This window comes from Channa argus, chromosome 7 (genome assembly GCF_033026475.1).
Source record: "Channa argus isolate prfri chromosome 7, Channa argus male v1.0, whole genome shotgun sequence".
NCBI classification, from domain to species: Eukaryota; Metazoa; Chordata; class Actinopteri; order Anabantiformes; family Channidae; genus Channa; species Channa argus.
Genome location: NC_090203.1, coordinates 23,432,072 through 23,720,429, shown reverse-complemented (window position 1 = coordinate 23,720,429; position 288,358 = coordinate 23,432,072). Strand labels below are relative to the sequence as shown.

The window sequence follows — 288,358 nt, the reverse complement described above, 5'->3', positions numbered from 1 at the left end:
TGTCCTTGGTATTCACTCCCATAGATGTTTAAATCTACCGAACAGCTGACAGTCCTCACCAGCTCAAACAGCTGTTGACTATAAGAGCTTAGCCACGGACCGGAACTAAATCCAGGCAATTCCAACCACAAAAGTATGAAAGAAAGACATAAATGCTACAAAAAGTTATAAAACAACCGCAAGAACTCAGGAAGTAACAAAAGCAAAATGCATGTAACGTGGCTTCAAAGAAACACAATGCCACTAACAGGAGACTCAGAAAAACCACGGAGATGCCAAAAAGTGACAAACAGAACAAAGCATCAACAAACATAAAACACAATATGATGCTGAATTACTACAAACATTTAAACAAACGGTATCATTTAATGAAGGTCTTTGTGTTATGTAGGATATTAGGGGGCCATCAACATGTCTGGCCCTGGGACATTCTTTGCACATTCTTCAGACAAAAAATATATATAAAAAAAATAGCATGCACATTTTGTATTTATGTCCAATATGTGAAAATATTTGATGCTGATTATGTACACTTCACAGTAGACCACTCAACACCTGCTTCTGTGATCCAGTGCTTTATGTGGTTTGTTTGCTATGAAAATCTCTGATGTCTTTGATGGGTTTAGATGAAAGAGATTCACCTATCATTTTGCTATTCGATGGACTTCTCTGCTTTATAGTGTGATTGTAATGATACAGTAAGTAGGGAGCCAAGCACATTTTCTTTTTGTATTGTGTGCATTCATCAAAGAAAAAAAAAAAAAGCTGTGTACTGTCATTAGCATTAATGACAACTGGACCAAAGTGAGATCTGAGACAGGTTTCGGCGTTTCAGTTCAGTTTCAGCCATAGCCTGCATGTGGGCTTGTAAATCCAGTTCTTCTGTCACCTCTCCAGCTGACTCACCGATGACTCCCTCATCAAATCCCATAAACAAGGGAAGCCGGGGATTAGTCCCAGCTAAATACACTAAGCTCATTTGATAATCACAGCTTCTCCCCAATCTCCACTAATTAACAATGGATGTGACAAAATTAATCTACATGAGCGTCGTGAGTATCCACTGTTATCAGTATCACATGAATGGGCTTTGGTCGTGCATTTCATGGCCGTTTTGGCACGAAACGCTGATTTGCAGGTTGCTGAATGTCACCACAGGATACGCTTCAGACCTTTCAACTATTTCCCATTAGATATTGAATCAAATGTACACTTTCCCTTTCCGAGGCCACACACCCAGTGGACCTTGTTTTGTCAGATGATTTAACAACGATTGTAATCTCGTTGATTGTTAATAATGTGGGTCAGTCGCTCACATTATAAGACATCACACAAAATGATCATTAACATGTCCAGAATACGGTGAAGCAGGTACTAATATTGCACCAACGTACTTAACCTTTTATAGGTTTCCTCAGCGTTACAGCACATTTTAACAGTCTGGACGGTCTTTGTCATCTTTGGGATAAATAAACCTCCATTTCTTTTCCCCTAAAAAAGCTGAAACGTGGACACGTATGATGACAGAACACATTTTCTCTGTCTTTTGTTTCCAGCCGCTCGGCCCCAGAGAACTCGACAGTGTTTCTGCTCAGAGTTGATTCATGGCTTCTCCTTCTCATGTAATTATTTCCAGTTTCATTTCTGAATGCACTAGTGGACTGTGTCAAGTCATCAAAGTTTTCCAAAGTAATCCTGAGCCATCTGGCTACATTCATCACATTCACCACATTTTTTCAGGCAAAGCCACCTGAGGCCTTGAATAAAATGCACATTGAACAGTGGTTTCAGCCCTTGGCCTTTACGCACTGAGATTTCTACGGCTCTCCTGAAGTCATTCTACAACATCTCTATTGGACTGAGGTCTGAGCTGGGCCAGGCCCACTCCAAGAGAGTGGACTTTGTCTCTGAATTAAACCTCGCACCGAATTGATTCAGTGTTGAGGGTCATTGTCCTGCTGCATCACACAGCTTCTTCAGAACTTGAACTTGCAGAGAACCACCCTCACATTAACCTCGAGAGGACCTTGATAAACATTCAAAATTAGTTTTCCCCTCCACATTAGCAAGTGGTCCCGCTTCAGAGACAGCAAAGGTAGCCGCCCACCAAGATGCTTCATATTCACTTTTGTGATGATGATATCTGGTTGTCATGCCGTTCTTTTTTTAAACCATACAAAGTACTTTGTGTCCCTCCCACATAATTCTACCTTCTTTTATTATCTGTTTACGAGACCTTTGTTTGTTTTATCAGCTTACGAATATTATGTTTGTTGATATTTGTAATTTTGGTGGCGATCAGATCACATTTCATGCCTAATTTATGCAGAAGACCAGAAAAATTACAAATAGCACCATTATGTATTATTGTTGCAGCATAAAACAGCAGCTCAGAACAAAAGTTAATAACAGTACTATATACAGCAAAAGTGACATGTAATGTAAACATAATCACTCTAGTCTTTCTTGTAATACACCAAACTTCACAAGACCATGATCATTTCTAAATGAGTCCTTGAGTAGTCAGTGAGTCATCTGTTGCAGAAATGCTGTCTACTAATGCATTTGTATGCGCATCTAATGGATCATCTAATGGAAGTGGCATTATTTAGGTCACTGAAGTAGTCACACCTGAAAAATGTTTGTATCCAGTATTGATATTGTTTTTGCTTTAATTTAGGAAAAACAACATTGAATGACCACAGCATTCATTCTTTTATTGTTCATGGATGTGTAGTTGTGGTAGAGGCAGGGAAAACACTTTTAATCATTAACTGAGTCTCAAATATGTAAAAATATGATATAATGTAAGCAGAGAGGCAGAGAAAAAGTATGATCCAGATATCTGCAGAAACCCTCAGTGCAACAGAATCCACTTCATTTCAATTGGAGCTGAGAGTGATAAACAATCAGAATAATGTTCCTGAAGTGGTCTAATCTCCTTAGGACAGAGAGAGCTGGAGGATGGAGGGCAAAGCGGGTGAAGAGGATTGTTAATTTCATCAAAATAGTGGCTCAAGGAGCGGAGGAGTCTGGAGATTCAGCCAAGGGGGAGATCAGGTCTCCCTCCTCCTTCATCCTGTTACATATTACATATTACTCCCACTTGCCAGCCTAATGCCTAAACTCAATTATTCCACTCACAGTTAGACAAACAGCCACATCGGCCAAGTAGGCTGTTCACATCGTCTCTGGGTACCAGCAATGCATCGCTACGTAGGGACAATATTAGCTTTTTATTAAATCACGTCCAGTCAGTGGCATCCGCCTTAGATATGATGGATATGAAGCAATTTTTTCATTAAATGCATGAATAGAAACAAACAACAACACAATAACTGTCAAGGAAGTTCATCTAAACTCATTGAGTATCGATTTATTTCAATACTGTGACTTAGTGAAATCTTATATAATGTTTACATGCATGACAGGGCAGCCTAATTAATAACAATATAAATCAATAATTAATAATTTTCCTATAGTAAAATGTAAAATGTAAACATATACAAAGAAACGCTTATTACGACAAAATGGGCCCTAAGCATCAACAAAGACAAAACTGACTGGCCAACCAAGTAAAAGACACAAAAACATATAACGTTAGCTAAACAGAGACATTGGACAACACCTCAACAAACAAACAAACAAACAAAAATGTAGAAAATGATTCCAGTAAATTTTACTAAAATTTTACTTTTGGAAATGTACTTTTACTTTTCATTTGGACATATGGCAGCATTAGGCAGCTATAAGCAGCATCCGTATGCATCGGTAGGTAAAAATCATTGAGTGCACCACACTCCTGACAACCACACGGCACCGTACTGGATTTATTAACCTAAATAAGGATGTGCAAATATGTAATCTGTGGTGAAATTATGCACAGGGTTAGTCCAGCACCATTAAAGCCGTGATGATATTTTTATTTCCTGCAAAGATTTCCAGTGTCGAATTAGACTATTTATTCCTGATGGTTTACTTTTTTTTTATAGCCTGTTGCCAATCTGGCAACTGCTTCAGAATCCTTGATTCAAGTCCAAACATTTCTGAATATAAGAAATAACCCATATTATAGATTTAAATAAGACTGAAAAATATGAAATGTAACAAGGGAAAACTGTATTCATTCCTGTCAAGTGGTTTTAACAGTAAACTGAACCACAATCTTCATAATGGCTTCATATGGCTTCATCATAATGGCTTTAATCCTGAAATGGTAAGTAAAGATTCCCATAATTAATTAAGCTCATTGCTAAGAATAACCCTTTACCGTTTCAGAGCAGTTTTTTACAAGGCATAAGTTTAATTTCAGGTATAAAAAAGAAAAAATAAAATCCAGATAATCCACAATACATTTGTTGATATCTAGAATTGTTTGTTTTCTAGTACTGATCCTAATTGTAGATATCTGAAATAGTTTTTTTGCTTTTTTAGTTTGGACAAAAGGCAAAGAACAACCTATTAGCAGGAGACGTATTGGTCTACAAAGAGGTCTGTAAAGCAGCAGAAACACAGTTTGTCCACACGTGAAACACAATTCCATTTACCCCAGAGATGTGGGACACGGAGGTTTTGTGCCCACAGAGGATGGAGTGACTGTATTTTAACCATCTATGCTCCAGTGTTTTATTGTGAAAGCCAATTACCCAATAGTCCTCTAACAGCAGGCCCACAGAGTAAATTATGGTAATTCTGACATTTTCATATTCCATTGTCACCCACCAGTAATCCACTTATCTTGCTCTCTTCTATGAGATTATATTTTTCAGGATGTTGCTGTTTTTTGTCATCTAACAGTGGTGTGAATAATTTAGCAGTCATGAAAGTTTTAACCTCCTTCTCTGTGGTAACAAGAAAAGCCACTCTGTGCACAGGATGCATAGTCACAATTTATTCATGAGACGACACCACATGGCTGAGGAACGCCATGATTTGGAGCCGGACACAAGAATCTGACATTACCCATTCATCAGTCCTGAGCTGTGTTTTCACTATGTCTTATTATTAGCAGTGTCAGAGCTGTGCAGCGTGCAAAGTCCCAGGAGCTAGTTGTTGTCGGGGGTAACGGAGGTTCCCCACAGGCTTACGAGCAACTGTCCAAGAGAAAGACGAAGCTGCAATCGGTTTTCTCTTTCTAACAATGCAATTTCCATCATGCTTGTTGTGAGGAACTGAGGTATTCACAGGAGTGACAGACAGACGGTGGCATAGCATGGCTCCTCCATTATGTGAGGCCTTGGCTAACAAAGCTGCCGCTCCAGAATCACCTCAGCTAGGATTATTCTTCTCTTCCCTGTCCCCAAAACTCAAAATGACCACATTACATCTCACAGGGTTGATGACAGGAGCATGATCAATAACCCACCAATTACTTGACCATCTGCTGAGATCTCCAGTTCCTCTAAACGCACTTAGCAGCCCCATAATCTGTCACCTGACACCCTTTGTAGAGTACATCCACAGTATCTCCACATCCATACACATGATTTAAAGTGCAGATTAGAAACATGGGATTCTCTTATCAAGCTAATATGTTACCTGAAATGTTAACATTTCTCAGTTCCAACATTTGATATTTTGTTTATGTTCTATTTTGAACAAAATTTGTGGTGGATGAGATTTGACAATCATTGCATTCTGCTTTTGTTTATGTTTTACACATCTTCCCGACTTTTTTGGAATTGGGGTTGTAAAATGACATCACATTTTGTAATATTTTCTGTGTGGTACAATATAAATATAAATATAAATATATAAATTATGATGACAGTCTGATTCAACAATATCTTTTTGGCCTACTATGCTTCTTCTGTTTGTAGACTCATGTGAGATGTCCACATTGTGATACAGATACAAATGTATGATCATGCAGCTACAGTCACCTCCAAAACTATTGGAACAGTAAAACCAATTCATCTTAAACCCAAAAGTTTTCGGTGTGTAGCAAAAACAAATTATATGGAAGGAAATTCAGAATCTCAGGTTTTATTTAATGGTATTTACACAACATTGGGATTTACATGGTATGTTCATGTTATTTACAATATGTTAAACAACATAGAGCATAGCACATTTTGTATCAGATCACACACATTTTTAGTGAGCAAAAGTATGAGAAGATGAAGGTGTTCTTGTTATCCAGGGGTGTCCGGTGAAATAGATGGTTCAAACAATAAACACCTTTAAATGACTACACCTGGATTTAGCCTCAAGTTTTACCTGTGAAATCATATATATCAATGATCTCATTCAGTGCCTTCAAGTGAAAATAAAATGCTGAGAATCAGATGGCAGTACTGCTAATTATGATTGTGGTTTAAATATATGGTGTAGACACAGACGTTTTCCTCATACACTCACGTATAAATGGTGGTGAAGCTGCCGAACAGGTCGCAGCCCCAGTCCACTGGGGTCTCACTACTGTATGTTGCCCTAGTTCACTTCAACATGTGCACCTCCAAATAGCAGGTGATCTGCTGGGCACCCTAAGTACCTTTTGAAGGTACTGTGGGTGGGAACAGCAGAATCAATGCATTGGTTATTCTTGTCAAACACTAATGTGATACAGTACATGTTGAGGACAAACACATTTTTTGACTAAGTATATTGTTTGGGGATATGTCTTTTCTGTAACATACAGTATATGATGCACGCTCTGACTGATTTTGATGTGTGAATTTTGATCTTTTTTCTATGATGTTGCAGTGTGAAAAAAAGAGGACTGGCGGAACTGTTCACATGCATCATTTATAAAGATAATTGATGGGAGTGTATCTTTACTCACTTGACCTTGTCTGGAAAATAACGTTAATAATAAATGCCTCTAAATGTTGTACACTCAAGGTTAATGAATCAAAGTGGTAAAAAAAAAAAGAAAAGATTCTATAACAAGTCAGCATGTGTCTGTCTTTCTGGAGTAGACGTGTCAGTCATATTTAATGTTGCTCTATAGCTGTCTGTGTTGTGTTAACTAATTTTGTCTAGATTATAACTGCACTGTAAACAGCTCTACAACGGCTTTATCGGTTTAAATTTAAATCCCATTTTGTTCCATTTTAGCTGATGTTGCTTATTTTCATTGTCTTTGAAATGATATTCTGCTGCACATATGCAGAGCACTTTGAATTGTTTTTGCTATACAAATAAAGTTGTGTGTTAATATTATTATATGTTCATTTTACATCAACTCTGCATTTCAGCTCCACAGAGTATTTTAACATATTTCACGATCAAAACGTGCTCGCAGCAGAGGATTGCCTACAAATGCCTCTGTAGATGTGTGCACCATCTCCAAAAATCCGTGTGTTCATACCCCCATGAGCCCACCCCTCACCCATGCTGTTGCTCTCTAACATTGTAACGTTCTCTGTGGAACAATCCACAGCAGATCACAGCAGGCTGCTGTAGAAGAAAAGAGAAGGCGCAGAGGAACGTGAAAGTTCTCCAATAAAATTGACTATGCTGGTAGCTCAGCCACAGCATATGTCATATCCACAACATCCTTTGTTTGAGGCCACCTGGGGACCTTAGTTGCATGTCATATCCTCTCTCTCTTCATATTTTCTGGTTGCCTTTTCACTGCTGGCTAGCAATTCAGCCTGCAAGGACAAACTTTACAGCATAGGCTTGTGCATGTTCTACAGCAACAGTGCTGAGTTCTACTTGCTTTAATGTTGGTTCTGGTCTTCATAAATACATCGATTATGGTATTAATACACATAATGCTAAATGTTATATAGAGGCACCTGCCCAGCCCTGGGTTAGTGCCACTTTGGGAAACAGTAGGAAATGACGGCTGATGTTGATGGATCTGCACAGTGTCTTAAAATGTTTCCTAATATCTCAGAAACATATTTTTCATCCTGTCCCCTACTTACAGTAAACCCTACAGTGTTTTTTTTATAGCGTAATGCTTTTTTTCAGTTATGTGCTTCCTCTCCTAAGAAAAATGTTTTTTTGATTATGTGCGTGCTGAATGTGTGGTTTTCCAGTCAGAGACACGTCAAGGAAGTCATTTTACAGAGATGTATCGGATGGAATAGCAGTGTAGGGTGTGTTGGACTGTGTTTATTTTCATACAATACTATCAGATGTACACTTGTTCATGTGTAGAAGATAATAGTGATAATATGAACGGTGTGGGCCATTCAATCTGTGCAAAGTTAAAAAGGTATGCAAGTCCCCAAAATGTGATTAAAAATCACACACGGTACAGTTCAGTAGAGTCTCAGCCTCCTGAACATGCTGCTGTGGGACTAAAAACTTCAACACTTGCCTTTTAGTGTGGGTTCCCCGCTTGTAAGTCACTTTGGATAAAAGCATCTGGTAAATGGCTGCATGAAAATTTGAACACAGTTAGGTTTAGTGGCAACAACATGAAATACCACACATATAAGATTAAGATGTGGTGAAGGGGCACTACAGCCTCACAATGGTCAGTGTTAAACCAGCAAAAGTTTACCTAGAATCTGTAACCTATAAATGGAGATGGGTCAGTCTAATGTTTTATGGAGATGGGACAGTCCCATCCCCATGAAACTGCATCTAGTGCCAAATTTAGCTCATCTGTCATTCATCAATCTTCTTTCCCTCTTGATAGAAGAAATGGCAGGGCTGCTGAAGACATTTAAGCTTCCCAGAGGAGGAACCTTTTTTGTTTTGTGTTTCATTCACCGCCCCCATTTTCAGCTTCATCAACTATTTCTGACAACTAGAATTTGGCTGAAGATCCCTGACTCAGTCTTTGCAGAACATCCTGAGATGTGTTCTCTGTCATATTAATCTTGTCTTTAATGTATTTCAGTGTGATAAGAGATGAAGTCCTCAGAGGCGCTCTGCACAACAGAAGATCCAAAGATAGAGATGAGCCCTATGGCCTGCCCTGATAAAGTTGCAGCAGATCAAGCCGACTTTCCTCCGACACCTGTTCTTTCTGCCAAACCCCCAGAAGACGACCACAGAGCATCATTAAGTGCTGTCCCATTCCGATCGCATTCTCAGAGCAGTTACAGTCTCCACATGTGTGGCATGTCAGACAGCTGTACAAAGTCTCAAAAAGGAAGAATTTTCTCATCACAGTGTATCCTGACTATACACTTGCCTCAATTCACACTCTAGAGTGTTGTAACTGATTAGCAGCACATGAGATTGCACAAGATTAACAAAGTATATGGTCGTTAAGACCTATCTGCTACCTACCTACTTAAACATGGTGGTCTCAGAGATATCACCGGGCTCATACAGAGGCAAACAACCATGCACGGTAACATTCATACCTGTCAACAGTTTAGAGTTGAGGTCTTTCAAAACCGATGTTCAAAGCCGTGTTCAAAACTGATTCCAACACGGCTCTTTAGGAGAGACCCATCTGAGGGGGACCTAAGTAAATGCTACAAGTCCTCCAACTTTAATGACAAAGATGTCGTTTGTACCTACCCTCTCTCACAGATCAGTGAACTGTTTGTTGAAACACCATCACCAAGTGTGTGTTGCATCCCTTTAGACAGAATGGTGTTTGCCCTTCCTTACAATGGAAGCAATTTCAAACTTGTTTTAAGCGCCAAACCACTAAAATGTCTCTAATCAAACACCGTGGTTTGGGTAGAAAAATGTGAGAGCTAGTTTAGCTTAGCTTTACAGTAAATTGAGGAGGTGCTGATTTCCTGTGACAAAGATGTGTCACACTAGTCTCCAGTTCCATGAACCTCTGAACTTCACACAGACAGGCCAGAGAATAAATACTCAATGCCACCGTGTCACTTGAAGAACAACCGAACACGTGAACCAATTTCACGCATCTAAATGTGTATACAGGTGTTGTGTTACAGCATATGTGCCATCACAGCCTTTTGGCTTCGATCCCTTTCAGGGGACTTGGCTATTTGTCAATGATGAGTCAGATATAATACTTTATTTTAATGAGGCAGTTTTAGTTTTGTTCATTTCTGCAAATAATTACTCAAGGAATCACTACAGGGGGGGACCAGACAACAGAATATCAGCATGATCATATTATAAAGTAACAGCAAGAATTTATGAATAATGGTTCTTTTAAGAACATACAGGAACAGAGACATTTATTTTTAGACCTGTAATGCATCTTTAAAAGCGATTCTGTTGTATTTTAATTTTTCTCCAGCTGCAAGTTTAGATGGAGTGTTGACTGTGTTAAATGTTGGAATTTTATTATGACATATGCTCCAATAGGCAATAGACAAATACAAATACATGACCACACATAATGTATCTATAGAATCCATACGATATATAAAAATACTGTTTATGATGGAGATGTTTATTGCATTGAGCAGAATATAGGTTAATGAGATTTCTTACTTAACCACAAAAACCTTTTTTTCAGAGAGCAGGGGCTGTTGCATAAGCACAGGATTTCTAACATATGACTCACACATGCAAAACTGCACATGTGAAAACACACACCGTTCACCGCACCGCTGGCAGGGTGGAAAAAGATCATTGGCACCCCCTGGTGGTTATGCAGATGAGCCAGAAGGCGGGAGGCATGTGTGGTGTTGTACAGAAGTCGTATTAAAGAGCAGAATATGTTCATGAGGTGGTGGGCTCAGACTGGAGTGGACCACATGGCTGAGTGGCACATTCTGAGATGTAAAAGTTAGAATGAAATATGCCTGTGTGTACAGAATATGCCACATCATCCTTTTCTTTCAGTCATGAAACACACACACACACACACAAGTTGAGCATTGAGAATGATTTTCCACTGTGTTTTTTTTTCACGTGTCAGGAAGGTAAAGAATATTTCTCCGGGTCATTTTGACACGATTCACCAATAAAGCCCAATAAGGTTTCCAAAGAAAATTTGTAGAATAGTGTCAAACACACATCTGAGGATGTTTGAGACGCAACTGCTCGACCGTATCACTACAAGAGGTAGCAATTTAAAAAGAAAAAGAATTGCTGAAGATTCTTGGGTAATTGATTAAACTATAAATCAGCTTAATTTAAACCTTTGTTTGGTGTTCAGTGTCTGTTTTAATCATGTTTTATTTTGCACTCCGCATTTTCAAAGCCCACTCTGTGGTGGCACACATGCTGTGTTGCGTAGAGGACACTGGCTTGGCACAGCCAAACGCTGTGCCAGTGGGCTGAGTATGTCCTGTCCTACACGACAACCTTTAAACACAATCCGTCAGCACCCTGGACAGTTTTCCAGTCTATCTCAGGGGCAACAAATAGAGACATACACAGACAGACAAACATTCAATCTCACATTCACACCTACAGGCAATTTAGTGTCACCAAGAAACATTCATCTTTGGAGCTCTCGAAACCAGAGTAACCAGAAGAAACCCTCAAGCATGGGGAGAACATGCAAACTCCACACAGAAAGGTCACAGCTGGTCAGATATTCAAGAGGGGGGCCTCTTAGCTGTGAGGCGGCCGCGCTATCCACTCCCCCGCTGTGCTCCTCCGTAACTAGATAACCTGATTAAAACCGGTATTGAACGCTAAATGGTAGGGATGAGCAGCCGAATCTTACCTGTTACAAGCAAGTTTTATACCTAAAGCCAAACAGGTCTGGTGAAATAAAACACAAAGAATTAAACACAAAATGGCAGGAAAAAGAATCAGGCAAAATATAATCTATTACTGAGACAATTTCACACACGAAGCTCATCTCGTAGCACTGTATGTCCTAATGCTGTCTAAGAATATGACATTTTCTCATTTCTGAAGGAATTAAAGAAAATAACCCTATTGATTTTTACCTGACTAATAATGGCTTTGGCTTGGAAACATATATTTAGTATCCATCATCCACACTGCTTTTGTTTTTGAGCCTTTTACAAAGCTTTTATATCTGCCTCCAATTCTGCCTTAATTTGACCTAAAACATGATCGGATTTTGAGGAAACCTTATGAGAAACACACGGCAGCTGCACTGCACAGCTGGGGATGGGAATAGGCTGTTAGGAGTTCAGTGTCTTGCCCAGAGACACTTGGACATAAAGCTGGGACCAGATATCGAACCACTGACCCTGTGGACGACTGCTTTACCAACTGAGCTACAGCCGACTCTACATATTGTATATGTATATTGAAGTGGTTTATCCTGCTCAGTCTTATTTGGCTTCCCATCCCCACGTCTATTCATATTGTTTATGTGGAACTAAAAACATATCATAACAACAAATGGTAAACATAAGCCTGTGTAATTATCTGGCAAATGACACATGAGAACGTTACTATTCCCAGTGTTACCCAATTCTAATTAAAGGGCAGTTACATTTACACTTGACTGCTTCTTAAAAAAATTCTAAATAGGCAAATATTGCTTCTAAACTGTTTCCATTGACTGAACTTCCTCGTACGACTCCCATTTCACCACTATTTGTATTATTCATTAGTTTGTTTACTTATAGACAGAAAGATAAAAGACGGGTCGAAAACATGAACATTTACATATGTACATATGCATATTGTACAATGGGCTACGTACCTGTCATGACATAAGTGCAGAAAACATACACATCAACATATTAAGTCCCTCATTCACTTGAAAACATTACATCCACAACAGCATTTACTCTGTGAAACAAAGGAGGACAGGGGGGAAAGGATGAAAGGGAGAAAGCATAAAGCAACAGCACATGAATCATCCGAAAGCCTATGATGTTCTGGTTTCCTGCAATATAAGTCGGTGGTGGAGCAGAGGGATGTGAGGGGAAGGTGGCTTAGTTTAAATCTCAGGACATACAGAGAAAGTAAACCAAAGACAAAGACACAGCAGCATCTTAACTGATAGTGTTGTAAAACCCTCCTCCATTTTCTATTAACATAAAAGGGACATGGTATTATGTATTTTATGGTTGTGTTGAGGCCGTTACAAAGCTTAACAGTACATTCTCAGGCCTGTCACCTCCACAGTGTTGTCATTAATATATGTAGCAATTCATTCCTAGGTTCCATTATTGAGGCAAAATAACGTGTTTTACAAAACATATTGGGGTTTAGTTGCATAGAAACATAAGTATTATGGAGGATGATGTCGTGCTTTTTTGTCTTTTCAAGCCTATAAACAAAACTACCACAAAGAAAAATCAACACCAACCAAAACAATTAGTGTTAAAAAACCCGCATTGCCTGTATTTCACCAGGCATTTGCACCTTTATGCACAAATTTATCCAAGCAACGGTTGTTGCAAAGTGAAATGCACAGCAATGGCAAAAAGCCATGAAATAATCAGACTTTCATCACAAAACAACAACGTAGGTGAAAAATTACCACAGAGAGATGCAAAACAAAAGCGAGCAAACAACGGGAAGCACGACATCACACATAAAATGTAAAAATGATCCAAACGACTACAAACACCTAACAATTACAGAGATGCAAAACCCTTTCAGAGTCGCACAAACAATTGCAAATAAAGACTTTAAAAGAAAATTCCAAACACATCAAAGAAGACCAGTGTAAAAAAAAAACTACAGATAGTTGCAAGACATCCACAGAGAGAAAAAAAAGGGAAAATAATGACAAATTAGTGCAAACAACTACAAAGAGACACAAAATTGTGAAAAATGAAGCAAAGCACAAACACTACAGACTCAAAAAGACAATACAACAGGCATCAAACATTTACCAGCGACTTGGATGTCAGTTCCATTGTGTCATAATTTGTCTATGCGGTCACCGCAAAGTAAAAACTCCCCGTGGGTGCTGGGGGGGAGCGTGGGCAATCTGTGCCGTGATGGTCAGGACTGTTGCCTTGTTTTAGACTTGCTCTAATGTGTCTAAAGATGAAAAGTATGGCAAATTAGACGATGCATCCGCCCAGTGTCTGACTAACAAATAACACCATTAGTGAGACAGGAGTTTTCTCTGCCAGGTCCTCGAAGATGAATGGCTGTGTCACGGCTTTGTATACACACACACGCGCGCACATGCACACGTACACACACACACACACACACACACACACACACACACACACACAAGCAAATGCATCTTCACTCTTAGTCATATGAAAGGGAGGCTCTGGTATACGGTGCTGTCATACGTGGGAATGATTAAGGTGAGGTGTCTATGATCTCCTCTTATGTGTCTTGTCTGTTTGTCTGTGTGTTTGTCAGTCGATCTTTTTTTTTATTTGGGACACATTTACGATTGTGTAGAGTGAGTAAAAGCACATTTGTATGCTCCAAAGTTGATTTTCCCGAGTTTTATTGTGTAACTCGAGTGAATGTGTGCGTGGGCTCCGAGCGCTTCCAAAACATGGCTGACCTACAACCGAATACCGCGCCTGAATGCACAGACACTGCTGTGGCTCTGCCAGTTTGCTGCTCGCACTGTGCCTCCTGTGTTGAAATGGTGTGTAATTGATGAAAAGGCTAGTCGTGTCAGCAGAAAAACAATTCTTCCTCTGCAGTTTTTCATCTCGTGCGTGAATTTTTGTGTCCATTTTCATCTTATATGTGTCTGTTCCCTTTGCTGTTTAATGAGTTTGAGCTCTGGCATAACAGAATGACATGTACATTATGTATATTATACAGAAATATAACATTTACCTAAAAAGAGACGTAGTATGTGGTATGTTAAATATGACAATGACTTTCTGAATAAAAGAGGAAAACTCAAGTCTTATGTGATGTTTGGGTCTGTTTTCAATATTGGGTGAAACAAAAAGTGGTCAACTAATTGTTTTTTTCAGTCTAAAACTGATGAGCTCGTTTGTGTGAAGACGGTAAAATGTATTTTGATTGAGCACACACTGCATTACGTCTCTATGCACACGGGATATTCTGTTAGTGGGGCTCGAGTTTTACCAGAAAATACCTAAGTGTCTCCCTCTCTGCCACATTTAAAGCACAAGAAACTCTTTAATCTTTATTTTCCCCAGAGCATTTAATCTTTCGACTCTCTGGAACCTGTACAATACTGTTTCTCACTGTAAATTAGATAAGGAAAACTAGGTGTGCTCCTGATCACTGTAGATCAGCAAGGCAAGAAGTAATGGAAAACTGATATTGGACGACAGTCAGACAGGCTAGTTTGGAAGGAGTTGGTCCACTTTGGAAGATGAGACGTATTCTCAAAATGAGGATCATGTCAGTGTTAATTTAGGAGGCTCACAGTGACTTTGACGGCGAGCGCTGAAAGAGACCCCGAGCCAGCCCATAATGCCGCCTGCTAAAGCCTCTATGTTGAAAAATGCAGACGTTTGAATTGAGCCATCCCACATGGTACCCAGCAAAATCCCAACCAGGGTCAACAGGCATGTGCAGGACATACAGCCATGTGTTGGACTTTACAGAGAGAGGTTCCAGCGATGGATTAAAATGATGCCAGGCCATAGTTTCATGGGATGTAGTCACAGGTTTAGAAACTAAGGTGCTACAGTATATGTTTTTATATGTATTATACAGTAAGTGTTTTCATTTTATATATATCAATATATAGAGTGATGATGAAAACCTATACAACCATTTTTTTAAAATTTGCATTACATTATGTCTTGATCAAATTTAATTGTTTTTTAAATAAAAAATATAATTTCTTGACAAAAAAAAAAAAGAAAAGAATCTTTTATGATAGACACATTGATATCATTCCATTGTGCTCTGCTCCACAAGTTTTGGATTTTCACTTTTTACATTCTTGTCTAATATTGGTTTAACACTAATGCTTTGAACCTGATCGCAAGCATGTGTATCTATGAAATGTCTGTTTTTACACACATTTCGCGAAGGCCTTCGTAATATTTCAATTCATTTTCTGAACATTAGCGCAGATAAATTGCACCTTGTTAAAAACTTACATTTTTGGAAAAAAACAGAATATTGTTGTTTTGCACCTTTTATGAAAAATATTTGTACTATTTTTAAAAAGTTTTACTAATAGAGCCAGCATAGATTGTTCAGTATACGAATGTTTAATTCTGCAGGGACACACGCAGAATGTTATGTACATTTGTGCCTTGACAACAATATGAACTGGCTCCAAAGCAGAGTGCAACTTCTTTGACTTATTAGACTTTTCTTTTTTTCGTTTTTTCACTACTTCACTACTTTGTGACTTACCACATTTGTAAATTATTGTTTTTTCCCCCTAAAGCAAGATCTTATAGGATGGAGGCAGCATGTTCTTTGGCTCGGTGAAACGTCTGGATTTCCATCTCATTTGAGATTACCGAGAAGAGCTGTTTTGGATTAGCTGAGCTCCTCTCTCTCCCTCTGACACTCTCCGATAAGAGAGTTCCCGGTCGCTGAAACACACTAGTTGAGAAAAATGCCCTTTTTCTACATGGTTAAGACTGCTCTGCTTCCCTCTTGTTGCCCAACGCTAACTCTTTGTGGGAAGGATTATTGTGACAGGCTGTAGAGAACTGTTATCATGCTGTCAAGTGAATGGTGATTTGGTTTTTTTGAGTATCACATAAGGGTTACATCAATGTGCAGGAGCAGTTATGATTATTAATGATCCACTTATAACTGTCCATTTCACTTATTACTGACGTTGTCATTACAGCTGATCAACGTGCTTTCATCAGTTGTCTTAATCAGAGAAGTCCTTACCGCTTGGTGTCAAAGGGAATATCCTCAGCAGTGTGTAAATCCTGCAGTGAAATTACATTTATTGTGTTCTCAATGGAGCAGTGCATCAGTTTGGGGAGTATTCTTGCTGCTTTTCCCTAAGTCGGAGTATAATTTAAAAGCAGATGCTGAGAGGATTTCAGGACGTATTTAGCCTAGTCTAGGCACAAATGAAGAATGTGCAAGCCCAGCTGTGTCAAAGCTTAACAACAGTGTCCGGCAACTGTTATCTAAAGTTACAGTACGGAACTTTTTGCTGTTTACTTTTTCAATGTTTCATAGTGTTTTTCTCTGAGTATGTCTCCAAATGCATCCTGTTGTGGAGAGGTGCTGAACTGTAGATGCCTTCTGTGAAGTCAGACTCAAAGATGAACATTCGTGCCTCTCATGTCTCCCTACTTTCTAGTCACAGTCATAACTGATGAGTTCTTCTAGCTCTCTGGGCACAAAAATAATCTTTCCAGAGAAAATATAACATTCTCCATTTCTCTGGTATTTCTTCTCCATTTTGCGGCTACTGGAGGCTAAACTCATGAAAACACTATTTACAGCCTTACAATGAGAATCACAATTGTTTGTCTGCTCAAACTAGGTTTATTGTCTGTTTTCTTTTGGTTTTTGCAAATTTGAATGAGCCTATTTAGCTTCCTACTCTACCCATCAGGAGCAACTGACTTGGGGTTCGGTGCCTTGCTCAAGGACACTTCTACATATGACAGTTATGCAAGGAATCAAACCACCAATGCTGCCAGCCGCACTCTTAGACAACTGCATTCTCATGCCATCATTACTACACTGAGTGAAATTGAACCCACCCTCCCACATGTGCTCTATTGTAGTAGGAACAAACGCACCCTCACGCTGAAGCATGGAGACAGACTGTACCTTAGCAGGAGCTGATTCCATGGGGCTGAGGAATGAGACGGCGCTCAGAGGATGAACATATTGCACCCAATAGATACAACATCCAATAATAATCGCTGAGCCATTAAGTGAATCTAAACTTCTTCTCATATTCATCAGGAGGTTTTTTTTAGCTTGATGCTACATCATCTAGATTAGATGCAACTCCACAGCACATAACCAGTATTCATGCTACATTAAGTTGTTGATTCCCACCACGTAGCCTAGAAATTATATTTATAAAAAAGTAATTTACAAAGGCAAATACATTTTGAAGGAAACATAATTGTAACCAGATTGCATTTTATATTATTACAATGAGGACGTGTTGATGCTGGTATGTATAGTTATGCCCAGGAACTCACAGCACTTTGTAAAGGTTGGGGAAATGCTGCGGTGAGATTTAATACAATAATAATCATTGTTTTACACACACAACATGTATTTTTTAGATTTAAAAACTGCATCCTCTCCCTAACCTTAACCAAAGTGCTTACTGTTCCCTAAACGTAATCACAAATGGTGACAGCTGTGTGCTCTGTATGCCACCTCCTGCCACTGCCATGAAAACTATCATAAAAGCACTTCATTTGAAAATATATGGCTTGCACGCTACAATTAGGTAAAATTTCATGTATTAATAACAATCTGCTGCTATTCTTGCTGGTTTACCAATATGCATTTGACTCATTTGCACAGCATCTTATGATTGCTCCTTTTTCCACCCTGATATTATGTGCTGGGTCAAATTTTTCCACGTCAAATCATAACTCAGTAATATGACTCTTACTTTGGATTCATACAATTTGATGCATTTATAGAAATGGCTGTATTTGTTGAAAACAGATCGAAACTAATATTGATATTAATCTAATAGCAGGAAGTGAATGTTGTATTCATTATTTTAATTGGTGTGTAATCACCTAAAAGTAAGATGTGGGCCTTGTATTTCTACACTGGGAGCTGGTCCTGTTTCCCCTAAGTTGCCATGGCAATATTGTATCCCAAAATGTCCAACTAAGTGCTGACTCTAGATAGGGAATTTAGCATTCTCATGCTGAAGCACACTATGTTGGCTCTACATACTGACATATACAGTACATAGCAGCAACCATCTGTTGTACAGGTAGAATTCATCCTGGCCAATTTAATAAAACCATTTTATAAACACAAACCTCTGTTATTACTTTCCGCCACCATCTTCCTCTGGGGTCTGGTGGCTCAGTGGTTGACCATTAGGTTGGGATGCAGAAGGCCACGCCCAGCCACCCAGTGCCACCTTGGTGCCAGTCCCGAGCCCAGATAAAATGGGAGGCTGCAGCAGGAAGGGCATCTGGTGTAAAAACTCAACGTCAAATCAACGTGCGAAACGTGTTCCCTTGAAGGGACAAGCTGGTGATTTGACCATTTTCCTCTTCCTGATGACTCTGTAAGGTTTTTATTAGTCTTTTTTCATTGACTCTATAAAACTCTAAAAACTGTGTATCTTGCTAATGTACAATCCTGAGCTCTAAACTTCTAGCAAAACCAGCATTTTCCATAATGTTGTCTTGTATTAGTATGTATAGTATAAAAACAACTACGTCAACTACTATTTTACTGTAGCAGTACTACCACTGTGTAGGTAAATAATATTTGCTATGGTACATGGAAGCTATAGTAGTTTATACTAAATATATCATTACCTAAAGTAACCTCATCACTTGACATACTTCTCGATGTGGTTGTGGACAGTGACATGGCACCTGACCAACACTCAGCACCTTTAAACTGCATTTTAACATCCAGCTGTGACCCTGCCATGTCCAGCACTCCCCTTGTCCCCTGGTCACCTGACCTCCTCACCTAGTACTACTGTAATTATCCCTATCAGCTGAGCACTGGATACATGTAGCTGCTTTTGCTGCTTTGGTTTTAACCCTATTTTTTATCCTTGCATATATATGAAGGCCCGATAACTTTGGAAATTTGACTGACCCGCAGAGCAGTTTGTCAGCCCTCACAAGGAAACATTTTTCAGCCTTAAAACTAATTCACCTTATTTTGAATGTCTTCTATGAACATCACATTACTTTCCACACTGATGGAAAACCTGCTTTTGGACATATGTAGAATAGCTCTCTATAAAAGTGATTTCTTTTATGGCTGTCATGAAAGGGTGCCTATCTTGCCAAATTTCTTTCTTAAATCAAACAGCAAGAGGATCAGTACTCTGTGACAGGGCATCTTACTCCACAGCTTGTAAATGTCAGGAGCAAAGAAGCTGTCAATCACCTCTTGTGACACTTTAACAGCAATCCACTTTTGCCCGAGGCAATTATTAATGCAAGAGGACAAAGCCACCTGAGAGGACTGCTAACAAGTAAGAAAACAGTTTGTGTGTGTGTGTGTGTGTGTGTGTGTGTGTGTGTGTGTTGGGGAGGGGGGTGGTTGTGACAATAAAGTCTTACAGGGAGTTTATGAGCAGCACAGAACGTGTTCTGACTACTGGTGCAGGTGTGAATGTGTCCAGTTATGTAGGCTAGACCTGTGAGAGGAGACGCCTAAAATGTAGCTCTAGTCTATAAAAGATTTTTTTAATGTCTAAATGAAAACAGCACAACAGAGTGAAAAAGTAAATTGTTTAAGAGAAAAAAAAAATGAATTTGCAATTGAAGCCATGATAAAAAATGATACTGGGTTTCTGAATAAAATTGTAGCTTTTAGAGAAATAATTCACTAGATCCTCCCCCCAAATATTACAGATATATCTTCATGTACAACAGTGCTAGAATCATCAATAAGACCCCAACCCCTCTTGGACTGCTTTTTACCCAGCTAACTTCAATTATTACATCATCTAACTAACAACCTGTCTGCTAGACCCTATTCCAACTAGACTGCTCAAGGAAGCTTTACCCTTAATAGATACGTTCATATTAGATATCATCAATCTATCTTTAGAAACAGACCATGTACCACAGGCCTATAAGGCAGCTGTAATTAAATCACTACTTAAAAAACCCTGTCTTGACCAGGTGTTTCAGCCAATTACAGACCAACATCTAATCTCCCCTTTATTTCTAAAATAATTGAAAAGGTAGCTGCAAAACAGTGATTTGACCACCTGTACAGGAATAATTTATATGGAGACTTTCAGTCAGGATTTAGAGTTCATCATAGTACAGAAACAGCACTGCTAAAAGTCACCAACGATCTTCTCATGGCCTCAGATAATGGACTCGTCTCTATACTTGTTCTGTTAGATCTTAGTGCTGCATTCGATACCATTGATCACATCATTTTATTACAGAGACTGGAACATGAAATTGGGATTAAAGGAACTGCACTAGGTTGGTTTAAATCTTATTTATCAGATAGATTCCATGATAGATGAATCCTCCATGTACACAGAGGTTAGCTTTGGAGTTCCTTAAGGCTCTGTGTTAGGACCAATACTTTTTACTTTATATACGTCTCCTTTAGGCAACATCATGAGAAAATAGTCCATAAATTTCCACTGCTATGCTGATGACACTCAGCTATATCTACATATGGAACCAGATGAAAAAATCAGTTAATAAAGCTTCAAGCCTACAAGACATATAGGCCTGGATCTCCCACATTTATTTACTTCTAAACTCAGACAAAACTGAAGTCATAGTATTTGGGCCCAAAAATCTCAGAAATATGATGTCCAACCAGATTGTTACTCTAGATGGCATAAGTCTGGCTTCCAGTACTACTGCAAGGTACCTTGGAGTTATGTTTGACCAGGATTTCTCCTTTACCTCACATATAAAACAAATCTCTAGAACAACCTTCTTCCACCTACAGAACATTGCCAAAATTAGGAGCATCCTGTCTCAAAGCTATGCTGAAAAACTGGTCCATGCATTTGTTACTTCCAGGTTGGACTACTGTAATTCTCTTCTTTCAGGATGCCCCAGTTACTCCCTAAAGAGCCTGCAATTAATCCAAAATGCTGCAGCCAGAGTGCTGACTGGAACTAGCAAGAGAGATCATATTTCAACTTCACTAGCTTCTCTCCATTGGCTTCCCATTAAATGTAGAATAGAATTTAAAACCCTGCTTCTTACATATAAAGCTCTGAATGGTCAGGGTCCATCATATATAGAAGATCTCATAGTTCCATATCATCCCAGTAGACCACTTCGGTCTTAGAATGCAGGCCTACTTGTGGTTCCCAGAATTTCCAAAGGTAGAATGGGAGGTAGAGGCTTTAGCTATCAAGCTCCTCTCCTGTGGAACCAGCTCCCAGTTCTGATTCAGGAAGCAGACACCCTCTCTACTTTTAAGTCTAGGCTTAAAACCTTCCTCTTTGATTAAGCTTATACTTAGTTACTGTATAGTTATGCTGCTATAGGCTTAGACTGCTGGGGGACCCACCCCCCAATGCACTGAGCTCCTTTCCTCCTCTTGTCCCTCTCTCCTCTCCTCTCACCACACACTTGTCACCACTGTATGTAATTAACTCTGTGTGTTTTCTCCCCTAGGTGTCTTTGTCCTTCTCTGTCCCCCTCTCTCTGTCCCTTTCTGCAGGTGTCCCCGGGCTTTGAAGCTTTGTGTTTTCCAGTGTGCAGCTACTGGTCCTACCAACCTGCCTGATGTTTTGTTGTTGCTTTCTGTTGCTCTTTTCTTTCCACTCACCTCAACGGTCGAGGCAGATGGCCGCCCACCCTGAGCCTGGTTCTGCTGGAGGTTTCTTCCATTAAAGGGAGTGTTTCCTCTCCACTGTTGCCTAGGGCTTGTTCAAGGGGGAATTGTTGGGTTCTCTTTATACATCTTTATAATCTTGACTTTATTCTGTAAAGTGCCTTGAGGTAACTTTGTTGTGAATTTATATAAATAAAGTTGAATTGAATTGAATTGAAATTACTGTCTAAAATACCACTCCAATAATGAAAACTCTCAGAGGTTACAATTACATAAACAAAAATGTATTCTAGTAAAACTAGATGTTCCACATTTACATTTCTACTTAAGTAAAAGTAAATGCATGAATATTATTTTTGTATTGAAGTATTAAGTATTAAAAGTAAACGACTATTTTTTTCTGTGTCCCTGTCCATCCATCTATTATATTTAACCGCTCATCCTGTTTAGGATAGGATTCACACAAAATTTGTAGATTTTACCTTCAAAAGGAAATACCCCAAATGAAATAGTGACTAAGACAAATTTGATATTTTTCATTAAAGTGTAAAAACAGAAGTTTTGTGTTCCTTTGGTCAGATTTAATTTGTTCCTGTGTCTTTTTGTTCTTTCATCTTGTGTTTTCATGTGTCTCTGCAGTTCCCCTCCCGGCCAGCTGAGGCTTCCCACCACTCTGTGCCACCTTAGTCCGTCTCCAGCCCCCCTTCACATCAATCATCCATTCTTGTTTATAAAGACTTTCATTTCTATTGTTTGTTGCTAGTGTGTCTTGTTTTTCCGTCTTCTCGTTCATTTCCTGACCATCAACTTCAGTGTTATCTCAGTGCTTTAGTTTAGTCGCAGAGTTTGTTAGTTATCGGAGTGTGTTAGTTCAGTCACTGAGTTTTGGTTAGCACATTTGTTTGGGGGGGGTGCTTGTTTAATGACCTAGCGAGCGTTTTTGGTTTCTCTAAAATATTTTATTACCTCCTAGGGAGCGTTTCCTATTTGTTTTCTTTCCTGTACCCGTGTGCTATAAGTTTTGAGTTTCTATTATTGTTAATAAATCTATCTTCTGCGACTTCCTGTCCCTTGTTGACTCTTGCTATTGAATCCCCTTGTGTGTGTTGGATTCTTACATCATGTACTCTAGATGGCAGAAAACAAAACATTCTGGCTGAAAAAAGGGGAACTTAACACCAACTTAGACCATTTTATTAGTACAGAGAGGGCGAATATCACTTCAGAAAATATAGTTTTGGATTTTATCATGCGGCCTCTCTGTGGTAACAACAAAGCATTTGTACTGACAGAAGGAGAGTTTCAGGAGTAACAATCAATGCACTTGGAGTTTTGCAGGGAGTTTGAGGAAGGGCCATTCCTACCACATACCTCAGCTCCAAGTCCATCTTCACCATGACTCTGTGCTTCAGATTGGTGTTGGCTAATCACCTCCTCCCACACCAGACACTATGGATGTGCATACTTTCGGCTTATCCCGTGAGTTCAGGGGCGCCACAGCGGATCATTGTCCACATGTGTCAGAATTTTTGGTTAAGGGAGGGACCAAGTAAAGAGACCGTGAAAGGGATTGCAGAATAAGGGGCTTTTATTGAAAGAGATGTAACTGATGAACAGGACCAGCACACGAAAGGAGTTAACTTGAAAACAAGAGGGGAACCGAATTACCAGAAATAAACACAGCTCGGGCTCAGGGGACAAGTTAGAGAAAGAACTAACAGAGGCTACTGATAAACTAAGGCACAGATAAACGTTAAACCACTAAAGCATATAAACGCAAGGACTATGGGGAGGCAGTCACAAACAAACTCAATATAAAGCACTGGCAAACTGAAGAGCACACAAGCAAACCTAAACATGAAAAAACCAGGATAAAACAAGCGGAGAAAACTAGGGACTAGACCAAAAATACTGAATTAACCAAAAGACAAAAACTCAGACCAAAACCACACAGGAAACACAGAGTCCAGGATACCAAAGTCCAAGAAGCAGGAGTCCAGATTTCCCAAGAGTTCGAGAAACGTAAGTTTCAGGCTTTACCAAAAGTCCAGAGTCTACTGCGGAGTTGGTGGGGGTAATAATGATGACAATGATGCCCACGATGAAGACAGTGACCACAATGGCAGAGACCACATGAACAATGACGAGGATCTGGCAGGGGGTGAAGGGAAGACTGAACTTAAATAGAGGGTGGAACAGGTGCAAACAATGAGGGACAACGAGGGTAAAGCTGGGTGAACAGAACCAGGGACAGGAAGTAAAGAGAAAGGGCCACAAAATAAAAGTCCAGGGACAGGAAGTGCAACAAGACCCTGACAACATGTTGATTTGGCACAGTTTTTACACCGGATGCCCTTCCTGATGCAACCCTCCCCAATTTCTACCGGGCTTGGACCAGCACTGCACAGCTGGGGATGGAATTGGGCTGGTGGGGGTTCCGTGCCCAGGGACACTTCGATATCTAGTCTGGACTGGGGATCGAACCACTGACCCTGTGGTCCGTGGACAACTGCCTTTAGTAACTGAGTTACAGCCCCCCTAACACTTCCCTAGGCACTATGGAAGTGCATACAAACACAAACACACACAGGTTTAGTGAAAAGCATTTTCCTTCACTTATTAGTTGCTTAGGTGCTGATCGTGGCCGGGGTCCAGTGCACCTAGGTAACACCAGCCACCCCTCCAGTCAGAATTGTTAACATCACCATGATCTGGGCTTCCTTTGGTCTGCAACACTGGCTGATTATTTCACAAGGCACCGTTGCCACAAAGAGCTCTTTGGAGGTGCTCCATCTCCATTTTCTGTTCACAAAATTCCAACTCCTGACTTATACAGTCTGCATCAATGGGGGACATTGATTTCAGTAGGGGGTGGAGAAGCAGATAAAAAGGTTTAGAGATGACGCACTAAAACATCACCTGCCACCAAATAAGCCCAATAACAACATTCAATGAAAATTCCTATGCATATTTATAACACGAAAAATGATGCAATTACCTGCACCCATATGCATTTGCTGTTTGCTGAAAAAGTGGTTTGGGGCTTTAGTCGCTCTTTAATGGCAAGTGTAGTTCAGGGCCAATGGTCATTTTGATAATAAAATGGTTATTGGATTTTATTTGATGTCTTGATATAAGAAATTGGGAACTAAGCTGTGTGTGCAAATACCACAAACACACAAAATATAGTAGACATATACTGTATCTTGCCTCTGCACAAGGGAAATGGGAAAATGCTTGTATTGATTTGTTTGAAACGGGCAACAAAGGGCACTAGAATAAGTGACCTTGAAAAAAAACAGAGGTCAAACAAAGACATTCAAAAGACATAAAAATTCAAAAAACAAAACCTACAAAACCTACTGTACAACAACCTACAACAGTGTCATTATTAAACAACATTAAAAGTAAGCAACAGCAACATCACATCAACAACCTGAGATCAGGATGACACTAGTTCTAATTTTAATTTAATTCAAAATGTTCACTTGAAATTGCTTGCAATGAGAACCATTGCTTGAACAATTTGAGGATCGTATTGTTGTGATGAGACCTTTTCCTGGGACAGTACTTGTTATTTGCTTCAACCATTTGAGTCTGCAGATTAGTTTGAGAGTTTAAAAGTTTGAGACTAAGTTCAGACTTTTGGTTAAGATTAAGAACTCACGTATTACTCCATGCCCAATTTACTTATGTAAAGTGAACATTGATGAAAACATTTAAAAAGAATTCATTTCAAAACTTGCAGTTTCCCCAATTATACATATAAATCTAAATCTACAGAATAGTGTGATGTGTAAAGTTATAAAATTTAAGTTTATCCTTCAACAATTCATGTTTCAAAAAGTCCCAGGCTTGAATTTAACAATACTAAATAATTATCATTATCATCATCATTTTGGTTTAATTGTTTTTTAAGAGAAGTGTTGTATCTGCTCATCATTTTTAGTTTTTTAGCTAGAAAGTGGTAAGATTCTGATAGGTCGACTATTCATGCCACCAAAACCCCACGCTACAGATTTTTAAAGAGGAATAGACTTTATTTCTATGCCAAAGGAAAAACAAATTGTTCTGCACAGATTTCAACATGTTGAGTGACGATTTAGCAGCATAGGAATCTGTTAACAGATTCATAACAGTGATGCAATTTGGCTTCTTCTCTGTGCAGATCAGCATTTCCCTGGAATAATGTTAGCAAAAAACATGCATCAGAAATATTCATTCATGCAACATCTGACTGGAGACGGAAACTGGTCAACGGTTTATGTCACCAATTCTGTCCCACAGCAACACTCCCTGAATATTAAAATGCTAATAGATCACGTATACTTTGTATGTGTGTGTCTGTGCTCTTCATCCATGCACTCTACACCAAGTCATAATGTTCTTTTTTTCTTTTTTGCATTTATCATTCTTGCCCTTGTCACGGTGCTAAATTGCAAACATCACCTTGCAATTGGTACATAATTGCATCCCTGCTCCACCACTTTTCACCCTCGCCTCCACTTGATCCTTTACCTGTGTCATTAGGTGTGGAGAGCTCTGGGCACAATGGCCTACCTTTGAAAAAGCACAGAGGAGTGTGTAATTACACTCGGCTTTGATTACCTCTCATTGGGAGCGGCCTGTTCAATAGCCATTACATGGAGACACTCCTTTTGCCACTGTTTAATGGCCCAGTTTTCATTTGCACCCCAACCTGCATCTACTGTTAAAGCAGTTAAGCTCACAAAAGACTGAGCCTCAACACACCACTGCCCAGGTCCTTTATCCGAACAGTGCTAATCGATCGACAGGATAGTACACACACCCACACACACACACACACACACACACACACAAAGTCAACCTACTTTTAAAATACATGTATTGTACAACAGCAAGAGAGCTTGTAACTATTCAAGCACTAAGAGGTAAACAAGGAGAGTAAAAGTACAGAGATGTTTGTGTCAGCATGTTTGGTCAAAATCACATGAAACCAGAATTCTGACAATTCCTTTTTTATACTTAAAGGTGCAGGATGTCAGTGTTATGTGTATACGGTAAAGCATAGATAGCAGCAAACTAACAGTACGGTAAGTATGAGGTCAGCTGTTTGATGGTCAGAGGAGAGAAACTGTTCAAGTGTCTGTTGGCTTTTGCAGACGGAGCTCTGAAGAGGTTAGAGGGAGGGTTGTGTTCAGGGTGAGCATTTTCTGGCTTTCCCGCCTTACTCACTGCTATAGTTTCGATAAAGACCTGTCACCACAGCAACACAGAGCTAATGCACATGAGGAGAAGTGATTTCCACAGTGTTTAAGTGTCTGTGTTTCTTTACTGGGAGGATGGGATGGGGGTGGGGGGTGGGGGGTGGGGGGGGGGGTGGGGGTTAATTAAAGAATGCCAATTATGTCGTCAGGACAGCCATTCAAAAAGTATCTCCTTCTACTTTCTTGCTTGCCTGTTCAGGCAGATTTAATATGCAACCCTCTCGAACACTCCTGCTGGAGACCCATCTGCATGAAATGCAAACTAATCTCCCAGCAAAGAGTCCCGCTGTTCAAGCCATCACAAAGTAATTGATGTTAAGTAGACTCATAGTCATAGATGAGAGATGGAGACATGGTTTCTCACGCAGGGTTGAAGAGCACACTGGCCCCTGTTTCTTTGGAGTGGCATCGTTCAAAGCACCAGTTTTCAGCGTAGTCATCGGATGTTAGACACTGTAAAAGATGATCAGCGTTACACTGATCATTTCAGAGGAAAACTGTGAGCCAGAAACAGCAAGAATTAGCTGTCAACATATAAAAACATTACATGTGTAGCTTACACTGCATTATATAAACATTGCTAGGTGCACAGTATACTCTGGGTTTAATGAATAAAAGAATCACAGTAGTGAAGTGGGATAAACTGACAACTGGCAACATTATTGTGAGATTTATCAGGTTTATCATTCAGGGTCGCCACAGCGGATCATTGCCTGCATGTTGATTTGGCAGTTTTTACGCTGGATCCCCTTCCTGACGCAACCCTCCCCAATTTCTACCGGGCTTGGACCGGCACCGCACAGCTGTGGAGGGGAATGGGCTGTTAGGGGTTCAGTGTCTTTCTTTTCTTTTCTTTCTGGGGATCGAGCTACTGACCCTGTACTTGTCAGCATGCACAGCCTGTCCAATACAAAAAAAAGTTGGAACGATGTGTAAAACATAAATAAAAACACAATGCAACCCACATTTTATTCACAATAGAACATAAACAGCATATCAGCTGTTGGAACAGAGACATTCTACCATTTCAGGTGTTCAAATATGAGCTCATTTTGAATTTACTTTACATAACTTTATATTTCTCCTGCCCCATCCCTTGCTCACTCGTCCTCCCTCCATTTCTTTCACTTCATAATATGATAACTTTGCATCAAATACATACAATTACAACAAGCAATAGAGATTTTTGTCCGGGCACCAAGTTCACCTTTGGTGTCTGAGCTGGTGGAGTGGGATTCAAACCTGCTGCCTTCTGGATCCCAACCCAATACCCTACCACTGAGCCACCAGGCCCCCTATGCATGTTAGGTTAATTTGTGTCTGTCTGTCTGTGTGTCTCTGAGTTGGCATTTTAGAAACATCTTCAAAAAGACAACATTAAACAAAACCTTCCACGAATGTTAAATTTAGTTTGGGGTTACGTCCCAGATTAACCACAATCTGAAATGCTTTTTCTCTTGTTGTTTTTTTGCGAAATATTGTTTTCTGTTTTTTGCTGTTTTCTTTTTATGGCATTAAATGTAAATGTGTTCTCCAAAGTGTTTTCTCTGAAATGTTGTTGTGTTTTGCACACAGGTGCCACTGTAAATTAGCTTCAAATATTAATAATCACTATGCTGGCTCGATCCAAAGGTGCTTTTGGATGTGTTTCTAGCTGTTTCCACTATTCACGCTAAGCTAAATGGCTGCTGCCTGCAGCTTGGCACTGATTGGTAATGATCCTCTGAACTGTCGTCAAAAAGGCAGGTGAGTGAAATTTCAAAACTGCCAAAGTTTTGCTTCAGCGCTCAATTGATAGTTGTTTTTTGTTTGTAACAGATGTACAAAAGCCGTTAAATGTAAATGATATTATTTTGCTTGAATTCCTTCATCACCCAGGATTGTGGGGAAAGTGGCAATGCGTTAATGTATGACATAAGGTAACTAAAACTGCAGTTACAAAAGGGCACTAACACGATGTTAGTTTTACACAATGAGTTGATGTCTGAAATAATTTTTCACATGAACTCAGCAAAAAATCTTTTGTTTTACTTGTAAATTTAGTCAGAAGTGGAATCAATGAAATGACACCAGCAAGGAGTCTGCAACACATTCATCTTGCAGTAGTGCTCCTGGCCCCTCAAGCTTCAGCGTGCATAAGCCCCACACCTCATTTCTTAAATTTCCGCAGAGCTCTGGAGAGTTTAGAACAAAACAGATAACGCTGTAAGAGCGGGGCTGCCGACTTCCAACAGCCACAATCAACCACCCTCCTTGCATGTTATCTTAATTGTACAAGACAGGGATCCCCAAACTACTAAAGAATCAAAAGAGATCAACACGTTCAATTTAGGCTTGAGACCATGCAGGCAAATAAGAATCTAATTACTTATGCTAAAACAGTGATGACAGAGAGGCAAGAAAGCAAAGGAGGACAGTGGGAAGGCTGCGTTTGGTCCATCACTCAGGGTGTGCTCTAATTAAAACTGAATTAATCTTTTGGACGTGCAGCCTTAAGAAGAAGCAGACCTCTCTCACACGGTGTGTCCCCAGTGAAGAGCAGAAGCCACTGAGAGCTAATTACTGTTATCTGCTGACTGTTTTATTAACACGTGTCCTCAAAGAATGGAGGAGTTTAACTCGGGCTCCGCTCTGACTGATGCCACACTCGATAGACCAGCACAGAAAATGATTACAAAACGAGGGGGGGTATTCATTCCTTTTCTCTTCATCCTGAAAAGAATATAGAGAACGTTTTTTTATTTTTTTTTGCACTATCCTCCTACTCTTTAAATTCCCTCTGGGAATGATATTTCCTCAGATACGTGAATAGAGAATGGAGCAATAAGAGAGAGTTGAAGACCAAGGAACAGGGAGGAGACATGAGGCAGAAGGTAGGAAAGAGAAACAGACAGGAGAAGAGAAGGAGGCACAGAGTGGCATAGAAGAGAGATCAACAAAAAGATTTTGCTCCCGTAGTGGTGAGCAGAATCAGAGGAGCAGCCCAGGAAAGCACACGTGCCAACAGCCGGTAATTACACGCCAATCATGCCCACAGGCCAGTGCAGGGATTAACTAAGCGAAGAAGTGGTGGGAGAAATTCAATTAAAAAACAAATTAATAAGCAGGCGGTTTTTCCTCCAGCAGAAGGGCGAGAGCAGGCCTGCATTCGCTGGTCAGTCACCGGGAGAGAGAAGGTAGCAAGGACATATTCAGTGGGCTTAAAAACTGAGGAATTCTGGGGGAATGCATATGCACATGCAAGCATACGTTTCTAATATATGCAGTTGAGCATAGGAAGGCATCTGATCATGGAGCAGAACATTATACCTTAAGAGTCATGAAGAGCTGTCTCCACTGCAACAACAGTCCTGCAAAGTCCTGCAACAGATGATATGATTCCCATCCAAACCAGATCTAGGGCTCGTTCTGGTCAGTCACTCATTTCAAACCAGTTCTCTGCATTTCAGCCAGCTTGAGAACTGGTTCTCAGCCATGAAAACTAGTTCCAGAGTCGCACCAACTCTGTGCTGTCTTACATCAGAGGCTGGGAGTTGGATTCACATGATGAACAGGACCATAGATTTAGATTTGGATTTCTGGATTTCCAATGGAACTGATGCCAGTTTACAGATGCACCTATTCTAGTCTGTAATGGTCTTGATTTTATCATGACGTCCGGGATTACATGATGAGACAGAAGACACTGAGACATACTAAATACACAGAAGAACTGGGCTTGGTTCTTTGAGATGCCTGAAACAACCTACATGCCAATTGTTTTTTAAAACAGCACCTTCATTTTAAAGCGTATATATAAAATACATACATGTCGTTCAACTTCATACATTAGGATACACGTGAAACAATAAATAGGTGCAAATATAAATCGAGACTAAAGAACCTGCAAATTAAAAATGAAGACATTTCAGCGAAAGAACTGGATTTATAGATGTAGTGTGGGTTAGATGGAGGCACATGATTCGCTGTGGCAACCCCTGAACGGGAAAAAGCCAAAAGGAAAAGAGGTATCTTCTTATACCAAAACTGATACGTATGCAGAATTTGGCAGATTTAGAAGCCATGTTCCTGTCAAGCCTTCTCCAGTACTTGGTAACTACAATACCTGCCGAATAATGTACAATTTTTTTTCCAAAAACTCTAAATTTATTATGTCAGATTCAGTCCCAAATTTGATTATTTATGAATGTTTCAACACTAAGCTTACTATCAAACTTTAGTGGAGATATTTCCATCTTTGTAAAGTATCATCTCAGCAGTTGCTTTAAGGTAAATTGCATCATGTAGAACGTGATGTGATCCATGGCGGTGTGTTTATTTCTAACAGACTAGCTGTATTCTTAAAATGGCATCAGTCTATTGATTTGAGCTGCCCTCCACCACAATACGCGCTGCCTGGTTTATACAAATCCATTATGGTGAGCATCATCTCAGCAACAGGTCAGCAGTGTGGCCCTGGAAAAGCATTATTAACCAGTGAATTGGCAGATAATTAGACTATTGTTTGTTGGCACTTCACCAGTGTGCATTATTGCCTGTCCACTAATATGATTTATGAGTCGATAATTCATATTCTACCACTGTAATTACATCCTTTCACCTCCCATTACTGGTGTTCTGTTAATGGTGATGCTCCAGTGAGGTCCATGGGGAAATTCTCATAAAGCCCATTTGTGAAAAACAAGGGCAGACTATGTAGAAGCATGACTGTGTTTTTATGTGGCTGCAATGAATAGAAGTTGTTACTGTCTCAACTCAGGTGATTGGACTGAAGCTAAACAAGACTCACACAAGATCACTACACACAGTTGTGCTAAGACATTTGTCTTTAGTCCTTCTTTTTTCTTGCAACACATAAAAATACATTGAGCCAAAGGTTAGCAGTTAAAGAGCTGTTATTAATATTGTTTGCAATTGCAAATATATGATCGAGCATGGAATTAGTTGAATCCCAATGTATATAATTTCTGGATGCAGCCCACAGCTTATGTTGAAGTGCATTGAAATGAGCACAGCCCTTCCATTTAAAAAGTGGAAAATTACAGGTTTTAAGCATTTACATCTGGAGTTTAGAGGCTCAGTTAGGGCTAGATTTGTGGTTTTCTTTTTTCCTTTTTTTGCCGTGCATTCAGCAGGCGGGCGCATTCTCATAGCTTTTCTTGTGGAAAATGCTAATTTAAGGTACAAATAAAACATTACGCTCATTACCTGTTAAGTGTTTTTGCGTAACTTAGTGTTAATAATTGTGTCAATGCTGTATGTGTGTTTTAAATTGAACGTGACATTCTTTCTCTTTTTTTGCACAAAATACATACCACTAGCATGAGTGCACACAATTTGATTCCTCTATTCCTGATCATTCATTTTATTTAACTGTTATACAGATACTGTATATATGCAGACAGTCTTTGAATTCATTGGTTTAAAAATACAGTCACCGCAGCAGTTATATTTTCATTTTGTGATGAAGTGAGTGCAGATGTTGGCAGGCATGCAGATCTGGGCATAACACCAGTCCTCACAGAGAATACATAGAGCTACTGTAAGATAAGCCTAGGAAGATGGGAAACCTTGGTTCAGACAGTCACCACTTGCACTGCTTAAAGCAAGTTTGCATCAGTGTATTTCTAACACTAAGGTACTTTCATTATTGTGACTGGCAATAATTTTCTAAGTGCACTGAGTTCGACTCCAGAGACCCTGTGTCTGGTTAAGTTTAGGCAAGAAAAGGTTTGATGAAGGTTAGGGAAAGATTGTGATTTTGTTAAAAAAAAATAAGAACACGCATGTGTGTAACAATTTCTTTCTTAATGAAAAATGAAAAATCTTCGTTTTTTTTTTAACCTGCCAGTTTGCTGGCTTGTCAATTAGCTAATTTTGCATGGAGCTAATAGAAAACTGTTCATGTATTTATCATTATTAGTTTTTCCCAATTACTGTTGCTATTGCAATTTAACTTCCTTAGGTCCAGTTCATTTTCCTCCATTGCTCTCGTTGATACAGTTTTGCTTCACACCTCAGACTCCAGCACACTATGCACAGCTTATCATAGTCAGCAAATTACAATAAAGAGGAAGCTACAAAACATACTAATCAGGCGGAAATTGCTGTTTTTCTCTAATTGGTCAGTGGGGTGAGCCTCAGTCAAATGCTTTACCTCTGCACAGCTACCAGCACTGTCAAGTAAATCTGTGTCACCAGAACCTTCTACCATACGTCTACATTAAGATAAGTTCTAGAGCATATTTCTATTTAAAAAATATCTATAAGAAAAAAATGTTGGGAACAATAACTTTAAATCAGACCACAAAAAAAAGTCTAAACATAACCATAACACAGTTAAATAATGTTACCAGTCAAACTTAATGCTTTGTAAGATCACAAACATGGAAAAGAACATTTACTATAAATTTCTGATTATTTCAGGGATATATTCTTCAATCTAACAAGCAAGAGGTCCAGTTGCCATGACTCCTTTCCACAAAACCTCATCAACAGTGGATGACTGACAACCTTAACAAGCATCCATTACTATAGCATGTCCCTGTGTGTTCTCTACACTATTATTAACTCCTACCTGGTGTTATATAGTGCTAAAGTCAAAGTTCTTTAGTAGCCACCCGAGAACTGATCATTAACTGATTCATTCATTTAGGATCTTCCAATCTGTTATCTATTCAATTCAATTCAACTTTATTTATATAGCGCCAATTCACAACAATGTTATCTCAAGGCACTTTACATAATAAAGTCTAGACTATGCAATAATGTAGAGGCAACCAAACAATTGCCCTTGAGCAAGCACTAGGCAACATTGGAGAGGAAAAACTCCCTTTAACGGAGAAGTCCACCAGTAGAGCCAAGTTCAGGGTGGGCGGCCATCTGCCTTGAACGGTTGGAGAGAGAAAAGAAATGAAAAGAGCAACAAAAAGCAACAACAAAACATTATACAAGTTGGTAGGACGAGTAGCCGCACACTGGAAACACACAGCTCCAAAGCCGGGGGACACCTGCAGGAAGGGACAGAGAGAGGGAGACAGAGCGGGAGAAGCACAACTATGGGAGAGAGAAGACACGAAATTAATAGCATGCAGTGGTGACAAATAAATGTATGGAGAGAAAGAGGAGAGGAGCTCATTGCACTTTCGCGAGACCCCCAACACTCTAAACCTATAGCATCAACCCAAAGAGAGACATTTGGGAAACACACTAGAAACCAAACAGCTACAGTATATAAAAGCATATATAAAATGAAATGTTATGATCTATTGATATCTAAGTGATATTAATAAACCAGAATTAATTTTTTTGCCACAAAACCTAACATGCAGCACACACAGAAATATTAATTTAGAATTGAGTACAGTAAAGTAGGTCCAACGTACAGTACTGTCAGTAAATAATGGAAATAAACATCAGTTCAGTTTAGCCAGACTCATTTGTCATTATGCTCTAAATTCTGCTGTTTTTGCCACCATGATAACTAACTGCTCCACACTGTAGCACTAACTTTACTGAGATTCATGTATCTTGAAGAACTCAAAAGTTCTTTAAGAGATTTTCACTCCAGACAATAAATGGATATTCTAAAAACTCTAAAATGAACAATAATGATCCCATAACATGTGAAGTATATAATAAAGCTTTAATTTATTTGTCTTTTATTTGGAATACCTTATGTAGGTGTCATAATTACCAGTCTGAGCATTAATATTAGATCTTCTCAAGAGAAAACGCAGCATAAAAAGCTGGCAAAGAGCTACTGAAAAGTACCATTTGACATCAACCACGCAGTTTTAATATAACTCACTATGGGTGTATGATTGCACTGATTACGCACTATATTTAAATTCCTCTTCCCAAGCTTAGAGGAGACAGGCCTCAGTGTGGCACTCCTGTAATAAGAACATCAGAGCTTCTTAATTTAACCTAATATCATGACAATAACCATGGAGTGAGCCCAGGTCAGTCTATTTGTAGCCTGAGGTAACTAGAACATTTATAGTTTGGATCATTCATTTTCTGGTAAATAAGTCAATAAGAAAAAGTATTTTGTCATTATTTCCCCCTTTTTCTTAATTAATACAGTCCATATTTAATATTGTAGTCATTCATACTCCAGAAATGTTTTATTACTTTTGTTGAAGGTGCCGGCTGTGAGATGACTAACTCGAGATGAAAGAAATAAAATCTGCTGCATAACATTTGCAGGTTTTTGCAGACTTCTCCCTATAGTCTTTGCTTATTTGATATTAAAAGTCTCAAATGAAGGAAAACCACTATTGGGTCCAACTGGTCACAACCAGTAGACATACAAGAGGTGACAAGAATCTTCGAGGACCTATCGCTTAATTTTAAAGGTCCAAAAGCCAAAGAAGTTAACTACAGATCTGCAGTGCAGATGGTAATGTACCGTGAGAGCCTTTCCATTTTGTAATTAAACAAATGATGAGAATCTACTTACTGCAGTGATTCTTGGAGCTTCACTGGCCCCTGAGAGTCTGGGGCAAACAATTCCATACCACCGTTGGTAACCCAGCCTTGAATGGATTTTTATTTCCTGCATTATGTTTCAGAATGTTCATGAATAGTTTTAGTGTTTAAAAATAAATGAAACTATCAATAGCTAGTGAGGAAGACATTTTCAAATCACCTCTGCCAGCTTTGACAGTAAGGGTAGACGTGGCCCAGTACAGGCGAGCCAAGAATGAGACAGCTAACTGTAGCACAGGCCAAGGAGACCACTCAAATCTGTCTGAGTGCTCCTCTGCCACGATGCCTCCTCTTTGCTCCCGAGGGACTCGACTGTCTGTGTAAATGAACAGTACTGTGAGCGCCTGTCTCCCCGCCAATCTACTCCCAGAGCAGCCCGAGTATCAGAGACTAAGGGGCTCCTCTGAGGACTGAGTAAAGTCTTCATTACCTTGTATTTGCATGGATAACTCTTTTTATGTTTCATCTTGCTTTGTCCTCTCACGGTCTCTGATAACTGTGAGATGAGTCATTTTTTTCACTACCATTCTTAATCACGCAGGATCTAGTAAAAAGTAAAATATATTGTAGATGCAATAAAAGAAAATGGTTTTTAAGAGCTTAGTGAAAACAAATTAAAGTACAGATTGTTATTTAATCTTTCAATTAATGGGGATTTGTTGACGTGCATTTTGCTTCCATAAGCTTTGGACCCATTGAAAAGAAGCTGTAACTTATCGACACAAAACTTCCATTTAGTTTTTGTGACTATAGGCATTTGCTTTAGAGATCGGCTTTCACTGCTTTAAACTGCATTTCCATCTACAAAAAGTTACATTTTGGATCAAGAAGTAACACTTTTGGCTAGCTAGTTAAAAATAGGCAATATTATATTACCATTATTATTATTATTGTTAAAAGCCGTCCTGTTAGTTCTTGGTAAAGAAAGTACCAAGTGCTCTCTGGTGGAAACGCACCTTTAAGTACATCATAGATACTTAGCTAAGCTGTACAGTGAGTTAACTGAAGTTTTATCAATCAAAATGGCAAGACTAACACGTTGACGTCAAGTAGATGTAAAATGGTGCTTAATGAAAACTCTAAGGAGCAAAACAGTAAAAACATTTTACACTGAGGTGGACATAAATATCTAAACCAAATTTACATAAAGTTGGCCAATGCATGGCAGATGTCATTGCATTCATCATATCATCTTAATGTGAAATCCATGGAGTGGCAGTCCGAGTTGGGGCCAGCAAGATGAGACAATAAAGCACTTTTACAGGAGTAGGAATTGAAAACTAATTCCAGTTGTAAATCGGTAAAAAAAAAAAGTTCAGTAAATAGGATTGGTTTGTCTCTGGTTACCAATAAGTTTTAGTGCTGACATGTTGTCTGAGAGCATTGCAAAATGTCAAACTCTGAATTTAAATACTTTCCTCTCATCTATGACTCCTTTTTGTTGCAAGCTTCTAGCAGTGTAGATGCAGAGGTCCTATAATACAGTAGCTGTGCTAAAATCCCATGTATGAATCAATAAAGAATTATACTTGTATGAGCCAACGGGAGTTTTTTCTGTGTTTGTTCTGCTTCCAATCCAGATTCGGGGGGCAGACAGCCTCTCTACTTTGAAGACTAGGCTGAAAACCTTCCTCTTTGATAAAGCTTATAGTTAAAACTGTCATCTGGCTCTCACCATGGAAGGTTGTGGGATCATTTAATTTGTTCGATTAGGAAAATACTCGGTGCTACACTGAAAGGTCAACGTTTGGATGAAGACGGTCTGCAGACTCTGTAAAGCGGAAGTCATCATACAACAGTCAGCTGATAACATACTTCCAATGGTCCAAATGACTTGGAGGCATTGACGGAAAATCCCCTTCTTCTCTTAAAAACCCAAGCATCTATGCTTCCAGGAATTTTCCAGAAAGAAGATTTCTATTCACGGTGTAGATGGAGACAAGTCCAGTATATGGCTGACCTCTTTTGGAAATATTGGACAAACGAATATCCGCCTGAGCTCCAAAGGCGATTGTTGATGAGTCAGCAACCCGAAACTCATGGATGATAGGCAAAATCATACACACAATAAAAGATGAACATGGTCTAGTCAGCAGCGTTCACAGTAATATCAACTTATCAAACCCCACATGCATGTGCTCTGGGCTGTGCTCTACAGAAGCAAATCTAGAAGCGAGAAAATGTTTGTCTCAATTTTCAAATGCAGTTTTCACAATCTTTGACTCTAGTTTCCAGTTTTCTTCATCACATCAATGATTTCCAGTCACAGTAAATTTTATTCTTCAGTGCTGTGCACTGTGAGTTATGGGACAGGCCCAACATTTGAGCTGCAAATCAGCACAAAAGAACAAAGCACCTTCTTATCTTACATTATCTCTGACCCTAATGTTGTTGTGAGCTAACCTAGTCTCTTCAACTGCTAATCTGCAAGGCAGTTATGAATTACAGAGGTGATTCCTATATTTTTTCCAAACATCAACTACTTTCTGTGAATTCCTTCATCGCTTCAAACATGTTGAGCCAAAGCAGCGATAATAAACCCAAAACCAAAACCTGAACACACACTTTCGAGCTGCTGGATTTGCCTCTTGTTTAGTGGAAGGGCAACTATCAAGTAAGGCTGATAAACGATACAATACATAAATCGTATTGTCGAATTGAAATTCCTGATTTGTCAGGTTCAATTCACATTGTCAGGTTGAATTGAGATTAGATTAGATCAAACAGGAAAACACGTGAAAAGTATGTTAACACATGTGAAATGATACATTGTAATGTTGCAGTAAAAAGATGCTTCAGGCGAAACATGAAAACAGAAGACTTGTGATTTGGAATGATAAACTTAGTGGAGTGAAAATGCAGCGTTTAACAGTGAAATCAATGTTACTTTCAGCCTCTGTCAGACAAAGCAACACCTCAAAAACCTGAAGTACAGAAGCAGCAAGTGGAGAAAACTTGGAGTCAGAGTCTGTACTAGCTCTCTTTCTCTAACCTTCAACACGTACATAAGCATGCAAACTCATACACACACCTACACATACATACAGACACAAACACAGGTATACACACACAGTAAAAAGACACACACACACAGACACACACTCTCAGCCTTTCCCAACTCCACTCTGCTCATGTGTGAAATGAGCAAGGGTCTTATCTCTTGGAAACACACCACTGAGCCAGAGGAGAAGGAGAGTGAGGGAGACACACAGCAGGAGAGGAGGGAGGAGAAAAAGGAGGAGAAGAAAGATTCAGAGAGAGAGAGAAATATATATATAGAGAGAGAGAGAGAGAGAGGAAAGTGTCACGTGTTGTGCATGCTGATGACTTTGGACTTGGGAATCTACTGCAGACTGGAGGTCTAAGGCTGAGCCATTATCAAGCCCCTGTCCCTCTATTACACATCCTTTTTTGACCTCAGCAAGCTGGGACTGCTCTCCTAACACACACACACACACACACACACACACATACCTGCTCTATCCACATGCTCTTATTTTAATGTGATTAACACTATGGTTTGATTACATTAGCAGTTACAGTTGCTGATAGCGAAATATAAACTATGACCAGGGGCTAAGAAAGTCATAAGTTTCAGGTGGTATATGGCAAAACTTTTTTGTTTTAGCACAGTTGCTGCATCCTTTGTCATTGCAGTGCATTTAGCAGCTAGAGAGCCAGACATTTCTCTCTGGATTAGAAGGCAAACACCGAGCTAAATAAGAGAAGAAAATTGGGCCTTACACTCATCAGTTGGACACAAATACCTCTCCAAATGAAAGAGCACTTGCCTAACTGAACTTCATTTCTGGGTAATGAAGTAGTAAAAAATGAGCTCGGCATCTCCGGGCCACATTATGCTTAAAACAAAGAGGTTGTTGAATTGTCTTAAGTCATTTGAAACACAACTTCCAATGCTGTCTGACAACAGCCTTTTTGTAACTTTTCAAAGAAAACCAACCAACAACTGTCCCAGTCTGTGTGTGTGTGTGTGTGTCACAAACTGTGTGTGTCATCCCAGTTTAAATGAGTTGTTGTGGCAAAGACGCTGTAGAGAGATCTAAGGCCGGAAATGTGACGCAGTAAGACACAGGCTTTTGACTTTGTCTGTTTAAAACTGGTCGCATGTCCATTGTCCATGTTCAAAATAACTTTATGACTACGGGTAGATAGATCATAGGTTATTGGCAAAGCTTAGTCCCTTTTTGAAGAATGCATTACTTTTAGGTTATCTGCTGTTTATCATGTTCACTTCTTGCCATATGTCTTGTTTTGTATTGTTGTTTGTACTCCATACAATGTAAGCTAAGTTTAAAAAATGAGAAGGAAGTAAAGCTTTTATATAGGTAACAGCAGACTTCTACTCATGTCTTCAAGATGTCCTCCTACTCTAGTGTGCTGCAAACTTGATACTATGGAAAAACACTTTAAAAAACTAAAATGGCATTTAGGACAAGATAGTTCTGTGGAGCAAGGAGCAGCAAGGAGGTAGATTTTAACATCAACATACAAAGCAGGTACATGGAAGATTTGAAAAGGAAGCTGAAGTAGGAACTAGTGGACTTTAACAATTTCATTAAACAGGTCATTAAATCTCAGCTGTATCCAAGTTCCGAGGCTGATACCAATGAAAGCCATGGGTCGCACAAAATGCAACGGTCTCCCTGGTTTCATCAAAACTACACAAGTGAAAGCTTTGCTAACGATACAGTTACACCCTCCAAAATCAGGGCAAACAGAGAAATGTGTTCCCAGAAAGAGTTAGGACCCAGAACCCCCAGATCAGATTGACAGCTTAATTTGGGTTTTAGTGTGGGATGGCTGATCATTTCTTGTCCTGGTACACAAGATACTGGAGAGTGTTGGATTGTGGGCTGGGATGTTAACTTGTGGCTGAGGAACCGCTTGCTGAAGGGATCACAGTTCACATGCTATTCATGTGTCTCTTCCTCTGTCCCTCATGATCCTTCCCCTGTAATTCCCGTTTTTCTTACGACCCCATTTCTTTCAGCTCACAAATGCAGAAAAGTTTATTTTGCACCTGAAAATGGTGTCTCTACGGATTTCCCCTGCTGCTCTGAGCAGCTGCTGTTCCTCACTTCTACTCGCTTTAAACACATTCTTTTAACATTCTGTTGACTTCAAACAGTCACAATTGAAATTGGTTAAACACTTTTGAAAGACGACGCCCTACTGAGGAAAGGAATTTATTAAGCCAAGACATGGGAATAAAAATGCAGCACTGAAGAACCCATAAGAGCACTGGGATGAAAGTCAGCACAGTGTGACCTCACATCTGAACAGGTGCAAAATACCAGCTTTATCACAAAATATTTCTGTATTGAGCTCCAGGCAGTGATAGTCGAGACACTACAAAGCAATTAGGGAAGAAGTGGTCCTACAAATTTGCCATTCAAGGATCATTTGCAGCTAAATACATCAATTCAGCATGATTAGAGGCATTATGATGGGTATCTTTTAAATCTGCAGAGTACGTAATGCTGGCTTTGTGCCATGCAGCATTCAACAGACGCAGCCACAGGTGGATTTATGGGACTTCTACAGCGAGAGAAGACATCATTTTGATCTTGAAATTGCTGCAATTATCATGAATATACTGCTGTAAGTCAGGAGCATGTTAGAGGTGAATGTGCTCATGTTTGCCAATAATAGATGCTTCAAGTAATCCACACACACCCTTTCTTCCCTGTGCATCATCGTCTCTCTATCGTTGTTGTCTCTCTATCATTATTGCTGGTGAGTGTATGTCTTCTACAGGGCTCTAGCTCCACCTTGTGTTCATTATGAGGTACTGCATTGAGTTTACCACCTGTGGGAGATTCGGGGGCATCATGTTCTCTCTACTTCCATAACAAAAACACCAGACGAGGGAATGTGAATGGGAAGAAAACTGTTCATCCCGCTGGTGGAGTTGTAAAGTATAAAAACAGGATTGGAGAATGCTGAAAATAACTCCTAAGGTTCCGCTCACTTTGTGAACTGAGCTGTAAATGTAGTTATTTGTTTCTCTAAAGATAATTGTTTTTGTTTAATATTTGTAATTCATAGACAACTAGGTAAAGCGTATCTGCTAGTGAAGTTCATGTGATAAGATCTGAAAAAAGGGCCTGGATTTTTCTCAAGAACTTTAAATCTTGCAAATAAAAATGTTGTAGTATTGGTTGTATTGTTGTATTTCTCTGTAATAATATCACAGTTTTTATACAATATTTTATACAAAAACAACACATTCACAGCTTCTTGTGTTCTAAGAAAACAAACAAAAGAACGTAGGATTTTTCGAGCTAACCAGGTGTGAAAAAACAGAAACAACACAGACACCAAATGTAATTCAGTACATTTTACTTTGCAAAAATTCTCATTCATGCTTATTCACAGCCTATTAGAAATCAATATGACGAACCTTTACCTACACTTGAGATCTGTCGATGGTGCTTCTTTGCACACCACCCCTTCTGGGTTGGGTTGAATAGCCCATCAGAATAACCACACTGACCTGCTAGCTGTCAAAGAATGATGACAGAATTTATAAAAACAACTTTCTTTAAAGGTTGCCAAATATTTGCTATACTGTGGCCTATTTGGTTATGATAATTTCACATATGCATTATTGTCACTAGCTAAATTAATGAGGGATGTTGTGATATCAGCCCTTTACATTTTTTTCCTTACACACAAATTGAATCAACTGTTGTTACCTGTGTTATATTTATGTTTTAGTAGAACTGTAGCCTGTATGTCAGGAGGTAACACTTTTCAGACTATAATAATATAGGATGCAAATCCTGGGCATTTGTACAAAATCTACTCTACTCAATGATGCATCCACCTCTGAAGTTTATCTCCTGAAACCTGTGAATCAGTGCAGTGAGCAGTAATCAGTACATATGTTTGTCCATTTGGATTTTAAAGAGGGATTTTCAAGCATCTAACACTCACCTCGGTCCAAGAAGAGAGGGGGTGCACATTTCAGCAGGTAAAGATAAACACCTGCTGAAAAATCCATCCACATTGCAGATCTATGAGTCAAATGCCTTTTGAAGTATTTTGCCACAACAGTCAGGATTCCTTAATAATGACTTCATTTTACCACAGCAGAGTGGGCTGCAGTTCGGAAAAGCTCTCCTTGAAACCACAGCGATAACAAGAAGAAAAGAGTTCACCAATTAGGAAGCACAGTTCGGGCACATTGTATGAAGTAAATTCTTGGCAACTGAGTTTGAGTTTTTAAACACTAAATGTTCACCAAGTAATATAAATGTAAAGTAAATTATCCAGACGAACCCAAACAAACTGATTTAAACAGCTCACAGCTTTACCTCAGAAAACACCGGGGTTTTCACTGTAGCTGTGTCTGCTCCCCCCAAGTGAGTGCATTCGTTTTTACATTTCTTATTTGTTGTTCTGTTTTTGTCAATTTGCTGTTATTGCCTTGTCATTTTTAGTAATTTATCTATTTATGGATGTTTTTTTGTCTGTTTCCAGTCATTTTGCATGCATTTATGTTTGCCTTTCATGGACCATTGTAGTTGGTTTTTCATACTAGAAACATGGCCGCAGACTTCAGAGTCTCTGAGCCTGTCCCTGGTAGGCCTGTTCAGTATTCTGCTCTGTATGGGTACTGTGTACAACCACAACCTTTGTCCTCCCTGCCTTTAAACCATATAAGAAATAAATCCCCCAAAAAGCCTTTAACAGGGAAATACACAAAGAGGACAGAGTCTTCTAGGACAGGCATAGAGAAATAAATGTAGAATGACTAGGTGGCACAGGTGGTGGAAACACCTGTGTGGGTGTGCAAGGCCAGTACAGTTAATCTATTTTAATTGGCAGTTCTTGCATGAGGGCATTGTGTGCTTTCCATAAATCTGGTCTTTATTCCAAAGAGAAGCTTAATTTTTTCTGTAAGCACTGAAAACTGTATATCAGCCCTATTTCCTTTAGTCTTTTCTTAACTGAAAAGGTGTCATCAAAAATTACAGTGGGTGTTCACTCACTCACTCACTCACTCACTCACTCACTCAGTCGCTAACCCTTATTATCTACGACTGATCAGCCTCTCAGAGAAGAAAAGGGCAGAGTAGATGACAGTAAAGGGCAGTTGGGACCATTAAAATATGACTCAGCTGGTGGTCAATCTCAAAGTGTCACATGAACTTTGCAAGAGCCGATCTTCTTGCAGGAGCGTTGACTGATACTGTCTTTGCTCACGTTTGAAGATGACATACAGTAGCAGCACATGGTGAAGTGAACAACATTTGCCAATGATCAAAACTGCAACATGAGGAAAAGGAGATGCAGTGCAAATTCACAGATATGACTTCTTTTTTTCTTTTCTTTTTTTTTAATCTTGGGCAGATGTAGATCAAGGTGTTTGCAAACGGAAGCTGCTGCTAATCTGAATTTTGTTCCTTCGTGACGAATCAATAAAGTATTCAGTAGGTGGATTTTGGTAAGTTTGGCACAAACTTAAAATGTATAAAAAATGTTGCTATAGGCCTCTAAGAGGAAAGATTTACAATACACAGGACTTTATAAAGGATCTGCCAAGATATGAGAAACTTCGTGCACTTCTTTTTATTTATTCATGCAGTATGGACCGAATCAGTCTGTTCAGTGTGTTAATTTAATATGTTACTCTTTATGAAAGTGGAGGTGGATGATTTACTGAGCATATTCACTCTAACCAGAGGCTGATTTTCTTCCATTTGGAGCTTGTGCTACCAAGACAAACAGAACTATAAAACTTGCCAGCCTTACTAGACATAATCTTACATTTTCAGGGGAAGCATTTTCAGTGTGTCCTTCATTCTAGCCACTGCAGCACTGCAACACTGCAGGCTCTAGAGGAAAACTCTGATAAAACCCACCAGCTTTAATTTCACAGATGTATGCCTGTCAGGGATTATCCCAGAGAATCATGCACGTTGTATGTGAACTACAATGCAACCAGTAAAGAAGTCTGTTTCAGTCAGGATAATACTGCACCACGGTAAGGATGAATAAAGGGAAGCTTTTCTGCTACTAATTCCACAGAACTGCTTGACAGATTATCGGAACAAAGACAAACCCTTTTGTGCAGCTCCTACCTAATTGGCAGGATGTTGTACAACAAAGATGAGAAATCAGATCAGACTGATGTTACACCAGAAGGATATTTGTGCCCAACTTTTTATACGTGGTCAACCTTTCCTGTGTTTAAACCAAGACTTTGACAATGAAGAGGATTTAGTCTCCTCTATTATGCCTGTGATTTAGGTCAGTGCAGCATTAGTGGGAGGATGGAGAACCTGCCAGATAGTCTACTTTCTTGGAAACCTTAAAAGAATGTTATATGTACTGTAAGTAGAGGTAAGAAGAACAGTTATGTGTCTAATTTGGGTCCAAATATAACAGATCACAGCTGTAAGCAAATATCACATGGGAGCCATGAATGTCCAGGTATAAAATGTTCATCCATCTATCAAACATATGTACAGTATATTTAATGGACAATGGAAAACTGTGACCTGCTTGTGGTACTATAATGTGATCAACAAGCACAACTACACTTGTTTTACCTAATTTTATGTCAGTTTGTTGGACAGTCATTGAGTTATTTTATTAAAATATTTATATATAGTGGCACTAAAGGATGTTTTATTGTATATAGTTTCAATTCCCAGCGAAAATAATCTCAAGGCACTTCACATAGTAAAGACCTTACAGAACTATTGAGAGAACCCAACAAATCCCCTTTCAGCAAATACTAGGTGACAGTGGACAGTTTTCCTCTCCACTGTCACCTTTAATGGAAGAAACAGGTGTTGAAATGAACCATTGGCAGCCAAGTGGACTTTAGCAGCGTTGGGGAACACAGTCATTTCCAATAGCCACTTTGGTGGCTTAAATTTAATATACTTTTTTTTTTTTAATTGTAGTCTCAAAAGCCACCTGAAATAATTGCAATGGGACACTATCACACTACAACTCCCATGAATTCTAGCTGCAGGTTTTTTTTTCTGCCAGTACTTTAGAGAAGACAATTCTTACCTTTACCAGTCACACGTGACAGGTCCACGAGCACTTATCCTCACCCTATCTGGAACATGATTTTACTTCCCTTGGTGGGACTGCAGCTTCCAGATGAAGAGTGTTTTGGGGAGTTTAATTGGAAATGAACTATTTACAAAGTCCAAGACAAGTAGCCTGGGGGCAACTTCACCCTCTCAGTACCAATAAAACCCAACATTAAAACAATCAGTGCAGGCCAATTACCCCTTTGTTAACTTTTTACATTACCATGCAGATTCCCACTTATATGCCGCTCTGCTCTTGTCCTCGCAGTGGATGCATCATAACACAAAGAGATGCAGCAGGTCAGGATGGACTAAATGTCAGAAATTTCAGCAATAATTACTGACTTTGGCAGGCTGGACTTCTACAGTTGCCTCAGAAACTACATCGTCTTCAGCACCTTCTCGGTTGGAAAGTTAATGTTGAGCTCCCATTTGAGGTCTTAGCTGGTTCCCAGTAGGACATTAAAATGTAAAAAAGATATTTTTAAAAATGATACATCCACACCGGGGCTGTTTGCCATTTGGGCACAACCCGCTGTCTCTCTGTGAAGGCAGGTTGCAGTTTGTCAGGTGAATATAAAGTGTATTTTACAGTGACGGACCAAAAAGATTTTATCAATGACACACTGATAATGTTTAAATGGAGAGTTTTGGGCTCGCTTAGGATTTTAGAGTGATGATACATAGAAGCTCATAGAAGACTGTGAATTCTGCAAGAACTGTCTCGGAAAACTAAGACGACCAACATGCATTCACATCGTGCTCATCATCATCTCAATTTGTGTGAAAAGAATATGGAAAACACTAATGCAACGGTGGTTTTACGCCCTCAGCCTACACTGGAAGATATTTGTAGGGCAAAGCTTGAACATTACAAATTGCATTGCTCCATCATTTCTAAAGACCATGCACCTAACAGCATAGTGGAAACTAAAGGTTTTGCTGCAAACACTGGAACCAAGGTATAAAATCCAGATTTGAAAATAATTCACCGAAACAGCTCTGGACACACAGACAAGGATGAAGGTAAAGGATGCACTCAAGGCTGCTGTGAAAGTTGCCCTCACCTGTGATATGTGGACGTCCAGGGCCATAGCGGGACAATGTGACAATTACGTGTTATTTTATTGATGACGAGTGGAAAGTGAATGCTTCTGAGTCACACCAGGCTGAAGTGTTGCAGATGGCTGCAGCAGAATGGAGGCTAAGGGAAAAAGGTCTAGTCGTTACTGCATTACTCTGCCTGTCGAACTGATAGGATTCCAGCACATATGATGTTTTGCAAACAAAATGAACCTCGTTTCACAGTTTTCTTGCAGTGGCTCTTAGGATTTCTATGGAAGCACTACAGCCACAGGAGCAGCGAGGAGGAACCTGACAATGTTGGGCTTTTTACAGCAGAAGCTGATAAGAAATATTACAGTACAGAACAACATATAAGAGATTGGTTCTCTTAAGCAGCAGCCTGCCACCAGTGCTGCCCTCTTATCTCCAGAGGTAACCTGGTTAATATAACGTAAATGACTGCTCCCACTAAAATGTCTATTTTAAAAAGAAGATTCTTTGTCTCACTTCATGTATTTTCTTAATCTCATTTATATGTGTTGCTAATATGTCCTGTTATTGGAGGTTTATGCAAAGTTGATCGTATTTTCAAGTTGATTATTGTAAACACCTGATATGTGATTCATTCATTCATTCACCATTTTATTCCAAGCTTTTTAAAAAATGTTTTAATGGTAAGATGGTTTCTCTGACATCTGCACCTTGACTAAACTAAACTAAACTAAATATTCAGCTTGTGCTTTATACTTTAAAACGAATAAATCTCTTTTAAAACCTGCAGTGTGTCTTAGCTAAGGAATATTACTAGTAAATATTTATAATCTGTTTAAGTGTAAAATTATGTGATTGTTTGACTGCTGAGCATTTTTACCACTCTTTTTTCTTCCAACAAGCTCCAGATTTATTGGATAACAAATCTTAGAGAACTCCTGGACTCCTGACCAGGACAGAGCGATCACATATGCTGCTGCTGCTGAGAGGACATTGGATGACAGGGAGCATGGAAAAGATCTTCGCTGTGCACACACACCAAATAGATGCAAATCTGCGTTTGCTGATCTCCTTGGTCATATGTTCAACAGAGGTAGCAGGACACCCATGGCTTCAACCGCCCCCAGAGCTGAACAAGACATGAAACAATACCAAAGCATCACCAGCTTTAGCATAGACTTAATACCTTGGATTGGTGGAAATCCTTTCCTGTCCAAAGGTACTTGTGTCTCCCAGGGACTTGTGCAGTGTTTCTCAACATATTTTTGGTGAATCCACCTTAAGTAAATCCATGGTCTTTCAGTAAAGTAGTGCAACTACAGCACCTGCCATCCATGAAGGTGTCCCTGACTGTTTTGCTCAAATTACTTGAGTTTTCCTGCAGATACACCTCTAGGGCACTGGAAATTGTCCGCACGTATGCATCAGTTGTGAGATACTTCCCAAACAAAAGCTCCTTAGGCACTTCACAGTAAGGCTACAAAGCAAAAATGTGCCATCAGAAATGGGTTATCATCCGCTGTGGTTGTCTCATCCAACTGAAAGCTGGAAAGATGGTCATAAAGTGTGGCACAAAGCTGCTCTTCAGAATCCAATGTCTTTTTAGTCTTCGTGCCACAGTGTCATTGCTGAGGGGAACTGCCTTCACTACCGCTGATGGGTCCTGTGCCATGATTGTAGAGATGGCCTCTATTATTGCTTGGAGCGCCAGAGTCTCACCCACTATAAACGGTAACCACTTAGCTATTAACAGGGACATTTTTTAGGAAGCCGGTTGGTGTGAACAAAGAGACGGCTGATGGTACTTCTCTTGAAGTGCTTCTCCTTTAGTGCATGAAAATACCTGAGCTTCATAAGTCAGGAGGGCTTCGGGGACTCATTTGGGAAAATGTGTTCACGAAGTAGAGACATTGGGAGCTGCATATTTGTGAGCGAGGTCACAAAGCCATAGCCAAGACAATTCACGTTGTTTTTGCAGAATCTTTTCTTAACTTCAACTCCATAACTTTCTTGAGCATGAGCCATGGGAATCCACACCCCTGTTTCATTAGCGAACATCATTTGCATCCAAGTGCCCCTTACTCCTACCAGGTCACCAGACGTTCCCTGAACTCCCCCTAGGGGGTGGTACCCCCCCCATTGGGAATCATTAGACAAGTGTATCAGCATAACAATTGTTTCCTGGCACATGATCACTGCTCAGAGGAGTCTGCTCAATACTAAGCATGTTGCTTTGCTTGAAGAGAAATATGCACAATGTGAATCTCACCTTAACCCACAGGGAATACATTTCTACATTAAATGTAAACCAGGTCCAACCACTGAAATTGTTTCCATAAAATAGCCAACTTGTAAGAATGAACCTTCCTTTTGCTTTTCATATTTTAGTCACAGAGGTCTCTTTGAAAAAAAGTATTTTTCAAGTGGCAGCTGATAGTGTACAGGAAGCAGAGCAGCCTCGTGGGGAGATAATGGTGATGGTTTAGGGGATCAGAGTCATGTCTGCCCAACGGTACATGCTGCATCCTGTCAGTGAGGAAGTCTCTGATCAACCTGCAGGGGGGTGTCAGGCCCACTCAGCTGGAGGAGCTTGTCCTGTAGTACAGCTGGGAGGACAGCACTGAATGAAGAGCTGAAATTCACAAAATGTGTACTAGTGTGGTTTCACCACAATGGTGGGCAATTTCACATTCATGCTCTAAACAGTCAAAAGTGTTAGTTTAAATGTGCAAACCCAGTTGTTTGTTTAGCAATAGGCACAAAAACATCAGAGGTAAATTAGGGTCAGAGACTAAATACATATCTTAATGTTAGTTAAACAGGTCATTGGCTCAACTGAAGACCATTTTTGGAGAAGGGAGCTTTCTGGTTTTTGTTTCAGGTTTAGCCTGAGGCCTGTCCAAACAGAGGCTGTGTCATTTAAGGAGAACTGTTGTTGGAACTTCTCAGAGTACAGAAAACACCAGTCCTTAATCCATTTTCATTAACCATCAAAACAAAAAAAGAAAAAGAAGAAAACAACAGATCAGGACCACCTGATCTGGAAGCCTTGGATGAGAAATTTGCTGCCGTTATTAAACAAACATCCACAAGTGGTTTGTTTAAAATTATTAAAATTAAACTTTTACCCAGATGTAATTTATTTCATAATAAAATGTTCTTTCATTAATGCTGCCATAACATGCTATGCATTCAGTTAAATGTTGTGTTCTTTTATTTTCTAAGCTGGGTTTGTGCACACTCGTGGTCAAAGGCACTTCTGGTTTTGTTTGAAGGATGTAAACAAATCCAGAAAAGACAATATTGATAAATCCTGGATTTGTGTGTAGATTGTCCATATGCATGGTTCAAGCACAGATTTGTGCACATGTACTGTTGGTGAATTAGGGCCAATGCCAGAAAGCTCTGTTTCAGTCACATTAGTCATTGGTCCTCCAACAGCATAATGACCTAAACCATGTTTCTGAAAGCACCAAGAATGGCTAAAAACTAATAGGGCAACTAACGCATTTGACTCTGTATAATAGGTTTGTGTTTTTGGACAGAACTAGATATTTCAGGCTTCTGGAAGAGTATTTAATTACAAAAACTCTAAAAAGGCACATTAGGAGAAATCTGCATCTGTGTGCAGAGTTTTTTTTTTTTTTTTTTTGTCCTTATCCCGTAAGTTCAGTGTCGCCACAGCGGATCATTGTCCGGATGTTGATATGGCACAGTTTTTATACTGGATGCCAATCCTGAAGCAGCCCTCCCCAATTACTACCGGGCTTGGACCGGCACTGCACAGCACAAAATGGCGGTTAAGATGGAAATAGTGTTGCAAGCATTCCATTTATCTTTGCTGTCACATATCATTATAATATGTGTAGAAATAAATTGCCACAAAACCCATGATCTGATAACATGCTAAAGGTAATAATTTCTTCATTTATTTCTGTAATAATTATGGTCAAACAGTTATTACATTATGCCCTCACCATATTTATTACATCAAGGGCGAGTTATTTCTACAGCCCTGTGTACAACCTGTCTGGTTACTTCGTTTAGCTGGATGTTGATCTATGAGGAGACCTGGTGGATACAAAGCTGTTCCATTTCACAGTTACTGAGCCCACTGTGCTAATGGGACCTTTTAGTGCTTTAGAAAATATTTTTCTAAAGCCTAGATTAGATTAGAACCCTTGTTCTAATCTATGACTCAATACAAAATGGGATGCAATGTGAATTGTGGGGCATCGTACTAACAGGTATGTGCCTTTCTATGGGTACACTATGTCTATATGTCCAACAATTTTATTTTGCCACGTGTGAACTACAATTAGATAAATTAGATTTAAAAAAATTGATAAATTAACAAAAAATTTTAGAAAAACACAACTGTCAAAAACCACAATAAATGGTGCTCACTTTTGTATTTGATATTCAGTCTTTATTTCTTAAAATACATTTTAACATTGTCAACATAGGTTTTTGTGCTTGGATTGATTTTCATTCAAATGCATTTTTTTTTTAGTTGAAAATTATTGTTTATTTTTGAGTAGAGTAGTGAAGAGAGAGAAGCAGAGCATGTTCTACGTTTGACATCATCTTCTGTCACCTAATGCAGTTCAAATGGAGCACTGTGAGAATCAGACTCAGCTTAACTAATATCATGCCCAAAGTGATTTTTAATCAGGCTCATATTTCATCACCACCCGTGTTGCTTAGACTCAGTAAATGTAAATCACAATCACTCATCATTTAGGCTACAAATAACATAGAATTGTAAATCTTGTCAAACACCAAATCAACAAAATGACAGATGCATTTGGAGCCTTGCTTCTTGCTAAAGGGAGATGCAAAGTTTGTATGGCATTACACTGACATCTTCTGGTCCCACAAGGTGTAGAGAGCTTTTGAGTTTATTGAAATTCTGTAAAGTGGTGCAGCATGTCACCAAAGCAGATAAAAAAGTGGTAAACAATGACAAAATCTTCTTGTTCTAGCCGCCTTGTGACAGGGATGAATAGCAAACTCAGGGCACAAAGACTGATTATACTTTGAATGGACCACATTTTTTTGCTCTAAAAGATTATGGTCATTACTTCTTTAATTATCAGCTTGGATCACTTTCAAAATCAAATCTGTCTCTACGTTTTGAGAAAGAAAAAACATTGGTGCACCATTTGGAAATCTATCAAATAAATAAAAGTACAACGATGGAAAAAAAGTAAGTTCAACACTAAACTATTACATTATTTATTTGTCTGACTAAATGCTGAGATTTATTTACCAGACAAACAGTAGATTTCTCGCTTATTTGTAAAATCATTTCTTTTGTGTCTTAAAATTTTGATAATTAATCTTAATCTTATTATCTTATCTAACCGATAATATGGAAGTAATGAGTTACAGGTTCTAAGATGTCCCATGCAGTCTTTGCATGGAGTCCTTCATTACTTCTGTCTTTAAATATATGGCAGCTGTAGGAATAATTGCAGTCTGAGGTCTAGGCCACTTACATTTTACTGAAATTCCAAAGATTTTCTAAAATCAATTTTGGTTTGTTTGTTTCTTTTGTTTTTTTTAAAGGGGAGAACAAAAATCTAAGATACAAAGTGTCCTGATAGGACAGCTAGGACAGCTTTATATGGACATGAATTCGGAGGGGGAAATTACTTTTTACCATGTGTCTCTGGTTAAGCTAAAGGGGCGGTCATTAGGATCTTTGGCTGGAAGAATAAACTCCGCCCTCACGGGTTGTCGAGATTTTGTAAAACGCGCAAACCCCAGAAACCCCGGAAGTGAGAGCGGTAGCTCAAGTCAAAACAGAAAAAAAAAACTGTTGTTGTTTGACGTCGTTAAGTGCGAGACACTTCAGCGTATGCTGTCGACGAGCAGATACTTTCTATTTAGACGCATTGACATTCAGCGGCTGTTGTTCTGTGATTTTAAGGATGTTCTCTCTTAGAACCAAGAGCCCGACACTGACCACTTCGGTGTGTTTCGCTGCCGTCGTGTTGTTGGTTAGCCTCGTTAGCCCGGGGAAATGTCAAACAACTCCGTCGCCACCTATTTGTAAGTGGACTTTTAGTTTGAAAAGCGGTGACTTCCAAACGTTTTTGGCAGTTGTTCAAATGTTCTTCTTTTTCTGTGCGTTTTTTTTTTTTTTTTTTTGGTAGTAAAATACGTCATTGCCAATGTAAAGGCAGTAACCTTGCATATGTGTAATAGGAACGTTGTGGTTTTCACAGTAAGTTACGGTTGAACGTGGTTACAGTCGTGGCGTTATAGCGATTTCCATCATAGTTAACATAAAGTTTCTGTTTCTCTCCCTTTTCAGCCTGCTCTGCCTACAAAAACTGTGACACCTGTGTTCCACATGCAAAGGTAAGATGGGCAGGTTTTGTTCTTAGGAAAACCCCGGACCTTTGCTCGAGCACCTGTCATAAATGGTGGTTTTATGGGCTCACGTTCAGGGTTCGAACCTCTTAATGACCAGGGATAATAAATACAAACGTCAAGGAATAATTCAAAACATTTTCTACAACTTGTTTGCCAGCTGCTACCAAATTCCCCATCAAATGCACACATTTTAACTTGCTCCCTGCGTTTTACGTTTTTGGAAGTAAATGTGATAGATGTGTAGGGAAGGTATTAATCTTCTGCCTTTATTTCTATATGTTAAAATATCTATCTGGTTCTGCTTGAAAAACTCCTCTCAATAACATCATCTAGAGGAGTTTTTGAGGTCAGAGTTTTCTTACAGAATTCCCCTAAATAACAGCTAAAAGGTCTATTAAGTGTGGAGTCTACACACGCTTGTGTAGGATTTCTCTGGTTACTGTGGTTCCTTCCCATAGTCTAAAGATATGCATGTTAGATTATTTGGTGATTGTAATTTGTTCATCTGTGTGAGTGTAAATGGATTTGATTAAGTAAATGGATGAATTAACTCTAATTACATAGTCAAATTAGAAAGGAATTTTATTATTTGCCCCCCCCAATAATATGATCGACTATCATATAAAAGTATAGTAAACAGCAGTTTGTCACATTTGACCTTCCTGAAAGCATATTAGTTTGACTTCACTTCAACTGATAAACTGGTGAAGTTTGAAAACTGTATAACTATTAGATAATTGTACATATACCCATGACATGCATTGAGTTGATTTTTATGTTTTTTCTGCACAGTGTCTGTGGTGCTTCACCAGCAACAACTGCACAGATTATCCAGTGTCTTGGTTGCTGCCTCCACCAGCAGTGTGCCAGCTGTCCCAGGCTCGATGGGGAGTGTGCTGGTGTGAGTTGATTAGCCTTAGCCTAATCAGATCTGCTTTTTTCCTTTGTCATTTTACAAAACATTGAGTCGTTCCACATTCATCAAAGAGAAAAGTACTACAGGACATCATTGGACAACATGGTTAACTGGTAACTTGTTTCAGTAGTCATGGTTTTGAGTTTCAAAGATATATACCGAGAGTGTTTTGGGAGGAAGCTGGTGTAATGGTTCAGTAGTCTTGAAGACTGTCGTCATTTCAACATGGAAAAGCAAAGATCACATACAAAAACAGTAACAAAAGTTTTAAAAAGGACATAGAGTCATAAGAGGAGGGCAGTAACAACTAAAATAAAAAACTATGCAAACACAAGATTGTGTGTGACACATGTCCCTGAACTTTACAGGTGGAAGTCATAAAAGTCTCCACCTTTATAAAATACTAGCAATTTTTAATTTACTTGTTGGAGGCAAATAGCTGTGGGATGTGTGCAATGCTGAGCTGCTCTTCTACATAAACGGTGTGAGTGTTTTAGCTGTTTGGAGCTATTTGAAAAGATGCCTTGTGTGTGTGAGAGGAGTCAGTCTGTGTGTCACTGACGCAATGTGAAGTGAGAGGAACAATTTTGGCTATGTGGTAAAGTAGCTGCGCATAAAGTTTTATATTGTAAAAGGGAACCATCTACTGTGGACCTCCAAAACATTTTCTGTGTAAGCACTGTAAGTAAGATCCTCAGTGCACGGGGAGTAATTCCTTAGCAGCCAGTCAGATTACAAGGTGGCCAGCTAAGGGGCTTTACAGTGCTAAATTCTTCAAGTGAGGTCATTTTGAAACCAAATCAAAAGCAGTACTGAAAATAATACAGACACATTGCGTCATAAGAATGAAAAAATATTTTAACAAAACCGTTTCGTTTATTGGATGCATGCCGAAAATAGTCTAGTGGAGTCAGCGCCTGTTTTCCCGTCCTGTAAGACAACCTTAGACCTGTCTAAGCGTTGATCGGTTGGAGTGATGTAACGACAATGTCACTAGAATTTCTAATATGGGCAGTACCTCCTGGAACTTTTTTAGAATGGAATTGTGTGCGTATGAGCAGCATGGTGGCAGAGGCGATAGTTCTGCTGCTTCACAGCTTCGTTTTAGCGGGGGCCTTTGTGTGAAATTTGTTTATTTGTTTTTATTTTTGCAGACATCCCACCTTTCATAAAGTGTCCGGGAGTCTCTTGCATACTAATGGCAGCTCCTTGATGTGTGTAAATTATATACAATGTTCCAGAAATTGGGTATTTCTTCTCTTGTTGTAGGTGGACCAATATTTTTATTTTATTTTACGTTTTGCGCCTTTTTATGCTTATGTTTTACATTAAGAATGTAACACCAGCAAGCGCTCCCCAACAGTTCATGTGGAGCATTCAGAGTCAGGTGAATTTAAAAAAAACAATCAAATTCCATTCCAAAGTCCATCAAAGAAATCTTGTCAAGTTGAGAAGCTTCAATTGACACTCAAATGTAAAGCTTTTACACAACAATTATTAATAATTTCACATAAGTTGAAGGTGAAATATCCCATCCCAGTGATTAAACACCGATCTTTCCAAAGATTCTGGTTTCATGCTAAACCCTTTACCAAAGTCATAAACCTAGAAGCCTGCAGTGAAGAGGTGTGGCCACGCCTGAAAGGGATCCAGAAAGAATTTTCTTTTTCCCCTTGAAAACAAATAAGTAACTGCTTAATAATCATTCCTTGCAGTAGTGGGTATAATTCCATATATCTTTAGGGATTTTGTGATAAAGAGTTAATAAATACCTCTCTTTGTTCTTATGTTGTTGGCTCAGTTTTGAGAGGTGTACTGCGAATATTAGCAGTTAGAGAATATGGGTCAAACAGATCACCATGAAGCAAGTAAGACAGAAATATTCACTTGATAGTTTTTATGGAATTCGATATTTCACCAACAGAAATGAGTACATTGTAAAGTAGTATGCGTTCTGAAAGGAAAAAATCCTTGTTAAAAACAAGCCACGTTACAGCGTTTTAAATAATGATGACAATGTTCAGCAGAAACCACATTCAAGTTGCTCACTACAAGAAACTGATCATAACCCTTGGTTATGTTGTCACATGTTTTACAAATCCAGGGAGCCAGTTTTCCTTTTTTATTTCACTCTTTAACTTGATCACTGCTTCAAGTTCAAGTGTTTTATTACTTGTTGGGCAATGTGATGATACTGTGACTCTAAGGTTTTGCCAACCAGAACTAATAAATGAGCAGTTTATGGCTTCACTATTAAACCTACATCAGATTATGATCTGTGTGATGTGTCAGTTCTTTTTTCACTGGAACAGAAACCTTACTGTACTTTGGTTTCATCCGAAATTACTATCTAAAGACATGCCGTGTTGCAGAGGGGTCAGCAGGTGGCACCATACCCAAACAAGTTCAATCTATGCTGTCGTTTTTTTTTTTTTTTTACAAAAGTTTGGATTTGACTTATAACCTTATGGAGTAGATCCAGACATTATACCCATTTTAAATGTTACTTGTCTTCTTCTTTGATTCAGTGAACTTTGAAGCCCTGATCATTGCCATGGCGGTGCTGGGTGGAGTCATCCTCACTAGCATTATTGTATGCTGCTGCTGCTGCTGCTGCAAGAGACGTCCTTCAGGGTAAGATTAGATAAACTGTGTTTCAGTGCAAAGGTTACATATATTTTTGAGTGAACAACATTTTTGAAACATACTGGAATTGGGACATCTGTAAGTCAAACATTTGATCTCAGATTCTATTAATGTAGCCTTCAAAGCTTTAAATTAAAGGCTGTGAGAGGTAATAAACAAACTTTGTAAATGTGATTAATTATTCAAGGTTGTTCAGGTATTTATACCTGTTTAATGGTTTAGTGGTTATATGCCTCCTCAGTATATGGTGTTGGGTACCTACTGTATGTGGCCAAAAACTAAATGTTAAAAAAATGTCTGTTGCATCCTAAACCAATAAAGCAACTCAAAGCTTGTAAAAAAACATAAAAATATGAAAATGATAATAACAGGCCTGAACTCATTGTGTGAGCCATTGTAGTGAATCTATGTTCTTGGATGTTCTCAGTCTGTAATTGAGGCCACATTTTGTCTTCAGTTTTTCTTGGAGCTACATCTTCGCGCATGTGTGTGTGGTAATGGTGGGAAAGTGTGTGTGTGTGTGTGTGTGTGTGTGGGGGGGGGGGTCTATTCACTGTGCTGGAGTGAATTGAGAATGTCATGTCAGTCAATCAACTACAGGCTAACCTGTCACACAATCACAATCTTGTGGGTGTACAAGTCTCCTTTATCTATGTCATCCAACGGAACAAAATATGCTGAAGAGCATGTCTGCAATGAAACACAAACACACACTATGTTTTTTATTGTTGAGTTGTCATTTGCCTATGCAAAATTTTAATATTTCACTTTCTGATATTTCAATAATTTACAGTACTTTTAAACATAATTTTTATTCCTCCCCTTTGCTGCAAGCTGCACAGATAATTCATGGCGTAAATGCAAATCATGCACAAAGTAGTTATAATCAAGGTCCCAGTTTTGTTTTGAAAAGTGTCATTCTCAAACACATGTTTTAACTTAAATATGCATGTAAATCGTTGCATCAAGATATGTATTATTGTTGTTCTCACATTCTATGAACAATAGTGAATTTGATACTTATCATGCCTTCATATGTCTTAAGGCCTGACAGAGATGAGGAGAGATTTGCCAGAAGGAGAGAAGAGATCAAACAACGTGCTGAAGAGCGGTAAGAACTCTACTTCAGGCTATAGAGAAAGCAGGTTGGAGCAAATGAAAAATCATTTATTTAACATCACATGACAGTATATTTTCTACATCCAGCCAAACAACACTCTGCACTTGTAAAACAACAAATTCAATGAGTAATTTAATGCCTAATTTGGAAAATTATATTTGTGGAGAAATAGTTTAGTATGATCACTACAGTATCACACATTGAAAGTTGATGTACAGCCCAGGCTTAAGAGAGAGCTGAATTTCTTTAGTGATTTTTTAATAAATTTTTCATACTGCTCTGGTTTAGATTAACAGCTCCTGTCTTACTATTAGTTCTTTTTAATAACTAGAAAAACAGGTATATTATAAAAAGTATTTAGTAATGTGAATGTAATGTGTAACGCTATTTTGATTAGAAATGTAGAGGAGTAAAAAGAAAGAAATTTGCTCTTCAAAGCACCATAATGAAATAAAAGCAGCAATGACTTAATCTACTTAATTAAAGTACACATACATGAACAATGTACATACATTCCACCACTGCAAGGCTGTATTTTCTGCTTATATTAATTTAAATGAAAACTCACTAGAGAGTGTTTCACAATGCACATGGTCAACAATCAGATATATAATGCAATAGTAACCCAAGTTTAATGCCCAAGTCAGTCACCTGACCTGAATCCAGTTCAGCTGCATTTCTCTGGCTTAAGATAAAATCTGAGGAACTGAGGAGTTGCAATAAAGTTGTGGCAGAGCATCATTGTTGCTTTGGTGATGTCTACTGCAAAGTCTTGCAACCTATGCAGTATTAAAGGTTGCAAGCCCTAAAGATTAAATAAATGACAATTTAATTTATTTTTACGTTAGTTTGTCCAATTGTTTTTGATCCCCTAAAATTTCACAACTTCACCAGATTTCAACTTGCTTTCTATGGCTTTAGTTTATGGTGTAAATGTGAATGGATCCTTTTCAACTTCCCTCTGACTTCCCTATATTAAAATATTTCTCTGCTTCTACATGAAAAACTCCTCCATATGAAATCACCTGAAGGAGTGTTTTCACCATTAGGAGTTCAGATGATATCATCTGTGGGAGCTCTGGAAAAGCAGGTTGACCGTGATTACAAACTCCATAGTATGAGCAACAAGATAACATGATCTGAACTAAAGGTTCCTGCAAGTGAGGCCATCTGGAGGTGTTTTTCAGCTAGAAGTAGAGATATTTTAATGTAGGCAAGTCAGAGGGAAGTTAAATGGCATTTATATACATGTACTACTCAAACTAGAACCAAAAAAGCAAGTTCTATATCAGTGAAGACGCGTCCTTTAGTAAAAATAACTGTAGTGGACACACGGTTAATTCGATGTCTTTTAATTAAATCAAACAGTCGATACTTTAAGCACGTCACGTTTCATTTTAAATCCACTGTGTTGGCAAACATACAAAACAAGTGTAATGAAAAAAATACAGGCAAACTAGTCCGATCATTTGATCAAGTCAAAAGGCACAAAGGGCCAAAAAGCTTGGATTTGCCTAATCTCAGCAGGACCTATATGGCGTTGGCCACAACAGAATACTTCAGAGTCCCCAATAAAAGAGTCATTGTATGTTTGGAATTCTAGCAACTGATTGGTGTGCTTGTGTTTGTGTTAGCCCCAACAAGTCCACCTCCCACAGGAAGAGCTCAGTGTTCCTTAACTCCATCCCAAACACCAGATGTATTGTGAAGGCCGTGCAGCTGCTCTTTAGTTATGGAGATGTAAACAGAGTGGCCTACAGTAGGTAGAGTAATGTCCACTGTCATCACTGAATCGTACAACTGTGTGTCGTAGCAGTCTGTACACCAGGAAATCTTTCTGTTCTTGCACTCTATAAATGTTTCTGCCTCATTTTTCTATTTAGTGGACGTGTTTCTGATACGTCCATCTAGAGGACGGACTGCGTGATGTGTTGCTAAGCGGGGCAGCCGAGCAGAAACCTAGTCAGTGGCTGGTATATCATCATTGCTTGCAGTGCAGGGAACATCAGAGCCCTGGTTCTCTCGGTGCGTGCGTGTGTTTGAGAGAGAGCCTGCGAGTTGAATTATCCAACCTCTATGTGCTTTTTCTCTCACATGCCACAAAATCTAGTCAGGGGCTCCTGTGGTGAGCATGATCAAATCTCAGAAGTCAGAGAGTGCAGTGACCTACATAGATGCACTTCATGTTGCGAACAGGACTTTCAGAATAGATTCGACCCATCACAGGAGAGACTAGTGCCTTTAGACACTGCAGCCTAGCGACCGCAGAGCCAGCTGACAGTAGTGTGTCTGAGCTGGATGAGATCTTGGAAGAATCAGCAACAGCTGAGCAACAGTCATTTTATATTTACAGACAAGATAAATGTAGCTGGTGAATTCAGAACCGCTGTCAGTTAATATATAATGCAAAACAGAACAATGTACAGAAGTAGGATCATATGTCAAGACATGGTCAGAAGGTCTGTGGTATAGGGGAGTATTGACAAAATTAATATTGATGAAATATCCAGAAGCATATAACTTTCTGCAGTTTACGCAACAGAATTTGCCAGCAGAAATCATAAAATTAACAGGTACAGCTACTTCTAGCAAGGGGGGCAGCACAGTGGTGGAGCGGTCAGCCCCGCTGCCTCACAGCTAACCCTGCCTGACGAGGTTGCGGGTACGCGCCCCGCTCTCCCCGTGCCTGCGTGTTCTCCTGCTTCCTCCCACAGACCAAAAACATGCATGTTAGGTCAAATGGTGAATCTAATGTGAGTGAATGGTTGTCTATTGTGTATGTCTCTCTGTGGCCCTGCAATAACCCCCCCCCCCCCCCCCCGGTCATGTCCTTTGCCATGTAAGTGGTCACTGCTTATAAATGGCCATCATGAAGCACTTTTGCATTGTGATTCTGCTTAAATTTGCGGAATGTGTTTTTGTGCTGATGGCTTGGCTTGTTTAGGCCTATTATAAAAAGCTTCAGAAGTTTATCATAGGAAGTTCCATATTTCCAATTATCCATGCAGTGGTTGAGAGAAGGTAAAACAAGCTAGCTGTCGAGCTGTCTTTAACACCACGTATTCCTGACATAGTGTGCTGATTGTCAGGTTTTCAAAGCCAAACCACTTTCGTGTTAATGAGAATGATCCACATGTAACAATTAAATCGAATGGTGTAGATTGTGAAGCTGTTTGTTCACGTTAGTTTTAATTTCAGTTATGCTTTATTAAAGCACATTGCATGCAATGGACTATCCTCCTGGGCTACTTAACAGTGAATTAAAGGCTCCCATAGTGTGTTTTCAATTGTTTTTTGCAAAGTGGAGGACATTCTCTAAAACGTCAGCTGGGAGACAATTAAAGACAACAATTTATTTACCTGAAAATAAAAACCACCCCCCCTGGAGGAGCTGATTGAAAACTTTCTCCTCCTAAACAGTTTCGAAAGGGTCTATTTGTGTTTCACTGCCAGCTAACATGTAACACACAATGAGTGAAAGTATGACTTATCACTCACAGCAAGCCATTATCCATAATTAATACATGGTTATCCATTCTTCAAAGCCAATATTTTCTTACTTTTTCCAATTTGATTTATTTTTGATTCTTCGTACGTCATATTAATGTTTTGTACAAATGACACTACAAATAATTGGATTTCATAGCTCTTAGTGATAATCCATCAATATGGTATTGATGTTGCATTATGAGACTGTATATCAAGTAGCTTAACAGTAGCTTAATCTTTTCCTGGTTAGTGTTGCAGTCAAAGTCTTGTTCTTTTGTAACTAAATTCAGCAGTGAATCATTGTTATTTGTCAGCATAACAAACAGCACCAAGAAGGGCAGGTTTTTGTGACTGTCGCTGCATAAGATGCAAATCAAAAAGCCGCTGGGCAGTTACTTGGGATGATGGCAGAGTTGATATAAAAAAACATGATGCCCCTCAAGATAGAAAACAAGCAGTATCGCTGAGTTGCAGGTTATAGTGAATAATGAGGAGCAAATTGCTGTAAAAAAATGCAATATCCTTTAGACAGTCATTTTCTCTATGATTAAAACCTAGAATTAAATACGTTCTTCGTGCGACTGTTGATTGCACAGCTCTGTGTTCTCTAGGTTTGAGCTTGTTGTATTTTAGTAAACCTTGTTTTCCTTCAATGACGAGCTTCCCTGCTGCAATAAAAGATGGCTCCTGTGTCATCATCTGTCTCTACTACTCTTTTGTTATTCTGTGTTCACAACCAAATGAACTGAACTGCAGGTGGAAAAACAAATGTTTTTACTAACTGGTCTTTTTTTTTTCTTTTTTTTTTTATACAGGAAGGTGGAGAGAAAGGCACGACACGATGAGATCCGCAGGAAGTATGGTATGTATGAACCACTGTCTACATTTAGCCTCTTTAATGAGTCTGACAGACTGAATTCCCTATCTCTCCCTGTTATGTATGAAGCACTTGTACTTCGGTTGATCAGGAGGTCTAACACACTGCTGGATGTTTGCATGCATGTTGAATTGGTTTCAGATTGTCCAGGACGCTGTCATTGACTTTCATTTCCATACACAGTGCCAGCAATGCATTATTCAACAGAATATGCCTGGTCCCCAAGCCGGGCAATTCAGATCACGTATAGGTTAGACTAACTCCTGTCTGTTTAAATCAAGTTAAGCATGATTTCTCATACGCTGGTGTTAAATGGAAGTCCTCTCTTGACTGTGAGCTGCACTTTATAGACCACGAAAACAACAAACAAAGGTTTGAATTTGAAATAAGAAGAATTATAACCTCTACCATACTCTGTAAAAGCCTGTACTGGGGGGGGCGGCACTGGCTCTAACGTTAGAGTGGCCACCTAAAGGTTCTCCCCCCGCTGCATGTGTCCCTGGGCCAGACACTGAACCCCCAACAGCCCATCCCTATCCCAGCCAAGCAGCGCCGCTACCAAGACCCGTTGTAATTGGGGAAGGTTCCGTCAAGAAGGGCATCCGGCATAAAACTGTGCCAAATCAACATGCGACCAGTTCTACGATCTGCTGTGGCGACACTGAACTCACAGGATAATCTAAAAGGAAAAAAAAAAACATATAGGCCTGTGATGTCCAACAGTGTCGAGCCTCAAACTGCTACAGTCAAAACAGGCGAAAGCTATAGGATGACTGACAGGAGTCAGTACTCAGCTGATGTAGTGGAATCCTTGTAAGATCATTCTCCATCTAAAATATTGTGGTCTCCATTTAAACAGTCTAAACTCTTATTTTAATCTATCATTCTAATTTAATGACCTGGCCATTCCAGTACGCCTCCCCCACCCACTATGACCTTAATAATAAACACAACTGAACTCAAAAACTCTGAAATTCTAACCCTTGTAAAAGTAGAATTCACGGCAGAGCTGCTGCATTGGTTTGCATTAGATTGTACAGGTGCATATAACGAAGTTGCCAGTTGCCAGTGTACCACTGGGGGGAAATAAATAAATATCCAGTATCATGCAGCAACGTGCCACTTTACATACATGTCAGTCCAGACTCATCTTAGATTATTCGTGAGCGTTGGGTTGTGAGGTTTGTGCGAGACATGATGAAATTTCCTCCAGATATTTTTGCCAAACAGCGTTGACGATTATGTAAAAGACCCGACATTACAGTGACTTTGACCTTTTGACTAACAATATCTCAGTTTGTTTGAGTTCAGTTGGACTTTCTACCAAATTTAAAGAAATCGTCCTATGGTGTTCCTGAGATACCACTTTCAACAGAATGTGATGGAGAGAAAACCAGAAAATGTACAGGGACATGTCACATGATTTAGAGCAGGGATCCCAACTCTGCTGCCCTGCTTTTTTATCATCTCTCAATCCCTGCACTACCCACTGCATACAGTCAATCAGAAGCTAGAAGATACCATCTTAGATGAGAGTGGAGGAAGACAAAGCAAACAAAACTTTAACTTCTGATTGACTGAAGTCACCTAATCCCAGTAATCCGCATTGAGTAGGTCACTAGTTGGGTAGTGATAGAAACTGAGCAGGGATCCACTGATTCAGAGGACATGTATTGTAGGGAGCGATGAATATGGATAAACAACACCATTGTTCAAAAATGTAAGGGTATGCTGTGAAAGATTTTTTTCAATAAATGTCATTAAAACATACTTTATATCCTTGGACTAGCATTTGAGAATTTGACATCCAATGATATAGGACATCTGAGCAGGAGAACAGAATGTTTCCTGACCCACCATTAGCTTCTGTGTTTTCACTTTCTCTTCTCTGTGTGCAGGTCTGATTGGTGACGCGGACCACCCATACAGCAAGTTTGAGAATGAGTAAAGCAGCTGTTCCTCGTGCAGCATGATGAGAGTGGTCTTCCAAATTTGTCAAAATGTTCTATTTCTCGTTCTTCAAACAAGAAACGGGGTTAAAGAAAATCTGGATTTTTTTTTTTGCCTTGTGATTCTCGTTGGATGCCCTGTTCAGTTTGAAACATGTTGAAGCTTTGTTTTAAACCTCCAGCTGTGTAAGTGTCTTTAGTGTTCGGAATTTTCATGACATAAATTTCTCTCTTTCGAAATTGTAGTTTCATAGCAGTCATTACACTTTGTACATATACTATTGAGTTATGAAATACATGGTAATGCTTGTAGCAGAGATGTGTGTGATAAATAAAAATCTGCTTTTAACAACAAGGTTTCATTCCTTCATAGATGAAAGTAGGTTTGCTGTCGGAACAGCTTTTCAGCACCGCACAGGTTCTGACATGTATGCAGACATGTACAAAGTTTTGATTGTAAATCGTACAATAACAATATACCACAATTTCAAACAGAAATGTGTTTTTGAAAGAACATTTGAGACAGGGGAGGCATGGGTTCATCACTGGGGGGCCTGGTGGCTCAGTGCATCGGGTCGGGATAAAATTGCAGGGTTGCACAATTACTATTATTAAAATTCCATTCAGAGAAATTCTTTAGAAAATCTTTAGTAGAAATTACAGCATGTGCTCAAGACCACCTCTGAAATCCTCGTGTTGCAGCTTCCACAAATGTAAGTTAAAACTCTACCATTCAAAGAAACCACCATCTGACACATTCACAGAGCCAGAGCTTTTTAAAAATGGACTGAGGTGAAGTGCAAAACACTGACGAGTCAAAACTTAAAATGATTAAAAACCATCATACCTGTGTCCTCAGTGCTAAAAAAGCAATTGACCATCAACAAATACATCAATGTTTTGTGTATTGTATTGCTTACAGTCAAATATATATATATATATATACTATAATTGTATGAGACAACTGGCTGCACCAGTGAAAATTTAGCTGAGTTACTTTAAGGGGGGAGGTTTATGCAGTCACTTATTTTTGAGTGATCTCTTTCCACTTTGACATTAAATCCACCGTGATTCAATGGAAAAAATATGAAAGGTGAAACATCTTCAAGGGGGACAGTTCTTCTCTACCCACTGTACATTTGACACAATGTCCCAGCATTGGAAATGGGGTTTTCACATGTTTGTATACATAGAAGACTGAATATGAATTTTGCCATTGGATACAGTTGGCACGACAATGGAATTTTACGAGGTTTAAAATGTTCACAAGCAGTTCTCATAACCTTTGAAGAAAGTCAGGACACATTAAGATGACAACAAAAAGACATTAAATGTACCTTAATGTCCAGGGCTCTGACCAGAACAGGAAAAACATGGCAGATTGGGTCCTTAAGAGCAGCATTATACTTATCTTGCAGATAATTGCTGAGGTAAACACATTGGAAACACATTTGTTAAACAATTCATGCGTGATGTATTCAGCTTTTTTTGTCTTCTCATTGATTCCTCTAACGCCTACAAACAGCCTCTAGGAGCCGGTTCCTGTGCCGCCGCAGCTTCCTCCGCTGGCTGACAGGATGCCTGTGTTGGGAAATCTTTCCAGCGCAGTTACCTCACTGCCATCTGGTGCCACCACTGTGTACAGATACTTTGATCTGCACAGCAATTCTAATGCTCACCTCCTCTGTGAAAAGCTCTCTTCAGCATTTCAACATAGGCAGCACAGTTGTAGCTCTTTAAGAACAAAACCAATTTTTCAGGAACGGAGGGTGTTCATACGAATATTCAAGCAGGTTTTACGTTACCTGTGATCAGTTCTTTGGCCAATGCAGCCCATTAAGAGGTCACTTCAGGAGATGCTTCCCTTGTAAGTGATGGGGGCCAAACCCACAGTCCTCGTGTGCACAAATGCACCAAGCTCTATTTCCAGAAAAGTTGATACTTTTGTATGAAATATAATTAAAGACAGAATGTTTTTGTTTCTTAAAAGTACAAGGAAACCATCAAGTGTTCCAACCAACAAATTTGATTGTGGCGCAGTGTTTCACAGATCTACTTGTTCCTGGACTGCAGAGGTTTGTTGCCCAGTTTGTGATCGTGCATGCATCATTAGCAAGCTTAGGATAATGAAGGACCAATTCAGAGTAATGAAGCTGTACATTTGTCTCAATTAGAGAGTGATTAGTGCAGCATTATGAAAGCATGTCAGCCCTCTGCATTCCAGAGGCGCCGCTCTCTAACAGTTTAACCAAGGATCCCATCCCAACACTGTGGGACCATATTTGCACTGATACACCATTGTTCTTTCTTGATGCCTTGGAATAATTATTCATGCGGCTGCTGTGGTGACTGCAGCATCAAACTGGAGATACCAGCCTGCACCATAAAGACACATGGCAGAAGCAGAACAGAGCTCACAAGCTCACTGCTGCAGGATTTAGATTATTAATGCAGAGTTTGGATAGCTCTGATGTCTTTAATCCCACCGCTCCTCTTTAATCCAGACTATACTGTAAATTACAGTATGTGTTATTGTGACAGAAATGGGCTGCTTGATATTTCCATGGAAAGCTGTCACTGGATTTTTGCAAAAATTGGCAAAGAAGATGACATTATTTAAGACTAAGGGATTATTTATTTGTATGGGTATCATACTTATAATATTACCAAAATGCACGAGGAATAGGGCTCAGCCTGTTCATTAAAATAAACCAAGGTCTGGCGAGAGTTTGGTGCATTTTGCTTAATAATCCATCTCATTGATAATAGCAGAAACTGGAAGATTAAACCAGGTTCGTTTGTCTTCCATTTGAGCCTGACACATTCTCACGTGCAATCAGACGCTGATGATTTGATCAAGACCTCGACCTGTACACAAATGTCCGGTTCTTGCCTTGCAGAGGGCACCAGCCTCACGAAGGCGCGCTGACAATAATCCGACTCCCCCGTGAAAATATTCCTTCTCCTGCAACACATTAGAGGGCGGCGCTGTCTCCGTGACCGTCAGCCTCCGCAACGAATGGAAACGCGGTGCTCCCCGGGAGTCATCCATTCCCCCTCCCATCCAGGGCGGGGTCTTGGGGTCGAAACCAGAGAGAGAATCCCAAAAATGACATCTAGATTGCGGTTGAGCAGGGTGGAAAGAAAGAAGGAAGTCAGAGCTGGACGTTTTTGTTTTTTTCCCCTCGGACCTTAACCACTAAAGAAGGCGCAGCAGATTACGCACGTTTTCCACTTTGGATGTTTCAGCTTCAGCGTGGACTTTTGTTGCCTCTTTAGAAATGTAGTTGCATTCTTGAGGAAAATCTCAAGAGGGCATTCGGTTTTACTAGTTGATGAGAGAAGTAAGAGCCGCTGAGGCTCCGTTTTCTGGGTTTGCCAGCGCGCTGCAGCTGGGCTGAAGAAGCCCCGCAGGGCTGACCTAACACCGCTCCTCGTCCCCCGCTTCAAACCACAAGCCAGTCCCCCCTGCTTAAGTCTGAAAATTAAAATAATAATAATAATAATAATAAACAGACATGTGCGACCTGATGCCAGCCTCCCAGCCCGCGGAGAAAATCGGCAAAATGAAAAAGTTGAGGAGAACTTTGTCCGAGAGTTTCAGGAGCATTGGTGAGTAAGCGAACGCACTTTCCATTTCTCTAAGCCATTTTCCAGCCCCCTTTGTGCACAATGTGAGTTGAGAAATGTCTGAAGCAGCAGCAGCAGCAGAAGCAGCGGCAGCAGCAGCAGCAGCAGCAGGAGGAGAACAGAGCAGACTCTGCTGCCGCTTCCTACCGAGGTGATGTCTGTCCTCAGCAACTTGCTCAGTCCGCAGTTATTATGAGCAATTGTTCCAGAATTGACCCTCAGTTTTCTAGAAATGTAGGTTTAGGCAGTAATCATTATTTAGCACAGTTGATCTTTCTGTTCAGATCCAATCTTCTTGGCCTTAGTATGAATTCAAAATCATACGTAGGGAAAGAAATGTCCTTTTCTGGCTACTATAAAAATCAGAGGTCAGATTTTGGTGGAAAAGATCCGATTTCAGCTTCTCTAGTGTGAAGCTTTTCTGCTTTTATGTGACATCAAACTGTTTAACTTGTTTGGTTTTGGACTGCTGGGTCAAACAAGGCATTTGGAGAAGTGACCTTGGACTCTGACAGGGAGACATTTTTTTTTCCACATTCAGATGAATGATCCGTGAAGCATGGAAAAAAAAAAAAGTCAGAACAAATGAAAGTTGAAGATTTGATTTACATGGGGTGGTGGTGTTGGATCAGTATTGGTGTTTTACAGGGATATTTGAGCCAAACTAAAAATCTAATGTCCATTATTTAGTCATTGTCGGTTGTCATCCTTTGGTTTCTAAAGTCTTATAAAAAGGTGAGAAATTTCTGAAAACATTTCAATATGTTCAAACTGGCTATTTCACAACTAAACAGCTGAAACTAGAAAAATGTCAAATCATGTTTGACATTTTATTACTATTTTGTCCCCCTCTAATTTAAAAATGTTCCCATATAGAATATACAAAGAGTTTTGAAACTGTGTTGATTATTGAATTTGGGCCCAAGATATGAACTTATGTCTGTAGAAATCCAGCAGTCAAAGCTGATTTGCTGGACAAACCGCAACTGTTTGTAAATGATTTCTTAAGATATACAGTAAAGTGATGTATGTCCATTGTCAGCCCATGTAGCAGCTCTAGTTATGGTAACATAACGCGCTTACACAGTCAGCATCACCCATCCTTGTCCTAACACTGTGTTCCAGTCTCTTGTTTAGATTATGCTCAAACTTGTAAATAAATACCAGCATCCATCACTTTGCACCATGTAAGCTCAACGGCTCCTCAGTAATTCTGGTGAAACCATGAATGAGTGATCATCTTCTGCAGGGCTATAAAATGAGGAGGCACTGTGACAGACAACGCTACAAAACATATTTGGGTTTGACTTATTAAAACATATTTAGTGCTTGTGAGGACGTCACGTAACCGATCATCTGTAATTTATGACTTTTTTTTAAACGAAGGCTGTGACCTGTGGTCGTTCTCATGGTTGAACACATTGTCGGAAAGTCTTAAGGTAGACACCACCACACTATCAGCGACAAGTCCGACTGTTGCGTTGCCGCCTCGTTGCCTTCATCTTGGCCAAAAAGGGGCAAGGAACACACACCACGCAGACTACAGCCAACAGCCAGTGTTCTGTGGCTGTGTGAGAGGACGAGTAAGTGCAGGACCAAAGCCTGCAGATACATAGAGACGGTCGGTGGTGAGCAGAGTGGTGTACAAATGTTGAGCCGACACTGCTTTGATCACAGTTTACTCTAACTCCGTCTAATCGATATCCGGGAACTCTTCTCGTCAGATTGGTCTCTCTCGGGTTGACGGGAACCGGATTAGTATGAATGGTGCGGGACACACGGCAACAACTAGGCTGAAAGACAGTCCAGTAGCTCTGTGTGTCACGACCCCGTACGTTTCTTATCAAATTCCAGAATTGTGTTAAAAATAACCATTTTAATTTTTCGAGGCCACTGGCAAAAGTCTCCGAGGAGCTCGTTTTGTCTGACCAGTGATACTGTATATGCAATGTAATCTCATTTTGTTTGTTGACTATATGAGAAATCCTCAAGATGCAGTAAACTTTGTACCTCCCCCCCCCCCCCCCCCCCCCCCCCAAAAAAAAAAAAAAAATAAATACATTGTCACTGCATTAAAATTAGACAAAGATGATCTATATGTCAGCCCTCTAATGAAAAATACACCAAAAATCCCTGAATCGTCTTTGTCATCATCGTCATTGTCACACTCACTTTTAAATAGTTATTTTTTGTATTGGATGCTGCTGTGTGACACACACACACACACACACTGGTTGTCAAGGTGCACTCATCATATCTCATTTAGTCGTTCACTAGTAGTTCCCTTTTTTTCCTCTTGCACGTCCTGCTGCAGACAAACACACACACACACACTCTCAAACAATCACACACGCTGCCATGGCAGAGATCTTCATAGGGTTCACTGGCCTTTGAAGCAGTGTGTGTTTAGTGAATGAATAGCTGGATGCAGCTCATAAGAAAAGATAAGAGATGGACCGAAGTGAGCTTGGGTCGATGTTGCAGGAGAAGAAAGAGTGGCATTGAGTTTTTTCTGTTGCGCTGATGCTCATCTCCTATTGGGGATCTTTCCTCCCGTATAGGTCGACAGATCTGAGCATCGATTGGGTCCCTACAGATGCTTTGACAAAGCACTTTTAAGAGCCAGCTTTATTGGTTGCGTCCTCCTAACGTTGTTGATCCAACTGGTCCCGGTGGGCACGGCTTGCTCATTGTCAAATCATGGCTCTGTGCAGCATCATGCTTCGTGGCTATTTTAATTTGCATAGCTTCAAACCTGTTTAATACACTGATGCAGCCTTTATATATGAATGAAATCTGTCTTTGACTGCACTTTGTATCTCGAGCTCATGTTTGGCCAGAACTTCTCTTTGTCAACAGTTTGATTTGGCATCGTGTCTTTGGCTAAGCAGAAATGTTCTCATCAGTTTGTTCCAGTTTACTTCTTTTATCATATGGAGTCACACTGGCAATCGTGCTGACAATACCCTTCTGAATTAAAGGAGTTCGCTTTGCGTTGCTGCTTGAACATCTGCCGTGGTCCATTTGTGCGACATATGGGTTTCTAGAACAACGTGCATATCACAGATGTTTGATCCACATCTGATTTGTTGCTGAACAATTTCCAAACCACAGAGGAAACTCTTTTTTTTTAATTGACTCTTCCTCAATCCTTTCCTGTGAACAAGCTCTGGCCCCCAACTATGTGTGTTCTGCTTATGTGAGATTATTCAAACCTTTCACCTGTTGGTACTGTGAGAATGATATTATGTGGCACATCCCTAATCTTATCCTACTGTGTTTTTCCCACTTCAAAGCCCTGTTTCTTGTTCTCTTGTGTTCGGACCAAACGGTTTTTGATGCCTGGACCTGGAGGATCATCACCACTGTTGAGGTGCCCCTGAGCAGGGCAGTTACAGTAACTCCCCATTGTTTCCCAGAAGCTGCAGGTTCAAAGCGTAAAGTGTGATAATGGTTCTAAATGAAACTTGTTTTCAACACTAAAACCAACTGTGAATGACCTCTGCTCCTGTTTACTGTGCATTAGTCTGTAACCTGGGTCAGCTTGATCTCTGTTTCATAGAACTCTGTTTTTCCAGACACGCTTCGTCGCGTGGGCACAGCAGTTGTAATTGTTTATCTGGTTAACTAGAAGACACCATGAAACACTATTTTGTCTAATAACAGAAACAGAATCTGTAAATGAGAAGCACTACAGAGGGAGTTCAGCAGTGCTGAACACACAGAGCCAGAGGGGTGGGATTTTCGGAAGGCTGTAGGACTTGCTTGACCCGTCGTGCAAGATTTTGATATTTGGTGACCCGAATGAAATGAGTTATATGTTTTTAGGAAATTGTTTAGAGAATTTATCCATTAACACGTCCCTGATATTAAAGCGGCAGTGAATGTCTGTCAAGCAGCTTTACAGACGTGTAAATACAGCTTTGCTTTCTCAGATGCCTTACAAGACTGATCAAAGAACGAATTCCATCCGATGACTTATTCAGCATGAAAAGCTGTAAAGTAGTGATGTTGGCGTGACCTGGGTTTTCTTGGCGCTTCCTGCTGTGAATTTGAACAAAACCTTTTACCCAACTTTTGTCTCTGTCTCTGTCTCTGTCTCTGTCTCTCTCTCATAGAATTGATCAAACCCTAATCAGCTGCATTTAGTCAATGCTGTTTTTTTTCATTAATAATATTTATTTATTTATTTATTTATTATGTTATTATTTTATTTGTTAAATATGCCCCAATTGGCCCCAGAGCCAATCCTCAGGAGCAGCTGGAGATACCTTAGTGCAGTTGATTGTTACAGGTTTTTTTATTGCAGATGCTGATGCTGATTTTTAGAGAGCAGTGATGCTGAAGGCCATTTCTTTTGTTTTTAATCGATTTACAGACATTTCTAATATTCTGTTTCACACTTTTGTCATCATGGGATATTTAGTGTAGATTAAAGAGAAAAACAAGTGGTCTGAAGACTTTCTGGATGCACTGTATGTCCCAAGACTTTTAATTAGCTGGCATGAGCACAGACATCGGCTTATGTTGATCTATAATAAAAAATGTCAAAGATCAGCCGAGCACTAGTCACAAAGATAAGTAGTGTGATTGGTAAACGTTAGCTATATTGTTACATATTGCAGATGAAACAATCTTAATTCACTTTTCTTGTTATGTTGCTTTATATGGGAAAAAAAAGTCCTCTATTCTAATAAAAAAAAAAAATGTATAGGTTTACAAATTGTTCTGTGCCGGTAAAATTAATGCACAAGGAGGAAAAAGAAAACAAATTTAAAATAGAAATACATTTTACCTGAATATATATTAAAAACTGTAAATATGTTTGAATTAATATTAAAGATTATGTAAAGATTAATTTCCGTTCCTGTATTAGAGCAGAGGATTTACCTGCCGTCTGATCCATTGTCCTGAGTGTAGATTTGCTGCTGTAGCTATAGGCGACGTGCGTGTACTGACTGTCTGAGGACAAGGAAGTAGCGGTTTACCGGCTCAGTGGCCAGGCTCACAATGCTTCCAAACATTTACTCTGACAGAAATAAGTCATTTCATGGGGAAGCAGCCCCCTGAGCATTCTGCCTTCCAGCCATCTGTACAGTTTTCCTCATTAGACAACATATTCACCATTAGAAGTCAATAACTGAGAAATCATCATTTAGCTACTACTAACACTCCCCACAAGCATCTGGTGCTTATGGAGCTTCAGTAATCAAAGCTGCAGACACAAACTGTCACGGAGGACGCAGTGTTGTGTACTCCCCTGCTTGTTATGTATGAAGAATATGATAATCAATTTTACCAAGCGTTGTCCCTCCCCCCACAGTGAGTTTTCGGGATGGATTTAGAAGTTGTTGTTATTTTTCTTTTATAGATGCACTTTTGGAAGGAAGCTGGTATCATGGAAGATGCTGTGCAATACACTACTACAAGCTATGTCCTGATCCTTTTCAGGGGACAAAAACAATAATTTCAGAAAAATGACACATGACACATTTGTGATGACACATTTCATACTGATGCAGGATAGAAGAAGTGATGAAGTGATGACATTCCATATTCCATATACCTATTAAAAAAAGTTAAAGCTGTACTTCACTGTAACATTATAAGATTCTGCAAAAAAAAATAAAAAATTCTGTTCATTATTTAATGTCACAACTCAGGAACAGTAGATCGTGAACATTTTGGTCCGATCTTGGGTTTGCCACCTTGATCCAGTGGCGATTCTATTGATCTTCTGTGCTGCTGGGTTGAACATCTGTATAAAGCATCCACATTTTACAGTTCATCGCTTCTTAGCACCACCATCCATATTTGAGAAATTGCCTGTTGCCATGGATACGAGTTTGTTTTCTCTCATGTCTATCAGTCATCTGTACCGTTCTTGTCTCTAGGTAACATTTCTCACTAGAAGTTACACACTATAACAATATAGCGATAACTTCCATGTTGCCAAAAACACACTGGCTATTTAAAATTTGGCCTTCTGTACCTGGTTAGAAGGGGGAACCTCACACCTATAGATATGAATCTCTGCTGCCGCTGCTGTTTTGAGTCTTTGTGATGGGAGGCTTTGACAAGACCCCTCCAAATTAAGATAACGTATGGAGCATATTTCTACCAGAAATTATTTTAGCTTACAGTCTTTTTCAGCACTTTTCCACTTTAACCACGCGTAAAAACTGTGTTGCATTTTTTTTCCAATATTGTTTGGATGGTGTTGTTCTTTTAACATACAAACTGAAAGACAAACAAACTAAAAAATGTATAAGTCCATCTGTTGTCATGAGTGGGAAAAGTATTTTGACCCCAACCCAACCTCAGACAGAAATGCTTGTTAAAATCATGGCCAATCAAATTCCCTGAGGCCTTTTTTGTATGAACTTTACGAATACAGCATGAATACAGCAGATAAATATATTGGCAGGAGAATACAGCATTTAAGTGGAAATAATTTTTCTATTAAGTTTCTGATTCTACAATCATCGTATTTTAATGATGACTTAAAACCATCTGCTCTAAAATTCTGCTAAAACTGCTAGAACATTTTAAAGTAGTTAGTGTTATTTTCTAGTTTTGTCAATCTGAAATTCAAGTCTCGATCAGCCTTTTGTACATAATAAAATGCCTTCTAACAATCAAATAATAAAACACCTGTCTGCTGAAGGTACGTAGACGCGGTAAAGACGGTCGGCTGAAGTTCAGAATGGGAAAGAAAGGGGATTTAAGGGACTTTGGCATAGTGTTTGGTGCCAGACGGGCTGGTCTGAGTATTTCACAAACTGCTGATGCACTGGGATTTTCACCCACAGCCATCTCTGGGGTGCACAGAGAATAAGGGAAAAGAAGAGAAAATACCCAGAGAGCAGCCGTTCTCTGGGTGAACATGACTTGTTGATGATAGAGGTCAGAGGAGATTGGTCAGACTGGTGGCGCTGATAAAAAGGCAACTCCTTGCAAGTGAGAGAGCAGCAGCAGAGCATCTCTGATTCACAACACGTCAAACCTTAAAGCACATTTGTGAGATTTGCATTATTCATGTCATGAATCTGCAGCAACAATGCGATGCTAATCTGTCAGTATAGACCAAAATATCCAAGGAATGTTTCCAACACCGTTTTGAATCTATGCCACAAAGAATTAACGCAGTTCTAAAAGCAAAGGGGGTCCAACTCTGGAAACACCCCTCTAAAAGCCAGACAGTCTATTTCCAGCCCTTATATTGCTGCTCTCTGGTCTCCTGTGAGTTGTCACCAGGACTAGTGAGCTGCTTCTCAGCTCAAAATCAAACCAATCTCCACTGTTTTAATGAGCACAGGAAAAAAATAAAAATAAAAACCACAGTCAGAAGGTTGTGGGTGTGTTTCATTTTTACTTTCTGACTTTTTATTTTGCTCATTCTTCAAAAGATGTCAATACAGGCAGTGTCTAATTTACTCTTTCTTCTTTTTGCAGCATTCAAGAAAGAGGACAGCGGCTTTGATGAGGTAGGTTTGAAACAAGTGAATTTTAAGGAACTTGTGAAGTCACTGGCCCAGTTTCAGGGCTGCAGCCCCACAGTATAGCGTGTTTTATTTTTAACTTAGATTATTCATGATGGTGTTGGTGGCCAGATGTTCTCAGAAGATTCTGCATTGCTGCTGATTTTATGTATGCATTTATTGATTGATTGATTGATTGATTGATTATTTGATTGATTGAACTTGCTGTAACTGGTGTAAAACATGGTGATTGCTCCGTCCCATCTCAAGTTCTGCAATACTGAGTATATACTGATCAGAGTCTAATTGGATAGCTAAATAATATTCTCCTCATTGTCTTCAAAACATTATATTCTGATTGTTTGACAGGTGATTAATCAATGGCCCCTAAACTTTGTTGCTTATACTGTAAAGTTGTAGTGGACTCTAGTACAATCCCATCTCCTCTCTGATCCACTCCACACATGTGACATATTGTGGATATGGCTGAAGTGTTCTCAGTTCACACATCCGGCGCATATGAAGCTTTTTTCTGAGTAGTTGCTGCTGAGCAGGTAGTTTAAAGTAACTTGTGAAATTAGTTCAGTGAGAGCTGTTTGAGCTATAAAAACAAAAAAAAAATGAGTCCAAAGATGCTAAAATGCTCCATAGACATGTTCTGTAATGTTATTGGAGCAACATATATTCTAATAATTCTCTCTGATCAGTTTCTCATTGTGTATCATTGTTAAAGGATAGGTTCACCGTTTTTGCCTCATCTCATCTTCGCCTGTGCAAAACAAATGGCAATTGAACACACCGCAAAGACTATAGTCAGTGGTCTCCTCTCATGCAGTTATTAGCTAAGCTGAATGGCCAAGCAGACAGGTACCTTGCCAGAAGGATGGCTGCCAAGTCAACATGATGGATTGGCTGAAAAGCTGCAGACCAAGATTCCAAATAGTGTGAAATTGTGTGGTACGCTGGGGCAAAAGGCTTCAAAACAGGTTATAAAGGTCTTCAGATGACATGGGTCTTAAATGTTTTTGTCACATCACCACAATAATTCCAGCTCCCACATGCAGAGCAGGAAGCACAAAAATGAGAATTGACACCACCCGCAGTTCTGAGTGCTCGTTTTTGTAACATGTCAGCCCTGCATGCTTCAGAGACACGGACCCTTCACATTTTCACTAACAGGCTGTAAACACTGCGCTCGCATGGACCTCAGAGTTTGTATACACAGCACTAAAATTGTGACACAAATTCAATTACAGAGTTAATTGGTGTGAGTTGTGGGAGAAGAAGAACTGCAGGAGGAAGAGAGAGAGATCTGAACATGTTCCCCCTGAGCAGTAGGGGGCAGGTTGTTTGTTGGGGAAATTCAGGTGACTATTAAAGACTCGTGATCACATTGGCCTATTAATAATTCAGCGCAGCTGTCAAATGCCAACAAAACTATCATAAAGCATGGTGTCATAAGCCAAATGTGTACGTCCAACATTATTACAGAGAAAAGATGGACTGCGTTGAAAACAAATTATAAATTATAAATGACATCAAGGTGTTTACGTAAGAATCTTTTTAAATTTTGGTCTTAAATTTAATTAGAAGTAGTATTAAAAAGCTCTTACAGGCACTAAGACCCTGTTTCAGTGAGTATACAGGCACCAGACTTGAAAACCTGTGAACCTGAGCTTTAATAAAAGATGTATTGATTAGTGCTGCTGTAAGGTCTGAGAAGCATGTGCCAGCTGAATGTGCAGCTGGAATTTAGTGAAGCAAGCAAAGAGCATCAAAATCAGTTTTTAAGTGACAGGACTCTATGCATACGTATATGGAACCTAGAAATAATAAATGATCCTTTTAGGAGCGGACAGTAGAATTTGATATATAAATGTCTTTATTGTCTAATGTGGCCAATAAAATCCAGTATTGCCATGAAGCCGTCCAGCTTATTGATTTGCAACGTTTTCCAAAGATACTACGTATAAAAAAAAGCTGACATTAAATGGACAGCTGCCACATAAATGGAATGGCATTGTCACTTGACAACTTGCTGGTGGCTCACAGCACACAGTGTATCAAGATGCTTCTACTTTGGTTCCAAGCTTTGTTACATGTGATCACTACCTCCCCTTCCACTCAACACTTAACCGTTTTTAATTCATCCTGCAGATTAGAAGTATTGACCTGGGAACAGTGGGACCACTGTGGGAGGCCTTTGTAACATATTGATTTCTTAAACATTTTCTCCCAGTTTGCAGTTGCAGGTGCTTGATGAGCTAGTCAATGGGCTTGAGGATAGTGAACTCTTATATTTGTATTGACAAAGGGATCCTTGGTTGCTCTTTCGAGTTAAGGTAACCGTGAGTGTTCAGCTGTGCTTTCCCCTGCTCTCGCTGCAGAAGGGGGCCTAAAGCTTTGCCTTTGTTTTACATTACCTACATGGTGTTTTGAAAAGATTTGTAATGTGTTGTTTCTGCAAGAGGCATTACCTAATGAATAAATGATAAGACACCAGCATGTGGCAGACTTGATGATGCCGTGGATGGCTGGAGTTGTTTTTAATGATTTACACCATAGACCCTCTCCCAGCCACAATCTTCTGGTGCTGCCACTGCATAGATGTGCTGAAAATCCAGAGTTATTCTTCAAGAGCACATTAGGACTAGACTGATGATCTGATATGTACTTGATAATTTGGGTAAATGAGGACTACTATGGTTAAATGTGTGTCCCTTGTTCCATTTGTGGACTATAACAAATGATTATTTTAGTTATTGATCAAGCTGCTTCTTCTGTGGCTCAGGAAATTGAGTGGGCGCCCACCAATCCCTGGGTTGGCGGATTGATCTCCAGTTCCTGTCTTTATGTCAAAGTGTCTTTGGATAAGATACTGACTGAACCAGAGGTTGCCATGTGTCTGAATGGGTGAATGACAAGCAATGTTGTAACGTGGTTTGAGTACTGATGAAGAGAGTGTTAATTAAGAACAGACCATTTATGTTCTTCAGTGTTTCTCAATCAAGAAGAGGGGGCCTGGTGGATTAATGGGTTGGGATACAAAAGGCTGCGGGATCGAATCCCACCCCACCAGGCGTGGCCCCACCCAGCCATCAAGGACCACCCTGGTGTTGATCTCGAGTCCTGGTAAAAATGGGAGTGTTGGGCAGGAAGGACATCTGGCGTAAAAAGTCAGCTACAACAATGGGGACCCCTGAAGGGACTAGCTGAAAACCTTGTTGATCTTTTTTTATTTTTGTCAATCAAGAAATCGATTAATTGTTGTCCCTCGATTCTAGTTAATTAGTGCTCAATATTGAGGAACTACCAGCAATATGGTGCCTTAAAAATGTACATTAACATGCAGAGAAGAATACATTTTTTCTTGGTCAAAAAGTTTACATATATTAATTACTATTAACCTTATATTAAATTTGATCTTGCTCTTCTCTTTGAATATCAAAGCCAGACAGATACTGGAGTTTTGATGATGTAGGGGTGTTGATTCAAATTACTAATTTAAAATTAAATAATCTCATAGTGATATATTGGCTGCACTTTTTAAAAATACATGCATCTAATAAAAAGTACAACAATGCCATTAAAGGATATGATTGGTTTGGAAGGCGTTTCATATATGTTTATAGGCAAATAATGAGTTTAAATAACTTAAGGTTTTAAAACAAGTATTAATTTGGTATCTTTGCTGAAATACCATATACTCTAAGTACTGTATGGCCACTGATATTAAAATGACACTATGACATTATACCAGCCCTAGTACAGTAGAAACCAAAATGATTTAAAATATATGATGGGCAGTCATGTTAGATGTAACAACCTTACAGAGAAGCAAGAAAAAAAAATCAGATATATCAGTTAGAAACCACCATGTGGCTGCAGTGAGTGGCCGTTATTTCCTAAGCGGAGAAGAAAACCACATTCTAAGTTTCCTGAAGCTTTAGGATTTACTGTGTCAAAGCAACAGAGGTTTTGTCTAAGTAAAAAAAATAACAATGTCAATAGCAATGACATCCCTGAAAGACAGTACGAGCTTTCAGCATCTTGTACCTAAATGTTTAGGAAGCCCAACGTATGCAGCAACACCTTTTATAGCTCTGATTTCCTGTGTCCCACATTCACTCCGACTGAAGTATCTGCTCTTATACTGCTGCCTCAGCTGTGGCATGGTGGTGGACAAGGAGGAATGCTGCACAGTAATTTTCCCACTGAGAGGAGAAAGTCTCTTATTTTTACTGGCAAAGGGACCTGAGAGCTCCGATATCACAAGCACGTCACGTATTGTGCATTCGGCATCGGGGCTGTTTGTCAAGTTTCTCGTGGTTATTTGTAGAAGAAGATATGACCCATGTTCTTGTTCAAGAGGGGACTTTTGTGGTGAAACAGTGTGGAGCACATCATTCCTAGAAATCCGTGTCATGGGATTTAGCTCGGGCCATTTGCTATAAACGGGGCTTTCAGCTATGGAAGAATGTAAAGAATCTGAGAGGGGAAGAAGGCTCCTTCCTGTCCTGCAACTTGATGTTTGTTAGAAACCAAATGGCTGTGTGTTCATAAGGGAGTTTGAAACTGCACAATGGCATGGTGTATGTGCATGCACACATACCTTCAGCGGAATGAGACTGCTGGTTTTCCACTGGTATTTGTTGAATTGGTGGTTATTTATCACAGTTAAAAGTAAAACTTTTGAAGGTTTGGTATTAGGACATAAAAAAAAAAAAATCTGTCTAATGACATTGCGCTAGACAACAATTAGGTCCTTTGTCATCCACGAGGTTTCTTATTTGGAAGAGCTTGCAAAATTCACATCACATTACGAGGCGAGTGGTTACTGCCACTGTAAAATGCAATTCGGGGGGATTAAATGTGGGGAGCTTGCACAAAGGAACATTTCGTACAGTGCTCATTTCCTCCAACTTTGAAACGCATTCAACACATGCCAGACTACCCCCTTTCCCTGGCAGGAAAAGGAAGATGGGTTTGACATTGTGGGTATAAAGGTTTTATTTCATGATCAGATTTATTTTTTTTGTTTTAATAGGGCTGTAAAAGTTAACAAGATTAAACAAATTAATTTTAATTTCAGACAAACGGACAAATCGTCCATCCTTTAGCTTCCATTTGTCCAGAGTTGGGCTGCGGCGGCAGCGACTTTAGTAAGGTTTACCAGACATTCCCTGTAACCTTTCCCAGCACCACCGGTGGAATTCCAGGTTGTTCCCAGGCCAGATGAGATATATATAATTGTGTTCTGGGTCTACTCCTTCTTGTTGGGACTCCTTTCAATGGAAAGGAGGACTGGTTCCAGCCTGAGCTCCCTGCAGATCTCCATACTCTATCTGTAAGGCTGAGCCTGGCCATGCTACAGATAATGTTTTTTTTGGTCACTACCAAAGCTCTTGACCACAGGTGAGGGTCAGAACATAGACGGACTTCGCCTTGCGGTTTTGTACCGTCTGTGCAGTACAGTACCAACCTGCCTGACAGTCTCATTCTCCAGTTTACCCTCTTTTGTGGACAATAGCCCGAAATACTTTACTTGTAGAAGCGACTCATTCCAGGTTTTAAGGGGGCAATCCATCATTTTCTGGCAGTGAACCGTCTGAGCTAGAAAGTCTGGCACATGTAGCAATAAGTGTGTGGGCATTAACTAGCAGAAGATTTTACCAGATACCTGCCTGCTTTTCTTTAAATGTAAATTCGGACTTTATTATAATATGCAGACCTGCTAATAAGCTGACAGAAAAGAGTTTAATACATTAAAAGTGTACATTTTATCAGATTAAATGCAAAAATTGTAAAGCCTTCCTTTACCAAACTCCAATGCCTTTAATGCACTTATATTGTATGTAAGGTATAAAATGTTGCAAATCTATTTTGGGAAATATGCTTATTAGCTGATTAATTTAAGGCCTGTCCCCTTTTACTTTGCTTTTGGTCACTTTTGACTCCCGCAAAAAAATACCCGCTCTATAGAAACTCTGGTGAGCAGGTTATATACAGTGGCTGTGGTGCTCTAACAGCAGGGAGAGTGAACCCAAACAGTAAAGATGGCGACAGGACTGCTAAATAATGAGCTAAAACCTATTAAGTGTCCTATAAAGCTGAGAGGAGCTGCAGATGCAAGTGATAAATCTTGTCAAGAAAATGTGAACTGAAGACATTTTTAGTTTCCAAGATGTATTGTAGCAGAAATTCTGTCTCAGACTCTCTAACCATGGAAGGAAGTCTCTGCTCCCGTGTCAGCTGCTACAAGTGGATGAACGATTTGAGAACCTGAGCTCTTGCCCTTCTCTTTCTCTTTCTGACACTGGCTGTAATGGAAACAGATACTGAGACCTGACTGGCTTAATATGAAGCGCTGGTAAAAGTGCTGCAATCAACAAAAGCTTCTGTGGAAACCTTATATTGTTGAGGGTCTCTCTGCAAATCTGCTTTGTGTGCTGGAATTTTATCGTCAGAGAATTTTCCCAGTGGCTTTCAGCTTGTCCCTTCAGGGGTCACCACAGCTGAATGTGTTCCGCATGCGGATTTGGCATTTGGGTTTTTACGCTGGATGCCCTTCCTGCCGCAAGCCTCCCATTTTATCCGGACTCGGGACCAGCACCAAGGCGGGGCCATTCCTGGTGGCGTGGGATTCGAACCCGCTGCCTTCTGCATCTCAACATAATGCTCTACAACTGAGCCACCTTTTTAAACAAGGAGAATTTTTGGAGAATTTTCTATAAAGCAACAAGTTTTGTTGGAGGGTTTTGATTAGTTGGCAGAAGTCATGACTGCTACTTAAGTCATGATTTTCTCATTAGCCGCCTTTGTTCTCCTTCTCTTGTTATCTGTCTCTTTGTCAGTCCCCATTTTTATCTTTGTCACACACCAACTTCATTATCTGTTCGCAGTCCAATTAGAGCTGAATAATTTCACGTGTTTGGTGTCAGAATCAAAAATTAATGCAACAAATGTGTTCCTTAATTACCGAAAGCCTTTGGAGAATCCATTAAATGAAAAATGCTGTCATTAGTTCCAGGGAGCATAAATCACTGTGAATTCTATGGGAATCTTTTTTTGTTTAAAAATCAGTGCTTCCATGTTGTGATTGTTGCTGCTCTCCTTTGTTTTTGTCCTGGCTTAAGCCTGAAATTATAATATCCCATCTACATTCAGAGTAGGATTAAAGCAAATTCAACCTTTTGTAAATTTAGCTCTTACCACCTTGAACAATAATTTTAATATCTGCCTCACGCAAATTGTCTAATTTTGTCTGAGACATCAGAAATGGTGCTAATTTTAAAGAAGTACTCTTGGACTTTAGAATTACAGGTTTAACCTCTCACATTTTAATAACACAGGCTAATTGGAAATATGTTGCTGTATTGTCATTAGTGTAGCTACAGATTATTGGTGGCCACACTGGAAGTTGCTCATATTTTCACTGCTACTGCCCTGTTTCTTTAAATTAATTTAAAATTAAATTAAATCGTTTTTTGTTTTTTTACATAATTAAATAATTTTTTTCAACCCCTCGGTCACGAAAGTGTTTGTGTTGGCCGATTGATGGCCATGGTTATGGTTCAGTAGGTCCTTTACTATTGCACCTATCACTGGGCCAGTAGGTCTTTAAAAAGGGAGGACAGCAGGCGACATCTAGCAGCCATAATAAATATGACAGACGTGAGAGTGCTACTTTGTGAAATAAATTAAAAGTGACAAAGTCTGCATAAACTAGAGGTTGGGCAGAAAAAAAGAGACTTTTAAAACGAGACTCCCATTTAAAACTGTTATTCTTTTATTAAAATTTGCTCTGAGTCACTTTTTTCTAAAAGGCTTCAGGTACAGTTCAATCCAAACTTTATTTACTGGTAAAATTAATTTCTCACAGAATGAATACATATAGTGAAGTTAATGACACACTCTTTTCTTCAATCAGAACCAATGTTAGGCCTCAGGGCTGCATTAGTTCACCTCTGTTATTTAGACTTTACCCTGATCACACGTATGCTTAATCAGTTTCTCTTAAAATATCTATTTTGTTTGCAGCCATCAGTGAGACTGTTTTCTTGTTTGTGAGGCCAGTTAATCAGTATATCACGTTTTACTGTAGCAGGCTGCCTGTAAAACATTATATTGCATCGCGTCATATCGTAATCTACTTGTCCATATCTATGGTACTGATAACAACAAACAATGGCCCTCGAATGGTATGATTACATCTGACACGAGCCGTTTGTAGTTTTCCTTTAAACATCTCCTCAAAATTATCTTCAAATAAACAGAGAATTTATTTATTACGCTTATCACAATTTGTTTTCCCAAATTTTTTTATCTTGCTTTCAGCATCATTTGTTGTCACACCAAATGGTATTTACATTGCCGCTGAAACTCTTTGCCAACGAATTGATTAGTAACAGATTATTCATCTGCTATCTATTGAGATGAACAAGAAAAGCATGTGCTTGGTTCACCTTCCACTTTCTCAGTGAGCATTTGTTGCTGTTCTTTATCTTTCTGTTTATAATAAACTACATATAATTGATTTAGAGTGTTGGTCTGATAAATTGTGACATTCAAAGGGGGCAGCTCAGGCTTAAGAAATTGAAAAGGACATATTTCATAATTTCTTGACATTTGATTGGTCTATTAAAAAGAATAATCAATTAGTTGCAGCGCCACGTAGGATGTTTCTTACTGAAATTTGTCTTGGAAATCTCTTAGTTTTTGTGTTTAGGTGGTTTTACCTTTATTATTTGATGATTATTTATCAGATAAACAGGTATTTTATAATGCATTAGATCGTTTTTCTAATAATTCAGGTATCTGGCATTAAAGCCTGTGCAAAGCCAATGGATCAGACGATCAGCACTGGAGACCACTAATGGAATAAATCAAAAGTGAAACGAGAAGTATTGTGAATGTGAGATGCAACGTGTAGGGGGGATGAAAGAAAAATATTTTAGCAAATAACTTAGCTGCTCGTGTACATGCCAGGCTGCTCGGTGATAATACTTGTAAAATACAAAATACAAGTTAAAATGTGCCTACTTGGGTCTGCACATACACAAATGATGACCACATAAACAGATCAGTGAATTTGGCCATTTCTCTCCAGCCCCTTCCCCCTCCGTTATCCCGAAGCTTATCTTGATCTGTGGAGTGGACAAAATGCCTGACATGATTTTTGATGTGTCTGCCACACAGGCGGAATGTTTGAGGCTCTCTCAGGTCATTAAACCAGAATGACTTTAGAAATGCAGCCAACATCTGCTCTGTCCGTTCTCATAAGCAATACCATCCATTTACACTGAGGGGAATATCTCTCTTTGATTTGCAATATCTCTCCTCCTCTACAAATAAGGTCAAAGCATGACTTTCTATCGGCGGAGGGATTTACCAATACACAGTTAGTATGCACAGAGGGCAAACAACAAAGGCTGAGTGTCTTTAAATTGATTTATTTCCGGTTGAAGTTCAATTAGCAATGCTTATTGTGACAGCCTTGAAGGTTCCAGACCATGTGGTGGGTTGATAATGTTTCCTGAAATGATAAAGAAAATGGCTGTTGTTTAAAGGTGGTTAAAATTCTGTACACCCATTGACTTTTACGTCTTTAGGTCGTGAACGTAAACCTTGACGTGAATTCGATACGCGCGTTGAGGCAAAGAGCACAAGAGTTGGCTGAGAAGGAGGCGAAAAGGCTTTCAGCAACGATTCCGCAGAGAATTAGACATTAATGACCTCTGATGAAAGACAGATCGGACGAGGTGAATGGGTTTGGATGCAGTGTAACCTTTAGAGTGGAGCAAATTGTGGTGTTGATTGGTGTCCTTCCTGCACTCGTGATAATGTTTGTTGCCCATGGATTGGATCATTCTGGGGTGGAAGGTTATCTCTTCGCAAATCCATGTCACCCCCCCCTCTCAGTTGGCCACAGAGGTCATATGGGATCATGATAAGCGATCAGGAACAGTGTGATCACAAATGAAGGGCAAGGGGTGGTCCGACATAATAAGCCGCTTTTTAAGGTTAAATGCTTGTCGAGATCGAGTGTTGACTTTTAATTTCGGCTACAGCTGGGAGTCCATTTTTACATTTCTAACTTTTCTTTGACACGTTGACATTGTGTGAGACAATATAAAGTAAGTGCTACCCAAACAGTATTTATAAAACTCATTCGACAAAAGGCCTAACGCATACACAATTTTAGAGGGATAAAGGAAGAAAAGGTTTTCTTTCATTAAAAAAAAAAAATCAATAAAGCCACAAGATAAACCTCTGGTGTATCTCATGGCTCTTGAGTCATCGTTGGGGAAGACTACAAAGAAGTACAATATCAAGTTTGGGGACTGCAGAAGTTTTCCAGATTTCTCTCCTGCTCATTTCTGCTTGATCCTAGTAGTCAACTTTATTTGCTGCCAACATAAAAGTTAAATCTCTCTCTAGAGATTAACTCTAACCTTAGTCAAACTGTGAATCCTCAGATGTTCACGGAATCTATTGGAGTGTAGGCAGTAGGTGACCTACTAAACCATGTTATGGGTCCTAAACTCACGATTCGATAAGACGACAGCTGTTGGAATCACGTTACATGATCACTGTCGACCATGACCGGACAACACCTCTGAGTAAAAAAAACATCTTATCACGTATTGCTTTATTTTCATCTTGTTTTTTTGTTTTGTTTTTTTAAATCAAGGATTATATTTTATTGTCTCTGCCATAGAGGAAAAAACGCAACATTTCAACATTATATAAAGAAATTATGGATCCACATAAAGTAAAATGAGTGGGTAGTGTGTCATTACCTGAATTTTGATCGCCCCTATTATTTTATTTATACCTTTTTTATCAGTTCCAATTTTAATTTCTTATACTTTTTTTTTTATAACTGAAAGTAATGACATTCAGATTGTTGAAAACCATGTCTGCTGTGTTCATACCAGCAGTAGAAATATTACACTTTATATCTTCTGAAGGGCAGACAGCCTCTGCACAGTCTGTAATTGCAGACACAATACATATCAGATTGCTATTGTTAGACAGTCATTGTCACTGTCATATCTCAGACACAACATTTCCAGCCGGTGGCACATCAGCCCTCTGAGTAGCAAAGGATTAGAAAGAGCTGGAGTCCAAACCTTAGAGTTAATGTCTTTGCTGTATCTTTGTATTTCATTTCTTTGTTCATTTTTTTTTCTTTTTGCTGCTTCTAGACAGTGGGATTGTGGTAAGTTGTGCTCTGACGAGCATATTAAATATTGCACTTGACTTTGTCTGTTTGTAATCACTGCACGATATTCACACGTTTCCTCATGCCGTGTTTCTATTATAAGACTCTTTGTACTACTCAGCTGTAGTAGAAAAGAAATCCCTAGGTCATGAGGCAGAATAGAATCAGGATTGAAGGAAATATTTTCCCTGTGTCTAATTTTAAACCCAATTACACACAATATCAAAACAATATAGTTATTTTTTTTTTTAAACACATAAAACACACTTGTTTCACTTTGTGCACTGCTGCCTCAGCTGCATGCTCGGTCCTGTGCCAGTCTCTATGGCATTCAGCTGGTACCTGGCTTTCTTCCATGAAGGGTACGGCGAGATAATCAGTGTCTGATTGATTGGAGCAGCATTACTGCTCAGGAGACTTTATCATCCAGCAGGCACCGGCCTGAGGGGGGGTCTGTGCTGTCAGCAGCAGCTTTTGACTTTATGAAAAAAAAAAAAACACCAACACAAAAACATCATTAGAAATGCTGTTCTCTGCAGACATATTGTAAAGAATAACACTTAGTGGTTTCACCTGCTGTGGCTGCCATCACTCCAGCTTGTTGACTAACCAGGCCAACACACGTGCACGTGTCTCCAAGGAAACGGAGACGGCTGACATTACTGTCGTGGCTCCAGGGAACTACTGGCCTGGCCTTTTGAGTGAGTTTTTGATTTAAGCATTTCAAAAAACCGATTAATGGAACTAATTGAATATTTTGCTCGGCCCTACACTTTATAATGAGACAAGAGTCAGTTGCTGTGAATGCAATACATTCTGGCTACTTGTTTCAGGGTTTTATGATTCCTTCACATACACTTGCTCGCCAACACCAGTGCAACCAGAAATACAGGAAATGATGCGTTAGAGCAGGAAGGAGCTTCAATAATTTTAGTCATCAAAGTTTCAGTACTAAGGAATAGAAATGTGAGCAGAGCTTCTTCTAAACCTAACATATTCATCGCACTTTTAGTTGGTTGAACCAAAGAAAGCTTATCCAGGTGTCAGACTGACAAACATGACAAACAGGCGCGAGTAGAGACAGTTCATTATTGCTTTCAATGTTTGGATTGTTGAAAATATTATAATTTAGAATATGTTATTTTCACATCTATCCGGACATACAATATAACACACATGCATCAGAAATATGTTGTATACTGGTTGTAAACCAATAACGGTGGACGAACCAAGCATTGATGTTCTTTAACTGGCTTTGCATATTAGTATATTTGTGATTTGCACTTGAGTACATGTTGGTGATTATTTGTGTTAAATTACAACAAATGTAAGAGAAGCACACAGATTCTCAAGGACCACTATGAGGTGCAGCTCTGGAGTAGGGAAAGGGAACTGGATAGTGGTCGGTTAAGCACACAATCGACCGGCCTAATCTGCTCCTTTTGTCCAAGCGTATGTTGTAGTCTCCACATTTTTCCTTTAACATACATCCTGACCCTGATCATTAACGCATTGTACATGATGCACAATTGTGCCTGTGCCATTTTTTATTTTTTATTTTTTTGTTCTTTTGTGTTCTTTTGTCCCGTTAGTTCAGGGTCGCCACAGCGGATCATTGTCCGCATGTTGATTTGGCACAGTTTTTGAGCCGGATGCCCTTCCTGACCGACCCTCCCCAATTTCTCAAGCTCATTGTGGACTTCAGAATAGAGTCAAGAAATACACATGACACCATCCACATTAATGGAACGGCTGTTCAGAGTGTCTCCAGTTACAAGTTCCTAGGGATCCAAAGCATCCTGACCAACTGTGTCACAGTCCTGTATGGGAGCTGCTCTGTTGCATCACAGGGACTACCTTTCCAGCCATGCAGGACGTCCAGACGAAACGCTGCCTGCGTCGAGCTCGCAGCATCTATTATATAAGACTCCTCTCATCCCGCCCGTAGACCGTTCTCTCTCTTGCCCTCCGGCAGGCGCTTCAGGTGCCTCAAAACCCGGACTAGCAGACTGAAGAACAGTTTCTTCCCCAGAGCTGTCCCTTTACTGAACTCTGCAACCCGCTGATCCCTCTGCCCCTCATATCCTGCCCCCCACCATTGCACACCCCCCTTCCCGATGTCATCTGCACTATTGGACTGTTTACACATAACTTTAGTTAGTGAACCAAAAAACTGCTCATTTGCACCGCCAACTGTTCATTTACAGTCACGACTGCACCTTACAAAACATGCAATAACTTACACTGCACTGCTATCACTTAAAGCCTCTGTTCATCATGTATTTGCACTATATCCATTGCACCACTGCCCACCATAGCCTTATCTATTGTTGTATGTTATCTATTTCTTACTTCTGTTTATAGCTCACCACAGCCTTGTACATCATTGTAAATATCCATTTTCTTGAAATTTCTGTTTAAGTACATATCCATCTGCAAAATACTGTACAATACTAACTTATTTATTTATGCAAAAACTGGATATCCTGCTTTTGCTGCTATTGCACTCCTGGTTAGACGTAAACTGCATTTTGTTGCATTGTACCTGGACAACGAAGTTGAATCTAATCTAATCTAATCAATTTCTACCGGGCTTGGACCGGCACTGCACAGCTGGGGAGGGTAATGGGCTGTTAGGTTCACACGTCGACGTATAACCAGGGCCGGGGATCGAACCTCTGACCCCGTGATCCACGGACGACTGCGATTCTAACTGTTTTACAGAATGGCATGGTAGCAAAATGGCACAAACATTTTACCTTGACCAGAGTGTAAAGGTTATTAGCACAATAAGAACTGTTTTAACAAAGGCCTACAGATATCTTAGTCTATTGGAATGAGCAGTTGCTCTGCACTAGAGGCCCATGGGAGCAAAAAAAGGCTGTGGTCACACACTCTTTGAATGACAACAGCATTTCAGTTGGAGTGTGAATAACAGACTGGTAAAAGCAAGTAGACACTGTCATATCTTCTAACATCACAAAAAATTAAAATGCTTGAAAAACAAAACTTTTGTTAAAGAGCCATAGGAAAAAAGAAATACTGTGGGATTTTGTTGCTATAAATGTGAAGCACTGCCTCTGAAACAGCTCTCCATATGAGAAGAAGCCTCGAATCCTCAAGCTTTGGTAGCAGTAAACTGTTGAATGACAAAACGCTTTATCTGGAACTAGATAAGGGAAGGTTGCAGCCTCCTGCAGATAGCAATGCAGTCGCTGAGGATGAAAGACATCTTTTGTTGCCAACCCAGTTTCAGCAAGGGAGCCTGTCAACAAAGAAGCTTTTGCTAGCTTTGTGCAGCAGGAGGAAAAAAAAACAAAAAAAAACGAGAGATTGTCATATGGCTGCCTCCCTCTTATGTGGGCTCATTTTGCTGTTGTGTGATGTGCAGAAGTTGATTTCACTGGGCGTGTGAGAAGTATTTAGGAGGCAGAGTGAGTTAAGGTTACACATCAGTAGGTTTTCTGGTGATTTCTGTCTGTTTGACACAAGCGTGTAGTTATTTTAACCATAGTTACTACTTTCATTGACCTCTATATATAGATATCTATCTATCTATCTATCTATCTATCTATCTATCTATCTATAATATAAACATGATGATAATATTTTAATGCACATTCCTTTTAGTTAGTTTTTAATGCCTTTTAAAGTGGGTTCTCTCATGGTAACCCAGTGTCTCACCTGTGCGGAGCTCGACAGTGTGAGTGACTTTGAGTAGGAATACACACCGATCCTGATCGTTTTGATTGCAGATGTCAAGTTCCAGGGTTTTGTCCGCTGACTGTCTAGTGGAGGGTAGGAGAGCTCTAACACACACACACACACACACACACCCAGCACCCAGCAGCCGATGCCACAGCAGCAGGGAGACGGATCCCGCTGTGGTGAAACAATCAGGTGGACAACTTTCACTGTATCGTTACATGCAAATATATTTCTGCAAATAAAAAGCCAATAAAATTAGTTAATTAAAACGCTCTTCAAACAAGCATAAACATAAAACAGTAATGTCGGTTCTACCTGTGGGGATCACGTTTATACAACAATATTGAGCTAACTGCTATGAATACATTAAAACAACAGCTGTCTGCATTTAGCCTGATTTGTCACATAACTTATTAACTGACCCTCCAAACTAAACTGGCCATGCTTCCCTCTACCAGCTGAGCCAGTGAAGCACATCAGATGGAAAACGGATCTGTGAGTGTTAGTGACTGACTTTTTATTCATTTTCACCATTATGAGATTAACGTCAGGACTAATGTTTATGTTATGTTATGTAGATAAAAAGATAAGGGACATGGGATTTTTGCAGTTGTGGAAATAAGTACTTTTCCTTACGTTCATCAAGTCAATGTGTCCACTCCTACGGGGATAATGTCTCTTGATGTGATGTTGTGAAAATGTCTATTCACAACAAATTTTGAATAGATTAAACATGTACAATTAATTTGTGATTAATCGCCATTAACTATGGACAGACTTCAATTAATTGTGAATAGAAATTTTAATTAGTGACAGCCCTAATTCACTGCAAATGTTCATGTGATTCATTTAGATTAAACATGTACAGAGCTGTAATTAATTAGATTATTAAAATAGATTATATAAAGTACCTTTATTGGTGCTTGACATTGTCTTAGGGACGAGTGACAACCTTTTCATACGTTATTTGTTGTATAATGAGAAAGAACAAGTGCACAATAAATGGGGCTGAGTCTAAAACAATAGTTTGCTGACTTTTTGACTCTATTATCTTGTAATATTGTTTGTGATTTACTCAAAACAATAAGTTGAACGAATAATGACATGTGAGGGGTCTTCAACAACTCAAAAGAACAGCAAAACCCATGACTATGAGAGAAGCATCTCTTTTTGCGTTTTATGCCTCTGTATGGTGGTTTTGTGTCTCTTTGTGGCTATTTTGTGTCCCTTTGATGTCCCTTTTTTTTGTTATTGCTTTGAACTGGGGATATTTTGCAGGGAAAGACAAGGAGCCTTGGGACTATGCCCATAGGCCCATTCTTGTTGTTACATTGATTTCAAATGATGTCGGCAATGATTTATTTAATTAATGATACCGATTTTATGTTTTCTTTCTTACACAGTTATGTTCCTATGTTCGCAGTTATGCACAGACATTATGCTTGATTTAACTGTTTAATTAGCAGCCTTTTTATCCAGCATTCTGCACCCACGCCAGCATGTGTTGCAGTAATGATTAAATATTCTGACTCTGACATTTTTCAGTTGTGCATTTGGCACATTTCTGGAGTGCAGCAGTCCGGGGGCCACCAACACATGTCAACCATGTTTATGCTTGTTGCTTTGATGTAAATGAGGTTTGAGTGAGTAGATGGAATATGCCACCACCATCATTCAAGGGTGATTAGATGCTTTAATATAGGCACCAGCTGCTGCACACTATTTAATCACCAGTATCAACATGAAAGCTTGAATGCCTTGAGCTCTGTTTAGCTACCTGCCATCAATAGAGCCCCTCTGTTTTAATTGGTCTCGCAAAAAGCCATACACACACGTCCATCGCTGGGCATTCTAATCCTTAGATCTAATATTATTGTTGGAATGGGTTTCAGATGTTGAACTTGGATGTTCTCATTCAAGCTGTTGGTGTAAAGTATAGCCTTTTAAATGTGATTTGTTTTTATACCATTTAGCCTCTTTACTACTGCATATATTCATTGTACAGTATCGTAGCTGATTTTGTAGCCAGAGAAGTTGTTATAATAAACCTTTATGCAAAACTTTGGTTGTTGTTGTTGGGTAGGTTGGACAATGTGGGTCATAATGGGTCACAAACGTGAGCCTTCCAACCGAGCCTGAAGGTTCCTTTAGACAAATTGACTGATGGGGGAGCTGCTATGCAGCTGGCCATCGCTCACCGGGAGCAATTAAGTTGGGGTTCAGTGTCTTGCTCAAAGACACTTCGACATGTGACCTGGAGAAGCTGGGGATCGAACCAGCAACTGGGGAATTGGTGGATACAGTATATGTTTATCTGTGGAACTTTGCAGTTACCTTAAAAATTTAGCATTTAGTTTACAAGGTCCTGCAGCTACTCTGTACCATTTTAACATCAGCCCACATTAAGATAATATCACAAGGAATTGTCAGTTCTATAATATTTAAATTATAACTGACATCATATTACTTTATTTTTCTATTCTATATCAACAGTATTCAATATGTGCTAAAAAACTACCAGTCTTCAAATTTATCAGCAAAATGATGCATGTATCAATCTAACCTTTACCCATAATATTCCATCCACCAAGCAAGATGCCAACGCTTCAATGTTTTTTTTTTCCTATTTCTGACCTCATATAAATGTCATGCTAGCTCTAAAGGCCTGCTTAGTATATGAATGGGGCTGAAATATTGGAGAATAAACACAGGAGCACATACCTAAGCTCTCACAAAGGTGGAGGTAGACAGAACTACACAAAAGGTCCAACACACACACAATGAGTAAACCATGACCTCTTCTTCTCCTGGCTGTGGTGAAAATAGCATCTAATTTAAGAGAAGAAAACAATATCTTGTCAAAGAGAAGTGCTGGTATTTATTTCACTCCAAAGGTCAGAAAGCATGATTTTATTTCTTCTTTCTCCTCCCACACACAGGCCATTCATTAAAAACAATATTTGACTTGACATTTGAAGCCAACATAATTTCCTTTGGGTCACTGCAAGACAAGATTCGATGAAAAAAAAAAAGAGACTGATTTCTGCTTTTTAAGACAAAAGGTAGAAGGATGATACAATTTTTTTTTTTTATTTACATCCTCATTTCCTGTCACCTCTCTGCTGTCAACTAACCAACATAATTGTTTGCAAATTAGCAAAGTCATGACTATTATTCATTCATTACTATCTCTAGGTAGCGAGTAGCCCAAACCAACAGATACAAACAAAATTCAATTCAACTTTATATAGCGCCAATTCATAACAAAGTCATCTCAAGGCACTTTATACATCTTTATAGTCTTGACTTTATTCTGTAGACAGAACCCAACAATTCCCCCTTGAGCAAGCCATAGGCAACAGTGGAGAGGGAAAACTCCCTTTAACGGAAGAAACCTCCAGCAGAAGCAGGCTCAGGGTGGACGGCTATCTGCCTCGACCGGTTGGGGTGAGTGGAAAGTGGAGAGAGAAAAGAGAAGAGCAACAAAAGGCAACAACAGAACATCGGGCAGGTTGGTAGGACCAGTAGCTGCTCGCTGGAAGACACACAGCTCCAAACCCGGAGACACCTGCAGAAAGGGACAGAGAGAGGGAGGCAGAGGAGGACAAAGACAACTACGGGAGAGAAAACACAGAGTTAACGACATACAGTGGTTACAAATAAATGTGGTGAGAGAAGGAAGAGAGGAGGAAAGGAGCTCAGTGCATTGGGGGGGTTGGTCCCCCAGCAGTCGAAGCCTATAGCAGCATGACTATAACTAACTATAAGCTTTATCAAAGAAGAAGGTTTTAAGCCTTGACTTAAAAGTAAAGATGGCATCACTTTGAGACAGGATCCTCCTAATTTTGGCAATGTTCCGTAGGTGGAAGAAGAGATTTGTTTTATATGTGACATAAAGAGCAAATACAGGTCAAAAATAACTCCAAGGTTCCTTGCAGTAGTACTGCAGATTTTTAGGCCCAAATATTATGACTTCAGTTTTGTCTGAGTTTAGAAGAAGGGAATTATGGGACATCCACTCATTTCTACGCTCTGCTGTCACTATGTTGGAAAAAAAAAAGGACACAATGATGCAATGATGGGAGTTTAGACTTTTCATCTTAATGCACTTAATGTTGGATGTTGTTTTCTACTATGTTCATTTGTGTTTGTCTACTGCTGCAATAAATCATCCTTTGGGGACAACAAAGTTATTTTTTAATTAAAAAAAAATACTGAAAAAAGGTACTTTCTTTTAACAGAAATAATTAATATATATATATAATATAATATAAAGTGACCAACAATGTGGATTTCAATAAATGCTGACGTTTTAAGTCATATTTACAAGACAAAAAGACATACTGCTGGTTTTGCTCCAACAGTAACTGACATCAGTCACGGAAGGAAGATACCTAAACCAAACCCAAACAGAACCTGAAGGGTCCCGTCTGTACCCAAGTTTTCAGGTGGAGTTTGAACAGAACTTTAAAAATTATGTTCAGCTTTGGGCTTTAAGGTTCAGTCATTTAGATCAAACTTTAGGCTCAATAAGTACATGCATTCAATTTACTTATATTATCATCAGCTGCTTATGCAGGCAGCTGAGAATCTACTTTGAAGTGCTATTAAAAATTTAAATGATAAGCCATTAGTGACAGGCAGATGATAACCAACCAGTAGCTTGTAAAATGCGTTACTACGTGGAAATATGACTTACAGAGAACATGTCATTCTTCCTTACAGTGGCATATGGGAAACAGAACGCAACTGCATTGGGCTTAGGCCAAAATTGGACAGACCTACAGAATGTGATCCATGCTCTAAGTCCATGATTGTAGTTGTAGCTGGGGTGAAAAAACGAGTCCTTGTCACAAAAATAGGCCATTGTGCACAAGGCTTACTATTATGTTTGGACACATTCCATTTTTGTATCCAAAGGCAATACAGTTATAAAACTAGTCACGCATTCCTGTTGTTGGGTGTAATAAACAGTGTGGGCCAGCATTCAATCTTACTATGCAGAAAATCTGCAAGGGTAATGAGCAATCAGCATGACTGCCAGCTTAACTCACTAAAGCCACAAAATAACTATCAGGCGGATTCACAGTTATTCCATTACCCTTCTCATGTCTCATTTACTAGGAATCACCTTCCTCTGTCACTCTTTTTTTTTTTTTTGGTGTGTAGTCGGGGTCCATTTCCTGCCTGCACACACCAGCAACACAGAACCAGGGAACATATGGGGGAAGCTCCACAGCCTTCAACGTGATGGATGTGACATCACATCCGACACCATCATCACAGTACGCTCCTCGACAGAGGCCCACCAGGCCAGCTCCTCATCACCATTTGCATTTTAATACCTCAGCGCTATTTAATCTGTTAGGTTTCTCCAGGGCTGATTAGCGGAGGGTTAATTAAAGATGCTATTAGACCACTCAGAAATTATGAGATCCTATCCCTGCGCCTGTGCTAACTGTCAGGGCGTCATGCTGGCTACGATGGCGGCGAGGACTCATTTACTAATATACTGAATACTACATCTCCCAGAATTACCTCTTCAGGACCCTGAAGCTGGGGTGAGTGATGGCAAAAGAAGCCCTGCTAGTTTACACAGATAATGCTAATCCTCGGGACCAGGGGAACGGAAAGTTATTCTGAGCAATATTAAATTACTGTTGAATGTGGGCCGAGAGCTGAAAGAGCGTGTGGAGGGTTAAAAGTCTTTCAGTTCATTTTCAGCTCAGCTATCACTCTCAGACTGGGAGAATTCTCTGACCCGAGCACTCGCAGGCGAACACACGCAGATTAGTCAGCAACTGTCACGAATCAGATTGACAGAGCCAAATAAACATGGCTAGTGGCGACAACTTGAACTGTGACAGTCAGTCAGGATTAGCCATTACAGTGGGAGTCATATGGAGGCAAACACATGTGCAGCACTCAAAGTTAATGAGTTCACTGAAGCTGAAAGGCTATACGCTAAAATTGGGCTGGTGGAATGGGAAAGCAGATAATCACATGCATATTTTTAAGCCCTGTGGAATATATTTGTTTATTTAAGTTCCTAAACTTAACTTTAACCCCCACCACTCTGTTCTTGACCTTAGCTGCAGGCTGTGTGGTCCATCATGTTGGATTTACGGCTTAGAGTTTCAACCCCAGTTCCAGAAAAGTTGGGAAGATGTGTAAAACATAGATCAAAAGAGAATGCAATGATTTGCAAATTTCAACAACCCATATTTCATTCACAATAGAACATAAACAACATATCAGATGTTGAAACTGAGAAATTTTAACACTTCATAGAAAATTAGCAAATTTTGAATTTGATGGCAGCAACTTATCTCCAAAAAGTTGGAACAGGGTGATGTTTACCATTGTATATCATCCCCGCTTCTTTTAATAACTGACTGTAAACATCGGGGAAGTGAAGAGACCGGTTGCTGGAGTTTTAGCAGAGGAATGTTTCCATTCTTGTCTGATGCAGGATTCTAGCTGCTCAACAGTCCTGGACCTTTGTTGCTGGATTTTTTGTTTTATGATGCACCAAATGTGTTATATTGGTGAAAGGTCTGGACTGCAGGCAGGACAGTTCAGCACCCAGACACTTCCACTATAAACCTATGCTGTTGTAATGGATGCAATATATGGTGCCATGTCTTGCTGAAATATGCAATACCTTCCCTGAAAGAGACGTTCTCTGAATGGGAACATATGTTGCTCATAAACCATAAATCTTTTTCAACATTGATGGTGTCTTTCCACATGTGTAAGCTGCCCACACCATAGGAACAAATGCCCCCCCATACCATCAGAGATGCAGGCTTTTGAACTGTCTGCTGATAACAAGCTGGATGGTCCTTCTCCTCTTTAGTCAGCAGGACACGGTGTCCATGGTTTCCAAAAAGAATTTCAAATTTTGATTCATCTGACCACAGGACAGGTTTCCACTTTGCCTCAGACCATTTTAAATGAGCTTTGGCCCAGAGAACATGGCATCATTTCTGGATCGTGTGCACATGTGGCTTCTTCTTTGCATGATACAGCTTTAACTTACATTTGTGGATTGGACAGTGAACTGTGTTCAGAGACAGTGATTTGTGGAAGTCTTCCTGAGCCCATGCAGTAATGTCCAGTATAGAAACCTGCCTGTTTTTAATGCAGTGCCGCCTGAGGGCCCAAAGATCATGTTTATCCAGTTTGGACCTTCAGCTTTGTCCCTTGAATTCCTCCCGATTCTCTAATTCGTAATTTCTTTTTAAAGGTTGATGGTTTGCTGACCCAAAATCTTCTTTGAATCTTTTCAGCAAACTAGCTGTTTGCAGGGGTGATATTCACACAAAATCCCCATGGGCTGGTACATGTGCTTAGAGTAGGAATCACTCCTGACTGGCCAACAATTCCCAGTGGTACAGTTTAGGAACTAAAATCAATTTAGGAAATCACTCCACCAAAGCGTAGCAGAGCTGTGGAGGTGTAACTTACCTGGTTAGGACACCATTGCAGTCTAAACTTGAAAATAAAAGTTTGCGTCTTTGTGTCTGGACTGGAATGCAGTGGTTTAGAAAATACAGCGGGTAGAAAAGAATCACGACCCTTTGAAGTTTTTACAATTTTTGAACATTGAGTCACGGTTCATTTATTTTGGACTTTTGTGACAAAATACAACAGATACAAACTGAGCTTAATTAAAACTATAAAACTTAAAATAATTGATTGCAAAAGCTTCACCCCCTTCAAAATACTCACTTTAATCCTCACTGGCGCAAGGAATGTGTTTAAAGGATTGTAGGATAAATACACCTGGATCAGGGAAGTCCAATTAAATGTGAATCAGCGTCCAAAATCTACACCATGAAGACAAAAGAACCATGCAGTCAACTCTGTAAAAAAAGACTGTTGAAAAGCAGAAGTCCAAGGATAGATAGAGAACATTTGAAGTCACTACTTACAGTCCAGTAAAATCCATAATTAAGAAATGTAAGGATTATGGCACAAGTGTAAACCTGCCTAGAGCAGGCCGTCCTTTAAAGACAATACAAGGTTCTGTTAACTTCAGTTGTATTTATATAAAACACCAACACACCAACAGTTATCTTAGGGTACTTTATATAATAAAGACAAGATTTATTAAGAAAACAAATAAAATTCCTTAATTCCTTAATTCTTAAAAGTACATTTTTAATTTTTCAACTTGATTAGAAAAAGTAATTCTATTGGTTTTGATGCTTTCATACATAGGTAGAATTTGGGACCTTTGGAATAGTTTTAAGCCTTTTCTTGAATCAGCATGTTGCAGTCATCTTTAGCTTCAGTTCGAGTGTTGATTTCTCAGTCAAACGTAAACCTAGTTCTAACATTGAAGCTAAAAGATGGATAATCTATAGGTAACACATTGAAACATAATAAACACACAGACATGCTACTAAAGTAAATGAGTCATCTTGGCTATGGGCTCCTCTCCACCCTCGTGTGTTCAGCCACAGAAGGGGGTGTGGAGTGCTGTTCCTTTGGCAGCAGCATGATGTGGTGCACCCCTACACACACACACACACACACACACACACACACAGACAGGAAATGGAGAAAGGAGCATTCAAGGGTATCTATCAATATCTTCCTGCGGGTCACAAAAAAGGGCTAAAAAGAGAAAAGAAGGGCTCAGAGGTCAAACAAGAGGGAGCCCACGACATCTTGAGGTGATTTTCAAACACAGGATAACTATAACTATTGATCTGGCCCTGCAGTGGGACCAGTGTCACCTTGGTACATAAACTAAAGCTCTGAGTCCGTCTATGACAGACAGCTGTTTCTGACTGGAGATGATGTAAAACAATGCCAATTTTTCGATCCATTATAAAAGCTGTGCTGTTGGGAAGGTGACTCTGACTTAAAGAAGTGCTTTCACCACAGCGCTTAATGCCTCACATTGGTAAAAATGCAAGTTTATAAACCTTTTCAAAGTCAACAAGTCTCAAGCTTAAACAGCCACATTGGTTGCTTGTCTCCTACCTTCCTACCTTTTATTAAATGAAGCCCATACGGTGGCAGGGACATACTGGACCTCTGTTGTCTTGGTTACAATAATAAATGTGATTGAAACTATGCATCGGTCATCATTTGCTCAATATTGCTTAAGGTCAGGGTGAGATCATTGTTCGGATACAAATGACCACTCCGTTAGTTCAGAGTACATCTGCCATCATACAGTTACAACAAACCAACAGTTAAGGTTAGCGAAGGGTCACACTGTAGTTAAGCGATACAAATAACACTGCGAGTTTGACATTTGAAACCAGCAGCAGTCTCCTGTGTCAAAATCCTCAATGTGCTTCTGTGCTCTGTGCTCATTACTCATGACAGACCGGATCAGCATCTCCACTAAATTAGATATTTCATTCGCAGCTTAGAAAATGTGTGAGGGGGGGAGAATGTTGAAAATGTTAATTCACCATATGGCAGGAAGTAGTAAAAATATGATTTATAACAAGTCACAGAACCTGATTCTCCTAAAATAGACATTTTGATATATTTAAACTGAAACCACCAATAAAATGTCCTTTGTTGGGAACATAATTGCAATAAATAATTTTTACAGTATGGGCAAAGCTGCACTTTTGTCAGGCGCTAGGTAGCGGTGTAGTGGCTACAAGTCCACAGATCAGTTCAGGCAACTCTTAATTTATGTATTTTTTTACGGGCATTGAGGGTAAATAACCAACTCATTTTGGAGAGAAGGACATCATTAAACATGGTGGCAAATGTTTTATCCACAACACAATTGACAACCAGTTGCTCGACTGAATAAACAAGCTGTTCCCAGTTTAGACTATAGATCAGACCACGTATACTGTATCTGTCTGAAGATAACTTGAGTCTGAGAGTGTTATGGCTTAACCTGCAAGCAAACGTTTAAGTTTCAAACCAGAGCCAAACCTGACCCAGTTTCATATTCATTCATTTGATTGCCACCTGCCTTTATTAATAGATTAACTGATTGGTTACACCACTGATCAAGCCACTGATGTACTGAGTAAGTCTCTGCAGTTTTATCTCTTGGCCAGGAGGAGCAGTTAAGACAGACTGGGGAATCACTTCATTGTGACTTCTGGAGTCTTCTTCATGTCTTTCGACAAATACAGTTTTGAATCACTCACTACAAGTTAAACTTGAATTTAAAATAATGCGATTAAGGTGCGACAAAACCTAACCCATTTAATTACTGGCTATTGTTACATAAAGCATTGATATTTGAATTGAATTGAATTTTTTTGTTATGTGAATCTTCAAAATCCTCAATTTATTTATGTGAATCAATCTTGTGCATACATCATTCACCTCATAAAGGAGTGAGTTGAATGCAGAGGTCATATTTCATTTTAACATTCAACATGAAACGTATATTTACTCACTGGCCACTAATAAAGCTTCTATTGTTTAGGTATCTTCAAATAAAATATGGTGAGCTAAGACACATTTATCCTCACATTCATCCTGGACTTTTGTCCTAGAACTCGACTACATCTGCAGCCAACACCTGGTAAAATGAAAATGCAAATAATAATGTTATACTTGTTTTGTATTATTTGCAGGTTCACCACTGATTCCCAACAAATAATAATAATTATGGGCAATATATTAAATTAATTTGATTAATTTCAATTTTCGTTTTAGAAAGATGTGAAAAATGGCTAATTTAAAGAATCTGAGAACTCAGTTGTCACTCAGCAGCAGCACCAGCAGTTTTCTGGAATTATAATAATAATGTCAGGGGTCTCTGTTGTCTTGGAGATGCTGGCACGTGGGATGACTTGGCGAGTCAACGAGCTGAAGTAATGACAGTTGCAGCATGTGAGGACCACAAAATAGAACCAAAGAACCAAAGAAGCTAATCATGTTACGCTACCCCAGTGATACAGACATATCACACGTCCCAGTTCCGGCTCTGGTTCTCTGTCACTTGTCTTTGTGCATGTGTCATTACTGTGTAATGTGATGCTGCGCTGTTGCATTAAGGGACATGACACTTCAAATCAAGAAGAATCAAGAGATATGTTAGTAGCACTGCACAGCAATTAACATTAAATTGCAATTGATTCAAATTGTGAAGTGTCCAGAACACACAGAACATCGAGATTTGGCTTTTCGGCCATATATCGCCCAGCTCTAAAACACTGCTATGGTTTGAAGACAGAGGCTCCTTATGCACGAGCTGAGCTCACCATATGTTTTCTAACCAAATTTCCAGTTGTGATAACTGGAGAACATCTCAACATTCCTATGTGATGTTTAATATGGACATTCATTTTCTTGATGGAGTGTAGCTGTTAAGTTGCAGCATGGTCATTATTTAATGCTCTTAGAGGGTGTGTTTGGGAATGATACAATCTCTGATGTATTTCCTCTTGCTGACTCCCAAATACCAATGGTTGCAGAACCTTTTAGAAGACATCAGTGGATCTGATGAGAATCTGGTTGCTTGCTGGAAATGGGTCATAAAGATTTAGGTCCATGCATTTTTGGACACATGAGTGAATATTGTAGTCCTTAGTTCGTTTACTTCCTACACACTTCATCACATACTTTCAAAAGAAATTAAAAGGGCAGGAAAATGATAGAAACAGTTGTGTGAGGTGTAAGGAAAAGTGCTTGAGAGAGTCAGACCCAATTCAGCAGGTTGAATAGTCATTTGTAATGAAGAAACTGAAACCAACTGACCAGCAGGATTCAGGAGGAGGCTCAGCTCTGTATGACTTTACACTCTTTATGCATCGAATATCCACGGGTGAGACTACTCACCCTGGCAGTTGAGTCCTTACTATTGGCTGCTATATTTGCGTTGTGTTTGTGTCCCCGTTTAGGCCCAGATGATGGCGATGTACGGTGATGTAACCGTTGGCCTTCATCACTGCTAGTTCTTTGATGTCGGCTTGGTGTCTCTACCCTTAGAGGGGGGTTAACCAGACGCTGTGATATAATCAGACAAGCAGATTGTTGTTGATCTAGGAAGATACTGTAGCTATTGTATAGTTATAAGAAGAAGAAGAAGAAGAAAAATGCCATGTTTTATGTCAAACACCTCTTTAATTAGGACAGTAACATTACTACACTACCTATCAGCACCTTCATAGACTTCGAACTGGTGTATATAGAAAGTGAAGTAGGCCACAATTCTTCTACTTTTCCTGCTGTTCAGCAATTCATACTTATTTTAGGCATAATAAAAATGTAGCTCCAGTGGGCATTCATAAATATTGTTTCAAATGGCACTCGCAGGGCGAGGACCCATGTTGCCTACTACAGTTTATTCCTTGGTGGGTATATAAAGGCAGTGCTGTGGGGCAATAAAACTGCCAGCCTCTGTTAAGGCCAGTAAAAACCTGCGAAATATAAGGAAGCCAATGTTGATGGAGGGTCCCTGACAGATTGCTTTGTAGATTAATACATACACGTCTGAACCCTATCAGAAATCCTGAACTAAATATTGCTTTTTTTTTGTAATATGGCTGCGGGGGGGGGGGGGGGCTCAATGGGTAGAGCATCGGGTTGGGATGCAGAAGACCTCGGGTTGAAATGCCACCCCACCGAGTGCGGCGCCGCCCAGCCTCAAAGGGCCACCTTGTTGCTGGTCCCAAGGCCGGACAAAATGCGAGGGTTGCAGTAGGAAGGGCATCCGGCATAAAAACTCACGTCAAATCAACATGCGGAACATGTTCCGCTGTGGCGACCCCTGAAGGGAACTGATCTATTGTAATATTGCTGCATCAGTGTGTCCAAGGTCTTTAAGGACTCATTGTACTGCTGCATGCTGGTCAAGCCAAGCTCTAATTCTGACTACAGAAAACATAAGTCAATGTGTCGTCATTCACAGCACCGACAGTAGACGAAGACCAACCTGTCTCAGCCAGAGCTGCTTTTGCCATTTTGTTGCCAGCTGTATTCTCTCTTATTTAATTCCTAAAAGCTGCAAGCCTGTGGTAAATTTAATGTCAAGCCAAGGTCAATCCAGCTTTAGATGTCACACTTCTACAGCACCATACGCTTTGAGACTTTGGCAATTCGTGCAGGTTCACTACAGTAGAATGTAAGCGCTAATCTGAAGGCCTGGAGCAGCGTGCTTAGTGATGAATAGGGATTTATAGTACTTCTTTAAATTCTGCAGCTGCCATGTGCTCATGTTGTATCATCCTGCTCATTTACATTCTGATGCTCATCAGCAGCACAAAGCTGCTGTTTATCCCTCACAGCAAGCAGACTGCAGTCTGATGAGCTGTTTGACCACCACAATAAAGAAGTAATTTTGTGAAGGCTCATCCCTTCGGGGCCCAACTGTTGTTTTATGAATTAGTGCTAAATTAATTGAAACGCTGAGCTCGCGATACAAAATGTTTTCCAATAAGCGGTTTTATTTCTGATGCACTGTGATTGTAATTTGTCTGCTCTTGGATTGATCTGCGGGGCCCAGAGGTGGCAGACAATGTGGCGCGCGCTGCAGAATAACAATGACAGAGTGATGGAGGAGTATGGAGGCTCTGTTTCTTCTGGAGTGAAGCCACAGGCATTAGCAGGATCCTAAATCCTAATACAGTGCAGGCCGTGGGAGGGAAGGACGGCACACAGATGCGCTGTCCGAGTTGAAGGGGAATTTAGGCCAGGCAGGGGTGTGAATATCACCGAACATTTGTCTGCTTGCACAAGTAGACATAAACACACACACACACACACACACACACACACACACAGACACAGAAACCCATATAAACAGCTGGAGCGCCGAGAACAGCAGCTGGGTGCTTCATCCTCTCGAGGTCATTCAGTCGTCCGTCATGGGCAGCATTAGGTGGATATGGTGCTTCTGTGGCATTATTCGCTTTTGTCCTTGTCCATCCATTGGCACGTTTCTTCGACAGGTAGGCTTGTTGTCGTCTCTGGGCTTCTTCTGCTTTTTTTTTTTTTTTTGCTTTTTAAATAAGGTGGAATCAAAGTCAGCAGCCGGCCCACTCCTACACATTCTGTGGCTTTTACTTCACACTCTTTAGAATCTCACACAGAGTGTTTCAGTACTTAGTGTTACTGTGCCCGTGCCATGTGTACAGCCGATTACACCACGCGGGCAGCATGAAGTATGACTCAACTCCGAGTGTGAACACACTGGGCTCATTTTTATAGCCACATAAGGCAGATCCAAGCTCTCTGCTCTTACCTGGACTTTTACAACTCAGGTTTAACTACTGATGACATCAAGCTTCTCTCGCAGTCTGTTTCTGCTGATCCTGTTGGCTACACACAAAGCGGAAGAGCTGCAGGGAAGAGCTTCTCGTTCTAAGTGTGAACAGACAGCTGGTGTTCCTGCGACATGATCAGACTCCGTTTACTACTTCTTCTGATGTAGCTTCAAAACAGCCAAATAACTATTCTTCATACTCTTTCACATACTGTAGTTTTGTACATTATATTCTGTATTTATTTTAAATGCAACATAATTGAGCCCCATTCCGACAGGGGTTATCTAAAAATCTGAGGTTTGTATAAAAACACTATATTAATGTATTATAACATTTTATTATTTAAATAACTTACGATAATCATTCACACCTAAGTGAAACAGTCAAAGTTAGAGTAAATGTTGTGATGTTCTCAGAGCATTTTGTTTTGTTTTTTCTTGTATTGCAAGATTTATTGGTTAGTGTGAACTGTAGCTGGTGTCTGTACTCAACCAAAGATTGTTTGTGAGAGAAGGTACTTCAATCTAATAATTATACTGCTCTACAACCGGACATACAGAACAGCATATTTTAAATCTATTTCTTTATTCATATAAAAAAATCTATGCTTCAAAAGCTTGTTTTATTTAGGCTCTGGGTGAAATAGCTACTGTCAGATTAAGTAGTACACAGCTGTTATTGCAATGTTTCCATTACAGATAATTTTAAGATATCCCACAATTTGTCACTTTGAATAAAACGTAATGATCCAGTAGAATTATACTGGTAGTCGCATGAATGGCATCAGTTACTGCAATGCTAGATTTTGGTGCAAGCCCCAAAATGGTTTCTGCTGTCTCTTAGAATGGCCCCAAAATGGTGTCTGGCCTAGTTTTCATCCTAAAGAGTCAAATGTGGTGCATTACAACTGTTTGGTTGAGATTGGCCACAGAAATTAATGAGGTAGGTTGAGACAAAGAATGAACACGGTTATGTTTAGTAAAATGTAGTTTGGGTTAAGGCCACTGCTTCCTTAATGTTGCGCAATGTATGTAGCACAACATTTATTACATAATTATCACTGTCTGGAAAATCTTCTGCCTTGTTGAACCAAAGCAGAAGATGCTGTTATGCTGTTGATACAAACAACCTTTAGTATTTTACAGGAAGGCAGACCCACCACTAATGCTCAATTTCTGCACATTAGTACCCATTTTCAGGACTTTCACACGAATTGCATGAACACAGAACTTTGTACAGTACTACCCATAAATGGATGCTTCCTGATGCATGGAGCATAGACGAGGACCCAAATGCAGACTCAACAGGCAGCTTGGCGAGAAAAAGTTAATTACAGTGAATAATGATGACTAGACTTAAAAACAAGTAGCAAATTATACTCCCCCTCTGGCAGGGGACCCCTAGCATGGCTGCAGGACGAAGTCCCTTCCTCAAATAAGCAGCAGTGTACAACTATCCATCTGATTTTTGTTGTAACCAAATAGGCCTACTTTTCCTGTTCCGGCGTGTCAGAACCTTAGCTGTGGAAAAGGGCAGTATTTCTAGAAAAACTGCAAGTAGAAGAGTGTGAGAACCTGAACATGTCCACACATTTCTGTGAGCAGGTTGACTTTCTCACAATGAATAATGGTTGTACCATGGGAGGGTGTGTATATCTTAAGATTTTACTCCTGATTAGGAAATACCTGTGGGGATTGGTGATTATAGCAGGTATAATTTAAAAAAAGAAGTGTGGTTTGGTTGAAAACGAAAGGATAAACCTTGTGTTGCACGTGTTTTGGACCGCGGGGGGATTTGTTGCAGTAATATTTTGATATTGAAGTCATAGAAATGAATCAGTTATTTGAGGTCATGGCTGTGGATTTAGAGCCTATAATCAGGTGATTTAGGTGAATAAATCCTTTTTATAAGGGAGATATAGGTCTGTTTGCAGCTGAAGAGAAGGATTCTGCACAGCCATGACTTCAGTGTTCTGTCCTTTATTTTACTTTGTATGTCTCCATCCAGTGCATAATGTTCACACCAGCAGCCTTAATAAGAGTGTAAAGCAAAGGTTGTCACATCCAAGAGTTTTTGGCTGAATTGGCAGGAAGTGAGACATTTCTTTTCTAATAGTGATAGTTTGGCAGAATGTCCCAACAATTAGTTTTCTTTGATAACAAGGAGCTTTTTAATATTCAGGTGTAGGAAGAAATGTGGTCGGTGTATGATGACGTTTTAGGAAGGATGAGAACATGTTGGCTCTCGTGCACGTCAATCCAGAGTTGTGAAAAAAATAAAAATAAAAATTAGCTTACTTTTTTAAGACAGTAAGACTTTGACAGTCCAAAATGGTTTTTCAAAATCCAACAGTATCACAGATCACACAATCTGACATGTCTCAAACCTGTTGTTATACACTCTGACACTGAATCCCTTTATTAGCATCATCGCACACAGTATCACAGGTAATGAACTTGTGATCTTATCACGCAGTGTGGGATGCAGAGGAATAAAGTTATGTAAAAGGCCATGTAAAAACTCCATCTAATTCAAAATGAAAATACCTTAAAGGGCACCATTAAAATTGTTTTGGACTTTTTGGAACTTTTTTAAAATAATTTTAAAATAATGTCTTGTTTAATATGGACACCCATCATCACAGCAGTTAATTTAAAAAATACTGAAACTGAAAAATAGGCTACATTTTATTTTATTTTTTAATAAAAATGATTAATAAAAGGAAACAAAATTATCTTGAAAATGCATTCAGAGAAATAAACCTAAACAGTTCCATTGTACTGTATATAAAGAGCAGCTCTGTAACACGAGCAGACTGAGCTGGTCGAATTCAATAAAGATCAGATTGTGATCATCTATTGTAGAGCTGATTTATCTAAAATAATATTTCGAATGTACCGAACCTTATGATTAGGTGGAAAAGTTTGCATCCCCTATTTTCAAATGGCAAAAAGACTACGACAAAGATTTTTTTTATCAACATAATGCATAATGCACATTCAGTTATTATTTTTCTTTTATCACAAATAATCAAGGTTAATTTAAAATGTATTTACTTTATCAAGAGCGATGCAAACTTTTCCATTTGGATTATGTTACAATAACCTTTTTTATACATTCTGACCATTTTTGTTACTTCTGGTGAAAGAACATTCAAACTGAATGTGGATTAATGATGTGTTAGCTTTAAGTTAAGTTTGCATCAATGCTTTTTGAGCTTGAGATATGCACTTTTAAGGGGATGCAAACTTGACCCTAAACCCGACGTAATAACAACAAAGCACATTCTGCTATTAGAAATGTTCTGTTATGATCAGAAATGAAAAAATAAAAGTTATATCAAAATAATAATAATGACGTTAGTGTAAAGGTTTGCATCCTCCTTAAATATTAATTAAAAATGAACTTCAATTTCTGTTGAAGGAACATTTGTACTAGCTGGATGTGTAATGTATATCATGTTGATGAAAAAAAATTCTTTGTTTTACTCTTTTTGACATTTGAAAATAAGGGCTTGCAAACATTTTCGCCCAACTGTATTTGCAGTTGCATTCACAGCGATCAATCTTTTGTTTAACCTCAGATAATGACACGTCACTTTTTAATCAGATCTACTCCACACCTGAGCTCTGGGTTACCAAGCAAAAGGACCAAATTACTTTGATGGATAAATCGATAACGCTCTCCCACTGTGGCGACTGTTTAATGAGTCTTGAGATTTCAGTGGTTGGATACTGTGCAGTCTGTGGCCTGTCTACACTACAATTGTCTCCCACTTTGCCACTGAACCAGCTGAGGACACTGTACCATTACAGTCAGAAATGGATGTTGTGTAGACAAAGTTTTTTTAAATACACATATGCTGTTCCTAATTTCATATACACAGTAAAGATAACACTATCCGTCTGACAATGTAGAATGCTTAGCTCCCATTTTCATTCCCTGCTCATCACACATCTAGGCAGGCTGTTAGTCTCACTGCCCTGTCTCACCTCTTCCCCCTAATGGAACCCACAGTCACCTCAGTGGCCCATGTGTCGGTGTGTGTGTGTGTGTGTGTGATATTTATTTGCTTCAAAACTAGAGTTGGGAGGGTGTTTTGTGTGCCACACCAAATAATGAGTGACCTACAGACATTAGACACTACCCACCCCCCTCTACACGGTTCTGCAACATATTTGCACACATTCAAAGTGTTTTGTGTGTTTGTGTGTGTGTGTGTGTGTGTGTGTGTGTGTGTGTGTGTGTCTATACATTGGCTGTCTTAAATCCTGTTAAGATGCAAATCATCTTCCCTGCAGTTTTTATGGTTTTAACTGGCTCCTATCTGCTGCCGCTTGGAAATTGATTGCGGGTTAGATCCAATCTGAGCCATCTTATTGTGGATTTCACACCTTCCTGGCTCAAGACAACACAGTAGACATGGTGGGGTTCGTGTAGCAACAAGCCTGTCAGTCAAGGTCATCCATGACGGAGAGAAGGAAGAAACAATGAAATAGGAATCTGAACAAAGGAAAAGTCTCCTCTGTCGGGTGACTTGTGTTTTGAAGTGTGACCATGTGATATATTGAGATTCATTATTGTGTATTGTTTTGTGACACATTACTAATGCATCCTTTAACCTGATTATACCTGCATTCACTTTATTTTAACACTTATTGCTACGGTTCGTTTGAAGTATTTCTCTCGGGTATTCATACATTCAACTGTCTTCACCTAGTGGTTGTTAGCAGCAATGGCATGAGAAACAGAAAGCAAGCAATCACTTGTTTCCACTCCGCAGTGCTGCCGGACTGCAAAGGGTCTCTATTAAACATCCTCAATTAAACATGTTCATCTCTCCTTTCCTGTCCTACTTTCCTCACTTCCAACATATTGCTTTCTGATGTCAGACACGTGGTAGTGGGGAGGGAAAGCTAATGAGCCCGCCATGAAACAGGGATTACTTAGAGCAAGATGAGCAACATTGATATCAGTCTATATGTTTTACTACTTATAGTAGATAACTCTTATAAACAGTCCTGGTAAATGGTCAGATTCAAAGCAGTACATCTCACAAATGCACAAATAACTACTTTAAGAATTATTCGTTACATTGTTAATTCCATAAAACATTTATTCTGTGGATGAGTCACGTCATACTAGAGATAAAGCAGTATGAAAATTTAATATTGCAGTAGCCGGTACCTTATGTAACCATATGAAAGCCACATCAGAATCAGGTTTATTCACCAAGTATCAAGTACAAGGAATTCATTGTGTTGGAGTCTCAACAAGAAACACAACACAAACATAAATACCACACAGTAGCAAAAATACAGAACAGTAACAATACGCGGTAAATATATTATTTAGATTCTGTGTAGTGTGGGGGTGGAGTGTGTTGACATGATGAAAGTGTGAGGAGGCAGCGTGTAGATAAGTAGTGATGTGCATGGTCAGTGTAAATATACCAATAATTAGATGCTGTGCAGAGAAGCAGCGTATAACAGTTTTTTCTATGTCCTTGTTAAAGATGGCTATGGCCTAAGGAAAGAAGCTGTGAAGGTATCAGTTCATCTTGGTTCTGGCTGCTCTCACGCAGACTTCTTCTTTTGGCGGAGGGGGATAGAAAAGGGGTTCAATCAAATGTGCATAAACAGGACCATGAAAAGTAACTACACTGTGCATATTGTAGGTAAAACAGACATTTGACATTTTGCAGTACACTATTCAGTGGCAATTTTTTATTGTTGTTAAATGTATTATTTATTATTATTGTCATTTTCTCTTTCACACAGTCTAACGTTCTCTACAGTGGTACTAACTGTTACAGTCTTTTGCCAGTTAGAACATTTTTGCTGCTGATTTGAATGTATTCTTGGCCTGAAATGAACTAAATGTGTTTGTTTGGTGACTAAACTACGTGGTGTGTTATAGTGTGCGGGTGAATAGTGTCTGCAGACATGGTGCATCGCAGCAGAACAGCAAGTGGTGTTTTTACAAGAGTAGATAATACATTATTGAGAAGTTAGACAGAAAAACTATGACGTTTTCTCCTATTTAAGTTGAATTACTTCGTTTAATACAGTGGGTGGTGTGAAAAACTAAATATGTCCACACATTAGACTTAATGTACAGTAGGTATATGACACACAAAGTCACCAGTCAGCCGTCAGTGACCATCTAGTTTTTGTGCTGTGTCTATATATATATATATATATATACATTCTGTGTAAAATAAGGATCCACTATTCATTCAGACATCAGTGAAAAGCTAAATTTCAAACACACTTTGTATGATTCATGTTAGTACATAAATATGTATTCATTTGGTTGGGGGGTGGGGGTGGGGGTGGGGGGGGGGGTTAATAGGTTATTGATGTGGAACAGTATTAAAGCAAAAAATGGTATATTGGAAATTGAAACAGAGAGGCTATTATATGAGCAGTCTCACTGAGTCTATATAAAGATTTTTCATTTATTATATCGAATCTCAGAAGTGCAGTAATAGAATATCAATCTTATATGGTGCACTGTGAGGAATTCTGCAAAAGAGTTAGAGCAGTTAATTTAACAGTGAGGTTAATTTACTGTAAGTGTGAGCATATTCTGATCTGCTAGTGCCGCTTGTTCAAACCTGCTGTGAGAAACGCTGTGTGGAAAATCTCTGACGAAAACAGGTTCTACGAGCCTGTAAACTCATTCACTGTCATGTAAAGACACGGCTTTTTTTTTTTTTTTTTTTTTTTTTTTACTGGTTGTTCATCTGGTGTGATCTTCTCAACCTAACCCGTAGCTGTTTTGTACTCGTTTCCATGGTGACAGTGCATAGGTGACATGAGGCAGTTCTCATGTCTACAGATCACTGCTCTCACCAGCGCTACATATATACAGTTACTGCCCCTGCCCACCACCACCCCCCCCCCCATAAACAATGTAGACGCCGCGTCCAACATGCAGATGAATTCTTAATGTATAATAAGACAAATGAGGTGTCGAAGAAGTCTTCAACATGTGAATGAAATATGTTTACCCCTCAAGTGACACCGTGTAGCTATTTTGTCTTAGGGCCAGTGGTGCAAATGTTGTCATATTTTGCTTGAATAAATATAGGCACCATGTTAAAGTCCAACAACCAGTTCGCAACAAAAACAACATAAACTGTCTAAGTAAGGAGCTGGGCCTCCATGTGTCACCAGAACAGCTTCACTTCACGTTGGCATTGATTCTCTAAGTCCCTGGAACTGTACTGGAGGGATGGCGTCCCATTCATCCAAAACATATTCCCTCGTTTGATGTTTTAATGATGGTGGTAACACGTTGGTCCAAAATCCCTCATAGGTTTTCATGGCAAATAAAATCAAACAAAATACAATGTAACTTTTATACATTTTTCATAAACCTGCGTATCTTCATTGTGACATGTCACATGTGTTTATCTTCCTTAAGGCCAACAACACCAGGCTGACATTACAAACTAAACCCAATAAACCTTATGAAGTACTTCTAAATCTTTAAAGGTAAAGGTACCTTATTGTAATAGATACTTTGGTTTCAGTAAAGTACAAATTACAAGTACAAACACTTTCTTCTTTGGATGGAGGAGGCAGTGGAAGGTTTGCGTGGTCTTAACTTCTGGACTACTACACACTACTGCAGTATAATGTAACTTCAAGAGTAAAAATACTCAGTTTCTTTTATGGTTGCTTCAAACTCATGAGCAAGCTGTTAAGGGGGTGCTGCCATATTTAGAACAACACATTTTATAGCAATAATAAATGCTTTGGGATGGCCATAAATTCACCTGAGGTGTTGCAGTTCAGTGAGGAAGACAAAAAAAAAAAAAAGCTGGGTCCTGCACTGCACTGCACATCCTCACTTTGCTCACTTCAGGTTCACACTGTAGCATCAGCAGCTAGCTCCTGCTGCTGCTGCTGCTACAGACGCTGCTTTCTTCCTTAAACTCCTCTGGGCTGTACCATCTCAGCTGAGCGGGGTGGGGGGGGGTCCTCTAGGAGTTCAGGACGTCCTCGCAGGCAGACGTTTTCGCTTCCATCTGCTGCATCACACCCATCGCTACCCCCCTCTCCCCCCTGGCTGTACCTCCGGAGCCAAGAGCTCACAATCTCTCAGGGCTGTCGGCCAGAAACAACACAGCCTTCTAATACCCTCCGCCGCCTCAGATTTCACTCCCCCCTCTGCTCATAGTACAATCTCATCATTTCCAGCTTGCCAAAGGAGCGGAAGAGAGGGACAAGAGAGAGTGAGAAAGAGAGGGAGAGAGAGAGAGAGAGAGAGAGAGAGAGGGAGGGTGATGTTTTGAGCTGGTTTGCAGGGAGAGACATTGGCCTGAATGCGTTCTGTCTGCTCTTCAGAGGCACCCAGGTGAGCTGTTTTCTCCTGGAAGGTAAGAGGAAGACTGAGATTGGTGCTTATTTCTGTCCTGCATCCCTTGTCATTATCTGCTCCCAGCCTCCCTCCTCTTGCTTTGGAGACGTTGCTTCTGTTACCGTGAGTGTGTGTGTGCGAGTGTGTGGTTGAGCGTGAATAGTATTCCTCTAGACATACCACACACACACACACACACACACACACACAAACACACACACACACACGTAGAACTGAACTAGATGATTTGCAGATGTGCAGGCATATGTGCATTTACAGGAAAAATATATATTGTAGTCATGTGTGTGGTGTGTGTGTGTATGAGTATGTGGTTTTTTTTTTTTCCTTCTGGGGGGTGATGATCTCCCATGCTAGCATGACAGCTTGAAAGTGCATGGCCCACCTGAGTCTCAGTGCCTCTCACTGGGGAGGATGTGACGAGAGACTCTGTGGATAGGAAGGAAGTAGCGGGAAAAGGGAGAAGACTTGAGTGTGTGTGTGTGTGTGTGTGTGCGCGTTCAGCCTTATCTGCAGTTTCTGGAACAAAGTCTTAGTGTTGTCTTGTGTCTGAAACAATGTCAGCACTGCCAGCCACCATCCCCTCTGTGATAATAAGCTGCATTTCCACTGTGCTTGTGAAATGGGTGCTGATGTTTACTGCTCTAATGGACGGGATGCTCTGCTGCACCAGTTTTCTGCTCGCTCTACAATATGTCACCTACTCTGGACTCGTCTTTTCCGAACCCACCGGGATGGAATTTGCCACAGTGTGGGGATGACGAGGGAGAGAGACGGGAACAGGCCGTTCACCATGTTCGGTGGTATCTCGTGGACAAGTAGCGAGGCTTTCTGCGGGGCCATATGCAGCTCGTTGGGAAGATAACAGCTCAGGCTGTTAGGAAAAAGGATGAGAGAATACGGAAAGAGGGCTGAAACAGGAGGAGAGGAGTTAGGGTGTCATGTGCTTGAGACGAGAAGTGTTGTTAGGACACAGGGCCACATCTAGATTAGCGTCCTCGTAATGATAGGAGGAACAAAGGTGTTTTGTGGACGGAGCTTCAGATTCAATGGCTGCCTTCCTAAACGTGGAAACAATGTCGTGTTCCTCTGTGTTTAGACTGCATCTTTTTTCATTTCCTTCTCCTGACTTAGTGTGTCATCTTGCTTTGAGGTCTGTTGCTTCGCTACGACTACCCGCAATTTTCACTTCCACTGTAGCCTGGCGAGGCTCAGCAAGCATTTGTGTGGGACAGATGTCATTTCAAGTAGGTTGTACAATAGCTAAGTGACAGCTCTTAGCCTCAAGGATTCAACCATGCTTCAATGGAACTAGGTTGTACTACGGTTGTAAACAATGTTTATACCTCTTCCAAGTAGCGCAAGTGGAAGACGGGACAAAAGGTCGGCTGTCACAGCCTCCCCCTGGCTGCATTCCTGATCTCTCCCTGAAAACTTAGTCAGTTGAGTGCGTAGGCTTAACACGATAAATGTTGTTGCTCTCTGTTTGAATGGCAGTTAAGTGGCAGTCTACCTTCACCCGTCTGTGCACCTGGCCGGTCACTGTTTAAGGGCGAAGGATTCCTAAATTGTCAAGGAGGTTTCCTTTGACAATCCGATAAAGTCTTTGAAAAAAGTCAATTCAAACACCAGGGAGTTATGCAAGTCATTCACGAATCCGCTGATCACAGCATCTGTGGTTGATGTCGGACAACCTTTTGGGTTCAGATATTGAAGCATCCTTGGGCAAGACACTGGACTGTGGGTGTGTTTCTTTTAAAGCATCAATTCATACTTTCCTAATTGCTCATCCTTTGTTGGGTGGGGGCTAGAGCCAATATTTTTGACCCTTAAAATCCCAGTAACTACTAGAACCTCTCCATGAGCCTGGGAAACGTTTCTGAAATGGAAAGAAACACCCTTACCTGCAGTATTATATATGATAACAACATTATTTACCCATAGTTGACTGGTTGGTAGGTTTTCTATCTATGAAGCTCAGTCAGTTCCAGTGACTGTAGATGTTGTGAGCAAAAGGTTAACAGCATTTTGCATTTATCGTGTCTTTAATGGCGTGTGACCCTCTATGGCATGTTTTTGTGTTGACACTACTTATAATACATGTAAATCAATAAAGTCCAGAGCAGGACACAGAGTTTCAGTTGAAGACCTGCACACACAATGCTTTTATTCACATGCACCTCTTCAGGGATGGAGTCATTATTTATACCAAGTGGCCACAAAATGAAGGTGTTTGCTTGAGTAGCTCTCGTGTTAATCAGTCAGTGCTGAATGGCCAATTAGACCCGAAATCTACATCAAGTTTGTGCCATATTGTTATGCTGATTTTATGCGGATGCGTGCTCGCTCTAGTACGGTATGTAAAATGTACACGACTGTTTAATAAAGCATTATATTGCAAAATCATTTTTACCAAATTATAGTTTAATTATTAGTCATATTTGTGGCGTGGCTGTGAGGTGTGGACTGTCCACCAGTGTGTTGTGAAATATCTCAACAACCTGTTTGTTGAGCTTAATGAAGTTCTCCTTTCCTTTAGTGCCACGAATGAAATGTCTCAACACACTTACTGTAGATGGATTGAGGTCAAAAATGCCTGCTGAGTTTTTGCCACCACCTGCCACCATTTTCTGCAATATGTCAACTATTGACGAATGGTGATAAAGTTTGGTACAGACGTCCATGCTGCCCTCCAGATGAAGTTTTGAGCATTGTCCTCTGACTTCAATAAAATCCTCAGGTCAGGTCAAAATTTCAGTTCGGTCCAAACATCTTCGAACCAAATTAGCCTTTCTCCTAATGCCATCCATCCATTATCTGTACCTGCTTATCCCGTTTAGGGCTGTGGGGGGGGCTGGAGCCCATTCCAGCTGACACAGGGCAAGGGGTGGGTTTACACCCTGGCCAAGTCGCCAGTCTATCTCAGGGTCAACCCGGAGAGACATACACAGACAGACAACCATTCACACTCCCACTCCCACTCCCACTGGAAATCACCAATTAACAGTATATGTGTATATTGTATATTTACACAAAAGAGATCTTGATCTGAACAAGATTCCTGATTAAAAAAATCTTTCATCTGTTAACATGCTAATGTTCTAAATGTATAGGATAAACATAACTGCTAAGCCTCTTAACACTTTGATGTTGGCATTTTGGTCATTTACAAAGCTGCTGTCTCGTTGATGTGTTTTAATCTCTAGCATTGCATGACCTGAGCAGAACACGGTGGGCAGAGTTCACTGCTGGTTTAAGTTGCATATTGTAGCTTTAAACCCTAAAACATATTATCTGCAACATTTATTTATGTATAAAAATACAGTTATGACGTCATCAGTCTTACTTTAATTTAGGCTTTGCAAAATAATTGTTTTGTTAAAACCGTGTTGAAACACAGTGTGCAGTCATTTACTAAAAGGGACAATATAGCAAAAAGGCAAAATGAAATGTACAGTATATTGCAAATGTAAGATGCAGTGGTTTTTCACATGCTGAGACTAAAAGTCAGACTCTGCTGCTCTGATTCGGACTGTTACATTTGTAGCCTTTAATCTCCAGTGAGGCCACCAAGCTTACATAAAACTAAACTGGCCTGCAACTTGAATCTCTAACGTGTATAAATGTGTGTAAATATGAAATGAAATATGAACTGCATAATACAGCTGCAGGTGTTTCTAATGATTTATTATTTCCTAGCTAGCTAAGAAATTTCTTAGTGTGATGAATCATATGACAAATAATATCCGAATAACACGTATGATTATATTTGTTTGATTATATTATACTGTAAAAGACAAGCAGTTTTACTAGAATTGTGTCTTATTAGTAAGAAAAAACCTATTCTGAAAGACAAAAACCCCCACATCTACAGAATTAAGTAATGAGAACTTATTTTGATGCTTTTCCAGCTTAATAGTGTATCCAGAAGCTGTAATAAACCCTCAGAGCAGCACTTGTCTTGTGAGAGGCAGAAGGAGAAAATTGCCACCGGCACTTTTGCATTATAAAAAGTGAAAAGTTGTTCTGCAGTGAATTACTTTTTTTATTACACCGCTGCACTCCTGCCTCGGGTTTCCACAGCCTTATATGACGGTGTTGTTCAGAGATGAGCAAAGATAGAGGATGTCCAGGCTGGTAAGGAGACAAGTCTGTGGGGTGGAGAAGTTGAAAGAAAGTAGCTGGCCACATCAGAGCCATTCTCCTCGGTGACCGCATTCTCTCCTAAAGCCGGAACTGCTGGGAAGCCAGCCAATTTAGTCATTTATGTCTTTGCTCTCTATTCCCCAGCATCTCAATCATAAGGTAATGGCCAGCTGTATTAACGAGGAGGCAGCAGACTGGGCAGAGTCACTAACTGGCCAGAACATTTCTTTTGTTTTTTAAATCTCAGAATCCGCCTTCGCAGTGTTCTTCAAGAGATTAGTTTCCACTGGTCAGTGAACCTGCTGAAGCTTCTTTGGAATTAGAGGTGTAGAGACACATGAAAACCACATTTTAGGGCTGTGCAAGCTGCAGTAGCAGCAAAATTGTGAATGAAACCCGCATGAGTCCCTGTCCAGTTTGGAATCATCACATCTTGTAGATTCATGATGATACAGTATGTAACAGTTTAACAGGACCGAATTTGAAATTGGCCAAAATGAACTTCCTTCATAGGCTTAGGAGGCACAGTATAGACTATAAGAACCAAATAGAGTGCGGCTCTTTCGATTTGAAGGGATCTAGTTGAGGTGATTTAGGCATTTACTCAAAATGCCTCCTGGGTGCTGTCCATTGGAGGTTTTCCAGGCACAACCAACTGGAAGGAGATCCCGGGGCGACCCCAGATTCCCCGTGGGAGATTATATATTCATATGGCATAGGACCAATGGCTGGGGAGAGGGTTGTCTGCGTTATCTTACTGAACCTAATGCTGTGACTTAACTTTGTATTAGTGGCGGAAGTTGTTGATGGATGAATGAAAGGATGGATGGATGAATGGACCGACATCATCCATCCAGATTACAAATCTATAAAAGTTCATTTCATCTCTGTAATCCATCATCTTCTAGGTAAACAAATAATTTTCCCTGCAAATTCTGAGAAGATGTTCATCCATTTTTCCATTATAATGTAAAATTGTGAATTGTTACCATTTCTCTACAACATTCCAATGATGCAACACCATTAAGAAATAAAGATTAATACTACGCGTCACCAATTCAAGAATTCACAGGTAGTGTGTGGGTTGCAGTTCGATTTTGAGAGTTGCTTTCCTCCCCCTGTGAGATTTCTAAAGATTACACCCTATCAAAGCTGCTTAAATGATGTCACACTCTCACACTCTGTTATTTTAATGAACTGAAGTTAAACATATATATATATAATAATATAGTAGCTACGTGAGCCAAAAAGAGAATCACAATATTTCATTACAAAACAAATCTTTAAATATGTATAAAACACAAATTCTAAAATGTTATACATGCATGTAGAGACACATTTGCCTTTGCAGTCATGGTTAGTGGCTTCTGTAATCCTTAAGACAAAGGAAAGAAATTAGGAAATAGTCCAAACAGGTCTAAGGACAAAAGTGTGTATATTTAATCCATATACTTCTGCTTAAAGGTGCAGTGAAAAGCGTGTATCATTTTCCAAATTGATGTAACACTATTTATAATTGTTAATTGTTTTTTGAAGACAATTATAGTGTCACCTGTGAAAAGTGACCAAAATACTTACAATAATTACAAAAAATGGATTGACACAGCTGCACAGTTTTGTTTGTAGGACACGTGTGAGGTGAGTAGGTTTTTAGACCATCCAACACGTTTGCCATTTAAACTGATCTTGCTCAACGGGCCATTTTGATGTGCAGGGACATGGTTTGGCATGTGAGCTATTACTACACAGTAACCCAAGAGTCACTTCGTATCAGATGGACTTATTTTGTTTATATGTTAATGTCAGATAATAAAGTAAGGATTTGTGATAATAAAACAATAAAATTAAAGAAGTGAAAACCTTAGCTGCAGTGTGACTTTCAAATAAGGGCGCTAGATATTTTACATTTCACATGAAAATGCATTTTTGTATTATTAAAAGACATGTGGCATGAACAATGTATGAAATGGCCAGATGTATAATGAACAGTATCCCTCATTGGTACACACACACAGAGATGAAGTGACTGTGGTTCCCTTTAAGTCTGTGGACTGTTTTAGCATCTTTCAGCAAATTGGTTTTGGCTTGATGTGAAAGATGATTGTTTTAGCAGCAACATGCAGCTCTAATAAACACATGGTACACTACCCAGTTGAATGATGAATACATTTAGCAACTAGCTGATGACTGTGGTGGAGCCATGTAGCAACTACAGAGCCAGAAATTTCCCTCATAGTAATTGAAGAAGCAGTGAATTCTGGAGTTTTATTTGTCCGGTAGTCGGCCGTAACTTGACTCCAAATGAGTGATAATGGTCTGTATGTGTATGTTTGTGAATAACACAGCCACCACATCATGTGCCTTAAAGTCATTTTCATAAAATACTACTCCCACCTGATCTTTAAGTTTTTTAACTAATCAGTTCTTAAAACAAAATATAACTTTAAAAAGGCAATTGGAGCAAACACAAAATACTAAATGTCCACTATATTTTTTGAAGCAAATAATATGATGTGTGATGTGATGCAGTACCAACTCGGCCTGTGTGGAGCAACTCCAAACCCAACAAGAAAAAAAAAAAAAAATCCATCCATCTGAAACCCATCAGTCTTGGAAGGGTATGAAGCTAATTCTGAGGCTCTGGTTCTCCACAGATACACAAACACTTTCTACAAATGGAGAACAATAGTGAACCTTTAAAAATGATTTGAAAAGTAAATCAACAACTCATCCAGGAAATCACAGAAATCCAAGGAAAACATCGAAGGAACTTCAGGCCTCTCTCGCCTCAACAAAGGTCAGATTTCATGAGGCCAATATTTGAAAGACATGGGGCAACAATGGCATCATGGGAGGTTGGTGAAGTAAAAGTCACTGCTGATCCAGAGCAATGCTAAGGCTCATCTGAACCACAGAGCCCACTAAATGAATATCATACCTACAGTATGTGTGATAGTGTGGGGATGCTCTGCTGTGTCAGGGCGACCTACCATAGCTGAGAAAAACATCAATGCTGCCTCCACCAGAGAATCCATCAGCTCATCAGTCTGCGAGTTAAAGCTCAGTTGTAACTGGGTTATTGCAGCAAGACAGGGATTCCAGGCCTGAAGGTAACTCGACCTCAGATAAAATAAAACCTAGTCAAATTCCAGACCTGAGCTGTTGAGTACTTCATATTGCCCAATTTAGGTATTGATGACCCTTTATCATTCAAAACTTGTATTTCTGTGTTTGCTTTTATTTGCCTTTATTTTACTGTTGAGTGCAAAACTTTGTATCCTCTGATGTTAAAATAGCAAAAGGAATCAAAATATATTTTATGCACGTTCGGTTTGTACAAATACTCCTTCACGTTGACAAGTATCAAAAATAGTCAAGGAGTGTTTAAAAAAGAAACTTAATGGAATGAAAATGATGTAATTGCAAAGATCGCTAATGTTGTTTTATGTCCTCCCTTTGCCTTTATAACTCCCTTTGTATCCTTTCAGATTTAATGTTTGTCCATTCTTAATGGTATAGTTGTTCCAAGTCTACCGGAGTCGTTGGTTGTCTGCCATGTGCAGCCCTCTTCAAATGTATCCAAAGGTTTTTAATGATATTAAAGCCAGGAGACTGCAGAGGCAATTGTAAAACGTTATGACTCTTATTCTTTTCGTGTCACTCCCGAGTTGCCTTTTCCTTTTGATTACTCTCGTTTGATTTTCTCGGTCATCCACCATCATAAACCTGATTTTACATATTTAAATGGATTATATCGAGGGTTTATCAAGGAGGACGCAAACATTTGCAGTGATATGTCTCAATAGTTTACTTTAGTTATAACTATATCTAACTATATCTTTTACACTCCTGGACCATTTTTATTACTTTTGATGAGGAACATTTGTACTAAGTGAATGTGCATTAAACATTATGTTGATTGCATTTTAATGTACGGGAACACATACTATTTTACTCAGCTGTTTGTTAGATTTAGTATGAAATTCTGAAACAGTTGAGTTTAAATACACACAGAAGGAGAAGAATACACAATTTGTTTTTACAGCACTGGACTGTAAAAGGTCAAAGATGGACAAAATATGACATCTACTGAAAAGTCACAACAATGAGGTGTCACCTTAACCCCGAATGCTCTCTTTTTACCGTCATTATAGTATCAGCCATTTCTTCTCACCTGTCTATACTTCAAATCTGTGCCAGAAGCTGCTGTGTTACGCACACACACACACACACACACACACACACACACACACAAAGGCTTGCCTTTTGCAGACAGTGTGGATGAGAGGTGGATGAGGTGTTTTTTCCAGTCTCTTCTCTGGTGTATCAGCTCACTATCGCGCTGAGCCCAGAATGATTAACCCAGGCAAGCCGATAGCCCTGCTTTGTCTTGCTGTAATGGAAATGCATTCACACATAAGGTAAGCCACGAGTGTGGTCCAGTTAACATGGCTGAGAGCCCTAAGTTAGCAGAACTCATAAATAGGCTTTATGGCTGATTGGTCTTTCATGGCCTCTGTGGTTCTTGTCATCGTTCACGCTAATGTCATCAGGAACTATTCCTCTGGAGGTAGCTGCATTAGCCTGGGCCTGCTTACTGTGTTACTGCCTACCTTTTTCCATTACTGTATGATGACTCTACGATAAGGTGAATCTTAAATGATTCCCATGGGACCAAAGGGGCCAGTGCAGCAGGACAGAATTAACTATATATAAGGAAACAATGCGGTTTGTCACGGTTTGTTTATGTGTGTGTTGATAGGTGTGGGGGTGATAAAGAGACTGTCCATCCACCAGAATCGATATTGTGTAATTGCATCTGTGGCAGGGTTTCCCTGTATTTTTTTGGGGGGGGGGGGGGTGGGCGGGCGTTTCCTATGCTGGCACCAGATGAAAGTCAGTTTTAGGAGGGTGTCCACCTGCTGCCCTACTGAGCAAAGTTGCACATTTAAGTTCTTTATTCCCTCTCACACTGACCTTTTTAGTCTTCACCAACCATAGGAAATGTATATGGCTGCTCACTGTCTCACTGTGGCATTGATCTTGGCTTTGTGCTGAACAGTTAGTGCATAAATATTAATGTGAAATGTAGAGGTATCACAGCCAAACATGATGAAACCGTTCTGCAGCTTGTAAGAACTTTTGGTTGGTTTGTCTGCCTCAGTTCTGGTACTTAACTAATTTTTCTACAGAGTAGTAAAAGCCCGACTTAATGTAAGACACGCTTGGAGCTTATACATGCACACACACTCCCAAACAGCCTATGCTGGACTGCTACGTGGAGTTGTACCTGTACAAATGTACATTTTTTTGGGGGGGGGGGGGTCAGCTGCATGAAGTGTATAAAATGCAAGTTGGAGTTTGGTTCTTCCCAATGCACCCATTTCTACACAAACTGTCTGCTGTTATATATATATGTATATTATATATAGAGAAATTCACAGTGTGAAATTAGGCCACCATCAGCTTTGTTGTTCTAGCAAGGTTAAAAAAGAAATCCTGTAGTTATTTAAGTCCCTTTGTTAAGATATATTCAGAAAACACAGGAAATATGTACGCTTTATTAAAAACACTTTTTTCTACAGGCAACGGTCAGCATTTAGTGTGACCTCCCCTCACACTTCTGCGGAGACTTTCTTGAAGAAACCCTCTGGTATGAAATACCAGGCTTTCACCAGCTTTTCCCAGAGTGCTCCTTTTTTGGACAGTGTCACAAACACCATGGGCAGAAAAACAGCCTCAAGTCGACAGACTGCTAACTGTGTTTCGACCTCATAGCTGGTCTTCTTCCAGTCTCCCCAAGAAGAAACTTCTCATCAGGTTTTGACAGTTTTCTTGGTCTTTTACTCCTATTTTTGTTTCAAGACAAATTAAGTTCAAGGGGACACACTATAAATATTTGTCACTTTATCTATGTCTATAAAAGTGGTTTGGTTTCTTTTATAACATCTGTTTGTTGTTTGTCTTTTAATACTAAAATTATGGTCATCAACAAACATCATAGCGCACACTGTAAAACATCATAGAGGAATACGGTGAAAGCAAATCAAAAATATTGGTTAAATTCATTGAAATATGTAGTTTTAGTTCATTTGAAATTCATTTAACTTGAGGTCTTTTAATGTAAGATGAATGAATGGGCTGCTGAGGGTTTATGTTGTCTCAATGTTGTCCCATTCTTGTCTGATGCAGGATTCTAGCTGTTCAACAGTCCTGGGCCTTTGATTATTTGTTTTATGATGCACCAAATGTTTTCAATTGGTCAAAGGTCTGGACTGCAGGGAGGACAGTTCAGCACCTGGACTCTTCTCCTGTGAAGCCATGCTGTTGTGACAGATGCAGCATGTGGTTTAGCATTGTCTTGCTGAAATATGCAAGGTCTTCCCTGGAAGAGACGTTGTCTTGATGGGAGCATATGTTGCTCTAAAAGCTCTATGTACTTTCTGCATTGATGGCACCTTTCCAGATGTGTAAGCTGCCCAGGCCATAAGCACTAACGCACCCTCATACCATCAGAGATGCAGGCTTTTGAACTGTCCACTGATAACAAGCTGTTTGGTCCCTCTCCTCTTTGGTCCACAGGACACGGTGTCAATGGTTTCCAAAAATAATTTAAAATTTTGATTCATCTGACCACAGGACAATTTTCCATTATGCCTCAGACCATTTTAAACGAGCTTTGGCCCAGAGAACGTGGCAGCGTTTCTGGATCGTGTTCACATGTGGCCTCTTTTCTTTGCATGATACAGCTTTAACTTAGATTTGTGGAAGTCTTCATGAGCCCATGCAGTGATGTCGAGTAGAGAATAATGCCTGTTTTTCATGCAGTGCCGCCTGAGGGCCCAAAGATCACGCGGATCCAGGTTTGACCTTCGGCCTTCTCCCTTGCACATAGAAATTCCTCGTGATTCTCTGTATCTTTTAATGATATTATATGGTGTAGATGTTGGTCTTTAAAGTCTTCACAATTTTATGTTGAGGAACATTTTTCTGAAATTGTTTTACAGTTTTCAGATGCAGTTTGTTACAGATTGGTCATGTTACTGACCTGTTGCCAAATAATTTAAACCTTGTCAAACACTCCTCCATTTGTTTTTGATTTGCAGCAATTACTTTTCCATCCTTTTGTTGCCACTTTTCCAACTTTTTTGAGATGTGTTGCTACCATCAAATTCAAATTGAGCTAATATTTTCCATGAAATGGAAAAATGTCTCAGTTTCAACATCTGGTATGTTGTTTATGTTCTATTGTGAATAAAATATGGGTTGATGACACTTGCAAATCATTGCATTCTGTTTTTATTTATGTTTTACACATCGCCCCAACTTTTTTTGAATTGGGGTTGTACAGCTGCTTTCTGGCCAGCTACTGTGGGGCACACAGCATTAGGGATTGATGCCCCCACATAAAGTGGGATTATTCTAGGATAATTTGCCCGTTCTGCTAATAACACATTTGACACATTTTTCCATGCAAAGGTCCGTCTCTCAATAGCTCCAAAAGGAAAGTTGAGGGATCTTCAATAACATTCTCAAGGAGCCATGAAGTACAAAGAGTTCACACAAACCACATGGTTTTTAACTGCAGTAAATTTGTTTCGTGTATATAATAGGTGTGTGCAAACAGGCAACTGTAACTAAGCACAGATCCCATTTTGGATGAGGGGGCGCTGAGGGAAGAAATAGCGAATTGGTATCTCCTAACTTGAGTCAACACACCTGATCCAGAAAGTGACATACAAGCAGGGCAGGGGTCCTTACAGACCAGGATTGCTAACCCCTGCTATGAAGTATACTTCATTTAAAAAGTAAAACACACTTTGAGTTCTGTAATACTGTGTCATGTGCTGTCCAGTTCTAGATGTTATCCACATACCTTAAAAACTGTAGCATAGAGTAGCAATACCCCTGTATACGAATATGTCATCAGTAGCTGACTACAAGTTCTTCATTTTAAATCTAAAGTTTATTACCAACAAACCGTGCCAGATATTTGAAGTCAAAATTTAATAATAGAAACACAAATCGAATAGAAATAGTGCAGTAAACGTGAGTCATAATTGAACTCGGTGTGACTACATATCATGTCAACTAAGGACTGGAAGCGTTTGCAGCTCTTGTGTGGTTTCTTGAAACAAAATATACTGTGCTCAAGCATTGTCACTAGTTAATTTTTAAAGGATGGCAAGTCAGTCAATAGCAGCAAACAGGATATCAACTGCTTTTCACTCCTCACACAAGTACAAACCGCTCTGCCGAGTATATCAGTCACCAGTCTTCTCTAAGACCTTTGGTGACCATTTTGTCCTACTGTCATGATTTCCTTATGAGTCGTGCTTTGAACAAAAGCCTCGTTGAACTCATTCAGACATTGTCATCCAGTATAGATGCCCTGTAAACTGTACAGTTGTAAATGACCATATTTGCTTTTATTAGTGTATGTACTGTTTTAAATGAACACTGTACTGACGACATAGTGGATGTGCATTTGGCTCGTGAGTAGCTTGGCAGCCTCATTAACATGTGCTTCCTGATTTCTTGTTTCTCTTTGTTTCTCCTGCATCTTTCTGTGCATCTCCTGTCCCAGTTTTCTTATGTCGCTCCTTCTCTTGGGATAGTTCCATTTTATTTTCTACTTGAAATGTTGGTTTTAAGGCCCAACCAACTTTATCCCAAACTGGAAAAAAAAAAAAAAAAAAACGTGCAAAATATATGCAATATTACAGCTACGATACACTTTAGGGGACGTTAAGTCTGTCTCTGTAAGTTTGAGCTGCAGTGGGCCTAAATTATTATTATTATTGTTTATATTCCAAAGTCACTATTTAAAATTGTGCAATTTTCAAATCTCCCAGGCTGTGATTTTAATGAAAGCTTACAAAACAACGGTGTCTTTACAATCTTTAACAAATATAAGTGTAAGCTGGTTACTGTGGATAATTGTAGATGACAATTTTTCTCAGTTCTTGTTAATTTTGAAAATGCTGAGTTGTCAGATATCAAGAGAACCTCCTGGCTCTTGCCCTGTGTCTTGGTTTATCTTGTTAGCTCCAGCATTTGAATAAAAATGTTAAAGTTGCAGTTTAGAAGAACAATCGATCATTTACAGGTTCCTCTATAGTATGAGGAGACATTTAAACAGTGGAACCCACAGCTTAACAATGAAGAGCAACAGACCATCAGCCCATGGCCATAGCTCTATTATTTCTGAGGTTTTGATAAACAAATCTATATAGTTATCTGCATGTATGTGGAAAAGTTACCAGACAAAACGGCCAGCCAGGCTTACTCCTTTACATTGACAAAGTATTTTTCACAAGCCTTGCTTGCTTGTGGTTGAGCTTGGTGGTGGCCTAGGTCATATTTGATGTCGAAAGTGAATTTAAATAATTTGGTCCTGAATTTTACCCAATGTTGTCAACAATCTACTCAATATTTAAATTTAAATTGACTATTGAACGATGTGTGACATAATGCTATGATAATATGAGCTACAATAAAAGGCATGTTTTATTATTTCAAGAAACGCTATTTCTAGAAAAGTAAGATCACAAATTTATATTACTACTAGTGTTTAAGGCCTATTTTTAGTGATTGTTTATCTGTTCTAAGTTCATCGTCATCAAACCTATAAATATGATATATCAACTTGCTTATATAATTGTCTGTAAATTATTATAATTTATTTTAGAGGTTAGTGTCATGCAGAATAGAGCCGTTGTTGTGGCTAATGCTGTGTGTCCACTGAAACCTGGCCAGAGCCAAAGAACAACCCAGTGAGCTGCAAGATGACACCTCCTTGTGTATTAGAGTAATTAGAAGTTCTTCCTGTAGGGGGGCCCAGTCCTAAATATTTAATCTAAAGGGAGCCGTGGCAAAACATGTCATGCCACCTGCGCCTTTTGTGTCCAATACACACAGTCCATGGTGGAGGAGCAGCTGGTAAGGTGCTTTGTTTTGGAAGACAGTCTGTGAGCGTGAAGGGCTGCGTGTGTGCCCGATGGGCTTGTAGGACACAATCTGTAGCACGTCTGCACAATAGTGTGAATGCATAGATGTGGGCCAGAGATAAGGTGGAGTTGAATGGATGTGCAGTATAGGAACAGCAGCAGCATGTGCAGCAGAGATGTTTTGATCAGAGAAAAAGGGAGATGGAGATAAAAAGGCTCTCGTTTCTAGCAGAGAGGTAACAACATGGCTCAACAGGGAGGGAAGAGACCCAGGCTGACAGAGAGATGAAAACCACGCAGGATCTGGATGATGAGGGAACAGTCAGTTTTGGCTGAACACTGGTAATCGCAGATGGATTTTTTGGTTTTTTTCTAACTTTAATGCTCACTTTTATCTTCTTCTCTTCTTTCCCCTTTACCACTTTGACAGATATGTGTCACAAAGATGTCCACACGAAGCTGCCAGGGAACAGACTCAGTCATCAAGCCCCTGGATACCATCCCTGAGGACAAGAAAGTGCGAGTTCAGCGAACGCAGAGCGGCTTTGACCCGTTCGAGAAGCCCACCAGTCAGGTGAAAAGGGTCCACTCTGAGAACAATGCCTGCATCAACGCCAAGAGCTCATCTGCTAGCAAGGAGTCGCCCAAACTGCGCAGACACTCCAGCCCTAGTTCTGTAAGTGCACCTCAACCTTCGTTCATGTAAAAACGTTACACATGACAATCACTGTTCGAAATCCTGCTCCCTGAATGTGTCAGTAACTCTGAATCCCCTGGTTTTAAAGCCTACTAAAATGAATGATTCAGGGGTTAAACTGGGCCGGAGCCACAGGAGCTGCGCTCTGGCTCCTGAAATCCACATTGCACCCTGAAGGAGCTCTACTCCATCTCCTCAAATATCAAAGTGTTGGCAACTCTCACATTTTTGTCTTGTACAGTACATCAGATTTCAGGCACTGTCTCACTCTCGCCAAACAAATGAAGAATGTTGCTCCTATTCTTTGACTTTGTCAAATCTCGGTTGCCATCGCACAGCAGCGGCATCGATTTACCGGTCTCCAAATTTAGAGAGGCGCTATGAGCAAATACAAATGTGGCACAGGAGCAGTAAATTAATTAATTATTAAAGGCATTTTCATCTACAACTGACATATTAACCTTAGTGTTTTTCTGCACAGTGAACAGATAATAATTTAGTTGACATCTTGAAATCTGTCTGAAAGGCCAAATATCAGAGAATCACAAGATTTTCTTTCTAGTGTTTCAAGTGGATTATTATAGGGAGTTTAGTTTTAGCTTCATAAATTTCCAGTGTTGCTGCCCACAGCATTACATGACGTTCTCCGAGCTAGAGAGGAAGAGGACAATCTGATTTGGTCTCAGTGCACAGTTCAAAAGCATCTGTGAAGGTGTAGGGGAGCATAAGAGCACACAGTAATGGACAACTTTCATATCTGTGAATGACACAAATAGTTTTGGAGCAACAAAGTTCTTAGTTACTTCAGCAACATTGACAAAACCACATTCTGCACGGCACAGTAGTAAAAGTGTCCAAGTGATTTTCAGTGTCACCCATTGAAACGATTGGTCACATTATGAGAAAGGAAGCTCCCGGAACTGCTGAGCAACTAAAATCCTTTTTTAGGCAAGAATAGAAGCCAAAAATGTCCAAACTAATGTTGCATCCCAAACTTTCTGGAAATGTGCAGATGAAACTATATAAATGTATCATATTCATAGAAATCACATCACACAGCGGCAAATAGGAGTATGATTAACAGACAGGATTAATAATTATAATTACTACTCAGTCTATAAGTCACTGCAGATGCTGTAGTGAATTATAAACAGTAATTCGGTTATAGGTCACATGAGATCTTGTTCTGTATTATTATGTTTTGGGGGCTTTCAAGTGTTTCTTTAAGGCACATTTTTACAGCTCAACGTCAGGGTTCAGGGGTTGGTTTATGTTCAACTACCAATAGATGCACAAAATAAAAGGAGCCATGTTGATTCAGTTTGAGGCATGAGTCTGAAATTTGACATGATGGTAAATGGAATCACATTCTATTCTGTTTCCTTTGGAGTTCGAGCAATGCACATGAAAATAACCACAGGAATTATTAGATGTTTTACAGCTAAACTGACTCTTTCTTGTCTCTGATTACTTGGTGTTTGCATCACCTGGACCTGGATGCACATTTTGATTCTGTCTTATAGTAGTTCTAGTAATTCTTCATGTTCCACGTAGATTTCTAGGTTTATTAATTAGACAAAGTAATCTTAATCTTAATTGCCCTTCTGTAACATCGAAAAAATCTGACTTTCAAAAATGTAATATTGAATTCATAAGCACTATATCGCGCACAGAAACACACACTTGCTCAAACTGTAGACGAGAAGCAGAAATGTGAAATCCTTAGTGGTTTAAGAAGGACTTATGTGCTGGAAATGTGTCTGGACAATAATGTAGTGCTGCTCAGTGAGCACAGGTCATGCAATACATCTCTCTACAGGTGCACCGAACCTGGCAACCTCCCTCTGATGACCGGTGTTAAGCATGAGGAGGCTCATTTAATCAGTGAACTGAATCTGGTGTAAGAACATTAATAAGAACAGCAATGGCTTCCTTAACTTTATCTGTCTCTACACTCTGAGCTACCAGTTCTCCATCAGCCTTACGCCTCCACCACGGTTCAGTTGGTATGTATATGTGAGGCGTTCAGGGACCAAACAAGAGCATAGGTCAGCTGCATTTCAGAAGCTTGAAGAACTGAATGGTCTTTATGAATCACAGAAACCTGCCAACCTCAAACAAGTACCTTATGGAAATTAACATCAGAGAAATGATTTCTTTTTTTTTTTAAAGAGGACTGTGAGCTTAGTTCATAATTTTAAATTGCGAACTATGAACCAATCCGTTCAGCCATCATTTGTAACTATTTATCCTGTGTTGGGGTCATGGGGGGCTGCGACCTATCTCAGCTGTCATAGGGTGGGGTACATCCTGGACAGCCCTCCAGTCTATGTCGGGGCCAACGCAGAGAGACATAGACAGACGGACAACCACTCACACTCACATTCACAGCTATGGTTATTTTAGAGTCACCAGTTCACCTAACATGCACGTCCCTGGACTGTGCGAGGAAACCGGAGTACCTGGAGAGGAAATCCACACAAGCACAGGGAGAACATGCAAACTCCACACAGAAAGGCCACGGTCCGCCGGGGACGTGAACCCACAACTTTCTAGCTGTGAGGTGGCAGCACTATGAACGTGAACCATTTTAATTTCTGTGAACGGAAATTTGTGCTACAGTAGCTCTTAGGCTTTGTGAACCTGCGTGACAGTGCTGATAACACATTCAGAGTGCATGGTCGACCTTTGCCAAGAAATAGTTTCAGCATGTACAGACAGACAAATCTGAACCAACAGAAAAAAAGCAACCCACCCTCAGCAGTGGTTCTGCTGATACAGTATTTGGTGGGAAGTCGCCTCTACTTGCATCGAGAAACAGTGGGTGAGAAAGCAGTCAACAGTTGCCATGGTCGTCATGGAAACACAATTTGTAGTATTGAGATAGGATGTGAAGGGAAGCATTTTTTCCCCCTCCTAATCAGCCGGTCCTTAGATGTACGTTTTAGCATAATATCAAAAGACTAAATTGAATAAATACAATATTTAATGCAGTGTATTATTTCGCTTTCTCTCTCTCGTTTGCATGAGCAAGAGGTCCAATGAGACACTTTTGGTTCCTATTTACAGAGCCACCCCTGTCTAAAAAAAGACTGGAGTTTTTTTGCTGCTAAATGAATAGAGGGACATGAAGAGTGGTGGTGGCCTAAAGGTTAGTGTAGTGAAGGTCAATCTCAGGACGGGGAGGAATAAATCTGGGTGAGACAAGTTGTAAAGGCAGAGCTTTCCCGTATTATTACCGCTGTGCCCCTGTGCCTTTGAGCAAGGCTTTTAATTTAACATGCTCTAAGGGAACCGCTCAGTGGTCACAGGTCAGACTGGGCAACTTCCAGGTCAATGTGAAGAGAACAATACAGAAGAACTGAGGTGGCCTCTCATCCGGACCCATTGATTTAAATTTTAGTTTGTGAACAATGTGAAAAAATTGCCTACATTTAAACATTTTAGAGTAAAGCTTTCACAGCTGTCACTCAAACTACAACGCTCAGAGTTCTCTGAAGTTACAACAGTAATGTCAGCCCCTGCTGCTTCTGTGGAGATGCCTCACTGTGTTTCTAAGCTTCTCCAGTCTATAATGTGGAGTAATGACAGAAATTAAAACCAAAGGAGGGTCATGTTACCTCAGTGACATGGGACTGGCAGAAATTCCACCTCTTCACATCTTGTCTTTGTGCACAGGCTTCATTGTAGTGTTGGGCACCGGTTTGGAGGTGTATTCCTCAGTCCATTTTAGCACAAGCATTAACACACTGATGCCGGTCGAAATGTAATCTCCACCAAAACTGAATAAAAACAAATTATATGTCACTTTTGGCTCTGGGTCAGAATGGGATAGGGCCTGTGTCCAGAGCCGGACTGTGGTACACCTGTTAGTGGCCGCTGGCTTAGGGGATCAGTTTGACTCTACTGTGAATAAGTCGTGTCCAATCTTCACCGACATGATAGGAGAGTGAAGTTTTGTGTCCACAAGTTGTTGAAGATTTTTATGAACTCTCAGAACTGCTTCTATCTGACAGGATCATAACACTATTTGAAAAGGGGAAAAAGTCAAATTTGATAAGTGAACAGCGCATTTCCACTGTGACCACAAGTAGCAGTTATGCCAATTGTTGGCACACCAACAATTGGAATTGGCTTTGAAATCAGTTTTTTTTAAAAAAGGGCAGAAAAAATACTTTGACGTGTATGTGTGTGTCACATCCTACAAATGATTGATAAAGCCTTCAATCTGTTTAATTCAGAACCATTTCTCAAAAGAATAAAAACAAAACAACACTTGCTTGACTTTGACGTGAGGCTTTTAAATGCAATCAAACCACCAATAGCTTTGTGCATTCCTCAGGTATTTTTCATGCAGCTGAGCTCTTTTTCTTCTCTCCATCTGAAACTAATTTAGCAGCCTGTATTCTTTCACACGGTAAATTGAGCGCTGTTCTCAAACAACGTGGTTTTCCTAATCATGCAAATGAGATTCACAGGTTTTTATACATATGTGGTTCTTTTTTTTTTTTTTTTTTTTTTAATCTAGCTCCAAATGTGAAACGCCTAATAAATGTGCACACAAATAAGATTTAATAAGCGTGATATGAGGCTTGACTCATTGCCTGCCAGCATCCCTGTAGGACACTAATGAATTGTTTCTGCAATTATTATGAAAATGTGTAAATCGTGCCGTAACCCAAGTCTCTCAGAAACAGTTCACAGACAAGCTGTTGGAAAGAAGAAGAGGGACATTATCTGTACTCGTACATCAGTACATATTTGCTATGGACATGATTGTCAACCCTAAAGCCAAGCGTGTGTCAAGAAATTTTCAAATTGTGGCTCAAGAGGCTCAAACATTTTTTTTGAGCTATGCTGAAAACTGAACCCGCTGAAGTGAATTTGGACATGAAGGGAATCTCTTTGTAGTGCAATCTCAGCATGAGTGAGAGGCTCCTCAGGCCATCAGGAGGACATTATCTCACGGTGCGACCGAGTTGTTTCACAGATAGGGTTTCACTTCCTGCTTGATCCCAGGGGGACGTCTGATTTGTTTAGAGAAGCCCTCAGAAATGTTCAGCTTATTAGTGCTGCAGAGGTTGGTGAGATAAGAAGAGAAGGGAGATTCAGCAGTGAGGGAACTGCAGAGGTAGCAAGGACTGCACAGTGCTTAAGACAAATAACCTTAAGACAAATGAACACAGATGTGTCGCTGCCTTACAGCGAACTAATACTAAGCAGGTCTGGAGTCTGTTCGATGACAAAAAGTTTTTTAGACACAATCTGGATGTTATTTCGACCTACATATGCAGTGACTTCTCACGGACCAAAAACATCAGAGCTTTTGTTTTATGGCCTCCGAGTCTAAAATAAGGACGGCCTTTATGTGGTCAAACTCAGCTACAGCTGCCAGGATCTTCTGCAGATCTTCTGGAGATTGCTGGAGTGATTAAGACAAACTAGCCAGTGTGAAACGAAGAACTGCTGCATGGTTTTGTTTTCATCAAAACACTGCAACATTCCACACACATGGCCGTTACAAAAGCAGGTCCTAGAAAAGCCTAGTTTTAACGTCATATCTCGTCAGATCGTATCGTAATGCGTCGTGTTGGGAGATCCCCTGCCGTGCAGTGCTGGCCCCAAGTCTGGTAGAAAATGAGGAGGGTTAAGTCAAGAAGGGCATCCGGTGAGCAAACCGTGCCAAAATCAAGTTGCAGACTAATGATCCACTGTGGCAACCTTAAACTTAAGAGATAAGCTGAAAGGATAAAAAAAAAAAAAAACGATTTTATCATGTCATGACTGACACACTGTAGTGTTGTTAGTTCCAGCTGTTATGAAGAATACTACAGTATTCTGCACTCAGTATTTCTATACCAGCTTCTAATAAGTTGGAGCTTTGCTGTTAACACCCCCTCCCCCCCCCCCTTTTTTTTTTATACCACTGGCTATTTGAACACATTTAGTCGTGGGCTTCGTTCCATCAGAGCTGCAGTTATTACCTTGTTCTCAGTGAACTGTCGAGACAGTGAAAAGTGTCTGAAAGTTATACGCTGACAACAGAATGAAAACTAGTCTTCTGAGCTGTTAAGTGAAGACTTTGTGATGTTCTCTCTCCTCCTCCTCACTGACATTACACCTCCACAATAATACAGTGGGGAGCCTCCGGATTTTAATATCACTCATAGATGTGTAATGTCTCCTGTGAAAATCCTCTGTGGCTTTTCATTTCTGGGTTACTGAATTCATCCTCTTATATTACCTTTTCATAACTCTCTCGCTTTCCACAGCCTACCAGCCCCAAGTTTGGAAAGGCAGATTCCTACGAGAAGCTGGAGAAACTTGGAGAGGGCTCGTATGCTACAGTCTACAAAGGCAAGAGCAAGTAAGTATCACATGCACGTGGAATCACCGCTTAATCCAGTCCATCGTGTTTATCGTTCATAAAAGTCACTCATGCAGGCCGTGAATATCGGCCCACATTCAGTCACACAGGAGCGTTGGTGTAACTGAATAAGAGCAATAACAGTCACAGAGTGTATTTTGGTTTTTTACACCGCTGATCCTACACATGCATTGGAATTAGTTTCATTTTAATCGATATAGGATGGGTGTTTGTATTCATTCCTTGAGTAGCCCTGTTCCACTTGTCATGGTTTAGTGCTTTCCTTGCAGGATTAGCTAATTAAATTCCAGAAAAATAAGTGTTCATGCCCTAAATGTTTAAATCTCCAGACTCCAGATCTTCTCAGTAATGATGTTGTTGTGTATGTACCAGTTTTGATTGGTGAGCTTCTTTCAGTTGTAATCCTGTGGCCTTGTACCCAGGTTTCACTCCACTGCTGCTAAATTACATTTCATTAACTTAACAATCCTCGCATTCTGCAGCTTCACCGATTTCTTTACATGTATTTTTAATAGATTATTTTTTAAATAAAAAAAACAAAAAACAAAACACCAGATTATGACGCTTTCTTTGTCCTCTGTGTTGCTGCCAGGGTGAATGGAAAACTTGTGGCTCTGAAGGTGATTCGTCTGCAAGAGGAAGAAGGAACGCCCTTCACAGCCATTAGAGAAGGTACGACATCTTAAATAAAACTTTATTGAACTTTAACAAAATTACAATCACTCGCAGAGGTAGAAATATAATGAGAGAGAAAAAAAACGAAGAAGAGAAAGCAAAAACGCGGCTATAGCAGAATAAAAGGGAATAAGAATAATAAGAGCTGTGCAGGTGTATGGAATTAAAAAGAATGCGTATGGAGCAAAGTTAACGAGTTAGATGATTTGTAAATCTCATCAACCCATATTTTATTCCAAATAGAACATAAACAACATACCAAATGTTGAAACGAATTTGTAAAAGTATTTTTTATATTGTTAAACCCAAGTATTTAACTTCAGATTTGACATCAAATGAGGCGACAGAAGAGTTACCACGACTGTGAATGGGAAGAAATTCGCATTTTTCGATATTTAGGAATAATCCTGATGCTTTGATTTTGTTAGGTACGTTATTTATGAGCGGAAAGAACCGGTGATGCAGAAAAAAAAGTCAAGAACATGGGTTTGCGAGTCATGACACAGCTAAAGTATTGTACGTATATACGAATCATACTGGCTTTGTATGTTTAAGCGACATAGTAAAGTGTTTTTATGATGCACCAGTCTCCAGTCACCGAATTACATTTTGTAATAGCCCAGTGAGGGTATGATGTTAGTTTATGTATCTGAGAAGTGTCACAAATACGCTACAGTGTTCACAGAGCCAAAATATCGAATCGAGTCCAGTTTTTTGAGAACAGTGTTTGTTTACTGCGCTTTCCATAAATCACATCCACATTTATGTAATTTTGCTCGTAAAGCCGCCTATTATCCTGGAACAAATTTCTAATGGGAGCAAAGTACGTTACTCGTACGCAAGGCTGGATTGGTTGGGTTCTGCTCTGACAAAGACTATGTAGCTCAAATGGAATCACTGATGACTGACCGTGACCAGGTTCATCCTTGAATCCCTAACCTGCTCTTAGTCCTTCAGCAGCGGCTCCAAAATGTCCCATTCACTCTGTTATAAGTTGCATAGTTTGTCAGACTATTTCCACCAACAGCTGTCAGTTGTTACTCCCAGAGGCTGAGGCTCCTTTTGATCCATTGATAAAGCAGCATTGTCCTCTACCCTTGTACCTTCGTCTCGCTGTCTCAGCATCATTTCCTCTCCTCAGTCCCTTCTGATAATTTTTTTCACAGAATGTGTAATTGTCTTTTTTAGTGCAGGTGGTTATTGGGACATTTTCATTTGAAAAAACCATCAGTGATTATGTGTAAGAAAGATTTGCATTTTCAATTCAGCTAGTTTAGGTTAAACGATAAGAAGAAAACATAGTCTGGGTTTGACTTGATGTAATCATTCCTCCTTTTATGCTTTATATTGTATGTAAGTGATCGGGACAAAAATCCCCCCCCCCCCTGTGTTTTGGGGTTGTTATAATTTACATACATGTGGCGCTTAGCAAGTACCTATTTACATCAATGAAGTAAATGAATAATTGCTGCAAATGTACCAAGTCTTTTTTTTTTTACCAATCTGGAGCCATTATACTGACATTTTTGCACATCAGTCGGCCAAGTGGGAAAGATTGTAATGGTTAGAAATTGCTGAGGTTGATGTGAATGTACAGTACAGACCTACCCAACTACTTAAGCTTAGCATACTTAAATAAAGCATGCAAACCGATTGCCCTGAAAAAAGAAGTAAACGATTAGGAATTGTATTGTATGTATGTAGTACACTTGCAAGTACTTAAAAATGTACTTTAGGTGTACTCGTAGAACTCAGTCCGGATTACTCCGAATAAATATTTCAAACTACAGAATCATTTCAAGTTGAATGTGCTGTGAACTGTCTCACAAACAACATGCTTATTTAAGTTGGACCAACTACTGTGACCTTTCTTACAACTTTGAATATTGGAATGGTAATTACTTGAACAACAGTTATATTTATTTGTTAAAGACATGCTAACTGATAAACCATAAAAAGACTGAGCACTGATTACTCGTGTATTATTAGCACCTTAAATATTTGTTAAACTTGACTTTTCACTTTGGTCACATTGTCTTCAGTCGTGGTTTGTTATTTATGTACATGCATACTATTGTAACAACACCAGACTGCATCACAACATTATATTATTATATACTATATTACCAAGGGAACCACCACTTCCATATTCCCCACCTCTCTCTCTCTTGTTCTGCAGTAGATAAGTAAGAGTGCTTCTATGTGCCTCTGTGAGAAACGTTCCGTATGAGCACCTCACATTTCTTTAAGACACACTGAAAAATTGTGAACCTGTCCTTCAATAATCTCTTTATGTGGCAAGTGAATGTTGTAGCATTGGCTTCAGCCGTGGAATGAAGGATTCCCACAGAAGTCTGGTGTTCTCCCAACACTCAGACCATACTATACCATGCATTTATGTTTCAGTACAATGCGTTAGCAATGCTGAGCAAGTTTCACTAGTATTATAGAAACTAAATGAGTGTGAACATCTTGGAAGAAGCTACATTAGATTAACAAATGACACTGACTAAGAGAGATTCTTGAAATAACCTAATTTGTATTGAGACTGGACTGGCCATTAGTATGACTTAATCTAATTACTTGTATAGATTTATTTGTAGTAGACATACCTAATAAAGCCAATTTTACTAAGATGTACTGCATAATTCCTGGTGGACTGAACTCTGAACTTAATTTCTTTTGTAACTCTGTGTCTACTTGTCTCTCTGTTCCCCGGTGACTTGCCAGTCATCGTCTCATATGTAGGACAGCAGCACAGAGTCTGTGCCTTGGCTTGGTTTGACCTGTCAGTTGTGCATGTGAAGCACTTGAGACTCTCCAGTTTACTGGCTTGTCATACAGAACATCCACCTCCACACTTACAAGTGGTCTTTGAATACAGATAGGAAAAAGATTATGTCTTTTTGATCTGTGTATCTGTGTCTCACACAGAGAGAGAGAGAGAGAGAGAGAAAATCCATGCTCTCCTTGTGAACGGATCAGAAAGTGACTTTGAAATTTAACTAATTCAGCAATTACTGAGCAGGAAGCTCCCAGTGCATAGATGTGAGTAGCATTACATGTGGCTACTGAATTAAGTAATACAGCCTATTCAGAGAAGAAGAAAGTGGATTGTGTGTGTGTGTGTGTGTAAGGGAGTCGTTTGGAACTTCAGGCTGGTGACAGGATCTGACTGTAGTTCTAACCTCCTGTTTACTGAGAGGAACCTTGACTTTGATCTTCTCATCAGATTTGTTTTTTAACTCAACCTTTACATACTCAAACAGGATGAATGTATTCATGAGGCTTCATCACTCGCTGGCTCTCTGAAGATCTGTCCGTCAAAGCTCCCCTGTGTCCTTGGAAAAGAACTTTGTGTTTGCTAACTTAATGGCTTTTGGCAACTCCTGAAAATCCCCATTTATATCCGATAATAAAAACTTTACCCTATAATGCCGCTGTTACGTTCTATCCAAATGAAGCCTTGTGTTGCTTCACTTTGATCAGTCAGCTGTTTGTTTACCTGCCTAGTTTGTTGTTAGATTATAAGATTAAAACTTTAAATATTCTAACTTATTCTTCCAAAAGATATTTTTTTCTTTTTTACTTTATACTCGAGTGCATCAGGTATGGACCAACTGGGCGCAGAGGGAGTCTGGGAATCTGTGGGCTACTGCCTCCACAATTACTTTTTGTGATTGTATGGTTTGGTTGTACTGTCTTTTTTATATGAGCTCTTTAAAACAACAAAGAAGCTAAAAATAACTAAGTTAATGCACAACCTGAAACTATATTTTACTCTGAAATGTCACGTCACCATTTTTCTCAGTAAATATATTTCTAAGGGTGCTACTGTAATGACATGTTCACCAGATGTTGGGGGCAATCCCCATGCAATCTACACATGCAAAGGGTACAAATCATAGATGTCCATAAATTAAGTTATGTGTAATAATTTGAAATGACACAGGAAAAATGTTTAGAACACGCTTAGCGAAATACTTTATACAAATGCCTTTGTTGGTAATGGAAGCTTCAAGACACCTGTCGCATGCATTGCTCAGGGTAAGTTTGGCCCGGTCTTCAAATCTTAAACGTTCAGTGGGCCTCTTCTATGAACTCAGATCTTTAGTTCATTCCATAGATTTTCAATTGGATTCAAGTCAGGTGATTTCCTTTTCTGAAACCAGTTGAGAGTTTTCTTGGCCTTGTGTTTTGGATCATTGTCTTTCTGAAATGTGCACCCTTAATTAGTCTTCATCATCCTGATAGATGGCAGCAGATTTTTCTTGGTTTTTTTTTTTTTTTTTGGTAAATTTTTCCAAATTATCCTTCCTTCAATTATTATTATAAAAGGTTTGCCACTGCATGCTGCAAGAAGCCCCACACCATGATATGTTCCCACCTGGTATGGTGCTTTTGGGGTGATGGCATCCAAACAGTTCAGTTCAGTTTCCAGTATATCACAGGCTTGTCCAAATGTTATGCAGCAAACTTTAAATGAGGTTCAACAAGCTTTTTCTTCACCAACGGGGTCTTGCTTGGTGAGCATGCATACAGGCCATGGCGATTGAGTGCATTACTTATTATTTTCTGTGAAGCAATTGTACCTGCTAATTCCAGGTCTTTTTGAAGCTCTCCACATGTGGTCCTTGGTTATTGGATGACTCATCTGATAATCCTTTTCACTTCTCTGTCAGAAATCCTGTGAGGAGCACCTGGTCGTGGCCAGTTCCCCAAGTTTAAAAATCCTTCTGTAACTTGTGCCATCAGTATGTTTTGCAACTATGAGGTTGAAAAGGTCTTGAGAAGAACCCTTTTACCCATCATGACATCTTTCTTGTCTGACATCTTGGTATTGAGACACCTTTTTATAGGCCATGAGTTGGGACTGAACCAGCTGACATTAATTTGCACTGAAAAGGGGCAGAATTGCTTTCTAATTACTGACTTATCTACATTTACATTTAGTCAGACGCAGACGCTTTTATCCAAAGCGACTTACAAGTGAGGTACAAAGCAGCAAAAATCTAATTCAAGGAGAAAACATCAAAGCGAAGTCCTATCAGAAAAGTGTTTACATTTCATGAGATGCAAGTGCGAAAGAGAACACAAAGGATTTATAGGAAGTGCATAGGAAGTTACAGAATACTTCTGTTTTCAGCAGTTTTCTTAATATTGGGAGTGAGTTTGCTGAGCGTGCAGAGTTTGGTACTGTAGCTCGTTCCACTATTGTGGGATCATTGCAGTAAAGAGTTTTGCTTGGTGTCTTCTGTGCGGTGATGGGGCCACCAGATGTCGTTCGTTGGCAGACCACAGCGGACAGGACGGATTGTAGACCTGAATGAGGGAGTCGAGGTAAACAGGAGCTGTTGAGGTGATCACCCCGTAGGCAAGAGACAGAGCTTTGAACCTGATGCGAGCAGCTACAGGAAGCCAGTGTAGAGATCTAAAAAGTGGTGTGACATGGGGGTTTTTTGGCTGATTAAAAATGATGCGAGCTGCCGCATTTTGGATCATCTGCAAGGGCTTGATTGTGGATAAGGGTAACCACAATAACAAAGCGACTTATTTCAGCTAGTGTCTTATCTTTCCCTGTCTTTCTGCACCTTTCTTTCTTCATGTGTTCAATACTTTTCCTGCTATAAAATTAGAAATCAAAAGACTAAAACCACACAAAATAATAATATACAGTATCCCAAAAAGTGGTCAGTGAGTGTGGGGGCCTACCTGTGTGTGTGCCCAGGGGCCCTTTTTTAAATACATACATGGCTTCCATGCTTTTAGGGTCCTGAATATTACCACTATGGGAATCTATTTGCACTCTGTAATACTGTACTTGTACAGTCTTGGTACTATGTAGTTCAACATTAATGCATAGACTAATATGCTTGCAGGTTTTTGTTCTAATACAGTTGGCAAATGCAGCATAAGTGTAGAAAAAGTTCCACAAACATGAGTTCGGTATTTCCACTTTGTTGATTGTGATAAGCTTTTTCAGCCCACGCTTTGTTTTGGTTACTGTAAAATGTCAAGGCGGTAGATGTGGGAATTAAACTTAACTTCTTGACTTCGAAGTGATCCAGGTAAAGACATGCATTACAGAGTAAGAGCAAGATTGATCATGGTATTAATATCTGTTAGTTCTAGTTTGCCAAGTCCGAGTAATCCATCTCTACACAGTCAACTCTAAATAAATCCATTTTGTGACTGAGGTTGAACTTGAGTTGAAGTCTTTGTTAAATGTCAAGTTTAACATCTCTCACGATCCTAATAAACAGAAGAGGCCTTGTAAGAAGCTGCTAATTTGTGTTCTTTAACTAATTCAGTGTATCCACCCTCTGTAAATCCAGCTATCATCACCATCCACCCGATTTCTCAAATCCCTATTATTTGCACACGATGTACTCAAGGTGTGACTCAGATGGAGTGAATCATATGTGAAAGTCTTAGTGCTGATCACACCCAACCTCCACAGTAAGACCATGTAAGCTTTGCTAATAATGGGCGATTTGATCATATCCTCGAGACATCATCTCGTTGCTCTGCTTTATTAACAATATCTCTTACGTCATTTAAATGTTGACAAATGAGTGTGAGAATTTCCAGCAGTAAATCCACCCTGTAGTTTCTCTTTCTGTTTTAATCTTGTTTTAATCCTCTGTACATTGTGAGGCTTGAAGAGGGCCTGTGTTGCACTCTAATGATGCAGTTAATGAGGACATAGATCATTGCAAGTCTTCTGGTATCTCAATCTGAGCTTCAGCTTCTCTTTTGTTCTGTCTCTGCAGCATCTCTTTTGAAAGGCCTGAAGCACTCCAACATCGTGCTCCTCCATGACATCATCCACACCAAGGAAACCCTGACTCTGGTCTTTGAATATGTGGTGAGTCTGCACTCTGGGACATATAAATCATCCATCTGGACCCTATATGGGCAGACCGGTGAGGTCTGAAATGAGGTTGCAAATCTGTTTTTAGAGTTTGCTCAGAATGAAGCGAAGCCACAGTTTTAAAGGAAAACAGAGGTCAGTGCTGATGTCTGTGCCTTGTGATCCGACCTCAGCGTTTGTTCACTGATTGTGTTTCATTTTCTGAAAAAACTATTTTGATTGGCATTCTAATGTTTAAAGAGCACTTGTGGAATGTTTAAGCTGTCTGGCATTGTTCGCTTGGTGTTGTAGGATGGTAGCCAGGACCACCAGACATGGTGTTTCTGTGCCCACAGCAAGGTTTCAGGTGGCCAGTTAACTGGACGGAGACCACATTTCCATATCTGCTACACACAGTGTGTGGGATTAAATCACAGAAAGATTTACTCATTTATTTGTAGGAAAGATTTCTCCTACAGTGGAAAATTGAACTTGTTTCAACTTAAAAATCAACTTTATGTCAAAAAAAATACACATTTTTAGTCCAACTCAACCAAATATTTTATGTTGTGGAAACTCAATTTTACAGTCTTCACCACATTAAGCCCAAATGATATTAATATGCCAAAACTGTCAAATTAACATCAATACTAGCTTATCACAGTTTTGTCAGCATGTCAAAAGTATATTTTAGTAAGTTTAGAAGCTGTGTCTCCAGTACATATATGAAATATACAGTGCGTGTGTGTGTGTGGATATAAATCACATCTTTGTCATAATTCTTTAAAAAGCATATTTCAGCTGCTTTCATGAGCTTCCGGTTTTGTAAAGTTCCCCTGGATTCCCTAAGCATTTTAAATGTCAGTGCTTTTTTAAACGTAATATTAGTATCTTCAAATTTTTCATCTGAGCTTTTGCTGCTCACTGGTTAAAAATGGCCTAATTAAAATGAAACAAGATTCCGAGCCTCTCTGTGACCTTCTGCACATTCCACCTTTTGTTACTGTCAAGGTGGTGGTGAGCAGAGGCCCTAACATGACACTAAGTTTTATCTGCAAAGAAACAATTTTAGAAAATCTATTTTTTTCTCTCTAAGGATCAAACTAGTCCAATGTGCTAAATCAAGACAACAATTTAAAGTGCTGCTTAACTAAGTGTGACTTCTGTTTTTCTCCTCTTTTTAAATCCTGTCCTTACCACTGAAAGTCAGTAGAACTATATTGGATTATTGACCAGTCTCACTACATTCCAATCAGGACATTGTTACCAGTTAATTTTAGAAAAAGCTGTTGACCTCAGCTTCCTAGACAAAAATGTTCCAGGTGTTGCACAACTGTCCAGATCCTCACACTTTTCTATAGTTTTCATTTCTTCCTTGCATATGCACAACGGTTGACAATAACTTTTGATGATCACATTCATATTCAGGTCAATCTCTGATCCTTTAATGCTGAGTGAGGCAAAATCTCTCAAGCAGAACCAGCTTGTTCAGCGTTCCATCGCCACTGCATTTAATGAGATGGTGTGACGCCCCCTGTTGATAGATCTAACACATGTCAACATGAGAATTGCATTCACTTTCTTTAATGCTTATAAATGAATGTTGGTTGGTGCTGGGTTTTTTTTTTTTTTTTTTTCAATTCTAAGCTATGCAAATATTTTAGAGTTTAACATTATATATCATCTTGTCCTCAGTGTGGAAATCACACTGTGCAATAGGCCTGTTCAAGCAGAAAATTAGTCTATTGTTCTCCCTAAGCTAATGATGACTGGCAGAGAGAGGGTAAAACTGAAGGAAGAGAATATTGTGGGGAGGGGGGGGGCAATAAAATGTATTGCTGAGAGATAGAGGTGAAAATTAAAAGCATGGAGATGGAAACCGAGCTTGCGACTTGAGTATGATGGACAGGCATGTCCATGTTGGAGCAATCTGTCTGAATAATTCAACAGGGAAGGCTCGGCTGGTGAGTGCAGCAGTGGGAGGTTGTTGATATTGTAAATTTCAGAGGCACTGCCTCCTCCATGCTCAATCTAGCCAACAAAATACAGAGATGAAGGGCAGGCCAGCGTAACACTGCATGCATGTCGTGTGCGTAGAGGATTTCTAATAGAGACCAGCTCAGCTTTCAAACAGATCACCTCACGTCTCAGATGGTCAACACCGCTGTAAAATAAATTAGATTTCTCCTCCTGGTGGAAGAAATATGGCCCGAAGAAAGAACAGCTTTTTGTATTTGAAATCATATGCAACCAACTGTCATGTATGTTTCTTGAATCTTTAGGTTTGCCACATGACTTGTCACGTTTCCTACAGAGCTACTGTTTACTAAAAGTGTTCTGTGCTTTATTTGTTTTACAGCACACAGACCTGTGTCAGTACATGGACAAACACCCCGGAGGTCTTCACCCAGACAACGTGAAGGTACAGTCGTGTAACCATGCTTCTCCCAACACATTTAGCACATTAAACACCAACCACTCATTTACCAAGTGTTAACACTTTTATTCCTAAGACGAGTTTACAGAATCTTTACCAACATTCTCTTATTTGGGATTTGCTCTTAAGTAAGAACAAAATATACAGACACTAAAGACTATTTATTTCCAAGCCATTCTAGTTTTTAAAATGAATAAATACTACACTAATGCTTCAATTCACTTCACACAACATCACCATGGAATGTGATGAATCACGTCTCCCTCAGGAACCACCACAACAACAATGTGCATCCTGACCACTCCTGGCACTAAACAGCAGACTCGCTCAGCGCAGATAACTCTGGGCAAGCCTGTCCTCCAGAAGACAAGCATCTCTCTATCATCAAACAATCATTATCTTTATTACATCATACTCCAATTACCAGATACTTACTGCATTATGATACTTTCTTTGGTTAGTGTAAGGCAACAAATCCTGTTTAACAGTTTAAGTTAAGTTCTGGAGAAGGATTGTGGTCATGTTTACATTTACACTTTGTTGCTTTTGGGACATTCTCTTATCTAAAGCCAAAGACAGGTGAGTGTCCAAAGCAACAAATAAATCAAGTCAGCGCGAAAGCATTGGAAGAAAAGTGCTATGAGGACAAATGTTTCTGTTCCATTGGAAATAAGTGCAAAAAAAGGGAACAGCTTTATTAGTTCAAGAGTGTAAAAAGTCATGGAAGAGTATTTTAGAATACTGGGGTGCGTGCAAAGTAAGACAGTGGAGAGATTTGAAGTTGTACTGTAGTAGTGGTACTGTATACTGTGGTGTGGGTTTGTATTCAAGCAAAAGTTCCCATTAAAAAACGGACATTTTACCAACCTTCAATCAACCACAGCCCAAGCCATTAAAGATAAGCTTGTTCCCATTGCCATTATCCTAATGCTCACTCAATGATTTATCTACATAATGTACCTGACATTATGTGGGACATGAACCGAGTGCTAAAGCTGGCCGCTCTGCTCCTCTGTAAGACTACACGAGTAAACAGCGTCGGCGCTCGGTAACAAAAAGGAACATGTAGAAAGAAGCAGTGATGGAGTGAATGAGGACATGTGCAGTGGCGCTGTTGACGGTGGGGGGTGGGAATATGTCCCATCAGGGTGGAAGTTGACCATTCATGCTACACTCGTTATGTAACTTATACCGTTTGCCACTGAGGATTTACATAAGTAATATGTGTGTGTGTGTTTTTCCTGCAGTCAGCGGGCTTATTGAGAACCACACAAACAATTTAGGATTATTCCGAAAGAGCGGAGCGAAGTGTTGCTTGGCTCCTGCTGAATTTAGTACTTACTGGTGACGAGCCTGAGCTGTGATTTCTGTTGCTTTGTTCCTATGCACTCATGTGACAGACACTGCAACATGTATACAATGACTGCAAGGGTCCATAACAAGTGATTTGCATCCTTTTTGGTACTGTTCAGTAAAGTTAACCATTTATCTGAGGAAGCTTTGATTTCTGGCAATCCTCAAACCGTGTGTTACATTTTCTGTCTGATTGGCAACAGAACTGGAACGTGACTTACTGCAATGCGTATTGTACACAAAGCCTAATCATGTGGCTATTCAGGTGACTGTCTTTAATTAATTCAAACAGGTTATTATCCAAATATAACATGGATGGCTTATCAAACAGGCTTCCAGACACAGGTCCAGGAGCCCAAGAAGTTTGAGAGCCCCTGTGCCCAGTGTAATTGCTTGGGAGAAATAAAATGGCCAAGATACAACACAAAATGACAACAGACAAAAAAGGGCAAAAAAACACCACCATAAACAGAGACAAAAAAAGAAAAGTACAAATAAAATAAAATAAACTAATAAAATATTACAAAAACAGGACCAAAGAGAATTACAGAAAAAAGACAAAACATATGTAAAATGAAGCTTTAAGTACCGAAAATGAAAACAAATCATCTAAATTAAAAACACAAAGCCGCTACTAAATATTTTATTGACGTGATTTTAAGTCTTTTTGTTTCACTCTGTCTTTGAGTCAGGGGGGGTCCTAAGGGTTTCGTGGAGCACAGGCGGGTTAAAGGTCCAAAGCTTTTCATCCAGCTGTGGACTGGAAGAGAAATACGTGAGTGGCAGGAGTCTGAGAAGCTGAGAAAATGCTGAAGAATCATGGCATGTTCCTCTTGCGGTTCTCACCTGTTGCAGTCCAAACACACTTTCAGCTCCATTGATCACCATTGTTCCGACCTTCAGCCATCTTGCTGGAATGGCTGTCATTGTGTGATGGTCAGTCCACCAGTTCGGGACACACCGAAATACCACTTAAACTAGGATATGGATTAGCATGAAATTCCAACCCTGTCTCTTAACAAATATTTGGAAATTTAGACATTGATCCTCCACTAACTATCAGCCTCACTGACCTCTTCTCTTGTACAACCATGAGGTTGACATTTGTAGTTTATTATTTTTCAAACAATAACACAATACAGTAGCACGGTTAGGTTATGTCCACAGCAAAGCAGCCGATTTTGACCTGAACCTAAGAAAAGCAGAATAAAATCCTTAGTATCTGATATTAGTGTGTTTTATGACTGACAGTGAGCAAGTGCAGTCACTCAACCGTCGTCCTATTTACTAATCAGGAAGATAAAAGCTATTAGTGCCTCCACTGGTGCTGGATCAAATTAACATTTGGAGAAACACACTCAGACGCTCGGTGCTAATGTAATTATCGGTCAAGAAGCAGAGAGCCATCTCTGTGTGTATGTGCTGGTGCAGGTGAAAATGTGTAAAAATTTATGTTTGAACTTGATGATTCAGAGTAAAAATCTATTTTTTTTTTCTTTTTTCCATAGCACCATTAACTTTTCTCACCCCTCTCACTTTCAGCCCGATTTCTAAGCAGCTTGTGCTGCAATTGAACACAACACGGTATGACCTCATTCAGGCGGCTCCCGAAGTGCTCTTCTTATTAGATTATATGCAGACAGCTGAAGGGCTGTGCCTCAGTGGCATCTCTGTAGATCAATGGCTAACTGACACCCACGAACCATGCGAACAAGCCAAATAACAGCCGGCACTTACTCTTACAATTACATTACAAGGGAAGCTCTTGACAGACCTTTAGTTATCACTGTCACGTCAATATCCAGGTTAGATGATCACAGCAACAATCTGACACGCGGTGACACATGCAGCCAAGTCAAACCCCCATTTTTTTTTTTAATTCATGGACCCCCAATTTTATTAGCTCAGAAATATTTGGACAATCAGCCTCTCGTCTGTTGTACTCTTTGTCATTCTCTAGTATTTTGGGACAAAGAAACATGTCACTCGGCGGAGTGATGTCTGACTGATCGGTTTTTAATCACATTTGCAAAACTGCCCACAGAGGAATAAGCTAATCTAGGTCGTGCAGATTGACAAACATCACACATTAATAGAGGCAAGTCATTGTTGGTTTTAGTGTCTGCGTGGGGATTGTTCAAAATATGATTCATTATCCTTTAAGGCTGTAATTGATTGCAGCAAGGATTTAAACTCACATGTAGTACACTATGTAAATATTTAAAACCACAGAAATTGAGCCAGCATGAATAAATATGGATTCCTGCAGGATGTATATTGTACTTTGGACTGTAGCATTAAAATGATGAATAGATGAATGACTATGCATTTATTTACATGTCATACACCTACAAGTTTTCAAGACACTAGTTCTATTACCTTCAGAGGGAATGTACATGTACAATGAGACATCTTTCCATGTAACTGCTACACCAAGACTACCAGCTAAATACACAATCAACTAACAATAACTGTGATATTTCAAACGTCTCATACATATATGTAAACAAGTCATCTGCCACATCAAACATATTGAGGTTCCCATTAGCTATATTGGGAATAATTTTAACTCAAAGCTCAGTTAAGCACGAAATTTATTTCATTCTCAACCAAGAAAAACAGAAGACATTTTCTGTCCTTCTCTAGAACCAAGTGAAAAATCAAATTTCAATTTCCGATTTAAGCTTATCCTTCTGTACCATAGTGCTTCATTGGAGCTCCATGAAAAAAAAGTGTTTTTTTTTTTTAATTGAACTTGAGAATCTAAAAACGACCAGCACTTTTTACAGCCGCTGTAAAGTCTTTGTGGTGCTTGACTGAATCAGTGTAATGTGAACTATGTTCGGGGTTGTGTTGGCTTGATTGACAGGTCTCCTATCCTGTCACATTCAGCTTTGGTGGTTATCTTCTCTCCGTCCACTATTACCTGTGACCAGATGTGGCATCATTACTTGCCAAGGTTAGAACAAGTAGAAAAATGAATTCAGTCTTCAAAAGATCGTCTTTGGATACAAAGACACTCAGGCTGTGCCATTTTATGAGCTGTGCAGTGGGGTTTCAGGGGGCCTATATTTACACACAGATACCCTGCAGTACAACATAGCTGCCCATTAAAACATAAGCCAAAGACAATTTTAACCATATCTGGATCTTTATAGTCAACAGTGGCAAGATCCACGGCGCAGGTTGATGTCTTTTCTTGATTCAGCCCATTAAGGACAACGCTGTACAGATGCTCAGTGGAAAAGATACGGGCTCCTTCAATGCCTGCTGGCAGATGGTGGCTTCTTTCACTCCATTTAACACTCGTTCATATTAGCTCCCCCTCACTGATTTCACCACATTTACTCATTTCAGCAAAATGTTGTTTTGGACAGTTGGCAGTGAATCCAGAGGTGTGTGTTCTCAGCTAGACCTTTGTTGCCAGAGTCCTTTTCAATGTTAAATTCATAGTGAGTTTACATTTCATGGTGCAAGAATGTAATTTGGCATTGTCGATCAAGCTCTCGGCTTTGTCTTTACTAGAAAGTGTTCAAATGCCATAAAAATAGAAAACTTATGACAGCAAATAGGCCACATTAGTGAATGGTTTGGGCAAAGCATTTGACTTTGACTTGTGAGACTAGTGCACCAATGTGTGCAAGACTAAAGTATCTTAAACATTTCGGGCAACCTGCTGTTGAAGGATGCATCCTTTCTGCCTAGTGCTCTGGTCAACAGCATAATATCTACATTTGATTCTGCATAGATATCCTTGCTTTCCAGACAACGACTTACGGCACCACCATTCAACCAACTCTGCAGGATTTTGGTCCCTACACTCTCATGTGACTCACTGAGGCATCTCATAAAATAGCAGCCCAATAGAGAGCTGAAGAGAAAGCAGAGGTTCCAATTTGCATTGTAGAAGAAAAAACCTTATTCCAAATCCCACCGAGGTTTCTAACTATAAATACAACCTTCGAATGAAGCCTCGTGTCATGTCAGGTAATGTTCTAGGTAGGAAAAATGCTTATTATATTATATATTATATAATATTGTGGTTTATCAATATTAAGTTACAAAGAATGGAAAAGGAAACTGATAACGGACGAACACTATGTTCCTGATGCAAATAGAATAGAGGATAGTTGGAATGTGACGTAATGACCTCGGCTCTCTATGGCAACAGATGTCTGTTGAAATAGCAACATAAAGGTGGATGTCATAAGCACCTGGTAACAATTAATAACCAAGCCCAGAACAATTTTGTAGATCTGCTCCCTACCCCATAATGATTTTCACCTGGATTTTTAGGCTCTTTACACCACACAACCTACATTTTTCCTTTGATACTGTCACGTTTACTGCAGCTCCTGAAGCTGCTTGACAACAATATGTTGCTGCTGGTTGGCACCAACAGCTTTATGGACTTGTATTTTCTTTTACAATCCAGTCCTAATTTTCTGGTAACATACTTTGACTCATGCCAAGTTTTTCTTGGAAGCAAATGAAGAGACCAGCGCTGGACATTATTCAATTTTACTAAGATATAAACTTTCATTACTTCTGAGGACTTGAGTGATGACCGGTACTTCATCATCAGGTCATTTCACTTTTTTTGAAATTAGGAAATAACAAAGGCTAAAGTGCAAAATGAGCTCAAACCTACTGACTATGTTTCCCAGCAGATAAACGTTCACATGAATAAGGCTCTCATAGAAGAACATTTTAAATACTGTGCCGTGTGTTTTGCCTGTCAGCACTTTACAATTGCCAAGAGTGGGCCTCGAGATTTTGAGTTTAGTTTTTATTTTGCCCCCAATCAATCAGTCTTCATGCGTGAGTATGTGGAAGCTTGTTAGCGTACCGTGTTCCATATCACATCTCTTCATTTGAACAGTATGTTTCTTTTCCTCCTGTGTCCTCTGCTGCTTTGCTTTGTTCTTGTCCTAGTGAAACTTTATGAACCACAGTGTGCTGCTGTCATTATGATGCATTGCCTCATGCTTTACTGCACATTGAATATCAGACAAAGGATCCAGACTCCAATAGATAAGGCAGACTCAATCTAAGCCACACATTATTTTCATAATGCTTACCTTGATAGAGAGCTGCACTTGCCTTGGGTCTGATGGCAATGAGTATTTCATCATTAGAAAAATGGCGGTGTGTTTATTGGAGTGCTGATGATGTATTGTTGTAGAGGCAGTAGGGTCACTCCCCGGGTGATAAATTATGTCAGTGGTTGATTTAACTATGATCACATGGCTTATTTCTCCTGTAGTTATGAACTAATAATGCACCATGATTAAACCAAGACTCTGTGTTTGCATGCATTAGAGAAATCCCTCTACTCAATGAAAGAACTCTGCAGAAAATTGTCATTTAACATACATTCAGCTAGTTTGACTGTAGTAGAATTCACATGATCTGGTGCTTGTTGGTCGCATCTACCATGGCTGCAGGAGTGTGTGTTACAATTCAACTCTTAGATAGGTATTGAGCGCATTGCACAAGGAAATAGTCATTAAGATTAGAATTCTGTTGCTATGCAGCTATAACAGTGTGATGTCGGATACCAATAGAATATGGGATTGGTTGTTTTAATGACTTGGGGACGACTGTCAGGAGGTAGAGCAGTCATACACTTATCCTAGGGTTGTTGGTTCGATTCCTGTCAAAGTGTCCTCGACACTGAATCCAACCTAGTTGGATCCCAGTGGGTGCAAGCCAGCCGCTCCCCCGATGGCGTGTGAGTGTGGGGGTGATGGTGAGTGAGAATGGGTGAATGAGATGCAGTGTAAAAGCACTCTGGGTACCAGTAAGGTGGAAAACCGAACAGCATAAAAAGACATTTTATAATAATGTGTGTGTGTGTGTGTGTTTTCTCAGTCGCTTGCATTCACCAAATATTAAAGCTAATGTTGTATATTTTACCTTTCACCATCACTGTCTTCCCTGGAGGGGGTTATATACTGTATCATCCTTTTTTTCTTTCTTTTCGTCACTGTCTCTTAGTTCTGTCTTTATTTATCTGCTCGCTCCAGTAGATAATTGGTGTAGTCACACCTTAGACAGTAGAGATGGACATCTCATAGTAATTTTTTTAGAGCTGGGTGAGATTGCCTGGTAAGCAGATGGTTCACTGCTTACCACTCTGACTTCTAGGAAGAGCAATGATGTAAATCTTCTTTTCATTTGAAGTGAAGTTTGAACCTGACCAGTTTTTAACAGGACTATTTAATTTAACTTCACAATTGGCCCATTTTGGCAGCGTAATACGTCAGTTGAGTAGAATGATTATTATTGTCATAACGTCTCCTGAAACCGTCCTCTGCACCTCACTTTCCCTTAAAAATTGGAATGCAAATTGTGCTGAGATGTTTCTAGTTGAAGCCAAACAGAGAAAGGAAAAGCTGAAGAGGAGTTTGATGTCTGAATTAAAGGGCCGACTGAAATGAATAAAAGAGTGAATTTTCTTTCTTTTTATTACCCTGCAGTTGCACTTCTAACAAGGCGAAGGCTTTTCAGAAGTGTGTTTGATATACATGAGTAAACTCGCGTTTCCTATGCTAATTTCCTTCACTGTAGTTCATCTCTCACCCGCCGAGTGCAGGAATAGTAAACTGTTGACCCGGTGACTCCAGATGCCAGGCCGGTCCCGTTCCTGATTGGACTCCACGCTGCTTCAGTCAGCTTAATTGGCTGAGGCTACAGTATCAATGAGACAAGAGAAATGAGAGGGGAAAGCTGGAATTGGAAAAAAAATTGAACGCCACGTCATGCACGCCTCATTATTTGTTGATTGACGTGTCTGCGGGGGGGTCGGGGGTGGTGGGGGTTGAAGAACTGCCATATCGCAGAGGCAAAACAAAACAAGCTTAATGTGGCTCTGACTTTGAGTACGTTTTAGGATTTTGTTGATCTTCAGCAGATACAGTTTATGCTCTGTGCACATTTTAAAAACTACATTTTGTTTAGTGGATGCAGTTTGGTATTATGAACTCTGTAGGCAGGTGGGGGGGGGGGTTATTTAATTTTCAGCAGTAAATTAAGTGGATGTCATAATGTATTAATGCATTCTAATGATTGTTTGCTCCTATTTATAATTGTGAGTGAAGAAATACAGAGCTACCTGACGTGAATGGAGGATTCTGTGTTGTTAAATGTTGAGTGTAATTGCTCTTTACACTTTAGTGCACTGGTTGTCAGTGTGCGAATATTGTGAGTATGAAGCGCACACAAAAAAGTTAATTTAAGATGAGATGAAACGAGATAACACTTTGTTCACCCCTTAGTCGATATGTTATATATTCTTTAATTTGAAGTGGTTCTTATAGTTGTTGTTCAGTAGACCATCTACTACCTACCCGGAGGCTTGTAGGTTCATTATGTTTAATACATGATGAGAGTAAGAGTGGCAGTTGGCGTCATGAAATACGGGCAAGGGTGGATGGATGGGGGATCAAGACACGAGACTTTGAAACTAGAGAGTGTGTTTCCTGTTTTAAATTGACAGGTGATGTTTTTTTTTTTTTTTTTTACTGTGTTTTAACCCAAACCAAGAGCTTTTCCCTAAACCTAACCAAGTCACCATCGTGGCGATTCCTGTGCCCACGTTTCACAAGATCTTAGCTCCTTGAGAGCTTAAATCTCTTAGAAAGTGTTGATTCTAGTCATTATCCTGAAATATGATTAGTTTACATTATAGACCTTAAAACATCTAAACCAGGTCACATCCCAGAAGAATATTGTTGAGTTTGGGTAAGAGTTGCCATAAAGAATAATAATCAGTGATGATGCTGAGTTTAATGATTGATCCCTTTGACGTTGATAGTGGACAAGAAAGTACTTTTTCCTGTAAATGTCCACTTCCAACTCTTTGGTCCTAGTAATGTTGAGCTGGCGTTGGTTCAGGCCACACTCATTAACGTAGCTGTTCTCAACACCTCTAACCCCCACCTTTATCTGGAGGTAGCAGAAGTTTCCACAATGTTCTGTGCAGGGTGAAAAGGAAACGTGGTCAGATGGCCCCCTTGAGGCCCCCTCGGCTGCTATGGGGAGTTTCATACATACATATTGCCATTATGATTTCCCACTGCTACAAACAGCCTACTCTGTCATATTTTGCAGACATGTCCTTATTAGAGTGTGTGACCACCCCATTAAAACGTTTGTAGACCTGCCCCTGATATTACTTTATAATGCTTTTGAACTTTACGACACCAGATTCTTCCAGGTAAAACACCGTCAGCTTAACAGACTGAGTGGTCTGTCCGAATGGTCAATAGAGATTTACCATGTCCTGGGTCACTGATATAATCACACGTGACCTGTAGCTTGACATGACACTTTATTTATTTATTTTGTCTCTTTTGAAATGTTCAGTATTTTAACTTTTTCCTGCCGCACTGTCCTGCTCTGTCTTCCTCCCCACTGCTGTCAAAAAACAAAAAAACTGCCTTGGTCTTTGAATTAATTCACTGCCCTTCAGGAAAATGTAAAGGGGACAGTTGCCCTGCCCAGGTCCGTGTGTTTGATGCGATTTCCATGAAGTCTGTCACAACTCCATATTTTGCCGCTTCCGCTCTTTTTTTTCTTCCCCACCTCCATAAACTCCTAATAAAAAAATGGAAATGATTGAGAAAACATATCATAAGCCAGGATTGATGAACCGTAAAGGAATAGACAGTTTCATTTATGACTTAGTTTCACTCTGACTAGTCGATGCAGCAATTCTCAGCAATTCAGCTGTGAAATCAGTCGGGCGTCATAACGTCCACTCTGTCTGATCACTTGAGCACTAGTCCAGAATGATGGCTGTGTTCTTGATTGATGGCTCCGCATTGATTTTGGTGTGACTGTGTTTGTGAGAGAAAAAAAAAGGAATTTCATTGAGCTATTTATAAATACCGTGGGGTTCATGTCTGTTCTCATTTCGACCGGAGTGAAGTCTTAGCCCTTGTGATAAATAGGTTTTTCCACACCTCTCTGTACTCGAGACCTGCTCCGTTTAATGTGGCACAACAAAGACATGTAGATTCAGGCGCAGGGAAAAGGGAGGAGAGGTATTAAAGAAGAATTGACATTCATGGAAGTTATCTAGAGTGTGATGGAGGAATATGCCCACCATCTCACATCCGCCTAAGCCATATGGAAATATCTGTCACTTCTGTAAAACAAATACGATTTTTCTTTGTTCACTTGTGTCTGTAGCTGTTCCTGTTCCAGTTACTGAGAGGCCTATCCTACATCCACCAGAGGTACATTCTTCACCGCGACCTGAAGCCACAAAACCTGCTCATCAGCGACACTGGAGAGCTCAAACTAGCTGACTTCGGTGAGTAAAATGGACACGTATGCTCCTTTTTTTTTTTTTTTTTTTGCGTATCTGATAGATATAAGAGCGTGTTTGTGCAATGTAGATGTATTGCTGAGTAATATCCCTTCTGTCACTTTGCTTTAATTGTGGTAAGAGTCAAAGTCAGCATGATTACTGTTACTAAAATGCATAAATTCTAATTTGCATATGTTTTATTCAAAATACACATATCTGCATTTTGCTATTTATAGGAAATCATTAGATTTTGGTGCTGAAAGAGTAAAGGTCATGTTGACTCACATCTGTCCCCGTATTTTGACGAACACCTGAATTTTATTACGTCTGGCACAAACGTCCATGTTCAGTAATGGATGAACTGATTAGAATTTAAACAAGGAACAACCGAAAAAGTGCAGCATAAGGGAAATGAAGTTGTTCTTGTCCTGGGATTTCACTGGCACCTACTTTCACATCACCTACATTATACTGCAAGTCATGAAAGGTCGCAAGACGTGATAGACTAATTACATTGGGTCCTACAAGATTTATTTGAGTCTTGTCCTCTATTCTGGCGTTGCCATTTTTGGGGAATTTTATAATTTATTTAATTTTGGTGCCAGCAATATGGGTGAAATATGGCTGCTAGCCATCCATCTGCCCACCATGCTGGCCAAAACCACAATGTCTTGACAGCTACTTGACCTTTTCTTTATGATCTTCCATTTAGAGCCACTGTCACAAAATAATCTCTACTTCTATGCAAGTAACATTAAAATTAGATATGTAAAGATTGTTCTAGGACATGCTGAGTACATTCTGGCCCCCATTTTATTTTTTTGTAAAAGCTTTGTTTGGATGTACTTTTATAGCTACCTTTGTGACTAACACCTCCGTTAAAGGCTGAGAGTTGAAGATTTGGTTTTCGGGCTTATGTTATGCATTAGGCATTAAGAGTAAAAAGTAAGGCTGAGCTGAGGGGCTAGTGAATGCATTGTATCAATGAGTGTTCTCATAAAGATAGAAGTACAAATGGTTGGTGTGTGTTTGGACACTCTCCTGAGGTGGCACCATATGGATAGAATCCATGCTCAGTAAACACTGCCTACTTGGCCAGTCTGGCATCCTGGGGGGCAGACAGACTACTACAATCAAGCCTTCTGTACACTCCACCAATTCATCAGTCCATCTATCCACCCATCCTTCCATTCTGTCTCTTTCATCTAACACCCCTCGTTCATTCACTCACCCATTTCCTAACTCCTCGAAACACTGTTTCCTTTACCTATCCATCTCCTCTACCCTTACAGCCCTCCTTGCTCAGACAGATTAGAGTGGGGTGGGGAGGAGGTATGGCAGCTTCATCAATAATGCATTAATGCATTGTATTAGCACAGAAACATTACTGAGAGGGAAATGAGAAGGAGAAAATAATGGACAAAATACCAAATGAGCAAGAATGAAAATCCCTGGCCTATTAGTCTGTTGCTGGAGCAGTGCTCATCAACAAACACGCACATAACACAGAATCAGCCTTTGCCTGAGGGATGCCAGATGAGGAAAGTGAAGGCCGTTCGAGTGTGCCTGTTTGTGTGTGTGTGTGTGTGTGACCGCCAGGGTTCCCTGCGGTCCCGGGGCCTTGGCAGCAGGAATACTAACGGCCAACAGCTGAGGCCCGTGGTGCTTGCAAAGAGAGACGGAGGGAGACTGTCAACAAAGGAGGAGCTGAGGGTTCCACTGAGCGGTGGCAGAGCGCTCAGTGGGGATGAAGCTCTAAGAGGATACAAAGGAGGATAGCTAAGATAAAATGTAACATCGGCTGAGGATAAAAAAAACCCCTCAGCCTCCTGGTCCTTTCTTCACTCACTAATGCCTGGTGCACAGATTTAAATCTGCGGTCCAGAGCAAGTTACCATAAAAACTAGTCGTTCACCACAGTCATTGATGATAAAGAGTCGTGGTTCTACAGTTACAAATTAGATCCACCATTTGAGGCATCTGCTATCCATTGTACTTACAGCTGGGTGGTTGGGCAGAGCAGTAGCTGATTTATTAGATAGGGCTGATTATTCTTCAGCCACTCTAGCCTGTATAGCTTCAAATCCCTTCTGCTTGTTGTCGAGTTGATCCAGATGCTGTCCTCTGCTCCTCTGTGACTTCCTCACTTTTTAATGAGCCACACAAACAACTACCACATACTCCAAATGAGGCTTTGAGGAGCCCACATGTTTCATATCAAGGACACAAATAATTGAGGCCAGCTAAAGGAGTGTATGGGGGGTGATTTGTCGTGTTTGTGTTCGTGACGCTGTGTGGCCCATAATCACAGCGTGCGTACAAACACCTACAAATAAATCTCTTACTAACTTGATCGGTTGCACAGCGTTGCCAGTCCTCACAAATGCTCTCGCACTGACAACTTTACTAATTTAGGAAATCTGAAAAAGATCATTTAATTAGAAAGCTTATGCAGGTTTGTTTGTTTAAGTCTATTTCCTAACTGCACCTTCTGGTAACGGCAATAGCAAAATGCGTGAGCAGATTCTTAAAAGATGTTAATCCCGTGTCATCTGAACTAGTGAATTTATTACAACACTCATGTCTGGAGTTATTTTTGTTTGTTATCATTGTTGCTGTGTGGAAATGCAACCTGTGTTTCCTTAACTGCATTGTCTGGCTTGAACTTTATTGTAAATGATTATATTACATACATATAAGAGTTAAGTACCAAAATGGCTTCCTGAGAAAGTATTTAAAAAGTATTTATTTAAGCTGTAAACAGTAACTATAAATGGAAAGATTTGTATTTATAATGTAGTAATCCTAAGCAATGTTTTTGCATTACAAAAAAAGTGGTGTTCATGTATCCAACAGTTTGTGACAAAACAGACGTAGAAGTTGAAGGTAGCTCGTGCGTTTTTTTACTAATAGTAGTGCTATCGAACAATGTTGTAACTGTGTCACATATAAGAGGATACACATGGAAATACATACATACAATTGTTTCAAATGATTCCACTAATCATGTTTCAGTGCAAAATGGGAAGAGAAGACGAAGCATTTATCTTTATAATTTGACTTACGAGTGACTTGTGTGCTATAGTATAATTCATTTATTCCTGATTGATCCTATTTTGAGTTTAATCATCCCAACAACTTAAACACCTTATAGTTATAATATTCCAATAGCAATATGTTGTGATGCTGTTCATCTAACCTTCTGAAGCCACACGCACATAACACACTTTTTTTTTTCCTCACACAAAATTACTTTAGCCCTGAGACAATTTTCTCATGACAAGCCTCTAATTATAGAAATGAATGGGGCAGCAGATGACCATAGCTCATAGTCCACATACTTCAAAGTCTTATGACTGGAGTGAATGTGTCCGCAGTTGGAATAAACCTGCTGAAAGGTTGCTTGTGCTTGCACTCAAACACTGAAGCGCTGCCATATGCTGCCACTGTCCATCGCCAACCTGGAGCACAGACAGTGCTCACTGGCCAGAAACTTTATCTGAAGTTCATCCACACATGAAACGACTGCTCTGACAGAGCTCCACGGGAGGCTCATTGTGATGGCTTTGGATCTTATCGTTGAGAAATTCAGTTCTAAACCGTGATTACATGCAGCAGTATCTTTGAAGAGATGTGAACATCAGCATCAGTAGCAAAGTACCAGGTTCTTACCAGTGGCCTAGTCTGCAGGTTGTACTAAGTGGTGGTACAAAGTGACTATGCTCTATAGCAGCGTTAGTTGGTCAGCTGATTGGCCCAGTTCTGATTAAAATAGTTTGCATTTGAGGAATGAATAGTGCAGAACAGCTCAAGCACAGACGGGATGAGATTTGATGCACTGAATTGGGATGACTCTTGCAATCCGCTGAGCTTTTCTTTGGAAACTTCAAGTCAGCATTTTGTTTCTGCAATAATTTGGTTTATGACCGCGTATGTTAAGAATTACGTTTGGACCTACGTAGCAAAGCTTAGCATCCTAACACAGTTATGATAACGCGGTACTGATTGACTATTTTCCTACAATTGGTGCCTTTATTGAGTATGATTCTACAAATAACTTTGAAAAACGTAGCATATACTATAAGACCTAAGCTGTAAACATCTAGACTTAAACTCAAAGTTCCTCTCAAAGATGGAGAACTGATCAGAGAATTTTCTTTGCTCCTAGTTGCACAATGAAAAAAACTCCTTGTTAGGGAGCCATATTTAAGTTGGAGATAAAAGTTTAAAAATCCCTCTTTTACAAATTAGGCCACAGACACAGAAAGAGTCCATCCATCCCTTCAACTATCCACCCATCCAATTGTCCTTCCCTCCGTGTATTCATCCATCTATCTTGCCAGTGTCTAGACTATGGTGTCAGCAGGCAAAGCGAAGGAGACCTTTACCCCAACAACTCCCTGAGCTCCTCCTTAATATCCCAAGCCCTTCGCAGACATCGTGGAATACTTGATCGATCCAGCATGTTTTGTGTCGACCCTCTTCCCAGTTGTGTGCGCTTGGAATACTTCAACAGGGAGGCATCCCAATCAAATGTCTGATCGCATTCTTTCAGTTAGCAGCCAAAGCTCAAGCCTATATTCAAGGGCTGATTTCACACATAGAGCGGTAAAATTGAGGATTTTGCCTTGACAGTAATGAAAATGGGTATGAACGTATGGTCACTATGAATATGAGCATAACTTTTGATTGGAACTGACAGGCGCTGTGCACAATGCATGCAGCATTTCAAGTGAGCTAAAAAAAAAAAATCATTCAAAAACTCAAAAATGCACTATACACCATAGTGTATAAATGTCTCTGGCAAGTAGCATCCATCTTCTATGTGGCTATGTATGCACTATCTGCAGCAATTAGTTTATACATATTAGCACAGATTATTTGCCATGCTGTCATTTTATACCATATGTTATTTGATTAGAAGAGTTTCATGGTGTATCCCTGTCACTTTTTTATTCAACCAAATGTCCAAAACCTCAACATATTTGGAGTATTATCATATAGTGTATGACAAATTGGGGAAGCTGAATTGCTTCAGAATTTGATAAAAAAAAAAAAAAAGCCCTAAACACGCAACGACTTACAAGCTATGAAGCAGTCACGACGACAGTGGTGGATTACACCAAACTGAACACTAGCTGTGTTTTTTTTTTTGGTCAGTGAGTGCAGCTATAGTTACAGTAGTGTGCTTATTTTCTAGGGAGTTTGTGTAGCTGTGCTGTAAAGAAACAGCTGCTGGGATAATGATGTGTGAGGAGTGAAGCAATGTGACAATGGAGCTGGAAGAATGTTGCACACATCCAGAGCAGAGCAGCAGTTTGCCCCTTCCCCAGTGTGCTGTTCCACCCTGCCTGTCACCGCCTCACCACATCCCCGGGACGTGTGGACTGGTGCATGGCTCTGTGCACGTGTGCGCACGCGTGCGTGTATAACATGCGGTTTGGATTTTTTTGGGGATGTTGCAGGTGGTCTTTTGAATCTGTTATATGAATTAAGGCCAGTGAATGTGTCTGTGTTTTCCCGTCCAAACACACCAATAGAAAACACATTTCTGTCCACTCTGTTTTGGAAATCGAGCTGGACTGATGACAAATGCACAAATGCCGGCAGCACACGGCCACATGAAACATCGTAAATGTGGAAATAACACACGTAGCCTAGCACATTGTTTTCAATGAACAACTTAAAATTTAAAATTCACCGGTAAAATTCATACTTTTTCAAAGAAGTGGAACAGTTGATGGTATAATTATCTAGAATAAGGCAGTTTGTTTCAATTGGTTGGAAGAGAAAGAGAGTAATCGAACAATTACAGTACACTTGGTGTAAATCTTGCAATCAACCAAATGTTTAGTGAAACTACAAAGACCACTACTTTATTGGAGTATTGAGGATTTATATCATTGGAAGCAAATCAAGTTTTTGCATCCAAAATGTTTGATGCAATGATACATGAATATCGGCAAACTTAATGCAAACGCAGGTTTTGCAATGAGTAGGTTTCTACAGAGCATGTAAACATCTGAACTGATTTCCAAAACTAACCTTCTTCTAGTTGCCTGTGGGCAACAAAGTGAAAAACAGTTGTAAATGCAACTTATCGGTGGTTTAGAACCAATATAGGTCAATATAGGGATCAGAACCCATGTTCACCAACTCTATGTAGCTATTTGTTATACTGTATAATCAATAAGTTTCCCAATTACAAATAATTAAGGATGCATGCACATAGTTTGCCACAATTTTTTAAATCAGTGCTTAAACATATTTGAATAAATTGGTATTGGGCACTCGTATTGATAGACATCTGTCAGCTCTTAGGCTATAACTCCTGTGAATGGAGACTTTAACACAAAAGGTGTTTTCAAATCCACCTTTTTGTTTTTCAGTGCGGTTCAGTTCAACATCGGATTATTTGTGCCTATTTGTGTTATTTATATACATTTATAGACAACCACACTAAGACCCTCTACTGGATGTGGTCTCAATCCAGTTTCAAACAAATTTTGGAGCAGTTAGTTTGTGGGGATAATATGGTCCAATGTCAATCTGGCTCAAAGGGCAGATTTTTGCTTAACGGTTGGTTCACTGCACGTCGACTTTAAAAAGTGTGAAGTGCTGTTTTGTTTCAAGATGTTTTGTTGAAGTGCACTGGGTTCAGAAACTTTAGTTTACAAACTAATCCACCAATTTGGACAAAAAAAAAACCCAACCATAGAGTCAATAACTCAATTTCAGACACTGTACGTGTGACTGGTACAGTTGGTTTGAATGTGCTGTGTGCAGCCTTCTGACTTCAAGAAAATACTGCAATTTACCACTTTTGTTTTGAAGAGCTCTGATGCACATTAACCAAAATTAATTTGGGAAATATTTCTTGCGTAGTGTGATTTTGAACCATTTTTTTTTTAAATAGCTGCTGGCAGCACACTGTGCATCTCCCAATCTGCTGCATGTTAGAAGAGGAGGAGATGCAGGCGGTCGCTACAAACCGCCTTTAAAATCCAAATGAACTTCAAAAGAACAGAGGACTGTTTTCCCTGGGGGAGAGAAACTATTTTAGTCCCTCTCTCTTTGCCTTGTCTTCCTGTCTTCCTCCTATTTCCACCCCACCACCTCCACCATACAGTTTATTGTGTGACCCTCAGTGTGGCGCGTCAAATAGTGATGTATAATTCACTAGTGACCTTCATCCTAGTAGTTACCTGGACAGGATGGCAAGTCAACTGGTGAACTACAAATGATGAAGGTGGTTGAAGGTCTGTGTGTGTGTGTGTGTATCTCCATAGGTCAGGTCTTTAAAGTAGCAGCCTCCTCTGCAGTGGAACTTGTGAGGTTTTTAATAGGAAGGTCTTTAAACCAACAGCTGACTCACCTAGTGAGCGCTCCACAAGGTGATCCAAATGTCAGAGCTCCTGAAAACCACCGGCAAAACCAGTACCAGCACGGCTTTTAACCATCATAGTGGGATTTTCACCAGGTTTCATGTGTATCTGCCCAGGAACCCATTACTCACAGACATACAGCAGAAAAGCATAAAGCAGGAAACAGACTAATAAGCCGACTAATAAAAGGTAGTGAGACGCGACACAGTTTCACCCGTGGGTGAACTATTGGATTTTTAGCCGTGGTCATTGTTGCACATGAACAAATTGAGCTGCAACATTCTGGTCATCTCCGAAGTGTCGTTGGTCGGAAAGCAGGACTCCTACATTTTGTTTGTGAGGAGGAGCAGCAGATATCACAAGCGTGTTATGTGGGTTTTATGCTTTAGCTATGGCTGCTGTAGCCAAAGCTCCTCATTTTAATTGCTGTGCTACTTTTCAATAATAGGAATGTGCTAACCCTGCTGAACATTGTTATTAATCTCAGACATAGAGATAAAGGATAAGGATGGTAACATGCTGCATTTCTAATTGCCAACTAATCACATCATTTGAAATCCATTAATTAATTTTGCAGTGATGTGCCAAGAACCATTACATGTGAGTAAGTTTAAATTGCTATAAAAAAGACTTGTGTGGGTGAAATAGCCCTTTTACACATTTTACCAAAATCCGACATCAGGTAGACACACATGAGATGTTTCTGCACCTACAGTATGTGTCAGCAAAGGCTATAAAATATATTACAATAGGCTTTAAACACTGAACATCTGATCATGGTTTTTCACTTGAGTTTATTGAACCAATTACTAATAAGTGAGCAACTCTCACACTCTTCTCTTGTACTTTGCAGCTTTCAGACACTTTCATTTTTACCAAACACATGTAGATCTTAGTTCCTTTCCTTTGACCTTATTAAATCTCCGTGGCCTTCACAGAGCAGCGAGATCGATGTGTCTCTGATTTACGTGCGCGGCAAAACAGCGATTGCTTCATCTATTATTTAAATATTTGGTTTCCACCGTAGATTCTTTTACATAAAGGTGTTTTCTGCGCAACTAACAAGAAGCTGCTCCACACAAAGATGTTGAGTCAGTAAAGTCATGCTGAGCTCAGGAGTCCGTCTCCTTCAAAGTGGTCACTGCATTTTTTTAATAGCCTAAATATGCTCTGTCTACATTACTGTAGATTGAATTTCAGTTCATTTAAAGCAATAAAAAGTGCTATAAGTCGACCGAGGGACGTATTATTGTATTTCAGGAGTTCACATTCAAGTGAGTATAATACTGTATATGAAATTATCAAACATACCAAAAGAGGGCACCTTCCCTTCGATCAGAGTTCAGGTCCGGTGTGTGATGTATGTACATGATGTAACATTAAAGAAGCCGTGATTTTAAAGCATTTTAGTGCCACTGTAGAGACTACAGCTGCTATTTTGGAGCCCGGTGCCAAACAAGGCAAAGACAAACTATGTATATTGTTGTTGACTAACAGAATATTCACACTTCTCTCTCTTAGTACATTATCAATTAGCTAGGATCGGTTTGAGTGGACTTCTTTGAAATGACATTATAATCACAATATGGGAGTGGTGCACAAAAGTGGCCATTGTTTGGAGCTGTAGGAAAAGCACCAACAACATTCTGTGTCCCTTTGACGTGAAATCTGGAAAAGCTGGGGTCAGCACGTTGACTTTGCATGGTCACAATGCAAATAGGAAAATCGGGTGTTTGTGGATTCGTAGCAACTGTATCAAAGACAGCACTTTGGTAGTTGGAAGGTAAAAGTATGCTAGTGCCATCTTGTGATTTAATTTGTAATTGTTTTGGCATATAACAGCCAAAAAACTAAATGAGAAATATTTTAGTAAATACCATCCCACTTACGCTTGACTGAAGGCCATAATGCACCTGACACCAAGACAAACTCCTAGTACTGTTAAGTGTTCTTAGCTGTGCCTGGCGACCAACCGCGTCCTGCTTCTGATTCTGATACAGCCAGGTGATGAACTGCATTCAGGTCTGCGGCTAATGTAAGTCACTGTGTTTGTCTGAACGGGGCATTTTTTCATCCTGAGAAATGCAGGAAGCTTAGTGTAGTTTTAGACAAACAGTCTTTGGTTCCGTTTTACTCTGCACTAAACCTCTACATGTTACAAAGAAGCCAACCTCCTACCACTGCACTTTCTTTCATGATGAGTAGACGTTGTCTCCGCTCACTCCCGCACACCCGCCTCCTGCATACACACACACACACACACACACACACAAGGACGCCTGCGGTGGAAATGATAGCCTCTCAGTGTGAGCAGCCTGATGGCGTCTTCTCTACTTTAGATCAGTGTGTGGAAATTACAGTGCTCGGCCTTGATGAATGCTGGCTGAAACTCCCTTCTCCTGTGGGTGTTTCAACACAAGGAAATGTTAAATGGCCCCCCCCCCCACCCCTTGTCTCATTTATTCTCCCCGCTGCCCCTCTTCATCCCTCACACGGGGGACTAGCAGCAGGGCAGGAAGTCCTTTTTTTTTTTTTTACCAAGCTAAATGCTTTAATTAAGCTTCCATCAGCCTCATTAAAGCTTGCTGCATTTGCACTCTGGTCTACTATTAACTGCCATGGGAAGGCTGGTACTGGATACTGAGAGTAACTAACCTGTGTTTGTGCTAGTGAATAAATAATTGCCAGAATAGGGTTGGAATTACCTTAAGAAGCTCATGCACTTATCATGAAATAAGACGTGCTGATAGCTGTGTTGCAATTCAGTGTACAACAACACAATATGATCCCTTGAAGGTGACCTTTCGATATACTGTACTTGTATTTTCTATTTCTATTTTATGTCACTTTTACTCCTCTGAATGACATTAATTTGACAACATTAGTTTCAATTGACTCTCAATACGAAAAAAGAAATAACTAAGAAATGCTGATGTATTATTATGAAATAAACAGCTGCCATAAAGTAGTTAAAATGAGCTCCACCTCTTTTTCTTTCCACACCAAATCTCTAGGTATCAGAGATTCTAGTATTATTAGAATAATACTATATTTTATTTACAATGTCTTACATTTTCAGCTTTGTTTGCAGTTTAAAGCATTAATGAGAAATGAGTGACAGTAAGTTTACTCCTATTAAAACGTAGGTAGCCCTGGCATTTGCTTTTTCATGGCTTTTACCTAACGTGTCGATTGCCTAAAACGGATTTTACAGCTACAAATTGTTTAAAAAAACCTAATTCAGGTAATCAGCAGGGGGTAGGGCAGGAATAGTTGTAAAAAAAACAGGGGCCCTTCAGGACCCAGAAACAACCCCCCCCCCCCCAAAAAAAAACAGCTTGTCAAAAATGTTCTTAAATTTCTGCACAAAGTTAAAAGTTGACAAAGTTAAAATTCTGGGATCTTTGTCCGCAGCCACTTGCACTTTTGGGTTTGGTGAATCTGATGGCTAAGCCTCGTTAGAAAAAGACTCACAGAGAAAAATAGAAGAAGTTGAAAAAGATCTAGCGTGAGACCCAGAGGTCGAAGTTTTTGAATTCAACATTTATAGTCTAAACAGCAGATGGTTGCCAAGCATTCTTGCCTCCAAGGTGATGAACCCTTTGGACTTTTTTTTACTACTCAGCAATATGATCATTATCTTTTTTTTTCTATTCTTTTTCATTAGGACTTTGATGAACATAGTATCCTCAGAGAGCAGGTTCCCCATGTGTCGATGCTGATGCGGCAGTTGCTGCTGTATCATTACAAACACATCGTTTTAACTGGGAATTGTATTTGTTTTGAAAGGGTTCATGGGAATTTTGACTTATAGGCTAATTTTGAATATCCCTAACATATCCTACCTCTTTCTGTTGCCTTGAACTCAATTTCCCCACCTTAAAATGTCATTCTATTCAGCACACATTCTATACTTGTGGATAACTGTATGAGTCCAAATGTCTGCTACAATGAGCCCAGCTGCTCTCTCCAGTTGTTTTCTTTGCAGTGAAGGTCATTCAATGATAATGCTTTCTGTGTCTGTGCTGTTGTGTTGTTCCCCCCAGGCCTGGCCAGGGCCAAGTCGGTCCCCAGCCATACGTACTCCAATGAGGTGGTGACCCTGTGGTACCGTCCTCCAGATGTCCTGCTGGGATCCACAGACTACTCCACCTGCCTGGACATGTGGTGGGTACTCCTTACCTCAGACCTTGACATTCGCTCATACTCTTATCACGTACTCTTCGTCGAGTTTATCCCTGATTTATTCAGGGGGTCCCATTAAGATATAGATCTGTGTGTTCCAGGGAGTTCTCAGGGAAAAAAAAAAAAATCATTTTGTGGACAAAAACCAATTAAATCTCACTTGTGTGTGCAGTTCATCCTAACCTGAGGGTGTGTTCCCTGTAGTACGCTGCAGACTGTTTCTCGTCCAAATCTCCTTCTTATGTATTTTATGTCTCCTTGGTCAGCCTTCACCTCATGTAACCTGCTGCCCCCCAACTCCACCCCCACCCCCACTGAAACTGTGGATCTGAGTAGAGTGGAGACACACACATTCTTCACATTCACACATGCATAAAGCTACAGTATAATTGAAAAGTATAAAAAAAAAAAACTAGGCTATGAAAAAAAATAGTGTAAATCACACTTGATTGAACTTTTGATTAGACCTAATGTCTTTATTGTTGGTAGATTAGACATTAACTAACATAGTCCTCCAGCTACTGTAGATTATTCAAGAAGGCCTAAATGATTAGGGAAAATTACCTTTTTCATTTAGCTTGTGCTCAAAAAGTGCCTCGATAATGGTATTAGCTAGTTTTCAGTATCTAGAGTGGAGGTGAGGCTGCCCAGGCCTTCCTCTCTTTTTCCCTTACATTACTCTTATTTTGAAAATAACAAGTAACTTAAGTTACCAAATGTAAATCTAGGTATATAGTTACTCTCTAATACTGATTGCTAGTATTGTTCTTTGTTATTTTGAAAAATTAATCATGGTATTTATCGGTAACAGTTTTAATTATTGAAACATTTTAATCAATATACAGATCATTAGCCTGTTTGTTAAATCAGCTAAAAAAAAACCAACGTGGGTCCAACTAGTGCAATCGATGTGGGACACGCGGCAGCAACTATGGCGACAGAAGGTCACTGATGCACCAACATCAGCCAATGGCTGATTGTGTGTTTGGTGTGTCATGGTTCCTAATTGCTTTTTTGGGGAGGACATTATTTTCTTGGCAGGTAGTGCTGTGGTAGTTGTTGGGTCGTTTCACATTGCAATTAGTCTGTGTCAGGTGCCTGTTAAAAAATATTAGGGCTGTCAATCGATTACAATTGTCAAATGCGATTTATCGCAAATTAATCCCAACTGTATTATCTGATCGAAATTTACTGTAAAGAGACATTTTAGTTTCAATAATAAAGTTTTAATACTCCTGTCAAGATTGAGGTGGACGCATGATAATGATGGTACTGACTTAGTGTACCTAATAAACTGATACCCTTCCATCTGTGTTTATCTAGAAATTGTGCCCCTTGTGGTTGAAAGTGGGTGGAAAATAATTAATGTGACTATAACTGGTTGATAAAGTCACTAGACTTAATATAAAATCGTGCTGACATTATTCACTAGCTGTTTAAGTTTAGGAAGAATGAAGAATATAGAAATCGGACACTATGATCCTTGTCTCGACTATTTCTGAGGTGTCATACGTCTGAGTGGGAACAGCTGGCAGGAAGGGGGCTGGTTTAGTGTGGAAGCTGCTAATAGGGTCCACTAAAACAGTTATTAAGTTGTGACAACTACACGGTCAGACTCACACACAGACAGCTGTTCTTTTAGCTTATTTATAGCAATTAGTGCCCTCGGTAACACAAATACCGACAGTGGATGGAGACTCCTGGCAAAGTTAACGTTACGATTCCCGCACGTTTTCGCTTGTTTGACGAGTGAAAAGACTTGGATTGACTATTTGCTCAGCAAGTTTAAATTGCACCGAACTAACAGTAATAAACAGACCTAGTCCACCTGAGTGTCTTACCTCAGCTGGACTCTGTCTCTGCTCTTTCAACTGATAGTTGCAGCTCCCTGAGTGTGTGTGTGTGTGTGTGTGTGTGTGTGTGTGTGTGTGTGTGTGTGTGTGTGTGTTTAGGAGCTGTCTCACCCTCCGATAGACAGAGAGCAGACAGTAGACAAACTGCAGCATGAACAGCACAACTATAACTTCACATCCACTAATTTTCACTCTGCCATAAAAGGCTTAGAATCGATCCGTAGTCGTACTCTGACTCACTCACACCCTGTACTGGGCTAATAAAAAAAACGTAAAAATCTAAAACAATATAACATTTAACCCACCCACCACTGCAGAAATCCACCTGCACTGGGGGAGTGTTAATGTCAAAGCCTGATTCACTCGAGAAAGACTGTTGTTCAATAAGATGTACGTTGAAGGAGCATGAGGGAGACTCACAGAGGCAGTGGAAACCCTGGACATTGGGGGCCCCAGGCCAAGGAACTAATCAAGGTCCACTTATAGCGAGAAGAGGGTAGTTGTCTTTCCCACAGTTTTTGTGCGGGGCCTCTCCTGGTGGCACAGCTCTGCACAGAGGACCACTATCTACTTGCATGCAGCTTGGCGAAGGCAGCCGCAGAAGGTGATCAGTAAATTTCCAAAAAGCACAAGTACATTATTTTCATGCTAAACATTATGGCTCCAAAAGTCACAAATTGTGATTTTTGTTTTGTTTTGTTTTCTTTGGGTCAGAACTAATCATTATGAAAACACATTTTATACTATTAATAAAAAAAATACGAATCTACAACTCCATTGACTGGTCTCCTAGTAAGACAAACTGAATTTTAAGGTTTGAATCTGATGCAAACATGCTGAAATATACTCGTATTAAGTTTTATCTTATTCATCTCCTACTTCATAAGATTTTAAATAAAGTTGAGCAGAGTCAGAGCAAATGCTGGAGTAAGAAATGAAAAATGAGTTTGCCCTAGAGCAATTGTCCAGCAGCGCTGGTGTTCGAGTATGAGTCTTGGCTTGTTGACCCCTTCTGTCTGGACAGCCAGTCAGCGGGGACGTCCCGTGAATCCCAGCTGCATTTTGCACTATCCAATTAAAGAGCAGCTGCGGCTTTAGGGGTCTTTGAGGCAAAGAGACAAGATGTGCGTTTCAAGGATATTTTCAGGTGGCCAAATACGCAGGGTGCTGTTCCATCCCAGTGAGAGTAACCCTGAGACATATACTCTCCCTTGCTCGCTTGGAAAGCAGTCTTCCATGAAGAAGGTTTTCTTGCAGGACGAAAAGGTTGTGCAGATCTGTCTTCCTACCCTGAGGATCTATCACAGCAGCGTACAGATTACAGGCTGGTGCCTGTACGGGTGGGGGAGGGGGGGGGGGGGGGGGGGGGTGGTATAATAGATACTGACAGGGACCCGCTCTTTTTATACATTCCTTAGAACATCACAGAGTGGCAGTTCTCATATGTCTGTCAATCAGAGCCAGTACTGGAATCAGTCAAGTGTGCATGAAGTATGCATGAATTAATGTACGACATCTCCAACCTAAAGAAGAGGCAGTGTTGTCATTTTGTATTTTTCATATTGTCAACAAATCCTGAGAAAATCCCACCGAACAAAATATATCAATCTGCCTTTCAGTGTATTCTGACATAAGACTGTGAAAAGATAATGAACGTTGATGGAAATAAGTTCCCCAAAGCCCGATCAGTTCTCATAATCATTTAACAGTACTTCTCTTACAGAGACTGCAGAGCAATGACCCATTCCAACAGTATATAGGAGATATTATAGTTTTACTTGATTATAGTTTTCTAATAACATGATTGTTACAGATTGCTATTCAATTGTGTGTTTTTAGTAATGGAGCATTACAGCACAGAGGAGTAAAGTACACAGAAGCTCAAACTAGTGCGACATAGCTGCGAAATATGATTCCCTTCAGGGTTTTCGTGTGTTATAGGATAAAAAGCCTAATTTTGCTGCACTTTTTTTTTTTCTAATAATCTAGGAGAGAGTAAAAAAAATAAATAAATAACGGTTGCATTTTTTGTATAATTCCTTTCAAATGAAAAGCAGCCTTTTCCAATAAGTGTTGTCTGTAACATGCATTAATGCAGTTCATCAGGCTGGAAGTCAACCATGCACTTTGTGGTTTATACACTAATGTTACCAGTAACTATGCTTATTTAATATTAATTACTTTTATTCTTTCTGCACTTGCAGTAGATTTTTCTTGTCTTCTTGTCATAAGTGGACCTGCGATTTGGCTTTGTGTGTGTATCTGTGTTTTGATAACACTACATGTCCTTAATAAGCTGCAGTGGTTACACAAAAATGGAATTTACAGTGATTGTAACAATCGCAGAATCGCAAATTTATTGATGCACAGATAAATCCTCCTAAATCGTGTGCAGTTTAGGTTGAAACAACGAGGGGCAGATTCAGCTGAATGATTATTTTGGAATTGTATTTTATTTTATTTTTTTTTTACAATAAAACAAATGTTATACTGCACCAGCCTCATCTGTATACAGCAACAAGAGCTCGCTCTTGCCATGTGGAAAGAAAGGAAGGTGAAGTTGAAGAGGTGTTACAGGGAAGTAGAACAAATAGTCCAAAAAGAAGATGTTTATATGATAAATGTTGGGAAAGGACTTTGACATTCACTTTGGTGAGTGAAGCTCTAAGACAGTATATATTTGTTGGTTGTGTCCAGCAACAGCTTTCCTACTGAGTCTCGAACCTTTTCTCAGCCAGGCCTGTCTCCATAACGAGGCTGCATTAACTGTCTGTGAGTAAACAGGCCTGTTTTTACTGTGGCTAATTTACAATGTGGAGAGCAGCTTGGCCCCGTGATTGACTGATTTACTAAGATCTTAAAACTGTCTAATTAGATGTAGAACACTGTCTAGACACACTCCACTGTGTATTCTCAGCCAGCAAATTACATTGAGCAACGAATGGAATCAGAAAGAGGTAAATTGCATTAGCAATATCAATCAGAAGAAGGGGGAATGTTATCACATCTGAGTAGCAGTGCTCAGTATCTGAGGTAAAACCGACCAACAGATGCTGGTGGAATTATTTGTGTTTTCACTTCTCTATCAGTAACACTGCTCTCTATAATTAATCAAAAAGGTAATTTTGTGCAATCACCTAAGTTGCTAAATTGCAAAATTTCTCTTTAGGAAATCGTGTCTACCAACATCCGTGTACAACTACAAACATGGTTTGGAAAGAAACATGTGCGTTGGATAGATTATGTTCCACCGCAAATAATCTTTTAAATGATAATTCCCAACATTTCAAAAAACTGCTGAAAACAGAACTCTTCTGCACCTTCTTATGCAAATCTACAAAAAAAAAAATAAAGAAAGAAAGAAAAACGACCTTTCTGGTCCTTCTTGCACTTGCATCTCACGAAACGGAAGCACTTCTTCTGATAGCACTTTGCTTTGATGTTTTCTCCTTGACTTAGATTTTTGGTGCCTTGTATCTCACTTGTAAGTTATTTGTCATTTTTAAGCTAAATGACAAAATGTGAATGAAAGAAAAGCTACATTTATTAACAGACAGTGGGTCACAAGGAAGGACAAGACTGTTAAACCAGTGCTTGAGATTAAAGAAAGATTTAAGGTTTGGTTTTGCTTAAAAATTAACAAAGACATTGGGTGTTAAGTGTCTGTTTATTTGTAAGTAGATCTCAAATCACAAAAAAAAAATGGACAATACAGTTTAAGCATATTTAATATTAATATTTACTTTTTTCCCCAGATATTTAGGTGTGTTTTCCAGCCCTCCCTAACAACCTGCCGAGCTGGTTAGACAGTACTTCTGAACTTTTTATTTTATTATTATTATTTTTACAAACAAGAAAAAAACTCTGTTAACTACAGATTTACATGTGGACTAGGCCTAAGAGAAAATGAAATGATATATAAAATAACAAAAATACATGGTCTAAGATAAAAGTAGCCAAAAAACAAGGTTAAGCAGAGTCGCTAATTACTCGAAGGTGCAGGACATTTTATAGTTTATAATAAAAATGATGATTTAAAAATGCCTCAGAAGTTGTTCATATTTTTGTTATAAAACCCAAATTACTACAAAAGATGCAGACACAAAATGAACACAAACTGACAGGAAATAACCACAACAGAATCTAAACGTCTGAAAACAGAAGAAATTACCAAGAACTAACAGAACAACAGAAAAACAAAGATACTCAGCTTAAATCTGTTTATAATTATATATTATAATTTATATTTAATATGAATCAAAAATAGACATACACATAAAGCCCCGGCTGTTTTGTTGAACTCCAGTGAGAATTTGATATTCTGTTGTGCAGCTTCAGTAGGTTTTATGAATCACTTAGTTTCTTTCAGCTCAATGTTTTGGTTGTGCAACGTTTAAATTTGACGGTTTGTCTGACAGGTTGGAAACAAAGACCCCTCCAAATAAAGGGTAATACCCCACACACATTTCAAAGCTGACGTACGGCTTTTTCCACTGCCTCAAATCGGCCTAAATTCCTAGATAGCAAAGTTACACCACTTTTCTTGTAACCTTTTCACCGTCGTCAGGGAATAATATCGTCATACGATAGCAGCTGACAATGAACTTCTTCCATGCACACGTCTTCATCTAAAGAGATGTGCGCTCCAGCAGAAATACTGGCTGCTGAGGTTACAGCTGTGTCATGGAGATGGATCAGTCATCAAGAATGGTAAAATGGAAAGAATGTGGAAATGTTGAGGGATGAGGTACTTGTAACTGCTTTCTCTCTCTCTTACACACACACTCACACTTTTCACTTCTGTCTCTCCTTACACGGCCGAGCTCTCTCCATTGCTTATATTGCTCCTCAGAGAGGGAATGTGCACTGAGCCAGAAAGTGAATCTGTCAGGAAACAATAGCACTTTGACAAATGAGCTCTGACAACAGTTTACGCATGTGCACAAACATGCACACATCGCCGGGCCTTTCTGTAGATGACATAATTCGCCAGCTCCTTACCCTAACCATCACAACTGGGTCCCAAACCCTCTCTTTAAACCTTATTCCAACCATAACTCTATAATTGCTCTTATGTCGATGCCTGTGAAGGTGATTAAACTAGATGTACTGTATGAAGAAAACTCCGGTCGCAGCTGTTGTCTTTTTCAATTAATCCATTCAGTATTAAATTGGAGGCTTTGTCGTGTGTTGTTCTGTCTTCAAGGGGAGTGGGCTGCATTTTCATTGAGATGATCCAAGGAGTGGCTGCCTTTCCTGGGATGAAGGACATCCAAGACCAGCTGGAACGGATATTCCTGGTGAGTCACTGATTCAGCAGTGTTGTGTAATGTGTATGTGGAAAACGGCAGCCTCGCATCACTGCCGCAGGTCCTTGTCTCCGAATCCAACAACAGTATGATAAAAGAATATTACTTGAAAGTTTTTAATACAGGTGTAAACATAAAGGCTAAATCTAAATTCTAGTACCAACAGATGCACATTTGGTCAAATATATTCGGATATTGAGACTTTTATTTTATTTATTTTTTTGTGGGGGACGCAATACTGTAGATTTGAAATTACTTAAATTGTAGTTTGTTGGCTGCAGTCTAAGGGTTTGGTCAAAAGAACTGAATGAACTATAAAAGAATTATGGTGACTCAGAAGTATTTAGACAAATTAGTATAATTTCATGAAATAGTCAGTTTTAATACCTTAATTTCAATCCATGTGATGCTCAAAGCCTGGCAACCAAAATTTGTGCTTCTTCCCTGGTGATGCTCTTCCAGGCCTTTACTGCAGCTGTCATTACCTCCTGCTCATTTTTGGAGTGTTTTACTTCGAAATTGGGGCCGAAATAAGAATGAAGGAGGGGGGGGTGATAAAAAATGATTTGTTTGTGAACAATGTTTTTAAATCAATCTAGTATACAGCTTGTTTTTCCTTGGCAGAGGAGCAGGATGTGGAGTTGGAGAAACATTGTTACTGTAGACGTCATGTCACTGTAGGAGTTTACATTCATTGAAGTCGAAAATCAAACCCAATATCACATATGCCAGAATCCAGTTTGAGTCAGTGCTGCAAATATTCAAACATTCATTTAACGTGAAACGTGTTTATTTTATTTTGCTCGGTGCTTCCTGCTGTTTACCAATCCACATCTTTTGTGACAGAAAAAATACCCTCTGATGTAAAAGCATCTGACTTACCCATAATCAAAGAAATTTACATCAAAGAAATTTACATCGTAGCTCTGTGTGTGTCCTAGTTTATTTATTTATTTATTTATTGTATTTATTTATTTATTTTAAATAAATAAATACATCCTATTTCACTGTAAAGCCGCTGTCCTGCAGTGATCACACTGGATGGCGGTAGAGGAAGCAGCTTCGGCTCTTATCTGCTAAGAGTGAGCAGAAAGGCTGAAGGAAAATAAAATCGCTTATTGAGATGAGAGTCAAACCAGTGACCTTCTAGCTGTGAGGTAACACACTTCTACAAACCTGTGTTGTCGAGGTCAGAATTTCATAGTGATAACCCAGATTTCTCTTCTTTCAAAAAGGAAAAGGCCCCGTTGAATGAATCACCTGACTCTAATTTCTCCTTTAAATGAAGTGATAATCCTAGATGTTTGCACAGATTGGATCATTATACTCAGTAAATACATGAATGATAAATTGTCTTTGTCCCTTTGTCTAGTTTCAGGACAAGTGTGATCACTTAATTTTTATGCAATTAATTAATTATTAAAATTCTAAAGGGATCACAAGCTTTCAAGCACCACTATATGAGTCTCTACTGTACGTCGGATGGCTAGCATGAATATTTTAAAGTGAAGATGAGACTCATGAATCCTTTAATCGCCTGATCTGTCATCCGTTTAGTTAATTCCATCTCCAGTCTCTTAATTGAAGCAGGGCAGACATGATGGACTTACATTCTTCAGCTGGGAGGCCCTGAATAATTAATGTAGAAAATTATATAGAAATGAGAGTACGAAAGGGGTTCAACCAAGGAAGAAGTCAAGTATGGAGACAAAGCATGTTCAATGATGTTTGGCCTCTGGGCTGAAGGCTAGAGATACATATCTGAGAATTGATGGATTTAGGATAAAGGGATGAGGAAAGGTGGAGGAAGCCCTGCAGGCAGGGGATCATTCATGAAGCGTAGAAACATAGCAGAGGAGATTGAGAAGAGGGAAAAAAACTTCTTATTGATTGTCTTTTTTGCTGGAAGGGATAGGAGGGGCCTCCTGCACACAACTGTAAAAGGCTCTATCCCACAGTGATCCCAGCTCCCCTCTCAGACAAAAAGACACACCATGATAGGACAAGAGAGGAAAGACCAACAGTGAGATGGCCGCTGGCCAGACTGATGATGAGGCTCAGCTGCACCCTGCTTCCCCACTGAGCCTTTCCAGTTTCGTCAGACATCTTTTTTTATTTTTTTTTTTCTGGCGGCACCATGGTGGTCCACTTGAGACTCAATGTGCGAACCGGGCTTATAGAGAGCCGGAATACCTGAGGAACAATGTGATGCCACTGGTATTTCATGCTACAAAGCCAAATTCAAATTTCAAATCCAAAACAGAAAAATTAATAAGCATTAAAAGTTGCATATCCTCTCAGTACAGCTATTTTCTTAATATTCAAATACATCTTTGTTTGTGCTGAGGTTTACAGAGCGCTGAAAAACCTGGATACCAGAAATGCAGCTGGTCCAGATAAACTAGACCCCTTGTTTTTGCAGTTGGCTGCAGATTACATAGCCAAGCTGTTATGTAACCTTACAAAGTAAATAATTACAGACCAATTTCTAAATTATGTGTTCCTTCAAAAAATTCTGAAAGGGTAGTTAGCGACCTACGTAAGATGTTTCTGGAAACAAACAGTATTTTATCCAGTTTGCAGTCTGGTTTTAGAAAGCAACACAGCCCTGATTCTGCCACACTAAAGGTTTTTACTGATCTTATTTAGGCACTGGATTGAAAAAAATATTGTGTGTCCCTTTCATTGGTCTCTCTAAGACATTTGACACTGTTGATCACAGCCTTTTGATCAAATCTCACTTTCAAGTTGCTTTGAATAAAAGCGTGTGCTAAATGAATAAATGTAAATCTTTGTTATGAATTGTTTTTTTGGTTTGTCGACTACCTTTAAAATAAAACACAGTGTGTTCAAGTGGCTGGTTCTACCTCCTTCTTCCAAGGAGTCTCTAAAGGAAAGCTGCAGGGCTCAGTCTTAGGACCCATTGTGTCCTCCATTTATATCAATAATGTGTGTTACAACCTCTTAACTGCCTTGTATCATTTTTATGCAGATGACACAGTACTTTATTGGTGCTCTTCTTCAATCTCCCAGGCCTCAGGGTTTTTACAGTCTGCTTTTAATATTGTTCAGTCTCATCTGCAGACATTGAAATTTGTTTCACTGCATAAAGATAAATAAAAGATAAATCCGAAGTCATGGTATTTTCACATTCATGTGGGTTACCAGAAATACTCTGTCGAGAAAAACAACAACTGCCGATAGAGGGAAACTGATAGAGTTAGTTTTCAGTTACAGATTGATCCGCAAATTGAAGGTGAAGCTCGAGTTTTGTTATCGTAGCAAATCCTCCTTCTCCCTCAGAGCACGTAAATGTCTTGTATCGGTAACCTTTTTACCTTTGCTCGATTATGGAGATGTGCAATACACGAGTGCCCAACCAAATGTCTTCAGTCTCTAGTCTCTAAATACTATGGGTTGTAGTCGCCTATCGCGTCACTGTGAACTGCAAGGCAAAGCTGAGTGGCCTTCAATGAGCATACAAAGGTATACTCACTGGATGCTGGTGATTTATGAGGCTCCGTTATATTTATGCTCTCTTCTACAATGAACCAAAAGCCATTATGCTTTACATCCGTGTTATATTTATCGACTCACTGTTCCTCATTTTCAGACTGAAATGAGGAAGCGAGCATTCAGTTTTGCTGCCCCCTCTGCTTGGAATACACTCCAAACAGGGCTGAAGGTATCAAAACTCTTTTCACTTGAAGCCTTCATTTCTTCCTAATCACCAAACAACGAGAATCCATTGGACAGTGCTCGTGTTTTTACATTGTTACCTTGTCCTCAACTGCTGCTCTTATCAATGCTAAAGTGTATGCAATACCTAAACTATCATTTATTTTAACTTCTTGTTTGTAATTTGTATTTAAAAATGTAATAATTTCGTATGGCATGCGGCTGACCTCTTGGTCAGGTCACCCTTGTAAATTAAGTCTCGATCACAATGATCCCAATTTTATCTGGTTAAATAAAATAAACACTAATTATATTCTATAGGACCAAACTGGGCTTTTCCTGTTTCTCGTCCAAATCACATTAAATGTTTGTGTGCCAGTGTGTATTCAGCTGTCAGCTGGAGGGAAAACAGATGAATATGGAAATGTGCAGGCATGCAGCTTTGCCAAAGCAGCATGTGATCCCAAAACTAGCCGACCTGTCAGAGTTAGCCTGATGCTGACATTTTCATCCGTGCTGCCCCCTCTTCATCTCTACAGCCCTGTGTTTCTGCTAGCAGGCTGTCAGACAGGTCAGAGTTTGAATGCACAGCCTGAGAGACTCGTGTGAAGGGCACCATCAATGAATTATGCGAAGTCAGAAGCACCTTAAAGGCCATGTTGTTTGAAGAGAAAAAGAGAAAGGTCAGCTTTCATCACTGTTTCAGAGGCACCCTGCCAAGAAGGCACGTTGGATGTAATATTTGCAGGGCTGGAATGTCACAAGTTGGCATGGAGTTTTTCCTCCTGTCAGCCAGACACTCGGTGTAATGGAGCATGTGTCCCGCACATACTAATGTTCATTGAGGAATTCTTTGGAATTTTTGGAATCGGTGAGTGACACTGGACATTGGTGGTTAGGAGTCTTATAGTCTACATTGTATGACTTGTACCTTTTCAACCATAGTCTGGCCGGATTTGGTCTTAATATCTGATTGTTCCAAGCAAGTCCTAATGTTGGAAGTCATTAGCCCCTGGGAGACCAGATTGAGCGTCCACATGAGTTTAAGAAGTCAAAATATCTAGAACTGGTAGAGGAATTTAAAACACGGATAAAAGGCCTGCTGTGAACCCACTGAGGTGGACTCCAGGGTCTTTCCAGGGCAGTCTCAACACATCAGTGATGATCTGTCCAAGTTGCACTATTTGATGTTCCAAGAACCTAAATATTGTCAGTGGTGGTCAGATTACTACACAGTCTCAAAAGATCTTGTAAGAAACCCAATGGCTGAGTACAAACAGTAAGCGTCAACCGTTGGGTGACGCTGGTCAAACTTGAACAAACCTGATATTTTGGTAGGACTTGGTCCCAAGCGCTTTAGGATACACTTTTCTTGCCCACACAAACAAAGTGGGCCTTGCTCTGTAGTTTTGGTCACCATTAGTCCTTTGTTGAGTCAGATGGGGCAAGAAACTAAAGTGGGTCCTGTTTTGGTAACTAAGAAAAATCAATTGGACTGATTCTCGAGTCCATGTTCATCTGCATCAGTCAGCACTTGTATCAACTATACAGTACCTTGTTGAAGCGTGCAGTACACCCTGTCAGTATGTGTGTGTTTTTACACCAGCTCAGCCCCTGATTGATCTCAGAAATCATGTCTGTTGTTGGCTTTCTGGTTACATCGTACATTAATGGAGTGAAATAATAAAACTCCAGGTAGTGTGAATTTAAAACATTTTCACTAATGGTGGATGTGTATGGTTCATACCCGCTGGTGTAATACTAACACTGTCCCCTAAAAATGGCATAATCACAGAATGGATTATGTTCCAGGGCAACATACAATTTTTTTTTAAGGAATAAAGTACCTTACTTTATAACCGGTTGCACATCGCAGGGCCACACTGGAAGCCGCTACATCAGATGTTCACATATGTAGTCTGGATACATTTTATTAATGCAGTATATTCAATATCAGAATCTTTGTCACTTATGTGCATTTTCAACATATCCACGTTATGTTATTCAGACGCAGTTGTGTTTTTTTCTACAAAATATATGTGCATTTGCAGTTTGAAATTGAATGTAATGTTTAGGAGACAAAATCCATAGATGATAATACCTGACAGCATAATGAAGACTTTGTGCTCATACTACTGACATTGGACCAGTTTGTACCAGTTTTTGCAGAATTGACAGTCAATCAATAGGTCCCTTCCCTGTCACTAAATGATACTAAAAGTTTTGTTAGGCCTAAAAAAAATAAGGAAATATTATCTTTTCAACATCAACTTTATTGTAAATCCTAACCGGATGGATATGGTCCCATTAAAACTAACATCCAGCCGTCCCTGGAAGTGAGGACAAGAAAAAGAAAAGGCTTGCGACACTTTCCATTTCTGGCTAATGTGCCCATTAACAATTAAACATTGACTCAGGCTTGCGTGTCAAATAAATAAATAAAATCTCAAATGGGTTTTCTCTTCTGTATGTGTTTGTTAAACCCGATATTGTCACAGGGCCAATTCCCTCTGATACCAAACCTCCACAGTGTTGTTTTGCTTGACAGCTTTAAAGTTGTGCCATTTCCTGGGCTTATCACCATTTCTGCACTGCAGCGTGGGCACGTCTGGGTGAGTAGGGTGCTAGTACACACTTTTATTTATTCAAAGCCTCTGTTTCAGGTGTGTGCTCGTGTCTCGTAATGACTGTGGTTTTTCGTACAAGTTTTTATATTTATGCCTTTGCTTTCTTTTAGACAGGTGTAAACATGGCTTTGTGTCTCTCTATACCACTCGAGCTCACGTATGTGTCTGTGTGAATTAAAGTTGAGCTGGATGAGGCCAGGCTTAATCTCGCTGGGTAACTAGCTGTCACCACACCGAAGATTGCATCCCCCCCCGGAAGAACTATATGAATATGGACAGGTCTATCTGCAGGAAATAGCCTGTCAGGCAGAAGGGAATGTGTGTGTGCATTAGTGTGTTACCGTCTTACCTTGAAGACAAAGAGCTGCCTCACATTATTTTGAATGAAATTGCTGCAATTTGGGGTGAAATATGAGCACTGGCAATCACATTGACAGCCATGACAGTCATGGAAGAGAAGAAAAACAAAACACTGCAAAAAATGTTTTTTTTTTCCTGCAAGACTAGTTATTGTACCAGCACATTGGGTAGATTACGTAATATTATTAGCTGATTATAGTTACTGATCAGAGTAAGCTGCAATGATGTTTCCATGTTGCACCTAGGACTGTTCCATTGATGTTCCTGTTGCCACAATCTGATTAATCTGATTACAGTTTCCCTCCAGTATATAAAAAACACATTTTCTGTGTGGACTGATGGCATCATTGCACAGCCCACCCTGGTCATTTTTAGATCTGCTTAGTCAGCAACAATGCTTAAAGTAACACTGGAATACTAGAAGTTGGTATCATTAAGCTCCTTTTACCTGCAGGAGCTCACTGTCCTGTAACTTTCAATACTGTAGGTTCATAACAGCAGCAGAGTGATTGCGTAATGTAAAATCCACAGACCCCTTGCTCTCTGTATGGCAGAGAAGCCAAGTACACAGTGTATTCCTGCGATGAAGAGTAAGCCAGTGCACATGTGAGCCCGTCTTTCCTCTGGAGAGAGCAATAAGCTGTTCGGTAGGGGGTGGGGAGTGGGGGGGGGTTTGAATAATGCCATTTCACCAACAGCCGCTGTGTCTGGGTTTCAGCAGATGGATGCTCATGTCACAGACAGGATATTTAGGGCTTACTGAACACATTCCACCCGCTCGCTGTGGGAGACAGCTGATCCACTTGGCTCTGGTTCTGATCCATTTGACCCCTGCCTGGAGGTGACCCCAATCTTCTTGGGGTTGGAGAGCACTGAGTGGTGGGACTGCGGTTTTTGGAAAAGAGAAGGTGATGAAGGCCGAGGTCAGTGCCGGAACAAAGACAGAGTAGAGCTAGGAATGTGGATGAGGCAGGGGTTGGATACAGCTGTGACTGGGGGCAGTTCTGCAAGTTATGTATGGATTAAGAGAGTGACGTGAGGGAACAAATGCAAGCTTGAAACCTGCCCCCTTCTCAAAGAGGCATAGAATCGGAAAAGAAGCTACAGGGAGCAGTGTCTGCAGCTTTAATATTCAACTTATTAACTTATTATTATTGTTATTATTATTTGAAAAATTCTAAATAGTTTTTTGGCTTCTTACTTCTGGGTAACCCTCAGTACTTACCCAGTTCTACCTTCTGCCTTTCTGATATGTTTTCAAGTGGATATCCTTCACCAGAAAGAAATCAATTCTTCTGTCATCCATTTCCTATCATCTTCCAGGCAGAAGAAACCCAGTATCTAGTGATGCCATTGGGTTCCAGACTAATGTTATGCGACAGTATGATGTGAGAGCCCGGTCTTTGTGTCTGCCCGAGTGGGTGGTCTGTACCATAGATTGCAGTGGTGTTGGTGTTTGTGTGCAGAGTTCAGGGTCAGGATTTGTGACCTCACAGAAATTCCTCGGAGTCAGGCCTTTCTCTCTCACTTTCCATGCACACTATCATGTTCTGAGAAAAACACAGACCCCCCCCCCCCCCTTATGGATTGTTCTGTCCTTGCTTTCTACATTTTTTTCATGAGGTACAGAAAAATGGGGATTGTCCCACCTAATAAAGACTCTCGACCATAGCTGGTCCCATACCCCCACCATCTGAGTCACTTTGTTGCAAAAAAAAATTTATTTAGGTCACTTTATCATGAAATGTGTATGTAGTTTCAGTCATTGTTTCATTTCAGATCATATTTTCTTGTCTAAACAGTCAAACCAAAAAATATAACATGACACCCCTCACACACCGATTACTTGTTTACATGGCTGTTTATTAGTTATAATAGGCACCATATGTTCTGTTCCATCTTTGTTAGGTAAGTAATATGGTTTGGTGGCATCTGTTGGTGGTGGTATTCAACCTTTTTCCTGCACCCCCAGCAGTGCTGCCTCACTCCTCTTCCCCCTCTGAAGTCCTCATAAAGACATTCATAACCGCTTCAAAGGCCACTGAACTGTTCCATCAATAATGCAGGCCGATTTCAACTCTATGGACTAGATTGAGATCTACTTGCATGGCCCCTCATTCCCCCGTCCACCCTGAAACACTCCCACAACCTTTCCTTCTCCTTCATAACTCATCCTGTACGCCACTGTTTGCAGAAGACTCATCATGTCTCGATTCATCGTGTCTTGGCTATAGGCAGCACGCTGGCCACTTCTCTTCATCTGTGATCTTAAATTTTCTTCTCCTTTCATCATTTCATGTTTCTCTACAGAAAATGTTCCTCTGCCCTTTACAGTCATTGACAGATGCCAAAGTTTTGTGCAGGGGAAGTTGAAGGTTGAGCATCCTGACAAAGAACTTTCACACGGATGCAGACGAAGGCCCCACATATAAAGTGACAGTATTGAGCACTGAGCCATCATTAAGAAACTGATCTTTCTTACCTTAAAACTCCATGCAGAATTTTTAGGAGGCAAGATTCAGCTTGGAAAAACTGAAATGAAGAGCAGCTAGATCGCTTCTATTGAAACACCTCATGGTACTTTACCGCACTCTAGTGGCGTATGTGATTATTACATCACCTGTGATAAACATTTGTGTCAGTTACAAGCCAACATAAGCTGGACAAGCAGCTTTGTCTTTGTACATTGCTCTAGTTACATTCAAATAACACGGATTTACTTACTGTATGTCTTACTTTTCACAAAACAACCCATTTTTTTTTTTGCATTCCACCACTTGAGATTGTGTTTTGTTTGAATTAAGATAATGTAGCATAGTTCTTTATGTTCACAGGACTAGTGATAATTTGTGAGCCGTTAACTTCATAATAACAGGGAGAGGGTCATAGGTGACATAGGTGTCAACTTATGGAAACTGAAAAACCAAAAGTACACCATAACCAAAGTAAGTGAAGTGGAGTGAAGCCTCTATGGAGATACATCGCTTCAACTTTTGCATTCTTCTTTTTTCTTTGTCTCTCAAGTCGAGCCAATTGAAACGTCTGAAAAGGATTTATCATAGCAATCCTCCAGCATTTTGTCCTCAAGCAGGCAGTAAAGATCCAACAGTTTATACTAAGCAGCTACTCCGCTGCAAGGAGTGTGCTGCAAATCATGGACAACTCGGCAATCTGGAAACTATTATGGTGCTCCACTGTGATGGATCATGTAAAAGGCATGTCCGTTGCTCTGGGTTTTGTCTTTATAAACTCTTGCTGAGTGTGTGTGTGTGTGTGTGTGTGTGTGCGTGTGAGTGTGTGTGACAAACTCAGTCACCATTCCATAAAATATATACAATCCAAGAGTATTTCTCAAGCACTGAGTTGTCTTTGTGCATGGAATTTTATCATAGTGCTGAGTCTCGTACACTCAGATAATTGTCTACTTGTCTACTAAGGGAACAATATTCAATACAAATTTTTTGCAATTGTATTTACACCAATATTGAATTATATGTTACTGTTGCATTGAGGGTATTGCTTTGCATATTTGAGAAAAGGTTTTATATGTGGTCTAGGTTTCAGGCTATATATCTGCTTTCATTACTTTTTCAATTAATTATTTGTGTCTCCCTCCCCAGTTTCTCAACAAAATTCCCCTAAAGTGTTCATTTCAAAAAACTGGGTTTAAGCTGGGTTGCTATGTATTAAAGTTTTCTTTATTCATCCCTTATTTTTCTGTTGATTCGTTTCCAGGTCCTCGGCACCCCATCTGAAGATACCTGGCCAGGTGTTAACTCTTTGCCACACTTTAAACCAGGTGAGATCTTTCAGTACATTGCACTTTACTAACTTTAACCTTTACTAACCCTATACCAATGTACCAATCTACCATGTACATAAGCTAAAGGAATCACTTTTTCTACGCAATTTAGCTAATGTATGCTAACTGGTTAGCATGGGGCCTGCATTACTCTGGAGAGTAAGTGTTAGCATTTTTTATTTTTTTTTAAACAGCAGACTGAATATAGTGTAAGAAAGTAATTTTCGGCTGCCCAAAGTTGCATAAGAAGATAATATGTCGTGAGATAATGTTTAAGCGTTACAAATGGCAAAGTATGACACAAATTTTACTCAACTCTATATGCTGTCTAGCACTACGTGTTAGCATTGACTCTTAACACTATTTGTATTCAGTGAAGCTAATATATGCTAACTGGTTAGCCATTATCCTGGAGGGTAAAGTGTTCGCATGGCGCCATTTTTCCTCAGCAGGTAACTCAACATAAAGTAGCATGAGATAATTGTTTAATTATAAATACTGGTAAAGTACAAAGTCTTTTCCCCCCTTGCAGTACTGTATATGCTCAAATTTGAGAATTGAGGCTTTTTTTGCTTTTTGTTTAATATTGCTAATATATGCTAACTGGTTGCATTGGGCCTCTGTTCACTGAAGAGAGTGTAACAAAGAGTTAGCATGCAGCTGCTTTATCAATGATGAAGTGGCTGTGGCTCCACAAATGTAATGTAATCAGTATCAATTGTTTTTGAACACACAAATGGGTTGTGTATTGCGTGTGCAAAAGTACTTGATTAAATATTGTAAGGAAACAGTATTAAATGGACTGATCCATAGGCTTAATGCTAACACATTACCCCAGACAAAGTTGAAAAATACCAGATGTGTTCATGTTTGTGTGCACCAGAGCCAACATTTGGTCCAGTACACGTGTTTACTCTGTACGGAACGGTCTACTAGAAACCCACCGTACTCCATTAGTGCTGCAGCAGCAGGAGTCGGGGGGGGGCAGCTCTGCCAAGGTGCCCATACCCCTCTGGGAGCTCATTAGGGCTTTTTAGAGGGAACATGAATAGAGGGACTGCAGATTAGTGCTAGCTGATGGCAAGACGAAGAGCTGGAGTGGAGGAAAGGGGACACGCAGGATGGGATAGAGACGGTTAGACAGAGAGTGCAGGGCAGTGAGGCATCGCAAAGCTGTGTGACCCCGTCTCCCATCTCCAGTGGCCAATTAGAGACCAACTGGGGTGACTCTCACGGTCACATGCACACAACACATACTAATGTAACCTCTCATCCTGTGGCCACGGCGACAGTTGGCTCTCGTTAGCCTCTCACACACTGTGTTGAACAGCTGTGCAGATGCCACACACACACACACACACACACGTGGGCTACTTTGCCTGGTGCCAGCCTCCAAGCATTGCATCTGTTTATGGCTGCACTGCAACTAACATAAGAATGAGATGTTAGCAGAGTTTATCCAGTTAAAGGGACGTTCCGCTGATTATATGTGGAATCTTCAGCACAAGGACAACTGGCTACATTTAAGATAAAATAAATTGAAAATATTAAGTACATTTAAGGTTGAACTTTGTAAAAGGTAAACAATAAAAAAAATACAAATCAGACATCTCCCTGTCACGATTTGTGTATGAGAATGGACACAAAGGTGAACACAGTAAGAGGAATGACATTAAACTTTATTCTGAGACACAGGGGACAGAACAAGCTGACAAAAACTCACTCCTGAAGGAGGACGGAAACAGGCATGTCAACAGATGATAAGGGAACCAAGTAAGGATCTAGAAACTGGCACTAAGAGCCTTAATAAGGGTGAAGCTGACAGGCTATAGAAAATAAGCATGAAGATAGGACAGTAGGACAACGTATTGGAACATAAATAAATAAATGTTAATCAGGGTCGGGGAAATTAAGAATCCAAACATGATTAAGGGAAACGGTGTCAGTTCCAGTATGAGATCTAATCATAATTAATTGAAGACCTCAGAACATCAGAGAGGTAAAATTAAAAAAAATAAAATAATAATGCTAATAATCAGGAGGAGGAGAACAACAAAGGCTGACGTGGCCTTTGGGGATAAATCAAAATGCAGACATGAACACAAATAAGAGGGAAAACTAAAACAAGGCGGGACTAGAGTTACTAAGGGGGTTAAACTGGAACCTGGACTGGGTTAACTAACGGTCAAAAGTACGGGGACGGAAAGTAAAGACAAAGGACAAATGCGAAAAACCAGTTAGTAGTAACCTAGAAGGCAGGGTGTTCCATCAGGAAGAAACGGGGAGGGAACAGGTGTAAGCAATTAGGACTGGTGATGAGTGTTGAAGGTGGTGGAATGAACTGAGAACAGGAAGTGGGGAAAAGGGCTTAAAAAATAAAAGTCCGGAACAGGAAGTGAAGCAGAAGAGCCTGATCATGACACTCCCCAGTCATTTATTACTTATTTTTAGTTGGAGTTAAAAGCTGTGGTTAAAATTTAAGAACTTTCCTTTACTCCTTTACTTCATTCCACCTTTATTCCATTACCTTTATTATTATTGGCCATGTTCCTCAGTGCGAAAACCCTACTAAAACATTTCTGCTTGTAATGCTTGGAGATGCATTTAAGTATATGAATGACCAAATAATAAAACCGAACACAAATCTTCAATCTTACATTAAAGTGGGGACAAAATGAATTCAGAGCCATTTTTTTGGGTTTGTATTTATGCATTTTAGTTCTCTATTTATAACTGGTGTTTCCTTTGTAGTCACACCACACATCCTAGGTGCATTTCACTAAAATACAAATATACGCTTACTAAGACAGAAGTCAATATCCTAATTGTTATCTCAAAATTATTAACAGTAGCTTTGGTCAGTGTTCAGCTTGCCAACAGATTACACACAGGGTAATAAACAGCAGATGGCAGTGTTGGAACAGTCTGGAAACCTCCCTATTATGAGCTGGCTGATTTCTGCTCACTTTCTGAAGCACGCACTGACTGTATCACTTTTCTACTTATGATTCATCACATTTCAACACTACTTTAACACGCATAAAAGTTTCCATATTATTATTTTTTTTTTCATTTCATCCAATACATCACTAAAGTTTGGATTTTAGACACGACAGTGTGGCTTGACCTCAGAGTGAAGGCGCCACTTATTTTTCACATTTTTGTGGTTGTGAAAAGGTTCCACAGATACTTCTTCACTTCCAGTTATATCTCGCTTTAGCTCTCTCCCCCCACTCTGCTCTTACTTGGTGATATGTGAGGTCAGGCTTGCACGCTGCATTCTGATCTAGACCGGTTTTATATGTGAAGTGATTTATTTTTCATCACTATTTGCTGAAGCAGGGAATTGAGTTCATTTAAGTTTAATGGTTTTGTTTTCCAGCTGAACAGAAGACAAAGAAGCATCCAGCCAGGCAATACAAATAAAAGCTAATATACCCTTTAATAGCAAATCTGTATGAATAAAAGTGGGTGGAAACAACTACCTAGAGAGACCTTCGTACAAGAATAAACATACAAATCGTAGACAAATACAACTCAAATATACGATTTGCATACAGAGTCAGTTTCTCATTAAAGAAAGCAGCTGCAAGTGTCATTTTAAACTGCTTTAATGTTTTAGGGGTTTTAATTTAGCTTTTGATGCTAATTTAATTGCTCAAACCATTGTTTTGAGCTAAGTGGGAAAATGCTATACAACTGAAGTGAGGGTCCAAAGACGGAGGGAGTTGTTTGACAAATTGTAAAGTCCACTCAGGCAATTATGTTATTTGGGAATGGAGCTATAATAATGAAATTTGATTTGGATGTTTGTTTGTTTGTCTGTTTTAGGCGAGTTTGTGTCTTTTTTTTTGTAATTTTGTGCCTGTTTTTGTTAGTTTTGTGTTGTTTATCATTTTCCATCTTGTTGTGGTTCTTGTGCATCTATTTTTGGTCCTTTGTGTCTTTTAACTCAGCTCTTTCAAACATGAAATGGAGTAATCCAGTAATGGATTCTCGGGCCAATGGACCCCTTGATCGCCACTAGTACTGATCAGTAATCCATACACGGTAAAATGGATATAATATAAAATAAGTATTTTAGTTCAAAATCTAACCAGTTTGAACATGGACAGTAGGAAAGATACTAATCGGCCATATAAGTACCAAACATTTTGTTTAGGATTTAAACAAGCGCTTTTAATATATATTTTCTGAAATATATTCTTTAACAACTAAATTATGTATTAATGTTTCATATTCATATGTAGGCTAAAAGAATAAAACAATGAAATCAAGCTTATTTTAGAGCTTTATCAAGCTTTATAATTTCAGTTTAACCTCCACACCCTCCCTCCATTTATGTGTGGTTACTCTGACTGACAGCTTTCACCTCTGTCCGCCAAAGCGCTGTGGTCAGTTAAGGTCAGCCCCGGCACTCAACTGGGTGACCAACCTTCAGCTGGCAGGCTAAAGGCTGATGCTGACAGACAGTTGGGTGGTTGGCTACTAGGATTAGGCTGGCAGTGTTGGAACTGGACTAGCTCGCTAGATGACTGGCTAGCTTGTGTGGTATTTGGCTGCCTGGCAGCTCAGCCTGACTCTGTCCACATGACACTTTTGGCTGCGATTAGGTGAATGCTGGGCCTCACACACTCATAGCATAATAAGCATAGCTGTGGAAATGTGGAGTCTCAAAACTCCTCTCAAAAATATGATGGAGCCTGGCTCAACACCAAACCTTTATATCCAAGACAGTAAAAACATTTGTGAATTTATAACAGCCACTTGTCAGTATGGCAAACTAATATATAATGCAGTTAGTTATCTTTATTTTATTTTGTATTTTACTTTCTGCAGTACATTTTCAAATGCCTGTATGTACCTCAGTAGACACAGCCAGTAATATAGTGCCTATAAAAAGTATTCACCCGCCTTGGAAGTTTCCTCCCTTTTTTTTACCACATTAAATTGGGTCTGTTAAATTTTTTTTTTGTGCCGGTCTCAAAGCTCGGTAGAAATCGAGGAGGGTTGTGTCAGGAAGGGCATCCGGCGCAAAAACTGTGCCAAATCAACATGCGGACAAAATGATGTGCTGTGGCCGAAAGAACAATGAAATAAAAAACAAGTTTATTGTTACAAATAAAAACACTTAAAGATTATATCAAATTAAAGGTTTTGTTTCAGAAAGCTCTGATTTAAACAGTATTTTTTTTTTGACTGTTGTGATCCTTTTAAAACTTGTGTTGATGAAATGTACATTACATTGAATTTGTTAAGACCATGGTTAAGGATTGACTACATTCTCAGTTCGACAGTATGGTCTTTGATTTGTCTGCACAGGAAACAGTCTCAACAGTAAATTGAATCAGGAGCAGATTAGAAAACAAGAAGTCTTCCCCTAGAATATGGTTTATTCAAATATATCAAAAAAATATTAAATGTACATATTACTCTGAGAATAAATACTGTGACACCATTTGACATTTGTTCATTTGCAGGTAATAAATGTACCAGTTAATTGACTGATCTCTGTAATGTACTTTGGCAATATGTGCTGCTGTATTTAGCACTTCTTTTTAAATGTGTTTTAGAGCAGTACAGAAGTTGTGTACTTGAAACCATGAGATGATTGTACAAGAACTAATTGGCAGGTCTTAGTTCACAGATTGAACTATTTGTTGCTTTCTCATTACAGATCGCTTTACAGTGTACAGCGCTAAGAAGCTCAGACAAGCATGGAATAAGTAAGTCAACTCCCCATGTAATAGTTTTGCATCTGTGTGTGTCTGTCTGTGCATATGTGAGTACAGCTATGCTATGTTATGCTCATTCATGTCTTAAAAGCTGAATTCCCATAGCCAGTGAATACAAACCTTTAACAGCTCTCACAGTTTGCCTCTCATTTCCATCTTCCCTGAAACAAACCCACCGACTTTGCTCTGGGATATAAGATGCATATGGCAGGAAAAGGGCATGGTGGCTGTATTAGGGCTTCTCTCCATCTGTGCCACTTTTTGCCCTAGGCAAACATCTGGAAGGGAGCCACTGAAGGCAGAAAGGGGTTTGTCTCTTTTCCCAAGGGAAATCTAGAGCAGTGTCATGCAAGTGACTCAGCTGTCTAATCAGGCAGAATCAGAAAGTGTAGCTACTACAGGAAAGGCCCAACTTCACAAGCTAAAGCAATAATCATACAGCACAGGTCATCCAGTCATATAATTCCATTTGCTTGTGTTATTTAATGGTCAATTATCGGTTAGTTATGGTTCAGTAAAACCGAACACCAAAGTATTGGTCCCATGCGTATGGTGATGTCACTTAAAAGTGATGAGGTCCTGCTTAGGCAGGATGTCGGGAGAGAAAACATAACACTTGGAAGCAAGAGGACAGTTTGTTTCCTACTAGAGACAGTTGGTCGTATATAGTAATTATTATGTTAGGTTAACTTTAAAGCTAATATAATACACATCTAGTACACAGCTAGTACAAATGTTGTTGTTTTTTTCTCAATCATAAGTAATAAAAAAGGTCAAGGAGTGTAAACAAATGATTTTAAAATAATACAATCAGTGCAGAAGTTTGCATCCCCCTTGATATTTGTAATTACTGTAATAAAAAACTATTAAATTTTTCTTACTTTCTGATTATGTAAAATTTCTGACGAAGTAACATTTGTACAAGCTGAATTGGCATTAAATAATATGTTGATGAATAACAGTTTTTAGGAAGTAAAATATTTCTGTTAGAAATTTAGTGGTATCAAACATTTCAACAATGTGGTCAAATTTCAGTGTTAGATATTCATAATGTTCAAATTGTGGTGGCATTTTTGTGCTTCCATATCATATCTGGTCAGAAGTTTTAGAACATCCCAATTGTTCGACTTTTTTATTGAGATTCAATCAGTTCTAGTCCAATGAATAGCTTGAAATGGTACAAAGGTAAGTGCCGAAAAGCCACAGGTTAAAAAAAGGTAAGGTTACCCAAAATGGAAAATAATTAGCATTTAAAACTTATACAAAAAGGCCTTTTTCAGGGAATGAGAAATGGGTTAACTTAAAGCTGTGCTGCAGAGGTTGATTAAGCGTTGAACGTCGGTGCAACCAATTCCTACAGGTGTCCCAACATTTCTTGATTACATACAACCCCCTCTGTCTGCATAAAAGTAGTGTTGGAACACACTGTGGGACCATAACCTCGTCAGCTAAAACTAATCGTCAGAAAAAGACAATTAGCAATGGAGGAGAGAAGGACCACGATAACGCCTAAAAATGCAGATCTTTCCTACAGAGAAATTGCGAACAAAGTCAAGGAGTCATTAAGTACAGTTTCCTTCACCATCAAAAGACACTCAGGAACTAGGAGACACTCGGACAGAAAGAGGTCTGGCAGACCCGAAGCCAGAACAGAATCAGAGGACCAGTTTGAGTCAACAGCTTGCGTGACAAGCAGCTCACAGGACACAGATCTTTGGTTCACCATTCAGGATTTTTGTCATACATAGAGGAGGAAGCCGGATGGCGTAGCGCTGTTTTGCTGGATCCAGTCGGTGACTTGTAGAGTGAGAAGCACCCTGACATCTAGACACACATCAAACTGCATAATTATACATAAACAACCGTAAAAATCGAAGTATTATCGAAGACTTTTGATCAGCAGTGTATGTCCCAGCGTCTCAACAATTACCACTATTAGTATCAGTCGTAAACTGTTCTCATAATTAATGGCCGGTTATAAAAATCTAAAAGGTCATAAACTATGATTTTTCTTTAATCACCATCCTACAACGTGTGCTGTGTTTCTTTGCTAGACTACCTGGCCACACGTTGCCTGATGATAATTTGATTAAACTCATTAATGTAGAATTACACAACTTGAAGGCCTGTATTCTGGTAGTTGTCCACTAGCTGGACAAGTGAATGTCTAGTTGAATTTGGAGGTTATTTAGAGGTTTTTTAATCATTGAATTTCTAGCAATTTCCTCTCTCGGTCTCCTTCCAGTTTTCTGATTTCACTGCAGTGTAGGGGAAAATAAAAATGTGGACAAAGAAAGTGAATTGGAATGTTAATGACCATGACTTCCTCTCTGCTGCCTTTTATTGCAAGCCAGGGAATAGTGGACATAATATGAACATGTCTCTGCCATGAAAGTCGGCCCGTGCCCCCTTGCTCTCTCATTTCTGCTCTCACTCAGGCATTTTTCTGAGCACTGTTTCTCTTCCTGACTGATGTCTTGTGCTTGACCTTTATACACTGAAAAGTGAAATTGTGAAAACAGATCAAGCTCATCTCTTACCTCAATAAAAGTAGTCCTGATAAAATCCTAGTTAAGCTCAGGTGACTGAATGTATCGTTAACACATAAAATTGTTTTGAAAGATGTTAGTTTATTTGCATTTATTGTACTTCCCAGTATTCGTTTCACCAAAGTAAAAATTCCCCCCAAATGATCCCTGTGTTTCTTCTATAAAAAAATTACATGATGGAACTATTCTGTGGAGGAGTTGAAAGCTCTTTCTGAATCAAAGGAAAACAATGAAAACCACGATGAAAAAAGGTTTGTGCTACAGACACTTCTATCACCATTTGTGTTTAAGGCACATTATCTTTTTTTGATGAATATCGATCTTTGTAAACTCTATTAAACCCCATATTAAGGCACTATATGATGCACTGCCACTGCCTAACAATAAAAAAAAATAAAAATCCCTAAGTGGGGCCCCTTCTAGCTTATAACCTGCTAAAGAGTTTATGGTAGAATCGCCACTGATTTTACTATAATGAAACCCAAAATACTTTTTTTCCCCCATTTTTACTGCTTATAAGAATAAGTATAGTACATTTAATGACAATCAGGTGGTTTATGAATATATTAACATATAGTATCTTATCAATTAAGTATCAAGAAAGACAAACTAAATACTTTCTCACATATTATTATTCTCTACTTTTTTGTTTTACTTTGGTGTAAAATCAATGAGTTTACGATGGTTGACTAATCTACTCATTTACTAGATTTACTAGACTAACGAGTCTACACACGTTATTAGTTTGGAAGATGTCCAGACACAATTACAGTGTGACCTGGGACTACTTCTCTTACTGGAGCTCCCAATTCAATGTGTGTTTTTCTCATTAAATATTCTTTACCTCAGCCATTGATACACTTGGAAACACTGAATATTGACTGTTGCCAAAATGTTTAGAAACTATTGGCTCCCTCTAAGCCATATCAGTCAACCACAGAACTAGACAGCCAAGACAAATGCATGCTAGGGCCTGTTTGCCACTACACACTACCCAGTTGCAATCACAGCACCCTCATCATCACATGAGCCAGACATAGTGAAAGCTCCTTAGAGGATGTGTCCAGATAAAAACAGCTCTCACTTCCTGCGTTGCCTAAACAAAGATGCTGGTCATTCTCTGCTGTGTCAAAAACAGTAGAGAATGATTGTTTCCTGCGCTTCACTTCTCCCAGGTGCTTTCTGAGCGCTCACCACGCACCACTGAAGGAGGAATGCTTCTCTGCTGTTAATATGTCATCACCTGCAGTTGTTTGATGGTTTCAGGAGATACTATTGATCTTGCGGATGTGTGCTTATTCGCTGCGGCTACTTGACAGCAATAGCATGAAGGAATTGCTCATACTGTGATTGTAAATCAACAGCTTTCAAAGGCCAACAACTTAATATACGTATACTTTATGTATAGTTGGAAAATCTATTTTATTCCAACAGTAACTCACTGAAAATGGTTTTCAAAAAGGTCACAGGCCTTTCCTTCAAATTTGGTTTGTTATATCCGGATGATGTCCTGACATGTGAGGACTTCATTAAGACTTGCTGCTTCATAGCCACAGTTTTACACATACTTCCCAAGATGCAAAAACTGATATTCGTGTATAACATTTGTGTGCCTCTCTAAAGATGGTGATTCTGTTTTTTTCATAGAGTAAAACATTGGAGTAACTAGATTCTATAATAATGGTCCTTGATTTGGAAACATGTCGGTTTTGCTCTCATCTTGTGCGATCGTTTAACTAAAAAGTGTTGTTTACACAAATACGACAACTTAGCTGCTTAACCAGTTGTTCACATTTGACCTACTGTTTGTTCTCATAAAGACAGATTTAAAAAAAACCTGGAAAGAAATTAAACTCCAGTCAGCTTTTAGTTCTTCAGCTGGTTGGCTGTGGAAATGACGTGTAGAAGCAGAGATGATACAAGTTGGAACAATCATTCATGCATGTTGAGACTATGCATTGTTTGGCTTCATTACATATAACGTTGTGGGCAGTATGTAACCACACCAATTTTAATAAAAAACCATTAGAGGTATTGAGCTTAAATTTTCCCTGTTGAAGTCAAACATAAATAAATAATGTTAAATAGTTTTTGGCCCAAGACATTTTACTGAGCTGAGAGAGAAAAGACAAGCACACATATCTAGATCTTCTAATTATGGTTTAGTAGGTTCCCTTTTGCCCCTCAATGGTCTGACAGAGATCAAATTTAGGTGGGCATCAAAACAGAGGACTTTCAATGGGACAGACTCTGTTTCTCCCTTCAACTGGCCAAAACACAACCAAGTGTTTTATCAACTGGTTGAACTATGTGGATTTTTTTCCTACGACGTTTGTAACTTTGTTTAATATTGTGCCCATGACAGCAATGGTCGGGTACATGGGCGTGATAATAACCTAATGAACCTATAAGTACGTAGTACAAGTACCTTGAAGTTTAATTATGGGCAAATAAGAACTTATTAGCTAATAATAAGAACTTACTAATAATATTACCTGATAATTATTACCTACTAATAAGAACTTATTAGCTCATTGAAATGTCCTGAGTTGTTGATTTAAGCAGAAATAAATGACATCTAAATTAGAAATGACTATGTAATAATAATTACCAAGTATTGTAAGGACCCATAAAACTGCATTTTTTTCCTTTACAATTTATGTTTGTTTGTTTGTGTGCATGTGTGTGAGAGAGAGAAAAAGAGACAGAGGAGACCAGAAATAGCAGACAGTGGTAGGATTTTTGCTTACACTACAGAAAGTACACCTCTTTTTTGCTATATTTTTACAGCAAAATGTATAAAAAAAAACGTGAGCAAGTCCTTGCAGGGAGATATGGCGGCTAGCCAGTGTTTTCCATCAACAACGTGTGTTCCTTTCAATGGTGACTTTAAAATTTGATAATAAGAATTGTCAGGTTTTCCTTATGATTTCTAAGCCCCTGATAAGTGTCAGGCACAGTTAGACTATGTGCAGGTCAACTGTAAATTCTCTTCTTGTGGTTTCACCACTGATTTGAAATAGTCCCACACAGATCTACCAAGTTTTCTCTCTGACATTCTGAACTCACTTTTTTTATTATATAGCCTGAGGTAAAATCCTGGAGTGCTGTCGCCATCTAGCTTCTAGCAGAACTTGTAAGTGAGAGCTACGCAGAACAGGCTGCAGCAAGCAGTCTTGAATGGAACAATATACAGATCGATTATGATTTTTTTGTTTTTTATTCTTCATTTTACCGAACCGGACTCACCACTATTCAGACTTTTATGTTTACTTCTCTGTTATACTGGAAGTGTGACAGTTTTCCTACAGTATCTTAAATTGTAGATGTTTTGGGTATTGAAGCTCTCACAAATTATCACTAACATTTGGTAATGGTAATGATTTATGCGAGGCAGATTTGAAAATAATATATAGGTGCACAAAAGTCCTATGTATCACTTTCAGCACTAACCTGGCACACAAATCACTAATCCATTTTCCACGAGTATACAGTTTCACACAGCAGCTTCTCTTTAAACTTTGCTGCACTGCATGAGAAAGAGGTGAGTAGAGGCCCTGGTGGACTTAATTAACTTTATCTGAGTGGTGTCGATGAGTCGAATAGAGAACTTTCGGGCCTCTGTCTGTCTGCTGAAAAGTTGAGTTGAGTCCCCATTGAGAGCAATGGGAGTGGCTGTCAGAGTGCTTGACAGGGGATCTAACCATGAGAAGCCTAAAGAATATGAGATGCACTCTTGGGTACTGCAAGCAGTGGGGCAGCAAGCTATGCTGAATCATGTTTATTTAATGCACTTGATACCTAATTACTGGCTGAATTTGTTGCTCTTGCTTTATTTTCAATCTTTCTCCCCCATTGGCACTTATATGCAGGGCTGGTTCAGGAGTTCAGTGACTCCCAGTATGATCACACTTACCATATACAACACTGGCAGACAACACCAGTTTGGCCCTGTCTAGGCTCCTGCTTCACTCTTTGTTTCTCACTGTGACCTAGTCGTCAGAAGTAAAATAAGCTCAGAGAGAAAGGTGTAAGTCTGTGTGTGTATATGCTTTTTTGCATATGTGTCTCTTCTTGAGTCAGCAGACCTTGAGCATAATTAAAAGGCTTGTTTTTTTTTGTTGTTGTTGTTGTCAGCAGTTCTTTGAATCAGAGAAAATGTGTGTTGCTCTCACAGAGGAATAACTGATTGAGAGAATGGGTGTCTCTGTTTTATTTGGATGGAAAAAGAAGTGGTTGTTTCGTTGGGTCTTTTTTCCGTACTGGTTTCCCTTGTTAATGTGGTCACTGTATGTGATTGTGTGTGTTTTTGTCAGGTTGGGCTACGTGGACCATGCTGAGGAGTTGGCCTCCAGGTTCCTCATGTGCTTCCCAAAGAACCGGCTGTCAGCCCAGGCAGCGCTGAACCACGAATACTTCAGCAACCTTCCTCCACGGCTCTGGGAGCTTCAGGACAGTATGTTACCAATACGACACTTACCCCAGCATAAACTTATACAGTAACAATAGTATTTTATGGCTCTCAAGCATAGGTGGACAGTATGGACCTTCCATCAAATGCCAAACAGACCATTGGACCTCAAATGTAAACATCCGTCCTACCTTATTTTTTTTACCTTTATTTTTACCTTTCTTGCTCCAAACACTACTGTATCTTCATAATGTTTGAATAGTCCACCTTTTGTTGATCGGTAGAACATTTTTAAACACATATTGAATATACTGAAAGATATTCCTAGGCTGCTCAGAGTCAAGGTGGTCCAGGGTGGTTTTCATATACCACTTTGCATTAGTTTAATTTCGGCCAGACGTTGTGCAGACTTAGCTTAAAAAAGAGGGGGTATCACTAGGTTAATGACCTCCCCCTCATTCAGCCTTTAATGAATTAAGCCAGAATTATACTTCTCCGTCGATCGATGCACGTAAACGTTGACCAGACCTACGATCGGATACTTAAACAGCTGCATTTATAGAGCTTTTATCCGAAGTGCTTTCCAATGTTGCTTCTCATTCACCCATTCACTCACGCCGATGGCAGTGACTTCCAGGAGGTTCCCCCTAACCCCTTACCCACTGAGCCACAGTCGCCGTTAGCACGTGTTTCTTTTATACTTGCCCGTTACATGTACGTGTCCACGAGAGGGCGGTATCGCAAATGACAAACCCAATTTGCTGAAAATTAAGAAACAATCATTAAATGGGTGAATCATAAAATGGGTGCGTAAACAATTGAGGATGTGATAGAGAGATGTGTACTGCAGACAGTAATGGACAGTGATCTGTTGTATTCTACTGTATTTGTGAGACCTAACAATATGTTGGCAAGTTAAAAGCAGCTGTGGTATGGATCCAGCAGTCTGGATATAATTATTTGTGCAACCAGAGACTGGACTTTATTTCTACTTTGCTGTAAGTTAGCGGAGACGATCTAGATTGTGATTAGGCAGAATTGGTGAAATGGTTATCGAAAAAAAAGTATTTTACTTTGATATATGAATGTAGCATTAGCATTTTATGATGCCAATTATGCATAGTGAATGCATATTGTAGTGATATAGACAGTTTATCACACAGCTTATCATGGCAAACCTGCATTTAAAGGACGATTACAAGACTCTGTCCTCAGACTATATCATAAAAGAATCCTGGTGGAGTTCACTATGGTAAACTCTATGGTCTTTTTATGCTTTTATCATATTTAGTTCAGTAACAGGATTAAAAAGTACTGGTGTTGGTTTACTTTTTGGCTAGAACTGCTGTGTTTTTGTTGGCACTAGTCATTACTTGGGCCGGGGACACACTACAGGATAATCAGGCTGATAAATAAAACCCAATTTGTCTCTTCCAAAAAATTCTTTCACAAATTGTTAAGTTAAAAAGTTACCGTATTTGTTTGGGCATAAAAACGTGAGATTATTCCACTCTCTTGATATTTGGTCTATCTCCTGAACATCCAGTCGTTCCCAACCAGTCGCCCCCAGTTTACACAGTTGTCAGGTGTGTGCTACTTCCAGACTGCCAGAGACTAGAAATCTGTGTTAGCTGGTAGAGACTCTGTGAATCTTATAATGGGTGTAGCTCAGTCTTTGACAGTTACTACAGACGGGGAATATGAAGTGGATGTTGTCCTGTAAACTGTTGAGTTCCCTGGCTGAGAGTTCCCTGGCCTTTTCAAGTGGTGAATTGAAAGCTGTGTTTTGACTTTCTATCATGATTCTGAATAGTGTTGTTGCTTAAAAATATGCCAAGCTCATCTTGGGATAGCTCTAATATTAATTTCATGTACGTATATAACAATTTAACAAGGTCTTCCAGAGAGAGTGGCTTTTAAATTAAAACAAATACAAAGGTAGTAAATAGTGAGAGAAAAAATGTCAGGCTGGTAATGAACTTGCTGGTAATCATAAATTGTAATGCGTGTTTCTTTTCATTTTCTGACCTTTTCTTTGTCTTTCTTATTTCTGTCTTTGTCTCACTGTCTTGCTTGGAGTCTCCCTCTCTCCTTTGTGTTTTTGTGTTCCTTGGAGCTGCCCCAGCTCCAATGGATCATACTGTATTCTCCTCCTCCTCCTCCTCCTCCTCTCACTCTCCATAAAGAAGGTGACCTGGGGTTGTTTTTGTTTGTGCACACTACAGTGTGTGGATGCCGCTGGGACAGTAAGCTCAGCCAGACCTCTGCTGGTCGTCTTAACATGCTCAGTTTGATTTTCTAGCTTCCTGACTGACGACCTCTTTAGACACCATCAAAAAAACTCATCTACACACAGTACCTTAGCTTTCAAGTCCTTCATTCTTCATTTTAGAAGAACATGTCCATTAATCCTGTTGATTTCCCATGTGTATTTTTGGCCGAAGAGTCAGAGGCTTTAGCCACAGCTTCACAATTGGGTTATATTTCAATTAATCCTACAGAAGTGGGTTATAGCATGAAACTATGTCACAGATGACTGCATATACATATTATATGACATGCTACATATACATACATCACCAATCCCTTAAGCTGTTATTCATTAGTGGAGTAAAAAGCCTGCTCAGCAGACCTGGGTGTGCTGCCACTGACATGGTGGTAATTTAAATGGAAGAATTCCATTTTTTTTTTTAATTCCCCCTGATTAGGATTTTTCAGTGTTATTAATCCTGTTATCAGGACCCAGCAGGTTGTCGTTTCTGAAAAGAATCAAAAAGTGGCGGTCACTAAAAGAGAGAGAGAGAGAAAGCTTATTTAGATTTTTGTCATGCTTACTCACTCTCTCTCTTCCCTCTCTCTTTATTTCTCTCTTTTTCAGATTTTCGGTTTTCTGCATGTGCATGTGGCACAAGCAAGGTAGCGCAGCCACTAGTATATTCTGTGTGTTTGTTTCTGTGTGAGTTAGAGTGGAAGGCAAATGTGGATTCGTGGGGGAAGGATGTGTCAAAAATATGCAAATGAAAAAATAACAAGTGAGATAAAGACCTAAATAATTGCTCCAGTTGTGAGTATTTAGCTACAACAGCAGCATAGTAATCATGTTCTTCCTCAAGAAAAGACTAAAGTCACAGGGAACAGCCCAGTAAAAGCAGACTGCTCTAGTGTTAAAACAACTAGTACTGCTGATACATAGACACAAACCATTAAAAAGACAGTCTGGTCACTGATGGTTGAGACACAGATGAACCGTTCACATAATTGTCACGTTGTCCCTGTAGGGATGATAAGTATGTTTTGTTTGGCCACCGTGCTCTGTTGTGATGTGTGTTAGGGATTTATCCAGACATTACTCTGATTGATTACCAGGAACAATTATTGAAACAATAGCAATCGTGAAGTCACTGTGAGCATTGCATTGTGACATTTTTAATTAGATTTTGGTGAGAGTGCTTCAGTGTCTGGCAAAAGTTATCTGTACAGATATGGACAGATTCACCTATACTGCATGTTGAAGTAAAACAAAAAGTGGTTGATGTGAGCCATCATCCTGCAGTTCCCCTCCTTACTTGGCAAAGCCCACTGCCTTTATTTCCAAGACAAAGAAGAAAATATGCTTTTCAAAGACAGCTTTGGAGAAAGTATGTGGAGAAAGTGGAGAAAGTATGTGAATCAATTTGGAATCAATTTTGATTTGCTCAAAAAGAAGCTTTTCATCCTCATTGTTTCCCAAAATATAAGCAAAATAACAATAAGCCAGCTGAGAAGTTTCAGTGTGTGTGTCTGTGCGTGCATGTGTGTGTGTGTGTGTGTGTGTGTGTGTGTTGGGGGGGGGGGGGGTTTAAAAAACATAGAAAACTAGCCTAACCACCTCAGATTCCTATGTATCTGCCAAGTCAAGTTGCAGTTTAAAAGCATGTCTGTCCAGACTTTGTCTGTCAATTCTTCAACAAGTCCAAGTGGGCGATTGTAACAAAAAAATCTTAAACTAAAGTGTCGAATTGGTCTGGGATGGTATAGTTCAGTCTATGAGAATCTCTGATTGTAGCTTAAGTCCCTTTAATGGTGAAGAACACAAACTGATTATTTCCCCCTTTTATGTTCACAGAAAGGCCAAATACAGTATGTCAATACATTTTCTTCTCAAATTCTTTCAGTTTTTTTAGTTAAAACCTCCACTTGGCAGTGATTTTGGCAGTGATAACACGTAATGTTCTTCATTCAATCCAATTAATTCAATTCAATTCAATCTATTTAGAAACTCTTTGCCTGAAATTGATGTCCATGTTTCACTCGTGCCAGAAGGTTACAACTAACAGAAACATAGTTAATCACATGAGCACAAGGAGAAACTTTGAAGAGGATCAGGACACAAAGGACATCATGTGATTCCAGTATGAAACATGCTTTTCATCCATTACAATTCCACAGCATCACCAACATGATGATTGTTGCAAGTCTTTAACAGCAATCAATATTCTGTACAGTAATTCCTAAGGAGGTGCCTATTTTAAGCTTTGAACTATATGCTATAATGTGAAGTTGCTATCATCATGTCAGTGTTGGGTATGCGGGTGTCATCATGTAGGATTTCGCCTGCCTTTCTGTTGGTGTGTTTTGAAGAGAAAAGGGTATGACTTGCAACAAAGGTCCCCCGGTTAGGATTCACATCGTTAAAATTGTGTCTTGACTACTAAACGCCCCTATTTTGTACACTGATTCCTCACAGTATAGGGTTTATACATGTCTTGCTGTCCTAAAAGCTCAAGTGATACTGAAATGTACAAATAGCCATAATGGAAATACCTTATGAACAAAATAATAAAAGCCTAAAAAGAATTTTAAAATATGCAAATATTCACTTATTAATAACATTGCTATGTTTAACAACTCACTTGGAAATGTTCTTGTCTCTGTCAGCCCACATTCTTCTAATCCGCTTGTGTCTTCTCCCCCTGCAGTGTCTTCTATCTTCACCGTACCAAATGTCAAGCTGCAGACAGAGAGCGGGGACAGCATACAGGTGTGCACACGAAAGAACAGTCATGGAAAGGCATCCTCTGGCAGCAAACACTGACCTGAGGCAGTATCCTGCACATGACTCCCTGACAGGTACGAGCTCATTACCATGCAAGAAGCAGACACAAACAGCACGCTGCAGCAGCAGCAGCATCACCAGCAGCTGCAGCAGCAAGCTCACAAAGACAAAATGAAAAAGGTGGAACTTTAATGATCTTAAAGAGACACCGGTTTAATGTATCATGTATCATGTTTTGTTACTTTTCTTATCTTATCTTTTCTTTCACATGAGCTTTTATATATCTTATTCGTAATTTTAGCACGAGTCAGAAGTAACAGCGGCACAACAAATTACTTTTAAGGTATCACACTAATGATGCAAGTTGATTTTGACTGAGTTATTATTAAGTTATTTTTTCACATTTTTATCTGGAGAAAATTGGACTTTCTAATAAAGAAAGAGAATATAAAAATGGTAGTACTAGTACTTAGAAGAGCAATATTCACACTACATTGTTCATTGTCTGTTGCTAGCTTGCCTCTACATCCCCTGTGGTATGTTTTGCTAGCTAATGTTCTGAATTTTCAGTATGTAGTATGTAAAGGTCCTGTATGTAATAATTAAAAATTTGTTTTAGGGATATAAGAAATATCTTAAAAGACAAACAAGCATGAAAGAGTGGAAGTGCCATTGATAGAAAGAAAATAAAAACATGCATGTTAAGTGTTGGGAAACACATGTTATATTTGTTATAGATGTTCAGTTCATCAAGTTAGAAGTACAACACTCATCTAGATCGCAGCAACTGCTACATTCTTTCTGATGCCATGAGATCGGTGCTGTCTGCACTGAAGCAGAGAATGCAGTAGTAGTTGAAGGAGTGGCTTTAAGTGGGTGAGGAGGGTGTCCCATTCTTTAGAGATGGGGGTCTCATTCGGCGCTCGGATAAAGTGGTACTATTTGCATGTAATAAGAGTTGCGGGGTCCAAGCATGGGGATAACAACTAGTCGAATGACAGAGTCGGAATTGTGAAGGCCAGCACAGGGCCATGCCACAGTGCTGTGGACCAGATTATCTATAATGGGTGACAGGTGCAAAGCCGTGCCAGACACCACAACTCTTCAACCAGTTCTCTAACTTTTAAGTTTCTTCTGCATTGTTTTGTCTTGATGTTTTCCTCTACAAAGTCAAAATGCCACTTAAACATGGAGTAGACGAAGGCTGAATAGCCTGTGTTTACCATGGCACAGAATACGAAGAAGTGTGTTTTTCCCGATCTGGAGCCTCATGGCGTTTCTGTATATGTGTGTGTCTGTCTGTGTATGTGGAGGGTGGAAGTCACCCCACTGAGAGAGCTGTGTCCTCTCAGCTGCTGCATTTACATTGAAATCAGTCCCTTTGTCCGTTCCAATCCAAAAACCTGACAGGCTGGGAGAACTTCATTGATAGCAGCCTAATCCCTGTGCACACATTCACATTAATACACTGACAAATTACACCAACACATCCACACAGCCATTAACTGTATACTTTGCTGCAAATGCATATATTTAAACTGGATTTCCCACCAAGTATTTTTGGGTAGAAAAGCTAAACAAAACAAATCTTACATCTCAAGAGAATAGTTGAAATCAGAGCAGCAGATTGAGCTGTACGTTTTTTATCCATCGTAAGACTCCCGCTAATAACATGGTAGATGTGTGACTGCCCATAATGCATCTCTATGCATATCTTTATTTGTGGCATAAGGTACCTTCCCTGACTCTTAAATGCCCACCTTCAAACTTTCAAATTCATACCCCAGGATTTATAACACACTGTAAACTCATTCCCTAAGTCAGTGTTGGCTTTGTTTAGTGTGTGAGATTTAGAGGGATCTGTTAGCAGACACTGTAAGGAATATAGTATTCATAAATATGGTTTGATTAGTATGTAATCACATAGTATGTAAACAGATGAAACATTATGTCACATATTAAGGGTTGCCCCATTTCATAGCGAACATTTCAAGCCCTAATCTTTATGACTCTGTTTTGAGAGAAAACTCAAGAACGAGGGAGAACTCAAAAGCAAGGAGTCGGACTATAAATTATGAATTAGGATTGGGCCTTGGTATTTCTTGTATGAACGTCAGCTAAAAGACACAAAATGTTCACAAAAAAGGCCAGACAGAGACAAATATGATCACAGAGGCAACGTAGCAGACAGAATTACCAAAAACATAGACAGAAAATGACATGAAAAATATGCAATGAGCCGAAAAAGAAACATATTAGACGAAATGCGAACACAGAATTAGCAAATGACCGTGTTAAAATCACCCAGTTTGTCTACTGATGGTCAGTTTAAACAAGGGTCCGGTTGGTTTTACCTCTAAGTGAACCCACTACTAAGAAAGAGAAATGCATTAGACAGAATGATTGTTCCTATAGTTACCTACAGCTAGAAATACCTTATGCACTTGTTTAGAAAAGAGGTTAAAAACACTGACCAGAGCTATATCTGAGATGTCTAAACATGTCTTTTTCTTAGATACATAATACAGGAAAGGCAGTGAAATAAGGACCTCACATAGAAATATATTTAAAGTAATATTTACCTGAATGTGCAAAACTAGTGTTCTTCTCGTTTTGTAAAATCAATGGTAGAACAGTTGAGGAGAAGGAAAATACGAAGAGGGAGGGGTGAATGAAGCAGAGATGGAAGCAGTGGCTTGCAGGAGCAGGGCAGGGTTTCCTTTATGTTGAGGCAGTGTTGTATTATTAATAGGAGGTGGTGGAGGCAGGCCGATTCAGACACAGCAGAGCAAAGAAGGCGAACAGCCCCTTTCTCTTTTCTGGGTCTATTCCCAGTGGGCAGGCTTTGTGCTGGCTGGATGGCTGCCTTTGAGGAAAACCGGTCAGCTATTGAGCTGAGAGTGAAGGCCGGGCATGACTCGCCTGCGCTGAGATGCAACAACTGCAGCACTACAATGTCTGTCACGGCTGCGGCCGGAGAGGAAAAGAAAAGGACGGAGAGAGAGAGAGTGACAGAGGATGGGGGAATAGTGGGAGTGTTTGATTTTGGCAGGGAGAGAAAAAAGAAAAGAGTGCTTTGTGTGTGTGTGTGTGTGTGTGTGTGTGTGTGTGTGTGTGTGTGTGTGTGTGTGTGTGTGTGTGTGTGTGTGTGTGGTGAGAAAAGAGAAAGCCAACAGGAGATACAAGGAGTGGATTGAAAAAAATGGTGGCAGGGGCAGAGAAGAGAAGAGTGACGGGAAAGGGGAAAAGGCAGGTCTCCTTTACTGCAGTGCATTGATCTATGTTTATTCATGATTTTTTGCATTATTCACAAGATTAGCTGATGCAATTTGGTGCTGAGGGTAGGCAAGTGCCGCCGCCCCCCACCCCACCCCCACCCTCGTCAATCCACTCAGTGACCACACAGTTTAAGTCCCGACAACAAGTGGGTGTACAGCTGCCCTGTCTCTGAGCTCTAGGCATGTGAAGCCTTGGATGCAGTGTGCTTACAGTCAGAATACATAACAAAGCCTGAAACATTGATTCAGTCAGGGAGCAAAAAACAACATGAAAGAGGTAAAATCAACAACTGAGTGTCTCAGTCCAAATAAGAATTTAGTTGGTTGCATTTTGAAAGCAAATCATGAGGGGCTTGAAGCATTGTTACACATCTATACTAAAATATCTGCATCCTCTCTGGTGTTATTCTGCAGAATAATGAGTTTAGCTCATTATTTCATTTGTTAGAACATAACGCTGCTCTAAACAACATTTCTTCGCATAGTTCAACATATCTTTAAAAAATAAGGGCTGCTTGCTCTGTCTTCTGAATCCTGTTTTTAGCAGTAACAGACAAGTATGTTTCAGTGAATAAGCTCCAAAAAAAAAAAAAAAGCCTTTACTTCATAAAAGTGACTCAGAAACAATGTTAATGTTGTCCAATGTCTACTAGATTTACATTTAATTAGAAGTGAATATTTCTGCACTAGGCAGGACTGTGGTTGAGTGCTTAGTGTTGCCATTTAACAGTTGCCTCTCTCTGATGACTTTATGTGGCCCAAATTGTTTTCAGCAAACTCTTTTAACTACACAAACTTGTCAGTGGTTTCAGATTGATGAATGTGAGTATCTGATACCTGTTTGTGGTGCACAACACAACAGCAATATACTGTGTAAGGCTCCTCTTCTGGTTCATTTGAGGGAAAGTTCCATTTTGACCGTCATCGTTTCGGAGAAGTCGAAACAAATGTAATGTAACCTCCATCCAGGGAGCAGCACTGCACTGTGACAGAAAAAAAATCTTACTAATGCACAGTGCTCTATAATTAATATGTGAAAAGTTTGAAAATAAATAGATTTTGCCCCACTAGTGCAGTCAGATCCACTCTGACAGCTGATGTCATGTGGTTGAGCGTTGTTGTCTGTGCCACTGCTGGTCACCTGGCTGGGGTTCACACAAAGCAGCAGCCTTTCTACACTGTGTCTGTGCAGTCAGCCATCACAGGTCGGCAACAGGACGCGCTGGCCCTGAAGCATCACTGTGTCACTTTGAAGATAACAGCTGCAGGCAAGGCTATACCATAGTGTCCAGAATGTAGAGTTGCCAGATTTTTGTTTAAGCACATACACACGTGCACACACACACACACACACACACACACACACACACACACACACACACACACACACACACACACACACACACACACACACACACACTCTTGCCTAAGGTATTCTCCTTATTATCAGAGACCATGCTACATTTTAGGGATATATTACAGGGAACCTTAGCAGTAAGTATTTGACTCTAAAGTGTCCCCAGGCATGATTCTACCCTGGTGTCTTTCTACTGAACCACCGGTGTACAAAACTTACAAAGTCACCAGGACAGAGAAGAGTATTTTGTGACTCTGTTTGTAGCAGGTAGAAATAGACGTGCGCAGTCCACAAAACAACCAGTCAGAAAGTTTTTCTAGGTAGAGGACACAGTGATCTAAAGTATATCCCTGCTGTGAGCCTGAGGGGGGGAAATTGGAGGTAGGGGAAGGAATGATAACCGGAGGCATAGCCTTGAGAAATGGAGAGCCTTCAGTCATATCAGCTCATTTTCCTCTTATAACTGTGGAGCTTCAGTGCCTGCCAGTAACGCGGGCTTTAATTTTGCCTTATCTTCAGTGAAAAACGATTGTGAAGGAACTAAGTGTTTACTCCAGCTCCATAGTACTTGTTACAATGTGTATGCAAGTACATTCCAAGCTTGTTTATCTCATTTAACATTTACATCCTGCTTTCATGGATATAGTGTTCAGTGTTTCCCACACATACATTGTAGTACTCGGGCGACTTGCCCAAGTACATTTACTGCTGCCCACGTATATTTGGCCACCCATTTTTTAAAATCTATCTGAGAGAAGAACAACATCTGCGCTCAGTATACTGGAGGACTATTACCCCTGGCTCACCCACACTTGTAGTCTAGTTATTTGGAGCTTAAAATGCCAACCAGCAGCTCAGATCACCTGTCGGTAAGGTTATTTCCATGATTTAAATTGATCACAGACACAAACAAAATGTGTTGTTGGTATGGGTGCTCTTTAATGGAGAAACTAACTAACTGAAAGCATTATTTATTTTATGTAGACTATATTTAAGGTAGGATTGGTTAGTGCTGCTGCCTCACAGCTAGAAGATTGTAGGTACACGCCCCCTAACAACTGTGGCCTTTCCGTGTGGAGTTTGCATGCTTTCCCTGTGCTTGTGTGGGTTTCCTCCAGGTACTACAGTTTCCTCCCACAGTCCAAAGACATGTGTGTTAATTGGTGATTCCAAATTGCCTGTAAGTGTGAATGTGAGTGTCTCTCTGTGTTGGCCCTGAGAAAGACTGGCGACATGTCCAGGGTGTATCCCCCTCCCCCTTTTACCCTGACAGGATAAGCGGTTACAGTTAATGGATGGATGTTGAAGGTAGCTGCTTAGTCTATAGTATTAAATGTACTCTATGTTGCAGAGTTGTGGTAATGGTGGATAACATGTACATGCAACGTCAGATGGTCAGAACTAGTGATGTTAATGCCATTACACTGAGTTTCACAAAGTGTTCCCCTATCTCCATCACATTCTTTCTCCCCATTGCTCTTTGAGGATGATTGACAGGTCAAGGAATTAGACATGATGAAGCTTGCTATCAGATGATCAGAAGAGGGGCAGAGACAAAAAAAAAAAAAAAAAGAAGAAGAAGGGAAGGTGATAGGAAGGTGGAAGAGAAATAAGAAGGGTTGTGGTCAGTTCACAGTTCAGCCAATAGGCAAAAAGCACAGAAGTTAGCCTGTCTGCTAACTTGTTATAAATTCCCTAGAACTAGTGAGAAAAAGGAGGGGGAAACGAATTGGAATAAAAGAGGTGTTAGGGGAGAGAACCTGGGCCTATAGGAGTGAAGTAAGAAATCAGGGGAAAGAAAAAGAAGAGACGTAGGAGACAGAAGAGGAGGAGTCCCCAAGGAGGTGCAGGAATGAAGTTCATGTGTAACATGTTGATAAGTGGAGGCAGCAGAGGTCATCAAGCTGACATGTAGGAGGAGATCTGACTTCCAATATCATAAACTCTGTCCTCTAGTGACAATAACAGGCTCCTTTTCTTTCTCACAACCTTCCATCCTTGCTTCCCCTTTCAAAACAAATCATGATATTAAAAAGGTTCTTTATATATTTCTGTATTTTTCTGGTGTTTTACCATTCATTCATAACGACATCCAGATGCACATGAAGAAAAACTCCCAGAGTTCATCTTTGCTCTTTGTTGAAATAAAAAATGCATTTAGATTCAACACGTTTGCCCTTCTGAGGAAATATGAAAAACTGATAGAAGAGGAGATGACACAATAATATGACAGCAGTTTGGTGGGTGTCTCTAAATAGCTGTAAACAAATCTCAACAACTGAGGATGTTTTCCAGAGATGCAGACAAAGTTTTGTACCTTTTTCACTGCATCTCTCTTTCACCCAGTTTTTTTTTTTTCCCTCTCCTTTGCCTCCCTTCACCATATGGCTCCCTCTAATGAGCATTGCACATGTACCTCCTTCCTTTTTTGCTCCTCCAAAAAGAAAAGAAAAAGCAATTCCTTCTTGTGTGGTGCAGCCAACAGCTCCTCTACAGCAGTAGATCTGGAGCTTCTTGTCTCAGCAGACTGAATTACTGTCAAACGAAGTATGCTAATGACTTTAACTTGCCATTTGAAACACTGTGGGATAATGAGTTGAGATCAGATTAATGCAGAGAGGGATTGTCCCATTTCTTATGCATGTACTTTATGTATGTTGCTTCCTACCTTTTAATGAAGCATCTGCCTCACATAGCAATTACACATCTTCCGTGCAAAAGGGCTTCATTTTGTGTCTGGTGATTGTAGTATCATTCATCACATTACAGAAATATACACTAAATGCAAATTATGACAGGTTACATTCATTTCTGGTGCAATTAAGTTTTTCATCATTCAGTCATTAGTTTTTAATTTTTTTTTCTGCATAATAACTGCAGCTGTATTATGTACAGTGTTTATTTCTTCGCTTTATCAAAGCCAAACAACCTTCACTAGAAGAGCATGAATGCTATTATTTTGCTAAATTGATAAGCCTCCTCAGCTGATTGCACCGTAAGTCAAAAACTAGCCAGTTATTGTAATTAATGCTTTGGCACCTCATTCAAATAACAATTTATGTCAACATTTCATTGTGGTAAAGAATTCTGCCCACAGTGACTGAGCAACATGAACACAGCTAGAGCTCTTTTTCGTGAAACTGTTTCCATCTGGAAAAGTATAAAACTTCATCTCAGCTTGTATTTGGCCAGGAATGGGACACAGTCACCGACTAAATCGTTACAGTTGAGTGAAAAGGTTTCCATCGTCTTCCATTGAAATGGAAGTAAATTGAAAACAAGTAAAACATAACATTTTCTCATCAACATAATCTTTAATTCGCAGAGCTAGTAAAAATGGTTCCTCATCATCACAAGTACCAAAAATGGTCAAGGAATAAGTTAGTGAAATTTTAATAAGTTCAGTGCAAAAGTTTGCATCCCCCTTGATGAAATCTCTAGGCATTTAACTTTAAAATGTGAAATCTGGTGCCTTATCTTTAAAAAAAGAGTTTCAACACTTAATGCTTGATGTCACAATAAAATAGCTTCATAAAGGTGGAGAGGGATATAAAGATGTGTGTTTTATTAAGTGATTATTAAGTGGACCAGAATCTAAGAAAGTTGGAAACATGGGCAAACTAAGACTCTTACAAGAAGAATACTGTTGCTAGGAAAGTTGCTTGAGAGCTACGTAAGAATCCAAAACAGGAAACAATTACATATTTTTAAACATAAAGCAGCACGACTAAGTTATGTAAAGGAGCAAGTGAACAAAGCAAATGAGTTTTAAGACAAGATTGGTCTCATGAGATGAAAGTTGAATTATTTGGTCATAATTTGCACGAGTATGTGTGGCAAGAAGTAAAAAAAATAAATACTGAAATATTATCACAGTCATCCCTGAGCCTTGGGTTTCAACGCACTGTACATATTCTCAACTTTCAACACAGGAACAGCTGTCAGACTGGATAAGGGAGGCTAGCAAGGATAGTTATTTCCAAACTTTGTACCTGCACTGATCCCATTCAGTCAGTTACATAGACTTGGTTCTGTGCCTGCCCTCACAATATTCAAATAGAGATAAAAACACATGAGAAAGAATCGCCCAGACTAGAAATGGAATAAAACATTAGATTAGAAACCAGAGGTTTTAAATGATTCATAGAACATAGAAGACGGAGAGACACACAATGTACTTATTTTCTTGGTTTACCAACAGTGTGAATATATCCCTCCAGCATCATTAATAAGGTTATTTACTCTCCATCTGCTAACATAGTACCATATACATATTTCTCCCCTGATCTGAAATGAGCCATTCCATAGTATCTTTAATACCAGCCATCGAAAAGCATGTTCCAACTCTAAGTCCAAGAACTAAATAGTTCTAAGGATCAACTTATCAACTTATTATTGTTTTGGTGAACAATTTATCAAGTTACTATGTGTGATGTGAATTGGGCTGCTTGGAGAGTTGGACCTGCAGAGATCAGTTCCTCTAAGAACAAATCAGTGTCTTTGAGCTTGCTTCTTGTTTTCGAAGCTACAGCTTTACTGCTGTACTTTATTGATTGGAGAATTTATTAGGATCCATTTCTCTCATTTTTCCCCCAACTCTCCAAAACCCTAGCATAGTTGCAGATTTTCTACTTAGGTCAACATCAGTTCACATTAGTTTGTGCAGCTCCACTCAAATTCTCGCCTGTACATTGTCTTTGTGCAATTATTCTGCATCTTAAAATCTCTTGGATAACTGTAGGAACCACATCCAACATGTTTTCAGCAGCAGAAGCAAGCTGAACCACTGTACACTACCCCCTTAGCATTAAATGGAAAAAGGTGAAGTGAGCAGCCAATACAGCACAACATTTACCAGCTATAATAAAAACTAATTTACTCAGTAGCTGGTGGTGATGCAAATAATAGAAAAGTAATGACACTTCATTTGTCTTCATTTCCTCTACCTTATACTGAAAGGGATATTCATCAAACACATATTATCATTTAAGCTGGAGGAATAATAAATGCTCTGATATGTTTGATATCCTCTTTGGAAAACCAAAAAGAAGTTTATAAATCTAGGACCCTTTCATTTGAAAATGTTATTTTAAATTCTACACACTAGTATACATTTTGTTTTTGAAGAGTTCAGAGAACATTTATTGGTGTCAAACCAGTTCTTTATGTTTCATGTTTCTATATCTCTTTTTACTGCATTCAACACATTATCCAAATGTTTTCCAAGAAACATCTGTCATCTGTAAATAATATACATTTAACCCATTTTGAAGGCCGCAGGTTCAAATCCCACCCCACCTGGTGTGACCCTGCCCAGACACAAAGGGCCACCTTGGTGCTGGTCCCGAGCCCGGATAAAATGAGAGGGCTGCAGCAGGAAGGGCATCTAGTGTAAAAAAAAAAAAAACTCATGCCAAATCAACGCCCGGAGCATGTTCCATTGTGGCGACCCCTGAAGGGACAAGCCGAATGCCGTTGATCTTTTGGTCCAAAAAAATTGGAGAAAGTACAGATGGGATCTTTTATAAATATATTTAGGTGTTTGAAGAGCTAGAGGCACTAGTACAATAGGTAACTTTCATAATAGGTGTCATTAAAGATCTTAAATTGATTGGGCTATAAACAGATGTCTATATGTAAAACACTCTGTGCTGCCGTGATGCCAATATTCCAAGTTGGCTTTGGGCCACATACCACATATTATCACAATTGTATTGCAAATTGTTTGAAAAAGACTCTGATGTTAGTTTATAAGAACTATTTAGTTGTCAAATGTTATTAACTAATTGTCATCCAAAGTGAACATTACAAGGAAGGACATTTTTGAATTAAGACATTTTGAATCATAAAACACTTATCAAAGAGCTTATTTGAAACCAGGATTAGTCCTAACAAGGATTTTTGTAAAGATATTAAGAAACTGAATGACATTCAGTAAATCTGCCTTATAGAAAGAAAAATTAGTTCTGATGATTATGCGAAGCTTCTAAATTCTTATTATCAATATGCCCTATGGCCTCCTCACACAGCCAGCAAGAATGTTTTTGTCATCCAGACACAGTTGATTATGTATATTCCATACTTATATTTACAGTACATATTTCCCGATAAAACCGAGATTGAGAAGCCAGACTGAAGTATAACATGTGTGGACAGTAGAGCTTTTGTCAACTGAACAGGGTGCTGCTGAAAAGAGCTGGACGAACTGAGAATCTTTTGTGCAAGGAAGGAAGTTTGAATGTGAAGACATGTCTTCACATTTGTGTTACCCTGTTTGCCAGGAAGAAGAGTGGTGTATAGCATGTATACTGCCTTTTATGTACATGGGTAAAAGTGTGAAGATCCTCTAGTGGTCTCTACAGATTCCAGTGTTTATGCATATCTGTTTTAATGATAGTGCGGCAAAAATGAATATTTTGTCCTGAGGTTGGTGACAGAAAGCTCCCAGCTCCCAGGTCATGAAAATGACTTTTCCGCTTGGGAGCATGAACGTGCTCTCCAAATTTCATGGTGAATTGATTTTGATCTTCTGTTCAGTGTTTGGTGATAATGAAAAGGCTTCTCTTGGGAACAATACGGCTGTTAAAAACAATCTGTCAAATAGATTCTGACGTTTGTCGGTAAAGTTTTATAATGAAAAGAAATTGGCAGGTGAAGAAAAGTTTGCCATCCATTGACATAAATCAACAGTAAAATCGGTAGCAATCATGCTTATGTGTGAAAATCAGACAAAAGACACCATTCAAACAGTGGCTTTGAATGTGGGCTATAAAAAAAGTCAAAGAATAGCTACACCAACAGCTAAAATTAAATGGCATCAATATCTTATATTGTGGGGACTTGATGGACAAATACAACTGACCAGTTACTGTATGTCTGCAACTTCGATGCAAAGTTAATATAGTTTTACATCCTCAATTTTTATTTTATCTCGCTATTATTTTTGCTATTATTTTCATTATGATTTGTTAGTCTTACCAGTGCTTTCATCAGTTTCAATTTACTTTTTCTTTAATGGACTCATTTTTGTTTTCTTTAGTTTTAGTTTTAGTGATTTTAGCTGAGGATAATAATTCCCAAGAACCAGTGTAGTGTAAAATTAATCAAGATTCAAAATATAACATTTCAACTCTCCACGTATTTAACATAAATCACAATGCATTGGTTTCACACTGGCAAATCTTACTGTAACAGGCAGTGATGGAAAAGTTGAACCATGTTAGGAACAGGCATAAATTTCAGATAAAGTGTGGCATTTAATTCTTTAAGGCTTATAGGTCACAGAACCTTGTTGACCTACAAGTGTCATGATCTGGACTTCAGTTCCACTTCCTGCCCAGGACTTTTATTTTGTTGCCCAGTTTACCTGCTTCCTGCCTCATGTTAATTAATCAACCTGATTGTTTCCTCTTTACTTGGGTCCGTCTTTATACAAAATTGTGATAACAAGTTTCCATAGACCGATTGTTGAGCATGTTATACCATGTTGACTTGAGGTGCTGATCCACTGCGCTGATCTTGCCTGCTGCTGCTGGATGTTGACTTTTCCCTCACTGCTCTTTCTCTCTGCATCTTTTTTTCATCCGCAACATGTGTTTCCCTCAATGGTTACTTTAAAGATTAACCTTAATGTTTGTCTGGGATTCCCTTTCCTTGCGATGCCATAGACGTTAACCTGAAACGGTCCAACGGGGACCGACTATGCGGTCCAACTATATATTTTCTTTAAACCAGTGGGTTTCCTCATTGATTTGACACGGTCTCCCACAGGCCGCCCTGGGTTTCTCCATGACGTCGTGACCTTGTCTCTTCACCTGATGAGGCTTAATTTAGATCCTGGAGCCCATGTTGTCTTTAATGGAACAATATACAGAGGGAAAATAGATGTGTCTTTCTTTTATTGTTTCATTTTAGTTAGTTGTCTAGCAGCAATAAATAGTTTTGTTTCGTTTTAGTTTTTCGTTTGCTGTAGGTAAATTATTTCAAGAAAATGTTTTAAATCCGTTGGTTTTTGTGTTACTTTTTGTTTTGGTTTAGGATGAGAACCCTAACAACCCTCACACAGTCTTTCAGACTCTCTTGACCAACCTCTTTCTTAGTTTTTAGCCTTTTTACAGCTGACTTTATTCTGCCAGTGCCATTGTTTGAATGCATTTAGCTAAAGTTCCTTTTTTTATATATTTTTGAAACTTTCTGGCAGCTAGCTACATACTACTAAATAAAACGCAGCTTTTGTTCGACTACTTCACACACTAAATAAATTGCACATGGTATATCGAGGTGTTTGCAAGATCCTTTGTCTTGTGTTTTCTTCATACAATTCCAATTTTAGTCACATACAGTCATTAATAGGTGGCACTGTGAACAGAATTTATTGTAGTTTGACCTTGTCAGAATGAGCAGTTCTGAATCTTTATGAACAGTTGCTGTAGAACATTTTCTAGTGGTGTGGTTTTCCTAATTTTGATAAGGCTTACTATACAATCTAACTCTGGTCTAAGTGGTCTTTTCCATCGTGCCATGAATAGAACTTGAGTGAGGCACTAATAATAAAGAATGTTTTGCAGGAAAAGGCAAATGCAGCGTTAAAGCTTTTACCGCAAAACATTGCAGAGCAGAATCATCCTCCAGCTTCTAACATCGGTTGTTGGCTCCAGCTCAGGGGTCTTGTGACTGCTGTACTGCACCAGCTCTGTTTTGCCACTGTTCATCAGTGAGACGAAGCAGGAAGTCAGCAGGAGACTGACTGGTTCTGAATTGGACACGTCTCACAAATTATACACTCGCAGGGGAGTCTGCATGCTAACAGCACACAGCAGCCCTGTATATGAGCGAGTGGCCTGGAGACACTGGGCCTAGTATACATGAGCCCACACTGCAGGGGAAGAGAGTCAATGTCAGCGCATGAAAGGGGCGAGTGTTAAGGGAGAAGCAGGGGGAAACCTACCCTGCCATTCGGCCTGTTAAGAGAAACTGCAAGGAAATAAAATAATTTCAACCCGTTTGAAGTTGTGTTCAGTTGACGTGCCCCTGCAGTGAGATAAGAGCACTTATTCTGCCAGCAGGTTGGGTCGGCCTTTACACTCTGACATGCTAATGAAGTCTAAACATAAAATCTTGGGACCACCTTACCTCAGGCACGATTTAGTTATGTTGAAAAGGTAGTTCAGGTGCAAATGCATTTAAACTAAATAAAGTGCATGCCTTGGTAAACTGCCTATACTCAGTAGAACAAGGTTCCATTATTTTTCAAGCCAAGTCATGGTTTTTCATCCCTGCTTACAGTACTTCATAAGATCAAATTCTTTAAAATAACTGAATTTGTTTCCTTTGATCCTGATTTATCCTGGTTTTTTTTTGGTTTTTTGTTTTTTTTTTGGCCAGCAAAGGTTTTTTAAGTTTGCTAAGTAAAGTTTTTATTTTATGGATGGGTTTGGTTATTTCGATATTTACAGTAGTATCCCTAAAGCATTGCATTGCCCTGGCAAGGAGACAGTAAACAATAATAAAGACAAAATATTGTTAAATATAATAAAAGTATTGTTTGTTTGAGGAGGCCTTAAAAGTTCTAACCTTGACCTTAGATTTTGTTTTGCACAATAAATCAATATTTTGAGTAGTTCAGTGATGTAGTTGTTTTTTATTTTACTTTGATATTTTGACTTGTTTTTTTATGCCTAAAATTTTAAAAATGAGAGAGAATCCACACTTTGAGACTTAAAAGTACTTCACTAAAAACACCTCAAATTTAAAAAATACTACTATACTGTATTCAGTGCTACTATATTCCGTGCTGGCCTTCATTTGCTTTTTCAGTGTAATCTGTTTTTACCCACTTGACTTCTCCCACCTGACTGACCTCGGACTGCATGCCAGACTGTCTGATCCCGGAGCTACCTGAGAGTGTAAAACTTTACCATAGTCACGCAGGGCAAAAAAAAGATGCAATGGACATCTCTTCCACCTCCTGACCTTTCTCTCTCTGCATTTCATTGTTTCTCATTTAGGAGCGGATTTAGCAAGTTGCTATGTTTCATTGCAGTTTCATAAATCATCACCAAGAAATATCAACTGACTGCACTGAAACAAGATTCTGTAAAAGACTGAAGTCAAATCTAAATTGACTTAACACTAAACTGCATCATACAGTACTTATCTAATCAATGTCTGTCATCAAGAATTAGATTTCCAGTAATGACCAGTTAGTGAAGATTCAACAAGCCTCTGTGTACGCTGTTAGTTTTGGTTCCAATAACAATTCTTTTTTTTTTCTTTGCAGTATTCTGTTCTCCCTTTATTATAGTACAGGTAATTGAATTTTCTGTTTACTTGAATTTGTGGTAGATGGTACCCAAGGGTGTAGGTCAGGTTCAGAAAGAAATTTATGAGTCATGTTCAAGTAGGGTTCAGTCATAAAGGGTCAAACCTTAGGATCAATAGGTGTAAGCATTCAATTAACTTTTATGTAAAATATATATATATACTTGTATATTTCAGCTTTCAGCAGTCTAGTGCACTGTAATCAAAATCAGCAAAATCTCTAAGGCCTCCCCCCGCTGATCCTCTTTCGACAGAATACAAACCAACACCTCCCCGCAGCCCTCACCGTGTCTTCCCATGCCCCAGCCAGCCTGCCCTGTAATGGGTTCACTCTCCCATACAATCCTTTCACTCCTCAATGCGCTGAATATCCCTTTTGCTGCCTTTCTCTCTGACCGGCAGCCCCCTCCTCCTCCTTCCCAGCCCTTTCACCCTTCCTCCACCCCCTCTCTCTATCTCTTTAGGAGTGTGTCCATGAGTAGAGAAGAGGGGGACTGATGTGTTTCTCAGCGGCTGGTCTTGTTTGATGCAGTGAGGCCATCTCTCTCCCACGGGGAACATGTGATGTCGGACATTGTCTCCATCAGCTTCACACTGGGCCCGTTACCCTCTTTATAGATGCTGAATAAAGTTCTAAAGTTATACCTGTTTTTCACTGTGAGTGTGAGTGCAACATGTGTAAACTTTGTAGTACATAGCTCCCTGCATGTCAGTTCCAACATGTTCCAAACTAAGCAACTAAAAGAGCATCTATCAGACATTTTCTGCACACAGGGGAATCAGAAAATCCCAACCATTCCCGCTCTGTTATGCACTCCCCTGTTAGTAAAACTGTAAAACATTTTATAAATTTATTATGTTGTGCAGCAGAAGGAGCAGAGCCTTTCTTCTCTGCCATTCCTCTGCCTAATGTATGCGTGCGACTGGGTGAGATGGTTGAACACAGCGTGGTGAGCAACAGAAAAGAGACAGTGGATTGCAAGAAAGCTGTTGCATTATTCATCATGTTGGATAAGGTTTAATTAAAAGTGCTGCTTGGCATTGTGAGAGGAATGAATGTGTGTTTTGCCTCGCCTGTCGCTGCCTCATTCACGTTCGGCATGCTCGACTTATCAAAGCAGCCCCTTGGCCCCTCCCCTCTACCAGTGTAAGTTAGCATAATGCTGCAGCCTGAAGCCTTGTGATTACTGGGAGAGCGCGAGCGGCAAACAGCTTCAATGCAGCAACTGCTGGTCCTCCTCGCCTCTGTAAAAAAAATTCCACTGGCACAAAACGGAGAACTATACCAGGAAGTTATTACGTATGTGTTGATGCAGAGTTTTGGTGTGACACTGTGAACCTGGAAATGAAAGCCTCTGTGCGGCTGGATGATAGCAGTACGTCTTTTTCCATCCAAGTGCTGGGTTTTATTCTCTGTTGAACACATGAATCTTTGTTCCTATCAATTATTATGTACATGCTTGTCTCCTGATAACTGTTGTTCTGTTTAACTACACTCCACACACTTTTCTGTGTGGACATGCATGTTCACCATGCGGCTGTGCGGGTTTCCTCTGAGTACTCTGGTTTCTTCCCACATTTCAAACGTGTGCACTTAGGTTAACAGGTGACTGAAAATTACCCATAGGTGTGAATGCGTCCCTGTGTGGCCCTGTGATAGATTGGCAGCCTCTCCAGGATGTACCCCACCCCTTGCTCAATGACAGCTGGGGAAGACTCCAGCACCCCCACAACCCTTTAAGAGCATAAGCTGTTAAGATAATGGATAGATAGATGAATGGATGGATGAATGGACAACATAACTGCAAAGGTTTTCACTCACAACACCACGTCGCTTTGTGTCGGACGCCATATGGGAGTCAGTGACTGCACTGCACTACACATGATACTGTCTGCTGAGATATTCTGCTTTTCAACTGTGGCATGGGAATTGTCACTCAATGGCCTGTTGACTGGACTTTTCATGGCCACTTTTCTGCCAAATGCGGCTTTCTAAGCAGTGGGGATTACACGGAGAGTTTATCATGGGAGCAAGCACAACAGGCTGGACTCACCCCGTTTACTGATGTTGCTTGTCGGGATGGTGAAACCAGGAAGAGAAAATTAAAAGAACTCACGCAAAAGGCATAGATTACCTATATTTTTCATCTTGGCATGTTTAATAATAATACTACTACTACTAATAATAACAATAATAAATATACATTTTACTTGCATAGCACTTACCAATATATTCATGACCAGTTTACCAACTTTAAAATGTGTTAAGACATTTGAAATAATCATTATCATTATGCCTTGTTTAACCTTTCTCCATACACAAATCAAGAGTTGAAGGCCTACAAAAGCCTCAATGCCCACGAGTAAGGTCTACAGATATCCAGGAAAGGTTTATGCCATTTTTATAGGGATTTACATCCCTATTACTGTAGTAATAGTACTTTATAGTACTTTCCCCAGTAACTAAGTAAGTAAGTGTGTGGAAAGGTACAATTAAAATTGAATTCGTATTATTACAGTTACTCCCTCCAGAAACAAGTCATTCCAGTTTTACTTTTGAAATGTGACATTTAATATTCGTAGTCGCCGCTCTTGCACATGTCCCTATTCGCACCACCATAAGCAGTAAAGCTAGCATGGAAGATAGAAGTGCCTGCATTTAAGGTCTAGAAATATTCCTATTACTGTGAATAAATTTAGGTGAAAGGTGATAAGAAAATTATTGTAGCATGTCAAACCTCTTGAAACACTTATTGCCCATTTCCTCTTTCAGACCCATACGCTTTGGAAAAGTCATATAATGAGGTACTTTTTCAGGGTGTAATAAGTAAAATAATATTATTTTGTAAAAACAATAATGAGTAATGTATTACATTCTTTTAAAGCTTCAAGCCAATTACTGTACATAAATAGCAAATAGTAACATATTCAATATGGCGGACAGTGAGGTGTCCTGTCACCCAGTGATGTCCCGTGCAAAAACACTATTGCACATATGAGACAATACATTGCATCAGAACATATTTACATTCTGACTAAACATTGTTGCAGTTGGATAGAGTTAAACAGAGTTGGATAGGAATGTCATTTATGGGACACATGGTTGTTATAGAAGCTTAGAGCCCTGATGGTATTTAAAAAAAAAAACCTCAAGATCACATTTTTGGTAGGGTGGACAGTCATTGGCAGCTATGCAGAGCTAAAATGAACTCATGGGTTCTGTTCCAAGACTAACCCTCACAGATATGGCTGGAATTATTCTTATTTTTCAGACTGTCAACAAGTTCCATGAAAAAGCCAAACCCAAAAATGTTGTAATCTCCACACCAAAAGCTGAAAACCTATACTTTCTAACTGTCATGGCTCGTCTGTGGCATCTCCAATCCCACATGTTGGGTGTACTGATTTTAAAGCCTCTTGAGGTGATTTGTAATATTGTTTTTTATTATTTGATGTAGTTTTCGGACAATCAGGCTTTATGGCACAGAAGAAGAAGAATATAAGACTCTGATGCACACATTTTTGGTGAATTAAAAAAAATTGGAATATTACCAAACTGTCAGCAAAATCATATCTGCAAAAAAGAGGAATGTATCATTTTCCATTTTTGTTACTATTTCAATTTAACAGACTGACATTAACCTTTATGCTAACTTTTTACCATATTAACTTAAAACAATCATTTGCACAATGTGGTTTCACTCAACTCGGATTTTTTGATGTTCCGGTTCAAAATGTGCACAGAGACAGGTGTATGGAGATGTACTCAATAAAGTCAGGAAAGTTAACTTAATTGTCTGCTATTGTGCTTATGATGCACAGCATGTGGTGTGCGTCAGAAATGAGCCATAGAGGAGTCAAAACAAAAGCTAGCAAGCCCAGTCAAAGACAGAGCTCTGCATGGCCTGGAGGAAAACCAGCAAACATACTCATCTTCAGCACACACAGACACACACACAAGCGTGAACAAAGAGAAGCAGGGGGAATAGATTGACTCATTGTGGTGGCAGCACCGTGCAGTGATTTCATGCCTGGTTGTTGGCTAACAAGCCCCTGCACTTTCTGCACTGCAGGTCCTGTTATTAAGTGTGTGTGTGTCTGTCAGCAGGTGTGTGTGTTTCCTGGGAGATGGACTTAGAGCCCCAGCACTATTGGAGGGAGAGGAGTGGTAGTGGGTGGTGTGCAGCCCACTTTGTCCCAGTGGGAGACAGGCAGATCCATCCTCCTTCTCCCCCCTCTAGCCCTGCTTCCCATCCCAGCACTGTCTGGGCTCTTGTGAAGCCCAGCACCAGGGTTGTTTGGCAGCTTATTAACCCTTTGCAATGTTTACCCAGTTGCAGCTATACGTCTGTTCTCAGCAGGACATCACATCTCTCAACCGCTCGGGAAAGGAAAAAAAACCCAGCAGCTGATTAAACCCACAAAGCCACATATTTTATTTTAACATCTAGCGTAATCTGATTATGTTGTTATGTTATTACTCTGTTTATCTGATTAGTTGACTTCCCGATCCTAAGAAAAAATAGTTAGCATTTTTCACATGCTAGGCCTCCAAGCACCTCAGCTTCTTAGAATGAAAGATTACGGCTTAGCAGTTATTCTGTACAGCTTCACTCTCCACCACTGCCTCTGCTCAATAAAACTCGCTGCGTTGCTTTTTGCACTACTGCCATATGAAGCTAAACTACGTACGGGTGGTTGAGTCGGCTGTCGTGAATAGGGAAAGGCTGTAAAATATTCCTGTTGTTGCTACTTTGTAACCCACAAAATGTCCCATCATGATGCTACTTCTTTTACTGTATTATTTATAAACGTGTCTTATGATCCAGTCAGTGTGACCCACTTCTGTTGTGATGGATATTAGGAAGTTTGACTGATTGTATAAAGCAGGAAAAGAGTCCAGTATTTATTAACGGCTCCATGGAATCCTACATTATTTGTTAGACATAGATGCTTCAGTAAAACTAAACCTCCAATTGTAATTGGTTCCTGTATCATGTAAACTTACATTTTTACATCCTTACAGTACAGGATCATTTGGCATAGAAATAACGATGATATGAAATATTGCATATGCATATTGCATACTGATATATCCCCTCCTTTATCTTGTTAAAGACACATCATACAGGTTTGGAACGCCAGAGACTATCACAGATAAATCTGTAATATGATTCCTGCTGTGTGAGTGAGTGTGTGTTGTCTGTAGTGTTCATACTCATGTAAGCCCCACTCTCATCCACATTTTGACTCTCCACCACTTTAGTAGCCACTGTGGACGAGTCTAAAACAGCACACAGGAGGCTGGTGTAAAAGAAAAAAGCAAGCGAAGCCAAACTTTTGTAAAGACTTTAGCATTTCAGCATTAAAACAGTTTCCCCTAACTCAAACTATAACCCATTAGTAGCCCACAGGATACAGGCATTATACACAAGTCAAAAATGCAAAATTGCATATTTCAACAAAGGGACTGAATATAACTATTGTCTTGATTTAGGAATTGAAATGTCAGTGTTTCCCCTTGTCCTTTGTGTCTCCACCCTTCACCAACCCACCAATAATACTGCTTATCAGCAGATGTTCAGCAGTACCTGCAGTCCCAATTATCAAATATAGTATTGGCCTTGACAAACTGTTATCAATGAAAGCACAGAAAGTGCAGCGAACAGCATGCTTGTCTGTTCACTGCCGTGTGGCCTGGTAATTAGTCTTTTTTAAGTGCAAATGGGATCTCTGGTGGTTTGTCATGGACTGTGAGGTTCATAGAGATGATTCACTCTTCAGTCTCTGCTCCTCTACTGTGTGTGTGTGTGTGTGTGTGTGTGTGAGAGAGAGAGAGAGAGAGAGAGAGAGAGAGAGAGAGAGTGTGTCAGTGCTGCAGGCTTTAAACAAAGTGGCTGCTCTAGCAGAAGGCACAATTACTGAAGGATTTTTTTTTTTTAGAAGCCAAAATTATCTTCTAATTGTTTGTATAGGCAGCCTCAGACTGACTTGTGGGGCTCTCAGCAGGGGTGCACAGACACAGGCAGGAGGTACAAGGAAAAGTGGGAATAAGGAAGCTGTAGTATAACCATATTCTCATACTGAGAAAATCCTCCTGTTACATGATGTTTAGGTTGGGCACTATTGATATAGCCCAAGTCTTTAGAGTATATGGTTCAACTTCACAGGGAGAAAAATAAAAAATACTACATTTAGAAATGCTCATCCTAACAGCCTCAGTGCCAGACCCCATGCTTGAAAAATGAATTATACATATACTTGATTAACCAGCTGAGTCCCAGTGCACAATCCCTGAGCAAACACAAGCCTTTTGGAATAAATTAAAGCCCAAAATTTCAGTTTCAGCATCAGCAGGAGCTTCTAAATAATTATGTAAATATGAAACAAATTTCCCAAGCAGATTTCCTCCTCTGCAATCCTCCTCCATCATTCTTATGCATACCCAGTAAATTAACTAAACTATGCAGATCGTTATACTTACACAAAATAGGCTAATTAATACACTTGACAATTGTTTTCTCCAGAGGGGGTGATGCTGAACTAAATCTTCATCATCCAGCACTGTAAGCTGCAGGCCAAACAGAAGCATTTTCAAATGCCCTCTTGCAGAATCTGTGCAAGGATAAAATAGGAGCCATGCATAAAAGTATCACATGATTCATAATTTTTCTCACAACCCAGTGCTACATGTACAGTTAGATGACGTAAAATGAATGGAAAGTGCAAGAACTGGATCAAGAGCAGCTTTGCTGCATTTGGTTGTTTCTGTGTTTCTCTGCATTGCTGTCTGTGTGAGAGGAACACAGAGCTCATTATCCAAACCAGTGGCCCTTCAAATTACAATGCCTACCCTTCCAAATCTGTCCAAAAGCATCACAACACTTTCCCAAGGCCTGCACCAAGTGCTGAGAAGAGCCAGTGGTGCTCTTTGGTCTTTGCAAAGCTTGTGTTTGTGTCTGTCCTCCATTTGAATATGGATTATGGAATGTACAGCTGGTGGGGAGGAGGGGTGTTCACTGCCTAATTACATAGTGTGTTATAATGACCATCCCCATCCTATGTCTTCTCTCTTCTTGAGAGAATCTAATGAGCATGGAGCAAAAACCCACAAACTCTGTTGCTGCTCTGATAAGGAAAATGTGTAAATGTATTCATGATTGCTTTATTACAGTGAATTCTCATACAGACCTGCAGTATTTTGCTTTGCAAATGGGGGATGCATGAGTCGTTTATGTGGGAGAAACGTGTAGGATTGCAAGACCACACATTTAGTGGGCAACAGAAATGCCACACAACCACCCCGACACTCACCCCCGACGTGAATGTGGCAACGGGTGTTTTTGCTTTTCTTAGGACTTTGTGTTGCATTTTATTTGGTAATGTTTAGTCTGCTCCAGACCACAGAGTGTCAGACCTCTCTGTGAACCAGAGACACTGTTTTTACAGTTTCTATTAGGGATTTGATATAGAAATGTGTTAAAATGTGAGGGGAAACAATTATGCCTTAGACAAGTTTTGAGCCAACCCTGCAACTACTGCAAACACATTTGCATTTTTGTGGTCGTATCTTATCAGTGATCGGATGGTGTTTTAATGTAGTGTATTTCTTCAAAGAATGAAGTATTAGTTTGGTTAACTGAAAGCACCCGAAGGACCTGAATTCTCAGTTGTTCTCCATTTGGTGATGGTGGTGGTGGGGAGCACTAGTTTACTGTAAGTTTACCTCATGAACATTCCCATCCAGTGGCGAAATTCAGTGCCATTGTTGACTTACATGTAAAACACTAATGTTTCTATCCGTATTAAAATTTTAATTCACTTTGTCACGTATATGCAGCCAGTCTTAGTGTTTCTAGTTTGAAAATGAACTTCATGCAACAAAACAAGATTTAAAGCCCTTCATTACAAGATTTAACATCCCTCTAATTCTGGTAACCTCACAATAGGAAGGGATTGTCTGGAGGCTGGAGTCCCTTCTGAAAAATAGTCAAAGATTTCTACGTTTTGCACTGTTTCCATTTACTGTCACAGATTTCCAGTCTCTGACATTCTGGAAGGAGCACACACCTTATGACTGAGTAAACTGTGAGCAACACACTTAATAACTGCTTACCAAAGCTTAAGGTAATAAAAAACCTGCAAATCCAACGAGAAACAGAAAATCTGGGGTGTTCTTTTACCAAAACAAATATGGCAGCAATTGAGAGCTTTCCCTATTTATACATAGTCATTTTGGCTGAAAAGAAAACTAGACTACTAAGTGGCAGATATCTGGATCTAGCGGCAAGGATATTTTGGACTGCAGTATAACCTAACATATAGAATTGGAGATAAAATAATTTTGTAAAACAAACCTATAACTTTAGGAAAAGCTAAGCAGTTAATGCAGTTGTGTGTCAGTTCGAAAGCTGAAGTGACACCAAACTCACTCTCAGTATTCATGTTTGTTTATACCTTGACCACAGGACTTTTTTCTTTATTTTGTCTCTTCTTCAGCTCAGTGATAGACCTCAAATCATACGGAAGTACGGGAGGTATATTGTTATCAAATGCCATGCTGTGGCACAAATGATGAGCAGTTCTGGCAGAATTTGCCAATTGTTGGAGCAGATGTCTACATTTGTAACTTTTCTTTTAGACTAATTGTCATCGTGTACATAAGGATCTCTGCACGGCAGCTATGATTCAAATAAAGGAAACATTTTTGATTATGGTCAGTAAATATGGGAACATGAAATGCAGGTCTATGATGGAACACAAACTCATAAAAATCCTGATCATCGTACCCTCACTTTTTGAAAAAAAAAAGGCTCACAGGTTCCTGCACTGACACGTATCACTGGCAATGGGTGTAAATTGTGAGACACGCTAATGTCCAATAGGGAGATGGTGGCATAAAAAGACAAAGCTGACTCAGACTCATCCACTGGGGATGATAAATATCCATTCCAAACATTGTGGTAATCTGGCCAGTGGTCGGTGAGATAACTTGTTGGTTTGGATTGACCCACTCATCATAGTGTAACCATTATTACAACTCACTTCTACAGAAAAATCAGGGAAACTACTGAGGGCCCACCTAAATAAGTAAACCTTAATCAGTGTCTTAAAAACTGTGTTTTATTAGACTTACATAAGTATGTGCTATATGCATATGACTGTTTTACATAGCCAGAAACATGTTTTATATGACACTCGCGTTTATGTAGTTTCTCTTTCCACATTCACTCCCCCATCCTAAATACCTAAATTTGCTCTATGTGCCATGTCCTCTCTGTCTCTATTTGCCTATAATCCTATTAGGAAGAGAGAAGAGAACGTACTGAAATAGAATGGTATGTTCAAGCTGATTTCCTCACTAAATGCAGCCGTTTTGGCCTCAATAAAACAGCTTTCACAGCCACCAACAGCAGCTTCCCCACTGTGATGGAGGAAGACTAACATGTTTGAATGGCCTGTTTAGTGTTGGATACTGTGCATCCAACTGCACTATTGTCGCATATTGTCTACTGGGTTCAGAACACAGAGCACAATATCTTCTGCAGTGGTAGATTATTGTATTCTTGTCAGAATAAAGATGTGTTTCATTAATATTTTCTCTACACACTAAGGCACGAACAATGTGTTTTTGATACTATCTCAAGCTAAACACTTCTAAATCTTTGGGTGGTTTTCCAAACAAAAGTTCTCTGGAATAGGATATGGTTTTCACTCTGGGGAACACCCAGTCCTGTCAGCACAAGCTGCAATCGACAGCAAAGTCGCGCCACAGCTGCGAGTATTATCTGACCTCACATTTGTCCTCCCAAGACCAATAACCTATTGGATATTACTGAAATTGAGAAGAAAAATGTATGAAGAGTGTCCATGTGGCAGCCCAGTTGGCTTGTGAGAAGCTCAAACAGAGGGGAAGAAGCAGTTTCCCAGTGACACCACAGAGCTCTAAAATTAACCTACTGGCCTCTTGGTTCTTCACTTGGCCATATCTCCCCAAAACAGTTGGCTGCAGTGGGAGTCTGCACTCCACATCTCCACATTTGGATTAGCTATTTGTCTACTAGCCCAGTGAGCTCAAGGATTCTGTGCAAAGATGGACCATAACTAAAAGTAATAGTTGAAGGGTGTTTTTTGACAGAAAGCAAAGCAAAACCTTTACTTTGCAGCATTTGTGCATATTCAGTCTGTGACTGAACTCAGAACTTAATAACACTCCACCGTCTCCCTTTTCCCTCTTTGTACATTTCTAAAGCACATTCATAACGCCCCAGGATTGGTAGGAATTTTTGGCGCATTTTCAACTCATGCATGTCTTTGGATCAGTTTACACTGTTTAATGGATAGATTTTTCCCATACAACACTCCAGAAAAGCTTTGAGCTGTGGCAGACACACGTTCACACAATCAAAATCTAAAGTGCACATCCAAAGCGGAATTAAAGGATCACTCTGTTCATGAAAGCCATAATATGAAAGAGTCTGGAGAATAGTAAAATTACTCTTTTTTATCAAGTTTATCCCTTGAAGAACATAACTATGCATCAAGGAAATGACCAGATTTTGATAATGTGTTGCATGCAAGTCAAAGTGTTGATCTTAGCGTGCCACTCAGGAGTCATCAAAATAACCAAATAAATAAATCTCTTACGTTCAAATGTATCAGGGCTAATACAGTAAATTAATAACTAATTTTAATATCCATTTGCAATGTCTAGAAATGTTTTATGATGTCTTTTTTTTTTCTTGGTAGAATTACTGGATGTCTTCAGCTGCAGAAATAACCAGTTTTGACAGCCTATTAAAAAACCAAGTGAATGTGAAGCCAACCTAGTGTACTGAGCTATATACTTTTCTCTTACCTGTTTAAAAAAAGACCTTTTTCTGACTCCACAGTATCAGTATTTAATTAACACGTACAGATTTCCCCCGATTGTAGATATAACCAGCATCACTGTTTCAGTAAATAGGGTATTATGGATCTAAGATACATTATCAATACATTTCATGACTCTGCCATGTAGCTGCAGTTGACCTGCCTTCACTTTAACTGTATCGGCATTTTATCTCTATATTCAGGGCACGGCTGTTGACACCAAGAAAAAGAAAAAGCAGGATGGAAAGCAGGCATTAAAATAATACAAAGCTCCTTTTTTGCTATCATTTTCATGACAGTTTTATCTTGCAAGAGATTAGACTTGCTGTGCTGTGGTGATGTCTTTATCATGAGCCTCAGTCGGGTCGGTAGTTTAAGCTCTGCTATATAAATAGCCTGTCAAAAAGATCAAAATGTGCAGTGTTTCTACACTGTTCAGAGTTTAATGTTTTAAATGGTCATAGAGAAGCTCTGAAGTCTTCCCTCGAGTGTATAGAGTTTAGGCAAAGTATATTTTGAAAGCCTGAAAGTTGTTATACTTACCCATCTTTTTTGCTCTACAATTTGAAAGAGCACACATTCAATGTCAGTTTATCAATGTAACAAACACTTTGGTCTCGATTAACTCAACATTGCTTGTCAAATCATCAAACTGATGCTACTTGTTCCTGTTACGTTCCTCCATTCCGGTGGTTAAAGTATTACATATAAGTGTAAGACCTTCACATACCCAAAAGATTGGTGATTGACTGATATAGGCCAGAGGGGAGCAGGGAAAAAGAGCAGCAGGTTAAGCCAAATAGATGTAGAGGTGGAAAAGATCAGTATATGCTGGCAAAAATGTCGATCAACCCTTCCCCCACTGATCCATCGGTGCTCTGCCATGGATATGGAAATGTGATGTAGCGGGTGCGCAAAGGAACAGCTATTCAGAAAAGCAAGAAATCCACCAGATACAGTGTCTTGCAAAAGTATTCATACCCCATCATACCCCTTTTCCAAATGTTTTCACATTACAACCACAAATGTGTATGTATTGTATTGGGATTTTATTTGATAGACCGAAAAAGACAAAGAAGAAAATAATTATCTGAAAAGTGTGAGTATTGAGCCCCCTTTACTCTGATACCACTAACTAAAATCCAGTGGAACCAATTGTCCTTACAAGTCACCTAATTAGTAAAAAGAGTCCTCCTGTATGTAATTTAATCTCAGTATAAATACAGCTGTTCTGTGAAGCCCTCAGAGGTTTGTTAGAGAACATTAGTGAACAAACAATATCATGAAGTCCAAGGAACACACCCGAGAGGACAGGGATAAAGTTGCGGAGATGTTTAAGCAGGGTTAGGTTATAAAAAAATCTCCAAAGCTTGGAACACCTAAACTGACAGGCTGGGCAAGGAGAGCAATGATCAGAGGCCCATGGTATCTCTGGAGGAGCTGAGATCCACAGCTCAGCTGGGCCACAAATCTGGCCTTTATGTTAGTGGGAAAAAGTAAGCCATTGTTGAACGAAAGCCATAAGAAGTCCAGTTTATAGTTTGGGACACAACACACATGTGGAAGGAGGTGCTCTGGTCAGATGAGTGCAAAATTGAAGCTTTTTGGCCTCAATGCAAAACGCTATGTGTGGCTAAAACCTAACACTGCACATCACCCTGCACACACCATCCCCACGTTAAACATGGTGGTGGCAGCCTAATGTTGTGGAGATGTTTTTCCTCAGCAGGGACAGGGAAGCTGGTCAGAAATAATGGGAAGATGGATAGAGGCAAGTAGAGGCCAATCTTAGAAGAAAACCTGTTAGAGTCTGCAAACGACTTGATACTGGGGGGGAGGTTCAACTTCCAACAGGACAATGATCCTAAACATACAGCCAGAGCTACAATGGAATTGTTTAGATCAAAGCATGTTCATGTGTTAGAATGGACCAGTCAAAGTCTAGATCTAAATACCATTGAGAATTTGTGGAAAGACTTGAAAATTGCCATTCACATACACTCTCAATTCAATCTGACTAAGCTTGAGCTATTTTGCAAAGAAGAATGGGCAAAAATGTCACTTTCTAGATGTGCAAAGCTGGGAGAGACATATACCCCAAAAGACCTGCAGCTGCAATTACAATGAAAGGTGGTTCTACAAAGTATTGACTCTGAATACAAATGCACGCCATACTTTTCAGATATTTATTTGTAAAACATTTTGAAAACCATTTATCATTTTCCATTCACTTCACATTTATGTACTACTTTGTGTTGGTCTATCATATAAAATCCCAATAAAAGACATTTACATTTGTGGTTGTAACATAACAAAATGTAAACTAATTCAAGGCACTGGACTTCATGCCCTGTTTGACATATCTGCCAAAACTTTGGTCCTCAACTATGATAACTTATCAAAGTTAGCAAATAAACTTAGCAAATAAAATTGTCCTTATCCCCAGAGGATAAGTAGTAAAAATGATTCACTTAAGTGTCATCCTATGCTGCTTCCACCACCCTTATACACAAATGTTTCCCCTAATACACAAAATGGACTCATGGACTGTCATTATTGTCATGGACAGTCCATGAGGTGGTGACTAGGTATTTGCCAAGTTTAAATGGGCAGACTTCCAGCTTAAGGACAAATGTTTTTATTCCCCATTACTGAATTTTTCATTACCATCAGCCAAAATTGCCACTTGTACAGAAAAAAACCCCACACTTCTGATTGGACATGGATATGCTAACCTCAAACCTTGATATCAGTTTGCCATTGGAATTTCTCACCCTGAACCCTTAGCATTCTGGGCAATCCACTGTCTTTTGACTGTGTTGCAGTATGTCAAGTTTGAATAACAGGACCTTTGGAAAATTAGCTATGGATATTCATCATCACTAAAGTGTCAGTTTTCTTCAATCTGTATTTTTTTCTGTATCATCAAGGCAACATTTTGAAAATAGAGAAAGCAGATTGCAATTCTATTTTAATGGCTTTCAGTTTTAAGATTGATGAGCTATTTCTTCTAATGCCACACTCAAACTGCAGTCCTATTTGTAGATTGGCAGTAAATAAACTGACCCCCTTTGGCTCCTAGGTGGAAGCACTTATGCACTGTAATTCTAATGAATTCATTCAGTTCAGCCACTTTCAGGACAAAGGCTACAGTAAAATGATTAGCTGTTGCTGATACAGTTGAAATCTAGTGGAGCATGATGAACATTGCAGCCTTTAGGAGCTGCTAACATAGCTGCAGACTTGTTACTGTTTTTCCTGGCACAGCTGCCAGACATGAAAAGAGACAAACACAAATTTTACTTGCAAACACACCAGTACAGCTACTGAAGCTGTCGGGGAATGATGATGAATTTAATAGAGCCTTTCACCATGAGTTTGGCAAAAGCCCAGTTATCTCAACAAAGCTAAGTGCCCTCAAATGAAACACCCTAACTTGTAATCAAGCCAAGTTTCCAAGCTGCTTTTTTTCCTCCCCCAGTTGCCTTCAAAAGCCATGCAATCAGGCACCACTTATAGCAGATGGAACTCAACTAATATTCACGTAATTACTTTAACATACAACTGAGACTTCGGTATATCAGAGACACGTTTTGGAAAAATCCAAAGGAGAGACAATGTAAAACTTGTATAATAAACCCCAGTGTGTAAACAGTGGAGAACAGGGATGGATTCCAAAAGCTGGCTCTTTTTTTGGAAACAGTTCCGCGTAGTTAAAATTGTAATAAATAAAAATGCAGTTCATTATTCGCATTCTGCTTTAAACTCCTTTAATCACCTTTTCTCTCCGCAGATGGCACATTCAATCATGTGATAACTCTTGAAACAAACACGATGGACCAGCCTAAATCACTCAGTTCTGATATTATTCTGATTTATATTAAAATAAAATGATAAATGGACTCCACCTTTGTAGTGCTTTTCTACCTTACCGAACAAAGCACTTTACAATTGGCTTGTTATTAACCCATTTCAACACCCCACTTGGGGTCCGGTGTCTTGCCCAGCCATACATATGCGTAACTAGTTTCCTAATAAGCTTTCTCCAACAGTGCATGTCCGTAACAGAAGCCTGCAGACAAGACAAGTGGCTGAGTTAAAGGATAAATGATGAAGAAATCATGTCAATTTGATTTAAAAGCAAAGTATGACAGAAAATTTCAACACAAGTTGAAATCTAAAGAAGTCAGCAGTCAATTTCCACCACAGATGTATTTTTTTTTAATTTTTTTTTTTAATTCAGAGAGTGGATGGATCAGATGTGTCTCCCTACCTTTCTTTTCCTCCCTCCCACTTTGCTGTTACTATGCAGCAGCATGAACACAGCCCACAAGAATAAAAAAAACGAAAAAAGGATTTTCTGTCACGATAAATTTACAATTTGTAAGCCAGGAGTTCAAAATAAGTTGGAGTTGGAGAAAGAATCTGATAATTTCTGCTGCATCTATGCATGGATTTCCTGTAACTATGTTTCTTACTGTAAGTGCATGTAAACTCTGTTCCCCAGTTAACCTGGTTACTTGATTGCATGTAAACGCAGTCATTGACCTTTGGTCTGAAACAGGAACAAACTGGTGTCTCTCCGTTCAGAGTCCTGTGTTTAGTCAGCCATCCCGCATTCATTTTTTAAATTATGTAGCCCACTCTTTTGATTTACAATGGCCACTGCAAAAATACCAAATATATTATGTATAGTATAAATTATGACATTACTGACCTACTTTTATGACCTGATTATGACCTACTGGTACCTTGGTACTGGGCCACCTACTACCCACCAGTAGGCAGCTAGTAGGTGGCCCCGTACTATAACTATCAGCCTGATGACTGATAAAAGACTGAATAGCATGATACAAGTCAAATTGGCTGCTCAAACTGAACTGCAAAACAAATTATGGGCCTGTAGTTTTTATTAGTATCAACCATGCTTGTCTGATAATTAGTTTATATAGTAAATCGTAATTTAATTTAGAAAATAGTAGCACTGTCAATACAACCAAGCTCTCAGCTGTCAGACACTCAACGCCTACTACATTATTAAATTATTTACTAGAATTAATTGATTCATCATTGGCATCCCAAACAACACAATTTTTTAATTGGTGAGCTCTGAAATAGAAGTTTGAATTGAAATGTAATGAAGTTTGGATCTAAGGACGACAGTTACTCAGTGGGGGTTTATGCACTGGTTGTTAAGAAAATTCCTAATCGCTAGTCTGTAAACCTAATGACTTTTTTCATGCCTAGAGTTTTCCTTTAACGCCACCACGTCAAAATTTTAAGTTATCTCATCTAATATTTCACACAGATTAGTACAAGGTTTGAGTCATACATTCGTGGTTGCAGGGAGATGGGTCTTGTTCATCTGGACACTTTTCCTTTAGTATCAAATGCAAGACTTTTAGTTTAAATTAAAGACATCTGTGTCCTCACTGGATGAATGGTAATAACATTGATGATCCTCTTGACTTTGCATCCAGTGCTACCAATGGGTCGATTTCAATTTGTCCAGTACTTTGATTTACAGTATCACCAAAGGTAACATTTGTAAACAATACATGTTAAACCAAAGCATTTTACAGCATTTTAAAAAAAGGGAAGGGGCACATTGGCTCACTGAGTGTCTCTGTGTTGTCAACATGGTTTTACAGAGGAAAGCCACCACACCCAGGCTGTAACAGGGTATCAGCTCTGCATGCTCTATACTTACATACTATACTATCTACTCTGCTCAAATACCACTCGCTACACACCCAGCACCTCGCTTGGACTCAGGCCTGAAACAAAAGCCCATACCTTTATTAAAGCTGCATTGTATTGAGGCTGATTTACTCTCAGTTGAAAATACTTTCCGTACGGAGACAGGCATTCCATTGCTGAGAAGTGCACTGGCACGGCATCTTCTCCCAGATCAAAAGCACAAAGCTAAACTGTGTTGTTTGTTCTCTGCATTAGTCCCACAATAAAACGTTAGTGTCTACACCCTGCATTTTCTAAATACCCATCTTAGTTTCTTTACTTTAGGTTTTACTGCTGTCTCTCTCTCTCAAATCCACCTACTTTGGCTCACACAACAGTGTCTGGCTACATTCATCTTTTTCTCAACATTTCCCTTCAGATGTTGCTTTTTTCCTGCACTTAAAAGTGTTACAAGGATTCTCGAGTTGAACAGAAATTTTCAATGATTTTCTCACATTCTAATCCTACAGGATTAAGGTAAAGCTGTCATAGTAACAGTGCTCCTCCTCAGGTTAATCAAATTTTGATTTTAACTTTCAGTATCTGCTGTGCAATGCATTTATAGTTGTTAGCAATTTTTTTGGCCACCTCCAGGGCAAATTACAGACATTACAGCTGTGCAAACACTGTGTCTACACCAGGAGCATGTCACCGATACACTTCAATTTTAAAGCACTGTAGCCGTCTACACTGCCTGTGTGTGTCGTGCTGCTGCTTTAAATCTATAGATGCAACATGAAATGTTTTTTAAACATTGGGGGGGAGGTCTACACATTTAAAATGCTCCTCAGAAATTATTTAGAAATAAACTAATGTATTTCTAAAAAGGAAAATAAGGGAATTATATCAGGTACAAGGAGCTCAGTAGCTGTGGCACTACTGAACACATTCTACAGTATATTTAGTGTGTTTTGTAAAACCATATTTTAAATATCTTACCTATACTGGTAACACTTTTGTTGTTTTGATGGTGTCTTGATCTGTAGTTTGTCCGCAAACTTAGTGCCCACATGCTGCTTATGCCCAGCACATGTCAAACTTGTATACACCAAACAACCAAGGTTATTGTAGTTAAAAATAGAAATCCTAAATCATTTGTATAGACGAAATAAAATCAAAACTAGATTTCTGTGCTAAACTGAAACTAAACTGAATAATAAACCCACAAATGGACAAAATAATAGTAGATGACGAAATACAAGAAAAGTGATGCCTACTAACTGAGTACTGGACTGAGTCAGGTTTACAATATATTCTGCTCTTGTCCGATTTATCCTCTCTGTTTAAACCCTTCAGTAACTTATCACTGGACAAATTTACTCAGCTTTGTGTTCTTTACTTTACTTTCCCAGTTGCATTTTAATTCTCTCCTGCTTTGGTCTACGTCCTCCACCCTCCTCTCAGTGTTTCCATCACCTTACATAAACCCCAGTGAGGTGGAAGTCAGCCAGGCCCCAGACAAGAAAAACATACCCCCAAACAAGGATTTATGGAATGGGAACCTGGCGAACCCCAGCGAGTGGGTGTGTTTGCAAGTTCGTGGATGAAGGCGTTTCCACCCGGGGCATCCTCTGACCCTTGATAGTTGATACACACTCATTATTCTCGCCACAGCTCCACACACAAAGCAGAAAACAAGCTGATCTTTAGCTGTAAGTGAGATTGTTACTTGCCATGCTTTTATAAATGGATCTTATTGTCAATCCAAATCAGTGTCCTATGTTAGGAAAGTTATAAGTTATGTCCCATTAGGTCCAACTTCCAACAGAAAGTGTCTTCTAATCTTTCAAATCTGTGACAATCATTAAATATTTTGACTTTTGTTAAGGTTCAGAATGCTCCTCTCAAATCTTTGGGTTCAGGAGAAATTAATACCATATATATATGTATATATATAAAATATAGTTTATTGTGTTTAGTTTAGACTTGTATGATGATTGCATTGATGAGCGTTAAAGGGGCCAGTGATGCAAACATCATGGCATAAACCCAAAGACCATCCCCAAATGTGCATTGAAGGAGCCAGGTCACAGTGGGTTGAGAATGCATGTGTGTGTGTGTCTGTATGTTTGTTTCACAGTTGCAAATGCTCCTGAGTTGGTGTTTGTATGTTAAAAGTATAGATGTGAATGTGGGGAGTGCATGGTTTGTGTGCACAATGTGTTGGGAGGTGTGATTCCACCCAGTTACTGCTGATTCTGGAGAAACTGAAATGAAAGAGTGTGCTGCCAGGACATGGGGTAATAGGAAACACATGAGAGTGCAGCGTACTGTAGGCTGTCTGCGGTACAGAATGGTGTGTGTGTGTTTGTGTGGGTGTGTGTGTGTGTATGCTTTAAAGATTCATATACAGTTTTGGGCCCTCACAACTATGGCAAGAAAAAACAAAGAAGAAAGTGTTTGTGTTACAGCAGAGAATGCTGGCGAGTCTGCAAGCTGTGGAGCTTAGTGTTCATTTTCCTACCGACTGGATCTGGAACACTTTTATTTTATAGCCACATTAATAAGTAGCCACATACAGACAGAAATACACAGCAGTCCCATGGCTTTCTAAACTCCTAAGAAATAGAGGAAAGATTTCTACTTCTATTTTTATCAACTCTGTTATGAGCGGTTTGGGCATCTTTAGCGTGAAAATGGACAAATGTAATTACAGTGAGTTAGTTTGACACCTTAAATCTAAAACAAGTGCCAATCAGCCTTGTGAAAAAAAAACAAGTCAAAGTCTGTCACGTAGCTTATTTTAGCCTGTCGTGTTCCGAAGCCCCCACAGCTTCTGTGGGGCCTTTCAGTGGATGGTGTGTTGGGGTTGTGCGCCATGAGTGTGAGGCTAAAACAACTTTCCCAGCTAAAGCAGCAAACTGTAGGTCAACAGGCAGAGCTTCTGTGGAATCTGCTGCTTATGTAGTGGGAGGCCCCCAAGGTGCAACGGCTGCTCTCCAACACGCTATTATATCACAAATGCTCCTTTTCATGCTTTGTTATTTCACAGCAGTGAAATCAGGGAAAATCAGTGACATAAGTCTCCTTTTGTTCAGTCATTTGTCCGATTTTCACAATTTGTAGAGCTCAGATACATGTCCACATCATCGAATTATTGATCCACCAGAATCCGACCAAGAGGGTCAAATTTAAATCTGATATAACTAAAGCAGCATTATTGATTTTGTTTTTGTTTGTTGTGTTTATTTTGTTTTGGAGACAATCTGAGTAAGTTGAGGATAAAACGAAAGAAAGTGGATATTGTGAATTTGTTAGCAAATTGTTGCCTTTCAAACCATCCAGCAGTCACAAACCCCTATTAGCATTTATTTGGAGTTGTGTTTCAGGTAACCTGGCAATTATTATTCTGATAAACCATCTCATTTTTGTCCTGTTTGGCTTTCCACCATTTCTGGATTAACTTCTTGGTCATTAGCTGCCACTTGCTTAATTATGTTCATCAACTAATTTTTGACTATGTACATAGAAAGTGAACCGTGGGTTTAGAGAGGTTTTTGTGAAAAACATTTTATCCTAACATGGAGCTTAGGGTTATGATGAGGGCATTTTGTGGCCTTAATACCCAAACAATGAGCTAAACAAGTCTTAAAACGTGATTAGAAGAGCAATGTATTGTTACAATCAAATCATTATCACATGATCATATTTTATTTTAAGGGAGTAACAATCTCCAGATAAAAGACTTAAAACAATGACATATTTTCATATGTTTCAGATGAAACTTGTGCCAAATTAGCTCAGGGGGATTTCTTAGTAAAAAGTTAGAAGTATTTGTGTATTTGTCTCTGTCACTGCACATGAAAATGATGACCTTACTTTAACTTACTTAACTTACTTCTGTTAATAATCAATATGCTGCATTCCCCTAAGATTTTCCAGTGTAAAGTTGAATTTAAAAAATATAGAAAATTAGTCTTTATGTAAATTCAAGTAATTCCATCAGTACATACACATACTCACTCATATCCGAGCAATAGCAATTCCAGCACTTCTCCCTCTCAAACACACGTATAAAGCACTTTATTAAACTGTCGCGTCGGCGTGTGACGGCCCAGCTCGGCGTGTTCAGTAAGCGCTGTTTAGGAGCGGTCTGACTCAGTATATTAAAAAGGATCAGACACCCCTGCAGGCAGAGGCGTCACAGGTCATGGCCCCTGGGTTTCAGGGTCATGTGTGTATTGATGTGTATGGAGTAGCTCACAACAACCCATAGTTATGTCTGATCATCAGCCGTCCTCTAGTATCCACAGCATCTACACTTAACTAAACACAGGACTTTGACGCAGATGACTGTTTGCATTTTTCAAAATTACAGTTGTTTCTTTTAACCATGACCATTTTACAATATTAAATGTATGTTTATTTCTTGCTGCAATGATGGTATGTCTGCCACAACAGGAGAGCTCTACCTACTATGGGTATTTTTGGTATGACTTAATAAAATGCTGACTTTTACCCAACAGTTGAGGAAATCAGGAAAATATCGTTCATGCAAAGAGGAAAAATAACTGTTAAGCCTGTTTCACATGTTGGGAGTTGCACTCACACAGCAGGAGATCGTCTGAGTGAGACGCATACTAATGGGAGAAACACTGAAATACATGATTTCAGTACGTGGTCTGTGTGTATAGGAGGCACAACATGATAGAAAACTTGGGCTGTGGAAAACACAAGCGGTGTGTTGCATGCACAAGCTTACGCGCACAATACAAACCTGATGTTTGAAGCATCTCACTCAGACACTTGTGTTTCCACGTACTGGATAAAGTCAGGAAAATTTCAAAATTTCAGTGCACGTGTGAAAGCAGCTTTACTTAACCTGTTTCAGGTTTTGGTAGTAAACGTTGGTAAATAAATGTTTGGCACATATCACATCAGTTTCAAATATATCAAACAAATGAAAACTATATATAAAGTCGAAATTTAGTGTATGTTATAAAACATAAGTATGCTACACAAAGCTTCATTCTAGATGGCTTATATGTGAAATTCTTTGTCTTTCACTGCTTATTGACTTTGTCGGCCAATTAATGATTTATTGAGCTGAACAAGAAGCAACCAATTTAAAATAATAAATCATATAGAACAAAAGTACTGTAAATTAAAAAATAGGAAAAGTGTTTTTTACAGTGATGTTTTGGTTTATTTAATTAGAAGTTTTTTCTTAAGTGGAAATGGAAATATGTGGAACATATTCAAGACTGTTAATGTGTAAAGTAAAAAAAAAAAATTACATTAACATTTGGATGTAAAACAAAATCAGAAGCTGTTTAAACCACTGTACAACCTCACAAATTATGGCCAATAGAGGTGACCTTAGTAATTATTAATCAGAACTCAAGAATGAACCAAAAAAACCTGCAGAAAGCACTAATATCTTTTTAATAATGTGTTTTAAACTTGTTTTAAAAACACATTTTCAGACATAAATTAGCTATGGAAAACCTAACTTCAAATGGACGGTGATTGTTTGGGCATCAAACTTTATTAAAATGTAGGATTTCTATGAGACCTTAAACTGAAATATGTATTAAGACATATCAGGGCGTATTTAAGTAACATGTTGCTAATTTTGTTTTTCTCCACTTACTTTTTTCCATTTCTTCACTTCACTGTTGTGTATTTGCTTTTCCCAACACAAAGAACTATGAGGATTTGTTTTGTTTTTTTTCATTTTGTTTTGTTTTGTGTTTTTTAGTGGTGTTAGTGTGAAACTGTCTCTATCAAAAGACAGCCAGCAGCTGGCCACGCCTGCTAAATCCTTCCCACAAAACCCACCCACCAGCTCCATCTGCTTCCCAAGTGGAACCCACTGACACACACACACACAAACAGACTGACATGTGCACACACACAGAGACACACCTACTTGGTGCTCTTTGATCCCCAGAGAACGGAAGCCTACATCTGTTCTTAGTGAATCAGTTCGCTTAAAAACAATGAGAACCTTGTTGGCCTCTAGAGTGTGTGACAGTGTAGTGAGGAGATGACACTCATTCATTCACACAGAGCTACTGTATCTCCTCACACACAGAAGACACTGTTGCACTGCCTCACTGACCTTGACTTGAGCTGTAGCTTTTAACTGTAGTTGCATTTTTCTGTCTTTTTAAAAGTTGTTAATCTGCAGTTCTTTTTCCCATCGTGCACTTTAAAAAAACGGAAAGGGGGAAACTTCAGGTATCAGTTAAAACTGTACTTATTTCAAAATAGCCACTCAAATCAAAATGAACATCTCTGTGATTTCGAAGTTCTTACAGAGGGATGTGTGTTGGGATTTGAATGTGAATTTCACGTAGAATTTTTGGCATTGGGTGTTTTCTTGTAGCTTTTGGGTTTTTTTTTCTCTGCAGCTGCAGTACAAAATTTATTTAGAGAAAGAAACACAACTAATGAAACACTACTAGTCTCTAACATTAAAAAGGCCAAAAGGAAACACCATGAAATCGATTTTAGAGGAACAAACGTGTTAAATAAGTCTAATTGAACATCCAAGAGTAGTACATGTACAATAAGTACTTTAATGCATAGAAATGAATAATTAAAAGGAGTGTTAATTAATTTAATTTTCTCTTTATTATAATTAAACCCTTCACCCTCATTAGCATCCTTGTGATTTCATTTTTAGAATGATCGCCCAACATATTTAGTCTCACATTCATAACATTGTGTTTCAAAAGGAAATGTATACATCACAAGGATGTTAGGAAAGTTCCCTCGACTCTGTTTTACATTTTCTGAGATCTACATGATACAGATTTTACATCTCTGATTCTGATGCACATGCAAATAGCCGTAGCACAGAAGCACATGTATGTGAATGTACACACAGACATGCAATGTACATACATGGTTGGAGCCAGAAACATAAATGATGTGCTCATCCAATATTTGACATTCCTGGCATTTCTGGCCTGCTTCAGCCGGGAGATGACTACCAAAGGCGAATGACTCAGAGAAACAGAATGATAGAGAGAGAGGAAAAAAGAGAATATGAGGCAGTATAGAGGAAAGTCAGGGTAGAAAGGGACCTGAGAGAGGCAATACATTATTTATCGGTCCATGGCTCCCTCCTTCATCCTCTACTCCTGGTCCTCTTTCTCCGCTCACTCCTCTTCATGTTCCCTTGTTCCCTCTTCCTCTTCATCTTCTCCTCCTCCTAGTCCTGTACTTTCTCCATCTCTCTACTTTCTCTTGCTCGGCATCCCAGAGTCCATTCCTTTCATCTCTCTTTGCCATCCTCTACTCCCTTTTGGTCATCTTCCACTTTCTCCTTGACTTTACTCCCCAATCCTCCACTCTCTTTGGTTTTATCTCCTCTGTGTACTATTCTTTCTTCAGAGCCGAGGCTTAAAATATGTTACGATATTGTTGTAATGTTTCTTCTTACTGCACCATCAAGCTATCATACAGTGGTAATGTTGTCCTTTAGATTTGATATTGATCTTAGTTTAAGTCTAAGGCAGATTTACATTTAATAATTTGGCAGACACCTTTATCCAAACAAAGTTAGGGACACACTTACAGGAGCAACTTCAGCTTGTTTAAAGAGGCTTTAGATGTTAACCTTGCACAACATTCAAACCCAAATGTTCCACTGCCCCACCCTGATACACCGCCATTGTACCCTATAAACTCAGATGGAAAATGGAATTAAGACGAAGTCAAAAAAACAAAAAAATAGATGATCAGATCATTTAGATAACTGGTATATTCACATATTAATTGGTGGTATGTAGCCATGCGTAGGGTGTTAGGTTGACTCGTTCTGGTTATGTGATGTTAGTCTCTGAGATGTCTGCCTCCGCTGCTGTGATGGAGGTTAGTGGCATATTAGTGTGCTTGTTTGCCTACTCTCTGACAATTGCATTAGTCGAGACAAGTCTCCAACAACTGGAGGCCCATGGCCCAGAACTTTTGGTTCTGCTCAGTGTGTTTACAATAAACCATAATTGATTTATTCTTTATATTTTGTATTCATGTTAATTTGCAAAGTAACTAAAGCTATCAATAAGTGCAGTCGAATAAAAACAAAACAATATTATATTTGCCTCCAGAAATTTGGGCCAGTATAAGTATGAAGTAGCAGGAGAGAGAAATACTGGAATACAGTACTGAAGTAAATAATATGTAGTTACCTTCCAGTGCGTAATGTTTTGCTCATAAGCATATATATATATATGTTCAGCGAGTACATTTTTAAAAAATACAAAGATAGAAAGTACACAACTGGACTGAGATTTAACATAATAGGAGAGACCATCTGCTAAGGGCAAGATGAGTAGAACTGAATTAAGATGACGCCAGTCAGGACTGAGAATCTGTTGAACGCATGTGTATCAATTGTTTAAGCCTTCATTTTAGTAAACATCCTAAAAATAACAGGACTCATAAACACAACTAAAACGTAATATGTGCACCAGTCAGTGTTTTTGACAATGTATGTTACTTACTGACAGATGGTGTTGTCTCTTTGTTTCAGGTGGCTGCTCCATAAAACAATGAAGACAAAGATGCTGATATGGAGGATCCGGATGAATGAAAGAGCCCGAGTTCTCTTTATTTATTACTTTCACAGTGTGTGTGTGTGTGCGTGTGCGTGTGCGTGTGTGTGTGTGTGTGTGTGTGTGTGTGTGTGTGTGTGTGTGTGTGTGTGTGTGTGTGTGTGTGTGTGCGTGCGTGGGTGTGCGAGTATGATAAGAAGAGCAAGCCTTGAGTAGATACGAATGCATGTGAGCATTATGAACGGTACCTAAGATTTTAGGCTATCATTTGAACATTTTGTTTACTTTTTATAAGGTTCCAATAACTCATATATCGTTTGTCACAGTATAAACAAAAGACTTTACTATTGGTACATATTGTGTTTTGTGTTTGTAACTAGCCTCCTATTTAAGAATGTATATTTGTATGTATGATATACTCATGTAGAAACTATATAGTGGACAATTGTAATATTGCTTCATCTTCTCACGACTATACTGCTCAGTCCAAGACACATAACTCAGCCAATGCACTCAAGAAACATGCGTATAGGCAAAAGTACACAAAAACAATGCAGTCAGTTCAAAGAAAAGGTGAATCCTAAAGAGTTGATTTGACATTTCTTTATAACTATTTGTGGAGCCAAAAACAACAACAATAATTGTAATGATAAGAAAGAGGGCTTTCAGATGGTGTAACACCTACTCGGGCAGCCATATTAGAGATCCTTCATCTCCCCTTTGGTGTTAGGGTCAGTAGTTAATAGTAAAGAAAAAGTCAGATCTTTTTGTTTCCGAAAGATTTTTGTACTTCTGACCATAACTCACGTCGGAAATGGGATCACTGTTTAAGAAGGGACAGTAGTGTAGAGCTGTGCACAGGACGTAAAAATGGTTCAGATTTGAATGAGGAACTTACAAATGAGACTCTGGTCAATACTTAAATGTAATAAGCCTGATACGTCTCTGACCAACGTGTCTTTGAAAGTGCGCAGTGTAACCTACACTGCAATTATCACACCATACACTTGTTTTTAGAAATATATTCTTTCAACAATGAACATAGGTTTAAATATTTGCGAATAAATGTTCAAATGAAAGACTTAACATCTTATCATAAATAAATATAATGGCCAGACTACAAAAGAAAGACCCTGGTTGTAGAAAAATAGTATTTTAACTTCATGTTGGACCTCCATGATGGAGCCAGGTCTGGCTTACATGTTGCAACTGAAAGGCCACTCTAACATTATTTATCTCTGCTGGAGATGTTGATGGTGCACACATAACATAACAGGGACAGCACCAACCAATGTGCATAAAAATATCGATGCAATACCATAACTGAATACAGCTGTTAGTATGTATGATAGAGACGTGCGTGTGCGAGCATAATAAACATGGGCAATAGCTAAGCATTGGTGCTTCCATCATTTATATGAGCTAATGTACAAAAGTTAAAACACCAAGGCAATAGGCTGTGTGGCCTATGATTTGATTTGGCCCACGACAATCCTTCCTTTCACTTTATCTGATATGATCAAAAGCTCTGCAATGTTCTTTCAGCAACAGATGATCTACGTCAATAACTACAACTTTTCTTCCAGTTTATGAGTCAAATGTTAAGGTTGATCTGGAACTTTTCTTATCGGACACATTAGAAGAGATTTGTTTTGTGTGTGTGTGTGTGTGTGTGTGTGTGCGCGCGCGCAGCATGTGTAGTTTAGGTGTTGATCAGTCTCTCCACCACCAACATGTGCTCTCATGCAGAGATTTCGCCCATACACTATGTGTGCCCCTCAACATCCTATGTGTTCTAAATGTTTTGGAACCTTTTTTGACACCATGACGAAGGTGAGATGTATAACGTAATATCATCGGCAAAGACATTTATAAATTTTTTGCTCTTTCTGTCGTGTGAAAATATCTGAATATTGCAACTTCGATGTATGGTGACAATTGTGAAGTACTATCACTACACTGACTTCCCCTTTATCAATCAGCTTGATATCAACTGAAACAATAATAATGGCCCTGCACTGTTAACAAGTCAAAAGATGATGATTCAGATGTGTTTTCATGGAAAAGTGAAACTGGAGAATTATCATATCTCTCCGTAACCTCTGGCACACACTCACACACACTTACCATATAAATGTCTTGCCTGCTAGGATTAACCTCTTGTACCCATCTAGTCCCTTTAGGTTCGGGACAATATAACCCTGCAGCCCCTCCAAGCCCACCTCCAGCTGGAATTTGCTTTGCAGTCTGTCACAAATGAGGATAGGTTTTCATTACATGTGTATCCAAATCCAAGCAATACAAAATGCAAGCCACCCCTACCCAAAGATGACAAATATCAAAGGAGAAAATAGAGAGGGAATTTCTTCTTATTAAAAACATGTCATGAACATACATGACATATTTCCATCATGTTTAAGTCATTTTTTCCATAGTCTGACATTGCCATAATTGTAGCAGAGTGGAGAACTAGCACCATAAGATCTCAGTGTGGCAGACTCCCAGTATTTGCATCACAATAGTGGATTTTCTTGTGCCAAATTGTGGTTGAAATTGACACTGCTTTTCAAAAGAAACTCAGCTACTGAATAGTAATTTCAGCAGAACTTTAGAAAAGAACCAAGGCCACTGGAATTTGTCGCCAGTCACTTGATGAGGGGATGGCCTCATAATTACCATCCAAATTACTCAAAACTCAGAATGTGTGAATATTAGGTTAAGATGGACGTAAAAACAAAAATCTGAACTCATCAGAACTTATCAGCAAAGAGAAGGAATCGGAGTCTCAGCTTTGACATTTTACCACAGCAGCAGCTGTGAAGCAAAAATAAATAATAATGGGCTAAACTTTTTCCCAATAGTGTTTTGAACATGCACTTTAAAGAACAATCTTTTCCCCCTATACATTCCAGCTTCTGTTGTCACTTCTAGGCACTTGCTTTGCCCCTATGAAAAATATATACATAAATAAATTACATATGCATCCCTGCTTTGCCTGACATAGAGCAAATCAGCCCTTCATACAAATGTAAATAGCGTCCCCAGTTTCAAACCGCTACAACAGATAAGGGAGAGCTTGTATAAATGCTGTGCTTGAAGTTATCGCGCGGCTTTTTCAGTGTCACGCCCCGTCTGTGATTGTGCGATGTAAAAAAGAGCAGGGGTTGCAGGGGGGTAATACCAGTAAAGCAGCGTGACAGAAGAAGGTTAATACCATAGAGCTTGCAAAGATTGCCCAGCCTTGTGTGGCTTTAAGGGATTGCAGACAGTATTAGCAGCTAAATAATTATTTTTGGTATGTTTCCGCTTGTGCACATGTTCAGTGTGTGCTTAATTACCACCACCACCCCCCACCCCCACCCCCACCCCACACTCTTGTTTCTATAGAGCTTTGGCAGCTGTCTTGTAGAAAACTTATATTTTTGAATCCCGTGTGGGCAGAGTTCCTGAAGGCACTCTGTTCAAACTTGAATGTTCTGCGTATATTTCAAATAAAGTCCAGAGAAGGTGGAAATGCACATTTAGCACTGTGACAGAAAATAAGAGAGTATCAACGGAAATGTCAAAAAGTGGGAACTGATAATGTGGCGACACACCTTCAGTGGAGTGAAATAATGATGCTTCCACTATGTTTGTATACAGGGTTGCAAACGTCCCCTCAATGCTATCAAAGAGAACTCATATATGAATATGCATATATGATGAATATAAAAAAGCATTTATTTTTGGCATTCTTGGTCATGTGGATAGAAGTGATATGTGTAGGAAAAACTTATTGGTTGGAACCTCGCTGCGGAACAATGAATCTGTGTTTGCTACTTTTTTTTTGTTTCAACAAAGCTTCTCTTGTGTTTTACTTTTCTTTTTTGTATGCTGCACTGAAAATAGATGATTTTCAAAAGTGGTTTGGGAAACTGAAGTGTCGTCACCAGTCACTTCATCAAGTGAAACAATATAGTATACAGTAGAATGTTGCATTATTTGTTACAACCTGTATGTAATGTTATTATGGAAGATGTAATGTCCTTCTGTAAATGTTGTTTAATGTTGTTTTACCTGAAATAAAATTTATTAATGCTTCAGATTCATCTGTGGAGCTTGGACTTCCCTCTTCACTATAACACTAATATTGTCCTTTCCTATTCCCCGTTTCTTAGTCCACTTTCTGATAAATCATTTTCATAGACAGAGGAAGGCCCATAGGGTCCTGTCTGTGTCTCCCGCTGTCCCAGCACAGACAGGGTGTGTTCCGCCAGTTTCCAGTACTTTTGGAAAACAAATTACAAACATTCTCTTCATACAAGGGCCTTGCACAATTGTAACTCAACATGGAACTGGAGGTGGATATGATAAACACAGGAGGTAAATATGATGTCCGTTTTGATTGTAACTCGATAAAAAAGACGAAGCGAAACCAGAACTTCAGGGTTCTGTTCCTGGCTGGTACTATAGTGCCATTGTACATCATTGCTGCACAGGGTGAAACTAAGTCAAAGTTTTACCCCTAGTCACCAGGACAAGCAGAATTATTAGATACATTGAACTTTCATAAAATCTTGGTTCTGTTCTAATTGTCCATAGCTTACTGTAGCCCACTGGTGGGCCGAGCAGAGCTGTGAGCCAAGGATGTAATGACAGTAGGTGGTTGCTACTGTGTTTTTGGTGGCCAATCATAAATAGAGGTTTGTTGATGGACTGAGGGGGCTCATACGCAGGACTACCGGGAACACCTTTAGAGGGTCCAGAGAAAGCCTCCGGGGTCCAGCTGGATAGCCTCGGAAAAGTCTTACAACAGAGTCGCCAGAGACACGAGATTTTGTTTCCGTGTCTTTCTTTAACACACATTCAGCTCACATTTTGAAACTTTGGTACTGTTTATTGTGGGCCCGCATTATCACAACAAAAATATGAAAAAGCATAAAATGGCCCTTTTAACATCCAATACAATTTTAATTACAATTGGAAAAATATGTTTTTCCTGAAGGCTCTCGCATATCTCTACATATATGTGGTGTAAACTCACCGCCCCAAGAGAGGCTTGTGGGTGTGGATATAATATGAATAATGTCCTGCAGTGTTGTTCTTTGAGTCTGGAAGACTACAATTTGAAAGTGAAAAATAGAAAGTCAAGAAGTAGAATGTAGAAGAAAATGTGAGCAGTATAACAAGTATTTCCATGTCCAGTGCAGCAACTTGGATCCTTTTTAATCCAGTCCAATATGGGTTAAAGAATGTTATAGGGGGGATTCATAAATCAACCTAAAATTTCATAGGTACTTTTGTTAGAAAACAGGCAAAAAGATCCTTCCATGCCATTTAGCCACAGATTTTGGATTGGAGTCTAGTAGTATTCTATGCTTATGATGGTGTGCTCCTTTAAGGAACACTTAACATAAATGAATTAGACTTAGTGTTTCCCTTCACGGTTTGTCTTTAAAGTCTACAGATTATGTTACATCACACCACTGAGGTGCATCCTAGACAGTATAGAAGGATTTTACTATCAAGTAGAGCCCAAAGACAAAAGTCAGATAACATGTTCTGTTTGGTTGCACTTCGGATCCCTCACTCCTCTGTTGGCCAAGGAAGAAAATGTAGCATTCTCGTGTCAGTGTGCATTTTACACTCCTTGCTTCTCTGCCCCTGCGAGCAGACAGACTGGCTACAGTGCCAGTTGGAATGCATTGCTCTCATCTCATCTGCTTTCGAGAATCTTACGTGTTTTTCCACTGGGTTGAGTCCTCCGTGCTTAGCAATACACATATTCTCTTTGCAGGGGCTGATTACAAGAAGTCATGTCTGGACTGAAACTTGGAATTGACAAAAACATACTTTCAACTCCATTCTATCTGCACACAGACTTAATAAAGAGCCATGCTGTTGTAAACCTGGCCATTTGGGGTCAGCCATCATCCACTCTTATATTAAAATACTGATGATCTAAATAGCTGTTAGATTGTTCTTTGATTATCACAAGAGAGCAACTTTGGTTATTCTGGCATCACAAAAAAAAATATAAAAATTAAACGTAGATAAGTTGTGTTTGAAAGGCAAATGAGCTGTAAATATAAAGGATGTTTGTGGTTAAGCAGGTAAAACTTGCAAAAACACTGGTATGGTCCTGTGGCAATGCTGTTAAAGAGCATTCATGCAAATAAGAATGCAGAGGTGAACTAAATGAACCTCTGCAATCCAGGCAGATATTAGAAAAAAATGCAGATCCTCCCTAATGTGCATGTCCTCCAGAGAGAGAGAGAGAGAGAGAGAGAGAGAGAGAGAGAGAGAGAGAGAGACAGAGAGAGAGAGAGAGAGAGAGAGAGAGAGAGAGAGACAGAGAGAGAGAGAGAGAGAGAGAGAGAGAGAAACTCAGTAAAGCAAGTCAGAGTGAGACATATCTGAACCGGAAGTTGTCAGTGCAAGAGTCGTTTGACTAACCCACGTTTGCGTACGTCATGTCAACAACCACTGCTAACAAGAAGTTCCGTTTGAACTTACTTACTGTATTAGGTTTGGATCCTCGTTTGTTATCACGAGGCTTCACATGAGCTCGACAGACAGGAGTTTAAGATCTTAAAAGCAGAGTATTCAAACTTTGTTTATAGGGTTTGCGTGTTTGGGACTTTTATTGTGAACGTCGTGAGCGGAAGCCGCGTGGAAGGGCGGGTTGCTTGGGGTCGGTGGGGACGAGCGTGAGGGAGCGCAGAACAGGTTTGAACAGCAGACTGACGCTGTGTCGGTCAACCGGAGCCGGAGCAGTCTCTGTCCTGGAGGAATACGCGTCGTTTTGGTGGATCTTTACCAGGACAGCTCGCTTTTTTTCTTGTTAAAAGCGGTGGACGTTGTTCACCCTGTCGCCGTCTGTCACCTGGTTTTTGGCGAGAAGCCGGAGGAAAAGGACTAGTTGAAAATTCCTGCGGACGACGCTGTTTTAGCTCGCAGAGAAACGCCAACAAAGAGCTTTCAGGGAAGTAGGCTGCTGCCTGGTGAGGTAACGCAACTTAGTTCAGCAACACATACAAAGTCCGGCACGGGAGGAAATCTTCACCATGGTTTACACCAGACACGTTGGTACAGTTTTGACTCTGCTGGTTTTTATTTTGTTCTCAAACGTCGGGATTTTTCGAGTCAATGGCCAGTACGGCGGCGGCGACAGAGGAATGTCTATACCGGAGCACGGCTTCTGCCAGCCCATCTCCATTCCGCTGTGTACGGACATCGCATACAACGAGACTATCATGCCAAACCTGCTGGGTCACACCAACCAAGAGGACGCAGGGCTGGAGGTCCACCAGTTCTACCCGCTGGTGAAAGTCCAGTGCTCCCCAGATTTAAAGTTCTTCCTCTGCTCCATGTATGCGCCCGTGTGCACGGTGCTCGAGCAGGCGCTGCCCCCGTGCCGCTCTCTGTGCGAGCGCGCGCGGCAGGGCTGCGAGGCGCTCATGAACAAGTTCGGCTTCCAGTGGCCCGACAGCCTCGCGTGCGAGTCCTTCCCGGTGCACGGCGCAGGAGAGCTGTGCGTGGGCCAGAACATGTCGGACCGCACCGAGTCCGAAGGTGTCGCTCCGTACCCGACCGAGCGCGCACCGTCCGAGCCCGTGAGCGGTCAGTTCAGGTGTCCGGCCTCGCTCAGGGTGCCTCCTTACCTGAACTACCGCTTCCTCGGGCAGGAGAACTGCGGCGCTCCGTGCGAGCCAAAAAGATCGCACGGGATGATGTACTTCAGCGAGGAGGAGCTCAAATTCGCGAGGATATGGATCGGCATCTGGTCCGTATTGTGCTGCGCTTCCACATTATTCACGGTGCTGACCTACCTGGTGGACATGAAGCGCTTCAGCTACCCAGAGCGGCCCATTGTCTTCCTCTCAGGCTGCTACACCATGGTGTCTATTGCCTACATTACTGGGTTTTTACTGGAGGACAAGGTGGTTTGCAATGACAGGTTTGATAATGACATAAGGACTGTGGTGCAGGGCACCAAAAAGGAGGGCTGCACCATCCTTTTCATGATGCTGTACTTCTTCAGCATGGCCAGTTCCATCTGGTGGGTCATCCTGGCTCTCACCTGGTTCCTGGCAGCAGGGATGAAGTGGGGCCACGAAGCCATCGAGGCCAACTCCCAGTACTTCCACCTGGCAGCCTGGGCCGTGCCCGCCATCAAGACTATCACCATCCTGGCTGTGGGTCAGGTGGACGGAGACGTTTTGAGCGGGGTTTGCTTCGTGGGCATCAACAGCGTGGACGCCCTGCGGGGCTTCGTCCTCGCGCCGCTGTTCGTCTACCTGTTCATCGGAACCTCCTTCCTCTTGGCGGGCTTCGTGTCTCTGTTTCGCATCCGGACCATCATGAAGCACGACGGCACCAAGACGGAGAAGCTGGAGAAGCTGATGGTGAGGATCGGGATCTTCAGCGTGCTGTACACGGTGCCAGCCACCATCGTCATCGCGTGCTACTTCTACGAGCAGGCCTTCAGAGAGCAATGGGAGAGGACGTGGATCAGCCAGACGTGCAAGACGTACGCCGTGCCGTGTCCTGCCCAGAACCACCCCAACATGAGCCCGGACTTTACAGTCTTCATGATAAAGTATCTTATGACACTCATTGTGGGCATCACCTCGGGATTCTGGATCTGGTCTGGGAAGACCCTCAACTCCTGGAGGCGGTTTTACACGAGACTGGCCAACAGTAAACAGGGTGAGACCACAGTGTAATGTGGTTTTACCTCAATCCTAACAGACGTTTTAGTGACAAACTGAATGATAATCCTCTATTTTTCTTTTTTTCATTTAATGTTTTGACTTACAAGAGACAGTTGATGTTTTTTAATGTACATACACATTTGTGAGATTTTTGTAAGTATATATTTGTATTTAAAAATTAAATTTTTTTCTTTTTTTAACTACCTTTTTCATACTTTGGACATAATGGAATTGTACTTAATCATCACAAAGAACCAGCTGACCATCAAGGATCCGGAGGTCTCATGACCTGACTTACTGTGGACACCACTGGGATTTTTTTCACATGGATTGTTTGTCTTTGATCAGTGAACTTCCTGTGAGCCGTGGGGTCTATTGTAAGCAGAGTCCCGTGAAACCCAAGTGCTTCCTCGTGGCCTCCCTCTTATCCTGATTAACCAGCTGTAGTGTATGTGTGTGTTTGTGTGTGTGTGTGTGTGTGTGTGTGTGTGTACGTACAGTTGAGCGGCTGTTGCCTTAGTTTGGGAAAAAAAAAATGTCAGCAGAGGTGGTGCACAGGTTGTGAATGTGACTCATTGTGACAGATGGTTGTGGCTTGTAGCTCAAGCCCCGACACCTTTCCAAGCCCACAAACTCATGGCAGTTTAAGTGAGCACACTAGTGTTTGTGCATGTTCTAGTCAGCCCTGATTTCAAAGTTGTCAGTATTTCATACTTGCAGCAGTTTTTTTTTTTGGGGGGGGGGGAGGTCATGGTGTTCAACGTTGCTGATTTTTACCAGTGCAGTTTTAGCATCACAGTAAATTGGCTGTCTTGTATGGTAACGTTTAGCAGCTGTAATAACTGACAAATTGATTTATTTACAGTGGTGGAGTGACATAAAACTAGGAGTTTCCTGGTAGGAAGCATGGGAAGATAAAATATATATATATAAAAACTGTTATTGGGTAGTGTCAAAATTAGTCAACTTCAACATGCAAAAGTACTAGTGTGCTCCTAAGAATAGCATTTGTGTGTGTGTGTGTGTGTGTGTGTGTGTGTGTGTGTGTGTGTGTGTGTGTGTGTGTGCGCCAAATTTGAAAGCAGCAAACCAATGCCTGTGTTAAATCAAATTTTAAACAAAAATAACGTTGTGTGTACAGTGCCATGAAAAATCATTGGACACCCTTTGGTGCATAATAGTTTTAATTTAATTTATTTTCAGTTATGTAAATCCGCAAAAGGTGTATAAATTAGGCACACACCAATTCTGTGCTGACAGCAGTGTTTACAATATTAGTTTAGCGCAATACTGATTTTGTTTGTTTTTGTTGAATATTTTTTTCATTTCCCTGTTGTTGCAGGGAAACATTGTAGTTGTCACTACAAAAACATAACTCAACCCCTCATCACACGTCTTTGTGAGCAAAAATTCAATCATACAGCTTCATGGCATAACCTTTAATTTGTAACCTTTTACAGGAAAAAATATATTGTGTGAAAAAGTAACTTTTTTAAACGACCACCAAAAACAATTGCCAACTGATAAAACTGACTGCACAGGCCAGTACCACTTGACAAGGTTAATGTCATGCAATATCGACACATGACTGATACATCCATGCAACCCTAATGCAAATGTAGGTACACAGTATGTAGTATCAGTAGTCCACTGACTTCCCCTCTGTTACTGTAGGGATTAATGGTTTCAGTAAAAATCCCTATATATATATATTTTTTTTTTTTTTTTTTTGGCTGACAAAGAGCTAATCTCCAAAGTGTCTGGCATAAAGTGCAGCATGGGTTCCATTTCAGAAGAGACTAGGTTAATTGTGGAATGTGAGGTTCGTTGACAGTTTGGGGAGGAAGGTAGATCACTTTTAAAAAGATAATGAATGGTTACACCCTTATTTCAGTTGAGATCATATTCACAGATCCTCAAATGTACATGCAGTCAATTAAAAAAATATATAAGAGCCGATGGAACAAGGAAATAATTGAGCACACATTTACAAACTATTGTAAAATTACTGTAATTTTATAGACCTCATTAGATTCAATAGACTTCCCATAGGGGGTGTCCAAACTTATCATGGCACTGTAAATATAGTTCAGCCAAGAGTTGATTATTAGAGAGGCTGTCATCCTGCCATATCGGAAATGTTTGTAAAAAAAAAAAACAACGTGTTTTTCATCCACCTTTTGCAGTACATGTTGTTAATTTGGAGGTCGACTGTCAGTTAGCATTAAGAGGAGGCTTGGGTTGATCTGTGGAGTCATTTGATCGCGGTGAACATAGCTGCGTGTCTGCACTGTGGGACTGAAGAGCAGCCAGCATGTCTTCCACTGCAGGAGAAAGGAAGCCTTGTGTTGAAATGCAGAGCGGCTGCTGTCAGTGCAGCTCGGCTCACACACACATCACGACTTGTGCTCTTGTCAAATACTCTTCCACACTGCGCTTCCGGTTCATAATAATCCTTTTATTGTGTTGATGGCTCTACAAAAGTCACAGCTTTGAAGTAATTTCCCTTGCATTTGCTATGAAGAGAACTTTTATATTTATAGAAAAAAATCTTATATATACACTACATTGATTGCTTTATGAGAATAAAAACAATCTCACTATTGCAACTCTCATTTACATTTGTAAAATGTACTTTTCTTTTCTTAATATGATCAAATAACATATTTTTGCAATTCAATGATCGATTCAACAATTTTCAAGTGCAATACTCACATGTCCTTTGTCTTTATAGGTTATTAATACACCATTTAATAGTCACAGATGAACGAAATCCACAGATGCAATTAGCTGTAGTACAGGGCCAACGTCAAGATGTTGTGTTTTAATATTCCACATATTTCTGCACAGGATTTTCCTTGCTGAGCTCCAAGCACAAATAGAAAATTCAGTGCTGAATTTGTAAATTAGATTTCTGTCCTTGTCTCTTGATGCTTGATACGTCCATAATAGATTGTTTCAGTGTTAGAGAACGAAAACAAAAAAACATCTTTCTTTACGCATATTAGCATGTAAAGCCTTTTTAACTTAATCAAATCATGAAAGACTTAACATAAATTAGACCATCAGCATTAATTTATATGAGGAATACGTTGCTAAATTTTAATACTTCCCAAAGCTGTGTTATCTTTGTACAGAGCACACAGAGATGAAATTAATACAAATCTTTGGTAACCTTTAATAAGCATGTCCTGTATTTTTCAGATAACATTACCTCATTATTATATGGTTAATTGTTATTTAGCTGTTAATTACCACATGATTCTTCTCCAGGTGGCCCAAGTGATTCAGGCTAACACGCTGAAATCAGACTATAATAATCATGTTAATTCTTTGCTACTTTAGGGAGCATTTGGAGGATTGGTATGTTAATCCTTGAAGTTTCGTTTTAAAAGTGTTGCTGTATTGTATGGTTTCTGTTTATTTGTTCCTCATCATATCATATTCTGTTGCCACTTTTATTACTGTTAAATTTGATATTAACAGTGAATCTGTGCAGACCATACTGTTATTATATGTGCAGTCACCCTGCAGCACATTTTTTTTAAAGTTACTAAAATACCTTGAAATGTACCTCTAAGTGCACATGCAGTTTTAAGCAATAAGTCTTAGTCTTTGAATGAAAACTTTATATTTAATATGACATCAAACTCAAAATGTTGTGGCTCCACTGATTATTTAAAAGGTCATCTTTGGCAAATTTGTCTTTTTGCTCACAGTATTACAAAATCTGGATTGATTCTTTTTAGTATATAAACTATTGCCATTTTCCATTTATTCATGTATAAGTTTATGGAATCTAATTTTGAAGTTTGTTTAGATCAACATATTCTTCAGAAAGTCAGTCATTTGTATGTGAAAATGACTCCATGTCTTTGTCCTAAATAGGATAAATGTGAGTTGCCTGTCCCCTTGCTAGTTTGGGATTTAGGACTTGTTGCTATATCAACAGCCCCCAAAAAGCTTCAAAGAAATAGAACATCCAGATTTAGTTATTCAGATTAGAATGTTAATGATATAGCATGAGCTATACACATGTTTAGTTTGAAAAAACAAACAAACACCTATTTAGATGATGAATGAAAACAGTTGAGTATGAAAAAGTCAGTATCCACAAAGAGCTTCAGAAAAATTCATGACTTCGCACATTAATGCTACATAAATATGTGTGGGAGAGGAAAAAACAACATCCCGGCGTTTTATTAAGGTGTGAACAGGTTCAGTCCACCTTGGCATTGATTCTCTCTGAAACTTGATACTCGAGAAAAATATTCTATCATTTGGTGTTTTGATGATGGTGGTAGAGCTCTGTGCAACACTTCGGTCCAAAATGTACCAGGCGGTGATGTCCCCTCTGCTCAGCTGAGATCTGGTGATTGCAAAGGCCATAAAATGATAAACCCATTCAGTGACTCTCTGTGTATTGTTTGAATTATCCAGTGTTTTGGTCCTTGTCTAATTTATTCAGAATTTCCTTGAATTTGGCATCCATCTCTATCCTTCCTGGAGTTTTCTGCAGCATTGGAAATTACTTAGTGATGTGTTTTACATAGAACAATCCCTCCCACAAACTTTTTTTCAACACAAATTTTTATCTAGCGTTCACATTGTGTCACATTCCACATTTCATCAACGAGTATTGCTGTGATTTTTTTAAGTGCTGTAATTTTATAGTTAATCGTAACCAGCAGTTTACACTTTGTCCTATCAATTACATAAGTCTATCCTGTGAAACGTTCTTATTAATTACCAAATAAATAGCAGCTAATTTATTTGAAAATGGAAAGAATATGTTTAGGTAATTATCTGGAAAATAACATGTCACTCTGGACATGAGAAAAAAACGTTTTCAGTGTCGTTTGTCTCCTACATTGCAGGGATGCAGCCAGACTCTGGATGTACAGTTGCACTAATAACTACAGCCCTTAAAAAGCTGCCTGTTTTCATGGGTCAGCTGCCACAATCATTGCTGCAGCCTGCTCTTCAAACCATTCTGCTTCCCCTGTCATCAGTTACGCAGCTTTTACATCCAAACATGGACTGTCATGTGTGAACGCTGCCCTTCTTTGTTAGAAACTGGAGAATATTTTCACACCGCAACATTCAAATGTGTGTTTCTCACAGCGACTCGGTGACTGTCTTACTATATATTACAGGTTTACCCGAGTTTTATTGTTTCGCATCTGCCGAGGGCTTCTCGTGAATTTCATTTCCCATGTGGACTCAAACTTCAATAGTGGAAAAGGTTGTGTGAGATAAGCTAGAAAAGAGGGAAAGAAAACCACAGGAAGGAGTCAGTAGATGTAAGGCTGCTCTTTTTGCAGTCTTGTGTTCATCATAACAACCTGTAACTCAAGCTGTTGTTGGGTCGGAGGCTCTTCTTAGTCCTGCTCCGCTCGGTAGCGTTTAAAACTCACATCTGGTTCCAATGTACAGTCTGGTTATGAACATATTGCTTTTGGGGGGAGCTAAAGATAAAATCAGGCAGCAGCAGCAGCATTAGTGTTTTGGCTTCTGTTGGAGAAAGACAAACATTTGTCCAGCAGTAGAGTTGTACTGTAGGCCTGTTTTTCCTTCTTGCTTCTTGGTTGTATTATTTGCTGCATTGTTTAATTGCACTTAGCCATGTTTCAGAAATGATCTAAAAACACATGTCCCTAAGTTAGACCAAAGCAGGTCAGATGCACTTGTGCCAAGAAAATGTTTTGGTTTTTTTTTTCTTCTGAAAATAATTTCATCCAATAGGCTGCTTTTTCTGTTTACTTCCTTTAATTAATTTAATTAATTTTCCAAAAGCCGACAAACACTGTTAGCAACTAGCTGGTGAACACAATGGAGCATTTAAAAGTTAAAATGTCAAATATATCCAGTATCCAATACTGGATATATTTGTCGGGGGGTTTAGAAAGACCCAAAACAGAATAGTGGCCATAGATTAACGACGTGGAGTCATAGACGAGTCCAGATGAATGATTATGCAGCCAAATATGTACTAGAGTGTAAAGGTTTAGTCCGACCATTCAGGAAGTCATGATGTTGTGTTCTTAACTATTTGGACAAATGCAGCCAGTTCCATGCAGTTTTTTGCATAGTAATCAGTGAGCGAAGAAAGGTCAGTGCTTTGAGGCAGCGAGAGAGAATAGCTATGGTGATTAGAGACATTTTAGTTCCGTCTGGATTTAAACAAGAAAAGATTAAGTAAAAACTATTGTGGATTTTGAAGGACAGCAATATTTTCCAGGCAGATATGGTGATAAGCAAAGATGTTATCAAGTTGCGTTGTGGGAAGTGTGGGACCCTGCATTTTAATCCTAACTCATTGAAGGGAAAGTTAAAACATTTGTACTGTTTCATTGGTTTCTAGTAAGTACCCTAACTCCATAGAAATGCAATGCTAAATCACCCACTGTAACTCCACATCCCCCTTTTTAATCAATCACTGAATGTTACAAGATGACACCAGGATTTTGCCCACATCAGATCATTTTGTGGTCATTTTGTGTAGATGGGAGATGAACTGAATCCATTGTCCCGCAAGACATTTGCAGCATTCTTTAGCACAACAAAAGAGGCAACACGATCCACGTAACAACTCATTATCTTGTTATGTGCCAAGGTAGTGACTTGGTGTGTAACTGAGAGCATTTATGGGACGCACTCAACTATAATATGAAAGCGGTGCACATCAGGTTATATCAAGAAAGCAAGTTAATCCCGATACAAACCTCTGAAACTGATGAGCCTCAGCGAAGTTCGAGTTGGGAGTTGTTGGACAGTCACTGAATATTCAGTGCAAAGACACAATGCTCTGTCAGCATCAATAAGGGTCAGTAATGCGTAAAATAAAGCAAAGATAAAGCTTCAGCTCCCAACTTTGGCAGAAGCACCTGGGTCCGATTGGGGTTGAGCTTAAAGACACGTCCATTTTTAAGTGTAGTGTGTGATGTGTAATGTTGTTGTCTATGGTCACAGCATCTCATCGCACTGGGCCAGTTGCCTTCAGCCTCCTCCTATAATCATCACTCTAGGCTGCACTTCATGCACGGACTAATTGTGGACTAATTGTGGACTAATTGTCACCATCCAGCTTAAATAGCCACACAAGATGCTGTAGTACCAGTTTGGCAAGCTTGCACTTTTCCTCATCTAGGCCTAGTTTGGAAAGCTACTCGCATCAAGATGTAAACTACTGCTGCCGTGCATAAAGCTGAAAGAGCGGGTGCTGTTTGAGCCTGGCTGTGTGTGCTCCGATTGCTACGCCTGCTGCTGCCTTCTGCAGTCAGGAATGACAGAGGTTTCATACAAGGAGCTAAACACGGTATTCAAACACAAACTGGCACAGGAGCACACACGTAAAAAAAGGGGCACCTGTCAGTACTTAAACAATTATGCAATATTCCAACAATACAATATGGAATAATAAACACATGTCTATCTTTGTCTCACTGATAGACGTTGTAAATGGACCCTGTGACTGACACACACTAAATAATAAATTAATAAGAGGCTACTAATGTAACATACCGCTACTTTAGTTTTAATATAAATATAATGTGAAAATGTTCCATTTCACTTTTTCTTTCGATCCTTGTTACTTCTCATTTGATACTTTCATCGCGACATATAGCAAATAACTGCTATTAATTACCTGTTTGCACTTCACGCGTGTTGCTGTATACTGCTGCAATTCTTTATTATTTTGCAGATTAAAGTTGTAAATTCCAAACACTTGAGCCGTTTATAAAATATCATGCACTGTTACAGATTTATCTCTTTCAAATGATTTAATGGTTAATAGTTATAATACATTTTAATAAGAAATTAGAAAACGTAGCATACTGCTACTTGCAGTTCCCGTTTCTGTGTACTCATACACTGACAACTATCCGTGACTTCTTTTGATGCTGACAAAGAAAAGTTTTTAGCACTGTCAGCAGTGTATAAATACTTTTCTTCTTCTTTTTTTCTTTTCCTTGTGAATTTGAAGTTTATGTAAGTTTATTTGTGACAAATACTACTGGCAGTTGCAATTTGTCGCCAAAGATTTTAAACTACACATATGAAATATTCTTCTGGAGGAAACATCTGATTAGATTTCCTATCAACACAATGAGAAAATGTTGCCAATGAACATAAATTGCACAAGACAGTGATTGGACCTAATAGAGATAAAGTTAACAGTACATGTTCAGCTATTTCACACACTTTTATCTGTTAACAAATGTTTAAATTATTGCAAAAATGTCACCTAGGAATATGTCCCATATGTGTTTGTGATTAACAAAACACTACTTTGTGGTTCAGCTGTAATGTTTGGAGCCTCCATGAGCCTGAGTGTACCTGTCCCTCTTACTCTTACAACAGTAAAAACACATACCTACATACATTTAATTCCATTTAATAAATGGTTGAATGGAAAACTGCTGAAAGCTGCTGAAAACAGAACTCTTCTGCACCTTCCTATGCAATTAAATCGATATAAAAAAAACCTTTCCTGCACTTGCATCTCAGGAAATGTGAACACTTTTCTGATAGGACTTCGCTTTGATGTTTTCTCCTTGTTATGGATTTTTGTAAGTGCCTTTCAATAACAGCATCCGCTAAATGTAAATGTAAATATTAAATTATTTCAAAAACAGCCTACTGTATCTCCACTGTACTGCAAGGTGGAGAATTTGTAGGCGTTTGGTGCTTCCATTGAGTACGGGCTCAAATTATTGTCAAAGAAAAAAACAGTTTCAGATTAATCATGCTCAGTGACATTGTGAGGTGTCTTGGGTGTAAAGCTGTGCAGAGGAAGCCGACATGACGAGAGCGCAGTGATTGAAATTCTTATGAACTGTGGATTTGACTCTGTGGCTTCGTGCAGACTCGAGAGGAGAGGAGCTGAAAGACTGGGCAGATGTGGTGATTGGAGATCTAGGTGAGAGCTGTGAAAGATAATCATAGGATTTCACCACCACCATCACCACCCCTCCTCCATCCCCATCTCCCCAGACACGGTGCCCCTGTGATTGACACTGTGGTTGGAGCTGATCTCTCCCCTTCTCTCATGAGAATAGCTTAACAGCCCCATCTTTGATAACACCGTCGCACACTATCACACACCTTCACGATGATTTGTGCTGAGGGATTGACAATTGCTCCTTGGGGAGAAAGGCAGGGCCCCTCTCTGCTCCCGCTGTGCTTCAATCGCCACACACATTAGCACAGAAACAAAGCTTCATATAGGTTTAAGGTGTTCAGCAGAGCTTCTTTAAACTGCAATGCAAATTATATATGAACACGTGTGTAACTGCTGCCTTTCAGTGCATGGAAGCAACAGCTGGAGGAAGGAACAACAGATGAAAGGGGAATAAGTGAAAGGCAGTGATGTGACTTGCACAGCAGACTCTGACATCTGTGGGTGTATGAGTGAGAAACAGCCTAAGAAGTCTATGAAACAACACATCAGTCATCCACAGGTGGAGACAGGCAGGTGGAGTTCACAGCATCAGGCAGCATGATGCCAGCTCATTTGGCGAGCTGCTGCTGCTGCTGCTGTAAGAGTGGAGCTGCAGAAACACGTGGTTGACCTTGAGGCAGATTGAAATTCTACAATGAAGAGTAAAAGAGAAATCTCAGGGGAAACAACAGAACAGTGGACCTTCGTTTTGTTCTTATTGAGAGCACATTCCTGCATTGTGTGCAAAGTTCAGTTTCAAATACAAATAGACTGTGTGTATACGTAGAGAAGAGACTGAGGGTTTGCAGATATGAGAGTTGGACAGGTCATAATTTATTGTTATAATAACGCAGAGCATTGCAGTTTATTGAGTTTGATAATCAATCAGGTGATGGAATATAAAAGAATATATTTACCACGCTAACGTACGGTTTTGAGGTATTTTCCATTTGATGCAATTTATTCCACAGGACTGTGGTAAGAATAACAGCACTGATCTAAATATCCCAAGCTGAACGGGCTTTATTAGGCAGCAGCTGAGTAATTAGGCCTAAAAGTGAAGTGGATGCGTTGAAAGCTGGGAAAATAGACAAGACTCAGGATTTGAGCGACTGTGACAAGGACCAAACTGTTATGGCTACTTGACTTGACTGAGTTTCTTCAAAACAGCCGGTGTTGTTGTCAGTGTACAGTGGTCTGTACCTACAAAAGTAGTCCAAGGGAGGACAAGTGGTGAATCAAATCAAGGAGGTCATGAAGTACAAGGAAGGTGCAGAGGAGTGAAAGGAGCACAAACTTCAGAAAAATTGAATACTGGCTATGATGGACAGGTGTCAAAGGACTCATGCATTACAGTTTGCTGTGTATTGAGCTAAATAGCAACAGACCGGTCAGAGTACTGATCCCTGTCCACTGTCTACAGCTCCTACTAAAGACCACAGAGCAATGGAAGAAGCTACATTTGCTTTCACATCACATGGACAACTGGGTGCAAGTGCATTGTTTACCTGGAAAGACATGGCAGCAGAATGCACTATGGGAGATTTAAACCATCGGGCCCCCACCTTACGACTTACTGGACTTAAAGGAAGTGCTTCTGGTGACAGATACAAGAGGACACTTCAAGGTGCTGTTGAGTCCATCCCTCAACAGGCGTCAACAACTCAAGAGCTGCTTCGGCGACAGAGGTGAGGGGATCTACAGAACATTAGGCAGATGTTTGTTTGGTGTATTAATGTTTCGGCTGATTTAGTGCTAATATTTAAGTGCATTATTTCCATGATATTATATTTTGGGAATCTTTTATGGTTGATTCCCACTCTGAGGGGGCCCAAAAGTGACACAGTTATATACAAAAAATAAAGCCCAAATTCATTTATTTTCCCAATAATGTATTTATAAATGAAATTAATAATTATAAAATTTAAAAAAATAAAAAAGTATACAAAGAATTATGCACCCACCCCTGATGCTCACAAAGGACAATTGAAATCAAACTGAAACAGAAATCAGTTTGACTTTTATTTTATTTTATTTTTTTCGTCCTTTCGGCTTATACCGGGAGTTCAGGGTCACCACACCTGATCATTGTCTGCATGTTGATTTGGCACAGTTTGGCAGATTTGGCACAGCTATTGGCCTTTAGTTTGGCCTGGTTTAGTTTTGGTCTTTGATATTTTATTCTAAATTCTGACCCAGACGTCCTAAATACTGTGTATATGGATGGCTCAGCACTGCATGACACTAAAATCTGACCAAGCATCTACCAGTGGGTCAGCAGCACATCATAATCAACCATTTAATAGGAATCAGTAGCGTTGCTGATGAGAAGTGGCTGCAGAGAATCATGAGTAACAAACCATTTAAACAGCAGCTGCTGCGTTTGTGCCTGTCAAACACTCATCTATCTGTTAGCTTCACTGCCGCACACAATATGACACAATATGATAATTAATATCACCCTTTGATTTTTTTTTTCAGGAAAACTTTGTATAGTCATCATACACGTGAGACCACAGCACACACACACACACACCTACAGCTAAAAGTTTAACTCGCAGTCAAGTGACGTTCGGTGCAGCAATTTATTTTCTCTCTCGCATGTCCTGACTGTTTCTGTGCGTTTTTTTTACCGTGTCCCTTCCCCCGACTCTTTAACATAGGGATCATCTTAAATAGAATTTTCTTTAAGAAAACCTCCTAGATTCCAGCAAACTCAAACTTTCTATAAACATTCATCTTTCTCACATTTCTTTTTGATAAAGTGGCTTTATACCCACAGATGTTCAGCGGGAGCCTTGTGGTTCAGGGAAGGGGCCCCCAACCATATCCAAATCCCTTCACTAATTCTGAAAAATAAAATGCTTCAGAAGTGTGCACATTGCTCTTAAAAAGTCACAGTGATGCCAACTGGCCAAATTTAAACTTTGAGATTAAACGAAACCGTCAGGCTTCTCTCTGTTTTCCCTGGTCGGAGGCCTCGGAGAGTCTCTGAGAGTCACTCAAACTGCTGAGAAATTGATTAAGTTCCTTTTTTTTTCTTTTTTTTTTAATTCCTGTCTTTTCTGTGTCTGAGGCCGACCTGAAAGAAACTATGCAGGCATGACATTTCCTAATGGAAGCCGGTCTGTGTTCCACCCTCACTGTTCCGTTAAGGAGCTACAGATAAGAGCCATGCAGAGAAGAAAGCCTGGTCTACTAAAGCTAGAGTTTCATGCCTTTAAGAGGAACACAAGGAGAGAAAAAGAGCCCACTGGATGCCTTTTAAGAGCAACAGAGGGAGAGGGGAATTGTCACGGTGACAAAACAAAAAGCCACATGGTTTTTACTGGTTCATATCAACTAGTGTTTATAACTTGGTGGCTCCATAAAGACTTTATGGGTGCACAGTTAAGATGAGATTAGAACCGGGGATGTCACGAGAGGCAGAGTCCTTTACTTTTGCAACAGAGTTCAGAGTAAAACACAATTGAGCATTGGATGACGACGATTCTATGCGTTCACTGCTCAGCGCAGACAAAAGAACTGCACCGAGACCCTTTATTCGACACGGTCTCGGTCCGGTTTCCCCTGTCGGGTTGTTTGCGGTGAGAATGTGATCTGGCACAAACAGCATGTTTTAGCTTAACAGCTAGGTAACAACTCATCACAGCCTATGTACAAATGCTAAATGTGCAGGTGTTCGAGGTATTGCACATTTTCACTCCTAGTCATATTCCAGGACCAGAACTCCAGAACTGTTTAAGCAATGAGCGTACAAGACAAAGTCATGTGTGATTTTTCTCGTGATGCATTTTGGTTCTATGCTTTTTCAATGTGTGAAAGGGAAAAAAAGACCAAGATCAAAAACTGGGCCACTGATTCAAATCAGAGCAAAGGAACTGAAGGTTTGAAAATATCCTAGATGTAGCTTAGTAACTCTCCCTGCAGTGACGGATTTTACTTTGATAGCTCACCAGATGTAGTGGGTAAGGGGGTTAATACTTTTTCCTAGTACTTTTTCTTTCCCTATAACCTTTTTGCTGCAATAAACACAATCATCATTTAAAAGTATTTCGTGTTTGCTCAGTTTGTCTTTGTTCCATATGAGATTTTGTCCATAGGTCTGAAAGAAGCTCTGGTTTCATTTCAAATGTTGAGCTTATGATATAGTTTTATTTACCTAAGATATTTAAGATAAAAGGATGACTATGTAAATTGCACTTGGTAGTAAATGGTAATGGCAATGATTTGATTGGTTGATAAACTAGTGATTTGTTTTCTGTTGGTTTTCTGGTTTAGTTTGGCCTTTGGTTCACTTGCTTTGATTGACACGAGTCACCACTAATTAGTGTAACCGGCACCACCTGCATTGGTCACGTTGTGTCAGCACAAATACCTGACGAGGTTTGTTCACACTGAACAGGCAGTTCATCCTGATATGTTTTTGTTTTTTTGAGACCTTTTCTAGTAACTATATTCTCAGAAATCTGATCCGTATTGAAAGATCTATGAAAACAACAATGATATAATATACCAGCATGATGCTTTGGGGTGATTGCTTTTCAGTGTTGAGAGGAATATTTTGTGGGACTTAAAACTGGTTTTAAAGAACATTTGGGAATTTCAAATGTTTACAAAAAAATTCTACAGTATTTACTTGATGTGATTCTGGATGTAAAAGCCTGAACCCATAATACACTGGATGTACAGTCCATCCTCATAGAATCAAATATCTGATGTTGCTTTAGTCCAGATGCTTCAGCGTGTCCCTGTGGTCTTTTTATTTTCGAGCATCTTACTCTTTAGCCAGTTACGTTGCTTGGTTTTAGTGGGAAGAAAGACCGACTCCAGCAGTCTTTCATGCCTCACATCGAATGATTGCCATCATTGTATTAATGTTGTTTAGGATTTCCCCCCTGACTGCTTCATAACAAGTGTTGGGACCGCGGGGAACTGTCTGTGAGGTGATTGAACCCAGAGTTCCATTTCCTCCAGTGAGCCCTGTGACGAACAGAGGCAGAGTCGTCTAATGGGAAACACAGACCTGGGTATAAATATCCACGCTGCAGTGCTCTGGCGTGCGTGTGTGTGTGTGTGTGTGTGTGTGTGTTGCTAAGGGGGAGGAGGAGCATGGGGGTGTATGCCAGCACTCTCAAGGCTATGGACAGGGTAATGAGAACCATGTTGGTGGGGGTTAGACCTTGCTAAATGACTCATTCTATAACAATGCTCCATACCCAAAATGGAGTGTGGGATCATAGATGATGTGATCTCACAGCAGTCAGTTCATTTCACTATAAGCTCTGCGTTTAGTCTAAACTACAGCATGAGTAGATGCTCACGATTATGACCAAAAATTGAATAACACGTTGTGGTTATCAGTGGGAACATACAGTTCCAAGCCATATAATCATTTTAATTAATGTGATATTTTTATCCGGAGGTATTTTTAAGTTCGAAAATGCAAGTACTTTTACAACTACCGCATTATATATGTTCGCTGCATCAACCCAACCCAGCTCCTGGAGCTGATCAGTACAGCTGGCTGTTAGTTCGGTACATCGCTAAAGAAATTATGTATGGAAGGGAAATTACCCCCAGTCAACCACAAAACTCTCAGCTTTCCGGGGATTGGAACCAAAACCCTTTCACAAACAGATTTGTTTATAATGGATCACTGTGATGTGTTTGGGTTAGAACAGTGTTCTCAGTACTGCTCCTAAAGGACTTTGATTGGCGATGCAATATCGATGCCAACTTAAATTTAAGACCCAAATATATAAACCAAAGTTTTCTTTTAAAAAGGTTTACTTTAAAAAGCTCGAGTAATAACTGTGTTCCTGTTGCCCTCATGCCAAAAGACTCAGTCATCCTTTCCATATGGCCTACGATGGGCCATGGACTTAGTACATCTATGTCTATTTGTGCTTTGCGTACGCACACATGCTATAGAGATATGGACTAGAAAACGTGATGGCAACCTCTTGACGACTAAAATCTCTCTTGTGTTGGCTGTATTTGGCAGAAAAACGGATAAAGTGAAAGCAAAAAAACAGATTAGTGTGTGTGTTTGGCAGGTTAATAACCAATGTTGAGAAGTAAACAGTGCATTTATACAGTATGCTGCTACAAAATCAGCACCCGACCTTGTTGCGCCAGAAAGCTGAGCTTTGTTTCGTTTTTTTTTTTTTTTTATAACCTACATTTTTGTCCTTTTCGGCACAAAATGGACTGTTTCCCGTCCATGTGTGTTTTGACGCAACAACACATGACAAATGATGTTGTTATGGGATTTGCAGGGTTGTCTACCACAAGAATTCCTGGGATTACTTAGCAGCTCTTCAGTGTCTAATTTAGTGTATTTACTCATAAGGTTTATCCTCCTATTTGACTGTCAGCGACTTTAAAAAAAATGTGGCAAGTCGCTCCTGGTTTTAATTTGCATCTGAACTTTCTCAGTCCTTTCCAGCACAGAGAGCCACACACACAACGGGCTCAGTGGACACCATCTACCTAGCGTGAAACAAATGAAAGCCAGCGAACACTATGCACTGATGAATATTAGGTCAGAATCACGCTAAGCACAGTTACTTTGTTTGTCTCCCCCGCTGGCCTCAGGCTGGTCTGCGCTCACATTGTGCACAGTGATCAGTGCCCAGGTAAACTTGCAGCACTACAATGTAACAGGGCTACATATCACGCTACATGCGTATCAATTCCAGCTAAACATTACCTGAGAGTCCAGCTCTTCAAGTTCGCATGAAATGGAGGAACCATTTGAACCATTTGAACACACCCTTACACACAGATAGTCAGACAGTGGAACACAGCTGGATGCACGTGTTGCTCTGCTGCAGATCCAGAGGCACCTTAGCTTTACAGCATAATCATGCTGGACCTTGGAACCACTTTGTCAAAAACTTTGTAAATAGAGATTTAGTTAAACATTTAGACCCAAAACCCGCTAATAGAAATTGATAGGGCATTAGGTAATGCAAGCCTGCAGGCGAGGATGCGGCCCTGCATTCAGCCCCGACCTGAGATAAGGGCAGAGTCGGCCTGCTTCACAAAGCCACTCATATTATTTTTGGCCGAGCAGGAAGGAGGTGGATGTGGGGAGACTCATTGTGCGGTCGTTAAAACTACTTGGGAAGTGAAGAATGTGCAGTGTGACTTTTGTGATTTAAACAGAACAGCTGTTGGGGGATGGGGGGTGGGGGGATCGTAGCACAAGTAATAGTCAGTGACTTTCAGCAAACATTCAGACCCTGTTCAATTTGTTGTTTCCTCTCTATTGTAGACGGATGTGCTTTCTGGTGAGCCCCAAATACTCTAGCTCTGTGCCGGGGCCAGAAATAAAGGAAAGAGAGAGACCTGGAAAGAGAGGGAGAAATCAAGATGTGGAATCCCAGGCCGGCACCAGCCTTTATTAGTGGTGTCCCAGTAATATAACCACCTCTCAAAGGACAGCCATAGAATTTCCTGTTCCTTCCAAATCTCGGCCAGAAATGAGGCCATCATTACCTCTGGTGCAGAGGAACCCTGCCACAGTCTGGAGAGGGGAGAGAGAAAACACAGGCTGAGCCAGGTTGGCTTCACACCAGACCTGCAGCTCTGCAGCACGGGAAGAGCGGCTGTACCATGAGGAGGGTTGATTTCACTCAACAATGTTTTCATCTTTAAGGCCTTAATTTCTTTTTGTCTGTATACAATGTTCATTTGCACTCAGATTGTTATTTTGTGGATACACACAGGCATTTTCCAAACTAAATAGTTTATTTAGAGGGGTTCACGATGTCAGATTGAAGGAGAAGTGGAGCAAATGAGTCAAAACCATGCTGATGTTACACTTGGTTTCACCAGTCAATTGACGTTTGGATCTCGGACCGGAGCTTGCATCAGACGATGAACAGCAAACATGTACAACAACCACTCGCATCTGCAAGAATTGCTGCTTCTCGCAGGTTTGATCTGTGCTCACTCCCTTCTTCAAATCCTCACTGTGTGTGTGTCTAAATGGATTTGAATTTAAAAACAAATGTCTTTTGAGTGCCTTTCCAAAAAGTCCTCTTACATAGACAACAAAACACTGATGCCTTTATAAAGATCACATGGTTAGTGTTTCCCCGACACAATGAGAATGATTCATATCTTCTTTCTTTTTTTCTTACCTGCTGAAAATATCTTTTCTGGCTGCTTTTCATGTTACCTCTGTGTGGCTTGTCAATTTCTTTAAGTTTTCTAATGGAGGGGTTTTCGACTGAATGTGACCAACGGACCACCATTTGGAATAAGAGGGAATCTTGTGGGGTTTTTATCTTCTCTCATTTCTGTTAGTCCAACCTAACCCAACTTACTAATAGTTTTTATGAGCGAAATCAAGTAGTTTATCTCTTTTTACGTACTGGTCCGTGAACTGTAATCTGTATATGCATGTAACATTAGGGACACATTCCAACACTGACAAAATACAGACAACCAATGATAGATCTGATAGGCATTATTTTAATTCCGAAAGTTATATTGCCTATTCTAAGTGTTATATATTTGCATGAAATGTATTATCAATAAACAATAACTAATACATTGAAATGTGATTAAGAATAAAATACCAAAGAAAGTTCCCACAGTAAAGCTACATTGTCATTGACCACTTGTAATCCCCTTATGTGCCACCAGGGGGCTGTTGACCCACCCATTTTTTTTTTTAAATTTGTTTTTTGTCCTTTCGGCTTATCCCCGTCCGCACGTTGATTTGGCACAGTTTGTTTTTGTTGACCCACCCATGTATTCGTGCATAAATACATACAGCTTCTCCAAATCAGGGACCTTGTAACTGTGAGCCAGCAACCTTAACCACTCCACCAAATGTTGCCCAGGGTTTGGACCACTGTCCTAATGCAATGTCTTCTTCACCCTACTCAACTGCACCAAGCAGCAAAGGGCCCATGACGGCAAAACCTTCCAATTCATCCTGTTCTTTTCTTTTTCCTATGATGATGTTTTATCAACCCTTTCAAAAAAAAAATGTTTGTATCCATTATAGATGTAATTTTAGTCCATTTTTAATGGTATAATTGTTCCAAGTCTATCACATAGCTTTGTTCTCTGCAATGTCCACTCGTTTTCCAATGGATCCACAGGTTCTCAGTGATATTTAAATCTGGAGACATAATTCACCTAATTCTCAACTATTGCTGATTTGACTTTGCTTTTTTTGCTTAGGATCATTGTCTTGCTGAAGGATCCTCTGCCCCTTTATCTTCTGATGTTGGGGTCCATTCGATGCTCCCTCCACTTTAGGCAGAGCTGCAGAGCCTGATGCAGGCATGCACCCCAAAACACCAGCGTGCCCCCACCATGTTTGACTGTGGGGCTGGTGTTTCTCTCCTCATAAGAGTTCTTTCTACATATTTGTAGACCTTAATACATTTGCTTTGTCATAACATCAAAATAAGAAATAACGGGTGCTTCCTGAATCTATAGTCATGACTAAAACTGTGCACGGTTTCCCAGATAGAGGGGGTGGGCCAGCATACCCACTGGCAAGTCCTACCTCACTCTACCCTATGTGAAAGTCACTGGTATAGGACATTCTTGTGTTTACAAGGACAGGGATATATTAGTTATCAGAGTGCAGGAAAGCTGAGTCCTTAACTGTTACATAAACAGGTAGCTTTCCGAAGTCAGGGTAGTGGATTAGGGAAACTTGATTTCCCCCAGAGAAATCACGTTACTCTTCTGCTGTATGTATACGCGGATTTCCAGTAACCAGGTTTCCTAAGTGCGTGCAAACAATTTTTTACGAATTCACTAGAAAGCTGATTTCTCAGAGCACCCTGGTTACTGTATGTGTATGTGTATGTGTATGTAAACGCAACCAAAGCAGAAAAGTAACCATCGTGTCCTTAACCAGTGGCCAACATGACGTTTCTTGTCTCTTTTTGTGACACACTCGACCACACACATGCACATTTACTACAGTAAATCAACTAATGGTTTTAACAAATGCATTGTTGAGGTAATGAATGTAGCAAGTCTGTTAATGTCTGTCACAAAGTTTGCTTTCCTCTGTTCAATACAGACACATTTCTCTTATCCATCTATCTCCTGCTGTAGCCAGGGTCCTGCAGGGCCACTAGCCCAATACATCAAGCCAATCTCTGCTCTCACTCAACCAGCCAATTAGCTACCTATCTACATTAGACCATTCACAAAGAGAAGGAAGTCACAATCTGTATCAGTACTATTTCCTCTTATTACCCATTGGAAAATGAGCCTGCTCATTTGATATTGTTCTAACCTGAGGGTCAGGGAATCTTTCCAGCTCTTTTCAAGCCAGTTAAAACTCTATCCTCTAAAACTGTGGCTCTGGCATTCTTCCTGATTCCTGAGTAGACAACCTGCATACAATGAACAGTAATACCACCCGAATGCCAATTGGTTCTTTGGAGTCACCCACTGGGTAAGCAGTTAAAACATTTTCCAACGCCCTGGCCAGGCCTGGGGGATTGCAGGGTTTTCTTCCAGCCTGGAAATGTTCCAGAAAATCTCTTTTATGTTCAATGTTCATTGTTATTAAAACTATATTTATACTTTTGCAATTCATCATACAGCCACTGTGCACCTGATCATTCAGGTAACCCTGGACCTTTACCACCGAAAGAATAAGTGCCTCTAGACCAACGATGTGATCTTTAGCCAAACGGTAATTGCATAAAATTTGCAGTTTGTTGCTGCCCAAAGAAAATCATGGTTCTGATATTTTACAATAAGCTGCAGAACTAAAGCCCTGTTTCCACCTGGTTTGTGGTCTGCTTAGAAATCTGTTCTCTCCATTATGTCATCGGATTTGCTTCAGGGTTCTCAAGCATTTGCATTCTTTGCTGCTCTGCAAATGAGTGTTATTCATTTTTAATGAATCACTAAAAATCTCTTGTGGAATGGAAGGCTTGTTAGCTGTTGCTGCTACCTGTTTCACACTCACGTCCTAACCCAGGAGACGAGTAGAGGTCAAGTACGAGACCTTTTGACTTATGTGGAACTTTTTTATTTTTTTTGTATTCTTATACTGTAACATAAAAAAAAATGCAATGAAACATGCAATAACATTTCATTCTCCTTGTGAAATACAAACCTAGAGATTGCACTTTATTAACCCAACATGACCGACTAAAATGTGCGCAAGCCATCACTGACGGACTGTGTATGAATTCAGCAGCTCCATCAGTGACAATGAAGGATCTGATAACACATTTCCTCACACGTTCAAACATTAAGTACATGCCAGGGAAATGAGTTGGATTTCTTGATGCAGCTAAGCACAGAGTGCCTATTCTATACTTTATGGCCATTTTCCATGTGTCTTTCTTGTTTTCAAAACATTACATATTTTCCGGTCATGGACAGTTGAGACTCCCTGCTTCTGTCCTTATAACAAACACATGCTGAACCTGCCACAACCACCACTGAAAAGCACTTTCTCATTGTCCGTTTTAATTAACCAAGGAGCCACTGCTCCATGCAGCATCATGGCCAAGCTGCTCGAGCTGTTAAACCACACGGGCAGGATTTGGTTTTCACAGCTTCCTGGATTCAATTATGTTGTTAAAAAACTCGCACAGCAGCCGCAGAATTTCCAGCCCCGGTTGGTGTGTAAACTCATATCCTGTATGTTGATAACTGCTGATGTTTGGTGTTGCAAAGGTAGTTTACACTGCTTGGTGTTTTTGCTGAAAGATGCTGAAATTAGTTTGATGAAAGGTGGGAACCAGAACAGTAAAGATGTTCACCATAAAACCAGAACAACATGAAGCAGCCCTCTCCACATGGCAGTCGTCCCTTCCAGGATGGTTTTCATGTGCATGTGTGATGTAAATCGTTTTTGTTGCAGTCACCAGAACTCAACTCAGTTAAACACCTACGTATGGGAGATGTCGGATCTATGTCCACCACCAATGTCAAAGGTGTTCCCTTCTGTAGAGACTCGGAGAAGATCAGTTCAAGCTGTTCTGGCACCACGTTGTGGCTCAACATCTTAGTAGGACACTTTATGTTGTGCTTTTTTTTTTAATTAGCCAATTTAAATGGTTAGTTGATGCAGATGCTTCAAAATATTCTCGTCTTGGGACATCTTGAAATTTCTTTTTTTTTTTTGCTTTTTTCAAAACAGTTCAAGTTTCTATTGAGGAGCTCCATGTGTTGTGATACCTGCTGCAGGACGGAGTGGCGGCCTTTAAAAAAGTCATTCATTCTGCCTGTTTCCTCTGTGGCACACAGGGTTACAGGTGAGTCTGGGGGCAGGGGGTGAGAGGGCAGCTCCAGGGGAGCATGGAACATGAGGTGTGTTTAGGCTGGTGGCCCCAGGCAGTGCAGATCTCAGGACAGCTTAGGAAGCTCTGAAGTCTCCTATTACCAGCTGTGGACAGGGATGAATGAATTGGGGTCAGACATCAACAAAGCTTCCTCCTGAGTTTGTAGTTAACACGCGAAAGAATATGAGTATACCTGCCATTTGAGCCCCTTTATTTAATAGTTCCTTGCTCTTTGACCTTTGCCTCCCCTGGTCTTCTACCTTGGTTATCACACATCTTTAATTTCTGCTCTGAGGAGAAAGGAGGGGTCTCTGTGGAGACCCTGGCTAAGCAGTGTGTTTCTTACTTAGACTAAACAGACAACACTGTGAGAATATTGTTCCATGATTTTATTACCGTCTTTAACACAACCCAGTCCGTCTTCTGTTAGATGCAGACAGACAGCTCCATAGCCTCCTCAATAACTCACTGAACATGTGGTGAACGGCACATGAGAAGCACTGGGGTCATCCTGTTATTGTTCATCTTCGCCCGGGACACCCCCAGTATTTCAGTACAGCTCTGAGTCTTATCATTACGTTTCCAGATGAATCTGCAGTGTTGGGGTATTTCACTGGTAAACAGTGTGTGTGTTTTTCCGAATTCGACTTATTTTCATAAGAGGATTCATGTGTTCAGTTTTATGAGTTTTATTTTGTGACTTTTGTCCTGTGCAAAATGTCATTTTGGCACCAGAGTGGTGCTTCACACCTATAAAGAATGATCTGGGTGCATAAAAATGGGATATGAATATGTTAGATAAATGTACATTTAACTGAAATTGCTAAATAGAATGTGGTATTTAATATTGTAGTAAGTATTATTTTGTTGATTTATGTTAATTAGTGAACATGGACATCAATTTCAAATAAGTTGTCATTACACTGGCAGAGGTAACATTTGCTGCAGACACAGATCGCAGTGCTGACAAGATGACCAGTAGCACTCCATCTTATTTCTTAACCCTAACCACTGTCACCTTTAGGTCCATCTTCTGCCTAGATGGTTTGTAGTCCACCATCTTTGTCTGCAACCACAGATTGTGCAATTTGACCTGTTGAGAGCACTACCAGGTCAGGAATTTTTTTAATGATCATCATGTAGACATGTTTTACAGCCATCTCAGCATTGATAATATAATCCTGGTCTGAGCGAACGACTCTGGAAAGTCAGACATTCGCCATACGTTTTTGCAGGAACCCATCCTCGGTCTCGCGACTGTGTCACCTCCTAATAGTCCATGCACCTCATTCAGATGACCTGAAAATGCCTGAGTTTTATTAATGCATTCAGTGCCAACCTGAGCTGGGTGCATTTGCTTAATCCCGTTAATCTAGCTGATAGCGCTGCAGGGAAGGGCCCCGAGGTGCCGTGGGAGAACCTGATTGGGTGTGATGTCATCTTTTTCTGCTGCCTAACTGGGCTTTGCCTTTAAGTGCTTTCCAGTATGTTTGGAGATCAAAAGCCACACTCACCAGAGCAGCTTTAATCACCTCCTCTGCTAGGGGCAGGTGTGTGTGTGTGTGTGTGTGTGTGTGTGTGTGTGTTTGTGTATATCATTGGTTGTGAGGTGCGGATATGCAAAGGGTTGCTGGCATTTCCAAAGATTGCCAGGCTGACATTTCTATTGACTTTGATGTTGATAATCCTTCACAAGTTCCCCAAAGCTAACTGATGTGTGTATGTGTGTGTGTGTGTGTGTGTGTGTGTGTGTTGCTGGGTCAGAATCAATGTTATCAGTGTTTACCTATGAAAATGTTCCATATTGGAAGGTTTGCGATATTTAAAACCTTGAGTAACATCAAGGTTGATTTTTCGTTTGCCTTCTTTGATCCTCACGATTTCCCCACAGACTCATCACATGACATCACAGTTAAAGGGCATCTTAATACTATGTTCATTTATGGTCAGACATGGGAAATCAAAAGAGGGAAACACCTCATTAGGATCAGGGTGTTTAAGCTACTTGGGTGGAAAACGTAAAATTAATAGGCTGTTTGTCTGTTTAATTTTCAGTTTGTGGGCAGACGCTTCGACATCGCACACTGATCACACTGATCCAGAAATGTTACATGAAGTGTAATTTTATTTTCGTTTTCTATCTATATTCTAATCAATCAGGCGTCAATGAACTCAGACCTGTTCGAGAAAATGGAGTCAAACCACTGCAGAAGCTGAAATTTCCATTCATCAGCCCACGACTGATATGATGACCTCCTTTATCCTGCAGAGCCACCACTGCTTAACAATCACTTCCTCATATTAATGCTGTTGACTTTAATGTGCTTGATTAGCTTAGCTTAGCATAAAGACTGGAAACAGCTGTACCCGACTCTTTCCAACACCTTCTTAGTTTGATCTAAAGGTAAATAAATAACACTGACTCCAACTGCTGATTTGGACAAACTACATCCTTTACATTGAGTTCCGTCAGGTTGTTATACATTTGAAAAACTGAATTTCAGTCACATTGGGTGCGTAAGCGACCACAGTTGATTTGAAACAAAACCTCGGCCTTAATTTAATGGCTTGGTCAATGATAATGTTTGAACCGTGCAGGAATTGCAATACTTTATTACAGTCCTCTGATTTTGGCGGCTGATATATCTAAATCATAATCAACCTTACTGCAGAAAAGTAGCTAAACATGTGTATGGTTGGGTATATGAAAATTAAGTATGAAAATTAGGAACGTAGCATTTTATGCACAGCAGTGTATGTGCAATAAATAAAACTTGTATTTTAGTTTTCAAGTAATTTAGGACTATACATGTTGTTGTTATACATGTTATACATTGTTTCATTTCTAGGGACAGTTGATGTAAAGTGTCATCATATTAGTGCACAGAAGTTGTTTGTTTATAATCCATGACTGATGTTTATATTTAAAAATATTTAGACAACTAATAAGGGGGCAGGCAGCGGCTCAGTCAGAGGGTTGCATCCAGCTCTAACTAAGCACATGCTGAAGTGTCTCTGGGCAAGAGGCTGAACCCCAAAAGCCCCAGCTTAACCCGAACCTGGTAAAACTTGGTGGGGGGGGGGGCTTAATCAGAAAGGGCATCCGGCATAAAAATGAGCCAAGTCAATATGCGGAACGATGATCTGCTGTGGCGACCCTGAATTTACGAGAAAAGCTGAAACGCAAAACATAATTAAATATTTGGACAACTAATAATTGTCTGGGTTCCAGAGAAATCGCAAGATTCTGGGTTCTGCAGCTGGTGATAAGCTGCCAGGTCTTTGCTACAGTTGTCTTCAGTTCTGGCCTTGTTTTGCTGTTAGGAACTGAAATGCAGCTTAACTGGATTAAAATCAAGCGACTAACTGGACCATTACATTTCACTTCATTGCATGAAAGAACACACTCAGGAACATCAAAAAGCATTGAAGACCATGGAAATCAACTGTGGTGGATGACAGAAAAAGTCTTAGCCTTAACAGCAGTTGGCCAGATCAGAAACACCCTCCAGGAGGTAGATGCATCTGTATCAAAGTCAACAAACAGGAAGACCAGGTTAATGTGTGGCAATAAAAGACTGTGATTTTCTGTGTTTCACAACTGTACACAGTGTCAGATTCCTCAGAACTCACTGTGTGGTGCTTAACAGTGCAGATGGACCTGAAGCATGGCGCAAAAGCAACCCATGGCTTTGTTGTGCAATGGGCAAATCAGTCACCTGACCTGAACCCAACTGAGCTGCGTTTTTATTTGCTGAAGCAAAACTTGCACAGTTTATACATCATTTCGGATCAAACCCTTAGATTAAAGGCAAACGTCTACATTTTTAAATATGTCATGATTGTTTTATATCAACTTCACTCTGTTGGTGTGGAGAGCACAGAAAAAGAAATGTGTTGAAACACTTAATATCTTTTTGATTGTTCTGCTTAACTAGCACACAAAGGCATGAGGGCCATTGTAATGATTAATGTGTTTTACCATTTAAACCCACCCAACGTTCAGCTATAACAGCCTTTGACATTAACTGCAAACATTTGACTTCATGTATTCATGAATTCATGCAATGCAGCTTTAGGATGCTGTAAACAGTAGGTGTTGCTACGTGTGTGACAGCGAGCAGACGTGCGAGATAAATCCCATCCAGCCCGTGTTTACCTTGTAAACTGAAGACATCCTTCATGCACACCGAGCTGTGTTTGTGTCTGTCAGAGGTTAATGGAAGTGTGTCATTAGCCCTGCAGGAAAGCGAGGGGCCAGAGACTTCAGAGGTCAGTCTCTGGCAGAGTCTGAGTGCCAGACAGTATATCTGATCTTCTGACACCCTGTTATGAAAACATGCTGCCCTGTTCTTCTGAAACCTCCATTATCTCTAGATCACTGAGGATGCAGCTGTGCCAGAGATGACAGGAAGACGTCGTGCTGCATGTTCTGTAAACACGCAGAGGGTATTGGAATGAATTCATTTTACACAAACAACAAGCAACGGCTGGATGCGATGAAAATTAATCTGTGCTTTTTCAAATATTTACATTGTCTCCAGAAAACGTTTATTATTATAATTTTTTTTGTGGTTTCAGCTTATCCTGCGAGTTCAGTGTCGCCACAGCGGATCCTTAGTCCGCATGTTGATTCGGCACAGTTTTTACACCGGATGCCCTTCCTGATGCAACCATCCCCAATTTGTGAACCTTAACACACGAAAAAAAAAGGTTGAAGGTTGTGTTAAGTATGTTTAGTTGTTGTTTAGGGCAAAAAAAAACGCCAACATAATTCTCTTACAAACCAGAAATTGGCTGAAGTGCCTCAACTAAAACTAAACTACCAAACATAATTTGGCCATAAATGGTATTTTTTTTAAAGTTTTCATTTGTCTTATATCCTAAGATTCTCCACTCACCCAATTCAATGGCCGAGAAATAATTTAAGCTCGGCTGTCGTTCAAACCCAGCATCATGCAACTACCAAAATCTAAATGGAGCATCCATGAACAAATAATTATGAACAATGTTGTTAATTTGCCAGTTAAGATAAATAAACTGAAATGGGGGGAGGAGATGTGTCACAGAAGGATCGACTCCATCCTGGCCTGAAGGACAGGTGACCTATAGCAACTCTGTCTCTTAGAAATGATGTTTATGTGTAACCTATTCATGGCAGCTAATATGTTCTGGAGGAAATTTGACCTGAAATTGTTGAAACTGATCTGTAAGTTCTTTTTCCTTCTTTATGTTTTTACACATACTACCTACCATTAGCAGGTATGTGTATCTTGTGTTTGAGGGGCAAAAAATATCAAGGGCACCTGGTGTATTGCATTATCTTGATCTGCTCCAGAGGTGACTTTATTGAGTTTTTGGCCCTATGCCTCCGGCACCTTAGGGGGCTCTTCGGTGCTATTTGTCTTTGTAGGCACCAGGGAATGCCCACATGTAGAGACCAGAATAGAGGCCCATGTGGGAAAACATCGCTGTGTCGCACCAAAAGGGGTTAAATATAACTCCACATGGTAGCTTTAAATATCACACACTGTGTGGCTTCATCTCCTGCCTCTCAACAGCAGGTGGCCCAGACTACAAAGCAGGATTTCATTGTTTTATAGTCAACATGCACACTCGGTCTAAAAGCCACGTTTCACGTCTCTCGTTCTCTTCACGGCTCTCGCCAAAGCTCTGCTGGCTTTAGCTGCTGACACCAAGGCAGATTCCTCATCGTCCTCCACTTTGGATGCAACGTTGATGGGGATTTCGGAGCAGCACAGCCAACAAAGCAGACAATATTTTCCAGTGGAGGTACAGACAGTACGCATGTGCGTGCTGTGGTTGCAGTTAACCCGAGTGTGACCACCTCTGCAGAACACCCTTATATTAGTAAGTGAGGCCTGACAGCAGTGAGCTCTAGTCTCTGCTTGCCTGCTGTTGTCTGTCTTCCGCTGTGCAGCCTGAGCGAACAGGTGTTCAGCCACTGACACCGCTACGCTCTTATCACAGCAGAGTGAAGGCTTCCATCTGAGCACAAATGAATGGTTCCTAGACAGGTCATCTCCTGCTGGAGGAAGCCCTGTCATCTTATATGCTGTGTTCCAGCCTCTTGTTCACCTCTTCTTTATCTCATCATACCTTCTACCGTCCATTTCCTCTTCACTCTATAACACTTTCAGTCACTTCCTCCACACCCACTGCCCATCCACCTTATCTCGACTTAGATCTGCTGTATAGCAAACTATTCACATGTGATTTGCAGTAAAAACTGTGAATAAGCACTTGATCGAATTTTTTTTCCCAGGTTTGTGCAATCATGATGTGTGTAGTTATTTGCTTAAAAATGTCAGAGTATGAGGACGTCAAGGCTGAAATTAACTTCTGTGACTGAGATGGAAACATTAATTCTAATAATTAAAGTCTATTTACAATGATATACACTGCTCACACCTTTACATGCTGTTCTCTAAGAAGGTGAATAATGAACAATAATGAACGTGAATATGATTCATGGATCATGTTTGAGCTGTTGATAGCTTTCATTCCAATAACTTGTTTGAGATGAATAGATTACCATTGCATGCTTCTACTTAAATGATATATTATCACTGAAGCATGAACCTCTTACATTTTCTATAAATTTCACCCGAAAGTCACATATCCCTAACTTTTTGTAGTGTATAGTAGAGTAGCGTGTATGATATACTATAATAGATGTGCAATGATGCTTAAAGTTTATGAAACATTTACAGTTTTCTCTATATTTCTATAAATATTTCCTAAAACAATGCCTCGTTCACGCAGACATCCAATCAAACAAATAATATTTGTTGTGAAAATGATTATGTGTCGCCATAGTATGTGAGCCTCTAGGATTAACTATTGATATGAAGAGGAAACGAGAGTCAGTTATGTGAATCAAAAGGATGAGGATTAGTTTTAAAAAATGACTTGGCTATAATATACACACCTGTGTCATGCTAGTGCGAGCCTCCTTATAGATGATTGGCTCACCGGTCAGAGGCTTCCTTCTCTTCCTCCTTTAATGGCACCAATAATAAGCAACTATGTTTCTAAAGACCAATAAAGCATAACAGCAAGTAGAAGAAAAGAAAACCTCTACAGATTTTACACAGATTTTACACATTTGTCTTTGCCTGCCTTCCTCCTCTGCAGCACCCTCCCGTGTGCACACCACAGTGTTGGAGAGCAAAAGCAAGAACAAGAGTGAGGCTTGAACTGGTATGATCTCACTTCAGCTTATGCTGGTCTGCAGCAGGCCTGTCCAGCCCTAACGTCCTAACCAAGGCTATGGCGGCACTGTCTGCAAAGAAAGGATTTAAAGAACCAACAACTCATTACAAATATAAATCAGCACTTATTGTGTAAGGCAGAGATCAAAGCCTGTAATTCTGTAAGTCATACGTTCTTATTAATAAAAGACTGATTTCAAAAGCTGCATAAAAATATAGGCCCAAGATTTTATGGAGCAATCAATGAGTGGCCATCGATGGCAATGCACTTTTAAGACTCTTCCTCTGCCACTTCAGCCTCCAGCTGTGGTTTGCAGCCTCACTCCTGGATACTCAAAAATCTTCACAGAATATATGCATGTTTCCAGTCTGGGTGTGTGAATTTAAATAACAAATCAATCCACTTTGTGGCTGGATTGAACCATTTTGTTGTGGGTAAAGTTTTTGATGAATTCACTGTAATGTAGCATCTTCCACAACAGTCTACCTGATCTCCCAAAAATCTCTGTGTGCACAACAATTGTAAAGGTCTACAAGATGATAGAGTGACTTAATATTAGCAGTATATTGTCTGTCTTGCTCCAGTGTAGCAGGAAGTATTGTGCTCTCTTTGTCTCTTTTTGCTTTTGACTGAAGCAGTGATCTGTTAAAGGCTCCCACTTCAGAGTGCAGCTGCCTACACTCAGGTTACAGCCGAGCATTTAGAGCTGCTTTCTTCACCGTGGATACATCGGGAGGGGAGGAATAATGGGGCTTCTGGGAAGAAATAAGATCAGTCACCAGAGCTTTAATGTGTTGAAATCTGACATTTCTGAACACTGGAACAGCCGGAGCTGGGACACTTAAAGTTTTTTGGAACTGGAGTACGTCAACTTTCACTCATCCCAGTGTGCTGAGACTTTCATTATCGCAGAATTGTAGCGCTCTGATTTAAGCCAGTGTGTAATGTGCTGTCAGCCCGCCGAAGACGTCCACTCACAGGCCACGCCATCCGGCGTGCCTCGCCTTTTTTTCACCTTCATCTTTACAAGCAGAAGCAGCAGTTTTTACTGGGCTTTGCAGGCAACAGTAAAAAGGCTGCACTTTCATTCAGCCAATCAACACATGACAAATAACCAGTTTAACACAGCATCAGGAATAAACGGAGTGGTAGGAAGGCCCCCCCCCCCACTAATCTGAATAAATTCTTAAGTTACTGTGCCCGTTCATCACTGCTTGTTAACTTACCCACAAAATATTTGATCCTGAAATCACTACCATGTGTATTTCAAGTAGATACATGTAACTTTTATTATGCAGTGTGGAATTACAGTAACCAGAGATAACACACTCTGTAGCCCACTTTCCAGCTCTGCTCGAGTCTCCAGGCTACATTAGCTACTACTATCAAAACACGGCCAAATTTCTGTCCCAACTATATGAAATTTGCATTGTGGTTAATGTGAGTGCCAGGTTTTGACAAAGAAGAAAAGTGTGTATGAGTCTGCTTTTAATAATGTAGGTTGGATTGTAAAAGTGGTCAAATACACCAGCATCACAAGTAAAGAACAAGTAAAACCCAAACTTCTGGGTTTTGTTACAAAAGTAAAAAGCCTCGCTCCAAATCCTGGTGAGATTTTTAACATTGATAGTAAATCCAAACACAGCCTTGGAATGCAGCATATAAGTGTCTTGTGTAACCTACTTGCTGTATTTAGATTTTTATTTTTTTTTTGTCTTTCAGATTATCCCATAAGTTCGAGTCAATTCAATTCAACTTTATTTATATAGCACCAATTCACAACAAACTCATCTCAAGACACTTTACAGAATAAAGTCAAGACTATAAAGATCATAGAGAGATCCCAACAATTCCCCCTGGAGCAAGCCCTAGGCAACAGTGCAGAGCAAACCACTAGAACCAGGCTCAGGGTGGGCGGCGACCTGCCTTGATGGGGTGAGGGAGCAACAAAGGCAACAACAGAACATCGGGCAGGTTTGTAGGACCAGTAGCTGCACACTGGAAGACACACAGCTTCAAAGCCCGGGGACACCTGCAGAAAGGGACAGAGAGAGGGAGACAGAGAAGGAGGAGAACTATGGGAGAAAGAAGACACAAAGTTAATGTCATCCAGTGGTGACAAATAAATGTGGGGTAACAGGAGAGGAGAGAGGGACATGAGGAGGAAAGGAGCTCAGTGCATTGGGGGGTGGGTCCCCCAGCAGTCTAAGCCTATAGCAGCATAACTATAACTAACTATAAGCTTTATTAAAGAGGAAGAGTGGTCTACTGGGATGATATGGTGCTGTGAGGTCTTTTATTCATGGAGCTTGATCGTTTAGAGCTTTATATGTAAGAAGCAGGGTTTCTATTCTAGATTTTATAGGAAGCCCATGGAGAAAAGCTAGTGAAGGCAAAATATGTTCTCTCTTGCTAATTCCAGTCAGTACTGTTGCTGCAGCATTTTGGATTAATTGAAAGTAGTATCCCAAAATTAAAATCACTTTGAGACAGGATGCTCCTAATTTTGGCAATGTACCGTAAGTGGAAGAAGGCTTTTCTAGAGATTTGTTTTATATGTGAGGTTAAGGACAAATACAGGTCTAAAATAACTCCAAGGTTCCTTGCAGGTCAGAGTTATACTGTCCAACCATATTGTTACTCTAGATGTTATATTTCTAAGCCCAAATATTATGACTTCAGTTTTGTCTGAGTATAGAAGTACGGCATCCAGGCCTTTATGTCTTGTTGGCATGCTTGAAATTTGATTAATTAATTTTTTCATCTGGTCTCATAGATGGATATAGCTGGGTGTCATCTGCATAGCAATGAAAGTTAACAGAATAAGAGAAAAGATAAACCTTTATTCATCCCACAGTGGGATGACCCGTAGAAAACTGTCAGCCAGAAGAGAATTATGAGGAAATACTATCAAATTAACAGTTTCAATGCCATATGAAAGGACAACGTTACATGTTGGGAAAAACCACTTGAATCTAATAATGAATTAAACCCAGTGATACTGTCAGCGTCTACGTGAATGTTACAGTTCAGGGTTGACACAGCCGACCATTGCTTCACATGTTGATTTGGCACATTTTCTTTTACACCAGATACGTTTACTGACACAACCCTCCCCAGTTTTACCTTGCTTTCCACTGGCAATACACTGCTGGGGATGGATGGTTTGGGGTTCAGAATATTGCCCATACACACTTTGACAGGCACAAATCTCTGATCCTATGGCCGGTGGGCAGCAATTTAAAACAATCTAGATATTGAATATTCAGGTTTTTAGAGGCATTTAAGGAACACCATTGTCTATAAGCCCCAGACGTTTGTAAGCTAATGTCATGGCTCAGTGGGCCAAAGCGACTTTAGACAAGTCTGCATTAACACCAGGACAGACAGGAGTGGACTCTATAGCGGACTTTACTTATTTCGATATGGACAAAACTATGTTATGATAAATGCCCCTGTGCTTTTATTTATTGAGAACTGTAGTTTTTCTGATGCTAAATCTAAATTGTCAGTTAAAGCTCTGAAAAAATCGTCAGGCTGTGCTGTGGTGGCTGCATATTAGGGCTAAATATGCAACTTTTGGACTCAATCTCAATCCACTCTGCTTCAGTCAACCCTCTGTCTTTCTGCTCTCCTGCTGCTCTTAAAAAGTTATTCAGCAAAAAAACAATCCGCACAATCTACCAACAAGTAGAAACAATTGATTTTCTCTGATTTTCTTTGAGCCTTTCTCAAAAACCGTTCAACCGAGTTTTACTGCTTCCGAGCTGTTTAATAAGCAGGGGTCACAAAAAGCTTGTTCTGCTCATTAAGTTTCGGAGCGTATTTGTTCTGAAAAGTGGCAAAGGAGTGATTTGAGTCCCAGGGCACATAAGGTGGACATTTTCACCATTATTATTAAAAGCTTAAACAAAAGGCAGTGATCCATATATGACATGTTGGTATCACTAATAAACCTCTGAAGCCATATGTTTCTGGAAAATTGTTACTACACCAGGAATCCATGACGGACCGATTGAACCCCACCCCCACCCAGGACCTTTGTGTGACCTGGCTGTCCACTTTTAAAAGGCCTGACGAGGAGGAATGCTTGGAAAAGAGCTTGAACAGGTGCCGTCAGGGTTAAACCCTTTAGGTTGTGTTTAGAGAGAGAAGCCTGCCTGCTTGTAGCTACTGCAGCATATTGTACCGTGTCCTGCCTAACTGCCAAAATGTGACTACCCCACCTCATCTTCCCACACCTCTGACTGGCCTGCAACCCTTCTCCCACCCATGTTCTCACGCCTATCCTTCCTCCGATCAGCCCTCTAGCAGTAACCCGGAACGTCTGGATATGTGGTTATCTCTCATCACCCCGCTGCACTGACAAGTATCTCTACTGCAGAGCTTGGTGTCGGCATTTTCAGCACACAGGAGGAAAGGGTTTTTTTTCATCTGTCAGTGCATGTGGAAAGGCATGAATGTCCCTCACCACCCTCATGGCTCCGGAGATGAGACCACAGGCAGGATGTTGTGCTAAGAGCTTATAGCTGTAGGCTCTCAATGACTGACTTCCACTACTGTAATTGCACTCTAATTACACTGCACTCTATATGTGTGTGTGTGTGTGTGTGTGTGTGTGTGTGTGTTAACATGTCTAATTACATATCTGTGTCTTTTCGTATGTTCACATGTAATGCACTACAGCTGACCTGGACAAGAGCACATTAGGAAACTAAGGAATACTGGAAGTGTGGACGTTTTTCCGCCTGTTTTAATGCAGATCTGTGTCTAAGGTAACTGTGCTCCTTCCCTGCTAGTGGTTCATCCAGCTCTGTTGTGGTGCTTGCCCCCAGGGCTCCTCTCTCCATGTTACAACGCAACAATCCATCATCCTGTCAGGCTCGAGAAAGAGAGCCAAAAGTCCATATCCCCTGTCAACTTCCAAACCAGTTCTTCTGAGAACTTAATACATAAACTCTTTCTGCAGAATTCATGTTTACTGTTGAGTAGAGAAGCAGAGTAGTGTGGGACCACGGAGGATCATTAGGATCATGATCATTTGTGAATCAGTGCTCCACATAAGACAAGCTCCATGGTACAAATGCATAGATGGAACATGGTTCCTATATTGTCCCACTAAAAACAACATCACTGCCTATAGCGTTTTCCTGGCATTAACCCGCTACCTCCAGTAAGTCACCAGGACTTACTGCACCTGAAGGTCTTGTCCTGCAACATCCTCTCATATCTTATATTTTTGTCTGTTAATTGTTCCATCATATCCTCACATTTAACTTTGGACCATAATAGTAATTATTTATGTTGTTATATCATAACTGTTCGGTCATTTATTCATTGCACTGCATGACACTGCTGTTTACTGTGAACCTCATTTCATTCAGCTTCAGATTGTTTTTGTTGGTGTGGTTCATTGTCTTTCCCTTGGAGCAGAGAGCAGCAATGTAACTTATTACTGAGTTTATTACTCATGTATCAGTCACATGAGGCTAGAAAAACTGATTAATCTGATATACTGTATTTACAACATTTCTATTTGTCTAAAACATTTATAATAAAAAAACAATCAAATCATAAGCTAGATAAGACTGTTGCATGATGCATTTACAAATAAAGGCCAGTTGGCTTTAGGGAGACAGCTGTGATGATTGTGGTAACTACACATGCTAATTATTATTTGGACAGCGTGTAGATGAGCAAATGCAAGTCAAGGACTCTAAAGTCCGACTGACAGCTGACGTGCTTGTTTTCTTTGCATTCCTCGCATCCTTAATGAGAGGAAATAAGATGCAAAGAAAAGATGCAAATGAGACAAAAACACGGAAACCAGCAAGCGCCGTTGCATTTCCAGTTTTCCTGTCCTGACTTTTTTGTTTTAATGGGCTTTTGGTCAAATGAGTTTCATGCTTTATCTAACATTTTCCACTCACGTTTAATGTGGAGCTTTTACAAGTGGTGGTTGATAAGAGTGGTTGGTGGGCTAAATGAGATCAGGATTAATGTAACAGGTCACTTTAATAAGAAAGTATTTCAGGGAAGATGTATGAGTGCAATATCATATTAGAAATAAACCTGGAGCTTCCTTGCCACTCATTTGCGATGAATATTTTAATACATAATCTAATTCACTAGTAAATGCTGAGTATTATGGAATTAACGCCGGTCAGTATATAAATTAGTTAAAAGCAGCTTGAGCATTACTGGCCGTGCTATTTTTGTTACACACCAACGTCAGACCTAACTTTCTAAATCTAAATGAGATATCAACATTATCAATAGCATCATATTCAATACTGTTTATAATACAACGTTTTATTTCATTTATACCAAAAACAAAAAAAAAGATGATTTCTGTGGATCTGATGCGATGATCATTCCCTTTTAATCTACTCTCTACTACTGGTCTACTCTTTGAATCCTGTGTGTTACACTGTAGATTTCCCTTAAGAGCAGGTACAAACTTTTGTCATTGAACGTGATGGGATGAGACTGTTCACCAAACTGCAATAAGAGAACAATAACCTCACCAGATGTGGGGCATGTTAAGTTTCTCATGTCATGTCATGATATCAGAGACTGTAATTGACAGGGTTCATCCTTGTATGTGCTTGGTTGCGTTTTGTCCTGATGAAGCCACTGGATTAAAGGTCAGGCAGATGGGGTTGCTGTGGAAACCACAGGAATGCACATATAATCTGACCAATGACAGACAGTAGGACACAGAGACAATGCATCTCTTTAATTTAACACCTCTTTATTGTGCCCTCTTATTTCCTGGGGCCTCCCCCGTGTGTCTTTATTTAAACAAGTCGGCTTCAAGATTCAACTGAGAAAAATAATTTAATTAAAGTCATTACAAGTCAGTGGTTACATGGCTGTATTTTTCTGTTTTAATCACTTTAATACTTCATGATACTACTACTCTAGCGGAATTTTCATGCAATTCCATGCTCTCTGACTGTACAGTACTGAATGTACTAGGGGAATAAGTAATGTACAGTTGAGTGTTTCTTGTACTGTACTGAATGATATAATTCACAGTAGGTTCCTGTGGGAAAGGCTCGTCCTAGATTTAGCTCAGCATTTATTTTCACTTGATGCTGTTTATGTGCTCTCTCAAACCACTGTGGAGTGCCACTAGAGCGTCAAGTACAGACACAGGACTCCAACATAAGGTTGGCACTACATTTTGTGTCTGTGTGTGTTTTGTGTGTGTGTGGACAAAAGTGACAGTTTTAAAATCCATTTAAAACTGGCAGGTTTTCAACCAAACATTGCAGGAACAGATGTCACTCATTTGTGCTCTAGCTGCTAAAAGGTATGTTAGGATCCTGCTCATTTTGCACGAATTCATTTCACTTTTACAAGTCACATTTACATATACATAGTTTACATATTGCCATGATTTAGTTCAGCTTGTGCAGCACATTGCTAAAAATAAAAAGGTATCAGCCTCATCTTTGATGAACTCTGACAGGAAACTCTAAACAATAATGCTGCATCGATTTTATTCACCTATAAAAATGGCTGCACAATTATGAGGTGATTTCTAATTAAAAAATAAAAACTGGTCCACTCTTTGCAGTATTTTTTTAATTATGTGTTTAGCTACATCATGTGCTATGCACTTCAAGGCCTTGAGGTTTTTTCAGTGTGAGCAATTTACTTTTCTTCAAGTAAATTGGCAGAAATCAAAAATATGTATCAATTATATCTTCAAAAAAAATAATTTTAGTTTTTAGTTTTAACTTGAAAGTCCATATTATATGGTGCACAATTTTTTCAAAATATGAGCTGAACATCTATACATCCATACAAACATCTGTAAGAGGATAAGTGGTTACAGATGTATGTATGGATGGGCGAGAGATGGGGTCCATCCTGGACAGGTCACCAGTCTGGTCCAACACAGAGAGACAAACACAGACAGACAGCTATTCAAACTCACATTTAGGCCTACGGACAATTTATAGTCAATAATTAAACAAATGTCCATGTCTTTGGATTGTGGGAAGAAATCAGAGTAACTGGAGGAAACTCATCTACCATCTACCCTTCTCATTTTAAATCCACAGTGCACCACTCTGCTCCGCCCACGGTCAGGTTTCTGCAATCTGGCTCATCAGAATAAATTAAGCATAACATGGCCTCATTAACCAATTCTGTAGCCTAAATCAACATTTAAAATTGGTTGTTTGCCTTATACAACCCATAGGAGCATGTCTTTAAATGGGGCCCCTCTGGCAGACATTGTACTAGTCCCATGTTTTTCATATTCATGGCAACAATCCAAAAACCGTTATGGTTGTAAAACCAACACAGTTTGCTCATATTTATTCACAAAGATGACTTGGTCAGGTTTAGACACCGAACTGAATCAGACATGAGTTTGCTGTGGGAAAGTCCTGTGTTTTCTGACTCACTCATCTACCCAACCTTCGCCTATGGCTGAAGTATGTAACCCAGCTTTCTCCTTTGTTCTATTGTTACTGTTGGTTGTAATAGCATCCTTGCATAAATTGCATATGGATAATGGTTGACAAAAGGTTAGTCTCCTGTCAACAGGTATCCAAAAAATATCTCAGAACATTGTCAAATCATAATGTTTGCCACAGTTTTTGACTGAGTTTTGAAAAAGTTGAATTCAGAATTTGGCCAGGAAAACTCTCAAATATAAATTTTTCTTTTGCTGTCACACACTTATTTTAGAGCAGCCTTCATGTGCACAGGAAAGTCTCTCACATAGAACAGTAGAAGCAGAACTAGCTGGATGTATCTTTGTAACACTCCTTCCCATCAGCTCTTCTGCGAGCAGAGAACACTGCACAGTGGCATTTCATCATCAGTTTGTATCATTTGGTTCTGATTCACTGTCTCTGCAAGACATGCTTCACCATCTTTTAGCATCTTGTTGGGTTTTTCAACATTTTACATCTCTCATCTCAGTTCTTTGAATCTGAGCTGCTGCTATCTTAAGCCAGGCCTGTGTTACCCATGTAGATCGTCAAATCCCCTGTGACATGCCCAGAAGCAAAACATTATTTCAGATAAAATAAATACTATTAGAAATATAATTATTGATTAAAAGTGAAATCGTCAAGTACAGTGATGTGGGTAAAATTTATTTAGAAATAACCTTTTTGTTGTCATTGTAACTTGAACCATAAGTCAATAGCCAACATCAATAAGTCAATATCTAACACCAATTTCATTGGGTGTGACTCTCCAGTTGAGTCTCCTTTGCTCCTTTCCATTTAAAACTTTATTTTATACATTTTTTGTTAGTGTGTGTGTTTTTTTTTTAATGTATTTCTGTTCTTCTGGCTTTTA

At 39.7% G+C, this 288,358-nt stretch overlaps 3 protein-coding genes across 5 annotated transcripts; all 3 read left to right on the top strand.

Moving 5' to 3' along the window:
* Positions 1-52,774: 52,774 nt before the first annotated feature.
* LOC137130262 (pituitary tumor-transforming gene 1 protein-interacting protein) lies at positions 52,775-64,747 on the top strand. The gene is made up of 7 exons (XM_067510139.1): positions 52,775-53,068; positions 53,334-53,380; positions 54,188-54,296; positions 56,840-56,945; positions 58,003-58,068; positions 62,382-62,428; positions 64,342-64,747. The coding sequence occupies exons 1-7, from the start codon at positions 52,948-52,950 to the stop codon at positions 64,389-64,391; spliced, it is 546 nt and encodes a 181-aa protein (XP_067366240.1). The 5' UTR covers positions 52,775-52,947; the 3' UTR covers positions 64,392-64,747.
* A 2,574-nt stretch (positions 64,748-67,321) lies between these two features.
* Positions 67,322-245,942, top strand: cdk14 (cyclin dependent kinase 14). Of its 3 annotated transcripts, XM_067510135.1 has the most exons (15): positions 67,322-68,004; positions 75,478-75,509; positions 127,563-127,808; positions 134,102-134,196; positions 134,810-134,889; positions 141,666-141,760; positions 144,105-144,167; positions 154,734-154,857; positions 166,286-166,406; positions 173,484-173,577; positions 183,987-184,050; positions 189,731-189,779; positions 196,654-196,793; positions 201,707-201,857; positions 241,835-245,942. In XM_067510135.1, the coding sequence occupies exons 1-14, from the start codon at positions 67,911-67,913 to the stop codon at positions 201,820-201,822; spliced, it is 1,413 nt and encodes a 470-aa protein (XP_067366236.1). In that variant the 5' UTR covers positions 67,322-67,910; the 3' UTR covers positions 201,823-201,857; positions 241,835-245,942. The 3 variants fall into 3 exon arrangements, with proteins under 3 accessions (XP_067366236.1, XP_067366238.1, XP_067366239.1); XM_067510137.1 differs by lacking the exons at positions 67,322-68,004; positions 75,478-75,509 and adding an exon at positions 112,850-113,037; XM_067510138.1 differs by lacking the exons at positions 67,322-68,004; positions 75,478-75,509 and adding an exon at positions 112,858-113,015.
* A 2,574-nt stretch (positions 245,943-248,516) lies between these two features.
* fzd1 (frizzled class receptor 1) lies at positions 248,517-252,713 on the top strand. The gene has a single exon (XM_067510965.1). The coding sequence runs from the start codon at positions 248,903-248,905 to the stop codon at positions 250,562-250,564; it is 1,662 nt and encodes a 553-aa protein (XP_067367066.1). The 5' UTR covers positions 248,517-248,902; the 3' UTR covers positions 250,565-252,713.
* Positions 252,714-288,358: the final 35,645 nt, after the last annotated feature.

Excerpts from the sequence above, each read along its gene's own strand:
- fzd1 (XM_067510965.1), top strand. The coding sequence starts at position 248,903 with ATGGTTTACACCAGACACGTTGGTACAGTTTTGACTCTGCTGGTTTTT.
- cdk14 (XM_067510135.1), top strand. The coding sequence starts at position 67,911 with ATGTGCGACCTGATGCCAGCCTCCCAGCCCGCGGAGAAAATCGGCAAA. Across the intron at positions 68,005-75,477 it reads CGAGAGTTTCAGGAGCATTG|CATTCAAGAAAGAGGACAGC; the intron begins GTGAGTAAGCGA and ends TTCTTTTTGCAG. Across the intron at positions 196,794-201,706 it reads GCTCTGGGAGCTTCAGGACA|TGTCTTCTATCTTCACCGTA; the intron begins GTATGTTACCAA and ends CTCCCCCTGCAG.
- LOC137130262 (XM_067510139.1), top strand. The coding sequence starts at position 52,948 with ATGTTCTCTCTTAGAACCAAGAGCCCGACACTGACCACTTCGGTGTGT. Across the intron at positions 53,069-53,333 it reads AACTCCGTCGCCACCTATTT|CCTGCTCTGCCTACAAAAAC; the intron begins GTAAGTGGACTT and ends CTCCCTTTTCAG. Across the intron at positions 53,381-54,187 it reads CCTGTGTTCCACATGCAAAG|TGTCTGTGGTGCTTCACCAG; the intron begins GTAAGATGGGCA and ends TTTTCTGCACAG.